Below are 269,950 nucleotides of genomic sequence, written 5' to 3' on the forward strand. Positions count from 1 at the left end.
GAATTTTGCACGCTATTTCAAACATCAAACATTATTTGAGCTCGTGTATGCGTATTTCGATTGCGGAAAATCTGAGCTAGAGATCGTCCGAATGCACGGACAGTAGACAATCATTACGGGAGGCCAACTATGAATATACCCATCTCGAAGGCGACGGATTGCACGAGGGGCACCTCCAAGAGAAATCATCTTTCAACACAAGTTTTGTGACCTTCCCTTCGGTTCTAGCCAGGGAAATCCACCCCCGCTCGTTGGCAGCAAGAGACGATCGCCTTAGGCTGCCTCAGAAGAATGTGGAAGGCAGAAGCAGGAAAACGGAAAGATGTCAAATCGAAAGGGAATGTGGCAACACCAACCCCCACCCGTTCCTAGGCCAACGAGGTGTCAATTTCTAAGGTGAAAAAGAATCCGGGAATCGCCTTCTGTACAGACTCATTCTCTAGTCTAGAGCAGTGTTTCGTAAACGTTTTAAGACTGAGGAATACCAAACAATATTTTTTTTGTATTAGGAACACCAAGGATTTTTGTGTTGAGAAAAAAAAAGTTGGGGAGGAAAAGGGTCAGGGGAAAGTTATTGGGGAAAAAAAAAAGTTGCCTGCCCCTTTAAGGCAGCCATTTTGAATTCTGCTGTTCTTCATGGCACACCTCCGACTGCCGTGTGGATGAAACACAGTTTAAGAAACACGGTCTAGAGTATGTGGGAACAGCTGCTTCCAGAAGTTGTCGTCAGACAGTTCACATCTACAGGTTGGACCTCTCTAAACCAGCGTGTTCTCGTCTAGCAACCTCCACGGTCCGGCAGAATTTGAGTGAGCCAGATGTTTTTTATCGTGGGTGTGGCCAAATTTCCCACAGTCCCGGGAAGTTTGTTTAACGCCCTCAGTCCCAGCATTCTGTCTTCTGTGCTGTTCTTTGCCTCTCATTTACTCCTAAGGCTACATCTAGACTACTTTCCTCTCTCGACAGAGGAATGTAAACGAAGGACTTCGACATCGCAAATGAAGCGCTGATTTACAAATCTCACGCTTCATCTGCATAATCACATCCGAGCGCTTTTCTGGAAGAGATCGTTAAAGAAACAAAGCAGTCTGGATGGAATTATTTCGGGGGAAAAAACCCTTTTTTGAAAGAACCCTTATTCCTGAAAAAATTACGTATACAGGTTTCTTTCGGAAAAGGGGTATTTTTTTCGAAAGAACCCCTTCCAGACTGCTTTTTTTTTTTCTCGAAAATCTCTCTTCCGAAAAAGCGCTCGGCTGCAGTTATGCAAATGAAGCGCGAGATTTGTAAATCAGCGCTTCATTTGCAATTTCGAAGTCTTTCGTTTACAGTCCTCTCTGTTGAGAGAGGAAAGTCGTCGAGACGCAGCCTAAATGTCCCAAGAAGCAATGGAAGGGTTGGTAATGCTGCTAGATAATATTGACCTCCCGTGATCTGGAAAATTCTCTCGTTTGGAACCTGTCCGGCGCCGAGGGTGCTGGACTAAAGAGATTCCACCTGTACCTGTAGCGCTTGGGTCAACCAAGCAAGGTGGCCGACTGAAGGCAAGTCCAGAATGCTGCAGTACCATTCTTTGCTGTTGTCACACATGACATCACAATACACTCAGGCCTTCATACAATGACGTAGACACACACACACACTGGGTAACTCTTATCCCCCTTCGGCCGGCCAAAGGGAAGCGCTAATTCCGGCAGCGGGTTGGTACTGAAAAGCTACTTTGAATGAAGGAGGAAGTTGACCAGCGGGCGAGAACAGAAATTCACAGTGGTGAATCACCGAAAATCCCAGAAATTCGGGGCTGTGATTGTCTCGGAGCCGGCTGCGGTGGGCTCTGGGCGCTTGGCTTTTTGGAGTCAAGTCTCACCCCGAGCCGGGAGGGCGTTCGGCAGGGAAGTGCCCGCTGCAGCAGAGCGAGGTGGCCAGGAGGAGCAAGGCCAAGTGCGACCAGGTGTGTGTGGGATGCACTGAAGTGAGTGTCGGTCTGGCAGAGCTGGTGAACCTCTGTCCCGACCCTTCACTCGGCCCTGGAATTTGTATAGCATGGTGTGAAGGGAAGGGGGCTGATAGAAGAGCCGTGAGAACCCTGGTCTGCTGCAATGGGTATGAAGGAGGGCGGGAGCTGCCACTAGATGGCGACAAGGAAAGAGCCTTTGGGAAGACAAGGGCTATGGGAATTCAGTCCGTGGCTGATGTGGGGCTGCCCTGTAGGGAGAGGCTGGCAGGTTGTGTGGGAAGATGGGCCCCACACGCCTGGGGCTTGGGACCTCTGCTTTGTGTGTTGAATATTTTCTGATTTGGTTTCTTTTTCTTTTTCGATTCTTTTTGGAATAGTTCTCTCTTTGCGGGGGGACGGGGTTCCTCCAAATGCGTGGCCACAGGGCCAATAATCAAGGGACCGCACGAGACGTGTACGGCATGTTCAGAGGCGAATGAAAAGGGGAGAGCCTACTTTTTAAAAAGTGAGGCTGCCATGGAAACCAACCACCCGGCGTGCGGCAAAAGGGACACGTTTCCAATCACTTCTGTAAAGCTGACGTTGCCCGACAGTGACACAGCACTGTGTGTGCGTGTCGGAGGCCTTCAAAATTGCAAATGAAGCGCTGATTTACAAATCTCGCGCTTCATTTGCATAACTGCAGCCGAGCGCTTTTTTGGAAGAGAGATTTTCGAGAAAAAAAAACAGTCTGGAAGGGGTTCTTTCGAAAAAAATACCCCTTTTCCGAAAGAAACCTGTATACGTAATTTTTTCAGGAATAAGGGTTCTTTCAAAAAAGAGTATTTTCCCCCTGAAATAATTCCATCCAGACTGCTTTGTTTCTTTAACGATCTTTTCCGGAAAAGCGCTCGGACGTGATTATGCAGATAAAGCGTGAGATTTGTAAATCAGCGCTTCATTTGCGATGTCGAAGTCCTTCGTTTACATTCCTCTGTCGAGAGAGGAAACTAGTCTAGACGTACCAATGCCTGATTCCCCCCAGAGGGGGGAAAACACAACAGGGAATCCTCACGAGAGTCTTCCCATCATCCATTTCCAGACAAACAGGCTACGGATGCCATTCCTACCCATCCTGGCAAATAGCCATTGCTGGACCTAACCTCCATGAATCGATCGAGCTCTTTTTGGGACCGTGTTCAAGTCCTGGCCTTCACCACATCCTCTGGCGAGGGGTTCCACAGGTCAACAGTGTGCTGAGTGAAGAAAACCTTCCTTTTGTTTTAAAAAAAAAGCAGTCATGTGGCACTTTCAAGACTAACAAAATAGTTTATTAGGCGATGAGCTTCCGTGGGGCAGACCCACGTCTTCAGACTAACACGGCTGCCTCTCTGTGGCTATTCCTTTTGTTTGTTTGACACCTGCTGCCTATTTATTTCATTTGGCGACCCCCTAGTTCTTAGTTTGACCCCTAGTTCAGGCTTTGATGGACCTAACCTCTATGAATCTATCGAGCCGGTTTTGAACCCTGGTCAAGTCCTAGCCTTCACCACATCCTGTGGCGAGGAGTTCCACAGGTTCACAGCGCATTGCGTGCAGAAAAACGTCCCGTTGTTTGTTTGAAACCTGCAGCCTCTTCATTTCATTTGGCGACCCCTCGGTCCGAGTTTGACCCCCTAGTTCACCCTTTAATGGACCTGCCGTCTATGAATCTATCTAGCCTTTTTTGAACCCAGTGCAAGTCCTATCCTTCACCACATCCTGTGGCGAGGAGTTCCACAGGTTGACAGCACAGTAGGTGCCGGCAGGATGGTGGTGGGGGGCCTGTGGCCCCCACTGGCCTGGGGGGCTCAGAGCTGGCTTGGGCTGGCTGGATCTGGGGGGCGGGGGGGGCGTGACCCACACCGGCCTGGGGGGGCTCAGAGCTGGCTGGGGCTGGCTGGATCTGGGGGGGCGGGGGGGGGCCGTGACCCCCACCGGCCTGGGGGGCTCAGAGCTGGCTGGGGCTGGCTGGATCTGGGGGGGACGGGGGGGCCGTGACCCCCACCGGCTTGGGGGGCTCAGAGCTGGCTGGGGCTGGCTGGATCTGGGGGGGGCGGGGGGGCCGTGACCCCCACCGGCCTGGGGGGCTGAGAGCTGGCTGGGGCTGGCTGGCTCTGGGGGGGGGCGGGGGGGCCGTGACCCCCACCGGCCTGGGGGGCTCAGAGCTGGCTGGGGCCGGCTGGATCTGAGGGGGGCGGGGGGGGCCGTGACCCCACCGGCCTGGGGGGCTCAGAGCTGGCTGGGGCCGGCTGGATCTGGGGGGGGCGGGGGGGGCCGTGACCCCCACCGGCCTGGGGGGCTCAGAGCTGGCTGGGGCCGGCTGGATCTGGGGGGGGCGGGGGGGGGCCGTGACCCCCACCGGCCTGGGGGGCTCAGAGCTGGCTGGGGCCGGCTGGATCGGGGGGGCGGGGGGGGGCCGTGACCCCCACCGGCCTGGGGGGCTCAGAGCTGGCTGGGGCTGGCTGGATCGGGGGGGCGGGGGGGGGCCGTGACCCCCACCGGCTTGGGGGGCTCAGAGCTGGCTGGGGCTGGCTGGATCTGGGGGGGGCGGGGGGGCCGTGACCCCACCGGCCTGGGGGGCTCAGAGCTGGCTGGGGCTGGCTGGATCGGGGGGGCGGGGGGGGCCGTGACCCCCACCGGCCTGGGGGGCTCAGAGCTGGCTGGGGCTGGCTGGATCGGGGGGGCGGGGGGGGGCCGTGACCCCCACCGGCCTGGGGGGCTCAGAGCTGGCTGGGGCTGGCTGGATCGGGGGGGGGGCGGGGGGGGCCGTGACCCCCACCGGCTTGGGGGGCTCAGAGCTGGCTGGATCGGGGGGGGGGGGCCCGCGCGCTGCTCCGTGTCCCGGGCGCAGCCGAGCGCCACCTGGCGGGGCCCCGCCGATGGGAGGAGCAACCAGGGGCAGGGGGCGGAGCCTCCGCGGGCCCCGCCCCTCTCCCGCGTCCCACGCGCGCTGCTGCCGCCCGCGGCCCCGCCCCTCTCGCCGGCCGCGCGCGCGGCCGCTGCCGCCGCCGGCCCCGCCCCTCCGGGCGGCCGCGCGCCCCGCCGAGCCCGCGCGCCGAGCGGCCGCCATGTTGTTGTGGTGAAGAGGCGGCGGCCGCGGAGCGGAGCCGAGCGACCCCCCCCCCCGGTAAGAGCCGCCCCCCCCCCCCCGCGGCGCGCGCCTCGCCCCGCCCCCCGCAGCGCCCCCCGCCCCGGGAACGGACCCGCCCCCCCCGCGCGCCGCGGGCTCGCGCCTCCCACGTGGCGTCACCCGCCTCCGGCCCGCGCGGGGACCCCCCGCCCCGCCCCCGCAGCCCCGCCCCCTTCCCGCAGCCCCGCCCCCCTCAGCCCCGCCCCCGCAGCCAGGGGCCCCCCAGACCCTCCTCCCACACGGCCCCCCCTCCTAGAGCCCCCCCACAGCCTGCCCCCTTCCCAGGCCCCGCCCCCCAATCTGCCCCCCTCGTCCCAGGCCCCGCCCCCAATTTGCCCCCCTCCCCAGGCCCCGCCCCCCCAATCTGCCCCCCCCGTCCCAGGCCCCGCCCCCCAATCTGCCCCCCCTCCCCAGACCCTGCCCTCCCAATCTGCCCCCCCCCCGTCCCAGGCCCCGCCCCCCAATCTGCCCCCCCTCCCCAGACCCTGCCCTCCCAATCTGCCCCCCCCCGTCCCAGGCCCCGCCCCCCCAATCTGCCCCCCCCGTCCCAGGCCCCGCCCCCCAATCTGCCCCCCCTCCCCAGACCCTGCCCTCCCAATCTGCCCCCCCCCCCGTCCCAGGCCCCGCCCCCCAATCTGCCCCCCTCCCCAGACCCTGCCCTCCCAATCTGCCCCCCCGTCCCAGGCCCCGCCCCCCAATCTGCCCCCCCCTCCCCAGACCCTGCCCCCCCAATCTGCCCCCCCCCCCCGTCCCAGGCCCCGCCCCCCCAATCTGCTCCCCCTCCCCAGACCCTGCCCTCCCAATCTGCCCCCCCGTCCCAGGCCCCGCCCCCCTAATCTGCCACCCCTGCCCCAGACTCACCCCCCCACAATCGGCCCCCACCTTCCCAGGCCCTGCCCCCTCAGTCCCTGTCATCTCTTCCCACCTTCTGCTGCTCTGTCCCCCCCTTCCCAGGCCCTGTCCCACCACAACCTCCCCCCCGCCCGCAGCCTACCCGCCATTCCACACACCCCCCCCATAGCCTGGCCCCTTCCCAGATTCTGCCCACCCAGACCCTAACCTCCCCTTCCCAGGGCTGGATTTGGCTCATGCACCTCCCCCTACCTTGCCCCCCTCAAAAATCACCTGCTTGCACCACTGGCCCCGCAAAGGCAGGTGCCCCCGGGGGGCGGCTTCCCCACCGTGGCGACGGACGGGACTGACGCCCTGGTACCCATCAGGCAATAGGCCCGGGATGACCTCCCAGCCCCAGTTGTTCTTCACACAGCGTGTTGTCAACCTGTGGAACTCCTCGCCGGAGGAGGCTGTGAAGGCTAGGACTATAACAGAGTTTAAAAAGAAGCTAGATAATTTCATGGAGGTTAGGTCCATAAAAGGCTATTAGCCAGGGGATAAAATGGTGTCCTTGGCCTCTGTTTGTCAGAGGCTGGAGAGGGATGGCAGGAGACAAATTGCTTGATCATTGTCTTCGGTCCACCCCCTCCGGGGCACCTGGTGCTGGCCACTGTCGGCGGAGAGGATACTGGGCTAGAAGGACCTTTGGTCTGACCCAGTGCGGCTGTTCTCGTGTTCTTACGTTTGACTCTGGCTGCGGTTTACAGCGCCCGTGGTAAAGCAGAGCCCAGATCCAGGTGGGTCGCCAGGCCCCCCAGAAGATCCCGGCGGGTCCCGAGAGTGGCATGGACGAAGGGTGGGAAGAGGCGGGTAACTCGCTAACCGTGTTATCACTGGTCGATGAGGGGAGTCGGGTCTGCAGTTCAAATGCCGGTTGAGGCCGGTGGGCACGTAGCCCGGCTCCTACTACGTCCCGGACTGCTGTGCCTCTCCTCTCCTGCCCCCCGTCCTGTCCTGCCCTCCCCCCCTGCTGCTTCGGATACAGTGGCAGCATGGGGAGGAGAGCGAGCAGTCGACGCGTTTACCCGACGAGCCTGTACCCCAGGTTGAACGACACTGTTGTAGAGCTGGTGGGATGCGCCAGTCCATGCACTGGGCCCGTGGTCTCCGCACCGTGCCCAGGATCTGGGCTCCTGAAGAGGGGATTGGCTCACGGTTTTGTTGCCTGCCGTACGTAGAAGCAGTCAAGACTTGAGAGAAGCAGTCAATTGCCCTCGTGGCCCCATTGCGTCGGGGTAGCTAAGCAGGCACTGCCCGCGGCGGGGAGGAAACGTGAGTCGTGGTCCTGTCCTGTGAGTGGACCCTGAATTTCCCCTGTGTCACTTGCTCTTCTTCCGCCCTCTTGAGGGAGCAAGGGGTTGGCTTCCCTTCCCCGCGCCCCGCCACGCGTTCCATCAAAAGTCCAAGTTCCCGACACGGGAGAGAAGTCGGGTTCCTTTAAGGCAGCCACATCGTCGTCTTGCGTCTGCCACTCCGTGGCTGCAAGCAACCCTTTTTTTTACCCTCGCTTGATAACCCTGTGATGGGGACGCAGGGTTTGGTTCAGAAGGAAGATCGGGATCCGTGCTTTCCTCCGTCAGATCAAGGCGTGTTGAGGTGGGACGCAGCTTAGTTTTGACACTGTAGGTGGGGGAATAACAAGACCTCCGGCATTTCTGTATGGTGTGGTGTTGCTCTAGCATTCCCCCTTCCTGGAGTTGCTGGAGGGATCTTGAGCTTTAGCTTGCTTCTTGCTCTTGAAAACGCAAGCCTTGGGCTCCGTCTACACTGGCATGATTTTGCACAAATACTTTTAACGCATGAGTTTTTCCGTTAAAAGTATTTGCGCAAGAGAGCGTCTACACTGGCATGTGCCTTTGCGCAGGAGATGTGCTGTTGCGCAAAAGCATCCGTACCAGTGTAGACGCTCTCTTGCGCAAGAAAGCTCCGATGGCCATTTTAGCCGTTGAGCTTTCTTGCGCAAGTAATTAACGTTGCCTGTCTACACTGGCCTCTTGCGCAAGAACAGTTGCGCAAGAGGGCTTATCCCTGAGCGGGAGCGTCAGAGTATTTGCACAAGAAGCCCTGATTTTATACGTTAGAACGTCAGTGTACTCGCGGCCAGTGTGGACAGGTGGCAAGATTTTGCGGCTTTTGCGCAAAATCTTGCCAATGTAGACACAGCCTTGCGGGTTTTTTTTCTCTTGACTGTTGTATGATCAGACCCTGGAACGCCATGCGCTCTACCCATCTGCGTTGTCGTGCTTTTTCTGAGGTGGTGCAGCCGGCGAACAATGCATAGCCGGTTGCACCTTGCGAGGCGTTGCCGTTTAGAAAGTGTCTGTCAGTACCTCGTTGTGGGATGTAGAGAAAATGGGTTTCCCCACCTTGCTGAAGGTAGAGCTCAAAATCTAGATGGGCGCAGTGTCAAAAGTTTTTAGCCGTCTTGTTTCCCGTCTCCCTCCTGGAGTGATGGAGAGAGGCCCTTTTCCAAGACTTAGTAGACTGGAGGCCACGGTGCTGTGTGGTGTGTGCGCCAGGTTATTGGTATGCAAGGGACAGTGCATTGGAATGCAGTGCCCGTAGCAAGGTTAGCCCCGGCCTTCTTTTGAAGCTTGAAATTACAGAGCTATCTTCCAGTGCGTGCGACTCCAACTTGTACAGGGCTGCTGATTATATAAAAGAGAAGAGGTGGGCGAAACACAGCCGGTGGGCCAAATTTAGTCTGCCAAGCCCCCGGATCCAGCCCGTGGCCTCACGGGAGCCTCGGGCCAGCACCTTGCATGCCACGTCCCCTGCAAGCCGCTCAAAGCGGCTGGCTGCAAGGACCACGTGCTTCTCTGAGTGTCGGGGAGAGGCTGGCAGGGAGCTGCCTAGTAAGTGTCTCCCAGCCAAAACCTGCCTCTGTCACCCCATCTCCTCCCTCCCTAACCTTCTGCTCCCCCTCCTGCACCTTTGTCCCATGTAACCCAAACCCTCTGCATCACTACTCCTGCACCTATACCCAGGGCTCGACAAATAATACAATCTACTCCCCACAGGCGAGTAGATTGTAACCCGGAAGAGCTGGGTTCGGGCGATCTGCGCATGCACAGATTGCCGGACTTTGTGGCTGGCGAGCGGGGCTTGCCGCGGTTCACCGAGCCCGGCCTGTACCCCTCCCAGATCCTGCACCCCATCCCCTGTCCCAGGTCACAACCTCCTCCTGCCCTAGGTCACAACCCAAACCTATGCATCCCCTCCTGCACCTTGCCCTAGGTCACAACGCTTTCCCAGACCCGAAACCCTTCCTCCAGGTCAGAATCTCCTGCAGCCATGCCCCCTCCTACACTCCAGTCCTCTACCGTTAGCTCCCTTTTGCACAACTCCTTTAATATGAAAGAGTTTCACCCTTGATCACATACCAAAATGCACTGATTGCTTACCGAAATGCACTGATTCCTTCTACTTTTTGTCTGCAGTTAGCTTGCTTAGTAGTAAAGCTAAACGAACTTGGGTTCGTGTAGCCGTGTTTTTATCATCCACAGGTTCTTTACTATAACCAGGGCTTGACAAACAGCGGCGAAATCTATTCGCCAGCCCGCACTGCGTATGCGCAAGACCCGCATTGCTCATGCACGTGCTGACGGTGAACGGGGCGATGTGGCGAGTAGAAACAGCGATTTGTCGAGCCCTGACTATAACTATGCGTTTATTACAAAGCAAGTTCGGAGTTTCTTTTGTGCCAAATCTTTATACTTTGCTAACTCCTTTGTTGAGGTTGCGAGAAGGGTTGGCGGCTATTGATTTCAGAAAAACGTATTTTGTTCTGCGTCAGCTGTTGCTTTACGGGTTGAGAAAACAGCCTGACGAGCGATTTCCAAAAAACTATAAATACAACTTTGTATTGCGCTGGAAACTGCACGGTGCTATGTACGGCCCTGCAGAAATATGCCTCTATCTTTGTAATTCCTTGTGTGGTGAAATCAAATACTATTAGCGATGGAGAACTTGATAGCTTTAGTGTGATGCCACAAAATTGCTGGTAGCTTGAGGGTAGTTGCCAACAAACACAACAGTTGTTTTGTGCTAGTTCAAATACTTGAAAACTGAACTTGGAAGTGAAACGCTTTTACGGCAAGAATGCGGTGTGTGTGTGTGTGTCTGAAAACATCAGAATTCTAGCTTTCACATCTTTGGGGTGGGGTGGAAAATTTCAGGCAGCTGACTCCTGCTCTCAGCCCCCCTCCCCACCTGTGGGTGGGCCGTGGATAGGGGCTGCTCCCAGTTGCTGGTTAACTGGTAATTGGCAAGCATCACCCGGTTAGGTTTAGGGTGATGCTCACTAGGTAATGGATTAACAGGTTCCCCGTTTGCATCCGAATGGGAAGCGACCGTCTAGGAAGGAGTCCGGCAGAAAGGGACCTAGGGGTCATAGTGGACCACAAGCTAAATATGAGTCAACAGTGTGATGCTGTTGCAGAAAAAGCCAACATGATTCTGGGATGCATTCACAGGTGTGTTGTGAGCAAGACACGAGAAGTCATTCTTCCGCTCTACTCTGCGCTGGTTAGGCCTCAGTTGGAGTATTGTGTCCAGTTCTGGGCCCCGCATTTCAAGAAAGATGTGGAGAAATTGGAGAGGGTTCAGAGAAGAGCAACAAGAATGATGAAAGGTCTAGAGAACATGACCTATGAGGGAAGGCTGAAGGAATTGGGCTTGTTTAGTTTAGAAAAGAGAAGATTGAAGAGGGGGACATGAGAGCCGTTTTCAGATATGTAAAAGGATGTCATAAGGAGGAGGGAGAAAACTTGTTCATCTTGGCCTCTGAGGATAGAACAAGAAGCAATGGGCTTAAACTGCAGCAAGGGAGGTTGAGGTTGGACATTAGGAAAAAGTTCCTAACTGTCAGGGTGGTTAAACACTGGAATAAATTGCCTACTGGGGTTGTGGATTCTCCATCTCTGGAGATATTGAAGAATAGGTTAGATAAATGTCTATCAGGGATGGTCTAGTGAGTACTTGATCCTGCCATGAGGGCAGGGGACTGGACTCGATGACCTTTCGAGGTCCCTTCCAGTCCTAGTATTCAATGATTCTATCCGTACAGTGTCGCATCTGGGAAATTGTCAAAAATAACTTTTTTGTGCTCCGGCTGCTCAGGAAAGCTATGAGTAGCACAGCACTTGGCAGCCGAGGCTGGAGGAAGTATAGAGTATAACAGAGACCTGTTCCCTTTTACCGTTAAAAGGTTCTGGTGTAGAGCAGTGGAGACTCATGCAGTAGTCAGAGAAGTTCTACAAGAAAAGAACTCTGTTCGCCCACCGACTGGGTCGGAACCTAAGATGAAAAACCGAAGTAGGAGCTTGGGGCAGTAACTTGATTGGGATCCCTCCATATCCTTCACCGTAGTCTCTGGGAGAAACCTGCACTTTTTTCTCGCCATTTCTTGGCAAGTTTCTTGTTTGCCAGGTCCTAGAATTGTAATTTTGGAAGCTGTCGTGTTGGAGAAAGGAGGACTAGACCTTAATTAATGATTTTTTTTAGTCTAATTTTTCTTCACTCAGCAAGCCTGTGGAACTCCTTGCTGCAGGATGTGGTGAAGGCCAGGACTTAAACAGGGTTCCAAAAAGAGCTAGATACATTCATGGAGGTTAGGTCCATCAATGGCTATTAGCCAGGATGGGTAGGAATGGTGTCCCTAGCCTCTGTTTGTCTGGAAATGGACGACAGGGGAGGGATGATGTGTTAATTCCCTGTTGTGTTCCCTCTCTCCGGAGCACCTGGTATTGGCCACTGTCGGCAGACAGGATACTGGGCTAGATGGACCTTTGGTCTGACCCAGTCTGGCTGTTCTTAATGTCTACTAGGGATGTTAAATTTCAATTGATCAGCTAATCAAGTAGTCAATGGAATTTCCATCGATTAGTCGATAACGGGGGCACTTGCTATCTCACTGCGCCTCTCCCTTTGAAATTTGGGTTTCCTCTGAAATGTGTAGCTCTTGTATACTTCAAAGGGAGAGATGCAGTGGTTCCCCCTGCCCCCCGTGGAGACAGTGCTAGGGCGGGGAGGACCGGCTTAAAAGTCTGTCTCCCCCCAGCACCAGGTTGTATTTCCCTCCTTTCTGCCTCTGATAAAGGCAGCGAAGGGGTGAGGAAGCAACTAATCAAGTTCCCAGGGCTCGACACATAATGCAATCTGCTTGCCCATGGCGAGTAGATTACAACCCGGAAGAGCCGGCGCAGAGCGGTCTGCGCATGTGCAGAACTGCCCGAAACCGCACAGCTGGCAGTAGATACGCTGGAGGGCAGGGATCGGGTGCAGTGTGGTGGGGCCACATCTGGAGTATTGCGTCCAGTTCTGGGTCCCCCTTCCTCTTTACAGAAAGGATGTGGATGCAATGGAGAGAGTCCCGCGGAAGGCGACCAAAATGACCTACGAGGAGAGGCTGAAGGATTTGGTTTTGTTTCGTCTACAGAAGAGAAGAGTGAGGGGGGATTTGAGAGCAGCCTGCAACTTCCTGAAGGGGGGGTCCAAAGAGACTGGAAAGAGGCTGTTCGCAGTGGTGGTAGACGGCAGAACAAGGAGCAGCAGTCTCAAGTTGCAGTGGGGGAGGTCGTGGTTGGAGATGAGGAAAAACGATTTCCCAAGGAGGGTGTGAAGCACTGGGATGGGTGGAATCCCCATCTCTAGACGTTGTGAAGTCCCGGCTTGACTAAGGCCTGGCTGGGATGATTGAGTTGGGGTTGGTCCTGCTTTGGGCAGAGGTTGGACTCGACGACCTCCTGAGGTCTCATCCAACCCTCGGATTCTGTTTGACAAGAGTGTGACGCTGCGCCTATATTCTTCAGTGCTATTACATTTATTATAGCACGATTAGGAGGCATTTAGTGCCGGATAAATCATGGTGTGTCATTGGCAACGTTATAATTTGCCGAATGATTATCCGGTCTGTATGCATGTATCGCTTGCATCTGAAACGACGAATATTGACGCTGTATCTGTGTTTCAGATGTAATTACACCTGGGTAATGCCCACTACACAAGATGCTCTCGGTCTGAGGGTGTGGGGAAGGGTCTAGTCTGGGCAGTGGAAAAAAAATAGGCGTTAGGAGAAGCTTATCTTCTTCCTAGGAATGCTCCATGCTCCCTGTGAGTGGCGGTTGCTGTCATTCTGCAAGGACCACACGTCTCGGTCTTGCGATGTCTTGGATTTTTCCACAGACGGGTCAGGGAAGCAAAGGGGTTTTGCCCCGTGCAGAAGCTGCATAAATCAGGAAGTGAGAGCTTGTGGTCTGCAGTGGGGATGTTAAATATCGGTTAATTGAATAGTTGATTAACCTCATGAATTCTTATTGATTCGTTGACTGTTCTATAATCCCCCGGGATGTGGCTGGCAGCCAGTACTGCTAATTTAAGTTCTACTAACCCTGCACTTACATTGTAGTGTATTAGAAGCCCCAGTGGAGGTAGGTCCCAAACCTGGTGTAAGCTGGGACTGAGCCTGGGTGCTGGACCAGCCTGATAAAAAATTTACTGACAAGGACGGGTGGGTGGCATACGTGTAGTCTATAACATTACCCTACAAGCTTTTGCTTATCGGTTAATCGACTATACGATTGCATCCCTAATCTGCAGCCTGCTTGCATCCTCGTGTTGGATATGAACAGCAGATTCTTATCCTATGTATTTAGGGTATGTCTACACCGCAAAGTTATTGCGAAATAACAGCTGCTGTTTCGAAAGAACTTCCTAGCATCTACACAAGCCAACTGCTATTTCGAAATTAATTCGAAATAGCGGAGGGCTTATTTTGAAATTGGTAAACCTCATTCCATGAGGAATAGCGCCAATTTCGAAATTGCTGTTTCAAAATAAGCGCTGTGTAGATGCTTATTTCGAAATACGGGGGCCTCCAGCCCTTCCCAGGGTGCCCTGCTGGCCGCTCTGGCCACAAGGTAACTTCTGACCTGATGCCCTGCCGGAACCAGTTCTGGCTAGCCTTAAATGTGATTCAGCATCCAATCAGTGTGGATGCGCTATTTCGAAATAGCAAAAAGCTATTTCAAAATGCATTTTGTGTGTAGACCTGTTATTTCGAAATTAGATATTTCGAAATAACTATTTAGAAATTAGATATTTCGAAATAATGTTGTAGTGTAGACATGCCCTTAGTGTGGTCAACCTGGCTTGTGTTTCTGGCTTGCTGTCGCTTAAGAGCTCTCTGTCGTTGTTAAATAAACTTGTTTTTGCGTTGTTCAAACCAGTGAGTTGCAGTGAAGTCTGTGGGAATCCTAGCACAGGGCACAGGCTGTGGAGGCAGTGAATCTAGTGTTTAGGCTGTACAGCCCCAACGCACAGTGCAAGATGATCTACAGCCGGTCCCCAAGTTGCGAACGGTCAACTTGCGACCATTCGCAGTTACGACCAAAGCTGTCGTAAATTGCAGACCCCGAGTTACGAACGCAATCTGCGCTTATGAAGAGCTCACTCTATGGGGTCCGACTTACGAACAAACCAAGTTACGACCAATTGCTTGGTCCGTAACCGGTTCATAAGTTGGAGAGAGGCTGTAATTTTGGGTTCCGCGCCGGGGGGGGGAGGACTGAGAAATGGGGCAGTGTCGTCGAAGTGGGGGTGAGTTTGTTCACAGTTGAGTTTGAATTGGACAGTTTGGGATTAACAAACACGATAAGAAACTTCAAACTGAAAAAAAATATGTTGGCAGTGGTGACTGTCAGAGTTCGTCAAAGCATTCGATTTTAATGGAATCGAGGGAATAGAGAAATAGGTGTGAGTATGGGTTGAGGTTGGCCTTTTTACACAGGAATTCAGGAGAGCAAAATAGACATGGGAAAAAATAAAACCCTAAAACACTGTAGGGGAGTTTAGGAAGCAGATGCTGGTACTGCAGACGACTCGACTGGTTTTTGATGTTGCGTCCCTAAAGCAGTCGTGAAACCTGCTTCTAAAAGATATTCATCGCTGCGCAATAAAAAAACTCCATCGCCGGTGTTGTCTTCGCTGAGAATGAAAAGAAAATTGTTCTTGGGTAAAACAAAATGCTGGTTTCAATTTATATTTTAAAATACTGTTCTAAAAAGAGAGGTGTCTGTCACGTTGTCCGTCACCGAGAACACTTGAGAAGTTTCTAGGAGGAGGCAGGCCTACTGCCCCGCCCCCTCTGCTGAGGTCCCGCCCTCACCACAGTGAGGGGGAAAGTGCAAACGTGCCCCAACATCCCCGGAGCAGCTGGGAGGGAAGAGGACGCATGACCCCGCCCCCACGAGCAGTGGGGAGGGAGGAGGTCACATGTATATCTACCGTCACAACGGGATGGGCAATGCTAGTAAACATCAATTAAAAGTTGTTTAGTGAGTTAGTTTCTGGGCTGCCAATTGAAATCTTCCCAGGTTTCCAATAATACCCGTACATTAATGTACAACTGGAAAGCTGTAGGGAAACATGAAGTCAAGGGACCTAGAGCTAAGTAGGCTAACGGTTAGGGTTAATACGGAAACAATCATCGGGTAAACTCGGAAGAAAATATCTAATTTGGCCTTCTTGCTTGCTTGTCCAACATAAGAACGGCCATACTGGATCAGACTAACGGTCCAGACAGGATACTAGGCTGGATGCCGACAGCAGCCAATACTAGGTGCCCCAGAGGGAGGGAACACAAGTAATCCTCGTGATCCTTCTCCTGTCACCCATTTCCAGACAAACAGAGGCTAGGATACCATTCCTACCCATCCTGGCTAATAGCCATTGATGGACTGAACCTCCATGACTCTATCCAGCTCTTTTTTGAACCTGTTCAAGTCCTGGCCTTCACCACATCCTGTGGCGAGGAGTTCCACAGGATGACTGTGCTCTGAGTGAAAAAAATAGTGTCTTGCTTTGGTTTTCAGCGTTCTCTTCCACCTTAACGAAGCGTAAAGGCAGTGCATCTCTGACTTCAGTAGCTCTTAGACTTCCTCATTGTTACCTTTATCTTTAAAACAGTGTGAGTAGCCATGAGCTTCCTTACTGGTGATGCTGGCTCCGTCTTCTGTGATATTTTCGTCAGTTTGTCTTCTGATGTGCATATGAATAGTGCTGTTGGGGCTTGTTGGGGATGTTTATCTGGTTTAGTTTAAAGGGATTAGGAGACTCATCTCACGCCAAAGCTTGTGTTTAACTTTTTGTCAAATGAAAGTCGTCCTCGCCACACTTGGCTTCGAATTTCAAGTAGCAACAGCGATCCATGTCCATAGTCCTCGATTGGTTTTGAGCACCACTGGGTACAGACCTAGAAAATGTGATTTTCCTTTTTTTAATGAGGTGACACTGGTGTGCCGAATTAAGAGACCATCTGCAATTATTCACACAGAAGAATGAATGCTACGTGGAGGTCAGAAAATAATCCCCGTTTGTGTAGAGGCAGGTATTAGTTTGAGGGCACCCTTTGTTCCTCTGTTGCTGCAACTTTATTATTGAAGTCCTGATTTTGAACATATATAAAAATGAAGCTTGCGCCATTCACTGGTTTGTCTGAATTCGGTCTCCAAAGGAATTCTTACCTTTTTGTTTTCATGCATGTCTTTCTTTAATGTACATATTAACCACCGCCGGAAAATGCGGAAGAACCGTTGTTAATGAAGCGTGCAGAACAGCTTCTGAATTTGTAAGGAGACTTCATACCCAAAATAATGGGGCTTTGTTTCAGCAACTTTTTCTTTGGTGAAGCTTTAATGATCATACAGTGCCGGGAGCAGGGCTTGACAAATTTTTTTTACGGGAACTGTCGTTCTCTTTGCAGTTTAAAAGATTAACGTGTGTGTACATTCATGTTAAGTTCTCATTACTTGCTGTGCATCATTACCAGAATCTCCCGTGTTTCTCTCTCCTTGCTGCATAACTTATTCTGGGCTGTTTCTGGCTTTATTTGTAGCAACTAGGGGACTGCTGTGCTAAGTAAAGGTGGGATTTCCCTGGTCCGGCACCCTCGGACCTAATCGGTTTTGGATGAGGGATTTTGCCAGACCAGGGGAGGTCATATCTGGTTCCCCTGCTACCACCGGCCTCCTGGACTACTCCCCCCTTGCCACCAGCCTCGCTGCCCTGCCACCCTCTCACCCCTTCTCTGCTATGCTGGGCAGTCCAGCTGTAGCCCAGCTTCCTGTGCGTCAGGCTCCTGGCCCCTGTGGGTGGCCTCGCTGCAGCGCACCGAGCTCCTGGCCCTGTCGGGCAGTGCTGCTATGCTCCAGGCTGCGCTGGGAAGCCCCTCTTGGTTGTGCCTGGCTGCCCAGATGTGGCGTGCCAGGCAGCTCAGCTATGGGGAGCCCAGCCACCATCCCTCCACCAGGAATCTCTGGTCCTGGAACATCCGGGGTCCTGCTGGACGATGGATGTTGCCAGATGGGGGAATCCTGGATATCGGAAGTTCAACCTGTCTTTTACAAACCAAAGAGTACACGATCAAAGGTTCCGACAATCTACATGTAAATTCTCCTACTAAACGTCTCTTCCTCCTTCATGTATTTTCCACACCATACGTCTGAATCCTTTCAAAGTCATCTACCATCCATTGAGTTACAGTTCCTGGTATTCTTCTCCAAGGTCCTACAAAATGTCGTAGACCTTCTTTCCATCTGCCACCATGGCCTTCTTCTCTCCCCTCACTTTTGCCTTTGCCTCCTGTATTGTATAATCACGTTCATCTTGAACAACCTCTTATTAGTTCTCCCATCAGTTACATCCTCTTCTGCTTTGACCTTGTTTGTCACTGTTCCACGTTCTCCCCCTACCTCCGTGCCCGAGTTCCTTGTCCCAAAGAGTGATTTGAAGACCTTTCCTCCTCCGTAAGGGTGCATAAGTCGCACTGCAATAGGAAAAAACCTTTTCAGTTAGTTGGAATCTTCCCCCACCTCCAATCTGTCTTCCAGGCCTTTTTATAACCTTGTCAATAATCAACGTGTGTGTGTGGCTTTTCTGTGGCCTGTGTACCCTGGCCCCTCCGCCCCCCCACCTCGCAGGCAGGGGCTGCTCCTGCACATAAAAAGGTTGGAGACAACTGCTTGAAACGTGTGAGGTGGCTCTGGATCTAGGAGCGTGCCCATGACATCTGTGTTCATTGTGGGAATTGGCAAAGCTGTTGCGACTCGGTGCGTCTATGCTGCACCGATTTTCCGGGAAAACGACCATTATTCTGGGAAAAACAATCCTAGCATCCACACAGCAATTGCGTTTTTTTGAAAGAAAATTGAAATAACGGAGGGCTTTTTTCGACGTTGGTAAACCTCATTCTACGCGGAATAAAGCCTCTTCCAAAAAAGCTTTTTCGGAAAAGGATGTTTGTGGACGCTCTACTGCTGCTCTGTCAAAATAGCTCCTCCCCAGTGCCTCCTGGGGCTCTAAATCGAGAGAGCGCATCCAATATAGGGGAGCCCACCTCGGACTAATTTTGAGGCATCCCTGTAGTATGGATGCTCTCTTTTGAAATATGCTATTCTGGAAGCTCTCTTGCAGTGTAGATACACAGCTCTTGGGGTACGTCTATACTACATGCCTCCGTCGACGGAGACATGTAGATTAGTTTATTTGAAAAAGGGAAATGAAGCGTAGATTTAAATAATCACCGCTTTATTTAAACGTAAATGGTTGCCGCGCTGAGCCGACAAACAGCTGATCAGCAGATTGGGTAGTCTGGACGCACCGCGGTCGACAAGGAAGCCTTTGTCGATCGGTGCAGGTAAACCTGGTTTCACGAGGCATACCTGCGCTGATCAACAAAGGCTTCTTTGTCGACAGCGGCGCGTCCAGACTGCCCCGATCTGCCGACAAACATCTGATCGGCAGAGCGGGGCAGCCATTTAAATTTAAATGAAGCCGCGATTATTTAAATCGCGGCTTCATTTCCCTCTGCCGATCTGTCTAATCTACATGCCTCCGTTGATGGAGGCATGTAGTCTAGACACCCCCTTATAGTGTAGATGTACCCTCATTGACAGGGCTTGACAAACTGCAGTGAAGTCTACTCGCCAGCCCCACACTGCACATGTGCAAGACCCGCATTGCGCATGCACGCGCCGCCGGTAAATGGGGCGACTGGCTGAAATCTACTCGCCACGGGCGAGTTGATTAACTAATTTGTCGAGCCCTGCTCATTGAAACTTAGAGAGGTGAGGCACCGCATACCTCTACCAGCCTGGTTGTAAATTTATTTGGGGGCATTTATCTGATCAAGTGTAAGATTGAGACCTCTTCATTCACACACAGTAACAAATCCGTGTGGACAGCTAATAATATTAGCTCCGGTATAGTATGTCCAGCACATGCTGTTCCCTTTGGAATACGTTCAGTACCGTTACTCTGTTAATGAGCTGAGTGTCATCCGAATAACCTACTTGTATATCGAACAAGGAAAAGCAACCCTGGGCTAAATAAGGAGGACCCGAGACGACTCTCTTGAAAATCCATTGATGCAAAGACGAAGGTCACTGGGTTCAGCTGTACCCACTGTGTCCCAAAGGCGGCTTTGCTGAAAAGTTCTTCCCTGATTGGCGTCAGAAGGGGAAAATTATCCCAGCAACAGCAGGGTTTCTCAGCTGAACGGTAACTCTCCCAACAGAACAGAAGCCCTCGTTTTCTGTGTAGCTAACTAGGGTATGCAGGGCTGTTGTGCTCACTCTAGTACTTAGGCAAGAAATTTAACTTGACTCAACTGGTTGAACTTGTGTTTTTAAAATAGTTTGATTTACATCCCTCCCCCGGCCACATGTGAAGATAAACAGCACTACAGAAGGGAGCAGTCCATGTAATGACACATGCAAGCACTCTGAAATCTCTTGGCATGTTGGGTTTTTGTGTTTTAGTTTGATGGTGCAATGTAGGCCACATCTGGAGTATTGTGTCCAGTTCTGGGCCCCCCGCTACAAAAAGGATGTGGACGCATTGGCGAGGGGCCAGCGGAGGGCAACCAAAATGATTCGGGGGCTGGAGCACATGACCTACGAGGAGAGGCCGAGGGAGTTGGGTCTGTTTAGTCTGCAGAAGAGAAGAGTGAGGGGGGATTTGATAGCAGCCTTCAACTTCCTGAAGGGAGGTTCCAAAGAGGATGGAGAGAGGCAGTTCTCAGTAGTGACAGACGGCAGAACAAGGAGCAATGGTCTCAAGTTGTGGTGGGAGAGGTCCAGGTTGGATATTAGGAAAAACTATTTCACTAGGCGGGTGGTGAAGCACTGGAATGGGTTCCCTAGGGAAGTAGTGGAGTCTCCATCCCTAGAAGTGTTTAAGTCTCGGCTTGACCAAGCCCTGGCTGGGTTGATTTAGTTGGGATTGGTCCTGCCTAGAGCAGGGGGCTGGACTTGATGACCTTCTGAGGTCTCTTCCAGCTCTATGGTTCTATGATTCTAGGGTTTTTGTCATGACTCTAAGTCAGGCCTGGGCAAAATACGGCCCTCGGGCCGGGGCCGGCCCACCAAGTCACCGGATCTGGCCTGTGGACCCCACCCGTTGCTCAGAATTGGCTGTGGGCAGGTTTCACTTTAAAAACTGAAAGGAGCTGTTCCCGCCCCCAGCACAATCTCACTGGCCGGCTTCTAGCCAGAAACTGGCCAATGGGGAAATGCCTTTTTAATAACAGGCAGCCACGAAGCACAAGGGGGTTGTAGTTATTCGCAGAGCACGTGGCTGCAGCCTGTGTGGAGGCGGGGTAGGCAGGGACGCGGATTCAGAAAAGGGCTGCTGGCTGGTAAGTCTCCTGGCCAGATCTTCCCTCTGCCCCCCCATTCCACATACCCAAATCCTCTGCACCCATACCCCCTCTCATATCCAGCACCTCAATCCCCTGCCCCAGATCAGTCCCCTCCTGCCCTAGCTCACAGCCCAAACCCCTGTACCCCCTCCTGTACCTCAATTCCCTGCCCTAGCTCACAACCCTAACCCCTGTACTCCAATTCCTTGCCGTAGATCACAATCCAACCCCTGCTCCCCACTCCAGTGCCCTAGGTCTCACTTGCCTCCGTCACTCAAATTTGCTCCCTTTTCCACCTAACCTTCATCCGGCACCCCACACTCCCTCCATTAATATCATGGAAGAGTGTGGCCCTCAACCACTTTCCAAATTCTCGGAGTGGACCTCCCCTGCCCCCTTTCCAAAATGATTGCCCACCCCTGCTCTGAGCAAATAGCATATTTGTGGGAAGGTTCTGAATTTTCTCTGTCGCCACTGCTGTTCATACTGCTGGTGACAGCAAATTCAAGTCAATGGGTCATTATATTCTGGTTGGATACCCATTATAATTCAATTATCCCTTTTGTCTGTATTCAGTGAACCTTCTTTATTGGACTAACTCCCACAGGAAGATAATGCGCCTTTTCATTTTGGAGAGAGTCTTAGTAGCGTGTCTTTGGCGAGGGCAAGGTAAACATTTTGCCGGTCTGCCCACTGACGTTGCTTGTAGGTTTTGGTTTGTGGGTTATAGTTTTGGTACATGGGGCTGTGTTGTACAGTAGTTTATTTGTGTGGTGCTTCTCCCTCCCCCTTTCCCTTTTTGGATTGGAATCTTTATTGCTTGCATCGGAGTATGAAAGGATTATCACATGATTTCGGCATGTTTGTTTAGTTCACACAGTGCTGGAGAACTTTTTTTTCCAACAACATAATACATTCGAACTGGAGGAAAGAACTGACGCTGGGAAATATACTCCTCCGTTGAGTTAAGTTCTCCATGGTTCATGTTGCTTTGGGCTTCCCTTGTGTTTCAGATCTCTCCTTTTTGTAAAAAGCTGCATCCCATACAGCCGTGGTCACCAACCAGTAGATCGCGATCTACCGGTAGATCTCGGAGGCTCTAAGAGTAGCTCTTTAGCCCTCTCTGAACTGCGCGCCTGCGCAGTACATTTACATTAGTTTTCCCACTCACCGAGCAACAGCACAGGTGAGTAGCTGCGAGGAATGGTGGGAATTTTTTTTTAAAGTAGCAGTATAAGGATTGGGGATAGCAAGTGATGGAGAGGAGGAGAATAGAGAGGGAAGGGGCGGGGCGGTAGATCTTGGCTTGGTCTGTCATTTAAAAAGTGATTTTTGGGTGTAAAAAGGTTGGAGACCACTGCTTATACAACCACCTGTGATACTGAATTTCTTAGCATTGTGAAACAAGAGAAGGGCTTCCCCAGTAAAAACATCTGAACTGGAGTTGTGTGGGAAGTTAAATCTGGCTCCGTTCATATGCCACAAACTTCTAACGCTTCACGGTTCAACAAAATGTCCCTTTTCCAGGAAAACGAAGCAGACCTGCTGTTTAAAAAAGTAGTAAAGAAGTGTGATAAATATGATGCTGTTCTCAGTGACATTTTTCCAATCTGATTGCCATAAATAGGTTTGCGTAGATGTAACTGCATGAAAGTTGGGAAGCAAGTATGATGCATAATAGAAGAAACTCTGACTTAATTGTATTGGATCTAGTGTTCTTACTTAATTATGTTGGACCTGGAGGAACTCCCCACCTGCTATGGACAGGCGGCGGTAGGGGCTGCTCCGGCAGTTCCTGCTTGTGTTTGCATGACTGGAGAGGCAGTTTTTCGATGAGGTGTTGAGAAGGCTTACAGTAGAGAATTTTCCCCAGCTCATGGCCAATGTATGGACTGCAGAGGTTACTTTCGTCCACCCTTTCGCTCCATGCCCCGAAAAGGCACCATTCCAAACTCTGATCTTTGCTTACCATGTCATCGTGCTATTTGTAGTAGCAAGCTGATCCCGAAACGCCTCTTAAGCCTGGTTCGTTATATCGCTGTCTTTCTCCTCTCTGAACTTTGCCTTCAGGAAATGCTCAGGTTGATATTTTAAACCGAATGAAACTTGCCCGTGAAACTCCTAACCCTTTTATCTTCAAATAGCACATTCAGCAAAACAAGAGTCCCGTTGTAAAGGACTTCTGACTCTGCTCAGCCTGTTGATCTTTTATTTTTCGGTATCAGCAATTCTCAAACGCTGGATCGGGACATCAAAGTGGGTTATGACCATAGTTCCCACGACTGCGCAGCCGCCTAACAACTACCGTTGTGGGTTGACGCTAATGTCCCCTCTTAGCTGTGCAGCTGCCTAGTACTCCCTGTTGCAGGAATTAGGGCTGCGATTGCCAGGAGAGACACCTCTCTCCCCCAGCAATGGTATCTCCCTGCTGGGGGGTGTATCTCTCCTCTCCATGGTATAGTACTGCGTTGGACTGGCATCAGACCCCTTTCCCACAATGCCTGTTCTTACCTCTCTGGTCATCTGTTTGTGCTCTATTGCCCTGCTGTCAGATGACCAACCCTCAGACCTGTGCTTTTACGGTCTTTTTGAAATTTGAAAGTCCCCTTCCTGTTTGATCGGCAGTGCATGGTGTGTTCTCAGTGCATCTTCCCAGCTGGCCAGGCCTGCTTCATGAACCAGGAGATCCCCTACTTGCAGCCAGGCTGAGGTGCTGGACCTCATCAGCGTTTGGGGAGAGGAGGCCGTCCAGTCCCAGCTGCACGCCAGCTGTAGGGATTGATACCTCCGGGCACATGTCAAGATGCATGACTGAAAGGAGCCATGACCGAGATGCACTATAGAGCAAGCCCGAAGTGAAGGAATTGCGAAACGCCTACCGCAAAGAAGCTTGGTTCTGTGTGTTGCAGCTACCAGCACAGGGGCGGTCAGATGGTGAACAGAGTGTCGTTGCTTCTATTACTTCACGGTAATCTGCCTCACAGATCTTATTGAAAGTGTCATGCAGCTGCTGTGCCGTGAGTCTTCGCAAATTTGCTGGCCGAACAAATGTGGTCTTTTATCCCTGAAGGCTGCTATTAAGCTTATTAAGTTTATTACGCTTATTAAGTGTGCAGATGATCCCCAGCTGGGAGGGGTTGCAACTGCTTTGGAGGAGAGGGTTATAATTCAAACTGATCTGGACAAACTGGAGGAACGGTCGGAGGTAAACAGGATGAAGTTTAATAAGTACAAATGCAGAGTGTTCCACTTAGAAAGGAACAATCTGTTTCACACATAGGGAATGGGAATAGCGATAGAAATGTAGCCGTGTTAGTCTGGTGTAGCTGAAACAAAAAACAGGACTATGTAGCACTTTAAAGACTAACAAGATGGTTTAATAGGTGATGAGCTTTCGTGGGCCAGACCCACTTCCTCAGATCAAATAGTGGAAGAAAATTGTCACAATCATATATACCAAAGGATACAATTAAAAAAATGAACACACATAAAAAGGACAAATCAAATTTCAGAACAGAAGGGGATGGGGGGGGGAGGTAAATGTCCGTGAGCTAATGATATTAGAAGTGATAATTGGGGAAGCTATCTTTATAATGGGTAAGATAATTAGCGTCTTTATTCAAACTTGAGTGTAAAGTGTCGAATTTAAGCATGAATGACAGTTCAGAGGATTCTCTTTCAAGTGAAGTCTTAAAAGGCCTTTGAAGCAGGATGCAGGTAATCAAGTCGTTGAGACAATGTCCTTTCTGGTTGAAATGGCAAGAAACTGTTTTTTCTTTGTGATCCTGTCTAATATCTGTTTTGTGGGCATTGATCCTTTGGCGAAGTGTCTGAGACGTTTGTCCAATGTACATAGCAGACGGACACTTTCGGCACATGATTGCTTAAATTATATTTCTGGATGCTCAGGAATATGTGTTCTTGATCTTATAACTCACTTGGTTAGGTCCAATAATGGTATCAGCAGAGTGAATATGTGGACAAAAGTTGGCAACGGGGTTTGTTGCAAGGGAAGGTACCAGGGTTGGTATTACTGTGGTATGTCCTGTGGTTGTTGGTAAGAATCATCTTGAGGTTAGGTGGTTGTCTATAGGAGACTATGGGTCTGTCTCCCAGAGCCTCTCGGAGTTCAGTATCCTGTTCCAGTATACTTCCAGGGAATGGGAAGTGACTGTCTATGAAGGAGTCCTATAGAAAGGGATCCATAGGGGGGGGCAGAGGGGACCACAAGCTAAATATGAGTCAACAGTGTGACGTTTTTGCAAAAAAAGCCGACGTGATTCTGGGCTGCGTTAAAAGGAGTGTTGTGAGCAAGACAGAAGAAGTCATTCTTCCGCTTTGCTCTGCACTGACTAGGCCTCAATTGGAGTCTTGTGTCCCATTCTGGGCACCGCATTTCAAGAAGGAGCTGGAGATATTGGAAAAGGTCCAGAGAAGAGCAGCAAGAATGATTAAAGGTCTAGAGAACATGAGCTACGAAGGGTGACTGAAAGAACTGGGCTTGTTTAGTCTGGAAAGGAGACATGATAGCGGTCTTCAGGTATCCAAGAGGGTGTCACAAGGAGGAGGAAGAAAAATGGTTCTCCTTGGCTTCTAAGGATAGGACAAGAAGCAAGGGGATTACACTACAGCAAGGGAGGTTTATGTTAGACATTAGGAAAAACTCCCTAACTGTCCGGGTGGTTTAACACTGGAATAAGTTGCCGAGGGAGGTTGTAGAATCTCCATCTCTGGAGATATTGAAGAGCAGGTTGGATAGACATCTATCAGGGATGATCTAGACCAGCGGTTCCCAACCTTTTGCAGATGGGGACACATTTTGGCAATTCAGGAAGACGTGGTGACCTAAGGCAATTCAAAAACGGGAGGAGCGGAGGCAGAGCCATCTGGGGAGACACTTGGCCACCCTTTTGAAATGTAATGGTCAGGGCTCAACAAACCGCGGTGAGATCTGCTCGCCAGCCCCACACCGCGCATGCGCGCACCGCCGGTGAATGGAGCGAGCGGCTGAAATCTACTCGCCACAAGCGAGTAGAAACAGCGATTTGTCGAGCCCTGGTAATGGTGACCCATATTTGAGTCCCGACCCATGGGTTGGGAAACCCTGGCCTAGACGGTGTTTGGTCCTGCTGTGAGTGCAGGGAACTGGACTTGATGACCTCTTTAAGTCCCTTCCAGTTGTAGTGTTCTTTGTTCTTTTGCCTCTGTGACCTCAACTGAGAGGGGAGGGCAGCCATCGCTGCACAAAGACAAGCCGTGTATGGTCCCGGACAGAACCCACAGTCGAGTGAAGGAGCCTCATTTGCTTCCCTGCTCACCCTAAGCAGTACAACGTCATGCAGGATGAACACCGCCTCTTGAAATTAGTGGCCGTTACGAAGTTTTGAGTCCCCCTGCAGGGTTCTTCCCAAGTGCACAGCATGTAGGACGGCCATGCGCAAATGAGAATCTCTTCCCCGATGGTGAACTCACCATTGTGGGGTTCCTGTATCTTATGTGGGCTCACTCTGACAGAGCACGCTAAGTATGTGAACAGTGCAAGTCTTTGAAAAGGATTGGGCCAGTTCTGTGTCTTAACAGTAGACCTATCTGAAACATGGCAATTGTGCCTTGATACAGCTGACCGAGGCATGCCCGTCTGAGGTCTTAGTGGCTGAGAGAGGCCAGGAAGTGCCCATGAAAGATTAGAGAGGAGTTTGTGCGTGAGGTCTTGAGTTACGCGGCTGCCGGACACACAAATGAACGACTGGAAGGACGATGAGAGGCGGGAGTCTACGGCGAGCACGGTGCGGCTCTTCAACATTATGGAGCAGCTGCCAGGCTGGCACTCCCTGTAGCTGGTGTCCTAAAATTGGTTTCCGTACCTCCCTCGTCACCGCTAATGCAATTTGGACACCGCCCTGTCTCTGGGCGTCACCCGCCCACCCACGCAGACTCCCACAGGCTCCCGATGCATTCGGTGCCCATCACCCAGCTGATGGAGGATCAGGGAAATCTAAGAGGCCGCATGCGTCGCCCTGCTCCCATTGGCATGGGTGGTGCATACAGGTAGTGCACGGTGCCGCGGTGGTAGCTTCCAGGAGCCGTGTGAGATCAGGACAAGGTGGAAGCCTTTCTTAACCCTGCTCTGCTCCCAGTCAGGAGCTGCCTGAGGTAAGCGGCACCCGGCTGGAGCTGGCACCCTCACCCCCACCCCACTGAACTCACGGCCCCCTCCCATAGCCCGCACCTCCACCCGGAGACTCTGCCCACGGACAGAACTCCCTTCCAGACTCCACAACCCCTCATGGTGCACTCCAGATGCCTTAGTCCCAGTCTGGAGTGTAGGTGGAAGCTCTAGGCCTCTACGTTCCCCTGTGGGGCTGTTTGGGGCCCACAACTTATTTTTGTTAAGGATCTTTGGCCCCCGTAGGGAGAAAATTCCCCCCCTTTGATCTATTGGTCAGAAAGTGAAATGGACAAGCAGTACTTACTTTTTTGGGTCACTGCTTACACAAATTAAGAGTAAAAATTCTTGTCCACGTAACTTGTATTTAACACGTAACTTGTATTTAACAGTCTAAGGCTGTCTCCACGTAACTTGTATTTAACACGTAACTTGTATTTAACAGTCTAAGGCTGTCTACACTGCAGGGTTTTTCCAGGATACCAGAGGTATCCAAGAAACCCCCCGCTGCGTCCAGGGAACACGTTTGCTCTTCCGCTTTTTCTTGAGGACGAGTAAACGCGCTCTTTCGGGAAGCCCTGTATTCCTCGTTCCATTTTCGTTCCATAGTTTTCTGAAAAAACTATCGGAAAAAGCTGCGCCAATTGCAGAGCACACTTTGCATAACTTTTTTCCATAGATCCCTGCAATCTAGACATAGCCAAAGTGAATGTTTATTGATGGACAAAATGCAGGGACTTTTGTAATTACATTCACACACTTGCTTTGTGAGGGAAAACCCCACCCCACAACTAGGAAATTTAACTACGGATAACCATGTAGTATCTGGGCATAGTCAGGTACCAAAATAAGGTTACCTTGTTCTTTGGGTTGTGTGCGCGAAAGCTCATGATACCATCTATATGTTTTCCCAGTTACAGACTAACTCGGCTCCCCTTCTGAAACTTTTGCCCTATTCTGTTACGAATAGGACCTGGAGCCCTTACGAGTGGTGAATCTCTATGGTAAAGTCTTTGTATAAATCCTATATTTTATTTTGTTTGTGGGCATTTACAGGGCCCGACAAATCAGTGAATCTACTCACCCGTGGCAAGTTGTTCACCGGCGGTGCGCGCATGTGGGTCTTGCGCATGCGAGTCTTGCGCATGCGCAGTGCGGGGCTGGCATGTAGATTTTGCCACCGTTTGTCAAGCCCTGGGCATTTAGATCAAATCTGTAAATTCTCCTGCTAAGAGAGAGCTCTCACTCTGTTCTCTTGATATTCTGGAATGGGCGAGTGTGCTTTTTACGACTCTGTTCAGAAACATGCTACAGAGCATAGGCAGCGAATGCAAAATGTTGATGATCCAAGCCTGTTGCCTGAAGCAGGGAGGAAAGTCACCAGGCCGAAGAAAATCTGGTCTGAGCCAGTCTTGTGGGACTCTTGACACAGTTTCTTTTTCTTCTGGGTGTGTAGTAACAGTTCTGCTTAGGCATGTAAGCGACCAGTTGCCAATCTGATAAGCAAATGCTTATCGGATAGTTGACTAGTAACTCAAGAGTGGTCAGGGTTCTTGCTAGATTTCAATGGCGGAGGTGCCCTTATCGATTAATCCAGTAGTCGATGCAAATTACATCAACTGTTCGATTAGTAGAATAATCTAAATTTAACATCCTTAGTTCTGCCACCGTTAGTCCTGTTTTATGAGGCGTAGAACATGTAGCAGGAATGTCATGTCAAGCCTCTTCCTACCATATTGCTCTTCTTCGGGATTCCTCCATCTATAGGAGTAGCATCGTGTAATGCTGTGAAAAGAGATCCTGTCTGTTCTTTTAAGTCTGTCTTCCCCATTCCTCTCCACTCTTTGTAGGAAACAATGACATTGGATTGGTTACTTTTGAAGGCAGTTGAAATAGAAGTAAATCCCATTCTTTTCCTTTCATTGCCAATGGCATAATCGTTAAGGTTTTAAAACCCACCACCCACCCAGCCAAGTACAGTAGACTTCCGATAATCCGGAACCTATGGGACCTAGGTGGTGCGGATTATCAGATATGCTGGACTATCAAGAGGTACTATAAGATGGTTATATATATACTGTATACATTATATACTGTGTATAAAGTATTCTTAACCCTTTTTATTGTACATACTGTATCCAGTATACTGTAATGTTTTAGTTTTTTTAAGCCTTTTTTACCCTTTTTGCTCAGTTCAGCTGCTGCCGCTGTTACCTTGTGACTCATTTTTTGCCAAAGCTCACTCACTAGGCTCTTGCCATTTTGATGCCGGACTATCAGGAGTGCCGGACTACTGGATGCCGGACTATTGGAGTTTTACTGTAGCTGGTTGTAGACCTGAAAGACTGGATGGGTCAGAGGCAATCAGGAAGAGCTCAGTCAAATTTGGAAGGCTTCCTTCATACCCAAAAGCGCTGGAAACTAAACTTAACAAAAAGTAAAATTGCCTCGATTCTCTAGAAACTGGGTTTCGCATCCACTCTAGAATGTTTTTTTTCCTTTGACTTCTTTGAGTGTCTTTTTTGCAAACCTAGTGCTTAACACGTGCAGGGTTTTTAATATATAACTTATGTGCTGGCAGACTTTTTCCACTGAACATCTTCTATAGAGAAGGTTGGCTGCATCCAAAAAAAATGGCTGTTAATTTTCAGACAAGTCATCATGTTAGACCGTTCCAGCAAAAAACGACCAGCCTGGGCACCATAAACACTAAAAAATTTATTAGCTCCTAAGTAGATTCCTGCATGGATACACAATTGGTATCTGCACCCTCATTTGTATCCACAAAAAAGAGCTGCGGATATCTGCATCCATATTCACAGATGCAGATACCCACGGATATAAAGTGGATATCTGCCGATTTGTAGGTATACGCTTCTGTGAATTGCAGCTCACTTTGTCAGATGCATGAAGTGAAAGGATTAGATGCCGGGGATTTATACATACATACCAAGAAAAAGAGTAAAACAATTGTTTAATTTAAAACATTAAGGCTGTGTCTAGACTGGCAAGTTTTTCCGCAAAATCATCTGCTTTTGCGAAAAAACTTGCCAGCTGTCTACACTGGCCGCTTGAATTTCCGCAAAAGCACTGACGATCTCATGTAAGATTGTCAGTGCTTTTCCGGAAATACTATGCTGCTCCCGTTCGGGCAAAAGTCTTTTTCCGAAAGACTTTTGCGCAAAAGGGCCAGTGTAGACAGCACAGGACTGTTTTCCGCAAAAAAGCCCCGATCGCGAAAATGGATATCATTTTGCTTTTGCGGAAAAGCATCCTGCCAATCTAGACGCGCTTTTCCGAAAATGCTTTTAACGGAAAACTTTTCCGTTAATAGCATTTTCGGAAAATCATGCCAGTGTAGATGTAGCCCATATGTTTCCATTGCGAACACTGCAGCAGCATTTGATTTCACACGTCCTTTTATCTAAGCGAAGGGGGAATGTAAGAAGTATAAATGTCATAATTGGCAAAAAGTGAGCTGAATGGTTAAAGATTTCAGTTTTGACTGGGAATTGTAAACATCTGCGGCTTTGGGAACTCATTTCCTTTATCCTTTACAGTTCTTTTACAACTCATAATACACATTTGCTAAAATCCGATCAGTCTCTTTAAGCCTGTAGCTGTTTAAAAAATTGGCTTTTTTGCACTTCTGTAGATCTCAGAGCAGCGCAGCTCTGGTGAAGTAGGTAAGAGTTAATGCTCTGAACAGATTAGCAAATGTGCACTGTCCAAAGTCTGTCTGATCTGAGGCTACAAACCAGATCTCTCAATTCTTTGCTTTAATCAGGATATATCTTTTCATCCTCTTCACTACTTTTCCCCCCCTCACTCTGTCATTATGTCTGTTTACATTAGACTTGTCCAAGCATCTGCGAGGTAGTTTGGTAGTCATTCTTTTTCTTCCGGTGGGTTGAGAGCTGCGAGCAATCCAGAAGATTTCTTCAAAAACGTTTCCAACAAAAAAATTAGAATCCTGCTTTGTGTTGTCTTGGCTTAAACAGTTTAAATTCCAAGCAGTATCTCTGACTTCAGTGAGTTGAGCAGTTTTGCTTCCACCCAGGGTTAGTTGTGACACTTCCCTGTGCAACTGAAAAATAACGGACTTTTTGGCTGTGAAGTGGGAACAACCGGAAAGAGGTTTGAGGCAGAGTTTTTGGTCTGAACACACATTCCAAAATAAAAACATTGCAATTCTGAAGTAAAACAATAACCCCGTTGATTTCCTGCTTATCTTTTTTCCCTTTAGATAGGCACGCTTTTTACCAGCATGCTTCACCCCCTCCCACAATTCACCACGTGACTATTGCAAAATCTTGTCAGGGATAAACTTTTTGAAACAGTGACTTAGGTTAGTATGTCCCATGTTCAGAAGTGACTTTAGCCTGGTCTACACTACAAACTTAGTTGAATGGAAGCGGTATTACATTGACCTAATTATGCGTGTCTGCCGCATCCCTTGGGCCAACATAACGTTCCTGTCACGTTAACTTAATTATTCCACGTCCAGGGAGGACAGGTGGGTGGTAGCTCTGTTCTCCCTGAGAGCCAGGAGCTGCTTTTAAGGCCAGACCTCAGCAGGGCCCAGAACAGCATGGTGGTAGTGCCAAAAAGTGAATTTTATCTGCTTTCCAGAGGCTGTTCTAACTATGCAGCATGCACTTTCTGGAATAGGCTGTTTATCTGCACTAAGATTTAACTGTTTAAATTCTTTAAAACTCTGCATTGCAGAGAGGCAAGGAATTCCCCGAGGGGTAGTAGCTGTGCCAACACAATGATGAAGTGTAGATTAGACTCCTTAGTGTCTTCAGACTGACCAGTGGAATTCCTTAGTTAAAGGAAAATGCAGGACAATGTAGCACTTTAAAGACTAACAAGATGGTTAAAGGATTACTCTAAATAGCGAGGCCTTTGATTCTGTATGGGGGAACTTGCGTTCACTTTCAGAAGCTGTTGAAGTGTAGAAGAGTAAATTTTTCAGTGACCTGTGGTTTCGCAAGTGTTCCGAAAGTGGCTTTTAAACCTTATTTTCCAGTAAATATGATCGTCACGTGGCAATTTCTGCTCAAACAGAAGAAGCACTACTTCTTGGTACAGAAGAGATTTATGTTGAAAATGGGCTTCTGTCAACGGTAATCCAACTGCAAGAGAAGTCTCCCTAGATTTCAATGGAATATCTAGAAAAAAAAGCCAAGACACTGCATCTGACGAAGTGGGTCTTTGCCCACGAAAGCTTATGCTCCAATACATCTCTTAGGGTACATCTAGACTACAGGGTTTTGTCGACAGAAGTTTTGTCGGCAGATACTGTCGACAAAGCTTCTGTCGACAAAGAGCGTCTAGACTACATCCAGTTCTGTCGACAAAGCAAGCCGCTTTGTCGACATAACAGTGTGGACGCAAAGGACAGTGTAGATGCAATAATGCCTTCTATCGACAGAACTCTGTCAACAAAAGGCGTTATTCCTCGTAGAATGAGGTTTACATGCGTCGACAAAACTCCTGAGTTTTGTCTACGTTATGTCAACATAACTCAAAGGCAGTGTGGACACAGGTATAGTTTTGTCGACAAAAGTCCACTTTTGTCGACAAAACCCTGTAGTCTCTACAGGTACTACAGGACTCCTTGTCTCTTTAAACAATACTTAGTGTGCGTTAATAAATGTTCTTACGTAGGGAGGGAAAAGGAGATGATTATAGAAGTACTTTCTCACTCAGTCACTACTTTGTCTTGTTCTGCTGTTGGAATACATCATTTATTTGTCCATAGTGTTCAAAGATTAGAAGTTGAATGAAAACTGTGACTTAGATTGTAAGCATTTCGATGCAGGGGCTGTCGTTTTGTTTAGTTTGTACAGCCCGCAAGTGAAATGCGGTTCTGGTTCATGAGTAGGTAAAAGAAATCAAGGTGTACCAAGTTGGCTTTCCTTACATTTGTAATTGTGAAAATCTTGAAAGCATCCTTTATTGTGGACTGTAATTCTGTGTAGTATTGCATTAAATAGATGGTGTTTGAACACACTGAATAAAGACTTACATCCACTGTAATCCCCAGGTCCTTTTCTGCAGAACTGCTACTTAGCCAGTCGGTCCCCAGCCTGGAACAATGCTTGGGATTCTTCTGTCCCAAGGGCAGGACTCTACACGGGTCCTTGTTGAACCTCATCCGATTTCTTGTGGCCCAATCCTCCAATCTGTCTAAGTCACTCTGGATTTTATCCCTGCCCTCCAGCGTATCTACCTCTCCCCCTAGCTTAGTGTCATCTGCAAACTTGCTGAGCGTGCAACCCATCCCCTCATCCAGGTCATTAATAAAGACGTTGAACAAAACTGGCCCCAGAACTGAACCTTGGGCCACTGATCCTTTGCAGGTTTCCAAAATGGGTGGAACGATAAATAATGCCAAGGCCGGGTTATGGATTCAGAGCCAAGTGGGTTGCGTTGTAAAATGGCAGAAACCAGCTGTGCATTTTCATGGGGGCGAATGAATGTATCGAGGAACTAAGATTGTGGGCTATACTTGAGCATGTTCTCTGGGAAGCTGGGACTCTTGAAAAAGATTTGGAGGTTTGATCCATAGCCAGTTGACCAGCATTTCCCTGTAGGCCCAAATGTGACTAGAGACGTTATCGTTTTGGGAACGTTGCTCATGGCCTGGTGAGGGACGTAAAATGACTGGTGGATTATTCGCCTTTTCTGTACGGATGTCCTGATCTGCCTTAACAGGGCTCTGAAGGCAAGGATCACAATGAGTCTAGATAAGGACGCCCAGAACCTGTTTGAAAAACAAAGTGGGGGAACCGGTTAGCTTCAAAGTGCCTGTCTTCATTAAGAGGCACGTCTCGTTTCCCCGCTCCTAGTTTTGTCATGTTAAAAGAAAACACTTCTGGCACCCTTCATGGAGAAGGTGGGATGTCGCTTGCCAGAGACTGGCTGGGAAGATCAACTGCCAGCGTGAGAGAGAGAGAGAATGACTCTGTGGAGGAAGTCTAAAGCAATTGGGCCTTCTCGGATCCAGGGAACGGTAACACGTCGGGGAAAGCTGATACGATTTATAGGTAGGGTGGGGAACCTTTTAACACTCATGCCACTCACAGAAATGCTGGACTTTAAGGAGGATGTCTGGTCACTGTATAAATGACTCACATTTCTTTTGGAGGAAGAATTTCAGGGTATCATCCTAAATGAGGCCTGCTAAGGAGGTCATAGGTTAGTACTGAGAACAGCAGTCCTCAAATTGTGGGATGGATCCTCCCCACTTAGGGGACTTGGAGGAGAGGTAGGGTGTGTTTGGCAGGGCCCAGACCCTTAGGGGTGGGGATCAGGCACCGCTCCGCCCTGATCTCGAAACTTAAAGCAATGCGAGTGCCAGGAAACCGGGGTGTGCCTGGAATGGGGTTGCTTCTCGTAAAACCAAACAGAAACGAGACTGAATCACCAGGCAGGTAAAAGGAGGTGGCTGGAGGCGCCTCCCTCCCCTGGGGCTGCTCCAGTCCCGAGCCTTCCCCTCCCGATTCATAAGGGGACGTTGTTGGCTGTTCCCGTTCCTCACTATCAGGGAGCAAAGGGAAGGTGCACAGTTTGCTGCATTCCATTCTCACCGCAACCATGACTTCTGCACCCCTCACACCACCTGCACGAAGCCCCTCCTTACCCCAGCCCTAATTTCTGTATTCCTCTAGACCAGCCGTGGCCAACCCGCGACTTGTGAGCCACATGAGGTTCTTCCCCCTCCCAAAAGCATGGCTCACGAAGCCGCCCCTACACACCTGAAAACAGCCCCTGGCTCCGTGTGCCGTCCGGCGCGGCCATTCAAAATGGCGTCTTCAAGATGGCAGCAGCCGGCGGGAGCCTGATGTGGCCAAAAAGCCTTTAATCATGTTTCTTAAAGGGACAGTCCTTTGTTTTTAAAAAAAAACGCAGCTGGGGGTGGCTGCTGCTTCTTTTTTTTTTTTCTTCGTCAACTTTTCCTCCCCAGCTCTTTGCGCTACATGCACAACTATTTTGGCTCTTTCGCTGTAACAGGTTGGCTACCCCTGCTCCAGACCCTTAGTCCTGCACCCCCCCATATTCACACCCCCTGCCCTGAAGTCTGCAACGCCTTGCCTTGACTCCTGCACTCTCCTCCACACTGAAATTTCTTAAATTTCTCCCTCCCCCAATCTCCTGCCCTGTAAAAAATGTAAGTTACTTTCACCCCCGGAACTGAATCAAGATGAGCCAGGAACATAGGAGGATCCCGGGGTAGGATTGCTTCTCAATAAACCTTGCAGAAAAGAGCTAAAACGGAGACATTTGGAGTGCGGCTCTGTTTTGGTACCGCTCCAATCAATGCGGAAGGTTTGAAAACTAGAATATAGGTAGTCCCTGACTTACAAACGCATGGACGTACGACCAGCCACACTTACAACCAACCTCCCACTAAGCGCGGCCCCGACTTACGAACAGTGTGGTCCCATTGAAATGAATGGGGTCCAAACACATCGAGTTACGACCAAGTGCTTGGAATGTAACTCGTTCGTGTACAGTGTTATTGGAAATGGACTATAGCCCCCTTTTGTCAAAACATAGTGAATGATAAGATTGGAGAGAGAGAGAGAGAAAAAATAAATTGGATGGAATTCCCCAATTACGGACTTGAGCAACGTTGGGTAAATCTCTGGGACCAACCAGACAGCCAATACAGGACGAGGGACCCCGTGACGGTAGTGACGTGGAGTGGGTTCTTTAGGGCAGTGTTTCGCAACCAGTGGTACGAGTACCCTCGGGGTACTCAAGAAGTCTGGGGGGGTACGTTAACACAACTGAAATTTGGAGAAAACTGAATTTATATTTACAGCGCTTTTTTTTGGTACTTTTTACACCCAAATATTTCACCGCTTGCACAGCTACAATTCAGTTGTTTAAACAAACGTGTTGCAATGGTAGAAAAAAAATGTATGTCTGAAAACCGTAGGTACTGGGGGTACTTCTAATTTTTTTTAAAGTCAGTATTTTATAAAAAAGGTTGAGAAACACTGCTGTAGGGGATACAGCATTTGTCAGGGGACCTCAGGGTTGGGGGCTCCCACTGGGAGCAGCCAGCCAGCCTACACTAGCTCACGCAGCGATGGACCTGGCTCCAGCGCTACGAAAAGCAGGATAAGGGACCCTCTGAAGGTAGGGTGGGTAAATCTGCTAGTGTGTTCTAAATTTAAAGAACACAAATCAGTGCTTTCTAAAGATGTTCGAGACGGAGTACAATACGGCCATGTCCATATACAAAGCGCGTTAACAATAAAAACGTATTTAACTTGGGAATTTTAAAGTAACGATTTAATACAGAATACTCATTTACAGAGTTCTGGGCACTGCATTTCAGGAAAGATGTGGAGAAATTGGAGAGGGTCCAGAGAAGAGCAACAAGAATGATTAAAGGTCTAGAGAACATGACCTATGAAGGAAGGCTGAAAGAATTGGGTTTGTTTAGTTTAGAAAAGAGAAGATTGAGGGGGGACATGAGAGCCATTTTCAGGTATCTAAAAGGATGTCATAAGGAGGAGGGAGAAAACTTGTTCATCTTGGCCTCTGAGGATAGAACAAGAAGCAATGGGCTTAAACTGCAGCAAGGGAGGTTTAGGTTGGACATTAGGAAAAAGTTCCTAACTGTCTGGGTGGTCAAAAACTGGAATAAATTGCCCAGGGAGGTTGTGGAATCCCCATCTCTGGGGATATTTAAGAGTAGGTTAGAGAAATGTCTACCAGGGATGGTCTAGACAGCACTTGGTCCTGCCATGAGGGCAGGGGACTAGACTTAATGACTTTTCGAGGTCCCTTCCAGTCCTAGTAGTCTATGATTCTGTGAAGCTGTATACTGAATTTGGTGGGCCTAGCTCTTACTGCGTAGGAGGCGCTCTTGAACAAACAGATTTGCAGTACAGGCAGTCCCCGGGTTACATGAATCCGGGTTACATCGGATCCCTACTTACAAACGGGGTGAGGCAACCCCGCACTAGCTGCTTCCCCCCAGCAGACCAGGGAGACGCGGAGCGGCTTTTCTCAGCAGACACCTCAGCTTGAGAATAAAGGACTGAGGGAAGTGAGGTGTGGGAGAATAAAACTGAGCTCTGGAGAAATGTTTGGCTAGAGTTTCCCCTACAATATGTACCAGTTCCGACTTATTCAACTTAAGAACAAACCTACAGTCCCTATCTTGTACGTAACCCGGGGACTGCCTGTACACATTTCAAGAAAGAGGTGGAGAAATTGGAGAAGGTCCAGAGAAGAGCAACAAGAATGATTAAAGGTCTAGAGAACATGACCTATGAAAGAAGATTGAAAGAATTGGGACCCATTTTGACAATTCAGGAAGACTTCGTGACCCAAGACAATTAAAAAACGGGTGGAGAAGGGGTGGTGGTCAGAGCCACCTGGGGAGATACTTGGTGACCCTTTTGTTGTAATGGCAACCCATATTTGGGTCGGGAAACCCTGGTCTAGACAGTACTGGGTCCTGCCATGAGGGCAGGGGACTGGACTCAGTGACCTCTCGAGGTCCCTTCCAGTCCTATGATTCTATGTTAGTTGGCACATACTAACCTGGGGATTTAGGGCTTGTGTATACAGTGTGGCCCTGAAAATTCCCCAGGGTGTGTTAATGTAGCAGTAGACAAACCCTCATGCAGTGACCGTAAAAAACCCAACAAGTTAGGTATGTTCGTCTCCCTAGAGTGTCATTCGTAGAAGCCACTGAATGAAATGCAAGTTAATGAATAACACGTAGAGTTTCATTCTCCCCTGTGATAGAAAAAAGAGCCATCTCATTCTTGGACATGCTTGAGAGCCAGCCAAGTAAAAACTTACTCATGCTTCCAGTGCTCAAACAGCTGCGCTCCGGTTGCATTCGCAGGGCCAGCCAATCAGCAGGGTGCACAAAGCTGCACTGGTGTCGGTTTTCAGAAGGAAGGGGAATGCACAGAAGCGTGGCTCCGGGTGGCATACGAGAGAGGGAACGGAGCCGTCTGTAGTGAAGAGGAAGGGTTGTAGCAAAAGGTCATACCTCTGAAAATTTTAGCAAAGAATAGTGCCACTTTTAAAGACTTGCATCTGACAAAGTGGGTCTTTGCCCACGAAAGCTTATGCTCCAGTACATCTGTTAGTCTCTAAGGTGCTACAGGACTTCTTGTCGCTTTTAAAGACTGTTATTCGATCACGATTTTTATCATGTTAGGAGGCAAACAGTAAAAGCGGATCCCAAATCCACCCGCAAAATGTCCAGTCTTTTTCATAATACTACAACCTGCCTACATACTCCGTTTTCACCAGCAGCCGAAGAGAGACGTTTTTATCTCAACTCCCGTTTTCAGAGAAGTTGGAGGTATGTACAGCTGGTTTTCAGCAGACTTCTCACTTGAAACAGATACTAGGTGTATTTGGTAGCTACACGCATTGCTAAGGTGGACTGATATGTTCCTGCTTTTGTTTGCTTGTCGCTTTTCAAAATTTGAGCTGTTCAGGCTGAAATTTTTAAAGTTAAGTGGCTGCTTCAGGCTGATCTAGATTTGTAAGAATGTAAGAATGGCCAGACTGGGTCAGACCAACAGTTCATCCAGCCCAGTGTCCTGTCTGCCGACAGTGACCAATGCCAGGTGTCCCAGAGGGAGGGAACACAACAGGGAATCGTCATGTGATCCCTTCCCTGTTACTCACCTCCAGACAAACAAAGGCTAGGAACACCATTCCTACCCATTCTGGCTAATAGCGATTAATGGACCTAACCTCCATGAATCTCTCTAGCTCTTTTTTGAACCCTGTTAAAGTCCTAGCCTTCACCACATCCTGTGGCAAGGAGTTCCACAGGCCGACTGTGCAAAAAAAAAAGCTTCCTTTTATTTGTTTGAAATCTGCTGCCTATTAATTTCATTTGGTGACCCCTAGTTCTTATATTGTGGGGAATACGTAAATAACTTTTCCTTATTCACTTTTTCCACACCAGTCATGAATTTATAGACCATGATTTTTTTTATTCGTTCGTTCATTTGTTTTAAGGGTTCAACAACAACAGTTTAACCATTCGGAGAACAAAATTAGGAAAAACGTTACAAAAGTACTCTGCTTAGAAAGGAACAATCCGTTTCGCATATACAGAATGGGAAGCGACTATCTAGGAAGGAGTCCTGCAGAAAGGGATCTAGGGGGCATAGTGGACCACAAGCTGAATATGAGCCAACAGTGTGACGCTGTTGCAAAAAAAGCAAACATGATTCTGGGAAGCTTTAACAGGAGCAAGACAAGAAGAAGTCTGCTCTGCACTGATTAGGCCTCAGTTGGGGTTTTGTGTCCAGTTCTGGGCACAGTTCAGGAAAGCTGTGGCGAACTTGGAGAAGGTCCAGAAAAGAGCAACCAAAATTATGAAAGGTCTAGAGAACATGAGCTATGAAGGAAGGCTGAAAGAATTGGGCTTGTTTAGTTTAGAAAAGAGAAGACTGAGAGGGGACACACTAGCTTTTTTCAAGTAGCTAAAAGGGTGTTATAACAAGGAAGGAGAAAAATTGTTCTTGACCTCTGAGGACAGGACAAGAAGCAATGGGCTTAAACTGCAGCGAGGGAGCTTTAGGTTGGACATTTAGGAAAAACTTCCTAGCTGTCTGCATGTTTAAACACTGGAATAAATTGCCTAGGGAGGTTGTGGAATCGCCATCACTGAAGATATTGAAGAGCAGGTTGGACAGACACCTGTCAGGGATGATCTAGACCTGTGGTTCTCAACTGGTGGCCCATGGTGACTTTTTCGGTGGAACATTGTCCAAAGTCACACGGCGTGGGCAGGCACCAAAAATCTGTTAGTAAGAAATACATTTCAAATCAAAATGGTCGTTGTCTGCTCTTTTATATCTTGTCTCAAAAAGGAGGTGGTCCACGAAAATTTTTGGATTGGCCCGGTGGTCCGTGGACTGAAACGAGTTGAGAACCTTTGGTCTAGACGGTGCTTGGTCCTGCCGTCTTGATGCCCTGTTGAGGTCCCTTCCAGTTCTCGCATTCTATGAGTCTATACAAACGCTTAAAATTGTGTCGAGACACTCTAGTGTTGTGGAGCAGAGATGCAAAATCTGGCAGGGAAGTGCCTTTTGTCATTGTTGAGAGAATCCACTCAAATGTGTCGGAGTTGTAAGCTTCTGAACGTTTTCATTTGCATGTGCTCGGTAGAAGTGAGTTAGAGGCTTGCAGCAAAACTGTCTGAATATTCCGGCTTCACTGAGTATGTGCTATCCTCCAAGAGCTGACTGGCCATTCTCCGATCTGAGGGTGAGCAGAATTAGGTGAGGGAACATGCTGATTTTGTGTGCTCCAGCCCTGCAGGCGTAGGGTGGAGGGGGCAGAGAATAGTGCTGGTGAACCAACGTAGACTCCCCAATGTTAGGGGGGCCTTGAGCGTTGGGGGCTGGATCCAGGGAAGCCGGGGGCTGGATCGGGCCCCTTAGGTTCTCCACTCCTGCTTTAGTGGCTGAACCACAAGAAAGCTGTCAACCTCTTCAATGTCCTTTGGCTTATGGGTTAGTGGCCTGTGCAGTAAATCTGAAGACCAGTGTGCAGCGGCGGTCGAAAAGGCAAATAGGATGCTAGGAATTATTAGGAAAGGGATAGAAAATAAGACCCAGAATATCTTACTGCCTCTGTATAAAACTATGGTACGCCCACATCTTGAATACTGTGTCCAGATGTGGTCTCCTCACCTCAAAAAAGATATTTTGGCCTTGGAAAGGGTTCAGAAACGGGCAACTAAAATGATTCGGGGTTTGGAACGGGTCCCATATGAGGAGAGGTTAAAGCGACTGGGACTTTTCAGTTTAGAAAAGAGGAGACTGAGGGGGAGATAGGATAGAGGTCTATAAAATCATGAGTGGTGTGGAGAGGGTGAATAAAGAAAAGTTATTTATTAATTCCCTAAATAGAAGAACTAGAGGACACCAAAGAAAATGAATGGGTAGCAGGTTTAAAACTAATAAAAGAAAGTTCTTCACACAGCGTGTAGTCAACCTGTGGAACTCCTTGCCAGAGGAGGCTGTGAAGGCTAGGACTATAACAGAGTTGAAAGAGAAGGTAGATAATTTCATGGAGGTTAGGTCCATAAAAGGCTATTAGCCAGGGGATACAATGGTGTCCCTGGCCTCTGTTTGTCAGAGGCTGGAGAGGGATGGCAGGAGACAAATCGCTTGATCGTTGTCTTCGGTCCACCCCCTCTCGGGCACCAGGATACTGGGCTAGAAGGACCTTTGGTCTGACCCAGTAACGGCCGTTCTTATGTTCTTATGACCTTTACCATAATGATCAGGGCTTGACAAACGGCGGCGAAAGCCGCTCTCCAGCCCCACACTGCGCATGCGTGAGAGCCGCATTGCACGTGCATGTGCTGCCGGTAAATGGGGCGCGCGGCTGAAATCTACTCGTCACGGGTGAGTAGATACTATAGTTTGTCGAGCCTGATAATGATGATTCAGGTGGGGTCATTGTGGTTTCATGTGATAGGACTGCTGATTCTTAAATCGGTGTCGTTCAAAAATCTGGCAAATTCATTAGAAATCCCACACGAAAAGAAGATTAAGTTGCAAAATCAAGTCCCAGTGGTTGTTCCTACAATCCTAATTTCAGCCCCCCCTTGTGTATTTCCCTGGTGATACGGCCGTTGATTGTGTGATCTGTTTACATGTTTTTTCACGGAACCCCTGCCTTTTTGAGCGCATAGGATGGGTAGTGTTCGAGCTTGCATCAGAGTCCTCGAGTGAATGAGACTGTTATCTGTAGGACCTCTGCCGTATTATGGTGGAAATAACAAAGTAGGAAGTGATTGTATGAGGTGGCGGGGAGGCACGGACGGTTGGTCTCATGGTTACAGCATGTGATCGTCATCGTGGAAAACTGGAATCCGGCCTAGTCTCTGTCATAAAGTTCCTTTGTAACGTGGGGCAAGTCATTTAAATCCACAGTTCCCACAGGGGACCGCTGTGTGTTCCTCATTTTTCAAGTGCCCGAGGAGAGACTCCTGGGTCTGATTTGCAGCAGGGCCATAAAATCCCGTTTCATTGGCTCAGTGGTTAAACCTATTGTTTAACCAGTTAACAGATTAAAGGGGGTAGGCCGAAATACCCCCGATTCCCGCCACAGGCAGGCCTGCTCTGGTCGAGATGTCAGTGCAGCCCCTACCTGCGGCGGGCCAGCGTGCTCCCCACGCAAGCGATTGGATTGGAGCAGCCCTTGCCTGTGGGGTGCTGGGCCCCTGGGGAAGAGTGGTGAGTATGGGGGAGGGAGTGTAAAGGGATGAGGCTTGGGAGATGGGGGTGACCACACCTCCCCCCTTCCAAAACGTCCGGGTCTTCTGGGCCAGATTGTGACTATGCACTGGCCCTTAAATGGCCCGGTGTCTGTTAGTTTCAGATCCCTGTCCTAGACCATCTCTAGTCCTGTTCTCCCTCCCGTCTGAGTAATCCCCGAGGACATGAGGGGGTGCAAAGATGGGGAGGGAGGAGGCTTAGGGGATAGCTCCCCCCCACCCATGCTCCAGCCACCAGGTCTCCCAGGCCAGATTGCAAATATACTCTGTCCTGTAGGTGCTCTGCAGGTTGTGCGTTTGAGATCCTGGTCTAGCATTTCTGCCCCGATACCATCCTGGGATCGTAACTGTGGCCTTTAACCTTGGCAGAGACATGTCCGAAATCAAAGTCTTCCCTCCTTCCTTTCCTTTTTGCCTGCAGACTCAGGTAGGCCCGATGGCCTGGGTCATGCTCAACGCACCTTGGGAATGTGTCCTTCTCAGCCCCAGGCGCTAGAAGCTCGGTTTTTGTTTTGAACGAGATGAGTTGTCTTTTTTGAGTTGTCCAGAATGAGATAATACTGAAAAACATGCTGTACCTACATAGATTGGCTTGAATATGAATTATATGCCCATCGGCTGGCAAGCTAACCAGCCTTAGTTACTCAAAAGTAATTAAGTGCTAAGATCGTTTAACTTAAGAATATAGATGTGCATTATTCACCTATAAAAATAAGTCTTGATTTTTTTTTTTAAGATAAAAGTATAGGCACTTATGGAGGGAAGGTAAAAATGGACACGTTGCCTTAGCTGTCGTTTGCAGGACTTCTGCAATTCATGGTCCTTGTAAATTTTGAAAGTAATGTTTTAACTACACATTGCCTATGCCCTACATTCAGAATTACGTAAGTTAAATCAGGGTTCTTGACCACTGTTTTGTGACATCCTGGGTGGCTTACCCCGGCTTGCTTTTTTGCTAGGCTAAAACCCATCAACAAGAGGGACGTTCCAAATCTTTTCTGTCGTAACGTGAGGGTCGCAGAATGAATAAAATTGAGAACCACTGGATTCAAAGTTCCACAAAAAGCTAATTTGATTTATTGCGTAGGGCCGAAAGAGCACTTGAGAATACTACAGTTCATAAATATTACAGTTCATCAGAGTTTAAATAAGCCAGTCAGTATGTTTTAAAAAAAATCTCTAAATACATATTTACTTAGCCCTGTCTGCTTAACTAAATACTGAGTCTTCAAAAATCAATTATGTAAATTGGAGTACATAAATATGCATTTTACAAAGGTGCCCTCAACATACTTTTAGAAAGTACCGTTTGGAAGGTTTTGAAACTTACCTTAATTCCATTCCCACAGAAAGGGAATACATACTCAAACTATTTCAGTATGAAAGGTGTGATTAAGCTTTCTGACCCTAGGAAATGTAGATTTTACACTGATACTCTTGTTTAGTCTAAATTCCTGACTTGCTTAGTTTAGCTCAGTTTACAGATTTTTGTGTATCATTATAAGCAGGGCTTGACAAACGGCGGCAAAAGCCGCTTGCCAGCCCCGCACTGTGCATGCGCAAGAGCCGCATTGTACATGCGCGAACCACCGGTAAACGGGGTGCACGGCTGAAATCTACTCACCCTGGGCGAGTAGATTCTATAGTTTGTCGAGCTCCGATTATGGGTACAGATGATTTCCCTTTTCTGCCTATCATTGTCATTTAGGGTATGTCTACACTTCACGGCTATTTCGGGATCCCAAAATAGCTACCCCGCGTCTACGCAAGCCACCCGTTATTTTGAAACATTTTTCGAAATAATGGGTGCGCTATTTCGTCAGGGATAAGGGATGCGCGAGGGATAAGGGATGGTTTGAAATAGCGCATTATTTCAAAATTGGGCGCCAAATTTTGAAATAAGCTATTTCCAAATAGATTTGAAAGAAGATACACAATTTGTGTAGCGCAAATTGCGTATCTTATTTCGACTTTAGGATGCAGTGTAGACACACCCTTGTACATGTGAATGGGCGACTGTTGATAATGATTTTGTTTTTTACTTGCAATACCCGCTGACTGTCTATTTTGGTTGGAGAATTTTGCACCCGCTTTTGTTGTTTTATAATGACCAGTTTGTCAACCTTTCATTTGAAAACATTGTAGTTTTTCCTATTGTAAGTAAACGGTAAGATTACGGTAACTAAAAAAGGTGGGGAAGGAAAAAGAACACACTTATTTTTCCTTTTTCAGTTGGCTTCCATGGTCTGTTTTGTATCTAGTAATATTAATGATGGAACATGCCTATCTTACACCCCATAAGAGGGCGTTTGCCTGTAATAGCAGCTGCAGAGTTTAAACTGTAGCGATAAAACAGCTTTGCATGCAGAGAGGGAAAAAAAGTGGCTAGCACTTTTAACCTGAGCTGGTGTTGACCTCAGGTCTGCCTTCAAGATCTTTCATGCACAAACAGAGGAGCAGAAAAACTTTTGTTGATTTTTGGTAAAAGGGTTAAAAAATATTCACGACAGTCTTTAAAGAGGGCTGGCTTGGGAAATAGATTTTTTTTCAAATGAGTCAGTTTCTAAAGAAGAATCGGGTTGACACTGCCTTCATGAAAACCATTTCCTTGTATGCTTGTATAGAACAAGGTGACATGCATACATTTCTGATGAAAGGAAGTAACATATTTCTGGTTAAAAGAAAAGTTCCTGCAGCAGCTGACTGTGAGCGCGTGGCCTTTTTATTCTAAGGATGAGTGATGCTATACAAGCAGGCCTTGTTTCCAAGTTTTGTTTCCCCAAACCCCCTCTTTTGGTGGCAAAACCTGGAGAGCGTTCATGTTGCAACCTGAGAAAAGTTGTGACGAGCACCCAGTTTTGGCACCAAAAATCTGCACCTCCGCAAGGGACTTTTGTCCCTCCCCCTTCCTGTACTGTTGACAATCATGTATGTACTACAGAAGGTTTTTTGTCGAGTTTATTGACCTCCAGGATGCATCCCACAATGCCCGATCAGCCACTCTGGCCAGCACTTTGAACTCCACTGCTCCCTGCTGCCACGTAAACAGAGGTGCCCCTCTCAGCTGCAAACCCCTGGAACTTGAAAATCCATTTCCTGTTGTCTGGCGCATTACATCGGGCTCCTCATGGCATCTTCTCCTCCAGATGCTCTCCTGCTTCATCGATTACCCCGCCAGAATTTGGAAAGCCTGTGTCAGCAAAGCCAGCCCCCATGGTCATCCACATTTCCCAGAATCTCAGTCCTGCGCAGCAAATTGCAATTTATTGCCCCGCACACTTGCAGGGGGCTGCCCCAAAGTTTGACCCCCTCCTCCAATGAATTTTCAGCTGAACAGTAGCAATCGGGAGCCACCAGCTTCCACAAAGCAACAGCCACACCGTGAGAGCAGCTCTCATTCGGGTGTCCTTGCACCAACCTCAGCACACCGCTCCCGGAAGGTTGGTTTCCGCATCTGAAAGTTCGGTCGCCGCTGCTCTTCATCCCACACCTGCGCGATGACGTGCTCCCACCCTTCCGTGCTGGTTTCCCTAGCCCAAAAGCAATATCGTACCGTGCACAGCTGCTCTGAGACAGCCCAATGCACCGCCACGTCCCTGTCTCTCACGTTGTCATCCGCATCCGAGTCTGGGTCCTCTGCTATTAAAGTCGCTCTGCTGCAGCGTGTGATGTCCTAAGCACATCGAACATAGCGTGGGAGAGAAATCTGAGATCCGTGATTTCTCACCACAGATGCTGGAGTTCGCAGCAAGGACTGTCATTCAAGTAGTGTGAAAGCAAGGCCGGAAAACCAAGAGGTGGCGGACGGGACGTTTTTCACGTTCCCAAAATGCCTAGCACTACATTGCTCATTCCCACAGTGCTTAGCGATTGGCGGTGATGCCAGGCACCATGGGATGCCTACCCATACTGCTTTGCTCTTTCTGTCGACAGGCGAGCTACCAACTTGGCCATGAAATGTCGACAAAGCTTGGCAGAAAAAAGTGTGTGGCAAATGTGACGGTTCCTCCCGTAGTGCAATCATATGCAAATCACCTTTTGGCTTAGCAGTGGTTAGCAGGGAGTGGCCAGGTTCAATAAGGCAGGGGTTCTCAAACTTTGTGAAACCATCACCTCCCTCTAAGTTGCTCACGACCCTCCAGGGGATGGGGACCCGCAGTTTGCGAAACGCGGCAATAAGGGAATTCTTTAAAAAGAATAGGAAGGGGAGGAGAGTGGGAAGACAGCCCTGAAGGAAGGGTGGAGAGACAGCCCTGGTTTGGCGGAGCAGCTGGAAAACAGGTTGTAGGGCGAGTTGGAAAAAGTTTGTGCTGTTTCAGTGTGGAAGTAGTCACGCGTTTCTGTTTCTTTTGATTTGTGACCTACTTTGCTCTGCCTGTTCTCACGGATTATCACTTCATTCCTACTGCTTGTACCTAATCAAATCACTTTTCTATCAAACCCGGTGTAAATGATTGTTATCTGGGGGAGCGAAGTGGTGTGTACATTCCCCTTTCACTGTTAAAGGGGGCTTACCTAATTCTTTGGCGTTTGATCTCATTTGGGGAGTGCTATCCCAGGAAGCTGAGCCCTAAATTGTACTCTCCTCAGACCTGAAGAGGATCAGTGTCTGGACTGCTTCTTGGGGGCGTAGGGATCTCAGCTCGGGGCCTTAGCTGCGGGAGACCAGGCGGTGAGGAGCCCTAGAAAGCGGGAGGGTGAGTGGAGTGGCCACGTCAGCACCCCGGAAGGGCCCCCGGGTCTTCTGTGACCTCACCCCAACACAGCAAGTTTTCAGTTTGGGTGACTTTTGCATGTCGACAGCACTTTTGTCGCCAAGCCTTTCCAGTATGGCCATGGCCTTAAAAGACCCAGCCAGCTGGTTGGCTAATTTGCAAAATCGAACAACAAAGTTAGATGCTCTTGCGATTTCACAGGCTGTGTCCAGACTCAGGGGTTTTTTCGGGAAAAGTAGCCTTTTCCCGAAAAAACTTCCCCTGCGTCCAGACTCAAGCTGCGTTCTTTCGAAATTATTTCGAAAGAACGCGGCTTTTCTTTCGATGGCGGTAAACCTCGTTTCACGAGGAAGAACGCCTTCTTTCGAAAGTTCCTCTTTCGAAAGAAGGCGTTCTTCAATGTAAATAGGGCTTCCTCGAAAGAGAGCATCCAGACTCGCTGGGTGCTCTCTTTCGAAAAAGCGGATTGCTCTTTCGAAAGATCCGCCTGCAGTCTAGACGCGATCTTTCGAAAGAGGCTCTTTCGAAAGATGCTTTCGAAAGAGCCTCTTTCGAAAGAAGCCTGCAGTCTAGACATAGCCACAGAGGCTGGCTGTACCAACGTTTTTTCCTTTGAAAGCGATTCTTGTCTAGTGCAAAAAAAGAGAGAAGCAACGTACATTTTCTCCCTAGGCACTTACTTCTGAGTTTAGTTTCTTACAGGGATGCGAGAAGCAATCTCAAATTCAACCGGAGTGCAACATTAATCCGATTAATCAAATTACTTTTGTTGAATGCAGATTAATCCATAACCCTAACTAGGGCTGTAAGGAGAGAGTATCTGTCAATTGTAGGACGTGTGTTAATGATGCTAGTTATTTGGGCTGAATGTGTCCCATTCATAGCTTCTGATGTGAAACTGCGGCTGTCAAAGGCAGGGGAATTTAACTTTGTAGTGTGTCAACCAGGTCTTTATTCAAGCCCAGGGTGACAGTGTCGTCTGAAGAAGTGGGCTGTGCCCACGAAAGCTCATGATACCATCTTGTTTTGTTAGTCTATAAAGTGCTACCAGACCATTTGCTTAGTGTCAAATTCGTAGATGAATTCCAGTTCTGCTATCTCTCTCTAATTCGGTGGTGAAATTCATTTGGGGGGGGGGGGGGGAGAGAGAGAGAGAGAGAGAGAGAGAGAGTGTGTGTGTGTGTGTGAGAGAGAGAGCGCCACTCATTTTAAATATTTCAAAATAAGAACAAAATAAGGAACTTCTTATATGAAACTATATTTACATAACATTAGGTTGTGACACATATGGCCCAATCAGACCAGAAATGCTGTTCTTAAGCAAGCAAAGGAAAATAAGAAAACAAAAACTTTCTTAAATATGATTGTCAAAGAAAAGAGATGAAATTCTCTTCTTTTTTGCTTTCTCCTAATGAGGCTAAAACAGATTTGGATTGTTTCTTTCTTTTCAAAAGTTCTCCCCTTTAATCTGTCTCGCCTTGTAAATTTTAGGAACGTAAAATCGTGCCTTCTGAAGTTTTTTTTTTTTTTGAGATTCAGAAACGTGGATTGAGCGCCTCCTGTGCCTTTAATGGACGTGACTTATGTGTTAAATTTCTACCCGAGATATCTTTTCTCCCAGCAGCTGGTCAGAATTTGAATTAAATAGATGTTAACATAAGCAAAGAGGTAACATCTAACTAAAAATTCCTTCTCTTCATATTTCACTGCCATGGTATTTGTGATGTCGTAATGCTAGTATTTCTTTCATTCTCTGTCGAGTCTTTCAGGAAAAATGGGGTACACAAGACCTAAATTTCTCAATATAAGAAAACAAGTAGAATAAAACCAATTTGGCACGTGAGGGAGGGGAAAGTTTTCTTAACTTCGTTATACCTCGGAAAGAAGTAAAACTAAAAGAGAGAGACCCACTTGCTGCTTTTCCTTTCCAAGGAATTGTTAAATTCCTAGGGCTCTTTTGTCTCGATTCTTATCTGAACAGTCCCAGCAAAGTTAACGACAATACTTGTTGAAGACTTCTGTGGGTGAGTAAGGTTTTGTACAATCCTGCCTGTGTTTATGCACTCAATTGCCTACCATACTGCAGATAACTATCTCTGAAGTTGTAGCTTCAGGATAATTAAATTAGTATGTTTTTAAGCATGTCATCACCTAGCCAGAGTGTGCGCGTGGGAAATTAACACTTCCCCATTTTTAACACAGTTCAGACACTCCAATCCATAGCAGTGTACGTTATCACAGCATTATAGACTTGAGATCACCTGCTGTAGAAAACGGTTTAGCCAGTCGGTTTACTGGCTCAGTAACTGAGACTGTTCCTGGATCTGCCGATTGGGATTTGTAAGATGATAGCTTAATTCAGCGGTGCCTCACGATACAGTGTGTGTGGGGGGGGGGGTTGGCCCAAGTTACTGTCTTAGGAAGTGATATCAATTTAGCTGCTTATCTGTGATCCGCAGCCTTACAGAAGAATGCTAATGAGTGAGTCATGAAGTAGTTTCCAAACGCTGTCGGAAATACGGCCCTGTGTTTTTCAGTCCTTCCTCCCAAACCGTCAAAGACCCAAGGGCCTCGTCCAGAATTCACTGCATACCGAGGAAGGGCCCCCATTGATTTCTGGGTCAAACGGTAAAAGCGGAGGAAAGAAAACAACTCCCCATCACCGTAAATGTCTATTTTATCCTTTTAAAAACACCGTCGTGCTTAGAAAAGCATCTCTTTACAAAGCTACGTTGGTGTTGCATATTCTGCCTCCGTAACAAACTTGATCAGTCTGCATGCGAAACACAGTTGTTCAGGTGCACAGAGCTCTGTACAGTTAGCCTATGCCCTGTTACCTCATAATTGGGCTGTGTTCCTTATGTGTCATATGTTGCTAACCATCATTAATCAGAAAGACTCAGGAATTGGCACTTCACCTATAGTTTTTGCTCAGTTGTGCAAGGCATAATAAAATACGGTTCCTCTTTCTTGTAGGTAACAAGGCACCCCACTTTAGTGTGTGTGTTTTAACAGTGATTATTAGTGGCACATTTACCCTGTGTTCTACCAAGATAAAATATCGCGAGTCCAAAATTTGTTTAATTGGTGGTGAAAGTTGATGTAGATCTGTGTGCTTCTCTACACGATACTGACTATGTACTGGTTTAAAACTCCTTCTACTTGATGGGTTTTGCTCCCGTGTTTGTCTTTTTATTTTTGTTTTTCAGTTCTCTCCTCCCAGGACCTCAGAGCTAAAATTAGATACTCCTGTTTTGTGCACCGAAAGCATTTTAGTTTTTTATTCTTTCCTGTTGTAACCCACTAACTAATTTAGACAGTGCCTGCATAAGAAAATAGAGATTTTTAACTAGAATCTGAATGTGCACGTATATTACTACAGATAGAAAATCCTTTTAATAGACTTTAGTAGAATGGCATTCTTGTTTAATTTAGTTTTTTTCCCCTGTTTTATATGCCTCTGGCATGCCGTTAGTGTGCTTTGCAAGTTATTGTAAAGAACCCCACAAATAGTTCCCTGGGTGAGTGGAAGTGGTATTCTTTGCTTACTTGCACACTTTTAGAAGTGGCTGGTTTCAGACAGGAATTGTAATTTTGCGGTTTTGGTATTACTGGAGCATTTCGGTTTGTAGCCTCGTGTCGTTTCGTTTCTCAGCTGAATCAGTCAGATGCGATGGAAGTTGATTATGGATCCTCGGTATAGTCATTGCATAGGAATGAGGCAGATTAGAGTTTTCATCCCTATAAAGGCTGGCCTTTGCATAGTTGGAGTAAAAAAATTGGCATTAATACTTTCAAAGGCATCCGTTTGCACAACTTCAGGTAACTTAAAAAAATTGGGGTTAGGAATTAGGGTTATATGATCTCTTCTCTTCTCTTCTCTTCTCTTCTCTTCTCTTCTCTTCTCTTCTCTTCTCTTCTCTTCTCTTCTCTTCTCTTCTCTTCTCTTCACCAGCATTTCTCAACCTTTGTTGCTCATGGCTCCCTTCTGAGACTCGTTTAGCTCTGTGGCCCCCCCTCATAGCCGCTGTTAGTTGGGAAAAAATGTACATAATTTACCTAATGTTCCGTTTTTTCCATGTGGCTCCCTAGAGGTAGAGCGTGGCCCACAGTTGAGAACCACTGGTCTACACTACAGAATTTTCCAGGATACCTCCAGGGAATACGTCTGCTTTTTCGGAACAGTTTCTGAAAAAGCCGGCATGTTCTTTCAGAAACCCTGTATTCCTCATTTTGGGTATGTCTAGACTACGTTGTTTTTTTTAAAAAAAACCTTAACCTGCGTCCACTCTGCAATCGCGTTCTTTTGAAATTAATTCGAAAGAACGCAGGGGGTTTTCAACATTGGTAAACCTCAAATTACGAGGAAGAATGCCTTTTTCGAAAGAGCTCTTTCGAAAAAAGGCACGTGTGGATGCAGAATGGGCATTTTTTGGAAAAAAGCACAGGTGATCTGGTGGCCATTCTGTGAATAACAATCGGGGCTTTCTTCCGAGAGATTGTCCATGCAGTCTGGATGCTCTCTTTCGAAAAAGCAGATCGCTTTTTTGATCCGGTCTTGAGGTGTGGATGCTCTCTTTCGAAAGAAGCTTTTTCAAAAGAGCTCTTTCGAAAAAGCTTTCGAAAGAAGCTTGCAGTCTAGACGTACCCTTTATGAGGAATAAGGGCTCTTCCGAAAGAGGAGCTTTTTCCTACATTTGGCCCCATGTAGGCAGGCCAAATGTCGGAAAAGCCTTTTCCAAAAATAAAAAAAGCAGAAAAAGGTATGCAAATTGCAAATCTTTTTCCAGAAGAAGATAGTAGTGTAGATTTTCCTTTGCCTTTTCCTCTTCCTCTTCCTCTTCTCTCTTGCTGAATAATATCTTTTAATACATTCTTGTTGGGAAGAGCATTGAGATATCTTATGGGCAGTTCTTCTGACTCATTCCCTTCCAAGACTCATACTTTAACGCTATGAGCTTCATAACTCTATATGACCCTTTCGAAACTTGTTGCTTTCAACAATAGAAGTTGTTCCCGTAAAAGATATTACCGTACCCACCTTCAGGTATATTTAGATCTGGCTAGTTTATGAACTCTTATGCTATAGCTAGCGGTTGTTGTTTTTTAATAAATTGGGGAAAATTAGTGTGGTAACTGTAATTTGATGTACTAGTAACCTGTTTTGGGGGGAAAAAAATAAATGCCTTTTGATTTGAAGATTTTTGAAATATAATCATTTATTTTGCAGCTTGACGTGTCAGAAACACAACATCTGAAACTTGCTGGGCCAAAGAAGACTCATTTGATACATATTACTATTTGGTAAGCTTATAGATTTTATTATGTTGTCTAGACAAGTTTTTCCTCTGGTTTCCGCAGCTATAATTGATCAGTCTGTTCGTGAAATAAAAGAGGCAAATTAAAGTCAATATCCTGTGCAGGATCTTTTTTTTCCCCCAGCTGTGGAACATGTGCTCCAGAATCTTTCCCTTAAAAAAAAAGTTTTCTAGTCCTTTTGGTTGTGAAGAAAATGTTACAGATGTGAACCAGTAAAGCTCTGGTTTCCCGAGGCTGTGTTAACACAACTATCTAACGATGGTCATATGTCAGGAGTGCTAACCAGGTCACTTCTGAGCAGTTGGCAGGACTATTCAGTGAGTTTTAGGTGCAGTGGCAGACATCCGGGCGAAGCAGTAGGGGAGAATGTTACTCTGAAGGATTGCTGGAAGAGGAAATTGAGAATTCAGACCCCTCTCCTAAAATAATTTCAAGCCACCTCTGCCCTCAGGGTGAACCCAACATCAGCTGTCTCCAGCCTGCTTCTTAGGCACACTATCACTTATCGAAGCTTCCGGGGTAGCCAAGTTAGTCTGTACAGCAGTGGTCTCCAACCTTTTTACACCCAAGATCACTTTTTAAATGACAGACGAAGCCAAGATCTACCGCCCCGCCCCTTCCTTGAAGCCCCGCCCTCTCTATTCTCCTCTTTTCCATCACTTGCTATCCTCAATCCTTATACTGCTACTTTAAAAAAAAATTCCCACCATTCCTCGCAGCTACTCACCTGTGCTGTTGCTCGGTGAGTGGGAACTCTAATGTAAATGTACTGCGCAGGCGCGCAGTTCAGAGAGGGCTCAAGAGCTACTCTTAGAGCCTCCGAGATCTACCGGTAGATCGCGATTTACTGGTTGGTGACCACGGCTGTACAGGATAAACTTAAAAAACAACAAATGGTCTGGTAGCACTTTATAGAGCCGTGGTCACCAACCAGTCGATCGCGATCTACCGGTAGATCTCGGAGGCTCTAAGAGTAGCTCTTGAGCTCTCTCTGAACTGTAGCAGTATAAGGATTGGGGATAGCAAGTGATGGAGAGGAGGAGAATAGAGAGGGCGGGGCTTCAAGGAAGGGGCGGGGCGGTAGATCTTGGCATGGTCTGTCATTTAAAAAGTGATCTTGGGTGTAAAAAGGTTGGAGACCACTGTTATAGAGTAACAAAACATACAGATGGTACCACGAGCTTTCATGGGCACAGCCCGCTTCTTCAGATGACCAGAGTTTGAGCTCAGGATATGCACTTACATTGGCAAAATCTATGTCGCTCAGTGAACAACACTCTCCCGCCCCGGCCCAGTGACATAAGTTTTGCTGCCATCCTTCTAGTGTAGACATCCCATTCGATACCAAACCTAAATCATGATAACACTTCTCAAATATCTAAAAGGGTGTCACAAGGAGGAGGGAGAAAAGTTGTTCTCCTTGGTCTCTGAGGATTGGACAAGAAGCAATGGGCTTAAACTGCAGCAAGGGAGGTTGAGGTTGGACATTAGAAAAAACTTCCTAACTGTCCGGGTGGTGAAACGCTGGAATAAATTGCTCAGGGAGGTTGTGGAATCTCCATCTCTGGAGATATTGAAGATCAGGTTGGGTAGACATCTATCGGGAATGGTCTAGATGGTGCTTGGTCCTGCCATGAGGGCAGGGGACTGGACTCGATGACCTCTTGAAGTTCCTTCCAATTCTATGATTCTATGGGCTGAGGTCTACCCCATTGAAACATTTGGGAGTTTTTCTTCTTGGCTTTAGTGGCAACAGAGTGAGAGCAAAGCTGCTCGCTTGAAATACCATAGCAGCGTTTGTCCATTTTTGTCGACAAAACCCTGTAGTCTAGACACGCCCTCTGATTCAGAGCCCTTCTCAAGAGGAAACAAAAGACAGGACTGTGGAGCACTTTAAAGACTAACAAGATGGTTTATTAGGTGATGAGCTTTCGTGGGCCAGACCCACTTCCTCCGATCAAATTGTGGAAGAAAATTGGCACGACCGTATATACCAAAGAGATACAATCAAAAAAAAGTGACCAGACTAACACGGCTACATCTCTAGTACTCTTCTCAAGAGGGTTATCCTCAGTTCCAGCATGGCCTAGACAGCTTTGGTTTGCCCTGCTGCTGAGCCTCTCCCTCGGACTTCATCATAGGCTCCATCACCCCAACCTGGAGTCCCTCCACCTCACAGCATGGTTGAACCCAATAGAGCTGGGTGCTCCAACCGGTCCAAGATATCCCCATAGGAAGCAGAAGACCACCCACCAGGGCTACGTACCTTGGAAACGGTTCTCCTTGTGGTGACATCACAAGGACTTCTGGGTCCATGTTTCCTAGACAGTGTCCTACAGCTAAAGCAGCAAGGGCTGACACTCCCCGGTTTTCCCCTGCCTGCCATTTCCATGTTTCACTCAGAAGTCTGTGTTTACGGCCCCCATTGTAACCAGTTTTCTAAAGGGGCTACTCCCCGGTGAGGTGCCCCTTCTCCGGTGGGTCTTGAACCGTGTGCTGACAAAGCTTATGGGGGCAGGGGACGGTCACAGAGGACCTCTTGGAATTTTTCCCTGGTGTGCTGATGATGTCACTGATATTTGCCGCCGTACTCTCTGGGGCTCCCCACCACCCTGTTCTGTGGGGCTAGATTCTCTGGTTTGCCCCACACAAGGCACAGAGCTGGGGCAACCGCCCTCCACCCCAAGAGCAATGTAGACCCCGAACCACTTCAGCCCTGGGAGGATGCAGATCTAGGGCACAGCGCCCAGTTTTACCCAAAGAAAGGCCATTCAGGTAAGCCCCCTTTTTCAAAGAAAGGATGTGCATGCTGATTGTTCGCCCCAGGTTCCAGTTTACAAGGTTGCATGTTTACACGGGGCTTGATAGTAAACAAAAGTGTTTTTATTCACCACCACGAGTAGGATTTAAGCAGCTGTGAGTGGAAGCAGACAGGTCAAAGCAAGTTAGAGCATTAAAAAAAAAAGGAAACGCATAGCTAGTTCTAAAATACTAACAGGGTGGCCAACCCATTCTGGGCAAAGTTGTCGAGTGGGGAAAGGAAAAAAAAAAAGGACTGCCCCTTTAAAAGGAGACCCCAGTCACGTTTGGTCAAGCAAAAAAAAAAAAAAAAAAAAAATCTGCCCCTTTAAGAGAATGTGTTTAGAAGCTTTTTGACCTGCTGGCTGACGCCATCTTAATACTCTACCTTGAATGGCTATGCTGGACGACTCCCTTGCCCTTGTTCTTCTAGCAACATAGTTTAAACACAACATTGGATTAGTTTTGGTTAAAAAAAATGCATGTATTTAACTATCAAGAGAGAGATTTTAAGTGAGTACAAATGTAAGCAGTTGGGTCAGAAATGCTTATGAAAAAATAAAGATAAAACGCTTTCTAGTAGCTATATATTGACAAACTAGAGTTGGTTGAAGATAAAATCCTTATCATATGTTCCCAGCAACATAGCTGACCAATTTCTCAAGTCATGGTCCCCAAACACCAAAGAACTCATGCCTTTCTTGTCCTAAGTGAAAGAGAAGACCGTGAGATGGTAAGTTCTGTTGACCTAATGTCGACAGAACGCGGCAGTTTTGTGGACAGCGGTAAACCTCCTTCTACAAGGCATAATGCCTTTTGTCGACAAAACTATACCTGCGTCTACACTACCGCTAAGTTCTGTTGACCTAATGTCGACAGAACGCGGCAGTTTTGTTGAGAGCGGTAAACCTCCTTCTACAAGGCATAATGCCTTTTGTCGACAGAGTTCTGTCGACAGAAGGTGTTATTGCATCTACACCGTCCTTTGCGTCCACGCTGTCATCTCGACCAATCGTCTTGCTTTGTCGACAGAACTGGATGTAGTCTAGACGCTCTTTGTGAACAGAAGCTTTGTCGACAGTATCTGACGAGAAAGCCTCTGTCAACAAAAGCCTGTAGTCTAGATGTACCCAAAGAGCCTGTTTACTAAAGGTAAATTGAGGTAAGCATTCCTTTAAGATAGACCTACTTAATAGACCTACTTAACTACTTCTGCCTAATCAGAACTCCCTGGGTTTGAACATTTTCTACCAGCATCCTGCAGGGAGGAATCATAATTTCACATATAATGTTGCTACACTATGAAATTATTGACCAGTGAGTTATTGGTTTTCCGAGGATCTCTCCGGAGGCATATTTTGTACAAAAAGTAGCATAAAAGTGTGTGCTGTGAATACAGGGTACATTGTCACATATATATTAATGGTTTGGTCTGCTCTCTGTTTGCCCATATTGAATATAATCAGGCAACCGCCAAATATTGAGATCTAAGTGAGTTATTTTGTGTTGGGCGCAGTACCTTTTGTAGTAGAAAATTATCATTGTAAGCAATCCCTTGATTCAAGAAGGACCTCTACCCTAGATTTATGTATGGGTTCTGAGTAATGTTCCCTCTATTTTTTCCATTTCTGGGCAGAATAAATTTTGTTATGTGCACCAAGGCATGTGTGTATGTGCACCCCCAGTAGAAACACATGCTGCTTGGTTGTGGGCAGCTCTGGGTGCTCTGACATTCGAAACTCTCCTGGGTGGGTGTCCAAGCTCATGGCTTACAGGGAATACTGTATAACTTGTCCCCAACTCTTTTTTTCCTCTCAATAACTTTCGTGTCTCTCCCTCCCCCCCAACCTGAGAGGACTCAAGAGTCCGATCCTAGCTCTGCCTGCAGTAGGTCCAGATATTTCCTGATGGATCAGCTGCCTGTTGTGAGAAACGTCTTTATTTTTCCTTCCTTTTCTCTCTCTTCTCAGCTTCGAGGGCAAGGTGTTTCTTCTCAAAGCGGTCTACAGCTTGATGGAAGATGTGGCGCCTTTAAGGTTGGTTCGTTGCTTTTTCCTCCCAGCTTGTGATGGCCACATAAGTTGGCTTGAGAGATGCTTTCAGTATCTCTTTGTAGTGTTTCCTCTGACCATCAAGGCATCACTGATTAGGGATGTAAGCGACTAATCCAGGGCTACTCAACATGTGGCCCACGGCCCGTTTGATTGCGGCCTGCGGTGCAGTTTGGGTTTACACTAGGGATGGTCTAGACAGTACTGGGTCCTGCCATGAGGGCAGGGGACTGGACTCAATGACCTCTCGAGGTCCCTTCCAGTTCTAGCGTTCTGAGATTCTGTAGACATCTACTAGGGATGGTCTAGGCAGTGCTTGGTCTTGCCATGAGGGCAGGAGACTGGACTCGATGACCTCTCGAGGTCCCGTCCAGTTCTAGTGTTCTGAGATTCTGTAGACATCTACTAGGGAATGTCTAGGCAGTGCTTGGTCTTGCCATGAGGGCAGGATACTGGACTCGATGACCTCTCGAGGTCCCTTCCAGTTCTAGTGTTCTGAGATTCTGTAGACATTTACTAGGGATGGTCTAGGCAGTGCTTGGTCTTGCCATGAGGGCAGGAGACTGGACTCGATGACCTCTCGAGGTCCCTTCCAGTTCTAGTGTTCTATGATTCTATGATACACGGGGCTCAACACATGGCCGGCGGGTGGGAGCCAAAACAAAAAAGTAGTCAGTACAATGGAATTCTGTTGATATGTGTTTTAGTCGTTAAATTCCTGGGCTGTCATTGCTCATTCAGAGTGCTGTCCTATGGGTGGAAATTGGGTAGATATTGCATTTTATTAATATCAGCAGAACGGACTTAAATGGGGCCTGCGTGTTGTGAAGTCTTGCCGTAAGCTTTGTATTCATGCCCGCCAATGTGAAAGAAGTTATTTGCATATCTATTTGCATGTATATGCAACCACACTTAAGTTGCAGCCCTCGGCATGTGCCCGGAGTATCATTGTGGCCCCCGGAGCTTCCAAAGTTGAGTAAACCTGGGCTAATTGCCTATCTGATAAGCAAAAGCTTACTGGATGGTGGACACACTAGTCCAGTGTTTCTTAAACTTTTCAAGACTGAGGAACACCAAACAATAATTTTTTTTATGCAGAACACCAAGGATTTTTTGTTGGGGGAAAGGGGGAGGAAAAAGTTGGGGCGGGGGGGGAGACACGAAAGTTATTGAGAGGAAAAAAAGAGTTGAGGACAAGTTATTCAGCAAAAAAAAGGCTCCTGCTCCTTTAAGGGTGGCCATTTTGAATTCTGTTCACCGGTGTGCCACAGAACACAGTTTAAGAAACACTGCCCTAGATTAACGCACGTTCATTTTTTTAACGCGTTAATTCTGCCCTGCGTTACTCGCAGGCGTCAATGCGCATTAATTGACGGCCCTATGAAAGATACAAATAGATTAGTCTATTGGTTACAGGCAGTCTGTTCAGTGGTGATTTTTCAGAATGCATCAAAACAGCCAGGCGTATTTCACAATGGCGTGCGCTTGGACGGCAAGTTAGTTTGCATGGACTTCATCTCTTTCTGCGTGTTGAATTGGGGTTTTCTAGCTAGGCTCTTGGTCTTTCACATTAACTTGGCCTTTACGATCATTGATTTGCCGACAAATGAGAGAATCAGTTTGGCTTCCCGTTTACACGTTGCCGTTTTGTTTTCCAGCTTTGACCATTACGGGAGGAAGAGCCTCAAAGTATTGTGAGCAGAGACGAGGATTTTCTCCTCCGGGCCTGGGCCTGTCATGGTAAGCGCATGGGTTTTGTTAGGATTGACTAAAACGAAGTACGAGAAGGATGAGAGTAGGTACATGGGGTATAAGCGATTAGTTGACTAGTCAACTACCCGATAAGCAGGGCTTGACAAATCCGCTTATCTACTCGCCTATGGCGAGTAGATTTCAGCTGGTCACCCCGTTCACCGGCGATTCGCGCATGCGCAGTGCGAGTCTGGCGAGTGGTTTTCGCCGCAATCGTCAAGCCCTGCCGATAAGCACAAGTTTATCAACTAGTCACTCCTCCCCCTGCCCCGCCCACCCTTGCTGCCTCTTTAAGAGAGGGGGAGCAGGAGCTGGTGCTGAGGGGACCCGGCTTAAAAGCCGGGTCCCCCCTCCCAGCACTGTCTTGGAGGCAAAAGAGGCAGATGCGTAGCAGGGGACTGGGTGCGAGCCGGGAATCAGCGGATTCCTGGCTCGGTCCCGGCCCCAGACTCAGCGTGTCTGCTTTCCAAATGGATTAAGAGCTGCCAGGCTGTTTGAAATGAATTTGTGAGTGCAGTGTTATTGGTACGCTGTGTAGAGCCAGGCTGTTTAAATTATGCAGGAGAAGTGCAGATGTATGTAGTACAGATGGCACATCCAAAACCAGCACTTTCTGGTCCGGAAACATCTGTGGTCCGGCAGGATCACGGATGTTCTGGGACCCTAGTGGCAGGAGAGCTAGCAGTGAGGGGTTGGGGCCGGAGCCTGGGGCAGCCAGGGAGCCAGGATCAGGGACTGGGGCCGGAGTGTGGGGCAGCTGAAGCCCGCAGCAGCCTGTCCGAGGTCGTAGCCTGTGTAACAAAAGAAAGAGGTTCCAAATCTGTAAATATTGTAAAATTGCGGGCTACCAGTCACGTAAAATTGCAATATTACGTCACTTCTTTTAGTCACTGGTAGCTGAATTTTCTTAATAGTTCATCATGCCCAACTCTTTCATTGGTCACGGGGAATTCTTCCTGCCTTCTGTCAGCGGAGACGTCTGCCAAGGGTGGGTAAAGGGTTGAAATGAACGGTGAAGTTTTGCTTCTAGGATGAAGAGACTCAGCACAGCCTTGAATGCATTCAGGCTAATCAGATCTTCCCAAGGAAGCAGCTGATCCGAGAGGATGAAAATCTTCAGGTAGTCACTGGATTACTCTTTGCCTTTGCTGTACGAAAAAGTGTGCCCATCTGTTCCCGCTCGGTCTAATCTGAGTCACACAGGACAGCAGCTGAGTTTTCTGGGTCGGTCTCTAGCACTGAAGTCGCAATACAATGATAGGGAAGATAAGAACGTTTTCTTTTGACGCAAATCGCTGTGCCAGACAGAGAAACCATGCAGGACCGTGTCCAAAGAATTCCCTTAAAACTTTCTCAAAATTATAGCTCACTTAGCATATCCAGGGACTTTGCAATCACCTTGAAATTTTAATTTTTCCTCTTAATCTAGCAAAAGGTTGATTTGATGATAAGAACTGTTTATGCGTTACACTGGAATTATTTGTTTAGCCATTTTACTGCCAGCAAAAATGGATAAACAAAGAATTCCAGTGTTTCGCATAAACAGTTCTTATCATCAGATCAACCTTTTGCTAGATTAAGAGGAAAGTGATAGAGATGCAGCCGTGTTAGTCTGGTCTAGCTGAAACAAAAGACAGGACTATGTAGCACTTTGAAGACTAATGAGATGGTTTATTAGGTGATGTATAAAGTGTATAAATGGATAAAGTGTATTTTTCGATTTCTGATAACTCCAAAATGTTGTCAGGAATTTTCATCACCTGGCTTTTAAACTCATTTAGCTAAGCTGGTGGCAAGCACCATGTAAATACTCTTATTTTGGTGTAAGGGTACGTCTAGACTACAGGGCTATTTCAGGGTACGGCTAGACTACAAGGGTACGTCTAGACTACGGGGCTATTTCAGGATACGTCTAGACTACAAGGGTACGTCTAGACTATGGGGCTATTTGAGGGTACGTCTAGACTACAAGGGTACGTCTAGACTACGGGGCTATTTCAGGGTACGACTAGACTACAAGGGTACGTCTAGACTACAGGGCTATTTCAGGGTCCGGCTAGACTACAAGGGTACGTCTAGACTACGGGGCTATTTCAGGGTACGTCTAGACTACAAGGCTATTTCCAAGGAACGCGTCTGCTATTTCGAAATAATTTTTGAAATAATAGATGTGCTATTTCGGCATCCCTGTAAACATTGTTCCACAAGGAATAAGGGATGTTTCAAAATAGTGCTTTCTTTCGAAACGTGGTGCCGTGTTGACGCACCAAATCTCGAAATAGCCTATTTTGAAATAAAATCGAAATAAGATACACAATTTCCGTAGCGCAAATTGCGTATCTTATTTCGATTTTAGAGTGCAGTCCAGAGGTAGCCTAAGAATCATTTATTTCAATTTAACGTAAACCTATGTCTGAGATGTTTGCTGTAAACCAGGGCTCTCAAATTCACAACCTGTTGGCCACCCTCGGCCAGAGCAATTTTGCAATCCGGCCCAGGAATCCTAGTGGGTGGGGGAGGGGAAGGGCCCTCTGTATTCAAGTTACCCCATAACCTTCTTTTTGTTAAACAAATTCAATTGCGCGCCTTCAGGCTAGCACTATAAGGCATGTATTTTAATCCTTTAATCATTCTTGTGACTTCTCTGACCTCCCTGCATTTTATCAACACCCTTCTTGAGTTGTGGATACCAGAACTGGACACAGCATTGCAGCAGCGGGTCGTACCGGTGCCAAACATAGAGGTATAACACCTTTAGTTAAACCAGCGCAACTTTGTTTTGTATTATGAGCCCATAAGTTTAGGTTTCGCCAAGGCTAGCAAAAAGAAGCCACAGCACATGGTTTTTTTTTTTTACAAGTTTACACTGAAAAATAGGCAGGTGCTTATATTTGAAATGGATTTGAAGAATCTCAAGACGTCCGGAAACCATAGGATTTGTAGATTTGTGTTTGCATACTTCCAAATTTCTGCTGTGCTTGCTAAACCGGTTATTTTGTTGTTGTTGTTGGGGAGGAAGAGGGTAGGAATTGGAAGAGTTTGCTACGTGTTTCGAGCGATTGAAAGAGTTTGCTATTGTCGGGGAGGAAGAGGGAAGGAATTGAAAGAGTTTGCTACGTGTTTTGAGCGATTGAAAGAGTTTGCTATTGTCGGGGAGGAAGAGGGAAGGAATTGAAAGAGTTTGCTACGTGTTTTGAGCGATTGAAAGAGTTTGCTATTGTCGGGGAAGAAGAGGGAAGGAATTGAAAGAGTTTGCTACGTGTTTCGAGCGATTGAAAGAGTTTGCTATTGTCGGGGAGGAAGAGGGAAGGAATTGAAAGAGTTTGCTATGTGTTTCGAGCGATTGAAAGAGTTTGCTATTGTCGGGGAGGAAGAGGGAAGGAATTGAAAGAGTTTGCTATGTGTTTCGAGCGATTGAAAGAGTTTGCTATTGTCGGGGAGGAAGAGGGAAGGAATTGAAAGAGTTTGCTATGTGTTTCGAGCGATTGAAAGAGTTTGCTATTGTCGGGGAGGAAGAGGGAAGGAATTGAAAGAGTTTGCTACGTGTTTTGAGCGATTGAAAGAGTTTGCTATTGTCGGGGAGGAAGAGGGAAGGAATTGAAAGAGTTTGCTACGTGTTTTGAGCGATTGAAAGAGTTTGCTATGTGTTTCGAGCGATTGAAAGAGTTTGCTATTGTCGGGGAGGAAGAGGGAAGGAATTGAAAGAGTTTGCTACGTGTTTCGAGCGATTGAAAGAGTTTGCTATGTGTTTCGAGCGATTGAAAGAGTTTGCTATGTGTTTCGAGCGATTGAAAGAGTTTGCTATGTGTTTCGAGCGGAAGAAATGAGGCCGCATTTTGATATTTTAGCTCGTTTGTGTCATTGCTCATCAGCAAATATACATCTAACCCTTTTCAGCCTAATGTGGCGTTCTATCCGGAGGCATTGGGGTTGTGCCAAGTTTACTGTCTAAATGATTTGGTGAGCATGTGTGTCATGAGACGCGGGTTTTAGCCCAGGCCTGCAAGAGCTTAGCCCAGACCCCCCAAGGGACCAATCCTATTTGACTTATTTCTAAATGATCTACAGAAAGGGGTAAACAGTTAGATGGCAAAATTTGCAGATGATACCAAACTGCTCAAGATAGTTAAGACCAAAGCAGGTTGTGAAGAGCGCCAAAAAGATCTCATCAAACTGAGCAATAAGGCAATAAAATGGCAAATGAAAATTAATATTGATAAATGTAGAGCAGTGTTTCTTAAACTTTTTGAGACCATTGAACACCAAACAATAATATTTTTTATGCGGAACACCTATGAAAATTTTCTTAAAAAAACCAAAATTGTCGTCAGCCAAAAAAAGACAAAAACAAAGAAGTAACAAAAATATCTGCAAGTTGTTCACGGGCTCTGCAGAACGTAGTTTAAGAAACACCGATGTAGAGTAATGCACGTTGGAAAAAATAATCCCAACTATACGTACAATATGATGGGGACTAATTTGGCTACAGTTACTCGAGAGAGATCTTGGAGTCATTGTGGATCGTTCTCTGAAAACATGCACTCGGGCTGCAGGGGCCGTCAGAAAAACAAACCGAACGTGAGGAATCATTAAAAAAGGGATAGAGAATAAGACAGAACATATCTTATTGCCTCAGTATAAAACCATGGGACGCCCACATCTTGAATACTGTGTACAGATGTGGTCTCCTCACCTCAAAAAAGATATTTTGGCCTTGGAAAGGGTTCAGAAAAGGGCAACTAAAATGATTAGGGGTTTGAAACGGGTCCCATACAAAGAGAGATTAAAAAGATTTGGACCTTTCAGCTTAGAAAAGTGGAGACGAAGGGGGGATATGATAGAGGTCTGTAAAATCATGACTGGTGTAGAAAAAATGAATAAGAAAACATTATTTACGTATTCCCACAGTATAAGAACTAAGGGTCACCAAATGAAATGAATAAGCGGCTGGTTCAAAACACACGAAAGGGAGTTTTTCTTCACTCAGCACATAATCGACCTGTGGAACTCCCTGCCAGAGGATGTGGTGAAGAATAGGACTTTAACAGGGTTCAAAAAAGAGCCAGATAGATTCATGGAGGTCCATCAATGGCTATTAGCCAGGATGGGTAAGAAATGGTGTCCCTAGACTCTTTGTCAGAGGGTGGAGATGGATGGCAGGAGAGAGATGGCTTGATCATTCCCTGTTCGATTCACTCCCTCTGGGACACCTGGCATTGGCCACTGTCGGCAGACAGGGTATTAGGCTGGATGGACCTTTGGTCTTACCCAGTATGGCCGTTCAGAGAACGCCTGGCAGTTCTTATGAGAATGACAGACCTGATCTAGGCAACGTTGTCACACAGACTTGAAGAACCAGCCAGCGCCGCTCCCGATGTGAAATCCAACTCCTACGCTGGCTTCGGAGCCTGACACTCTCTCAGCTATTCACCTGAATTTCTTTCCGTTGCCTCGTGCTAATCAAAGAAAAGCTAAACTTCCCTCCCACCCCCTTGGATGGTCAATAATTTTTATTGCCCAGAGGTGGGCAATAATTTTTGACAGGGGGGCCACTCCAAGATTTTGGAAAGTGGTTAAAGACCGCACTCTTCCATGGTATTAATGGAGGAGGTGCGGGGTTAGGGATGGAGGTTGAGTCCAGAGGGGAGCTTGGAGTAAGGGACTGGGGTGCAGGAGAGGGATTGGAGTCTGGGAGGGAGTTTGGGTGAAGGAGGCAGTTGTGACCTCGGGCAGGGGACTGGTGTGCAGGAGTTTGAGATGGGACATAAGGTAGGAGGGGATTGAGATTGGGGTATCAGATCTGGGAGGAGGTGTGGGTACAAGAAGGGGATAGAGGGTTTGGATATGTTGATTGGGGGGGGGCAGAAGGTTCGGGCAGGGAGAGGCTGGGGGAGCAGAGGCAGGCTGTGGCCAGTAGACATACCAGCCTGCCTGTCTTCAGAGCTAAAAACATTGCCTGGCCATGTGCTTCAATGAAAAATTGAGCCGAGGAGAGGGGGCCTGGTTCTTCGTGGCTGCCTGTTATTCAAACAATCAGCTCCCATTGACTGGTTTCTGGCCAGAAACTGGCCAATGGGATGGTGCTGGGGGCAGGGCGGCTCCTGAGACATACCCGCTGCCCTCCAGTTGTGAAACAGAAAGGAAGCCCGCCAGCCGTGTTTCTGCACGATGTGCGGGGCAATCAGTGGAGCCTGCCTCTGTGGGCCAGATCCAGTGGCTTGGCGGGCCGGATGCAGCCCCTGGGCCGCATTTTGCCCAGGACTGTCTCTTGGCAACAGATCCATTCAGGAACTCTTGACCACTTCGGAGCCTTGCCGAGTGGACAAAAGGTCAGCGTACCTCCCGCCAAGACAATCTAAATGGCTTTTGTTCTGTATTGGAAATTGCTCTATGATGCCGTGCGGGGATTGACTTCCGCTGATCCGGGCCTTTTCCACCAGAGCAGATGGCAGGGGTTGGAGGGAAGGCTTTGGGGGCCGAGCCTTTCTTATCCCCATGGGCCGCAGAGGTGCAACGCACGTGGTAGAGAAACGCAGTTGCCCTCGGACAACTGTTCTTTTCTCTCGCTGGCCGTTCTAAGCGCAAGCTCAGAGCTGAGAGTTAAGCTGAGTTGTTGGGTTTTTTTGCTCATTGTCACAAATCATAGAGGTTCTTTAGCTTAGATGCACGCGCGATAGTCCTGTTGTCTGCTGGGTGTGTACAAATGAAAGTAACGGGAGCGTAGCAAACAGCACATTCAGTGGTGCCTCGGGAAGGAAGGAACGATTTCTCTTACGTGGCTAACGAGAACAGAACGTTTGTGACCTAAAGTAAGCGGGCATGACTCGGACTATTCGCCGGGAGCTGTTTCAGTGAGTACTGTTGTACATGATCTCCTGTCGGAGCAGAACGGCCCATGGTTGTCGTTTTTCCGTAACTCAGACATCTTGAAGGATTTGGGTCCGACTGCCACAGATATTATTTCAGAGATAGTCAGCCTGTGGAACTCCTTGCCTGAGGAGATTGTGAAGACTGCGACTATAACAGGGTTTAGAAGAGAACTAGATAAATTCATGGCAGTAAAGTCCATGAATGGCTATTAGCCAGGATGGGTAGGGTTGATGTCCCTAGCCTCTGTCACAGGGTGGAGATGGCAGGAGAGAAATCGCTTGATCGTTCCCTGTTCTGTTCACTCCCTCCGGGGCACCTGGCATTGGCCGCTGTCAGCAGATAGGTTACGGCGCTGGATGGACCTTTGGTCTGACCCAGTGTGGCCGTTCTTATATTCTGATCTTTGGTCTGCCACCAAGCATGGCTCTTTTTCAGCCCCAAAGAAAACATTATGAGACAAGTTATGTGTGTGTTACAATAAAGCTAGACAGGACGGACGCACAAACCTGTACCTGGCTTTCCCTGCCAGTCGTAAAAACATCTCACGTGCCACGCAGTGTTCCAAAGCCCCCGTAGAGCGTGAGCGCGGGCAGCTGGAGCGGGCATTGGGAGCCCGTGTTTCCTAACGGTCGTCTTTCTCCTTGCGTTCTGAAGGTCCCCTTCCCTGAGCTTCATGGCGAGAGCACGGAGTATGTGGGACGCGCCGAGGATGCCGTTATTGCACTTTCTAATTATCGACTGCACATCAAGTTCAAGGAATCCGTGGTGAACGTAAGTGTCACGCGTCCGACTCCCGCAGTGCGCGGAATGGAGCTGGGATTGTTCCCTCTGCTTACGCGTTCGAACCCTTCCACTCCCTGTGTCTGCTCGTCTAGTTAGCTACTTGTGGCGGGAGCTGTCCGCTGCCCTGTATTTGCATATTGCCTTGGACAGGGAGCACCGTTCGTGGTTGGTGGTTACGCATCGTCATAATAACCGTGAGCAAGGCGACGGGTCCATCATGGAGATCCTCATAACTCAGTCTCCTCTGGCATGGCTTGAGCCCCTTCTCTGGGTAGCCGACTTCCGTATCGATGCGTTACTGTGTCTGTTTCTGCGATTGGTGGTTCATTACCTGCCTCCCGCCCTTGACTTTTAATCCAATAAAATTGTAGCTGTAACCAGGATTAATCTAATCGAAACTATTATAAAAGGAGAGGGGTCTGTCACGCCGTCTGTCAGCGAACATTTGGGAATGCACTGGAAGATGTGAGGCATGTCTAGAAAAACCCAGAACGAGGAAGAACACGCCAGAACTTTCTAGAAGTTTGTTGACAAACGTTCCGACACGGCAGGCCGTTGTCCCGCCCCTTTCAGCAAGCCAGGGCAGCTGCGGCGCCAAGGGGTGCTTCTTCCACACGGGTCGATGTGGACCCTCTGCCGGCCGGGTGGGTGAGGCGGGAGCAGGGCCATGGGAGATTGGCACTGCCGCCGGGTGGGCGGGCGGCTGCGAAGCCATAGCCCTGGCAAAGGGCATTGAGCTGGGAGCGAACGCAAGGCCCTGGTTCGTCACTAGGAGCTACGTCCCCCTGGCCTGGGCCTGGAAACTCCCCTCAGCGTCAAAGCCACCCCGGCTTGCTGGAAAGACCCGTCGTGTCGGGGAGGGCGGAACGGGGGCCTAGCAATTTTGACAGCTGCAAAATTGGAACTCGGAATTAGGGCTACAGTGAAAATTGTCTTTAGGTCACCTGCAGGGGATAAAGCGGGTGAGGACAGTGACAGAGGGCAAATTGATATTCAGGTACTAAACCAGGGGTGGGCGAAAGCACCTCAGCTTTGATCCAGCCCGCGAGGCAGTTCCAGGCCCCGCCCACTCGCGCCAAGCCACCGCCGGCAACACGAGAGCCCTTGAAATAGAAAACAGCGGAAGGGGCCGTGCCTCTAGGCAAGGCGCAGGGAAGACGCGAGCCCCTAAAATGGAAGCCATTAGAAGGGTTCGTGCCCCTCCCCCGCTCCGAGGCAATGCGCTAGGGGGCGGGGCCTGGAATTGCCTCGTGAGCCCTAGGTGAGGGGGCCTGCTGAGGCTGTTACCCTCCCCTGTTCCCCGATCATTTTGGATAATGTGGTATGCAGTTAATTATTATTAAAATGCCATTACTTGGTTGTGTAAAAAACATAGAGGTGTCTTTTCACACCACGTGGCCCGCCCCCTCCGTCTGAGGTCCCGCCCTCTCTGCCCAAGGCCCCGCCCCTCCGCCCGAGGCCCCGCCCCTTTCACCTGCGGCCACGTCTGAAATTTGTGAAATGATCTGTCCGTCTCCTTCAAAAACGATTGTCCGCCTCCGTACTAAACTAAGACGCCCAATTCTCAGTTTCTCCGGCTCTCAGAGGTGGGAGGCGCAAGCTACTTTTCCAGTCCTGTTGACGAGCCTGACTTTTTAGGGACCCGTTTTTGAAACCCGTATGGGACGTGGCCAGGTTCTGACCATAGGAAATGAAATGTACTCTGTTTTTTCTGGGGCCAAAATGGAGGGGGAATGCCGGCAGCGGTGTGTGTGCTGAAGAATGCCTTCCCTTTTCATTTCCAAGTTCCTTTGCGTGCTGCCTCCGTCCTTTCATCTCTCTCGTCTCGCTAACTCTGGACAATGTCTTGGCCGACGGCCACTACCACACAAACACAGAACAAAACCAAGCCGACGCAGCCTGTGTCTGTCTCTGCGCCCGTCAGTCAGCCGAGAAACAGAAACAGCACGTCCCGAACGTTCAGGAAGCAAGGGCTGGTGATTAGGCGGGGCAGACTTAGAGCCATCGATGCATTGTTGTGAGATTAGTGGTAGAAATGTAGCCAGGTTAGTCTGGTGCAGATGACAAAAAAGACAGGACTGTGTAGCACTTTAAAGACTAACAAGATGGCTTAATAGGTCTGGCCCACGAAAGCTCATCTCCTATTAAACCATCTTGTTAGTCTTTAAAGTGCTCCACAGTCCTGTTTTTTGTTGTGAGATTGTGAGTGGAGTAGGTTAGCGAGGCGATTGAATTGTGATGGTTGTTTGTCAATGAGAAACGTGGCGCTTTATGGATCGATTTGTAAAAAAATCCAACATCTAGGGTTGCCAGATGGTTTCAGAAAAAATCCCGGGAAAAAATGGACTGAGAGTTAAGCACAAAAAAAAAAAAAAAGTGCGTGGCCCCTTTAAGAAACACATTGAGAAACGTGGCGCTTTATGGATTGATTTGTAAAAAAATCCAACATCTAGGGTTGCCAGATGGTTTCAGAAAAAAAATCCCCGGGGAAAAATGGACCGAGAGTTAAGCACAAAAAAAAAAAAAAAGTGCGTGGCCCCTTTAAGACACGCATTGAGAAACGTGGCGCTTTATGGATTGATTTGTAAAAAATCCAACATTTAGGGTTGCCGGATGGTTTCAGAAAAAATCCCGGGAAAAAATGGACCGAGAGTTAAGCGCGCAAAAAAAAAAAAAAAGGGCGTGGCCCCTTTAAGAAACACATTGAGAAACGTGGCGCTTTATGGATTGATTTGTAAAAAATCCAACATTTAGGGTTGCCGGATGGTTTCAGAAAAAATCCCGGGAAAAAATGGATCCCGAGAGTTAAGCGCCCCCAAAAAAAAAAAAAAGCGCGTGGCCCCTTTAAGAAACACATTGTGAGGCTTTTTAGCCCTAACCGGTGGCCATCTGCCATCTTGCCTCCCTGCGCCAGGCCGGACAGCTCCCCAGTAAGCACTAGGGGTTGCCTGGGATTTTCACCTCCTGGCCAGGAAAAAATCAGAAAATACCAGATGTTTTAGGTGTCCGGTATTTTCGGAATTATTTTACCGGAGAAGAGGCGAAAATACCAGACTGTCCGGGTCAATGCCGGACACCTGGCAACCCTGCCGACATCCGATTTAAAGAACGAAGCGTGGATTTTTATCCACCCGGCTAGAATGAAGCCGGAGGCTCTTCCTTTGGAAGGGGGAGGTCTTTTCAGTGACAAAAAAAGACGATTTGCCGAGAAAAGTGAAGGACACAGCTGGAGCTGGGAACGCTGGCTTGCCAGGCTGGCCCCAAGGCGGGTGGGTGATCAGCACCAGCTCCGCAAATCGCATTGGCCAGGAACCAGAGCCAATAGGAGCGGAGGGGACGGCTTTGGGCGCAGACCCACCTGGCCACGCCTCCACCGAGGGACTGGGTATGGCTGCGGCATCCAGGTCAGGAGCAGTGGAGAACCAGGGCAGAGTGGGTTGACGGGGAGCAGCATCTGCCTTCACCCCAAACCTCCTTCCTTCTGCTCTCTGACTGCCTCTCACCCCAAACCTTCTCCTGCACCTCACCTCCCTGTACCATCCCCATCCCAGAGCCCCCCACCGCTGTCTCCCACCCCAGCCTGAAGCCTCCTCCCGGGGCCCGAGCCCTCGTTAGGGGGTCAGGAAACATGCCATCTATATGCCCAAATGATTCATCTCAGATTTAACTTCCCCCTTTTGTAAAAAACAGGACTTGCTTGTTCAAGATCTGGCTACCTACAGCAAAGGACTTTTTGTAACGTGGAGGGCTACTCATTTTGTACGCTCTCTTTTAATTTTGAGCGGGAAACTGCCCCCTTGCCGCCCCAGTCCGACCTGTGACAAGCATCTCTCTTCTGTTCAGGTGTGGAAGATGCAGGTCTTCATCCGTCCTGCAGGAGATAAGAAAGAGGCTAGGCGAAACGAAGAGCTGCAGGTGGATGTTGGCAGGTGTAAAAAGACCCCCCCAGCTCAGTATGCATCAGGGGGTGTGGCTGCCCTGTAGCGCCAACTGCTGGCCAAGTGTGGTTCTGCAGCACTCTCTGTTTCCCCTTTACTCAGCCCCTCAATAGTTCTACAGAGGATTGTCTCCAGTCAACACCCGTTTGCGGGGTCAGGTGTATTAACACAAAATAAACCCGTGAAATGAGGAGTAACGGTAGTTCGAACTAGGAAGCCTAGTCCGAACTACCTAGTTCATGCCCCGTGTAGCCGCGCTGCACGGGGTTCGAACCAGCGGGGTTTTAAAAATGGCGGCTCCCCGCTTATGCAAATGAAGCCCGGGAAATTCAAATCCCGGGCTTCATTTGCAAGTGCGGTATGCCTACATTACCCTCCTAGTTCGAACTAGCGGGGTAGTGTAGACATACCCTCAGAGTCTTTTTCAAATTCCTTTCTTTCGCCTTAGTTTGAAGCTGGGCACAAGTCCCCCACCATCTTGAGGGACAATCTTCCCAGCACTTAGTACCCATTGTTTGACTCTGGGACGTCTTCTCCCCAGGCCACCTTCCCCAGTTATATCTCCCCCACAACTCACCGATGGGGCCCATCAGCCATATGACTTTCCTTCTCCATACATGAGAAGATGAGAATAGCGATAGAGATGTCGTCGTGTTAGTCTGGTGTAGCTGAAACAAAAGACAGGACTATGCTGCACTTTAAAGATGAACAAGATGGTTTATTAGGGGATGAGCTTTCGTGAGCCAGACCCACTTCCACAGATCAAATTGTGGAAAAAAATTGGCACAACCGTATATACCAAAGGGATACAATCAAAGAAAATGAATACATATAAAATTGATGAATCAGGCGATGAGAGACGCTTATCACAGATGGGCTGAGACCCATCGTCTGTGTTGCCACCGCCTTGTGACTCAGACATTCCAACGTGAGTAACATTCTCCGAAGTGAGATGTTGGTAGATTGAGTGAGAGAACGCCCGTCCCGCCTCACTGAAAAGAAATACCTATAGAAGAAGGATCTCTTAGCAAAAAGCCAGCTAGATTCATGCAGTGTGCACGGACTTTTGCAAGGAGCAACCGTGCGGAGGAGATAGGATCCAGTCAAAAAAGCGCCCCACTCCACCCGGTCTTTTGCCTTTTATCTGATTCTTGTTTTTTTGTTTGTTTACAATTCCATAGACTGTCTGTCAATCTGATGCGTGCGAAATCTCAGTAAGTAGCACAGCGCTTCTAGATCCCTCGCTGCCCTTGTGCTTTGAGCAGGAAATAACGGAGAAGAGGGCTGGATGCATGAGTCCTTTCACGGCAGAAACGGGTCGATCAGCTTAGCCGTGGTGTTTAAAGGGTGCGGGGGAAGGCCCCGTAGACCATCCATCAGCTGACGAAACTAGGGGTACGTCTAGACCACAGGCTTTTGTCGACAGAGGCTTTGTCGACATACTGTCGACAAAGCTTCTGTCGACAAAGAGCGTCTAGACGACATCCAGTTCTGTCGACAAAGCAAGCCGCTTTCTCGACATAACAGTGTGGACGCAAAGGACAGTGTAGATGCAATAATGCCTTCTATCGACAGAACTCTGTCGACAAAAGGCGTTATTCCTCGTAGAATGAGGTTGACATACGTCGACAAAACTGCTGAGTTTTGTCAACGTTATGTCGACATAACTCAAAGGCAGTGTGGACGCAGGTATAGTTTTGTCGACAAAAGTCCACTGTTGTCGACAAAACCCGGTAGTCTAGACACCCCCCAAAACTACTGAGTTTTGTCAACGTTATGTCGACATAACTCAAAGGCAGTGTGGACGCAGGTATAGTTTTGTCGACAAAAGTCCACTGTTGTCGACAAAACCCGGTAGTCTAGACACACCCTAAGTGTTAACTTCTATTCCTCCAAGGGGTCATTAGTAAATTCAACAGTGGCAATTTGACTGCACATCAAAACTTGAGTTCTCGGGTTAAATCCTCATTATTGAGTTTTCTTAAGGAAAGGCTGGAGCTTTGGCAGCCGGGAACGGTTTCTTTGTAGGCATTTTTTCCTTTCGCTGGTTTGTCGTCGTAGGGGAATGAATATTTTACTCGTCTTGAGAAATCCCAGACTTGAATTGAACCCTTGCAAATAGCTTTCTTTTCTAGACTAGGCTGAGGAGATGGCTACCACAAAGGAAACTTTAGGAAAGATGAATTGGAGAGTCCAGAGGAGAACAACAAAACGAATACAAGATTTAGATATCCTGCCTTAGGAGGAAAGATTAAAAAACAAAACCCTGCACGTTTAATCGGGAGAAAAGAAACCAAAACGGGGCTGTTGAAAAGAGGCTCGCGATCAATTTTTCTCCATGTCCACTAGCCGTAGGACAAGAAGTTATAGGCCTACTCTCCAGCAAAGAGAGATTTCGGTTAGAAGTTAACCACTTTCTAATTGTGACGGTAGTTAACTCCCGGAATACACTGCCAAGGGAGATTTTGGAATCCCTATCCCAAGAGGGTTGTAAGCCCAAATTGCACGTTTACTAGGTCCTCCCCTGGCACAGGAGCCTGGACTTGATGGCATATTAACATCTCTCTCGGTTTACCGATTACAGTTTGATGATTCTAAGTAGTAATACTGGCTAAGTGAGAGCCGTGAAGTAGTTTTAATTATCACATGAGTTTCAGGGTGGTCCTTCCCTCACCTCTACCTTTACTTGAAAGTTGAGTCCGTTGCTGTTTTCAGATTCCTCCCGTTCCCTCCCAGTATTGGTGTACGTAAGACCTAGGGGTCAACAAATGAAATGAAGAGGCAGCAGGCTTCAAACAAACCCAAGGAAGTTTTTCTTCACTCAGCCCACAACCAACTTGTGGAACTCCTTGCCACAGGATGTGGTAAAGGCTAGGACTTGAACAGGGTTCAAAAAAGAGCTAGATAGATTCGTTGAGGTTAGGTCCATCAATGTCTATTGGGTAGGATGGGGGAATTTGTATTCCCCTCACATAGCTCCTATGTTGCCACGTCAGGAATTAAAAACCTTTAGTTCATGTTGCTAATGTTTTCTGGCGTTCTAAAACGTTGGCAGCGTTTGAAAGGGGGGTCATTACTTTCAGGAGAGAGGGGAGAGACTGAAATGGTGCAGTACCTCCATACTTTGCCCTTGTTGACCGTGGATAACGATGCATGGGTGCTTCTGGAAAAACTTGCTTCCCTGCCGCCGTATTTTGGTTGTTCCTGTTGGATGATGTGCTGCCTACAAATATAACATCGCTCTTTGACGAGTATCTAACTGCCCTGAAGGAGTTTGATTTGTGGAGTGCTTCAGCATGCAAAAAAGGCTTGTGTGAAGGGAAGAGACTTTCTGGGGATGAAGGAGGAGAATAAGACAGAAAATATCTCATTGCCTCTACCTAAAACCGTGGGGCGCCCACATCTTGAATACTGTGTACAGATGTGGCCGCCTTATCTCAAAAAACTCTCTTAGCGTTGGAAAAGGTTCAGAAAATGATTTGGGGTTTGGAACAGGTCCCGTACGAAGAGAGATTAAAAAGACTTGGGCTTTTGAATTTAGAAAAGAGGAGACTAATAGGGGATAGGATAGAGGTCTGTAAAATCATGAGTGGTGTGGAAAAAGTGAAGAAGGAAAAGTGATTGACTTATTCCCCCAATAGAAGAACTAGGAGTCACCCAATGAAATTCATAGGCAGCAGGTTTAAATCAAACAAAAAGTTGTTCTTCGCTCATTGCACAGTCAACCTGTGGAACTCCTCGCCAGAGGATGCGGAGAAGACTAGGACTTGAACAGGGTTAAAAAAAGAGCTAGATAGATTCATGGTGTTGAGGTCCATCAATGGATATTAACCAGGACAGGTAGGAATGGTATAAAACATAGTGCAGGTTTGCAGTGTTTTCCAAAGAATTAGAACCGAGGCTGTCTGAGCAGAAAGGGAGGGCTCTGAGTTCGAATGAAGCAGGGTTTTCTCATAAAATAGCCCCACCTCTTCATGTATTGCTCGCCATAATCCTCCCTTGCTAACTATAGTCCATGGGAGAGCGATCGGAAGAGATTTATTATTTTAGAAGCAAATACGGGAGCAATGTAAATGGTGTATCTGGGTACGGTACCTTTTAGAGTTCCCTCATGATGCCGTCTGAATGCCTTGCAATTTTTTGTGTATTTATTTCACAACTGGGTTGCCGAGTCACTGAGATAAAGTGACTTTCCCAAGGGTCACACAGGAAGTCTGTGGCAGGGCAGGGCATCTCCTGAGACCCAGACTAGCACCATACATTTATTTCCTATCCCTTAGTTTTTGCCATGAGGTAAACTGTGGTCTCAGCTAGTACTACGTCGTCCTAGATCATAGGTTCCCAAACTGGGGGGGGGGGCGTGCCCAGAAATTTCAGGGGGGGGAGCAAGGCGACCCAGCCCCTCCCATTAATCCCCCTCCCAAGAAAGAGCACAGTCCATCCAGTAAAAAAATTCAGAAAATACCATGCGAACTCTCAGGTATTTTCTGTTTTTTCTGGCTTGGGTGTCTGCCGTAACACATGCAGCTCAGGCAGGGGGAGGATGGAGCATCCCAGGCAGACTTCAAGATGGCCACCTTAAAAGGGCAATGCCTGCTCTGCTTTTCTGCTGGAGTACTGGCATCTTTTTTTTTTAACAGTGGTCCCAGGAATTAAAGGGGCCATGCCTGTCTTTTTTTTTTTTTTTTTTTTTTGGCTCATCAAGTTTTGCTTCTATTTTTGGGGAGGGAGAAGGGGTGTGATGCCAACAAGTTTGGGAACCACTGTCCTAGCTGGATTCTCAGCTGCGAATCAACGGAGCAAGGCGCAATCTCACATACAGCTATACCCCGCATGTGAACTATTGATTTAGTTCGATTTACAGCTGGTGTTCTCCAACAGGCTGTTATAGAGCATGCTGAGAAACTGCAGTGCCAGTGCATTTTGGACTAAGGCCGTTTAATCTTTTTCAATTCCAGGTTCCGTTGCAGCTTATAGAAAGCGTTGAATGCCGAGACATATTTCAGCTTCATTTGACTTGCAAAGACTGCAAAGTGATCAGGTAGGTGTAGGCTACTTTGCAGGAGGGGAAAGGTTGCTTCCTTTAGGAAAATACGACATCGAAGCAAGGTAATCTTGCACGTCTTCAGCTTACGGCTGGCTGCACCATACTGGGGGAAATATTCCCCCTTTTATACACGCACTTTCTTCAAAAGATTCCTTCTGTGCTTTGAACATTTTCGGAAAGAAGATAGCAGATTAGGCCTCAGCTGGAGTGTTGTGTCCAGTTCTGAGCACCGCCTTTCAAGAAAGAGGTGGAAAAACTGGAGACGGTCCAGAGAAGAGCAACACAATTGATGAACGGACTAGAAAACATGAGCTAGGAGGGAAGGCTGAAAGAATTGGGCTTGTTTCGTTTGGAAACGAGAAAACGGAGGGGGACAGGATAGCAGCTTTCAAAGGTGTTACAAGGAGGGAAGACTGAAAGAATTGGGCTTGTTTCGTTTGGAAACGAGAAAACGGAGGGGGACAGGATAGCAGCTTTCAAAGGTGTTACAAGAAGGGAAGACTGAAAGAATTGGGCTTGTTTCGTTTGGAAACGAGAAAACGGAGGGGGACAGGATAGCAGCTTTCAAAAGGAGGGAAGACTGAAAGAATTGGGCTTGTTTCGTTTGGAAACGAGAAAACGGAGGGGGACAGGATAGCAGCTTTCAAAGGTGTTACAAGGAGGGAAGACTGAAAGAATTGGGCTTGTTTCGTTTGGAAACGAGAAAACGGAGGGGGACAGGATAGCAGCTTTCAAAGGTGTTACAAGAAGGGAAGACTGAAAGAATTGGGCTTGTTTCGTTTGGAAACGAGAAAACGGAGGGGGACAGGATAGCAGCTTTCAAAGGTGTTACAAGAAGGGAAGACTGAAAGAATTGGGCTTGTTTCGTTTGGAAACGAGAAAACGGAGGGGGACAGGATAGCAGCTTTCAAAAGGTGTTACAAGAAGGGAAGACTGAAAGAATTGGGCTTGTTTCGTTTGGAAACGAGAAAACGGAGGGGGACAGGATAGCAGCTTTCAAAGGTGTTACAAGGAGGGAAGACTGAAAGAATTGGGCTTGTTTCGTTTGGAAACGAGAAAACGGAGGGGGACAGGATAGCAGCTTTCAAAAGGTGTTACAAGGAGGGAAGACTGAAAGAATTGGGCTTGTTTCGTTTGGAAACGAGAAAACGGAGGGGGACAGGATAGCAGCTTTCAAAAGGTACTACAAGGAGAGAGAAAAATTGTTCTCTGTGGCCTCTGAGGACAGGACAAGAAGCAATGGGCTTGAACTGCAGCAAGGGAGGTTTAGGTTGGACATTAGGAAAAACTTCCTACCTGTCCGGGTGGTGAAACACTGGAATAATATCCAAACTGGATCTCTCCCACCGCAACTTGAGCCCGTTGCTCCTTGTTCTGCATCCGTCACTACCGAGAACAGATCCTCTTTGGAACTTCCCTTCAGGAAGTTGAAGGCTGCTATCAAATCCCCCCTCACTCTTCGCTTCTGCAGACTAAACAAACCCAGCCTCTCCTCGTAGGTCATGCACTCCAGCCCCCTAATTATTTTGGTCGCCCTCTGCTGGACCCGATGCGTCCACATCCTTTCTGTAATAGACGACCCAGAACCGGACACAGTACTCTAGGTGTGGCCTCAGAAGAGCCGAATAAATGGGAATAATCACTTCTCTGGATCTGCTGGCAATGCTTCTCCTAATGCACCCTAATCTGCCATTCGCCTTCTTGGCTACAAGGGCGCCCTGTTGATTCATCTCCAGCTTCTCACCCACTGTAACCCCAGGTCCTTTTCTGCAGAACTGCTACTTAGCCAGTCGGTCCCCAGCCTGTAACAATTCTTGGGATTCTTCCGTCCCAAGTGCAGGATTTTACACTTGTCCTTGTTGAACCTCATCAGATTTCTTTTGGCCAAGTCCTCTAATCTGTCTAGGTCACTCGTGTACCCTATCCCTGCCCTCCAGCGTATCTACCTCTCCCTCTGGCTTAGTGTCATCTGCAAACTTGCTGAGGGTGCCATCCATCCCTTCATCCACGTCATTTATAAAGATGTTGAACAAAACCAGTCCAAGAACAGATCTTTGGGGCATTCCGCTAGAAACCGACCCGTCAACCTGACACCGAGCCGTTGATCGCTTTCTGTTGGGCCCAACCGTCTAGCCAGCTTTCTGTCCATCTTACAGTCCATTTATCCAATCCATATTCCCTTAACTTGCTGGCAAGAATATTGTGGGAGACCGTATCAAAAGCTTTGCTAAAGTCAAGGTATAACATCCACTGACTTTCCCATATCCACAGAGCCATAAATTAGGATAAATTACTGTTGGCTCCTACACGTTAATGACAAGGGAATATATATATTTTTTTAATTAAACATTCGCAAGCATTACTTTTTGTGCAGTGGAATAGTTCCAGCCCGGCACGTCGCACTCAGAAAATGTAGACTGCTCTCTGCTTTTCGGGCCATTGCATTTTGACGAGGACAGGGTGGGCTGAACGTTCGAAACGTAAGGGGAAATGTCATTTACGTCCTCTGGAGTCGGAACTGTTTCTAACTGTAAACTTCTGAACCAGTTTGGGCACTTATTTTCCCCATCCTGCACCCGAGTCTTGTGCTGTAGTGCATTCATTTGGAAATGCTAAGCTGGTTTTGTAATTATGGAAAGTTATTTTGCAAACGAGTGGGTTTTGGGGTTTTTTGGTCAGGGTACTCTTAATTCGTCTTTCATTACTGTTGCTGTACTGTGAGGGCAGGGAGAGGGAAAGTTTGAATGAAATAAGTATGGTGTATACTTGCCCTCTGGCGAAATATTAGTAAAGAGAAGAAACGGTTTAGCATTGGAGGGGGTGGAGAGGTGTAGGACTACTGACATGGGGACTTGTTCACCTTGGTTTGAAGTGCATCGTTCAGAGGGAAAACATTATTTATCCTGTATCGGACCGGATTAAGAGTCTTAAACCGAAACATTAACACATTCTGGGCATGGGACCGCTCTTGAGTTTAGACATTTGCATAAGTACCTTAATGAACTAGGGTCTGAGCAACTAGGATAATAATTCCGAAATTATGTTCTTTATACATACGTTTAGTTTGACTTCATGTTGGCTCCGTCTTGCCGTATGATGCTAGCAAGGATCATAGGTTTTTCTTTTAAAAACCTGTCTTTACAACGAGGGTGATTTTTCTCCCTCGGTATTGTTCCTTACGTTCTGAGAGCATAGGCACGTGCAAAAGAAATAGGTTTTTTGGGGGGAAGGGGACTTCCTTAGGAGAATTACATTAATAGCTGAGTAATTATTTGTACTGTCCAGTTAAGTTTACACAACAGAATCTGAGGGTATGTCTAGACTACAGGGTTTTGTCGACAGATAGGGTGTGTCTAGACTACAGGGTTTTGTCGACAAAAGTGGACTTTTGTCGACACAACTATACCTGTGTCTACACTGCCGCTGAGTTCTGTCGCCATAATGTCAACAGAACTCAACAATTTTGTCAATGGCGGTAAACCTCTTCCTATGAGGAATAACGCCTTTTGTCGACAAAGTTCTGTTGACAGAAGGCGTTATTGCATCTATACCCTCCTTTGCATCTACACTGCTTTGTCGACAGAACTGGCTGTAGTCTAGATGCTGTTTGTCGACAGAAGATTTGTCGACAGTATCTGTCGACAAAACTTCTGTCGACAAAAGCCTGTAGTCTAGATGTACCCATGCTGTCGACAAAGAGCGTCTAGACTACAGCCAGTTCTGTCGACAAAGCAAGCCGCTTTGTCGACATAACAGTGTGGACGCAAAGGACAGTGTAGATGCAATAATGCCTTCTATCGACAGAACTCTGTCGATAAAAGGCGTTATTCGTTGTAGAATGACGTTTACATACGTCGACAAAACTGCTGAGTTTTGTCGACATTATGTCGACAGAACTCAAAGGCAGTGTGGACGCAGGTATAGTCCACTTTTGTCGACAAAATCCTGTAGTCTAGACGCACCCTGAAATAGAAAGGACTGTTTATTCACCCCTCCGGTTTGCGCGGAAGTTAATAATCATTCATCACATGTTTGATCTGATGTCTGTGGGTGAAAATTAATAAACGTGTGTTTTGGTGCCGGGCCAGGTGTCAGTTTTCGACCTTTGAGCAGTGTCAAGAGTGGCTTAAGCGGCTGAACAATGCCATTCGCCCTCCTTCGAAGATAGAGGACCTTTTCTCCTTTGCATACCACGCGTGGTGTATGGAGGTGTATGCCAGCGAGAAAGAACAGCACGGTGTTTTGTGCCGGCCAGGTATGCAACACGCTGTATATCCCGAGAGATTTTTTTTCCCCTGTGCTGTCCCTTCATCTCATGATTCCTGGAATGCAAGGAATTTGTGAGCTTGCAAAAAAGTTTGACACAGCGTACATTCTGTACTCACGTTACCTTTGACCTGAATACCCTGTTTAAAACAATTTCACACGTATTGTCTAACTAACCTACTGCATCAATTTTGTGCTTTCATAACATGACTCGGTGGGGTGGGCGCCTGTGTATGAGTTAACCAACCAGGGCCGCTGTTTGTGATGTAGGAGAGTTGTGAAGAATCCTTTTGCCCCTTGAAAGCTTGGTTTGAATCCCAGCTCAGGTTCCGATTCTGAGTTTGATTCTGGTTCGCATTGGTGCCCGCTAAAAACTTGCCAAATTATACACCGTTAAATGTGAATGGCGGTTTTTGTTCAATCGAGGTCCAGGTTATCACCAGTCAAATTGAATATGGAGAAAACCTGCGTAACTCCGTCAGCACTCTGAACACTTTGTTTTCACAAATGCCGCACTCCCCCACAGGTTAAAATAGAGAAATGGCTAAATAACAGAAGCAAAACCTCGCTTTCTTCCTGAATATCCTGAGTGGGAACAGTGGTGGTTCTTCGAGTAGCGTCCCTATGGGTGCTTGACCCTACGGATGCATTTACGCTGCACTGTAACTCGAAGTAAGATACACAATTCAAGCTACGCAAATTGTGTATCTTATTTCAGTGCTATTTGGAAATAGCTTATTTTGTCATTTGGCCAAATTTCAAAATAACCCGCTCTTCCAAACCATCCGTTACTCCTTGTAGGATGAGGTTTGCAGGGACGTTGGAATGCCGAGCCCGCAATAACGGACTTGCTGTGAAAACGCGGGATAGCTGTTTCGCGATACTCCAGTATCCCGAAATAGCGTTGCAGTGTAGACATAGCCTACATGTGCTTGTGTCCCTGTGCTGTAGATCCAAGAACTTCCGTAGCAATGTCCTCTCCCCGCCCGCCCCCATTTAATCAGTTAAGCGGTTAAACATAACAGTTAACCGGTTAACTAATGAAACAGAATTTTACATCCCTACTAGGGTATTCTCAGTACCACCAGAACCTATCAACGGCGACCTTGAACATACCGTCAGCTGACTCCTCCACCACCATTTTGGAACAGCCATCTTTGAGTACCGCCACCAACCTATTCTCTGTGCCACCACCCTAATAGCAATTCTGGGACCCTTGGGCTGCATCGTTTAGCCCCACCTGGGAACTGTTGAGGCACGTCCTTTCAGCTGCAGGTTCTAGAGCTTTGCAGCCTCTGGAAGAAATTGTGGAAAACACAAGGGCGCTGCTGAGAAAGAAGTGATCTCCAAGGACCATCTCCTCCTCCATCTCTGGTGGATGAGTTTCTCCTCTTCCAGGACCTGGCCAAGAGATGCCCTCCAGATACTTCTAGAGAGAGTCATGGACATACATTGTCTCCTTGCCCTAGTCTACTCGCTCTCTTCTTCAAAGATCGCCCTACGCATTAACGAGGCCATTCAGGACTTGATGAGAACCATCTAGTAGACACCAGGGTCTGTGCTACCTCCTTGAAATGGACGGACAAAAATGATGATGTCTTAGTGCAGAAGACTGAGTTCCTCTTCTCCCATCCCTCCACGTATGACCCTCAATGCTGTGATAGCTAAGCATCTGCCAATTGTTAATGAATTTTAACTTCAGACTAGCGCTAGAAGGAAGGGAGGAAGGATTGAGTGAGTTGGTCCCAAGGTCATGGCGGAATGGGGAATTGAGCTGAAGTCTCCATGCTGCGCCCGTTAGACCGTCTGTTCCTCCCAGCTGGGTCTCAGGTAGATCAGAGCTTAGTTTGTTTCTCACGGATACCAAACACACCTGAGCTCTGGAAAAGAGACATGGCTAGATCTTGCATCTCTGTGGTAGAGTGTATTTTGGACTTCATTAGAGCACACTCATCGAAATTATACTTGTGTTCCCGAATGTGTTTGATCTGGTCTGCTACCTACTCAAAATGTTGGTGTTTCCTCTATGAATCTACAGGAACCAAGATTCGAGACTAGTGTTCCCCGTAAGCTGTGCGCTTCTGCAGCCATTCGGGGGAGATTCAAATGCCGCATAGTTTCTGCTGGTGATGCACATTCACACATGCTCCGGGGCATGTAAAAAATTATTCTGCACACGGATGGAAAAGAATGAGGGAACATTGCTTGAGACTGTTCAACAATCATTAGCTACTCTTTACTGCATAGAGAAGTCGATTACCGAGTGCCATGATGCAAACAGTTGAATTCTTGCTTGATGTGCATTTTTCAAAGTGGGGATTAAAAATGTGTACCGCTGTCCTGTTGTTACACAGTGTCTATTTCTTTCCAGATTCTTATATGAGTGCAGTCGTGTCTTTCACAACCTTTTTTGGAAAGTCTCAACCTTTCCTTGTGTTTCTCATTTCTTTCCTCTGTCTTCCTTTGATACTCAGGGGAACATGTAACATCGAGGTTTAAAAATGAAGTTGAACGGATGGGATTTGATATGAACAATGCCTGGAGGATATCCAACATCAACGAGAAATACAAGTAAGTCGTATGGATTGCGGTAGACTGGTGCTTTGCAGCCACGTCTCCAGTCAAAATAGTAATCCTCATGTGGCAGACCACTGAAACTGTTTAAAACGGAGACGTTCTACACTAAGGCTGTGTCTAGACTACAGGGTTTTGTCGACAAAAGTGGACTTTTGTCAACAAAACTATACCTGCGTCTACACTACTGCCAAGTTCCGTCGACATAATGTCGACATAACGCGGCAGTTTGTCGATGGCGGTAAACCTCATTCGACGAGGAATAACGTCTTTTGTCGACAGAAGGCGTTATAGCATCCACCCTGTCCTTTGCGTCTACACTCTCATGTCGACAAAGCGGCTTGCTTTGTCGACAGAACTGGATGTAGTCTAGACGCTCTTTGTCGACAGAAGCTTTGTCAACAGTATCTGTCGAGAAAACCTCTGTTGACAAAAGCCTGTAGTGTAGACGTAGTCTAGACGTACCCTAAAGGATAAGCTGCACAAGGGAAAAATTGGCGTATGCCCTGTTTTGCTGATTTATGTATTGATAAAGAATGCCTTACATGGGTTTCCCAAAAACGAGAAATCCTGTGGCACCTAGAGTACGTCTAGACTGCGGTGCTGTTTTATCCCAAATAGCTATTCCATGTCTTTTAAACCAGCCTATTATTTCAAAATAGGTTTCTAAATAACCAGCTCGCTATTCCGACATCCCTGTAACCCTTGTTCCACGAGGGTTAAGGGACTTTTCGGAATAGCGGTTTATTTCTAAATCAGAGCAAAATAAGATACGCAAGTTGCGTCGCTCAAATTGTGTATCTTATTTTGACTGACGGGTGCAGGATAGATGCATCCTTAGAGACCAACAGATCTAGTAGGACAGTATTTCTCAACCAGTGGTACCAGTACCGTTAGGATGACCTTCTCCTAACGTCAGCACAACTGAAATTTGGAGAAAACTAAATTTTTGTTTGTTTTTACAGCACTTTATTATTTTTGTACTGTTTACATCCACAAATGTCATCTCCTGCCCGGCTGCGATTAAGTTGTTTCAACAAATGTGTTGCAATAGTAGGAAAAAATTGGTATGTGTCTAAAAACTGGAGGTACTGGGGGTATTTAGAATTTTTTTTTTTAAAGGGGGTACTTTATAAAAAAAAGGTTGAGAAACATTCTGCTAGGGCATGAACTTTCGTGGGTAAAACCACTTCATCAGATGAATTGGAGTGGAGTTTACAGAGGCAGGGTGTGTGTGTGTGTGTGTGTGTGTGTGTATACATACACACACACACACATATTTACAAACACACACACACCCCGCTTCTGTAAACTCCACTCCAATTCATCTGATGAAGTAGTTTTTCCCATGAAAGCTCATACCCTACTATTGTGTGTATGTGTGTGTGTGTATACACACATACACAGTGCTTTTTTTGTAAAAAAAAAAAAAAAACAGGTGCCGGTATTCTAGGCCTACGTCTAGACTGCAAGCCTTTTTCGAAAGATACTTTCGAAAAAGTCTCTTTCGAAAAAGAGTGTCTAGACTGCACGCAGTACTTTCGAAAAATCAAGCCGCTTTTTCGAAAGAGAGCACCCAGGCCGTCTGGATGCTCTCTTTCGAAAAAGCCCTGTTTGCATTCAAGAACGCCTTTTTTCGAAAGAGCGCTTTCGAAAAAAGGCATTCTTCCTCGTGAAATGAGGCGTGCCGCCGCCGAAAGAAAAGCCGCGTTCTTTCGATTTAATTTCGAAAGAAAAGCCGCGTTCTTTCGATTTAATTTCGAAAGAACGCGGCTGCAGTCTAGACGCAGGTGAAGTTTTTTCGAAAAAAGGCTAATTTTTTCGAAAAAACCCTGCAGGCTAGACACAGCCCAGGGGAAAAGTTGAGCACTAGTACTGCGTCTGGAGGTGCCAATACCGCATACCGGGCAGTACTGTCACAAAAAAAGCTCTGTATATATCTATATCTCCCTGCCTCTGTAAACACCGCTCCAGTTCATCTGATGAATATATATACAACAAAAGAAAGACGGTGCTTATGTAAATGAGGCTCGTCAATTCAGGGTGGAAGAAGGTCATCCACAGAGATGTGGATCTCCAGACAGGGGAAATTGCCTTTGTACTGCATTAACCAATTAAATTAAATTTATGGAGATTGTCTATCTCCTAGAACTGGAAGGGACCTTGAAAGGTCGAGTCCAGTCCTCTGCCTTCATAGCAGGACCATGCTACTTTCAAATCCATCTCTCAGGGTGTGTCTAGACTACAAGGTTTTGTCGACAAACGTCCAAGAGTTTATTCCCCTTTGCAATGAGTGGAGAATTTGCACCTCTCCAAGCTCATCTGACAGACGATCTGCGTAGCTCCCGCAGATATCTCGGCCACGTTTAATCCTTCCCTTTCTTTTCCCACGCAGGCTCTGTGGCAGCTACCCTCAGGAGCTCATCGTTCCTGCCTGGATCACCGACAAGGAACTGGAGAGCGTGGCCAGCTTTCGGTCCTGGAAGCGTATCCCGGCTGTGGTTTATAGGTGAGACTCCCGATCCGGATCATCCGTGGTCAGCAAACTGATCACACCTGAGCTGACGTGGACCTGGGACTTTCAGCTAGTAAGGAAACATGCGCAGGGCGCAAAACGAGTGCAAATAACGACAGCGAAGGCAAGGAACAGTTACTAGATTGTGTAAATCGTAGGAAATACCAGCAGGGTGGCATGGCACGATCCCCCTGGTTTCGGAGGGGCTGAAATGTTGTGCGCACACGCATGGAAAGCTTTGCTGTCGTTTGATTCCTTGTTACCCCGTAACGCTTCCAGCTGTGCGTTACTAACCCCCTCACTTTGCCTGCTTTTGTTGGGGCCAAACTCTTACCGCAGGCTTCAGCATATTGCGCTTCTTGGCTTGGTTTTGGTTCTCCCCCCCATGTGATAACGCGCCTCAATGGCCCACTGCATTGAGTGATGCTTTTAGGCTGTTTGTCTCTCCTCTATCCGTGCCAGATTTGTAAATACTGTACGTTTTTTCCCTCGCCGGTCTTCCCAGGGGCTTTCGGCAGAGTCCTTACTAACTTGAGTAGTTGATTTTGGCAAATCAGAGAGGAAATTGATTAGCTCTGTTACCGTCTCCTAAATCCGTGGACAGTCCTTGTTTGGTGGGTCTTTACATTCCATAATTACCTCCGTGTTGTGCACTCAACCCTTCCTTGAGTAATCCCAGTACTGCGGATCCGAGAACTTTGGAAGCAGCGTCCGTTATGCCCAGGCGTGCACGGTCTCCCCTCGCGCATGGGGCAGCCGGTGTGTGCAGGCTCACCTTCCTCCCCCACGGGTCCTTTTCAGCCAGCCCTGTCTAGAGATGGAGCTATTGGTGGGTTGTTTGCAACCGATCCCTTCTTTTATGTTTCTGTAATGAGTCCATCTCCCCGGTCTTAGTTGTGGTTTTTCTTATTTTACTTCCCCCCCCAAAACCCAAAACAAAAAGACTTTATTTTTCCCCCTTTTTCATCAGGACTTTTTCCACCAACGGGGTATGCCTGGTTCACCAGGCTTCGAGAAGTGCCTCCCCATGCAAAGAGGCGATCCCCGTAGCAGACAAGCACTCCCCGTGCATACACTACCACAGAGAAGGCCACTTTCCACAGAAATACGGTCCCTGCCACTAACCTGCCACTAACCTGCACGAGACCCTGCCCAGGTCTTGCAAGGACAGGGAGAGGAGACCGAAGATCATCTCCACGGAGGCAGTCCTGCCCAGACTCCAGACCTGGGAGCCATGAGTGTTCCTCTCAGCCATCAACGTATAAGAAATATGTCGCTGACCCCTCTTGTACATCATTGAAAAACGAATGGGATGTCCCCAAAGCGAGCCCCGTGTCAGCCTTAATCTCCTGCATGTTGGGTACCATCAGCATCAAGAGAGTCGCAGGACTCACAAAAATCTGGAGCGGCAAGAGCAGTGTGCGGGCCTAAGGACCTCTTGTGTACGAGCAAAGAGTCAACAGCACCCAAGGACGTAGAAAGAGACCAGCTCTCCACCAAGAAGACGCTGCCGAGATACGTAGTTCCACCAGCAACCTGGATGATATCCCATTCTGCACCAGGGCAATTAATGTGGGCAAGATTTCCAACCACCTTGGTAGCACCGTCCAAATTCTGGTACTTAAGACCTCCATGTATCAGACATACTGGAGTCGCCTCAGTACTAGGACCTCAACACCGAGCCATCTTCCGCTGCCCTGCCATGTTCTCCAAGCTTGTCCTTGGAAGACCCCATGGCCACCAGCTTGGTACGGACCACTGTGAGCACCATGACTGGGTTGTATACCATCTCCTCAGTGGCCATACTGGGATCATTGGGCTGTGTATGACCCCTGTGCCTCTCTGGTATTTAGCCTTACCCGAGAACCCATGAGACACATCCCATTGGACATGGTGTCCAGAACCTTGGCACTTCCAGGAGAGATCACAGAGGAATAGGAGGGTGACACGGAGGAAAAGTTAACTCTGAAGACCACCATCTGCACCACCGCAGAAGAGGCTGTCATGCCCCCAACTCTCCTTGGCCAATGACTTGTGTCTTTTCTAGGACTAGCCCAAGAGAGCAGCAGAAGCTATAGAGATACCAAAAGTAGTAGTCAAGGACAACCATGAAAAGCTTCTTGACATGGTACATTCCTCCTCATCCTCTCAAATAGCCCTCTCCTTGATTGAGGCTGTCCTGTTTTACGTCCAGCATGGGTGGTGCCTCTCTGTGAGTGGGCCACCGAAAAGTAGAAAGAAAGAATTGCTCTTCTTCTACCCAGTGCAAGTCATGGTGGATGCTGTCAACTCTTGCCTAAATGAGGCCCACTCCCTACAATGGGATTGGAGACGTTTGGACCACTGTGGGAGGAGAGCCTAACGTTTGCAATGGTTGGTTACCAACCCTTCCCAGTGAATTATGACTCTAGTCAGCTATTTGCAACAAAATAATTTTGTTGATCAAATGCCTCCTGACCAGTTGACAGCCCTCGTTCAGGAATCGGTGGCCAAGACAACGCCACCGTCTGCTCTCACGGGAGCCAACACAGAGGCCAGCCCATTTGCATGGCACTGGTTGTGCAAGATGTCTGATGGCTACCTCTGTTGGGCTTTCCGAAGAAGGTGTAGTCAGTTGTAGAATCTCCATCCCTGGAGATATTGAAGAGAAGGTTGGATAGACATCTAAGATGGTGCTTGGTCCTGCCGTGAAGGCAGGGGACTGGACTTGATGACCTCTTGAGGTCCCTTGCAGTTCTAGTGTTCAATGATTCTAAGAAGCGTGTGATCCGTTGAGGTGCAAAACAACACTTGCATTCAGGGAAATCTAGTTTCTGCAGCGTCGGTGCCAGATTGGTACCAGAAGCTCCCAAGTTTTGGGAGAGTCCCAACACATCTTGTTATATTGTGATCAAAGTTGAGAGGCTACAAAGGGAATCCCACCTACTTGATGTCTCTTAGAGGAATGGTAGGATCTGTCGTAAAGGAATCACAGAATACTAGAACTGGAAAGGACCTCAAGAGGTTGTCGAGTCTAGTCCCTTGCCCTCATGGCAGGACCAAGCCCCATCTAGACCATCCCTGACAGGTGTGTGTCCAACCTACTCTTCAATATCTCCACGGATGGAGACTCCACAACCTCCCGAGGCAATTTATTCCAGTGTTTAACCACCCAGACAGTTAGGAAGTTTTTCCTAATGTCCAACCTAAAGCTCTCTTGCTGCAATTTAAGCCCATTGCTTCTTGTCCTATCTGCAGAGGCCAAGTGGAACAATTTTCCTCTCTCCTCCCTGTGACACCCTTTTAGATACCCGAAAACCACTATCGTGTCCCCTCTGTCTTCTCTTTTCCAAACTAAACAAGTCGAATTCCTTCAGCTTTGCCTCATAGCTCATGTTCTCTAGACCTTTCATCGTTTTTGTTGCTCTTCTCTGGACCCTCTCCAATTTCTCCACCTCTTTCTTGAAGTGCGGTGCCCAGAACTGGACACAGTATTCCAATTGAGGCCTAATCGGCGCAGAGCAGAGCGGAAGAATGACTTCTCGTGTCTTGCTCAAAATACGTCTGTTAACGAATCCCAGAATCATGTTTGCTTTCTTTGCAACAGTGTCACACTGCTGACTCATATTTAGCTTGTAGTCCGCTCTGACCCCTAGATCCCTTTCTGCCGTACTCCTTCCTAGACCGTCGCTTCCCATTCTGTGTGTGTGAAACGGATTGTTCCTTCCTAAGTGGAGCACTTTGCATTTGTCCTTATTAAACTTCTTTCTGTTGACCTTCTTAGACCATTTCTTCAGTTTGTCCAGATCAGTTTGAATTATGACCCTATCCTCCAAAGCAGTTGCAACCCCTCCCAGCTTGGTAACATCTGCAAACTTAATACTCTCTATGCCATCATCTAAATCATGGATAACGATATTGAACAGAACCAGTCCCAAAACAGACCCCTGGGCATCCCGATTTGTTATGCTTTTCCAGCATAACTGTGAACCGTTAATAGCTACCCTCTGAGAACGGATACCCAGCCAGTTATGCACCCGTCTTATAGTAGCCCTATCTAAGTTGTATTTGCCTAGTTTATTGAGGAGGTCATGCTAGACCGTATCAAATGCCTTACTAAAGTCTAGGTATACTACATCCACCACTTCTCCTTTATCCACAAGACTCATTATCATATCAAAGAAAGCTGTCAGATTTGTATTTCATGATTTGTTCTTTACAAATCCATGCTGGCTTTTACCTATCACCTTAGTTTCTTCCACATGCTTGCAGATGAATTCTTTAAGTACCTGTTCCTTTATCTTTCCTGGCACAGAAGTTAAACTGACTGGTCTGAAGTTTCCTGGGTTGTTCTTCTTTCCCTATTTATAGATGGGCAGTAGATTTCCCCTTTTCCAGTCTTTTGAAAACTCTCCCGACTTCCAGAATTTTTCAAAGATGACTACTAAAGCGTCAGATACTTTCTCTATCAGCTCCTTGAGTATTCTAGGATGCATTTCATCAGGCCACGGTGACTTGCAGCCATCTAACTTTTCTAAGTAATTTTTAACTTGTTCTTTTTTTATTTTCTCTTGTAAACCTATCCCCTTCCCACTAGCATGCACTATGTTAGGCATTCCTTCATCAAACTTTTTGGTGAAGACCAAAACAAAGAAGTCATTAAGCAGTTCTGCAATTTTCAAGTTTCCTGTTGTTGTTGTTTCTCCCTCTTCACCAAGCAATGGGCCTACCCTCTCCTTGGTCTTCCTCTTGCCTCTAACGTATTTATAGAATGTCTTCTTGTTACCCTTTATGTCTCTAGCTAGACTCTTGAAAGTGGAATTGTTCTGGGGGAGACGGCTGGGAAGAATGTAACGTGAAAAATTCCCTTTGTGCTTTTAAAGTCTCCAGTCTGGTTTCTCTTCGGGTGTGTCTAGACTCCCTAGTTTTGTCGACAAAAGTGGACTTTTGTCGACAAAACTATATCAGCATCTACACTACCGCTGAGTTCTGTCGACATAACGTCGACAGAACTCAGCAGTTTTGTCGACGCTGGTATACCTCATTTTACGAGGCATAACACCTTCTGTCGACAGAAGGTGTTATTGCCTGTAATGTTGCGTCCAGACTATGGAGTTCTGTCGACAAAGCAGCTTGCTTTGTCAACAGAACTCAATGTGTCTGGACGCTCTTTGTCGACGGAAGTTTTGTCGACAGTATCTGTCGACAAAACTTCTGTCGACAAAACGCGGTAGTCTAGACGTACCCTTAGAGCGTCCATGCCGTAGGTCACCCTGGTGTACATCCGATCCACACTAAAGTCGTTGATGCTTGTAGGAACTGATGTGTTTTAAGTCCTCCCATTTCCTGCTCTTAATTTGCGAGGGGGGGGGAGCTCAATTTGAGCAAATGGAAATCAGCCATTGGAAAATAATTTCCCGCGTGAAATTGTGTCGCTGTAAGTCTACGTTTTTTGGAACGTATCTGGGACTTATCGCAAGGATGGCCTGTAATTACTCAGAAGTGTTTCTCTTCACTGACAGGAACATGGAGGGAATGAAACACTTCAGCTACCCTGCGTCACTTGACCCAGGCGCGCGAGTCAGCTGACATGGGCCAACCACTGGGTGTTTTACTGTAATGTAGCCATAACCTTAGTTAGTGCTTTCAGACAAAGGACATATAACAACCCCCGGAAGGAGCCAAGCTACAGTTAGTTCACATCCCTTGTGGAGAGGCGGGAATCAGTTATTTTCCGTGCACCGGTGCCGTACAATAGTTGCAGTACAGAACCAATTCAGCAAAGAACTCAAGTGATTTGCAAAATATGTAACACCACCCGGGGCACAATCGGGGCTCACAAGCGGATATGGCCAATGCACAGAAATACGTCTTCAAGTCGTGCATTGGCCTATTCATACAGCAGGCCTGCCGTGACCCACACGTTCTTCTCCTCAGAGGCATAGTACTCCCCTCAAGTTGCTACGGTCCTGTGTGGCTTAGTTTCTGCTGATAACGCCTGGCACTAAGGTAACGGTTCTAGTTACCTGCGCTTACTCTTTCCCGTGTAGGCACTGGAGTAATGGAGCCGTAATTTCCCGTTGTGGACAGCCGGAGGTCAGCTGGTGGGGCTGGAGAAATGCAGACGACGAACATCTCGTCCAGTCCGTGGCCAAAGCATGTGCCTCAGACTCCAGGTCCAAAAGCAGCAAACTAATGAACGGAACCTGTTCCAGAGACTCCTCCAATGGCGGGGATCTCTCCAACGTGGACTTTGGTGAGCTCCGGAAATGGCTAAATCTCTAGCTGTGAGTGCGATTTCCTGCGTGGATAGAAGACACGTGTGGGGCGGCAGTGTGTTCACAGATTGTGTGATTTCTCACAATGCATGCACATGGTGGCCCCTGTCTGACTGGCCGAGGTGGCCAGGTTCCAAAGGGTGTGTTTAATTGCTTTTTCTTTACACAGATTCCTCAATTTCGAACGCTTCGGGAATGGAAAGTTTGACCATCCAACCGCAAAAGCTTTTGATCTTGGATGCACGTTCTTACGCCGCGGCGGTGGCCAACCGGGCCAAAGGGGGAGGCTGTGAGTGTCCTGGTAAGTCGTGTCTGCTCTCCAGTCCATGCATATATGAAAAGGCGTTGCGTATGTCATGGGGGCCTGTTTACAGGGAGGTTTTTCCCCCCCATGTAGTGTTGTAAACCTTTAGAGTAGGCCTAGGCAAAGTACAGCCCCCGCACGCTGCTCAGAAACATGGCTGCAGGGCGCTTTCTCTAAGTCCAGAGAGGAGGGGGGAAGATTCAGACGCTGTTCCCGCCCCCAGCACAATCCCATTGGCCAGTTTCTGGACAGACACTGGCCAATGGGAGCTGCCTATTTGAATAACAGGCAGCCACGAAGCACAACTCACCTGCTCACTCACTCAAGCACATGGCCCAGCAAGCAGAAACATTTTAAGTTCTGCACGCCGTTAGCTCTGCGGGCAGGCTGGTAAGTCTCCTGGCAAGATCCTGCCTCTGGCACCTCAGCCTCTCTCTTCCCCAACCTTCTGCCCCACACTCCTGCCCCTCTACTCCAGATGCACTCATAACTCCTCCCGGATCTGGAACCCCAATCTCCTGCCCCAGATCACAATCCTCTCCCACTCGAGGTCACATCCCAAAACCCTGCACCTTAGGTCACAACCACCTCCTTCACCCCAACTCCCTCCCAGACTCCATTCACCCTCCTGTACCCCAATCCCTTACCCCCAGCTCCCTTCTCCACCCAAACTCCATCCCAAATCCCGCACCTCCTCCATTAATACCACGGAAGAGTGTGTTCCTCTACCACTTCCAAAAACTTGGTTGTAGCTCCCCATCGAAAATTATTGCCCACCCCTGCTCTTCATGCTGTTTTTAATTCCCCCTCTGGGTTTTTTTACAATTTGTACAGAGTATTATCCAAATTGCGAAGTGGTGTTTATGGGCATGGCAAACATCCATTCCATCCGGAAGAGTTTTCAGTCGCTACGCTTGCTGTGCACGCAGATGCCAGACCCAGGAAAGTAAGTGAGCGTTTGGGGGGTTTGTTTCTTTCTTCAGTGTTATTGTTGCATCTGAATCCTCTGCTACTGCTGTTTTCTGAACTGAATGGGGCAGGTGTTCCTACTGCCATAGCCGCCTCTTTGGAAACATGCGCCAGTTATATTTTTCTCTTCCTCCGGAAGGGAGACTGGGATCAAAATTAGATCTTTTGCTTTTTTAGTGTGTATTGCAGTCGGGGCTTGCTCATGTTCATCCCATGTTAGGTGTGTGCTCGACACAACGTATCGGCGCAGGAAGTATTTCCTTTTGCAGTGTCTATACGAGAACAGCTCGGTGATTTCTCAGTGATGCCTCAAAGGCCTGGTATAATGGGTATCCTTGCCCATCCTCAGTTCCATCTAGCCCCCAATGATGTTTCAAAAGTGAAAGTGCGCGTTGGGACACGTTAGTTCAAACCAAACCCCTTGGTTCGAACGAACGTTACTCCTAAAAAAATGTTACTCAAAAAAGGAGGAGTAATATAAGTTGGAACCAAGGGGTTTGGTTCGAACTAACGCGTCCCGGCGCGCACTTTCACTTTCGAAACAGCTGTTCAGCGGAGTAACGTGCCAGCAAGATCATGCTAATGAAACGCAGGATATTTAAATCCCTGCTTCATGAGCAATTTCGGTCACCTACATTTGCATCCCTTGTTCGAACTAGAGGGCAGGTGTAGAAGTAACCCATACACTCAACAGACCGTCTGTGTCGATTGTAAACTTGTGAGACCGGTAACACGAGAACGTACGAGGAAAATACAAGCAAGGAAAACTCTCATTGCTTAGTACTAGACAGAAGCTGAATTTTGATAACTCTGGCTTTTTTAAATGCAACGTGCTCTGGTGGAAACCATAAAAACGACCAACTCTCCTCCCTCGGTTTTTCTGCAGTTGGCTGTCCGCGCTGGAAAGCACCAAATGGCTGCAGCACTTGTCTGTGCTTCTGAAGTCTGCCCTGTTGGTCGTGCATGCGGTAGACAGAGACCAGCGACCGGTCCTGGTGCACTGCTCGGATGGCTGGGATCGAACCCCACAGATAGTGGCGCTTTCCAAACTGCTGCTAGATCCATATTACAGGACCATAGAGGTTTGTAAATCCTCGGTAGATACACGGGGAGGGCGGTTGAGTTTGGGTTTCTTTGCAAGTGAATAGGCAAGACGAAGAATGATTGAACTCGGGGTTTTGTTTTGGGTCTGAAAATGTATGAATGGGATCGCCAGTTTTGCTGCCTCTGATGGATGCGATTGAGTGATGTGGTGGGTTGATGATGGGGATGAAATAGAAGAAAAGCAGGTTGCAAGAAAACGTGAGTAGTTCTGAAAAGAAATCAAGTGCAGGTTGCACCTCTATAATCCGTGATTCTCTGGTCTGGCAACCTCCGTGGTCCAGCATGACCATGGGTATTCCAGGATCAGAGAGTCTTGGTGCGCTGCAGGGAAGTGGGGGGTCCAGGAGCCTGCGCATGGCTCAGCTGGGCTGTGGGGGTCGGGCGCAGGGAGGCGGTGCCCTGCTCAGCTGGGCTGGGGAGAGGCCGTGAGCTGGCGCCCGACTTAGGCAGCGTGGGGAGGGGCTGTGAGCTAGCACGCAGCTCAGCTTGGCTGCGGGGGGAGCCAGGAAGCTGAAATGACCTCCCTGGTCCAGAAAAATCCCTTATTCCGGACTAGGGAGGTCCAACCTCTATATTAAGCCCACGCCCTGGAGAATGGGCACTTTTGACCAAAACGCTAGCAAGGTTCACGTGCACTTTCTGTCCTGCAGGGTTTCCAGGTTCTAGTGGAGATGGAATGGCTGGATTTTGGCCACAAGTTTGCAGATCGCTGCGGCCACGGGGAGACTTCGGAAGACCTCAATGAGCGCTGCCCAGTATTTTTACAGTGGCTGGACTGTGTCCATCAGCTCCAGAGGCAGTTCCCTTGCTCTTTCGAGTTTAATGAAGCATTCCTTGTGAGTTGGGCTTTGAGCGATTTGTTTTACCAAACGCTTCTAAACCAGTAGACCGAACTAATGCCCCAACCAGCCCTGAGCGGGGGGAGCTCTGTTGTCCCACCTACCTCCCGTCGCGGAGGGAATTTGGTGTAGGAGGGAATTTGGATGCAAGAGGGGGGTGTGCTTTCGCCCCACTTTTTAGGATGTGGGAGGCTGAGTCAGTCAGGAGCCCACAAACTCTTTGGGGTACCCTTGGTGGCCACCAGGGGCTGCCGACCCCAGTAAAACTTTAAATTATGAAAGCAATCGTGTCCTGGATTCAAATGTCTGCAGAACAGGGACAGCACAAGGTAACGAGAGTGCTGACTTCCCCGACGTTTTCCTGCTACGCTGTTTCATCCTGACCTGCAGGGACTGTCTCTAAGAACAAGAAGAGTTGAGTTCCCATTCTCCTTCTCTGCTAAGCCTGCTCAGAAAGCTTTTCAGATACTGAGAACCGTCTTCTGAAAAGTTTGGCTACGAGGCCTGACATCACCTCTCAAGGCCACCAAGCTGCTGTGTCCACGAAAGCTCACGACGCCAGCTACCTGTTTTGTTAGTCTTTAACGAAAGGTGGCCCCCAACTTGCGACGTGATCGGTTCCTGGGGCGTCAAGCGTCACAAGCCGGGGGTGTCATAACTTGAACCTCCATTTACGATAAGCGCCGTGCACTATTGTACACGCCGTCTGAGGACATAAGTCGGGGGATTTCGGCCCCTTCTCCACTTACAAAAATGGTCACAACTCGGGCTGTCTTAACAAAGGGTTTTCCTGTATTCACCTATGTCTAGACTACGGGGGTTTTTCCAAAAAAAAAAGGGGCCTTTTTTCGAAAAAAAGTCACCTGCGTCTGGACTGCCATCGCGTTCTTTCGAAATTAAATCAAAAGAACGCGGCGGGTTTTTCGACAGCGGCAAACCTCATTTTGCGAGGAAAAAGGCCTTTTTTCGAAAGAGCTCTTTCGAAAAAAGGCATTCTTGAATGAAAAGGGGACTTTTTCGAAAAAAGGTCCGGATTGCCTCGGCGCTCTCTTTTGAAAAAGCGGATCGCTTTTTTGAAAGTGTTATGTCTGTCTAGACGATCTCTCTCGAAAGCAGCGTGTAGTCTAGCCGTACCCTTTGTTGTTTTTTAAGTTTTCACACCGTATTTGTCAGTCACTAATGACTTGGGTGGATTTGAACCGGCAACCTCAGGGAGAAAGTTTCTTTCGTACTTCCCCCAGACCCCTCAGTAATTCTGTCTCCTCGGCTTGTTAGCACAGACGGCCTTGATCCAGCAAGGCAGTTAAGCATGTGCTTAACTTTGAGCATGATGTAGTCCCGTTCTTTCTGAGAAGGGGTGCAAAAATAGCACACAAGCCAATACAACCTCACGTTTACTGCCTCTTACGCATGAAATGTGTATCCCTTGTAAGCACCCTACGTGCCGTCATCTGACTCTGTCTGTGTTGTTCTGGATAGGTCAAATTAGTGCAACACACCTATTCTTGCCTCTTTGGTACATTCCTGTGCAACAACGCGAAGGAGAGAGGAGAAAAGCACACTCAGGAAAGGACCTGTTCCGTCTGGTCTCTGCTGCGGGCAGCAAACAAAGCCTTCAAAAACCTGCTGTACTCCTCCCAATCGGAAACGGTAGGTGTCCTGCATTCCCCGTTGCCGGGGGAGAGTCTCAGTTACAGCTGGGGCAGGAGGGGGAATGTGACGGTCCAAAAACATCCCGCTCACGGAAGCATTCTTGGGGTTGTTAATTTGCCTTTGCCTGCTCCGTGAATGTGCCGCCTAGAGGTAACCGTGATTGTATGTTCTGCGTACGGCTCAACGTTCCCATTGGTGTGCCCTCGTAAGGGTTTATGTTTGAATAGCCTTCGCTTACCCTTTGCCACGCCATGCGCTCCCATACCGCCGGCACCTTCTCTCCGACATCTTCTTGTTGTCAGCGTACCAAAGGCAGCCCCAGAGAGTGCCTCGGTGTCAGATAAATGCTGTGTTCCCAGGAATCAAATATTTTGTGTGCTTGACAAGCTACGGTTACCAGCAAGAGATCTCGGAAGTTTGAGAGTTGTGTCAAAATACCTTCACTCGCAGAGAGTTTGTCCAATAAACCTGGCATCCCGGAAAACATTACAGCAGTCATTGAACGTAACAAATGTAATCACTTACACGTTCTCAGTTTAGTAATAAACTCTCATGATTCTAGGATGCATTAACAGGTGTGTTGTGAGCAACACAGGAGAAGTCATTCTTCCACTCTATTCTATACTTAGTAGCCTCAGTTGGAGTCTTGTGTCCAGTTCTGGGTGCCACATTTGAAGAAAGATGTGGAGAAATTGGAGAAGGTTCAGAGAAGAGCAACGAGAATGATGAAAGGTCTAGAGAACGTGAGCTATGAAGGAAGACTGAAAGAACTGGGCTTGTTTAGTTTGGAAAAGAGAAGATTGAGAGAAGGGACGTGATAGTGGTTTTCAGGTATCTGAAAGTGTGTCACAAGGAGGAGGGAGAAAACTTATTCTTCCTGGCCTCTGAGGATAGAACAAGAAGCAATGGGCTTAAACTGCAGCAAGGGAGGTTGAGGTTGGACATTAGGAAAAAGTTCCTACCAGTCAGGGTGTTGAAAAACTGGAATAAATTGCCCAAGGAGGTTGTGGAATCTCCATCACTGGAGATATTTAAGAGCAGGTTAGATTGATATCTATCAGGGATGGTCTAGACAGTACTGGGTCCTGCCATGAGGGCAGGGGACTGGACTCGTTGACTTCTCGAGGTCCCTTCCAGTCCTAGTATTCAATGAGGGATAGGGGGAGGGACTGTCATCTTTAGGTGTGTTTGGTAGAATGTTTCGCATTCTATTGTGACATGCTATAAGCACCCGTAACAAACTCTTAAAATGTTGCTAAAGTTCTTTCCAAGTTCTCCAAACCCTTCCTCTCCCCAAATCCCTATACGTAAAGGAAAACGTAACGACTTGATAGCGTCGAAAAAAATATTAAAACTGCCCTTGCTGCTGCTTAGATTCAGGTTTATCCGGGATCCGGTAGAACCTCATGTGACGTAGTGGGCATGCGGTACACTCTGGCTGGGCATTTGTTGGGCGCTATGCGTGGGCTGTGGGTGACCCCTACTGGCCTGTGTCTGTAAGCACTGCCCAGCGGGGGGTCGCTCTGAGGGTTCTCATGTCACGGCCCAACTGGTTCTCACCTGAGCAGGAAAGGGGTCTGAAGAAAGAAAGGGTGTGGTTTGGAGAAGGGGCAGTCTTGGCTCGGAAAACATGAAGAGAAGAAACTAAGCTGAGTACGGGGGGGCGTTCAGGGGCCGGTGGACCCATACCCCAAGGTGTCTGAGGCTGCCTGCCCCCTCACTTCGATGCCTACATAGAACCCGGGCTGTGCTGTACCTCTCAGAAGCAATAAATCCGCTCTCTTCTACTGGCTGCTGGAATCTCATTTTGCTGCAGATGGGGGGCAGGGTCGGAGGATACCCGACGCCTCGTCACACCTCACAACAGCAAATCTGAGCTGTACAACGAAAGCCGCTGAGCTGTAAAACGAAAGCCGCAGTCGGTGAATGTTCCGACGCATGAATGTGCCACGTTTTTCTCTTTTTAGGTGCTGTATCCAGTATGTCACGTGCGTAATTTAATGCTCTGGAGTGCTGTTTACCTGCCATGTTCTTCCCCCTCCACTCCTGCCGACGACACCTGTGCCCCTTATCCTGTTCCAGGCTCCAATCCTGAAGATCAGTCTCTGGGCAGGTGAGCCGAGCGCCCAGATATCCCCTCCCGTAAAGTCAGCTCAATGGAGAACGTTGAAGGATTTAGACAGAGGAACAGCGTTTGGTGTGGGAGGAAAATGCTTTCTCCCGCTTTTCATGGTGGGACTGTTTAGATGACTAACAAAAACCCCGGTGCGGTCATGTCAATTTTGAAAGTTTTCAGCTTCCTGGATTGTTGTGCAGCAAACACATTACAGCAGTAAAAAGGGTGGTGAAGAGCTTCGAAAAGATCTCTCCGAACTAAGTGATTGGGCAACCAAACGGCAAATGCAATTTAATGTTGATAAATGCGAAGTAATGCACATTGGAAAACAACATCCCAGCTACACATACAATAAGACGGGGACTAATTTGGCTATAACTACTCAAGAGAGAGATCTTGGAGTCGTTGTGGATTTTTCCCGAAAAAATCCACTCAGTAAAGCGGCAGGCAAAAAAGCAAACAGACTGTTAGAAATCATTCAAAAATGGATAGAGAATAAGACAAAGAACATCTTATTACCTCTGTATAAATCCATGGTACGCCCACATCTTGAATACTGCGTACAGACGTGGTCACCTCATCTCCAAAAAGCTATATTGGCATTGGAAAAGGTTCAGAAAAGGGCAACGAACATTATTAGGGGTTTGGAACGGGTCCCCATAGGAAGAGAGATTAAAACGACGTTGACTTTTCAGCTTAGAAAAAAGGAGACGAAGAGGGGGGTATGATAGAGGTCTATAAAATCATGACTGAGGTGGAAAAAGCGAGTAAGGAGAAGCTATTTAGTTATTCCCATAATATAAGAACTAGGGTCACCAAATGAAATGAATAGGCAGCAAGTTTAAAACAAACACAAGGAAGTTTTTCTTCACTCATCGCATAGTCAACCTGTGGAACTCCTTGCCAGAGGATGTAGTGAAGACTAGGACTTGAACAGGGTTGAAAAAAGAGCTCGATAGATTCATGGAGGTTAGATCCATCAATGGCATTGGCTACTGTTAGCAGACAGGACACTGGGATAGATGGACCCATTCTGTCTGTTCAGTAAACTGAGTATTCCCAGTGGCAACCCAATCACAGACCCAGGTCTGCTTTGGTGTACCGCCTGTATTGTAGAAACCAGAATACCGTGGGATACAGCCCGCTCAGGACTGGCTCGTGTTCCTCGTGCATGCTCCTTTTTTCCCCGTATTGCGTTCTTCCAACTATCGCTTCTCTTCTTTTTGGAGAAGCCTTTTCTAGCGAGGTGATTTTGGGTGCCTTCTAGTTAGAAAATGGAGCTTGGGTGTGGAGGGGTGCTTCTGGGAACATCTGAAGTAATTTTCTTGATGGAGGAAGGCGAGAGAGGAACCACACATCAGTCTACACCAATAGACAGAACAGGGCATCCATGTTATAAGTTGCCCCAGTGTACGTCTGTTCCACACAAGTTATCGACGCTTGTAGAAACGGATGCATTATAAGTCCTCCCATTCCCTGCTCTTAAGTCATGTGACACGCTCCCCCCCCCTCCAATTTTTGCGCAAATGGAAGTCAGCTGCGGGGAAAAAATTCCCCACTTTACGTTGTTTTGCTGTAAGTCCAAGTTTTTTTCCGGGTATCTTGGACTTACAGCAAGGATGGCCCGTACCGTAGTGCATTACAGAACTCCACAGCAGTTAGTGGCTGGTTGTGATTTTTGGGACCGGTTCTGTGCAGTATCTTCACCAACAATTTAGACACTGGCATAGAGAGGACACTTATTTAAATTTGCAGAGGATACCAAGCTGGGAGGGGTTGCGACTGCTTTGGAGGATTGGGTCAGAATTCAAACTGATCTGGACAAACTGGAGAAATGGTCTGAAGTCAATAGGATGAAGTTTAATAAGGACAAATGCCAAGTGCTCCACTTAGGAAGGAATAATCAGTTTCACACACAGGATGTGTTTAAACTACATGGCTCCATCAATGGAGCCATGTAGATTAGGCTGATCGGCAAAGGGAAATGAAGCCGCGATTTAAATAATCGCGGCTTCATTTAAATTTAAATGGCTGCCGCGCTGAGCCGACAAACAGCTGATCAGCGCGCTAGTCTGGATGCTCCCGCGCCAACCTGAAAGCCCTTTATCAACCTCCCCGTTATGCCTCGTAGGATGAGGTTTACTGGGGACGTCGATAAAGGGGGCTTCCATGTTGGCGTGGGAGCGTCCAGACTAGCAGGCTGAGCCGACAAACAGCTGATCAGCTGTTTGTCGGCTCAGCTCGGCAGCCATTTAAATTTAAATGAAGCCGCGATTATTTAAATCTTGGCCTCTGAAGATAGGAGAAGAAGCAAGGGGATGAAACTCTGCAGCAAGGGAGGTTGAGGTTGGACATTAGAAAAAAGTTTCTACCTGTCAGGGTGGTTAAATACTGGAATAAATTGCTGAGAGGTTGTGGAATCGCCATCGCTGGAGATATTTAAGAGCAGGTTAGATAGACACCTATCAGGGCTGGTCTACATGGGGCTAGGTCCTGCCATGAGGAAAGGGGTGGGACTTGATGACCTCTTGAAGTCTCTTCCTGTTCTAGTATTCTAGGATTCTGTAGACATCTACCAGGGATGGTCCAAATGAGGCTTGGTCTTACCATGAGTGCAGGGGACTGGACTAGACGACCTCTTGAGGTCCCTTTCAGTTCTGGTTTGCTATGATTCTATGCAAGTGGGAGGAGCTTACTGAAAACCTTTGTAATCAACAGTCACTGATTAACTTTGGATTCTGATTGTTTTGTACCTGCGCAGGCTACCAAAGACAAGATCGTTCGACAATCTGACCACAGCCTGCGACAGCAACGTGCCTACCGCGAACCGACGCAGCAGCGACCCTAGCCTCAACGAAAAGTGGCAGGAGCACCGAAGGTCGCTGGAGCTGAGCAGCCTGGGCAGCCCCGGTGAGGATCCGTTTGATGGGGACAGCCTGAGCAAAGCCGGCAGGGCTCTGGTGGGGGCAGAGCTTTCCGTCGCAGCCGGCGTGGCCGAGGGACAAATGGAGAACATTTTGCAAGAGGCCACGAAAGAGGATGTTGGTCTGGAGGAGCTCTTGAGGGGCACGTTGGAGACGATGGGCAAAGAGGAAGAAGAAATTATCCTGGGCAAGGAGACCAGAACTGAAAATCTTGATGGGTATATCGATGGCCACTGTGAAAAGACGGAGGTGGATACAGACCCTTTAATAAACAATCCAGTGTCCAAGCCACATCCAGTTTCACAAGGTGTTTCAGAGCTGAAAGGACAAGGGGAGGAGCCTGTGGACATAGGTCACGCTGGCCAGACGTTCCCTCTGGCGAAAGAACTCCACTCTGTCCCCTTGGAGAGGACTGTCAGTCGGGTGGAGGACGTGGAAGAAGAGATTAGTAGGCGTCACGTAGAAACAGAGAGCCCTTTTAGCACCCCAGAGCCAAGCCTGATCCACCATGAAGTGAAAACGTCCAATGTGGACAGTTCTACCGAAACCCTCACAGAACATGGAGCAAAGCAAGAGCTGATGGAGAGAGACCCTGGCCCCGGATTTCACGGGGTGGACAATGGTGTGGAGGCGCTTTCTCAAACGACCGAAAACAAACCCGACGGGGACACCATGGTAGAGCGACACAGAATGGGAACGAAAGTAAACAGGACTTCTAATGGCAACCACACCCGCAGCTCAACGCCTTCCCCTAGTGCCTTGCCTTTCGCCGAATGTAACGATGAGATTGTGTGTAACGGGGAGCTGGAAACTGAGAACAAAGTGACAGAGAAACCTCCAGGGTTTAGTATTACCCCGAAATACCCTGCGACCAATGGACACTGTATGAACGGAGAAGATGAGCGGATCAAAGTCTCTCTGAGCCGGCAGATCTCGGCAGCTAGTTGTAGTTCAGCTCAGTTTCACTTGAGGAACGTGCCCCATAAGTGGGCGCATGGCCATTCTGGGAAGCAACCGACCGCCAGCAGCCCAGATCAGCCCGCCCGGAGCCACCTGGACGATGATGGGATGCCGGTCTACACCGACGTTATCCAGCAGCGCCTGCGGCAGATCGAAACGGGGCACCTGCAGGAGGTGGAAATATTGAAGAAGCAAGTGCAGGAGCTGAAGAGCCGGTTGGAGAGCCAGAACCTAAATAGCTCGCTCCGTTTCAACGGCGACTATGGGGATGACGTGGTAAGTGGAACACCGACAGGCGTGGAGTGGTTCCTGATGTTTCTCGAATCCACAATGCTGAGTCAGCTCTTTGGTTAGCCAGTGAATTCTGGTAACGGCAACTTAAAAAAAAAATAAAGCATCTCAGTCATGCTTGAAAGGGCATGCTGGTCTCACATTCAGATGCAGTCTCTTTATCGTGAAAGTGCAAATCACAAATGTAGATTTTTTTTCACGTAATTGTACTCAAAAACAACGTACTCTATAGAGAAGATCAGCCCTCCGAAGGTCAGTCTTCTAGCATTCGCTTTAGTAGATCATTTGTAGATCCCCCCCAAAATCGAATGCTGAGGGCAGCCCCTGCTGGCATCAGGTACTCATCGAGCTGTGAGGAGGAAGGGAAGCGTGTGCTCCCATTGGCTTCCCACAGTGTAGACACTGTGGCGGCTCGGTTTAAGATAAGCCAAATCTGGGTATGCATTTTGTTGGATGGCCTACCTTAATTTGACCTCCCTGGTCTAGCATAGGCCAGGCCTTACAGCCTACTAGTCCTTACAGTCCTACTTCTTGATCAGTCGATTACTCACACACGTTTGTTTCCATTCACGGAGAGAATGTGGCCCGTTTTTTATCAACACTTTCATTGGAAAGTAAGACCAAGCGTTGGCAAAGCATTATTGTAGCCCATGTCGGATGGCATTCATGTGCCAGCCGATGCTAACCATTTGTACGCCCTTTCATGCGCTGACTTGTATATTTTGATCTTTTTTTTTTTTACGGTGCAGCTGTGTGTAATAAAAATAATATAAAACAAGCACTGCACCCTTGGTATTCTGGCTTACGATTGAAATCGGCATATTTAAAAAAGTCAAAAAACATCTACAGATGTTGGTATTCTGTTGTTGAACAGCATGATGAAAAGTGAAGAATCGTGACTTTTTTTAAAAACGTATCGTTCATTTTTTAATTGCTTGACGGCCCTGATTGACACCCATCTTGGCCAGGCTGTAGACTGAGGCTAATTGCAGTGTGTCTACACAGTTTTTGTTTTGAGCCGGGGGACGGGGGAAGTGAAGGAATGGCGGGGAGATGGGACGGGCGAGGATAGGCAGGGAGGCATAAAGGAATTCTCAGATTGTAAACTTGGGGCAGGGGCCCACGTCTTCGAGCAGTGCAGAGGATGCTGGGATATTGATCCCATATGAGCACTTTCACAGTACGCATCGAGAGTGTATATTTCCTACAGCTATCGACTTGCAAAAGGTTTCCATTTACAATGCTTGCGTGTTGTATGCCTGCGGGGAGTTCTGTGCGAAAAATTTAAAATTCTGCCCACCGTATTTTTAAATGCTCCAAATTTCATGTGTCAAAATGACATTATAGCATCGCACCAGTGTGGGTGAGTTATTTTGGTAATTTATTTCAAAATATTTGTCAGTAACTCTGTCTATAATATAGACAATAACAGCCCATCCAGAGCCTAGATACATCCAGAGCCGGGACAGCCCCGGGTTGTCCCCCAAGCCTAAACACCAGCCCCGCAGACCTCCAGTCCAGACATCTGCACCCCCTAGAGAGGTGCCCCGCATCTAGGGTTGCCAGATGGTTTCAACAAAAATACCGGACCAAAAAAAACCATACATGATACGGGAAGTTTATTGACGACAATCTATATTACCAGGGCTCGACAAATCCGCTTATCTACTCGCCCGTGGCAAGTAGATTTCAACCGGTCACCCCGTTCACTGGCCGTTCGCGCATGCTCAGTGCGGATCTCACGCATGCGCAGTACGGGGATGGCGAGTGGTTTTTGCCACAATCATCGAAAACTTATCTTTTGCTTCCAAACAAGTGAAAGGTGTATTAAAAAACCCACCAACTTGACTTCTTACCTACTCAACACTCAATCTGTTGGGTTCATCGGTCCATAGATTACCCATGACACTAAAAATTCTTTCCACTCCGGCATTTGACACAGGAATTGAAACAAAACATTGAACCAGTTTTAATAAATTTGGAGCAGCAGGTTCTTTGCTGAAAAAAATTCCTTAGCTTAAAAGAGCGTGGCGAGATACGAGAAAGATGAAAGCTAGACAAAGGACAACACTGTCGCGAATCGTATGTTTATAAAGGAAAATATTCAAGATTACTGCATAGTTGCGTACTGCCTGATGGTAGACACGCTCACACGGCATGAGCATGTCTATCAGCTAGGCAGTACGCAGCTACGTACTGATATGTGTATCCAAGCAGCAAATCGGCATAGTAGTGCATAGTGCAGGCCTAGAAAGAGAATACTCGCGCACAAGTCACATCATAACTTGATAATAATAAAACTTACTTAATTAGAAAATACTGGACATTTATATGTCCGGTATTTTCTCAGTTTATTTCCCGGACCGAAAGCTCAAATACTGGACTGTGATGAAATTTTTGGGTGTAAAAAGTACAAAAATAATAAAATGCCGTGATACTTAAAACAAAAATTCAATTTTCTCCAAATTTCACACTGCCTCCTTCCTTCAGGGCATGCCAGGAGCTGCAGCTGTCGGGAACTGGCCGCCTCCTCCTCCTCCTCCTCCACCCTGCAGTGTCTTCGGTTTGCAAGCTACAGTGTCACCTTGTGGTGGCCGTCAGCTCTGCAGCCGATTTCTCTGCCGGGGGGGGGGGGGGGGGGAGGAAGGAAAATCTGGGCAGAACATGAATTCTGCACCACCTCCTCCTTGTGTGTTAGCGTAGAATTCCCCCAGGAGCAATGTGTAGAAGCGTTCGCTGGAAGCATCAAGGGGGTTTGATTGAGAGAACATTGGGAGAGGTTTGCATCGACTTCAGGGGCTGCCCAGGTTGCGGCGAATGACAATATTTATTAATAAGTTATTTATTAGTTCCCATAATAGAAGAACTAGAGGACACCAAATGAAATTAATGGGTAGCAGGTTTAGAACTAATAAATGAAAGTTCTTCTTCACGCAGCGCGTAGTCAACCTGTGGAACTCCTCGCCGGAGGAGGCTGTGAAGGCTAGGACTAGAACAGAGTTTTAAAGAGAAGCTAGATGATTTCGTGGAGGTTAGGTCCATAAAAGGCTATTAACCAGGGGATAGAACTGGTGTCCCTGGCCTCTGTTTGTCAGAGGATGGAGATGGATGGCACGAGATAAATCGCTTGATCATTGTCTTCGGTCCACCCCGTCTGGGGCACCTGGTGCTGGCCACTGTCGGAAACCAAGGTACTGGGCTAGATGGACCTTTGGTCTGACCCAGTACAGCTGTTCTCATGTTCTAATATAATAACTGCTAAATGGAAGGTCTGCTGAGCATCATCTAAAGTGATCTTCTCTCGTGAACTGGAGCTTGGGTTGCTGACGGAACTGTGGTCCTTTGCCTCAATTCAGAGCATTCTTATCGAGAGGAGGGCCTTCCCCGTGTGTACCCTATAGGCAGATTGAAACAAACAAGGGTTAGGCACCTAGTATCGTTGTAGGCGCCTTTCCGCATCGTGAGGCACCTTTACAGACCTGGGTTCTAGTCTCTACCCGGTCGTTACAGTCCTGCACTCTAGCCTCACCTCAGAGGCTGGCACTGAAAGGTCTGGAAGAGCCGGAATGTGTCTCCCTTGACCGAAACGAGTTGAAATAAAATTCTCCTTGGCGAGGCAGCATCAGGCTTGCTTGCGGAAATGACCTCTTAACTCCTTCCTCTGCATTAGGGATGTAATAGTGTAGTCGATTAACCAATAACGTATCGGTTAATGCTGTAGACAACACGCATTCCCCTCTCCCCCTGGCCAGTAAATTTTTTAGCAGGCTGGCCAGTAGCCTGGCTGAGTTCTGACTCGCGCCGGGTCAAGGACCTACCCCCGCTGCGGCTCTGTATTGAAAGTGTATTAGGAGCCAGGTGGGCAAGTAGCCTGGCTCGGTTCTGGCTCACACTGGGTCTGGGAGCTCAGCTCTTGCCCTGGACAGGGGCTGCTGCCACCCTGCGTTGCTGCCTCTGTATCCGAGGCAGCAGCACTGGGTGATAGGCAGCTGGTTTGCGAGGGGAGCTGTTTTTTCAACTGAGTCCTTTCACGGACCACCTCCCACCTGGCATCCTGCCCTGATCCAGAGGCAGCAGTGCGGATTGGCCGGGGGGCTCCCTGGAAGTGGGACTGGGCTGTTGGCCCCACCTCTGGGAATTATAAACTAGTCGACTAACCGATAAGAATTCACGAGGCTAATCGACTGTTCAGTAACTGATATTTAACATCCCTAGTGTGCATCTTCCCAAAGGACGGTCGTACACCATTACACACACAAACTACCACATGAACGGCATAGTTAGTCCCATCCCCAGATAGAATTCTTGTCCGTGTTGGCACAACCGAAATCCCCGGGGATGTAAGTACGTCTGGCCTGAGCCCCTCCGGTCCAAGCACAGCCTCGCTGAGCCCAACAGGAGGTGCACCGCTCCCCCCTTCCCGGCTGTCTCCTTCTGGTTCGTGCGGAAACGGGTGTGCGTGCAGGGCCTGTTCAGCTGTGTTTGTTTGCCAACAGACCTCAAATCCCGACTCGGAAAGCAATCTGGATCAGAACTGCTTGTCTCGCTGCAGCACAGAGATTTTCTCTGAAGCCAGCTGGGAGCAGGTGGATAAACAGGACACCGAGGTACAGACTGAATCCCCGTCTGTGAAACTCCTCCCTCTTTCCCTTCTGTGAGGACGTGATCTCTGAAACGTGGCCGGACCACGGCCCCATGGTCACCAGCACTTGTAAATTATCCCCAGCCCTCACTTATAGCTAACACTTCACAGATCTGTATCGAGGAGCCCTCTTCGGTCAGGTTGGAGAGACCAGGGACAGATAATAGCTGAGGGAAACTTGGACTAACACATTCCCAGGAAGCGTGTTTGGCTTAGGTATCTTTGAAACAGAGAGAGAAATCAGGGTACGTCTACACAGCAGCCTTATTTTGGAATAACTGACATCGCGCGTGTCTACACAGCAAGCCGTTATTTCGGAATAACTGATGTTATTTGGACATAACATGGTGCGTGTCTATGCAGCAGCGTTATTAAGGAACATCCGACGTTATTTCGAAAAAAAATCGTGTACGTCTACGCAGCTGTCCGTTATTTCGAAATAACATCGTGCGTGTCTACACAGCTGGCTGTTACTTCGAAATAACTGACGTTATTTGGACGTAACATGGTGCGTGTCTACGCAGCAGCGTTATTAAGGAACAACCGACGTTATTTCAAAAAAACATCGTGTGCGTCTACGCAGCTGGCCGTTATTTCAAAATAACATCGTGCGTGTCTACACAGCTGGCTGTTACTTCGAAATAACAAAGAGCGTGTCTATGCAGCAAGCCGTTATTTCGAAATAACATTGCGTTGGGGGACTTCTTTCTCCGACTCCTGTTGCCCTCATTTCACGAGGAGTAAGGGAAGTCGCCAGAAGTATGTTCTTCCTTCGACTTCCTGCTGCGTAGATAGCGCCAAAAGCCAAATTCTGCTAGTCCGGCTTCAGCTCGGCAATTGACGTAGCAGAAGTTGCGTGTCTTCTTCGACTTTTGCCCTGCGGTGTAGACGTGCCCTCAGTGAACGATATGTGTGGTTGGAGGGAATTTGGATTGACTTCCGAGGAGATTTCTGTCTTCTGCCAGCACTGAATCTCTTCAGGTTAAGTAGTAGGGTACGGAGCCATCTTTGTGCACGTCGGACCAGACAGATTTTTCCAGGGCAGTCTCGTTGATAATTTTTGTCACTGTGCTTTGTTTCTTTCCAGGTGACCCGATGGCTTCCAGACCACCTCGCGGCACACTGCTATGGCTGCGACAGTACCTTCTGGCTGGCCAGCAGGAAGCACCACTGCAGGTAAGCTGTCCATGGAAAGTCCCGGGATCCAATCTCGTTTGGGTTCCCAGTTCAATTGCGACATCTCTTTCCGAACCCACACCTGCTCTTGGCTCTGGGCCTGTTCCGACTGAGTCGGCCTTCTGTGTCCCTAAAATTGGGATTCCGAGACAGTCGGCTCTTTGCTAGCACGTTTAAATGTTCGAAAATAGGGCCTACGCCTTTTCCCTTTCTGCACAACCTGCCTAGGAATCGGCTCTTGTTCAGTTGCCGGCTGGGCATCTGCTGCTTTCTGTCCTTTTCCTCCACCCTGACCTCCTCTTCTCACCCAACCCCCAGTTGCTTGGGGGAAAGGATTTTGAAATGGACACATACCTCATTTGTTCGACCTTAGCCCCTATTGCTGGCAAGGGAGCATGCTAGATAGCACCAGCAGTTTAAGAAAGGGCAGGCGGCCCTGGCCTATTGATTAGGTAACATCTTGGCTTGGACAGAGAATCCCAGGTGGTCCTTTGAGTTTTGGTCCCTATTGTGTTCCACTAAGGGTGATGTACGTGCATCCGGAGCTTTTCAAAATATCGTTGGTCCACACGTGTACCCTTGCATCGCCTTGTGGTTTGGTCCAAAGGGTGGGGTTAAAAAAAGAGCTAGATAAATCCATGGAGGTTAGGTCCATTAATGGCTTTTAGCCAGGATGGGTGGGAGTGGTATCCCATGCCTCTGTTTGCCAGAAGCTGGGAATTGGTGGCAGTAGTGGGATCACTGGATGATTCCCTGTTCTGTTCACTCCCTCTGGGGCACCTGGCATTGGCTGCTGTTGGCAGACAAGGATCCTGGGATAGACAGACTTTTGGTCTGACCCAGTCTGGCTGTTCTTACGACTGACTGCGTCTTCTGTTCAACTTGGGATGCCTCATTGGTGGTTTCCCCATCAAACAGCTCCCACCTCATCCCCCTTTCAGCACCCCCCCGTACACACGGACGGGAAACCTGCAATTCTCCCCGTATCGACCTATGCAATCTGCCATCAGTAACGGTGCTATAGACTGTGTGCTGTGGCCTAGCCACGAACCAGGCGCAGAAGCACCGTAGTAAGTCATCCTCCACATCTCAAAAAGACCGTTGCGTCGACCGAGAAGCAATGCGTTCCGAGGCACGACTAGAAGGCACGTCCAAGGCACGACTCTTCCCCCGGTCCACCAGTCCCAGTTCTGCACCCACATATCCCTCCTGCAACAGCTCTGCCGGCATCCCACGTGTCACTGGTCCTGAGATAGATTGGTCCTGGTTCTGCCTAGGGATCAGGTCCCGTTGTCTCTGTGGGAGACTTGGAAGTGCTCCCGAACTGTCCTCTCTGCAAACAGTGAGATCCCCACTTGTTCTCACGCACGCGAGGGTCCCGTCTCCCATTAGATCCCCCCCAATCACTTAAAACCTTTTAACTCGTTCCAGTGGGTCTGTTGGTGCCCAATGGCTCTGTAGACTCTTTCCTCTATCTGAAGATCTCATAGCTCAATCTGCAGTAATATAGTAGAGGGACATTCAGTATTTACCGATCCCGATAGTACGATTCTGGAAGGGCCTTAGGCTGAACGAACAGGTATTTACACGTATCACTCCTCAATCTAGATGTCACCTCCGTTAATGACCTTTCCTTTTGACCCTCTGGCTTCCTGCCTGCTGTCCTCACGGCCCTTACCTTGCCCGCAGAGGGAAAACCTTTTTTCTCACATTCCGTAAGGTTTCTGATTTCTACGTGAAACGGTTTTCCAGCTCAACCTCAACAAACCGGTACATTAAGGGATAGGCCATCTCCACTCTTGAGAATTAATCATAGAATCATAGAATACTAGGACTGGAAGGGACCTCGAGAGGTCATCGAATCCAGTCCCCTGCCCTCGTGGCAGGACCAAGTACTGTCTAGACCATCCCTGATAGACATTCCCAAGTCTGTCATTCCCAAGTCTGGGGAATTCCCAATACAATTCCCAAGTAGATCTCAGAATGTATTGTGCGCTGCCACCGATAGTTGGGATGATCCTACCTGGGACTTTCCGCGGAATACAATAGGGATTCACTCACTCAGAAGTAGAGGTGGTTACTTCCCTCCAATGTGAGGTTCTTTGAGATGTACAATCCCTATCTGCATGGCTTGCTGGACCGTGGCGAGCCCTGCTCGCCAGCTGCACTGTCCGGCGATCTACGCATGCGCAGATCGTTCTGCGCATGCGCTGATCGCCCAAACCTGGCTCTTCCAGGTTACAATCTACTCGCCATGGGTGAGTAAATTGTATTATTTGTCAAGCCCTGCCTATCTGTATTCCAGACCCACCTTCCCTCCCTCTGCTTGGTATGTCTGCTCTAGAGAAGGAACTGGAGATGCAGTCGGTTTGTCCTAACGTTTATTGCCTCAGGCGAAATTATGGAGTGATACAAGGGCACATGATGAGTAATACTCCTTTGAAAAGCTCCAACTCTGGGAACGTGGCACATGTGCGTAACTCTTAGTGGAGTACGGTTAGGGGTTAGACACCACCGAACTTCCAGTTCAGGTACGGAACGCCTTCTTTGTAAGGCATATCGTCAGAGAACAAAGAGGTACCGAATCCTGTTGCTGGATACACAGACAAGAGGATCGGAGAAGTTAGCACGAAAACAGGTGGCGATCATCTGTGTTTGCGGCTGTGTTGCCCTTTGAAGGAGCAAGTTGTAAAAGTGGCTGCTGTGCGTTGTGTCCATTTTTATATTGTCCTTTTGAGAAGATAGATAAACCCAGTGAAGACAACGAACAGTCCTGTGGCACCTCCTATTAACGGGAAGATCAGTGCTGTGGCGATTGATCATCTGGTGTTCAATTTAGCTGGTCTAGTAAAGACCGGCTAAATCGAACACGAAGGGTGCGGTACTTCTTGTGTCACAAGGAGTAAAGGAAGTTGACGGGAGCATTTCTCCTGTCAACTTCCTACTGTGAGAACAGTGCCAAAGTTTGGCTTAAGGTACGTCGAGTCCAGCTAAATTGTTTACATAGCTGGAATTGCGTCCCTTAAGCCCACCTTCCCTTGTAGTATAGACCTGGCCGTAGAGATTAATACATTTATTTATTTGTTAGTCTCTTAGGGTATGTCTACACAGCAAAGTTATTTCGAAATCACAGGCGTGATTTCGAAATAACTTTCCTAGCATCTACACAAGCCAATTGCTATTTCGAAATTAATTTGAAATAGCGGAGGGCTTATTTCGAAATTGGTAAACCTCATTCCACGAGGAATAGCGCCAATTTCAAAATTGCTATTTCAAAATAAGTGCTATGTAGATGCTTATTTCGAAATAGGGGGCCTCCAGCCCTTCCCAGGGTGCCCTGCTGGCTGCCCGGGCCACAAGGTAACTTCTGACCTAATGCTCTGCCGGAACCAGTTCCGACTGACCTTAAATGCGATTCAGCGTCCAATCAGTGTGGATGCGCTATTTTGAAATGCATTTTGTGTGTAGACGCATTATTTCAAAATAAGGTATTTTGAAATAACTATTTTGAAATTAAATATTTCGAAATAACGCTGTAGTGTAGTGATACCCTTAGGTGCCACAGGACTGCTCATTGGTTTAACACAGCCGCCCTGCTGAACCTGAGTGAAGAGGGAACAGAAGAAGTTGAGCAGTTTTGATTTCCCCAAGATTCCTCATCTGTATCTCTGACTTACAGCTTCAGGGGAACAGCATAAAAGCTCGATCATAAAATCACATACATCCAGCGTTAGGGGCGAGCTGAGCTCCGACGCGTGTCTCCTCTGTCCATTTGCGAGTGTGTGCTTGTTTGCGTTGTCCTTTGCCAAATGTGTCCCATTTCGCATTGACACCTTGCTTCCCCTGTCTCCTTGAATTGCTTTTGCCGTTTAGCTTACAACGTTCCAGGCCTAGGTCGTAAGGGGGCTCCTGTTCGGCTCTGGATGTGCCGAAGTACCCGGGAATTACAATAACGTGAAGAATTCACATTTTATTGCACATTGCCGCTTGGACTCTGTATTGCATGACCTGCTCGGTGTTTCCAACCTTGCCGAGATACCGGTTGAGTCGGGACTAGTCAGAAATAAGCGATCTACGCAACAAGACGACCAAATGTTTTCTGATGAGACTGTTTCGATAATCCTGTTTTACGGGGTGGCCTTGTGAGGGTAAAAATAAGGTGGATAACCACATATATAGTTTGTACCCTTGAGCAAGCTAAGGAAACATCCGTGTCCCTTGTGCACAGCATTTGCATCTTTTACTAGTTTCATCTCTGAGCTCTTTCTCCCCTTCCTGCAGGGACATTGACCGTGTTGATCAAACCTGGTGAGCATTTGCAACAGCCTCTGTCTGCTTCTCTGGATTTCCTCACTAACGTCTCCAAACTAACTTTGTTTCCCCCCCTCCCTTCACTTTTGTTCGTCACTTGTCCAGAAAACAGGAGAAATGAGTCCTGAGTGGATAATGCGGACTGCTGGGATTTTAGTTACTTTAGGACTCCGATTTTTGTTAATAATGCACCTCGCAGTTCAACCTAACTGCCGCTTTCGGGAGTCATTTGTTGGACAAACAAGGAACGAATGCAGAGTGGGTGTATGTGGCCTGGATTTTTAGCAGGGAGAGTAGTTGGCCGTTGGAACAATTTACCAAGAGTCGTGGTGGAGTCTCCATCACTGACAAATTGTAAATCAAGATTGGATGCTTAGCCTACAGTTGAATCTGCTCTAGGTCAAGGGATCAGATAGATAGTCATTCGGGAGTCATCCTGAAATAGCTACCCTGTGTCTACACACTGTTATTTCGAAATATTTTCGAACTAATGGGCGCGCTATTTCACCATCCCGGTAAACCTCGTTGCATGAAAGATAATGGCTTGAAGTAGCACGTTATTTTGAAATTTGGCACGGTGTAGACGCCACCAAATTTCAAAGCAAGCTGATTCAAAATAAGATGCGCAATTTGTGTCACGCACATTGCGTATCTTATTTCGAGTGTAGGGTCTGTGTAGATGCATCTTGTGAGTGCTTCGCTTCTATTTGCAGGGAGCCTATCAGGAGAGTTGTTACCAATTTGTTCTGAACCTCTTTCCCTTGTGTGTCTTAGGGTGTGTCTAGACTACAGGGTTTTGTTGACAAAAGTGGACTTTTGTCGACAAAACTATACCTGCGTCTACACTACTGCCGAGTTCTGTCGACATAATGTTGACAGAAGTTGGCAGCTTTGTTGACAGTGGTAAACCTCATTCTACGAGGAGTAACGCCTTTTGTCGACAGAGTTCTGTCGACAGAAGGTGTTCTTGCATCTACGCTGTCCTTTGCGTCCACACTCATGTCAACAAAGCGGCTTGCTTTGTTGACAGAACTGGATGCAGTTTAGACACTCTGCCTACAAAAGCCTCTGTTGACAAAAACCTGTAGTCTAGTGTTGTGTGGATGGTCTAGGAATGTCTTGGCCAAGTAGGGCCTGGTGGAGGAAGGGCTAGGGTAGATGTTCACTACTTGGTGAGAGAAGGCGGAATTGGTAGCAAGATGTTTGGAAAGCAAAAGTGAGGTCATCTGACAGAGGAGGAATAAGAAGTTCTCATGAACCTCTGGTTTCCGGCAAAAAACAGAAGGCAAAATGGGTAAGACTGAGTGAACCTCTGAAGTGAAAAAGGAGTCTAGCAGAATCCAAGGCGCACAACGTGGCAGGTTCTACTGGCTCCTGAGGAGTGAGGGAAAGAACCTTCTGGAAACCGAAAACAAGCTGCCAAACTAAAATAGATTCTAAAGGTTTTGCTGCTTTTTTGCAGAAAGCTATTTTGTTCTAGTTTATTAGTGGTAGAACTTAGCTTACCCGATCCCGTGTTCCTCTCGCAAGCAGAGCCGTGGACTATCTGAGCTGCTCTGGTTTGCATCGCATTGAATGTTTTTCCTAATAGCAGTTTGTAATGGAGTCCCTGTGAAGATTTCAAACACCACCGGGCGAGTCTAGCTAAAGTGAGACTAAGTTCGAGGTTTATAACCAGAAGCTGCTGTGCAGAGTTGGAAGAATTAGCCCAACGAGGCAAGAAATGGACTTTCCGTTTGCTTTTGCAAAAGCGGCGAGGAGTCCTGTGGCACCTTATAGACTAACTGAAGTGTAGGAGCATAAGCTTTCGTGGGCAAAGACCCACTTCGTCAGATGCCTTTGCTTTTGGTATCACTGGGTATGTCTATGCTACAGTTTTTCCGAAGAAACGGCTGTTTTTACGGAAAAACTGTGCTTACGTCCACACTGCAATTGCGTTCTTTCGACAGAAAGTCAAAAGAACGGAGGGGTTTTTCTGACAGCGGTAAACTTTTTTCTACGAGGAAGAAGCCTTTTTCCGAAAAAGCTTTTTCGGAAAAAGGCGTGTGTGGACGCGGAAGAGGGAGTTTTTTCGAAAGAAGAGGCCTCCAAGAAAAAGCACAGGTGTCCTGATGGCCGCTCTGTTCACAGTAATCACAACTGAAATGCGAGAGAACATCCAGTGTGGACGCTATGTTTCGAAAAAGCAGATCGCTTTTTCATTGCGCTTTTGCTGTGTAGCCGCTGTCTTTCGAAAGAAGCTTTTCTGGAAAAGCTTCTTCCAAAAGAAGCTTGAAGTCTAGACGTAGCCTTAGAACAGAGCCAACGTCATTTTCCCGGTCTCGGTGGTCTCAGTGCCTCTAGCATCAAGAAATCTTGTCTCCTAGCACTGAAAGATTTGCCAAAGCTGCTAGACCCGTGCAGACATTTCTGCGCATTAGTGTGTTGGCAGCAGGAAATCAAGGTCTTCCCTCATTAGTCCGTACGATCACAACATCCTACTGCTACAGAATTAATTCCTACTTAGTTTGGAGGGTCGTGAGCAGTCATTCTCGTCAGCTTCGGCCAATCAGAGCCAGGCTTTAGAGGGCTGGGCATGAAGAATTGTTGTTTTCGAGATTCTAATCGTATCCCGGAGGTGCACGAGCCAGCATGCCTCTACCGACTGACACCTGACAGGAATGTGTTTTGGACTGCTTCTCCCGCTGTATAGTCATGGTCACTTTCTAAGCATGAAACCCAGGGCTGGTCGTCTTGGGGCTTTGCATGGCTCTGGGTGGTTTTTCACATTGTCTGGACGGCAGAAGTAGGATGGGCCGTGGTTCTACTGTTGTCGGAGTAGAGATATTTATGGGATCCTGAGGGCAGACCGCACTTTGATCCCAGTCTCCCTGCCCCGTATTTCAATCTTCCAACGCTTCGTTTCTCCTCTGTGCTCTCGCTCACAAAACAAGGAACGCTGTCGTGTCGGCGAGTTAAGGGGCCTTTCACTGCTAGATCACTTTCACGTATGCACAAGTGGACAAAAGCGGTCTCCTTACACTGAGGGGAGAGGGGGGGTGTCAATCTAGGTCCTAGTGCAGGGGTGGCCGACCCATTAAATGAAACGGTGGAAAAAATGCGAAGAGCCACACCGGAGTTTTTATTTTTGAGCAGTTTTTGTTGAGATAAAAAAAAAAGATGCTGCCCCTTTAAAAAACAAGGCTTTTTGGCCACATCAGGTGTCCATTGGCCGCCGCCATCTTGAATCGCTGCACCGGACAGCTCCCGTGCCCCGAAGAGCTCAGAGGGAGCTGGGGACCATTTCTAGGGGCGCTGGGGCGACGTTGCGGGTTGGCCACCCCTGTCCCGGTGCATCCCCTACTATGGTTGGCAAGAGAAGCTTGTTTTGAGACTAGCCGCAGACTCCGGGGCTGCCGTCTGGCCTTTCCACAAGCCCCTAGTTCCCCCCGTGCGGCGATATTAGAACTCGCCTTGTGAAATCCAATTGCACCTAATTGTTGTTTCCTTCGTTTCTCTCTCCTCCTCCTGCTCCCGCCCCCAAGGAATTGTGGGAATGTGTTTTGCTCCACTTGCTGTAACCAGAAAGTGCCCGTTCCTAGTCAACAGCTCTTCGAACCCAGCCGAGTCTGCACCTCCTGCTACAGCAGCCTGCACCCCAATGGCTCCAGCCTGGACCTCGAACGGGAGAAACCCATCGCCGCCTCGTCCAATTGAAGCACCAGCCCAGAAGGAAGCGGGGACAGAGACCACGCCGCCACGTCTCCGAAATGGGCACGCTTGGTGGGCAGAGGCTGGGGGGACAGGAGAAGCCATGCCCTTGGGCGCTTGGGCCCTGAGTCACGGCGGAGAGGCACAGAGCTCTAGGACATACCATTGGCTTGTGGAGTTCTTGTTCAACTTCCTCCCCCTTTCCTTTCTGTCGTGTTGGGTGTGTGTGTGGGGGGGTGGTTTTTATGGAAGACTATAGAAGTGGGGGAGGGTGCTGGGCCAGAACCGGCTCTCCCTAGTGCTTCTCGCTGCCCCCCACCCTCATTGAACTGTGGCGCAGACAACCGTTTCGATGGAATGGAGGACTTCACCCACCCACAGCGCGTGGCTCGCGTATCTCTGTAGCGTTACGTGCTAGCGCTTTCAGTCACTCCTCTGACTTCCAAACGCAAACGTGCCGTTTGGGAAATTTGCTGCTAGAAACCACGGGCAGGGTGTTCTTTCCCGAAAGCCACGCCCCCCTCTGTCCCGAGCGTGGGTTTCGCTCGCCTCGCGGCATGGAAAGGGCCTCAGTCACCGATGTCCACCCTCAGCGGCTCTGTAGTTGATCTATGTTTTGTCGCCGTTAGCCAAGCGGAAACACCCGGACAGCTTGGAAGGGTATTGACAGGCTTGACAGTGGTGCTTCTGTAAACGCAACTCCGTAAAAAGAGAGCAACGTGTGGAGAAATTAGAACCTTTAAAACTACTTCCCCAGTCCCGTTTTTTAATACAGATTGCAGAGCCGACGGACTGTTAAGGCCCTTGCTGTGGTGCATCCAAACCTACGCCGAGTGTCAGACCGATCCTCAAACTCACACTTTAACGAGAGACTTCCAAACAACTGGAAAATGAGCAAATTGGGGCTGCTAGGCGGGGAAAAGAAATAGATCGATGCTTGTGATAGTTGCGGGTCACGTCCTCTCTTTCAGTCTGTGCTCCGTAGACTCCCGAGGTGAAACCACCACTCAAGCATCTCAAGAACCAAAACAAATCTTGCCTTTCCCTCCCGCCCACCCCCGTGAATTTGAAAGCAACTTTTTAAATCCCCTCTTTAAATTGTGAGTCTTTGGAACGTATTTCTTAATGAGAACGTTCGATACCCACAAAGCCCTTTTCCTTTCACGGCTGGACGCAGTTGGAAGAAGGAAAATCTATTGTAATGTCCCGTTTTACAGTCTGTGATCGCTTTTACTTCTGACGCGCTCACGTGGAACAAACTCGCTTGGAGGATGTAAAAGTTTTCGACTGTAAAAGTGCAAGGAGTTGTAATGGCTCTTGAGCTTGAGGGGTACTTGCCTTCAGTGGACCATCAAAATGACACCTCTTCGAGTGAACTTTATAGAGAGAGAAGCGTCTCTGAACAGCCGATAGAACCTTAGGGGGAAAGACGTGTTTTATTCTCGGTATCACGCCGCTTGGGAAAGGTTCATACGCTGCTGTAGGGTCAGCTGACGATCGACGCAATGGAAATGAATGTTCCAAGGGGCTGACGCAGAACAGTGACCGTGCTGTTGTGTGTGTTTCGAAACACGTGGCAATCATCGAGGGGGGAGGCGGGGAGGAAAGCAAAGCCGTTGGCGTTTTATCGCGAATGAATTCTGCTCGGGGAAAATGCAGCAAACATCCAGACGAAACCGGCTGTCGCGGTTACAGTGCCGGGTACAGCCGAGGAAGTCGGAACAGAAACCGTTGCGACGGCTTGTGGGCGTGGGGTCGTTCTGCACACCCACGGGGTGCAGTTTTGGGGTGCAAAGCGTCTGGGATTCTGCAGTTTCTATTGACAGGTGCCAAGAGGTTCTGATACGGGTTTTTTGGGTATGTGACATACAGTGTGAATAAACGCTTGCAACTCTTAGTCTTTTTTGATCAATGAAGCACTTTTTTATTAATATTATTTTTCTTTGTATGTAAAGGGGGAACTGATTTCTCTCCATAGCTGTATATATAACCCTTCTCTCCTAAGGAGGAGTTAAAAGTGCTCCTATATTTTTCATTTTTGTCAAAGCGAGGAGTAAATACTTTAGAATTGTTAAATATATAAATAAAAGTGAATAAAGTTTAGCATTTTGCCTGGGCGCCTTTGCTAATACACGTCCCTCGTTTATTTTTCTTTCCTGTCCTTCGTAGGGGAAATGTTTGAGGTCCACTAGAAACACCAAAAGCTTTCGTAAACCTCTTGCTTTCTTTTGCACTGAGAGTCTTTGCAAGGAACACACCAGTGTTTCTACCCACTTGCTGTGACATTAACTGCCTGACAATGCCGTAGTTCTTTGTCGAGCAATTGCCCCATCGTCAGAAGCTTTCCCCCTCGCGAGCGGTACCCGTTGGGTCAGCTGTGGAGCCTCCTGGAGCAGCACCTTCATGGCACAAGATATACGACTCTGCCAACCCGCTGCCATCCTACCAACAGGGAATATTATTAGAACTCCTTTTTCTCTTGCTTCGCAAGATATCCCTATAGTGGTGGATGCAGCGAGGGGGAAGTTGTTGAGCCAAAAAAAAAAAAAAAAGTTTGCCCTTTTAAGAGCAGAGCAGGCATTGCCCTTTTAAGGCGGCCATTTTGAAGTCTGTATGGGACACCGCAACTGGCTCTTTCAGAGGGGGCAGGGGCGTGTCAGCTCTTCACGGAACCTGCAGAGCACCAATTGGGAAACACTGGCATAAAGTTGTTGAGGAAAAAATAAAAAAAACGCTGCCCCTTTAAATTTTGTCTTTGAAGAGCCACATGCCACCTCTGCTGTAGCTGTTCTCGTATAGGAACCTGCCCTGGCCTCTTCCATGCACAGCACACTGGCCTCGGTGATGCATTGGCACCAAAAAAAGAGGGCCACAAGGCGCACTAAAATTCTCCCCACAACAGGAGACCAGCTCCTCGATGTGGCACCGTTCGCAGGCTCTGGTGCTGCACAAGGAAAAGCAAGAGCATCGAGAGGGGTGCCTGGGAGGTCCCGGTATGGAAAAGTAGCAGGTTTCACACACAGCAGGCAGTTTTTCTGCACACAGTGCACAGCCCACCTGTGGAACTCCTTGCCGAAGGATGTTGTGAAGACCAGGACTTGAACGGGGTTCAAAAAAGAGCGAGATAAATTCACAGAAGGTAGGTCCGTCAATGGCTATTAGCCAGGACGGGTAGGGTGGGGAAGTGGTGTTGCATGGTGAGCACGTCGCGAAGGATACCACGGGTGAGACCCACGTGTCCCATTGTTTAGCATCACTCAACCTTGCTGGCCAATGCTACCGTGGCAAAATGTATGTACTGGCAAGTGCTGAATACCCATCAGGTGTTTACCAGGTGTGTCTGAGTGGGTTAGCCTGTTTCCCAAACACACCACGAATCAACACCCCCAAAGTGGCCGTTCTTTGGCAAGAACACCGGGCAGGATCACACAAATCTTATCTTGACAAAGGGCAGCACGAAACCTCGGCCTCACCAAATTTCCACGCCTCCTTGTTCTCCGTTGGAGAGAACTTTCAACTAGGTAGGGGTTGCGCTTGGGAAAATGGTTTTCAAAGGGTGACTGAACTGTAAAAGACGAGCCAAACCATCCTGCCCGATCTCTGTGGTCCATCTCTCGCTCTTGTCTAAGAGGACAGAAGCAAGTCCCCGTAGAGGAGATCCTGCCCTACCACTTAACCAGCAACGCAGCCGGAAACCAGAGGTAAGAATTTCACCCGGAAACCCAGAGGTAAGAATTTCATGTGGAGGGCTGAACACGTGGTAGCATTTTATGTTTGCTTTGTAACCGTTTCCAACGGACGCTTGTACTGACAACCCCCCTTAACCAGCTCTGTGTACTGAGATCAACTTCTGTTGTGTAACCCACACACAGGCGGCGTAGGGAACTGTGTGGGTAACTCCATTGAAGGGGGTGGATCTTGCTGCCCTCGGGTACATCTAGACGACAGGCTTTTGTTGACAGATACTGTCGACAAAGCTGCTGTCGACAAAGAGCATCAGACTACAGTCAGTTCTGTTGACAAAGCAAGCCGCGTTGTCGACATGACAGTGTAGACGCAAAGGACAGTGTAGATGCAATAATGCCTTCTATCGACAGAACTCTTTTTTTGAAATCAGATGGAATGTCGATTGTGATGTCATGTCGAGTGTGTCCGGTATTTTTGTTGAAACTGTCTGGCAACCGTAGAGACGGCCCGACCCTCTGGTGGTTGAGGGGGGCAGAGCCAGGTCGGGAATAGCCTTCGGGGTGGGAGGGGGAGAATCAGCCATGGGGAGAGAGCCACACCTTGGCCTGGCCCTACCCAATGGGTTGGGTGTGACCCAGGGCTGCCTACCCCCAGGTGGGCGGGGGGGGGCCCAGCCCCCTAGTAAGTGTGTGTTGAAAAATGATTTTTTTGTTGTTGTAAAAGATGTGCTAATACGGTAACACGTTACCGTATTAACACGTTTTCTTTGCAAGCTCAGAATTCCCATCTCCGTACTTTTCCGAGCCAAGACCGTGTTTTTGAAGGACACGTTTATTTTAATTTTCTGGTGAGTTTGTATTTCTGTAATAAGACAAGTTTTATGTTTTATTTAGGAATCCGTGTTGGGTTTTTTTTCCCGGTTTCAAAACGTGGCTTGTGGTGTTAATACGAATGGATGGAGATGATTGGATTATTCATAGGTGTCACCTAGAACGGGTTGAACCATTTTTCAAATGCCGGCTTATGGACGAAAGGGCTTTTTTTTTTAGAATTTTTAAAAATGATTGAATATTTTTAGGAATGGCTAAAGACAGCCCGTGCCCAGGAGTTGCACTATTGATAAATTGAAAATGGCAGTGACGGAGCAGCGCTTTGTGCGGATTTTTGCAAATGCGTTTAGTTTCTTATTGCCGCAAGCAGCTTAATTTGTGAAACATGTTTCTCGTAATTTATTATTTTGATCAATACAAAAGACGAAGGGGGGAAGCGATTTATCATGGAGTTCGGGCCAAGTTAGTTTAATTGGAACGTGTGGTTTGAGAACACGAATTTTTACTCGTATTTTTACAAAGTGAGCATTGGTAGGGTCGTTTTCAAGGCTTTTGCGTTATGCTGGTGTGTGATAATATTCAGACCCGTCCTTTGAGGTGGCGGGAGTTGGGCTTTTTTAGGTTTTTAACGGAGAGCCCAAACTGTCTTCGGCAGCTTTTCTGTTTGACTACGTCTAGACTGGCATGATTTTCCGGAAATGCTTTTAATGGAAAAGTTTTCCGTTAAAAGTATTTTCAGAAAAGAGCGTCTAGATTGGCATGGACGCTTTTCCGCAAAAACACTTTTTGCAGAAAAGCGTCCGTGCCAATCTAGACATGCTTTTCCGCAAAAAAGCCCCGATCGTCATTTTTGCAATCGGGGCTTTTTTGCGGAAAACAAATCTGAGTTGTCTACACTGGCCCTTTTGCGCAAAAGGACTTTTGCCCAAACGGGAGCAGCATGGTATTTCCGTAAGAACACTGACAATCTTACATGAGATCGTCAGTGCTTTTGCGGAAATTCAAGCGACCAGTGTAGACAGCTGGCAAGTTTTTCCGGAAAAGCGGCTGATTTTCCAGAAAAACTGGCCAGTCTAGACACAGCCTTTGTGTTTTCGGGTTTTAACTATGACGGTGTCTCTCCCCAGGAGAAGACACACGACTTTTGGAGGGGGTGGGTTTTTTTGATTGGCTGTGTGCCGCATGAATATGTTTTCGACAAGACGAGGGCAGTGGTTCTCAAAGCACGGGCCCAGTGGTCCACGGCCGCCTCCCAGGTGGTCTGTGGCGGGAACCCCCCCCCCCATGCCTCGGGGAAGTGAAGAAAGCAAACGCGTTACCCCCCTTCCCCGCAGCATGGGCCACGGAGCTACACAGAGAGACTCTTGTGGTGCGTGAGGGGGCCGGCTGTCGTGGGGGGGGGTCCAATTCTCTCTGCCTCCGGCACACCTGACTCTTACAAGCTCCCTTCTTTCTACTGCGCCTATTCACTTACTGCCAGATGCTCCAGCCGCGAGGTGCCATCCATCCCACCGCTGCCACCATCGTCTCGGTGCATCAGGGAGCCTCCGACCTTGCACCCCCGCCCACAGCCAGACGGGACTCGCCGCCGGCAGGTAGAACAGAAGGTTTCTTGGTTCTCAGGGACACGGCGTAACGTGGGATCGATGTGTGCGCAGGGACCGAGAGCCGCTCGCATCGTTCCTCTCTCCTCCCCCCTTCCTGGCAGCAATGCGGGGGCTGAGGACCTTGCATACGCAGGAGGCAGCTGGGGGCTCGGGGGCTTTGCACCCGTGAGAGGGGCCAAGCAGTGGGGCACCATGGACTGGACCCCCCCCGTAGGACCTAATCCCCCCCCACCCCAGGGTCACCTACCCCCGCCTTGCTGCACCCAGCCTCCTTGCCCTCTGTCCCTCCGTTTCCCTGAACCTCTCCCCCCAACTCCCGAACTACCTTGACTCCAGCCCTATTCCCAGGGGCACCCTGCCCCCCATCTCCCTGAACCCCCTCAGTTAGTCTGCCCCCAGCTCTCCCTGCCCGTGGCCAGACACCCTACCCGTCTGCTCCTGCATCCCACCTCCTGCCCCAATACACCCTCACCCCCACCACACTCCACCTCCCGCCCCCTCACCCTCTTCTGTACCCCACCTCACCCCCTACCACACTCACCTCCCTCCCCGATCCCGATCTCGCCCCTTCCGCACCCACCTCTCTCCCCGATCCTGCCCCCTTACCCTCTTCTGTACCCCACCTCACCCTCTCCCACACCCCACCTCCCACCCAGATCCTGCCCCCCATCCCTGTCCCACACACTGAACCCTCATTTTTGTCCCCACCCCAGAGCCTAAGGCCATAACATCCACTAACTCCGGAACCCCAGAAAAGTAAATCTGGCCTGTGGGAAGCCCCGAACCTCAGTCTTCCCTGCCCCACTCCTTCCCCTTGTCCCAACGCCAGCAGGGAGAGGTGTCTCAGTTGGGGGGGGCACATCAGTGAGTTTTGGGGGGTTTCTTTTATTTGCATCTCACTTGTGCGATCCCCAAGTGATTTTTTTCTGGGGGGGGGGGGGGGGGAAAGAAAGTTCCCCGCCCCGCTGTAAAGAAACGCTTTTGTGCCAGACAGAAAGGAACGTTTTCTTTAGAAGGACGTTTGATCACCGCCCACGAGACTGGGAAAGCGCTTCATCGGCTTCACCGTGCAAACAGAACCCGTCTCCCTCGCTGCAGGGGGAGCCACATGGTGCGGGTACGATTTGGGAATTCCCGGGGAGGTTCGTGAGCAACGGGGGGTCGCGGAAAGGTTGGCGGGCCATGGGCCGAAGACTTTGAGAAGCCCCGTCCGAGGGGGCCGCGAAAATGGTGATCGGGGCTTTTTTGCAGAAAAGTGCGTCTAGCTTGGCCACGGACGCTTTTGCGGAAAAGCGTCCGTGCCAATCTAGACGCGCTTTTCCGCAAATGCTTTTAACGGAAAACTTTTATTTGCGGAAAATCATGCCAGTCTAGACGTAGCCAGGGACTTTAGGAAAGAAACAACAAAGGGGGATAGGATAGAGGTCTATAAAATCATGACAGCTGGGTCTAGACTGGCACGATTTTGCGCAAATACCTTTAACGGAAAGGTTTTTCCACGAAAAGTATTTGCGCAAGAGAGCGTCTACACTGGCATGTGCCTTTGCGCTAAAGCATCCGTGCTAGTGTAGATGCTCTCTTACGCAAGAAAGCGCCGATGGCCATTTTAGGCATCGGGCTTTCCTGCGCAAGAAATTAACGTGGCTGTCTACCCTGGCCTCTTGCGCAGGAGGGCTTATCCCTAAGCGGGAGTGTCGCAGTATTTGCGCAAGAAGCACTGATTTTGTACAGTGCAACGTCAGCGTTCTTGCGCAAATGCTCGCGGCCAGTGTAGACAGGCGGCAAGATTTTGCACAAAATCGTGCCAGTCTAGACGCACCCGACAGGTATGGAGAAAGCGAAGAAGGAAAAGTGGAAAGTTCTTTCCTTGCTCCCATAAGAACTAGGAGCCGCCAAACAAAATGAATAAGTAGCAGGTTTCAAACAAAAGGAAGCATTTCTTCCCGCTGCGCATGGTCAACCTGTGGAACTCCTCGCCGCAGGATGATGCGAAGACCAGGACTTGCAACGGGGTTCAAAAGAGAGCTAGCTAAATTCACGGAGGTTAGGAACACACATCCGCAGCCTCTGGCGACGGGCTGGGATCGCCAGCCAGACATTAGCGCGTCCGAGTTTTCTTCCTACATTCGTTATGCGCATTTGACGCCCAGTGTTGGCCCAAAATGCGGTGAGCGCGTCCCGAAAGATTCCCACCCGTGAGACTCTTTGTGGAGCGTTGCTCCACCGATTCGGCAACGTCATTGCTCTTCTGAAGCGACGGGGATTTTTCTCGGCTTCACTGACCTCAGAGCTTGCTCCCAAAACTGGGCTTCTCATAAACCAAGGTGCTGTCCAGAGAAGCCGCCCTGGCATCGTAACAGCCGGCTTCTTCTGCCGAGTGTACCGGGCACAGGTCCTGGCTGCACCACCTGAGTGGGGAATGCAAATTACGTGTCCACTAAAGCCACTGTAGGGACAGTCCTTGTTGACACACACACACAGGGAGCGTGACAGTCCCTAGCACAGGGGTGGGCAAATCAGGACTTGAAGTTTCCTCCAGCACTGTAGGTGGAGACGTCATGCAGACACACCCCCTCCCCGATTGGTTGGCAGCAGCAGGAGCATGCAAATTCCCCCCCCCCCCCCGCCCACAAGGAGCATACAGCACTTCAAAGTGCCGTAAGCTCTGTGCAGGGTGGGGGGGTAGGGCGGGAGGAGGCCTCGTAACCCCCATGTCCAATCAGAGCCTCTTCCTGCCCTCTCAGGGGCATGGATGCCTAGTGGGAAGGGGAGGTAGTGCCCCCAACCAATTATGGTCTGGGGGTGGGGCAGCCCAGAAGCATTCTGGCCCCGCCCCTTCCAGCCCCGAGCCCCCTCAACAATTTCTGAAGTGGCCCCCGGCCAAAAATTATTACCCACCCCTGTTCTAGCTCCACGAACACACAACGGCAGCAGGAGGGGACCAATCCGAGTGTGCCGGTACCACAACGGGACACTTACTTGGTGTGGCTGCTGGAAGGGGATGGGGGTGAGAAGCAGGGTTCTGCTTACCGCTGAGCCGCGTAGGTGTCCGCGGTGGAGGCGTCTGGCCGGGCCGCGTGCTCAAGCAAGAGGGCCCCTGTGAAAAAGCGCACGTCAGGGAATCAGTGTGCTCGGACTCCCGTCCCCAAGTGCAGGGGCCGGCTCAGGGCCTCCTTCGGCCACCGAGGCTGGTTCCGGCACGGACCGGCATTCCTAATGACACCGGAAAACTGCTCTTCTCCGGCCGACGCCTACCCCCGGCCGTCATAGGACAGGGGTGGCCAACTCATGAAACAGAGAGAGCCGAAACAACGCAAAGATCCGCACCAACTAGAGTTGTTGAGCACAAAAAAAAAAAAAGGACGCTGCCCCTTTAAAAACTGAGGGTTAGGCTTTTTGTATCGCCGTGCCACGCAGCTCCCCTACACCCGGTGAGCACAGGGGGCCGGAGGCTGTTTGTAGGCGTGGCTTCGTGAGCCACACTTTCAGGGGTGAAGCCACAGTTGGCCTGTCCTGGGATAGCTCCGGGCCCCTCGGCGTCTCCGCCGTTACCTGTGTAGATCCTCGCCAGCGAGTAGGCAAAGTCCCTCGCGGCCAGCTCCATCGCCGCGGCCCCCTTGGAGCCCGCGCCTCGTGCGAACTGGCCGAGCCGGTGCAGAGCGTCCCGTACCCGCGGCGCGGCCGAGTCCAGTCCCGGCACGCTGGCAGCCAGCTGCAGCTTGCCCTGCGAAGGAAACCGTTGGAGCCTGCCCCTCACCGCTGGGTCTGGTCTGCCCCGCCGCCAAACATGTCAGAGCCATGCCCTAGGAGCTGCAGGCAAGTTGGGAGACACCCTCTCCCTCCCTCTTCCCCCCGCCCCTTACCCATCATGCCTCTGGGTAGAGCCTGCAGGGGAAACACCCGTGGATGCTACTCCGGCTGTTCTGAGGGGGCCCCGCTGCATTGTGGGAAACGTGACGAAAATCAGTGCTGAGACTCCCCCCTCCTCCATGCCGCTCCGCACGGGCTTCCTCGTAACGACCTAGGCTGCTGGCGAGGTCGAGGCACGTAGGTTTCCCAGGCTCCTGTAACGCGGCACATGCAGCTCTCTCGAGGTTTTCGAAACGAGCGGCTGCCCGTGAGTCTATTTGCTCAAGAACTCGTAAAGCAGGGGTGGCCAACCCACGCCGGGCAAAGAGCCAAGATAGCCGTGGCTCCAGCACGAAGAGCCGGGTCAAAGTTGTCAACCCCTCCCCCCCAAAAAAGGACTGCCCCTTTAAAAGGCGCCCCCGATTGCATTTTGTTGAGAGGGGGAAAAAAAGGACTGCCCCTTTAAGGAAAAATGAAAAAAAAAAAGACTGCCCCTTTAAGGAAAAAGGAAGGAAAAAAAGGACTGCCCCTTTAAGAAAACACATTTAGAGGTTTTTTTGGGTCATATCAGGCTGACGCCATCTTTAATGGCCGCGCCGGACACCTCCCCCGCCCAGATCAGCACAGGGAGCTGGGAGGAGAGGGGCGTGGGGGCGGGTTTACAAACTGCAAGGGGAGGGGGGGGTGAGGGGAAGCCACATGCAGCTCACGAGCTGCGGGTTGGCCACGGATGTCCCAAAAGGTGAGCGCTAGGACCACCATGTTTGCAAGGCCGCTTCCTCGTCTTCCAACTTTAAGCAACAGTGGCCGCCGTGAGGTCTACCCCGTCCCCGGGACGAGCCGTCAGGTGACCTGCATCAACCCCGCCTCAGCCTGGAGCAGCTGGTGGGGGGAGGGGGGGTATGAGCAGTGTTTCTTAAACATTTTAAGACCGAGGAACACTGAGGATTTTTTTGGTGAGCAACAAAAAAAAAAAAAAAGTCAGGGGAAAGTTATTGCGACAGGAAAAAAAATCACCTGGCCCTTTAAGGGCGGCCATTTTGAGCTCTGTTGTTCTCCGCAGCATACCAGTGCGACATGGGCGACCAGCCTGCCCACCCACCGGTTGCTTTGTTCCGGGTGCGGCCACCAGCGGTCACTCTGCAGTACAACTGGCCCTTCTATCAGCCCCCTCCCTTTCCGCGTGATGGAAATCAGTCGGATTGCAGGCCCATCCCACTGTCCTGGCACAACCAAATCCTGACCTTGCTTTACGTGAGAAAAGGAAGCGGCCCACCAAATTCGGTGGTCCAGCTCTTACCATGTAGGAGGCGTTCTTGAACAAACATGCTCCCGGACAGACAGATGGCACATTTCTAAAATATGTAGATCGATGCATATGCCACGTTACAGTTACACCCGCTCTGTGGCATGATTGGTCAGCTACGCGCCACATTTGGAACCGGAAACACACAACCAAAAATCCCCAGTCCCAAACACAACGTAGCACTGGGTTAAACCTAAGCTACGCAATTAGGGAAGTTTAAAGAAAGACGGCACGTGGTAAAGAATCGGTTTCTGTGCTTGTCGTGTTTAAATCGAGTAGCGTTTCTCTTTCGCACAGTATAGTTCCCAAGCTGTAGCACGTCAACGTTCAGCTGTGGGAGAGAACCACACACTTTTGTTCCGAGTGATGAACCACCGCCGAGGCCGTATTCGGTCTGTGTTGAGCATCAAAGTCCGTCATCTCAAATTTGCTCATTTTTACGATTTTTTTCCCCCTAACGGCCAAGCGAACAAGTTGGCAGTAGCCTCGGCACTGAGTATGGGGAGATGCTGGCTTGGCGCCTGTGGCCATCGGGGCTCTGGCGGGACCAGGGAGGGGTTACCTCTGGTGGAACAACGTTTCTGGGGGAGAACTCACCTGCACCACAGAGCAGTAGGCGTCGAGTACCCGGCCTTCGCTCTTCGAGAGCGAGCGCAGCACGTCCAGGGCCAGGACATTGGTGGTTCCCTCCCAGATGGTCAGCACCTGTGAAACGGGAGGGAAATCGGCCATTTTGATTTGTCCAAGAGCAGGGGTGGGGCGCTTACCCACAGGAAAATCAGTCGGGGTGGATGTGTGTGGGGGGGAGAGCACACGAGAGAGAGAAGCAAAAAAACAAACCAACCCCTCATTGACGTGGACCCCGATAAGAGAAAGACGCTCCTCACGTTCCCCTCACACACGAGAGCCTAGGAAGGCCCAGGCTGGTAGATTTTGTGCGCCTCCGCCCCCCGACACTACAGTAGGACAGGGTGGAGGCTGGAGTGCCAGCATGCGCTCCCCAATGCTGGGGGGGAGCCCTAAGTCTTGGGGGTTGGATCAGGACAAGCTGGGTGCTGTGTTTCCAAGGCCGGGAGAGAGGAAGGCTACAAGGGACAGACGAGGCTGAGAGGTCGGTGGGGGCCCACGGCTGGGAGAGAGGAAGGCTACGGGGGGGGCAGACGAGGCCGAGAGGTCAGCGGGGGCCCACAGCCGGGAGAGAGGAAGGCTACGGGGGGGGCAGACGAGGCTGAGAGGTCAGCGGGGGCCCACGGCCGGGAGAGAGGAAGGCTACGGGGAGCAGACGAGGCCGAGAGGTCGGCGGGGGCCCACGGCCGGGAGAGAGGAAGGCTACGGGGAGCAGACGAGGCCGAGAGGTCGGCGGGGGCCCACGGCCGGGAGAGAGGAAGGCTACGGGGAGCAGACGAAGCCGAGAGGTAGGCGGGTGCCCACGGCCGGGAGAGAGGAAGGCAACGGGGAGCAGACGAGGCCGAGAGGTCGGCGGGGGCCCACGGCCGGGAGAGAGGAAGGCTACGGGGAGCAGACGAAGCCGAGAGGTAGGCGGGGGCCCACGGCCGGGAGAGAGGAAGGCTACGGGGGGCAGACGAAGCCGAGAGGTTGGCGGGGGTACGGGAGGCCGGGCCTGGCGATGGGAGCCCGGAGGAGGGCAAACAGGCGGTGGTAGGCAGCCCAACAGCGCCCTCCAGCAGGAGACAGGCCAGGGCATACCCGAGGGGGCCCCCCACCCCAGAGAAGAACCTCCGGGCCTTGCGGGCACGTTCTTACCTGGGCGTCTCGAAGGGCAACCGGCAAGCCCGTGTCCTCCATGTAGCCCTGCCCTCCGAAACTCTCCAGCCCCTCCGAAATGACGGCGACAGCCTGCCAAGCACAGAGCCCCCACCTCCAGTGTGAACCCAGCCGGAGAAGCGAACTGCCGGGCGGCGGGGAAGGCTGAATTGGGCCGTGCCGACTCCCGGAGGCAGGTTCCTACGTGCCCTACGGGAACGGATCTAGGGCAGCTGTTCAAACCAGGGCCAGCCGGATACAAAGAGCTTCCAGGTGGCGCATCGACTCCTACATCCCCCAGACGGGCGAATCAACCCGCCTGCGGCTTCTCTTCTACCCCGCCGTACCTGCTTTCCCGTGTAGAGCTTCGCAACCGGCATGAGCAGCCGGAGAAGATGCAGGTCCCGTTCGCTGGCCAGCTTGGTTTCCTCTAAGCCCAGCAGCCTGGCCGTCTCCATGAGCAAGAGAAAGGCCCCTCGGGTTTCCACCTGCAGGGAGAGACGCAGGAAGTGCTGTCGGGACGATCGCTCGGCGCACGCCCCCCGGCCAGTTGCGAAACCACGCTCCAGTGGGGGAGGAACGGTGCCGTTTCTTTAGGCTCCGGCAGATCCTAGCTCAGTGTTTCTTAAATTGTGTTCAGTGTGCAGCGGAGAACAATAGAATTCAAAATGGCCGCCCTTAAAGGAGCAGGCAACTTTTTTTTTTTTTTTTTTTTTTGGAGGGGGGGGCGCACCAAAATTCCTTGGTGTTGCTCCTAAAAAGAAATTATTGTTTGGCGTTTCTCAGTCTTAAAAAGTTGAAGAAACATTGCCCACACCCCGACCCCGTTCTCGGCTGTGCCCCGACCCCGTTCTCGGCTGTGCCCCGACCCCGTTCTCGGCTGTGCCCCGACAGCCTCCCACAACTATACACAAGGTGTCCTGCCAAAGATTTGTGTGGAGTAGGCGGGGGATGAAAAGGAAACTTGCCCGACTTCCGGGCTGCTCCTGAGAGCGGCCGGACGGGAATTCAGCAGCGCGCTGAGCCGTCTGGGTCCGGACAGGAGCGAGGAAGCCTTACCTCCAGCCGGGCCAAGGTCTGCATGTGCAGGGGGTGGTCCTTGAGGAGTTTCCCAAAGGCGAGCCGCTTGCCGGCGTACTCCCTGGCCAGGCTGATCACCCTGGGGAGGGAAAGGCAGGAGAGGAAGGAGGATTAGCGGCTGTAACCGTTCCGTTCCCGTCCCCACCAAACCTGCCCCCTTCGAGCTAGGCTCAGATCGGCCCTGCCGAATAACCCCGCCCGGCCGCCAGGGGACAAACACAAATCTCGACAGGGGCATGAGCCGTCGTGGGCGCTTCCTCAGATGAGCCGCAAAGGGGGCCCTAGAATCGGTAACCGCCTCTTTGCCGGTGCGCGTCACCTCCTCATGCCGGCCACCGCAGAGATGACGTTGTGCAGCCTCGTGATGGTCAGCATGTCGGCAATGGAAGCCACGCCCCGGCCCTCGGCAGAGATCTGAAAGCATCCAAGAACGGAGGCTAGCGTCACGCCCCACCCCGGGGAGCGGAGTATGCGAAGGGGGTGGCAGAACCGGACGCCCCACGCCATCTCCGTCCCCCGTGTGCGCCCGTCAGCCCCGCCCCCAGGGTAAGGGAGAGTGGCACGAGACGGCGGCGGGTTGTGTAGCGGGGAGCAGAGCTGCCTCGCAAGCAGCCGACCTGGGTTCAATTCCCACCCAATGCAGAGCAGGGATGTTAAATATCGGTTAACCGAATAGTCGAGGAACCTCATGAATACTTAGTGGTTAGTCGACTATTCAATAGTCCCCCGGGAATGGGGCCGTTCCGCAAAGAGCTGATACTCCCCCCGCGAAGAGCTGATATTCCCCCGCCCCCTCTGAAAGAGCCAGAGCCGCGGCGTCCCCTGCAGACTTCAAAATGTCCGCCTTAAAAGGGCAATGCCAGCACTGCTCTTAAAAGGGCAATTTTTTTTTTTTTTGCTTGACGAAATGTGGCAGCCAGGGTGTTTTGTTGTTGTTGAACAACTCTCCCCCCCCCCCCCCCCCCTTGGCTCTTTGTGCTGTATCCACCACTGCTTTGGCTCTTTGTCTGTAACAGGTTGGCCACCCCTGGACTACGCTATTACATCCCAAAAGCAGGGCTGTGGTTTTTTAAGGGTGTTACGAGGAGGAAGGAGAAAAATTCGGTTCTCCGAGGACAGGACAAGAAGCAACGGGCTTAAATTGCAGCAAGGGAGGTTTAGGTTGGACATTCGGAAAAACTTCCAAAGAATCAGGGTGGTGAAACACTGGAATAAGTTGCCGAGGGAGGTTGTAGAACCTCCATCCCTGGAAATATCGAAGAGCAGGTTGGATCGACATCGATCAGGATGGGAATTGGTCGTGCCGGCAGGGACGGGAACAGGACTCGGTGACCTCTTGAGGTCTCTCCCAGTTCTGGGAGATCTCCTGCGTACCCGGTGTGCCTTGCATCCGTCCAGCAGTAGTTCGGCTGTCGGCACCTGCCTCGTCCCCAGCTTCTCCTTGAGCCGTTGCACTTCAATGCCGTTCAGCTTCCCCTCCTGATCTCGGACCTCTAGGTAGAAGAGGGACAGGCCCCGGGAGCCCTAAGGGGGACACGGCGGAGAGACGCTGGAGACCCCTTCAATGCGGGCTGAATGGGGGACGGTCGGCTCCGGGGAAGAAAACCGTTTCTCTGCCACCTCCCCGGGCTCCAGGGGGAAACTAACCTCTTCCACCCGCCCCTGAGCATCCACGATCCTTGCCAGGGTCAGCGACACGTCGGAGTCCGTGGCCGAAGTGAACCACTTGAAGCCGGAGAGGGAATACGTGCCATCGGGCTGCTCCCTGGCCACTGTTTCTGTGCCGCTGGCTGCAAGGAAGGGACACACGAGATCTTGCTGAGACTGGCAACGCGAGCTCGAGGCCAGTACTGAAGGAAGGGCTCGGAGGATCGGATTTATTACGGGCGAGCGTCAGACCGTCTAGGTGGGGTCAGGCGCACGGTTTCCCTTGGTTTTAATCCGCCTCCCGGTTCTGCAAACAGCCCCCAAGTGTTGGACAGACGCTTTCGTCCCCGCGACACCTACCGACGTCAGAGCCGCCTCTGCGTTCCGTCATCCACTGGCCAGACGTCCAGAACGTGCCGGGGTCCCGGGACGTCAGGCGGCCAAACGCGTCGGCCAGGAACCCAGAAATACCCAGAGACTGGGGAGAGGAGAGAAAGATCCAAGCAGGCCAGCTAGACGTTTCGCTGACCACGTCAGTTGTTCTCTGAGGTAGCTGAGATCAGAGGCAGGACAACCCGCCAGGCTGGTACAGGACGAACGTAAGAACATCAGACCAACGGTCCATCCAGCCCCGTGTCCTGTCAGCCGACAGTGGCCAATACCAGATGCCCCAGAGGGAGGGATCACAACAGGTAATTCTCACACGATCCCTCTCCTGTTACCCATTTCCAGACACCATTCCTACCCGTCCTGTCTACTAGCCATTGCTGGACGTAACCTCTACGAATCTATCTAGCTCTTTTTTGAACTCTGGTCTTCACCACACCCTCCGGCGAGGAGTTCCACAGGTTGGCCGTGCGCAAGAAAAGCATCCTTTGGTTTGTTTGCTGCCTAGTCATTTCATTGAGTAACTGCCCTAGTTCTTACGTGATGGGAACAAGTCAGTAACTTTTCCGTATTCACTTTTTCCACTCCGGTCGTGAATATATAGACCTCAATCCTACCCCCCACCAGACCTCTATGATGTCAGGTGGTACGGAGAATCTTCTTGCCACGTAACTAGGTGGTGGGTCTTGCTTGTGTGTCCAGATTCGGGACTGGGAAACAGGTTTTTTCCCCACCTCTCTGTGCACCACCAGGGCATCTCCCCCCGAATCGATCCCAGCATCTCGGTGTCTCCCGGCCTCTCCCCGCGAGACACAATGTAGGGCTGAAACGCGTTCGTCTTGCCCAAGTCAAGTCTCGAGGGGACACAAAGGCCTTCACAAACAGCCGAGGCTCGCCCGGGCACCTGTCCCTGGTTGAGATGGGTTCAGGATATTGACAGAGTCCCTACCCTGGTCTCTGTGTCTGGTGAGTCCTGGAGTCCATCCACAACACACAGCGAACTGGAGGGATTTGCTTCCAGGGTAGATTCTCCCTTGCAAACCCAGCTCCTTGGCACGGGAACCTCGTCTACCGTACGCAGATCGAGGGTCTGACCCCAGCTTCTAGCACCCCCTTTGGCGCAGAGTCGGGAATTTGCGGCCTTGCGGCGAAAATGCCAGGAACGCCACGTCTGGGAAATATTTATTAGCATTCCAGTAACAGCTAGAGGCTTTGCTAGCAGAGCTGGTCAAAAGGACCATAGAGAAGTCCTCCAAGAGGCTAGAGAGGCTCTGGAGGACCAACTAATTGGGCCAGGAGGGACTATAAGACTAGCAACAACTCAGTTACAGCCCAGCCCCGGAAGGGAGAAGATCACGGGTAGGTGGGTGGTAGAATCCCACGGGTGGGATCCCACGTCCTCGCCACAACACCGTGCCGTCCGTCCGTGACCGCAGAGCCCTGCAATCCGACAGCCAGGGCCGGGGCGCGATTCGCCGCCTTCTCACCTCAATGACTTTAGCCGCTCCGTCCGTCATGGCGAGCGGGCAGGTGAAAAGGCCGGCGGAGGGGGCGTACAAGTACAGCTTCGCGACCTGGTGCACGCGGCTGCCAACGAAAGAAACCAGGATAGAACCTTTTTCCACCCAAGATCCCTTTTTAGATGTCACGATAAGCCAAGATCTACCAGGTGTCTGGTTTCCGCCCGGACAGTCCAATAATTACGTCTTCTGTCCGGTTTCTCGGATGGAAGGCTGCGTCTGGTTGGGGGAGCAATTTAAAGGCACAGTGATTTTTTTTGGTTTTTTTTGCTCAACAACTTTGGCTCCCTGGGGTTTTTTTTTGCTCAACCAATTTTTTTCCCGCCTTGTTTGGGATTTTTTTTGTGACTGTATCCGGCAACCCTAAACCTATCCCTTCCCCAAGACTCCACCCCTTCCTTGAGGCCCCACCCTCTCCATCTCTTGCTACACTGCCGCTTTTTTCCGATCCTTCCGTCGGAAGAGGTTTTTCCCGTCTAGACTAGGCCAAATGTCGGAAAAACCCCTTCTTTCGGAAGGCCTCTTATTCCTCGTGGAACAAGGAATACAGGGGCTGCCGAAAGAGCATTTGCTCGCTCTTCCGCTAAGAAAAGCGGAAGAGCAAACACGTCCCTGGATGCGGAAGAGTTTTTCCAGGATAGCTCTGGTATCCCGGAAAAACTCTTGGGCTGTGTCTAGACTGGCAAGTTTTTCCGCAAAAGCAGTTGCTTTTGCGCAAAAACTTGCCAGCTGTCTACACTGGCCGCTTGATTTTGCGCAAAAGCACTGACGATCTGTTGTCCGAAATCAGTGCTTCTTGCGCAAATGCCTGGACGTTCCCGTTGCCTTTTCCGGAAATGTTTTTGCGCCAGAGGGCCAGTGTAGACAGCTGAAAACTGTTTTGCGCAAAAAAGCCCCGATGGCGAAAATGGCGGTCGGGGTTTTCTTGCGCAAAAAGTGGAAAAGCGTCCGTGCCAATCTAGACGCTCTCTTCCGCAAATGCTTTTAACGGAAAAACTTTTCCGTTAAAAGCATTTGCGGAAAATCGTGCCAGTCTAGATGAAGCCTTGTGGTCTAGCCGGACCCTCATTGGGTTGAGACAGGAGGTGCAGGCTCTGGGGTAGGAGTGAGGGATTTGGGCGTGGGAAGGGGTAGGAGGTGGAATCTGGATGAAGGAGGAGGTGGAGAAAGGGATGCTGGCTCGGGAAGGAGGATGCAGGCTGGGAAATGTTGGGGTTAGGAGGAGGGTTGGGGCTGTGAGGGTGCAGGCATTTGGGTTGGGGTGCGTGAGGGGCTCAGGGCAGGGCGCTGAGGAGTATGATGGGCCCAGGACACAGATTTGTTGTGGCGGAAGACGGGATGTGGGGGTGCAGGAGTTTGAGGATGTGGGGCTCAGGATAGGGGGTTCCAGTGTATGATAGGCTCAGATGTGGGGGGTACAGGAGTGTGATGCTGCTGCGACCAGATGGGGGCTTGGCCCCAATTGTGGGCTTACTGGTTGGGCTTCATTTTTAAATAAAATACTATGCCAACCACAAAATGGATCAGCGTTGTCTTTATTTACGAGAGGGGCAGGGAACCGGGTTTGAATTAGGGGTCACTGACTTGCAGAAAAGTCCTCTGGGGCCACACAAGTGAGATGCAAAAAAAAACTACCCCTCCAAACCCCCAACGCCCCCCAAGCCTCACTAATGTGGCCCCAACTGGGCTGGTGGAGGCAGGGGACAGGGTGCTGGTGGGGGCAGGGGACAGGGTGCTGGTGGGGGCAGGGGCAGGGGACAGGGTGCTGGTGGGGGCAGGGGACAGGGTGCTGGTGGGGGCAGGGGCAGGGGACAGGGTGCTGGTGGGGGCAGGGGGACAGGGTGCTGGTGGGGGCAGGGGACAGGGTGCTGGTGGGGGCAGGGGCAGGGGACAGGGTGCTGGTGGGGGCAGGGGCAGGGGACAGGGTGCTGGTGGGGGCAGGGGGACAGGGTGCTGGTGGGGGCTGGGGCAGGGGACAGGGTGCTGATGGGGGCAGGGGACAGGGTGCTGGTGGAGGCTGGGGTAGGGGACAGGGTGCTGATGGGGGCAGGGGAACAGGGTGCTGGTGGGGGCAGGGAACAGGGTGCTGATGGATGCTAAAGCAGGGGACAGGGTGCTGAGGCAGAGTGCTGGTGGGGGCAGGAGGCAGGGTGCTGGTGGGTACTGGGACAGGGAGTCCCTGGTGCACACTTCCTTCCAGGACTCCTTCCCCCCCACAGGAAGCCAGCAGGTAGAAGGAAGTTCCCAGCATGCCACAGACCTGGCCTTTCAGGTATGGCTCCAGGTGTCTGGGGGAGGGAGGAGCAGCATGCGCACATCCTGAAACCCCACAAGTGGTGCACAGCTTTGGGACTGCCCCCACCCCACCCCACAGGAAGCTGGCGCTACCTCCTTCGTCACTGGAGGTAGTCTCAGTGGGGGCTTCTTGAGGGTGGGGGGGGAGCCGAACGCCTCGCAATCGACTGGTTGATCCCTCCCAATCAACCCATCAATCGCGATCGACCAGTCGGTGACCACGGCCCTAGGCTGACCTCCAGCTGGAGTATCTCCTCTCGTAGGCTTCAGCCACCAGCCCCTCCTCCGCCGCGATCGCCTTCATCCTCTTCCAGGCGGGGCACGTGATGATGCGGTCCACGCGACGCCCCCAGGCGTCGTAGGGCTGCAGCGCGGGAGGGTTCAACTCGCACTCCCGCCCTAGAGCGTCAATCTCGGCCGTCACACGGGCTCCAAACCGCTCCAGATCCGAGCTCACCTGCTCCAGCACCTGCAAGGGAGCCCGCGGGAGAAGTCAGAGGATGGAACGGGCCCCGGAGGGCACCGCCCGTCTCTTTACCGACCCCACCCCCTCCAGCCTCTCTGTCGGGGGAATCTCGACTGAGTTGGGACAGTGGCTGCTCTCCATGTCGCGCTGCCTCCAGGTTTTCCCCTCCTTTGGCAAAACAGCCCACCCTGGCCGCTCCCCTGGGATTTCCAGAAGACAGCCAGGCCCTGAGAGAGGCGCTCATATCCCACCGACGGGGACTCGAGAGAGAAACGACAACAGCCGTGTGTGCGTGCGAGAGAGAAACGACAACAGCTGTGTGTATGGGAGAGAGAGAAAGAGAAATGACAACAGCCGTGTGTGAGAGAGAGAGAGAAATGACAACAGCCGTGTGTGTGAGATGACAACAGGGAGGGTGTGTGTGAGATGACAACGGAGGTTGTGTGCGTGTGAGAGGGGACAACAGGGAGGGTGTGTGCGTGTGAGAGAGGACAACAGGGAGGGTGTGTGCGTGTGAGAGAGGACAACAGGGAGGGTGTGTGCGTGTGAGAGAGGACAACAGGGAGGGTGTGTGCGTGTGAGAGAGGACAACAGGGAGGGTGTGTGCGTGTGAGAGAGAGAGTGTATCACAGGGAGGTGTGTGTGTGTGAGAGAGAGAAAGATGACAACAGGGAGGGGGGGTGTGGGAGAGAGAGAGAATGACAGGGAGGTTGTGTGTGCGTGTGTGAGAGATGAAAACAGGCAGGGTGTGTGTGTGCGTGAGATGACAACAGGGAGGTGTGTGTGTGTGAGAGAGAGATCACAACACGGAGAGTGTGTGTGTGATGACAAGGAGTGGGGGTGTGTGTGACAGACAATCACAGGGAGGTTGTGTGCGTGTGTGTGATGACAACAGGAAGGGTGTGTGCGTGTAAGAGATGACAACAGGGAAGGTGTGTGCGTGAGAGAGAGAGGGTATCACAGGGAGGTGTGTGTGTGTGTGAGAGAAAGATGACAACAGGGAGGGTGTGCGTGTGTGAGATGACAACAGAGAGGGTGTTAGTGACAGAGATGACAACAGGGAGGTATGTGTGTGCATGAGAGATGACGACAGGGAGGGTGTGTGTGTGTGTGTTTGCATGTGAGAGAGAGAGAGAATCACAGGGAGGCTGTGTGTGTGTGTGTGTGTGTATGTGATGACAACAGGGAGGTTGTGTGTGTGAGAGAGATGACATCAAGGAGTGTGTGTGTGTGAGATGACAACAGAGAGAGTGTGTGTGAGAGAGAGAGACAGAGAAAGAGTATCACAGGGAGGTGTGTGTATATGTATATGTGATGACAACAGGGAGGTTGTGTGTGTGTGTGTGTATGTGATGATAACAGAGAGGATGTGTGTGTGTGTGCGTGTGCGTGTGTGTGTGAGAGAGAGAGAGAGAGAGAGATGACAACAGGGAGGGTGTGTGTGTGTGTGTACGTGATGACCACAGGGAGGTTGTGTGTGTGTGTGTACGTGATGACCACAGGGAGGTTGTGTGTGTGTGTGTGTGTGTGTGTGTGTGTGTGTGTGTGTGTACGTGATGACAACAGGGAGGTTGTGTGTGTACGTGATAACAGGGAGGTTGTGTGTGTGTATGTGTGCATGATAACAGGGAGATTTTCTGTGCGTGTGTGTGTGTGAGATGACAACAGGGAAGGGGTGTGTGTGTGAGAGAGAGAAAGAATCACAGGGAGGTGTGTGCGTGTGTGTATGTGTGTATGTGATGACAACAGGGAGGGTGTGTCTGAGTGTGTGATGACAACAGGGAGGGTGTGTCTGTGTGAGAGAAAATCACAGGGAGAGGGAGGTGTGTGTGTGTATGTGTGTATGTGATGACAACAGGGAGGTTGTGTGTGTGTGAGAGATGAGCACAGGGAGGGTGTGTGCTTGAGAGAGAGAGAATCACAAGGTGTGTGTGTGTGTGTGTGTGTGTGTGTGTGAGAGACAGATGACAACGGAGGAGGTGTGTGTGAGAGAGAAAGAATCACAGGGAGGTGTGTGTGTGTGTGTGTGTGTGATGACAACAGTGAGGGTGTGTGTGTGTGAGAGAGAGAGAGAGAGAGTATCATAGGGAGGGTGTGTGTATGTGATGACAACATGGAGGTTGTGTGTGTGTGTGTGTGTGTGTGAGAGATGACAACAGGGATGGTGCGTGTGTGTGTGTGAGAGAGATGACAACAGGGATGGTGCGTGTGTGAGAGAGAGAGATGACAACAGGGAGGGTGTGTGTGTGAGAGAGAGAGAGAGAGTATCATAGGGAGGTGTGTGTGTGTGTGTGTGTGTGTGTGTGAGATGACAACAGGGAGGAGGTGTGTGTGTGAGAGAATCACAGGGAGGTTGTGTGTTTGCGTGAGATGACAACAGGGAGGGTGTGAGTGTGTGTGTGTGTGATAACAGGGTGTGTGTGTGTGTGAGAGATAACAGGCAGTGTGTGTGTTTGTGTGTGATATGACAACAGGGAGGATGTGCGTGTGTGTGTGAGATGAAAACAGGGATGGTGTGTGTGTGTGAGAGAGAGAAAATCAGAGGTAGGGTTAAGTGTGTGTGTATATGTGTATGTGATGACAACAGGGAGGTTGTGTGTGTGAGAGATGAACACAGGGAGGGTGTGTGCTTGAGAGAGAGAGAATCACAAGGAGGTTGTGTGTGTGTGTGTGTGCTGACAACGGGGGGCGTGTGTGTGAGATGACAACAGGGAGGGGGTGTGTGTATGTGTGTGAGATGACAACAAGGAGGGTGTGTGAGTGAGAATCACAGGGAGGTTGTGTGTGTGTGTGTGACATGACAACAAGGAGGGTGTGTGTGTGTGTGTGTATGTGTGTGTGATGACACCAGGGAGGGTGTGTGTGTGTGTGTGTATGATGACACCAGGGAGGGGGTGTGTGTGTGTGTGTGTGTGTGAGTGTGAGAGATGAAAAAAGGGAGGGTGCGTGTGTGTGTGAGATGACAACAGGGAGGGTGTGTTTATGTGAGAGAGAGATGACAACAGGGAGGGTGTGCGTGTGTGAGAGAGAGATGACAACAGGGAGGGTGTGCGTGTGTGTGAGAGAGATGACAACAGGGAGGGTGTGCGTGTGTGTGAGAGAGATGACAACAGGGAGGGTGTGCGTGTGTGTGAGAGAGATGACAACAGGGAGGGTGTGCGTGTGTGTGAGATGACAACAGGGAGGAGGTGTGTGAGAGAGTATCACAGGAAGGGTCTGTGTTTGAGAGAGAGAGAGAGAGAATCACAAGGAGGTTGTGTGTGTGTCTGTGTGAGAGAATCACAGGGAGGGTGTGTGTGTGTGATGACAACAGTGAGGGTGTGTGTGTGTGAGAGAGAGAGAGACAGAGAGAGAGAGTATCATAGGGAGGGTGTGTGTATGTGATGACAACATGGAGGTTGTGTGTGTGTGTGTGTGTGTGTGTGTGTGTGTGTGTGTGTGTGTGTGTGTGAGAGATGACAACAGGGATGGTGCGTGTGTGTGAGAGATGACAACGGGTGTGTGTGTGTGAGAGAGAGAGAGAGTATCATAGGGAGGTGTGTGTGTGTGTATGTGATAACAACATGGAGGTTGTGTGTGTCTGTGTGTGTTTGTGAGAGAGAGAATCACACGGAGGTTGTGTGTTTGCGTGAGATGACAACAGGGAGGGTGTGAGTGTGTGTGTGTGTGTGATGACAACAGGGTGTGTGTGTGTGAGAGAGTTGACAACAGGCAGTGTGTGTGTTTGTGTGTGATATGACAACAGGGAGGATGTGCGTGTGTGTGTGAGATGACAACAGGGGGGGGGTGTGTGAGAAAATCACAGGGAGGTTGTGTGTGTGGGTGAGATGACAACAGTGAGGTTGTGTGTGTGTGTTCGTGTGTGTGTGAGATGACAACAGGGACAGTGTGTGTGTATGTGAGTGAGATGACAACAAGGAGGGGGTGTGTGTGTATGTGTGTGTGAGAGAGAATCACAGGGAAGTTGTGAGTGTGTGTGTGCGTGTGTGTGTGTAAGATGACAACAGGGAGGGTGTGTGTGTGTGAGAGAAATGACAACAGGGTGTGTGTGTGTGCGAGATGACAATAGGTAGGTTTGTGTGTGTGAGATCACAACAGGAAGGGTGTGCGTGTTTGTGTGATGACAACAGGGAGGGTGTGCGTGTGTGTGTGAGATGACAACAGGGAGGGTGTGCGTGTGTGTGTGAGAGAGAGAATCACAGGGAGGGGTGTGTGTGTGTGTGTGTGTGTGTGTGTGTGAGAGAGATGACAACAGGGAGGATGGGTGGGTGTGAGAGAATCACAGGGAGGTTGTGTGTGTGTGTGTCATGACAACAGGGAGGGTGTGAGTGTGTGTGATGACAACAGGGAGGGGTGTGTGTGTGTGCGAGAATCACAGAGAGGGGTGTGTGTGTGTGTGTGTGTGTGTGAGAGAGAGAGAGAGAGATGACAACAGGGAGGGTGTGTGTGTGAGATCACAACAGGGAGGGTGTGTGTGTGTGTGCTGACAACAATGAGTGGGATGTGTGTGTGAGACAGAGAGAGAATCACAGGGAGGTTGTGTGCGTGTGTGTGTGAGATGACAACAGGGAGGGTGTGCGTGTGTGAGATGACAACAGGGAGGTTGTGTGTGTGAGAGATGAACACAGGGAGGGTGTGTGTTTGAGAGAGAGAGAGAGAGAGAGAGAGAGAGAGAATCACAAGGAGGGTGTGTGTGTGGGTGAGAGATGACAACAAGGAGGGTTTGTGTGTGTGAGAGAGAATCACAGGGAGGTTGTGTGTGTATGTGTGTGTGATGAGAACAGGGAGTGTGTGTGTGTGTGAGAGATGACAACAGGGAGTGTGTGTGTGCGTGTGTGTTAGTGAGAGATGACAACAGGGAGGTATGTGTGTGCGTGAGATGACAACAGGGAGGGTGTGTGTGAGAGACAGAGAGAATCACAGGGAGGTGTGTGTGTGTGTGTGTGTGTGTGTGTGAGTTGACAATAGGGAGGGTGTAAGAGAGAGAGAGAGAGAATGAATCACAAGGAGGTTGTGTGTGTGTGTGTTTGTGAATGAGAGAGAGAGAAAGAATTACAGGGAGGGTGTGTGTGTGTGATGACAACAGGGAGGGTGTGTGTGTGTGTGAGAGAGAGAGAGAGAAAGAATATCACAGGGAGGTTGTGTGTGTGAGAGAGAGATGACAACAGGTACGTGTGTGTGTGTGTTTGTGTGTTTGTGTGTGTGAGACAGAGATGACGTCAGGGAGGTGTGTGTGTGTGTGTGAGATAGATGACAACAGGGAGGTATGTGTGTGCATGAGAGATGACAACAGGGAGGGGTGTGTGTGTGTGTTAGTGAGAGAGATGACAACAGGGAGGTATGTGTGTGCGTGAGATGACAACAGGGAGGGTGTGTGTGAGAGACAGAGAGAATCACAGGGAAGTGTGTGTGTGTGTGTGTGTGTGTGTGAGTTGACAATAGGGAGGGTGTAAGAGAGAGAGAGAGAGAATGAATCACAAGGAGGTTGTGTGTGTGTGTGTTTGTGAATGAGAGAGAGAGAAAGAATTACAGGGAGGGTGTGTGTGTGTGATGACAACAGGGAGGGTGTGTGTGTGTGTGAGAGAGAGAGAGAGAAAGAATATCACAGGGAGGTTGTGTGTGTGAGAGAGAGATGACAACAGGTACGTGTGTGTGTGTGTTTGTGTGTGTGAGACAGAGATGACGTCAGGGAGGTGTGTGTGTGTGTGTGAGATAGATGACAACAGGGAGGTATGTGTGTGCATGAGAGATGACAACAGGGAGGGGTGTGTGTGTGTGTTAGTGAGAGAGATGACAACAGGGAGGTGTGTGTGTCTGTGTGTGAGAGAGATGACAACAGGGAGGTGTGTGTGTCTGTGTGTGAGAGAGATGACAACAGGGAGGTGTGTGTGTCTGTGTGTGAGAGAGATGACAACAGGGAGGTGTGTGTTTCTGTGTTTGAGAGCGAGATGACAACAAGGAGGGTGTGTGTGTGTGTGTGTGTGATGAGAACAGGGAGGTTGTGTGTGCGTGTTTGTGTGTGTGTGTGTGAGAGAGAAAGAGAGAGAATCACAGGGAGGTGGTGAGGTTGAGTGTGAGAGAGATAGAGAGAGAGAGAGAGAGAGAATTACAGGGAGGGTGTGTTTGTGTGTGTGTGATGACAACAGGGAGTGTGTGTGTGTGTGTGTGTGTGATGACAACAGGGAGTGTGTGTGTGTGTGTGTGTGTGATGACAACAGGGAGGGTGTGTGTGTGTGTGTGTGTGTGTGTGTATGTGATGAGAACAAGGAGGTTGTGTGTGTGTGTTTGTGTGTGTGATACAGAGATGACGTCAGGGAGGTGTGTGTGTGTGAGAGATGACAACAGGGAGGTATGTGTGTGCATGAGAGATGACAACAGGGAGGGGTGTGTGTGTGTGTTAGTGAGAGAGATGACAACAGGGAGGTGTGTGTTTCTGTGTTTGAGAGCGAGATGACAACAAGGAGGGTGTGTGTGTGTGTGATGAGAACAGGGAGGTTGTGTGTGCGTGTTTGTGTGTGTGTGTGTGTGTGTGTGAGAGAGAGAAAGAGAGAATCACAGGGAGGTGGTGAGGTTGAGTGTGAGAGAGAGATAGAGAGAGAGAGAGAATTACAGGGTGGGTGTGTGTGTGTGTGTGTGATGACAACAGGGAGGGTGTGTGTGTGTGTGTGTGTGTGTGTGATGACAACAGGGAGGGTGTGTGTGTGTGTGTGTGTGTGTGATGACAACAGGGAGGGTGTGTGTGTGTGTGTGTGTGATGACAACAGGGAGGGTGTGTGTGTGTGTGTGTGTGTGTGATGACAACAGGGAGGGTGTGTGTGTGTGTGTGTGTGTGTGTGATGACAACAGGGAGGGTGTGTGTGTGTGTGTGTGTGATGACAACAGGGAGGGTGTCTGTGTGTGTGTGTGATGACAACAGGGAGGGTGTGTGTGTGTGATGACAACAGGGAGGATGTGTGTGTGTGTGTGTATGTGATGAGAACAAGGAGGTTGTGTGTGTGTGTTTGTGTGTGCGTGCACACAAATGCCCCCACGGGTATCATGGCGCCCGCAGGCACCGTGTTGGGGATCACCGCCATAGGTCATGCCCTCCAGCCCCCGAATCATTTTGGCCGCCCTGCGCCGGACCCCCTCCAGCGGATCCCCAACCTTTCTATACCGGGGGGCCCCGAATCGTTTTTCGTCATAACTTCCGCCCAAACGGCGCGCCGGGAATCCAGCTGGACGTGAACACGGTTCCGCAATAACGGGGATCGGCGACGCCCGGGGTTTTCGCTCTGCGGCGTCGAGGCCACGCCGAGAGCCACCGGACGGAACGGGAATCGCCGGATCCGATACGCCACAGCCTAGCCCAACCTCATTCCAGCCCCTCTCCCCGCGCAAAGGTGCCGCACACACGACAAACAAACAAACCGCACACACGACACACACGGCTCAAACCTGGGGGGGCAGGTGTGTCCTCAAGTAACGCTGCAGGAAAGCGTCGTCCACGTAGGGGTTTCCAAGCCTCGGTTGCTCTTGGAAGAAGGTCCCAATTGCCGTTTTGGCAAAGGCTAACGTCGGCTCTTGCAAGGGGCGGGGATGCCCCGGCTCCGGTTTCTGACTCTGAACCGTCGACATCTTGATTCCTCGACCGGTGAGTTTTGGGCACGGGGGCCGGCCGCCGGGGTGCCACGTCGGGAAGAGACGGGCAAGTGGGCACGGAGGCCGGCCGCCAGGGTGCCACATCGGGAAGAGACGGGCACGTCTGACCCTGGAAAACATAACCGGGGGTTTGACTGGGCGCCAGGGCTCGCTCCACGGCTAATTGCGACAGCTCACACACGGAAACTCGGCTGTTTTCCCCTCCCTCCGGGGCTGGGTTTCCCTGCAAGACCGCAGGGAGGGAGGAGAGCAAAGCACCAATAGGAACACAGGCCCTCCCCCAAAATCCACACAACCACACGTGCAAACAGCAGTCCCCGTAAGAGGCCCCAAGCAGTGCTATCGATCCGGTTTTTCTGCTAGCAGCCGGACGGGAGAGATCATAAAATACTAAGACTAGAAGAGACCTCAAGAGGTCATCGAGTCGAGTCCCTGCCCCCATAGCAGGATCAAACACGGTCTAAGACCATCCTTGATGGACATTTATCTAACCGACTCTTAAATATCTCCAAAGATTTATCTAACCGACTCTTAAATATCTCCAAATACTCTTAAATATCTCGAAAGATGTATCTAACCGACTCTTAAATATCTCCAAATACTCTTAAATATCTCCAAAGATTTATCTAACCGACTCTTAAATATCTCCAAAGATGGAGATTCCACGACCTCCCTGGGCAATTTATTCCCGTGTTTCACCCCCCTGAGAGTTCAGAACTTTCTCCGAACGTCCAGCCTCAACCTCCCTTGCCGCCGATGCTTTTTCGAGCGGGGATTAAGTGAATACGGCGGACCGCTGCGGCCGCCTCATCTCCAAACAGATCTCTCGGCACTAGAAAAATTCCGAAAAGGGCAATCAAAACGATTGGGGGTTTGGAATGGGTCCCGTACGAAGAGGGATGAAAAAGACGGGAACTTTTCAGCTTAGAAAAGAGGAGACTTAGGGTGTGTCTAGACTACAGGGTTTTGTCGACAAAAGTGGACTTTTGTCGACAAAACTATACCTGCGTCCACACTGCCGCTGAGTACTGTCAATATAACGTCGAGAGAACTCAGTAGTTTTGTCGACGTACGTAAACCTCATTCGACGAGGAATAACGCCTTTTGTCGACAGAGTTCTGTCGACAGAAGGCATTATTGCATCTACACTGACCTTTGCGTCCACACTGTTATGTCGACAAAGCGGCTAGCTTTGGCGACAGAACTGGCTGCAGTCTAGACGCGCTGTGTCGACAGTATCTGTTGACAAAACTTCTGTCGACCAAACCCTGTAGTCTAGACGTACCCTATCTGTCGACAAAACGTCTGTCGACCAAACCCTGTAGTCTAGACGTACCCTGTCGACAAAACTTCTGTTGACAAAACCCTGTAGTCTAGCCGTACCCTATCTGTCGACAAAACTTCTGTCGACAAAACCCTGTAGTCTAGACGTACCCTATCTGTCGACAAAACTGTCGCCCAAACCCTGTAGTCTAGACGTACCCTATCTGTCGACAAAACGTCTGTCGACCAAACCCTGTAGTATAGACGTACCCTATCTGTTGACAAAACGTCTGTCGACCAAACCCTGTAGTCTAGACGTACCCTATCTGTCGACAAAACGTCTGTCGACCAAACCCTGTAGTCTAGACGTACCCTATCTGTTGACAAAACGTCTGTCGACCAAACCCTGTAGTCTAGACGTACCCTATCTGTCGACAAAACGTCTGTCGACCAAACCCTGTAGTCTAGACGTACCCTATCTGTCGACAAAACGTCTGTCGACCAAACCCTGTAGTCTAGACGTACCCTAAGTGGGGAGAGGATAGAAATCGACGAAATCACGGCAGCTATGGAGAAAGTGAAGGAGGAAAAGTTACGTACTTTCGGGGCCGGCCTTAGACTAGCTGCCAGCAACTGGCGTCCTAGGCGAACGGTGCAATCGGCGCCCCCGCCCACCGACTCCAAGGGCAGCTATAGACTGAGGTTTTTAATTCTGTGGCTGGGGGGGTAGGGGGCTAGGGAGAGGGAACGGGGTGCCAATGGGGGGAGAGAGTCCCCTGTACCTCCTCCCCGGATTCCCCTCCCAAAGGGAAGCCGACACGTGCCTCTTAGAACATAAGAGCGGCCATATTGGGTCAGACCAAAGGTCCATCTAGCTCTGTATCCCGTCTGCCGACAGCGGCCAACACCAGGTGCCCCAGAGGGGGTGGAGCGAAGACAACGATCAAGCGATTTGTGTCCTGCCATCCATCTCCTGCAGCGAGGAGTTCCACTGGTTGGAAAAAACACCCTTTTGTTTGGGTTCAGCCTATTCATTTCATTGGCTGATGCCTGATGCCGCCCCCCCCCTCCCCGTGCCGACTCTCCTAGGACTTACCCGTCTCCTGCGCCGCAGGGAAGCCGTGCTCCAGGTAAGGCACCGGAAGGGGAAGTGGCGCCCCACGTCACTTGGCGCCCACTTGGTTTCCCTATGGGCACGGGCCGCCCCTGCGTACCTTTCCCCGGAACGGAAGAACGCGGGGCGCTGAAAGGAACGACGCAGGGAGCCAGGGGCGGAGAAAACGAATAGGAGACGGCGCGCTCACGTCGGGGCAGGCGTGGGAAAAAGCGAATACGGAAACGTCAGGGACTTATTCCCACGGCGGAAAAACGAGGGGTCACCCCCTGGAATGAACAGGCAGCAGGTTTCAAACAAACCAGCGGGCGGGGAGCTGTGCATGGGGCGAAGTGGAGGGGGAGAGGGTGGCGGGGCTGTGCATGAGGGGAGGCGGGGGGAGCTCGCGGGGCGGTTCCAGGGTGGGAGGGGGCTGTGCACGGGGCGGGGGGGGAGGGGGAGAGGCGGGGGGGCTCGCGGGGCGATTCCAGGGTGGGAGGGGGTTGTGCACGGGGCGGGGGGGGAGGGGGAGAGGCGGGGGGGGGCTCGCGGGGCGGTTCCAGGGTGGGAGGGGGCTGTGCACGGGGCGGGGGGGGGAGGGGGAGAGGCGGGGGGGCTCGCGGGGCGGTTCCAGGGTGGGAGGGGGTTGTGCACGGGGCGGGGGGGGAGGGGGAGAGGCGGGGGGGGGCTCGCGGGGCGGTTCCAGGGTGGGAGGGGGCTGTGCACGGGGCGGGGGGGGGGAGGGGGAGAGGCGGGGGGCTCGCGGGGCGGTTCCAGGGTGGGAGGGGGCTGTGCACGGGGCGGGGGGGGGAGGGGGAGAGGCGGGGGGGGCTCGCGGGGCGGGGAGCCGGGGGGGGGGGCTGTGCACGGGGCGGGGGGGCTCGCGGGGCGGGGAGCCGGGGGGGGGGGCTGTGCACGGGGCGGGGGGGGAGGGGGGAGAGGTGGGGGGCCTCGCGGGGCGGGGAGCCGGGGGGGGGCTGTGCACGGGGCGGGGGGGGGAGGGGCGGGGGGGGCTCGCGGGGGCGGGGAGCCGGGCGGGGGGGGCTGTGCACGGGGCGGGGGGGGGGGAGGGGGAGGGGGCGGGGGGGCTCGCGGGGCGGGGAGCCGGGGGGGCTGTGCACGGGGCGGGGGGGTGAGGGGGAGGGGCGGGGGGGCGGGGAGGCGGGGGGGCTGTGCACGGGGCGGGGGGGCGGGGAGCCGGGGGGCTGTGCACGAGGGGCGGGGGGGGCCGGGCGCAGACGCTGCTGCAGGCGGCACGAGCGCGGCGCAGGGCGGGGCCGAGCGGCCGGGCCGGCTCCGGGGGGCGGGGCCCAGAGCAGGGGGCGGGGCGCGCGGGCTCTTCTCTCTTCTCTCGCGCGCTTGGTCCGGCGGCGCGGCGCGAGGCTCCCTGGGCTGAGGTAGCGGCGGGGGGGAGGGGCCGGGCCCGTCGAGCCCCCGCGCGCCCCCCCCGGGCGGGCGTCTCCTCGGCCCCCATTGGCTCCGCCCCTTCACCCCCCCCCCCCCGCGGCGTCTCCTCGGCCCCCATTGGCTCCGCCCCTTCCCCCCCCGCGGTGTCTCCTCAGCCCCCATTGGCTCCGCCCCTTCCCCCCCCCCCCGCGGTGTCTCCTCAGCCCCCATTGGCTCCGCCCCTTCCCCCCCCCCCGCGGTGTGTCTCCTCAGCCCCCCATTGGCTCCGCCCCTTCCCCCCCCCGCGGTGTCTCCTCAGCCCCCATTGGCTCCGCCCCTTCCCCCGCCCCCGCGGTGTCTCCTCAGCCCCCATTGGCTCCGCCCCTTCCCCCCCCCGCGGCGTCTCCTCAGCCCCCATTGGCTCCGCCCCTTCCCCCCCCCGCGGTGTCTCCTCAGCCCCCATTGGCTCCGCCCCTTCCCCCCCCCCGCGGTGTCTCCTCAGCCCCCATTGGCTCCGCCCCTTCCCCCCCCCCGCGGTGTCTCCTCAGCCCCCATTGGCTCCGCCCCTTCCCCCCCCGCGGTGTCTCCTCAGCCCCCATTGGCTCCGCCCCTTCCCCCCCCCCCGCGGCGTCTCCTCAGCCCCCATTGGCTCCGCCCCTTCCCCCCCCCCGCGGCGTCTCCTCAGCCCCCATTGGCTCCGCCCCTTCCCCCCCGCGGCGTCTCCTCAGCCCCCATTGGCTCCGCCCCTTCCCCACCCGCGGCGTCTCCTCGGCCCCCATTGGCTCCGCCCCTTCCCCCCCGCGGTGTCTCCTCGGCCCCCATTGGCTCCGCCCCCCCCCCCGCGGCGTCTCCTCGGCCCCCATTGGCTCCGCCCCTTCCCCCCCGCGGTGTCTCCTCGCCCCCATTGGCTCCGCCCCTTCCCCCCCGCGGTGTCTCCTCGCCCCCATTGGCTCCGCCCCTTCCCCCCCCACGGTGTCTCCTCAGCCCCCATTGGCTCCGCCCCTTCCCCCCCCGCGGTGTCCTCTTCGCCCCCATTGGCTCCGCCCCTTCCCCCCCCCCCCCGCGGTGTCTCCTCAGCCCCCATTGGCTCCGCCCCTTCCCCCCCCCGCGGTGTCTCCTCAGCCCCCATTGGCTCCGCCCCTTAGGGGCGGTGTCTCCTCCGCTACCCCCTCACACCCCAGCGCCTGGGGGGCCAGGCTAGTAGATTTTCTGCGCTCCAGCCCCACAGTGGGGCAGCCGGGGGGGGGGAGGAGGCTCCCCAGTGGGGTATGAGCCCCAGGGGCCGGATCTGGACAAGCCGGGGGCCTGAGGTTCCCCCCCCGATTGAAAGCGCTAGTGGCCAGTTTGCCCTCGCTACGTACGTGTTGCCCGGGGGCCACGTTTTATGACCGGGCAGAATCTGGCCCCGTGTCTTCATGCTCCGAGCGACTTTACACACCTCCCCCGCGTCCCGACATTACCAGCGGTGCCCAAAAAAAGGACACGACTAAGCGTCGACATTCCCAAGCTGTCGGCGTGGCCTGCCTCAGTTTCCCTATCTGGGAACAAGGATTCTCTTCCTTTGGGGAATGGCATGAGCGGGGGTTTCTCGGTGGCTGTGAGAATTTCGACGTGGTTCCGGAGGAAGGATTGGATCCAAACAAATTCAGCCCGGTGTTTCCAGTGGGTCTCTCGTCAAGATCACGTTTTTGCTGTCAGCGTCTTTTTCGAAAGCACAACGCCCTTCGGCGTTAAACCGGCCCGCGAGCGATTGGCTCGGCATTTCTGAGCAGCGGCTCTGTTCTGCGCCCCAGCCTGAGGATCGAAACCACCACTGCCGAAGCGACGGAGGGCCAAGTTGTCAGTTGATGTCAATTGGCCTAGTGCCATTGCGGTCTCTGGCCCACAACCATTTCCATCTGTTGTGGGTCCGGCCCTGAATTTTCAGGACGATTGACAGTTTGTTTCTAGAAAGAAATACGTTAAAAAACGCTTTAAAAAGACAATCTAAACACACAGCAACAGAGTCAAAATAACGGGTTCAGCGACCAATTTCAGAGAAAGAGTGGATGGTGAACAGCTAGCAACTACGTTTAATCGGACTTAGCCATCCACTCTTTCTCCGAAATTGGTCGCTGAACACGATATTTTGACTCTGTTACTGTGCGTTTAGAAAGACTATCTTTTTAAAACATTTGTTTCTAGAAAAAAATGTTAAAAAACGTTTTAAAAAGAATCTTTCTAAACGCACAGTAACAGAGTCAAAATATCGTGTTCAGCGCCCAATTTCGGAGACAGAGTAGATGGCTAAGTACGATTTACAGCGACCAATTTCGGAGACAGAATGGATGGTTAAGAACGATTAAAGGTAGTTGCTAACTGTTAACCATCCACTCTGTCTCCAAAATTGGTTGCTGAACCCGTTATTTTGACTCTGTTGATGTGCGTTTAGAAAGATTGTCTTTTTAAAACGGTTTTTAACATATTTTTTCTAGAAACAAACGTTTTAAAAAGAATCTTTCTAAACGCACAGTATCAGAGTCAAAATATCGTGTTCAGCACCCAATTTCGGAGACAGAGTATATGGCTAAGTACGATTTACAGTGACCAATTTCAGAGACAGAGTGGATGGCTAAGAACGATTAAAGGTAGTTGCTAACTTAACCATCCACTCTGTCTCCGTAATTGGTCGCTGAACACGTTATTTTGACTCTGATACTGTGCGTTTAGAAAGATCATCGTTTTAAAACGTTTTTTAACTTTTTTTTTCTAGAAACAAACATTTTAAAAAGACAGTCTTTCTAAACGCACGGCAACAGAGTCAAAATAACGGGTTCAGCGACCAATTTCGGAGAAAGAGTGGATGGCTAAATACGATGAAAGGTAGTTGCTAACTGTTAACCATCCACTTTTTCTCTGAAATTGGCTGCTGAACATGTTATTTTGACACTTTTGGTGCGCATTTAGAAAGATTGTCTTTTTTAAAAGTTTATATATATATATTTGGTCTTTTCCCCTCCACGCACACAGTGAAATTGCTCCCCCCCCCACACACACTCTAGGGATGCTGCCCTCTGCCCCAGGTCTGGGGCTGATGTCCCTCCGGTTCTGGGGCTGCTGCCCTCCTCCCAACTCCGGGGCTGATGTCTCAAAATTGGTTCCCCAGAGCCCCAATTGGACCCCGAGAGCCCTAGCTGAGCCACTAATTAGCTTTTAGTAGTGCCTGATTATAGGCATTTGCTGGACTCTTCTGTTAAGCGTGTCACATAAACTGCAACGACAAGATCCTTTCCCTATGATAGCAAAAAAAGTACTAGCTATGTTAATTTCTTCAAGTAATATATAAGGGTATGTCTAGACCACATGGAGCCGTCGACAGAGCCATGTAGATGAGGTTTCTAGACATAGGGAAATGAAGTGGCGTTTTAAATAATCGCCGCTTCATTTACATCAAAATGGCTGCCGCGCTGTGTCGATCAGCTGTTTGGCCGCACAGCGCGGTAGTCTGGACACTCCACAGTCGACAAGAGAAGCCCTTGTTGACTGTCCCGTTATGCCTCGTGGAATGAGGTTTACCAGGACGGTCGACCGCAGAGCGCTGTGCCGCCAAACAGCTGATCGGCACATCACAGTGGCCATTTTGATGTAAATGAAGCGGCGATTATTTAAATCGCTGCTTCATTTCCCTTTTTCGAGTACACTAATCTGCATGGCTCCGTCGACGGAGCCATGTAGTTTAGACGTACCCTGCGAGAAAAGTATTTCCAATAAAATATGCTATGTTAATATAATTGACATAAATCATTCATCACACCTTTTGCTGTATTTTCCCCGGGCGACGCTGGGTATTTCTGCTAGTAATTACTAAAATAAACGATGTCTAACATCCCTCACCTTGCTTTAGGGTAGGAGAGGAAGAAGCTGCCTACCTTTGATGGTCCTACCTCTTACTGTTTAGGATCAGGGCAGGGACTCCAGACTGTGGCACAGTAGCGTTGACCCGATCCTATTTAGCTGTCCTAGCAAGACTCTAGTGCGTGTGCGCAGCACGGAGAGAGGTTCCAGGAATTCTGCATTTGCCACATGGCTAACGTCCCTGTCTCCGCAGGCTCCAGTTCCATCTCGAAGGCGGCACTTTGAGATACAATGGCCACGGCTCAGCGCTCGCACACTGGGAAGAAGCAGAAACCCGCCAAGGTACAGAACACAAGACTTCACGTTCCTGATCAACAGGCCGAGCAGCAGAGTTGTTGACTCACATCCCACGACTTGAACTCGAGTCCGACTTCAGTCGCCTAGGTGACTCGACTCAAGACGCGACTCGGGTTCATTGTTTGTGACTTGAGACTTGACTTGAGACTTGTCGATTTTCTTAAATCGACTTGGTGAAAACATTGTTCGAAAACCCCGATATTGATGGCTTGGACAAAAGTGACTTGACATTTTTAAAATTAAGACTTGAAACTCGACTTGGGACTTGACTCGAAAGTGACTTTAGGGTCTCGAGACTCGACTTGAGACTTGAACAGCAGTGACTTGAGACTCGACTTGCAACTTGACTCAAAAGTGACTTTAGGGACTCGAGACTCGACTTGAGATTTGTCAATTTTGTTAAATCGACTCGGTGAAAAAATTGTCCAAAAATGCCGATATTGATGGCTTCTACAAAAGTGATGTGACATTTTTAAAATTAAGACTTGAAACTCGACTTGGGACTTGACTCGAAAGTGACTTTAGGGTCTCATGACTCAACTTGAGACTTGAATGGTAGTGACTTGAGACTCGACTTGCAACTTGACTTGAAAGTGACTTTAAGGACTCGAGACTTGACTTGAGAGTTGAACGGTAGTGACTTGAGACTCGACTTGCAACTTGACTCGAAAGCGACTTTAGGGTCTCAAGACTCGACTTGAGACTTGAACGGTAGTGACTTGAGACTCGACTTGCAACTTGACTCGAAAGTGACTTTAGGGACTCGAGACTCGACTTGAGACTTGTAAATTTTGTTAAATCGACTCGGTGAAAAAATTGTCCAAAAATGCCGATAATGATGGCTTCTACAAAAGTGACGTAACATTTTTAAAATTAAGACTTGAAACTCGACTAAGTGACTTTAGGGTCTCAAGACTCGACTTGAGACTTGAACGGTAGTGACTTGAGACTCGACTTGGACTTGACAATGACGACTTGAAGACAACACTGCCGAGCAGTACTTAGTCGTGCAGCGCTGGAAACCCGATGTTGATTATCTTTCCCGTTCCTCGTTCCCAGAGCAAGAACATACACAGAGTCCTAGGAATGGAAAACTATAGGAGCACTTTGCGCTGACTAACCAAAACTCCACTTTCTTCTAGAAACCAGACCTGCGTGCAACCTCAGGCACAGCCGAAAGCAAGGAAAAAAGTTCTGTCTTTATGTGACAGGGATGCATTGTAGAGGTCGATAAAATCATGACTGGTGTGGAAAAAGTGAAGAAAGAAACGTTATTTAGTTATTCCCACAATACAAGAACCGGGGTCACCAAAAGAAATGAACAGGCAGCAGATTTCAAACAAACCAAAAGAAGTTTTTCTTCACTCAGCGCACAGCCAACCTGTGGAACTCCTCGCTAGAGGATGTGCTGATGGCCAGGACTTCACCTCCATAGAATCATAGAATACTAGGACTGGAAGGGACCTCGAGAGGTCATCGAGTCCAGTCCCCTGTCCCCATGGCAGGACCAAATACTGTCTAGACCATCCCTGATAGACATTTATCTAACCTACTCTTAAATATCTCCACAACCTCCCTGGCCAATTTATTCCAGCGTTTAACCACGCTGACAGTTAGGAACCTTTTCCTAATGTCCAACCTCAACCTTCCTTGCTGCAGTTTAAACCCATTGCTTCTTGTTCTATCCTCAGAGGCCAGGAAGAACAAGTTTTCTCCCTCCTCCTTATGACGCCCTTTTAGATACCTGAAAACGGCTCTCATGTCCCCTCTCAATCTTCACTTTTCCAAACTAAACAAACCCAATTCTTTCAGCCTTCCTTCATAGGTCATGTTCTCTAGACCTTTCACCATTCTTGTTGCTCTATCTAGCTCTTTTTAGAGTCCTGGTCTTAACAACATCCTCTGGCGAGGAGTTCCACAGGTTGACTGTGCTGAGTAAAGAAAAACTTCCTTTGGTTTCTTTCAGACCTGCTGCCTACACACTATGGAGACCAGCAGAAAGGATAAAAGGACCCTAATTTGCTCCCGCTAAACTTTTTTTGCCTCTGTCTTTTTTCCAGGAGTCGCTGTTGTTTCCCCCGAAAATTGCCACGGAGCAGCAGTCTCTGGTGCTGGTGAAAAGGCTTCTGGCCGTCTCAGTCTCCTGTATAACCTACCTAAGAGGGCTTTTTCCAGAGAGCTCGTATGGCACTCGCTATCTAGACGGTAATGTTTCCAGTGCCTGCTACTTTCACATTCTTGTGCATTATATTTGTCTGGCATAAATCAGTCCAAGTCTGTGCGCATATTGGCCAGTTCAGTCTTTTGCTGGAAGATTGCTGACAGGCTGTGTCTACACTGGGCCACTTATTCCGGAAAAGCAGCCGCTTTTCCGGAATAAGCTGCGAGCTGTCTACACTGGCCCCTTGAATTTCCGGAAAAGCAGTGACGATTTACTGTAAGAAATCAGCTGTTTTTCCGGAAAAACTATGCTGCTCCCGCTCGGGCAAAAGTCCTTTTTCCGGAAAACTGTTCTGGAAAAGGGCCAGTGTAGACAGCACAGTAGTCTTTTCCGGAAAAAAGCCCTGATGGCGAAAATGACGATCGGGGTTTCTTTCCGGAAAAGCGCGTCTACATTGGCCACAGACGCTTTTGCGGAAAAAGGGCTTTTCCGGAAAAGCATTCTGCCAATGTAGAGACGCTTTTCCGGAAATACTTATAATGGAAAAACTGTTCCGTTTTAAGCATTTCCGGAAAAAGGTGCCAGTGTAGACATAGCCACAGTGTCTAACTCCTATTGCCAACGATGGGTGAAATCAATGGGAATTAGGCACCTAAATATCTTTCAGGCTCAACAACCTCCCCTTTACCCCAACCGTTGTTGGGTTTTTTTGCTCAACAAAAAATCCTCGGTGTTCTGAGGCATCAAAAAAAATTATTGTTTGGTGTTCCTCAGTCTTAAAAAGTTTAAGAAACACGGATGCAGCCGTCAGCTGGGTTTTTTGGAATGTTTGTTTTGTTTTCCGCTTGCATTCATGATCGCCAATCACAAGCATGCCGAAACCTTGTGTGAGACCCCCCCCAAAAAAATCGCGAACCCAGCATAAAAATCATTCGATTTTGAAAAACAATAAAAGTCGAGGGGCATTGTGTCAGGGCTGACCGCCAGTTACCCCTGCTTACTTATCGCAGACAGTTGGGTAGAGCCAGTGATGAGCCGGTTTTAATCGGTGATGAGCTGGATATAGGTCTCCTTAGCAACATAAACGAGTTTTGAGATAATTAGGCTCACTGTCATACTACAGCCGGTCTCCGACTTACAACCACCTCCACTCACGACCATCCACACTTATAACCAAAGCGGTCGTAGATGCGGTCCCCATATTACAAACGCGATCTGCGCTTATGAACAGCGCGGTCACCATGTAACTCAATGGGATCCGAGTTACGAACACTTCTAGTTACGACCAGGTGTTTAGTCCGTAACTCGTTAGTAACTCCAGGACTGGCTGTATCTGATTCACATTCCTAACCTCCATGAATCTATCTAGCTCTTTCTTGAGTCCTGGCCTTAACAACATCCTCTGGCAAGGAGTTCCACAGGTTGACTGCTGAGTAAAGAAAAACTTCCCTTTGTTTCTTTTAAACCTACTGCCTACACACTATGGAGACCAACAGAAAGGGTAAAAGGAACCTACTTGGCTCCCACTTTCGAAAAAAGGCCACTTTTTTTCGAAAAAACCCCTGTAGTCTAAGTCACAGCCCCAGTGGCGACTCCCTCCAGCTGAAATGCGAGATCGCGTCCATTCAGTGTGGATGCTCTCTTTCGAAAAAGCAGATTGCTTCTGCAGTGTGGACGCTCTCTTTCAAAAGAAGATTTTTCGGAAGCTCTCTTCCGGAAAAGCTTCTTCTGAAAGAAGTCTGCAGTGGGCAGACTTGAAAGCTGCTGGTGGGAAGTACGAGAAGAAACGGAGAAAGGGGATCAAGAGGAAGGAAGACGACAGAAAGACTAACACGGCATTTCTCAGAGGCTAAACGAAGTCACGCTCAATCAAGCCGTCACTCTCGGGCTTTCTCTTAGAAGCGGAAAGTTCGGCACAAATCTTTGGCATTGTAAATTTCGGCGGGGCGTCTGTGTCAGCTCTCCTGAGATGCTGTTAAAACCAATTTTCCAGCTCAGGAAGTGGATTCGGATAAAATACTTCTTCATACAACCACCACTGACTCGGCTTCTGGGTTTGCCCAGTGGCTCCGGTACGTTTTGTAACGATCTGCTCGCTCTTGTTTTGCAGACCTCTGTCTGAAAATCCTTCGGGAAGATAAGAGCTGCCTAGGGTCACTGCAGATCGTCAAGTGGTAAGTAACGGCAGGGCTTGCCTGCGTGAGCCGTTAGATCACGACCAGAGATGTAGCGAGGGTGTTATGCGCCTGGGGGCAAAGACAAAATTTGTATCCCCCTCCGCTGCCCCGATCCTGGCACACAGCTGAGCCCGGCCGTGGAAGAAAGGGGGAAACTTTTACCACATCTTTCCCCGCCCCCACCAGTTTGGGGCTGGGCCCCCGCATACACTAACCCCCCGCAGGGGTGGCCCATGGCTATAGGCCGACTTGGTCGTCGCCGAGGGTGCTGCTTTCAACGGCGCCCGATGATGACGTCACGGGGTGCCCGATGATGACGTCGCCTCATTGACGGCCGTGTAGGTGGGGGCGCCGATCGCACATTCTGCCTAGGGCACCAGCTGCCGCAGCCCGCCTCGGGCCGCTCCTGACCCCCCAGTGGAGATGGAGGAGGGTCGGGCTGGAGGCAGAGAGGTGGGGAGGAGGCTCCAGCCACCGGTGGTGGGCGGAGGAGGAGCAAGCGAGGTGGGGGATGACAGGAGGAGAGGGACTAAATTGGCACCCCCCCTGCATGGCACCCGGGGGCAACTGCCCCCCTCACCACACCACTGACCACAACAAGCCGGGGTATCTCCTGACAACAAGGGAGGCCTTCTGACTCATTTTGAGAAAGTAGGATGATCAGCTAGTTATCTGTCCATGGACGCAAGAAGCCTGGGTTTGGGATGTGACTGTCTAGTCAATATCCGATAAGCAAATGCTTATCGGGTAGTCGACAGGATAGTCGATTAGTCGCTCCCCTCCCCCTTGCTGCCTCTAGGTACATCTAGACTACAGGCTTTTGTCGACAGAAGTTTTGTCGAAAGCTACTGTCGACAAAGCTTCTGTTGACAAAGAGCGTCTAGACTACATCCAGTTCTGTCGATAAAGCAAGCCGCTTTGTTGACATGACAGTGTAGTCTCAAAGGACAGTGCAGATGCAAGAACTCTGTCGACAAAAGGCGTTATTCCTCGTAGAATGAGGTTTACCGCCATCGACAAAACTGCTGAGTTCTTTTTTGTCGACAGAGTTCTTTCAACAGAAGGGCTGTGTCTAGACTGGCATGATGTTCCGCAAATGCTTTTAATGGAAAAGTTTTTCCGTTAAAAGCATTTACGGAAAAGAGCATCTAGTTTGGCACGGACGCTTTTCCGCAAAAGCACATTTTGCGGAAAAGCATCCGGGCCAATCTAGACGCGGTTTTGTGCAAGAAAGCCCCGATCGCCATTTTCACGATCAGGGCTTTTTTGCACAAAACAATACCGCGTTGTCCACACTGGCCCTCTTGTGCAAAAGCATTTGTGCAAGAGGGCTTTTGCCTGAACGGGAGCAGCATTATATTTCTGCAAGAACACTGACAATCTTAAATGAGATCATCAGTGTTCTTGCGGAAATTCAAGCGGACAGTGTAGACAGCTGGCAAGTTTGCGGAAAAACTTGCCAGTCTAGACGCAGCCAAGGCGTTATTGCATCTACACTGTCCTTTGCGTCTACACTCTCATGTCGACAAAGCGGATTGCTTTGTCAACAGAACTGGATGTAGTCTAGACGCTCTTTGTCAACAGTATCTGTCGACAAAGCCTCTGTCGCTAAAAGCCTGTAGTCTGGACGTACCCTATGATTCTATGATTCTAAGTCCATGAAAGCAGCCTTTCACCTGCGATCGCGCCACAGCCCCACCAGTGGGCGCTTTGCTCCCAGAGCCGGAATCGTTGTTCCGTGTTGTCGGCATGCCCGACCATTGCGAACATGCGCCCATTGCTCCGTTCAGTAGGTCCTCCTCGGTCTCCTGAAAAGTCATACGGCAGGTTCTTAAGGAATCCGTTCTGAAACATGTCGGGGACTGAAAGGGGATCGGGAACAGTCAACATGGATTCACCAAACTTGACCAAACTTGTCTTCTATGAGGAGATAACTGGCTCTGTGGATATGGGGAAAGCAGTGGACTTGATAGATCTTGACTTCAGCAAAGCTTTTGATAGTGTTCTACAGCACTCTTGCCGGAAAGTTGAAGACGTTTGAGTGAATGGATAGAAAGCTGGCGAAGTTGTCCAGCTCAACGGACAGTGATTAATGGCTCGGTGTCTAATTGGCAGCTGGTATAACGCGGCGTTCCCCAGGGTCGGTCTTGTACAACATCTTCATTAATGATCTGAATGAGGGGTTGGATTGCACCCTCAGCAAGTTTGCGGATGACACTAAGCTAGGGGGAGAGGTAGATACGTTGGAGGGCAAGGATCAGGTTGGACACATTGGAGGATTGGGCCAAAAGAAATCTGATGAGGTTCAACAAGGACAAGTGCAGAATCCTGCCCTTGGGATGGTAGACTCCCAAGCGTTGTTACAGGCTGGTGGCAGACTGGCTGAGCGGCAGCTCTGCAGAAAAGGACTTGCGGATGACAGTTCAGGAGACGCTGGTGTGAGTCAGCAGTGTGTTCTTGTTGCCAGGAAGGCTAACGGCATTTTGAGTGTGCACGAGGACGAGCATTGCCAGCAAAGCAAGGGAAGTGATTCTATTCAGTACTGGTGAGGTCACTTTCAGAGCACTGTATCCAATTCTGGGCCCCCCACTACAGAAAGGAGGAGGACAAATTAGAGAGAGTCCAGTAGAGAGCACTAAAAACGTAGCATACAACCTACGAGGGATTTGGCTTATTTGAGCTGCAGAAGAGAAGAGTGAGGGGGGATTTGAGAGCAGCCTTCAACTCCCCGAAGCAGGGATCCAAAGAGGATGGAGAGAGGCTGTTCTCAGTGGTGACGGATGGCAGAACAAAAAGCAACGGTCTCAAGTTGCAAAGGTGGAGGTCTAGGTGGGGTATTAGGAAAAACGATTTCCCGAGGAGAGCGGGGAAGCTCTGCGATGGGTTCCCTATGGAGGAGGTAGCATCTCCATCCCTAAGGGTGTTGTCTAGACTACCTGCCTCCGTCGACGGAGGCATGTAGATTAGACAGATAGGCAGAGGGAAATGAAGCCGCAATTAAAATAATCACGGCTTCATTTAAATTTAAATGGCTGGCCCGCTCTGCCGATCAGCTGTTTGCCGGCAGGTCGGGGCAGTCTGGACGCGCCGCGGTCGACAAGGAAGCCTTTGTCAACTGGCGCAGGTATGCCTCGTGAAACCAGGTTTACCTGCGCCGATCAACCGCAGCACGTCAACCGCGGCACATCCAGACTGCCCCGATCTGCCGACAAACAGCTGATCGGCAGAGCAGAGCAGCCATTTAAATTTAAATGAAGCCGCGATTATTTTAATCGCGGCTTCATTTCCCTTTTTCAAATAAACTAATCTACATGCGCATGTCGTTTAGACGTACCCAATAGGTTTTGAAGGCCTGGCTTGACCATATCCTGGCTGGGATGAGTGAGTTGGGGTTGCTCCTACTTGGACAGAGTGATTGGATTTGGTGATATGGAGGGGAGAAAAGACCTTTAATTGCTCCTACCCTGCATGACTATTTACTGACGTGTCTTTCCTGGCAGGATTCAGGGCTGTTTTGATGCTTTGGAAAAGAGCTATGTAAGTTTTTTCTTGAGATTTTGCTACTATAATGTTTATTCACAAACAGCGGGCAAAACTCTGCTGCCGTTTTCCATGTGCCACTCTGCTATATAGTCGCCAGCGATCCCGGTGCAAACAGAACTGCCGGTGCAACGTTTTAAGCACAATTCCGCCCCTATTTAGGTCCTTTTCTTTCTTTTTTTCCAATTACACGACTGGAGAACCTGATTTCTGAATAAATGCACATTTTTTAAGTCACCCCAGCCAATGTTCCCTCTATTTTTTTCCAGCTGCGTGCGGGATAAATTTTATGATATGCACCGAGGCAGGTGTGGATGTGCACCACCAATAAAAACCCATGCTGCCAGCTGTAGGTGCTGTGGACTCTCTGCTGGGCATTTGACTCTCTCCTGGGTGACTGCCCACGCGCAATTTACAGGGATCACTGGTCTCGGTCCTCACTCACTCAATCAATCAGCAGAAAAATCTGACCTGAATATGCAAAATTCTGGTTGCTCTTTCTGAGTCAGCATTGTTCATCAGACGAACTGGTATCTACAGCAGAACGATTCTTCCTTCCGTCAGATCCTTGTCGATATCCGCCCGGTGGATCAGATTACACGCCCGTGTCGATTCTGCTGTGGTTGTAGAGGAGATGTGATAAAAAGTTCTGCACTCAAAACCACTTGCTTCCTGACAATTCAGACAGTCAGCTTTAAATTGATAATGGTCAAACCCTCATGCTTCAGCACCGAAAGCAACTTCGAACGGACAGGGGTTAAGAAAACATTGCCGTTATTCCGTATTTATTCACTTCCCCGTTTTTTCACATTCCTCTGAAGCATCTGGTGCTTGTCAGAATCAAGGGGTATGTCTACACGACAGCGTTATTTCGAAATAGCTAATTTCAAATAGTTATTTCGAAATATCTTACAGCCGCTCCCCGAGTTGCGAACGGTTGAATTACAACTGTTTGCATTTACGACCAAAGCACCCATGGAGCGGTCATAAAGGCGGTACCCAAGTTACGAACGCAACCCACGCTTATATACAGCGCGGTCGCTATGTAACTCAGTGGGGTCCGAGTTACAACCAGATGGAGTTACAGCCACATGTTTGGACTGTAACTCGTTCGTAACTCGGGGAGAGGCTGTATTTCGAAATAACGCGTCTATTTTGGCCTTAGAAAAGGTTCAGAAAAGGGCGACTAAAATGATTCGGGGTTTGGCACGGATCCCATGTGAAGAGAGGTTAAATCGACTGGGACTTTTCAGTTTAGAAAATAGGAGACTGAGGGGGGATATGATAGAGGTCTATAAAATCATGAGTGGTGTGGAGAGGGTGAATAAAGAAAAGTTCTTTATTAGTTCCCATAATAGAAGAACTAGAGGACACCAAATGAAATGAATGGGTAGCAGGTTTAAAACTAATCAAAGAAAGTTCTTCTTCACACAGAGCGCACCGTTAACCTGTGGAACTCCTCGCCGGAGGAGGCTGTGAAGGCTAGGACTATAACAGAGTTTAAAGAGAAGCTGGATAATTTCATGGAGGTTAGGTCCATAAAAGGCTATTAGCCAGGAGATAGAAATGGGGTCCCTGGCCTCTGTTTGTCAGAGGCTGGATATGGATGTCAGGAGACAAATCGCTTGATCATTGTCTTCGGTCCACCCTCTCTGGGGCTTCTGGTGCTGGTCACTGTCGGCTACTGGGCTAGATGGACCTTTGGTCTGACCCAGTACGGCCATTCTTATGTCTACACACTAAATGCTTTTTGCTATTTCGAAATAGTGCGTCCACACTGCTTGGATGCTGAATCGCATTTACCTTGTGGCCAGGGCAGCCAGCACGGCACCCTGGGAAAGGCTGGAGGCCCCCTATTTTGAAATAAGCGACTCCACAGCGCTTATTTCGACATAGCAATTTCAAAATTGCCGCTATTCCTCGTGGAATGAGGTCTACCAATTTCGAAATAAGCCCTCCGCTATTTCGAATTAATTTCGAAATTGCAGTTGGCTTGTGTAGCTGCTAGGAAAGTTATTTCGAAATAACTTTGCTGTGGAGACATACAAGGAGAGGGGAATAGGCCCGATAGATCCTTGGCTTGATCTATTAAGTGTAAAAAATGTTTCTCTGACGTCTGGACCCGGACCAAGCAACGTAGACTGTGCCAAAAAAAAAACCCCAAGTAGCTTTAAATAGAATTAATCTGTTCAGAGCAAGCACAGGGCAGTAAGACTGGATGTACAACTTTTGCAAGGGTCGCTAACGTGCGGCTAATCACCGCAGAAAGTGCAGCTCGCGAAGCCTCCCCCGTACCGCTACAAAGGGCCCTGTGCTCACCGGCTGCAGGGGAGCCGTCCAGCGCGGCGAAGCAAAAAGGCGCCGGCAAGATGTGGCCAAAAAACCAAACCAGATTTTTCATTTAAAGGGGCAACTTCTTTTTTTTTTTTTCTCACCAACTTTTTTCCCTTGGCTCTTTGTGCTATGTCCACCATTATTTTGGCTCGTTACCTGTAACGGGTTGGCCACCCCTGAACTATTGCATAGCGAGAGCCTTCCCAAAGGCAAAGTCCATTCACGTCAATGTCATGCTCATCGGATTTTTTTTCAATAGTGCTTTTCGTGAGTTCGGCTGTTGAAATCGGAACGCTCCCGGGGTTGTCATTGTTGGGGTCTTAATCTACAACGGGATTGTGGGGGCTCAAGGTTATTTTTGCAGGGGCGAGATTGCAGTATAGCTACCCAGTGCTTTTTTTGTGACGGTACGCACCGGTACGGTGTACCATCACCTTTTTTGGTGAGTACGCGCCACTTTTCTCCGGCATAGCCCCCAGCCGGCCCTGGGAGAACTCGTGCCAGACGGAAGCCTGCTCAGGACACGCAGCAATTAAAGGGGCCGCAACCGCATTTCGGCCCTGACCTCCCACGCTTTGTATTTTTTTGCTCGACAAAACCATTGGCAACGCTAGTACCGTCACTTTTTTTTTTTTTTGACAAAAAAAGCACTGTTGCTCCCCATTCCGCTGCTGGCAGGCAGCAGCACGGCCGTCAGAGTAACAGAATGATAGTTGCTGAGCCCAGCTCAGAAGGTAGAGCACCATAACCAGCAGCAAAGACCTAAAGATGGCATAATATGATACTGCTACCCGTCCATGCGCATTGCTGCCCACAGAGTTAGGTCATCAGTCAGCAACCACCATACACGTAAGGCTGATAATACCCCAATTCCCCCCCTAAAATAACCTTGCAACCCCATCCCACAACTCCCTTTTAGGGCAGGACCCCCAATTTGAAAGACCCTGGTCTCCCCCCTAAAAATCAGTATCGTACAGGATAAAAGCACACCAGAAACCAGATTTCACAGGGGGGACTAAATTGCATCACCTGTGCCGTGTTTTCCAGGGCATTCAACTTCTGGCTCCTTTGAAAAACGTATCAGAGGGGTCGCCGTGTTAGTCTGAATCTGCATACACAACGAGAAGTCCGGTGACACCTTATAGAGGAACCGAAGTGTTGGAGCAGAAGCTTTCGTGGGCAAAGACCCACTTCGTCAGATGCATGGAGTGGAAATTCCAGAGTCAGGTATAAGGTGTGCCTATATATATATACCTGCCTCTGGAATTTCCACTCTATGCATCTGACGAAGTGGGTCTTAGATTTATTGGCGCATAAGCTCCCACTTCATCAGATGGTTTTTTTTTTTTAGAAAAACGTGTGTGTAGTTAATAAAACTGGCCACAAGGTGTCACTGATGTCTCACCCACGTGCATCCGAATTAGCCATAAAAGCCTTGATTCGCAAAGGATTGAATGTTTATTCCTTCATTACTCCAGGCACTTAGATTTTGACGATGCTTATTTTCTCTTCCAGCTACAGATGGCTGTCCTGGCAGTAAGTCCTACGGGAAAGGAATGCAAGGTGTTTTCCTTCCCCCACGGTGGTAGAATCAGATGTTAAACTAAGGTCCCTTTTTGAGTATCTGTGTCTGTACTCAGGGACCATTCAAAAGCTCGTGGCAGTGGGGTTACCCTCAAGCGAGCCTCTCTTTTCACCGGATAAATGCTCGTTTTTTCAGGTTTCATGGGCACAGTTGCTAGATGCATCTTTTGCCTGCATCAGCGATGCACAAAATTCATCCTTAAATCACCCAAGCTATGTAGGAACAGTTTGCTGGTATAGGAACACCAGGGTATTATTAGGATTGTGAATAATCATTTAATTAGTTAACTGGTTGAACGACTCAAATTGGAACGTTTGACCAGTTAACTGCCCGCCTGGCCTAGCTTGCTCCGGCATGACTGGGCTGGGGGGTTTCTACAGGTCAGAGTCAGACAGATCTGGGTCAGGGCACGGGCATAGCCTCCATCTGCCTGTCCTGCACTGCTGGGGCCAGGGCCACTTATACTATAAGCTGGCTCCCGGTGTGCACTGGAGCTGGCTGCTGCCCAGTGGTGTGAGAGTAAGAGTATGCGCCCCAGCAAGAACTGGCTGAGCTGCGGCAAAAGCCAGCAAGGAGCTATTTAAAAAGGTGGCAGGGACCCAAGTTGCAATAGGACCCTATCTGTAAGAAATTTAAAGTTCCTTTTACCCCCGAGTAGAAGCCTCTGCAGAGCCCACAGTGCAGGACGGCAGCCGGCTCCCTGGGAGCAGAGCCAGCAGCCGGGAGCCGATATACACCAGGAGAGAGGGATTTAACCGTTTAACCCTTCAGCCCTCAGGTTTCTGGCAAGTCATCCTTGGGGCCCCGAGTGTTGCGAGATTGTGCACTAGTGCTTACCTTTGTGAAACATTTGTAGATAGTCCCGACACCAGGGCCAAAATCCGCGTAATGAATCCTCATGACAAAACAACCAGGCGTCCTGTGGCACCTTAAAGAGTAGCAGATTTATTTGGGCCTCAGGTTCCTTGGGTAAAAACCACTTCGTCAGATGCGTGGAGGGGAAACCACAGAATTCTGAAAAATAAGGCTATGTCTAGACTGCAGGCTTCTTTCGAAAGAGGCTCTTTCGAAAGCATCTTTCGAAAGAGCCTCTTTCGAAAGATCGCGTCTAGACTGCAGGCGGATCTTTCGATAGAGGAAATCCGCTTTTTCGAAAGAGAACACCCAGCGAGTCTGGATGCTCTCTTTCGAAGACGGCCTCTTTACATTGTAGAACGCCTTCTTTCGAAAGAGGAACTTTCGAAAGAAGGCATTCTTCCTCGTGAAACGAGGTTTACCGCCATCGAAAGAAAAGCCGCGTTCTTTCGAAACAATTTCGAAAGAACGCGGCTTGAGTCTGGACGCAGGGGAAGTTTTTTCGGGAAAAGGCTACTTTTCCCGAAAAAACCCCTGAGTCTGGACACGGCCTAAGAGACAGCGCTTTATTTTAAGGGCCATTTTAGGGAAACACCCTTTCCCGTAGTGTATCATGTATTTTTCCTCTCCGCTGTATATTTCTATTGCCCTCCAATATACAATGCAATTATCGTTTTATCCGTCAGTTTGATCATTTATCAATTGAATGTTTCAAATGGGTGAAACATCCCTTAAACAAAAAGACGGGTCGTCACCCGAATCCCAACCCAGGACTGCAGACTTGTCGTATCCTGGTTTCTTAAAGGCATGATAGAGATTCGGTCGGTTGATTCATTCTCCCGGCTACATTTGATCAGAGAGAAAGACGCATTCACTATCCTTTCTTAAAACAGATTTACACCAACCCCAAGGAGCCACAGGTAAGGAGGAGTCAGGATATACTTAGGAATTGCAGGGGTGAGTATATTCGGAATGGGGTTCAATTCTGTCTTTATGTAACAGGGACGCATTGTAGAGGTCTATAAAATCACGACTGGTGTGGACAAACTGAATAAGGAAAAGTTATTTAAAAGAACGTGATACCATCTACATGTTTTGTTAGTCTATAAAGAGCTACCAGGCCTTTTGTTAAAACAAAAGGAAAAACTATGTAGCACTTTAAAAACTAACAAGATGGTTTAATAGGTGATGAGTTTTCGTGGGCCAGACCTACTTCCTCAGATCATATTCTGGAAGAGAATTGGCATGACCATATATACCAAAGGAATGCAATGAAAAACGTGAACGCATTATTAAACGGACAAATCAGATTTAGTACAGAAGGTGTTTTTTGTTTGTTGTTTTTTTATGTTTATCCTGCAGAGACTAACTCAGCTACCCCCTGAAGCAATATAAGAACGAGGGGTCACCCAATGAAATGAATAGGCAGCAGGTTTCAAACAAACCAAAGGAAGGTTTTCTTCACTCAGCGCACAGTCAACTTGTGGAACTCCTCGCCACTGGATGTGAAGAAGGCTAGGACTTGAACAGAGTTCAAAAAAGAGCTAGATAGATTCATGGAGGTTAGGTCCATCAATGGCTATTAGCCAGGATGGGTAGGAATGGTGTCTCTAGCCTCTGTTAGTCTGGAAATGGGTGACAGGAGAGGGATCACCTGTTGTGTTCCCTCCCTCTGGGGCATCTGGCATTGGCCACTGGTGGCAGACAGATTACTGGGCTGGATGGATCTTTGGTCTGACCCAGTCTGGCCATTCTTACGTTCGTAATGCATGCCTGTCCTTTGCCAAGAAGGGTGCATCATGGGAGATGCAGTCCTACTGGGGAGCTATTCATTTCATTTGGTGACCCCTAGTTGTTATATTGTGGGAATAAGTAACTAACTTTTTTCCTTGTTTCCTTTTTCCACACCAGCCGTAATTGTATAGAAAATAGGAGCAAGAAGCAATTCTTATGGGACACTGCGAAATTGACATGTTTCTGTCAACCCGAAGGGTTGTGGGCTTTTTGAAAAAGAAGTAGACACTTTTTAAGAAAAAAAAAATTCGTCAAAACCCCAAAACCCCATCGAAAACAACAGCTGGGTGCAAATGTTTTGACCAACCCTAATCACAGCATCGCTGTTGGAAGCTCTACTTACCATGCCATTTGCAATACGGCCTCCTGTTTTCAGTGGCTCCTGATTTTTCACCCCCCGCTTCCTTTTGAATCGGAGCTTCTCAGCTTTCGTCTCAGCCCAACCGTGAATTTTTATTGGCTGCTTCTTTCAAGAACGTGTGGCCAAAACCTGCAGAGGTTTTTTGAGTTCTAGGGTCTGTCTACACTTGAACCCTCTTTCGAGAGAGGGATGCAAATGAAGACATTCGAAATTGTAAATGACGCCGGGATTTAAATATCCCGCACTTCATTTGCATAATCACATTATGGCGCTCTTTCGAAATAGCGCTATTTCGAAATAAAACACTCTGGGTAGTTGCGTTATTTCAAGAAAAAACCCTTCTCTCGAAATAACTGATAAACCTCCTTGTATGAGGAATAAGGGTTATTTCGAGAGAAGGGTTTTAACGGCGTCTTAACAGCATCTGTTATTTCGAAATAGCACTATAATGCGATTATGCAATTATATTGAAATCCCGTGCTTCATTTGCAATTTCGAATGTCTTCGTTTGCAGAGCTCGACAAACTATGTACTCTACTTACCCGTGGTGAGTAGATTACAACCCAGAAGAGCCAGGTTTGGGTGCTCTGCACATGCGCAGATCGCCGGACAGCATGGCTGGCGAGTGGAGCTCGCCGCAGCTTGGCAAGCCCTGTTCATTTGCATCCCTCTCTCGAAAGAGGGTGCAAGTGTCGACATACCCTTAGCTAGAGCCTCATTAGCAATTTGATCTCCCGACAGGTGTAAGAATAGATACCCGAGAGTTTCCTGAACAATCTTTTGGGCTTTCTTTGGGAGCACGTTACCAAAATAACTTGTTTTTCCCTCCCCTTTTTGAATGTTTAGAGAGTGACAGAGCTGTATCAGTTCAAATTCAAGTATACCAAGGATGGACCCCAGATGGACATCCTCAGGTAACGGTTTTGTTTCATTTCTGAAAAATGCACCGGGCGAAATGTGCTTCATCAAAGCATTTTTAAAGCAAAATCTACCCCGTGTGATTATGGAATGCCCCCCCTTTATATCAAAGGAAAAACTATGGAGCACTTTGAAGACTAACAAGATGGTTTAATAAGTGATGAGCTTTTGTGGGCCAGACCCTCTTGCTCAGATCATACTCTGAAAGGGATTTGGCGTGACCATATATACCAAAGGAATACAATGAAGAAAGTGAACACATTATTAAATTGACAAATCAGATTTAGAACAGAAGGTGGGGCGACGGAGAGGGAGGAAGGAAATAGCTGTTTATAAGTCAATTAATGGCTTAATCAGGGGTGATAAGTACTAACAGTAGGCGGAGAAGCTGTCTTTGTAACGTGAAAGGTAATTAGCAAGGCTCGACAAACTGCGGCGAGATCTACTCGCCAGCCCCGCGCCATGCATGCGCCAGACCGGCACTGTACATGCGCGCAGCACCGGTGAACGGGGCGCACGGAGCAACCGGCGGAAATCTATGAGTAGAAACAGCGGTTTGTCAAGCTCTGGTAATTAGTATCTTTGTTAAGGCCCGTTCGTAAAGTGTCCAATTTAAGCATGAAGGAAAGTTCTGAAGTTTCTCTCCGTAATCTGGTGTTAAAGTTTCTTTGAAGTAAAATGTGGTCGTTAAGACTATGTCTAGGTAGGTTGAAATGCAAACGGACAGGTTTTTCCTTGTGACGATGTCTGATGTCTGATTTGTGGGCATTAATTCTTTATATATGGTCACGCCAATTCCCTTTCAGAATACGAGGAGTCCTGTGGTACCTTATAGACTAACTGAAGTGTTGGAGCATAAGCTTTCGTGGGCAAAGACCCACTTCGTCAGATGCGTGTGACTGCCCATGGGAGCGAGTTGCAGCCATCATATTGTCCTGCTTCTCCTTAGTCTTTTAGGGAGTTTAGCGTTATATTGAATTGGCTTGGAGTTAGTGTGTTTGCTTGGTACGTGTTAGTTCAACTTGCTGCTAAAATAACTGCAAATTAAAGCCATTTCTTTTCGGCATGTCTTGCCTCATTCCCAAGAGAGTGGAGAACTGCTGGATTAGCATGGGGTGAAACTTAGGGCATCCATCATGTTTCAGTTAAAACAGAACGGGCTTGAACGTAACCTCCTGGAGTTTGCACGACACGTGATTCTCAGCCAATGCTCTTCGTTGCTTAGAGGAAAATTATCCCTACTCGAGTAGGTGAAAGGCATTTGTCTCATGGCTCCTGATGCTCAGCTTAGTCATGTACAAACAAGTGAATCACAGCGCTTGCATAGTCAAATGTATTATCCCAGCCACAATATCGGTTCCCTTGTAAATTACACCGTTCTTCACTCGGGATCGCTGTGTTCCCTGTCCCAAGCCTGTGTTAGTTCCCTATTCATGCTAGGACGGCATAAAAGCACCGTCACGCTGTTACAGGAATGCAAGACAAAGCAGCGGGAGCGGAATATTTTTAATTAGGGTTTGGCCACGAACGGCCATCGGAAATGATTCCGTTGCTCTTTTGTGTTGGCGGCAGCCCCCAAATGAGGGTGAGTAGTGACGAGGTCAAGAAAGGCAGCATTCTGCTGATCCGCAAGCTGTACCTCTTACTTCAGCACCTTGGCCCCCTGCCCAACGACGTGACCCTGACCATGAAACTCTTCTACTACAATGACGGTAAGCAGAGGACGGTTTGTGATGGGGAACGAAGGAGGGAGAGGTGAAACGTTGGACCCAGAAGGGAGTTCAATGATTAGAGGGGGTGACATATGCTTTTGAAGGCACTAGTTGCAAGCTGTGAGAAATACAGCTGGGGCCCGGAGAAAAGACTCGTTCTTTCCCTCAGAACGAGGAGCAGACATACATGGTCAAGTTGGTCTTTCTCTAGACCAGCGTTTCTTAAACCGAGGCGCACCAAACAATATATTTTTAATGAGGAACATCAAGGATTTTTTGTTGAGCAAAAATAAAGAAAGAAATAAAGAGGCCGGAGAAAAGTTATTGAGCAAAAGAAAAAAAAATCGCCTGCCCCTTTAAGGGCGGCCATTTTGAACTCTGTTGTTCTCGGAACACAGTTTAAGAAACACTGTGCTAGATCAGTGGTCCCCAACCTCTTGGGGCTGCCAGGTGCCCAGGAGAGGGGCCTCTCACACGCTGGGCACCCAGGGATGGGGCCACCCATACACTGTGTGCCCGGAGCTGGTGCCACAACTGTGCTGCACGCCCAGAGGTGGGGCCGCCCGTATGCCACACACCCAGGGCTGGAACAGCTCATATCCCATGTGCCTTGGGGCAGGGCCACCACCACCCATGAGCTACATGCCCAGAGCAGGCTCCTGTGCCACGTGCCCAGGAGCCGGCAGCGCCCATGTGCCGCGCGCCTGGGTCAGCACCGCCCATACGCCGCACGCTCGGGGTGGCACAGACCTCATGCTGCGCACGCAGGGGTAGGACTGCCTAACCGCTGCATGCCCGGCACCACCCATGCACCCAGGGGCTGGCACTGCCCATGCGCCGTGTGCCCAGAGGCGGGACTGGCCCTGATCACTCGGCAGGCGCACAGAAATGGCCCGGCGGGCGCCATGGCACCCACGGGCACCACGTTGAGGACCACTGCCCTAGGCGGTGAGTTTAATATGGCATCTCAAGGTCGCAAGTTTATTCTCTCTTGGAGCTTCCAGATCAAGTGTGCGCTGCTCACAGACTTTGAAGCCGGAAGAGCCCGTTGTGATAACCCAGTCTGACATCTGGCCTAATAGCTCATAGGACAGACTGTTACTTGTTTCTATCAGGGTGCGGCTTCCCCGTGCCTAAACTTGAAATAAGATACACAATTTGTGCGTTTTATTTCAAATCAATTTCAAAATAGCTCATTTTGAAATTTGGCGCATGTACACCGTGCCAGCTTTTGAAATAACGCGCTATTTCGAGCCATCCCTTATCCCTCATGCAACGAGGTTTATCGGGGATGGTGAAATCACACACCCGTTAATTCAAAAAATGTTTCGAAATAGCGGGTGGCTTGAGTAGATGCAGGAGAGCCGTGCAGGGTAGACGTACTCTCAGAGATTAGGCAGGATTTCAACTTGCGTACAAACCAGGAGGTCTCCGCTAGAGACCCAAGCCACTGTAAGTTGACACGTAAACCGTTTTTTTCTCCCCCCTCCACAAATGTGGATGATTTAGAAGCTTCAGGGGGTAGCCGAGAAGAAGTGGTCTGTGCCCATGAAAGCTCATGATCCCATCAACGTTTTTAGTTAGTCTATAAAGTGCTACCGGACTATTTGTTATTTTTTAAAGTTTATCCTGGACAGACTAACTTGGTGGTTGATCCTGCTTTGGGCAGGGAGCTGGACTTGATGACCTCCTGAGGTCTCTTCCAGCCCTAGGGTTGTATGATTCTATGAAACGTACTCTTCTGTCTGAGATTAAACGGGTCTCTTCCGGTCTTCACCAATAATAAAGATTCTGCAGATTGGATGCTGCCCAGTTGCCCCTCCACAATCTCGTTGCCTGCACCTGAGTTAGAAGGCGAACATGCGGGGGGAATATGAAGATAGTGGGGTTATACAAGTATGGGTGGGCACCTGGGACTGCAGAAAAGTTTTTGGAGGCTTCTCCTGCAGAAGTAGTGATATCTCGGGATGGATGTTTCCTTCAAACCCCGATTGAATCTATCCAGAGCCCCACATAACTATTTGAGCGAGTTCCTGGATTGGTCTGTAGTTGCAGATTCCAGAGGTTTAGAATTTAGCCTATCAGCTGCAGCCCTCTTCCCTGTGCAGTTACTCCAGATGATTACCAGCCCCCGGGTTTTAAGGAAGACAGCAGCCCAGAGAGCCTGCTGTTCGATGGAGACCCTGTCAACCTGAAAGTCGGGTCCATCGCCACTGGATTTCACCTCCTGAAAGTCAGAGTGACAACCGAGAGCAAGAGGATGAGGGAGTTGGGAAACAGCCTTGTCCAGGAGAACGGCCCCACGGAGATATCCCATCAAGGGCTCGATTGTGACGAAGAAGAAGAGGGTAGGACCAAGGTAAGGCTTCACGTCGCCACGGCCCCACGGAGATATCCCATCAAGTGTTCGATTGTGACAAAAAAGAAGAGGGTAGGACCAAGGTAAGGCTTCACGTCGCCACGGCCCCACGGAGATCTCCCATCAAGTGTTCGATTGTGACAAAAAAGAAGAGGGTAGGACCAAGGTAAGGCTCCACATCACCAGCAGTTTTGGCAGTAGGTTAGATAAATGTCTATCAGGGATGGTCTAGACAGTATTGGGTCCTGCCATGAGAGCAGGGGACTGGACTCAATGACCTCTCAAGGTCCCTTCCAATTCTAGTATCCTATTGTGACGGCGCGTTGGGGGTTCCCCGTCTCCTGCACCCCGAAATGGCACAAACAGACTGCACCAGCCAGTGGAATTGAGGGTGGTTTATTGCTCCTCCAGCACAGCGCAGCACAGATGTAATCTGGTTACAGGAACTGGGCTAGGATGCCTCAGGCCCCCTTGAGATGGGGGAGACTGGGCCCCTAAACTCCAGCCCCTTCCCCTAGGCTCTCCTCCATGCCCTCCGACAGCCAGCAACCAACTCCCCAACTTCCAGCCCTGCCCCCCAGCCAAGGCAGCATTCCACCTTCCTTTGTTCCTCTCCATGGGGGGTGTCTGGCCACTGGTTTGCATAGTGACTCATCCTGTTTTGCTGGGTCGTGGTACCCACGGCAGCCAGTGGGGGTTCCCCCAGAGCCAGCAGCATAGAAACCAGCCAGGTACCCCCACTACGTCACAGTTCTCCCCCCTCCGAGAGCGAACTGAGCAGGGTCACTCCGCTCGTGACCTAGGGAAGTTCGGGTCCTCTGCGTGGGAACCCGCCCCGGGGACATGGGTGCTCCCCTTGACTCGGGCCGGCCGTGGCGAGGCCCCACATGAATTGGCTTCCCTCTGTCCACTCGCCGCCCCGCTCCAGGGCGACTGGCACAGGCCTGTCCTCGGGGGTCACACCCACCCTTCCACTGGCCTTGATCTCTGGCCAGGGTCTCTCGGGCCGGGGCCATGAGCCCAGTGAGCCTTCTCTGGACAGCCAGGGCGGCTTCCACCCCCGATGCTCCATCCAGGGAGGACTTCCCCTCCCATAACTCTCTCAGCAAGCCCAGAGGGTCCTCTATCTGGGGTAGAGACCCCCAAGCCGCTTTCCTCCTGTCTTGGGCCTTCCCGCCCCTCTGGCAGGAGTCACAGGACCGGCAGTACCGCTGCACGGCTGTAAAGATTCCCGGCCAATAGAAGTGCTGGAGCAGCTTCAGCCGGGTGCTCCGGATCCCCCGGTGGCCCCCAACGGGGACATCGTGGGCCAAATACAGCAGCTTGAGGCGATACTTTCGGGGGACGACCAGCTGCCGCTGGACCCCCCATGCCCTCGCCTTCCTGGGGGGGAGCCACTCACGGAACAGGAGCCCACGCTCCCGCAGGAATCTCTCCTGGCCACCTCTCCCCCGGGGCTGAGCTGCACGGAGGCCAGCCTGGTCCCTCAGCCTCTGCAAGGAGGGGTCTGCCTGCACCTCAGCCTGGAATTCAGCTGCTGAGGCAGGGATCGGGACCTGTCCCCCACCTCTGCCTAGGTCCGGAGTCCCAGCCTGGCTGGACCCCGTGTCCACTGGGATGGGACCCTGAGGATGCTGCCAGGAGTCCTTCCCTGGACCCACGTTGTCAGCCCCCCGCTGGCTCTGGCTCCAGGTAGTGACTAGAGCCCGCTGGGATTCATGGGGCCACTCCTCTAGGTCATTCCCCATCAGCACCTCGGTGGGCAAGTGCGGGTGCACCCCCACTTCCTTGAGGCCTTCCTTCGCCCCCCATTTCAGATGCACCCGGGCTACAGGCACCTTAAACGGGGACCCATCTATGCCCTTCAGGGTCAGCTGCGCGTGGGGTAGTATCCGCTCCTGGGCCACTATGTCGGATCGGGCCAGAGTCACCTCCGCCCCCGTGTCCCAGAAGCCCGTCACCTTCCTACCATCCACCTCCAGGGGTATGAGGCACTCGCTCCGCAGGGGCCGTCCTGCCCCCACCCGGTACACGGAGAAATCCGCCTCCTGAGAATCAGACCTCCCAGGGGAGGTGCACTGAGCATCCTTCCCCTCTCTCTGAGCGGAGGTTTGCCTGCCAGCCCCTGCCTCTGGGGCAGCCTGCCCTTCCTCCCGCCCCAGCCAGTTAACCCTGGAAAGTCCCCGGTCCTGGGACCTGGTGCACTGAGCCCTCTTGTGGCCTTTTTGCCCACAGCGATGGCAAGTTAGGCTTTGGGCTGTCTCTGTCCAGGCCCTGGCTGGTTCTCTGGGGCGCAGACGACCTGTTCCTTGGTCTCGCCCCGTAGTTGACTCCCTCCGTCGCTCAGCCGAGATCCGGTCTCTGCGCGATTCCCTTTCTCTCCGGGACTCCCGTTCACACCCGGACCGGCTCTCCGTGAACTCATCCGCCAGTCTCCCGGCCTCCTGGGGGAAGCTGTCTCATCTCTCCTGTGGGTTCCAGCGCTCCTCCCCCTCTCTGAGCCTGACACACTCTCAGGGGGGGTCTGGCTGCTTCCCCTGGGGACAAGATCCTGGCCCTGTGGCTGGTCGTTCTCTTCTAGCTGAGCAATCAGCTGGGCCTTGGTTGTTTTCTGCACAGGCAAGCCCCTCTCTCTGCACAGCCCCACCAGCTCTGCCTTCAAGAGTCGGGCGTAGGCCATCTGCCCGCTGGTCCCCTCGGTGCAGACTCACCAGTCTAGTGCTGCAGCGCCCCACGATTCCCAGGAACCGCTTCGCTCTGTCTCCAGCACGCCTGGCTCCAGGGCTCTTGCTTCTACTGTGCCTTGTCGCTCGCCGCTGGAAGCTCCATCCACGGGGTGCAGTGCATCCCACCCCTGACACCAGTGTGACGGCGCGTTGGGGGTTCCCCGTCTCCTGCACCCCGAAATGGCACAAACAGACTGCACCAGCCAGTGGAATTGAGGGTGGTTTATTGCTCCTCCAGCACAGCGCAGCACAGATGTAATCTGGTTACAGGAACTGGGCTAGGATGCCTCAGGCCCCCTTGAGATGGGGGAGACTGGGCCCCTAAACTCCAGCCCCTTCCCCTAGGCTCTCCTCCATGCCCTCCGACAGCCAGCAACCAACTCCCCAACTTCCAGCCCTGCCCCCCAGCCAAGGCAGCATTCCACCTTCCTTTGTTCCTCTCCATGGGGGGTGTCTGGCCACTGGTTTGCATAGTGACTCATCCTGTTTTGCTGGGTCGTGGTACCCACGGCAGCCAGTGGGGGTTCCCCCAGAGCCAGCAGCATAGAAACCAGCCAGGTACCCCCACTACGTCACACCTATGATTCTGTAGACATCTACCAGGGATGGTCTAGACAGGGCTTGGTCCTACCATGAGGGCAGGGGACTGGACTCGATGACCTCTCTAGGTCCCTTCCAGTCCTAGTGTTCTATGATTCTCCATCCCTACAGCCAAATTCAAGTTCAGAATGGGTGATTGTCCATCTAAGAAGTTTTGGTGTGTCGGGCTTTATTTTGGAGTGCTTGCCTACATGTATGGCACAACGGGGTATAAATGTACCATAACCAACACTTACTGCATCCTAACGGGCCCTGTGGACCTTACTGCTACACACTGGAAGCTCCATAGTGTACTCTCTGGCATACTGCTGTCAGGGTGTGCTAGGGAACGTTTCATCCCGGGCACGCTCGTGTGCTGTAGATTTATGCTACGGCTTGAGGTGTGCAAAGTCTCGGTCAGAACAAGCCGTTAGACGTTGTGTTTTGTGTCAGGTGGTTCAAGGCATGTAGCATTTTCGTTACAGAACCATGCTCCGCCCATCAGAGTAGACCCAAGTCAAAACAGGAAGAGTGAAACTGACTCAGATCCAGGCTGCACATACGAAGCATCGATTCTGCACCCTCCCGACACAGGTAAAAGTCCTGCCTTAAAAACCAAAGACTCCTGAACATCCATGAATGATGCAACCAGCGCCGGCCCATGAGTATAGGCCGACTCGGCCGTCGCCTAGGGCGCTGTCTTCAACAGGGCGCCCAATGATGACATCACGCCATTGATGACCGTGGAGGCGGGGGCGCCGATCACGTGTTCCGCCTGGGCCTCCAGCTGCCGCAGCCTGCCTCGGGCTGCCCCTGGATGCAACACACGTGTTTCCCTGGCTGCGCAGAATTTTTTCCGGGGCGGTTTAGTATTGTCGAGCCGTTGAAATGAAGAGCTGAAAGGGTTTTCCGCGCCCACGACCCGAACTCATAGCTTATTTCGAGTCTGTTTCAATTTGGCGCTTATGTCGTCATTTGGCGCTGTCTACAGAGCATCAGATTTCGAAATAAAGCGCTTTTTCAAGCCTTCCCTTACTTCTCGGAGAACGAGGTGTACAGGGCTCACACTAGCACATCCGCTATATTTCAAAATAGTGGCTGCGTGCCAAAGACGTGGGGTAGCTATTTCGGGCTACCTCTGGCATCCGGAAATAACTTTGCTGTGTAGACATACCCACAGGGATCGGATGCGGCCATCCAGTGTAAACCCATCCCTGAGAGGTTGTCTAATGCAGCGTTTCTCAACCTTTTTTATAAAGTACCCCTTTAAACAAAAATTATAAGTAGAGCTTGATGAACGGCGGCGAAAACCGCTCACCAGCCCCGTATTGCGCATGCGCGCACCGCGAATGAACAGGGTGCGCGGCTGAAATCTACCTGCCACAGGCGAGTAGATTGTGTTGTTTGTCGAGCCCTGATTATAAGTACCCCCAGTCCCTATAGTTTTCAGGCACACAATTTTTTTCTATCATCTCAAGACATTTGTTTAAACATAGCCGGGCGGGCAGTGAAATATTTGGGTGTAAAAGGTATAAAAATAATAAAACGCTGTAAAGCTTAAAACAAAAATTCAGTTTTCTCCAAATTTCATTGTGTTGACACATCCCCCAGATTTCTCTTGAGTACCCTGAGGGTACCAGTACCACTGGTTGAGAAACACTGGTCTAAACCGCTCTTAAAAAGCAAATCGGGTTTTGGCTCATTGAGAATAGTAACAGAGGGTATGGCTGTGCACGTTTCGTTTGTAAAAGGTTAGCAGATAAATGTATTCCTTAATACTTTGGCATATCAAATGGGTCTAATATTTCATGGAGGTTAAATTACATAATCTACATTTATAACATTCCTGTTGTTCTCTGTTGGCACGTCTAAACTACGTTTCTTTTTCCGAAAGAGAATATGCAAATTCCACGGGATCTTTTGAAAGTGAAAGTACCGTACTTTCGCGAATATAACCCGTGGGTTATGCAAAGTGTTACATACCTGCCCCCCGTGGGCTATACTCATCCACGTGTAATACAGGGTTTTTTTTTTTACTGAAAGGAAGACAAGACTGACTCTTACTCGAGAAAAGCAGCATATTTTAATTTAATAACAGAGGCGGTTATATTAAAATTCCTGAAAATACATTCAAATTCATTCGTTTTCAAGCTCCGCTTCTTCCCTTCTCCACTCCCGAACAGACTTTTCGCTCACTCAGTATTTTCTCCCTGCGGCTCTGTTCCCATTGTCCTTTGCAAATGCCACTACACACAATTTAAAATCGGCTGTGTAGGATTTGCGCTTAGACATATTTAGAAGGTTTAAAAAGTTTAAAATACAAGTGAAAACCACTGAAGGAATAAATGAATGGAGAAGTGGTGTGGTTCAAAGGGGTTGTATACCAGCGAGAAGGGTTGTAGCCTACTTAGTGCTTGGCTCATTAACACTTGATTACAGGTGCTTTGCATTAACATTACCCGCGATTTATCTATACATATAGATTTATCTATACATATGCGCGGGGTATAAAAGACTTTTTTTACTCAATCAGAAAGCCGCGGGTTATACACAGGTGCGGGTAATACTCGTGTGTGGGTTATATGTGCTAATTTATGGTAGTCTGGACGCGGGGGTTTTTCTGGGGAAAAAAACCCTTTTTCGAAAAAAACACAAACTTCTCTTTTTAAGGAAGAGTGGTTTTTTCGAAAAAGGGGTTTTTTTCCCAAAAAACCCACGCCCAGACTACTTTCACTTTCGAAAGATCGGAAGAAGATATGCAAATTCCCGCGGAATTTGCATATCCTCTTACGAAAATTCTACGTCGACTAGACGTAGCCTGGGTAACTACAGGCGGACATTACAACTCGCAAATATATGTTAAAACTGAACAAATGCGAAAATCCACCGCACAGTCCTGGTCTTAATCCAACTTTAGATCCTGCATATTGGGGTGGGGAAAGCTCAGGTCCGCGGGCCAGATATGGGCCCTGGCTTGCCTGCACCCGGCCCCTGAGGCTCGGAGTGAACCCGCAATGGTGCACCCAAAATCTACTAGCTGGCGCACCCAAAATCTATTAGCTTGGGCCCTCCACAGCTCTGGTGTGCGGGGGAATATTTTGCTTCTCTCTTGTGTGTGGCCCCTGACCGATTTTTCTGTGGGTCAGTGGTCCCTTACCCAAAAAGGTTCCACACCCCTGCTCTAAATTTATACATAGCTTTTCACACTCTCAAATATAATTAGTGAAATACCCCCATGTAATGGGCAATTCAGTAAATACAGCCAGTCCCCGAGTTACGAATTAGATCCCTGAGTTACGAAAGCTCCCATGGAGCGGTTGTCAAGGTAGTTCCCGAGTTACGAACGTAACCCACATTTATGAACAGCGCGGTCGCTATGTAACTCAATGGGGTCCGAGTTACAAACAGATCGAATTACGGCCAAGTGGTTGGTCCATAACTCGTTCGTAACTTGGGGAGAGGCTGCAAGCATTTTAGTCCTTTAAAATATTAAGGTATACATGTATGGATAAGCGCTGGTATAAGTCATTTATTGCACACCGCAAGGAGAATCTACCATAGCGCATTTGTTTGTACAAAATAACCCCAACTATACGTACAGTGTGATGGGGTCTAATTTGTCTACGACAAATCAGGAAAGAGATCTTGGAGTTATCGTGGACAGTTCTCTGAAAACTTCCACACAGTGTGCAGCGGCGGTCAAAAAGGCAAATAGGATGCTAGGAATTATTAAGAAAGGGATAGAAAATAAGAGACAGAATATCTTACTGCCCCTGTATAAAACTATGGTATGCCCACATCTTGAATACTGTAACAGATGTGGTCTCCTCACCTCAAAAAAGATATTTTGGCTTGGAAAGGGTTCAGAAAAGGGCGACTAAAATGATTCGGGGTTTGGAACGGGTCCCATATGAAGAGAGGCTAAAACGACTGAGACTTTTCAGTTTCAAAAAGAGGAGACTGAGGGGGGATATGATAGAGGTCTATAAAATCATGAGTGGTGTGGGGAGGGTGAATAAAGAAAAGTTATGTATTAGTTCCCATAATAGAAGAACTAGAAGACAGCAAATGAAATGAAAGAGTAGCAGGTTTAAAACTAATAACGTTCTTCTTCACACAGCGCATAGTCAATGTGTGGAACTCCTTGCCGGAGGAGGCTGTGAAGGCTAGGACTATAACAGAGTTTAAAGAGAAGCTAGATAATTTCATGGAGGTTAGGTCCATAAAAGACTTTTAGCTAGGGGGTAGGAATGGTGTCCCTGGCCTCTGTTTGTCAGAGTCTGGATATGGATGGCAGGAGACAAATCACTTGATCATTGTCTACGGTCCACCCCCTCTGGGGCACCTGGTGGTGGCCGCTGTCGGCAGACAGGCTACTGGTTTAGATGGACCTTTGGTCTGACCCAGTACAGCCATTCTTATGTTCTTATGTTTCCGAGAATGAAATGCCAGCCCTGTCCAAAAGCAAAGTTCAGCTTCCAGGCCACTGTGAGATTTTGACCTCGTGTCCAGCCGGGTGACTGGATCCAGTGTCTTTAAGGGGGCTACTTCTGACATGATAATCGTTTACATTGTAGGTAAAAAAGACGACACGGGCGTGAAGGGAACAGACGGACTACCCTCCACTAAGGCTTCTGAGTGGGTGAGCATGCTTGATCTTAGCATCAAGAAAGTCCGGGGGAATTGAAATTCACTGCCGCATATTTTTGTTTTTAGCTGGATGCCTAGTCGGATTTTTTTTAAAAATTTGATTAAGACTGTCAAGAGTTTTGTTAAATAGGATAAGAGTTTGTAGGTTTCTGATAGCGAAACAGGCGAGTGTTTGAGTTCCACACCGCTCTTCTTCACCTCTGCGAAAGACGGGACCGCAACCACAACGGAGGAAACGTCCGTGTTGAAAGTTTATTCGCCTGTTGCTACAAGAGTTTTTGCACATCTCCCTGGAGTACCGGCTGTTGTGAAGAAAGACAACCAGACTGGACGGCTCATTGGCCGAACCTGGCTTCACTCCCTCTAGGCGTCAGGGAGTACGTGGGAATTATTTAGATCCACCGGCCAACATGGGATCTCCCATCTGCAGCCCAGGAGGAAGTTCCCGGCAGCTCTGTTGGTTCTTAGGTAACAGGTTTGTCGAAGCACTGCAGACGACCTCTCTACAAAGCCCATTTTTCGGAACATTGATCAGGATCGGGCCTGTATAGCCTACAGTTGATTGTATCCCGTTTTGTATTTGGGGTTCTAGACAGTGGTTTCCACTGAAAAATCAATATTCACTCGCCATAATGTCTAAAATGAATATTTTCCTATTTCAGATCACAGAACCCCAGGGCTGGAAGAGACCTCAAGAGGTCATCAAGTCCAGCCCCCTGCCCCAAGCAGGACCAACCCCAACTCAATCCTTCGAGCCAGGGCTTGGTCAAGTGGGCCTTCAAAACCTCTAGGGATGACGATTCTACGGTGTTGTCATGGCTCCTGTTGCTAGGGTGACATTTCCAGTGCAACATCAGTCATGCCGTTGGGCATGGTTGTAGCACCGTTTCGACCCCAACGGCCCATTTCCCCGCCCTTCACCCTAACTCATCCCAGGTAGGACTTGGTCAAGCTAGGACTTCAAACCCTCTAGGCATGGCGATTCCACGGTGTTGTCATGGCTCCTGTTGCTAGGGAGACATTTCCACGGCAACAGCAGTCATGCAGAAATGGGTGGTTGTCCATCTTTCATCCACTCAGCAAGTCCAGCTAATTCAAAGGGTGGCATCTCTAGCTACCCGGTAGGACTTCACTGGAGTGTAAGCTTCGAAGAGACGCCTAAACAGTCTTGTGCGGCGTTGAACCCTTGACCTTCCAACTCAGAGATAAAAATGTGCTGCCTAGAGAGCTTTGCCTTTCCGCAGCTAAACTATCCCTATCGGGACCCTGTGCCATCTGCTGGTCTGTCCGAGATGAAGATCTGTGCCCTGGTTAATCTTTATCAGACTGGAACCACATCTTTCTCAGAAATACAGCCTCTGGTTTCCTTCTGACTGTTATTTCTTCCATCATCGGTGCAAAACCAGGAACGGTTTGGGTGGTAACTCGTTTGCTCCGGTTGAATCATGCCCCGACATCCTTTGTGTGACAGCATGTTCTATTCATGGCATCAGACACCGTGTGCACAGTAGGGAAGTTAAATATTGGTGAATTGGATAGTCGAATAACCTCATGAATTTGTATTGGTTAGTCCCTGGGGGCGGGGCTGGCGGCCAGTGCATTCCAGCCCCACTCCCAAGGAGTCCCCTACCACTCTGCGCGGGGGGCCAGGTGGGAGCTGGTCCGTAAGGGGAGCCAGTTGAAAAACCAGTTCCCTTCATGGACTAGCCACCTGTTGTCCTGATACAGAGGCAGCAGCTCAGGGTGGCAGCAGCCTCCGTCCAGGATGGGGGAGGGAAATGCATGTACAGCCAGTCCCCGACTTAAGACCGAGTTACGTTCCAAGCACTTGGTCATAACTCAATCTGTTTGTAAGTCAGATTACATTCACTTAAGTACGGCCGAGCCGTTCGTAAGTGTGGATTTCATTTGTAACTCGGGGACCGGCTGTATAGGAGGTTGGGCGTAAATATGAATGGTCGTAAGTCTATGCATTCATAACTCGGGGGCCAGCTGTATAGGAAGTTGGTCGTAAATATGAATGGTCGTAAGTCTATGCATTTGTAACTCTGGGACCAGCTGTATAGGAGGTTGGTCGTAAATACGAACAGTCGTAAGTGGATGCGTTTGTAACTTGGGCACCAACTGTATAGGAGGTTGGTTGTAAATACGAATGGTCGTAAGTCGATGCATTTGTAACTTGGAGACCGGCTGTATAGGAGCTTGGTTGTAAATATGAACAGTCGTAAGTCTATGCATTCGTAACTTGGGGACCAGCTGTATAGGAGGTTAGTCGTAAATACGAATGGTCATAAGTCGATGCGTTCGTAACTCAGGGGCCGGCTGTATAGGAGGTTGGTTATAAATACAAACAGTCGTAAGTTTGTAACTTGGGGACTGGCTGTAGGCCATAGCAGTGTTTCTTAAACTTTTTAAGACCGAGGAACACCAAGCAATAATATTTTTTTATGAGGAACACCAAGGATTTTTTTGTTGAGCAAAAAAAAAAAAAAAAGGTTGGGGGGAAAGATATTGAGCAAAAATAAAGGTCACCTGTCTCTTTAAGGGCAGCCATTTTGAACTCTGTTGTTCTCTGTGGAACACCTCCAACTGCCTCGTGGAACACACTTCAAGAAACACTGGTCGATAGCATTAACCTTTAAGCTTTTGCTTAGAATCATAGAATACTAGGACTGGAAGGGACCTCGAGATGTCATCGAGTCCAGTCCCCTGCCCTCATGGCAGGACCAAATACTGTCTAGACCATCCCTGATAGACATTTATCTAACCTACTCTTCAATATCTCCAGAGATGGGGATTCCACAACCTCCCTGGGCAATTTATTCCAGTGTTTGACTCCCCTGACAGTTAGGAACTTTTTCCTAATGTCCAACCTCAACCTCCCTTGCTGCAGTTTAAGCCCATTGCTTCTTGTCCTATCCTCAGAGGCCAAGATGAACAAGTTTTCTCCCTCCTCCTTATGACACCCTTTTAGATACCTGAAAACGGCTATCAATTCCCCCCTCAATCTTCTCTTTTCTAATCTAAACAAACCCAATTCTTTCAGCCTTCCTTCATAGGTCATGTTCTCTAGACCTTTCATCATTCTTGTTACTCTTCTCTGGACCCTCTCCAATTTCTCCTCATCTTTCTTGAAATGTGGTGCCCAGAACTGGACACAATACTCCAACTGAAGCCTAACCAGCGCAGAGTCGAACGGAAGAGTGACTTCTCGTGTCTTGCTCACAACACACCTGTGAATGCATCCCAGAATCAGTTAATGCTTATCGGATAATCAATTAATCGACTATGGTATTACATCCCTAATGCACAGTGCTCACTTTCAGTCTGCACACCACGGCAGTGGCAAGGACTTGGGAAGCTGGCTGGAAAAAAAACACAGAGCAGTCGCTCGACCCGATGAAAACGTCTCAAGAATCGCCCCCCCTCAAATCCACCTGCGCGGAACTGATCTGCTTGGCAGCGTTTGATGACTCTTTAGTGCCATTTTTATTGTCAAAAAAAAAAAAAACATTGTGGAAGATTAGATGTTTGGAGTTTTTAGGTTCATTTAGGGGGAAAATAAATCAGTCACAAGTCAAAAGAAGGAGATTGTCCTGATCAAACCATTGCTAAATTGAGTGAATCATTTTCCATAACCCCACGGGACTTTCCCTTCTTAACGTGCAAGTTGAAAGAGGAGAGAAAACCAAATGACCAGTATAGATTCCACTCGAATCAGAAAGCCAGAGTATTGAGTGAATATTGTGAGTGGAGTATCGCCAGATGTGGTCGAGTGTAGGTGAAATAAGCAAAAGTAATCATTTCATCGGAGTGGGAAGTGAAGAGAAGGCATCCTGTTTTGTAGACAGCTTCCTAGAATTAACAACACTTATTATTACAAGGTTTGTATCATCAGTAAATGTTTTCAGACTTCTCTTGTAGAAGAAAGCTGCGGTTGTTAGTGTGGTTACACACTCTAATGACCCAATTTTCATTTATCTTAATACTACTTAAAATGCTCGAGGGATGCAAAGGGGCCTATACAAGCAACGTACACCTAACATGCCTACATCTACGCTGTTGCAAAAAAAAAAAAAGCCACCATGATTCTGGGCCGCATTAATAGGAGTGTTGTGAGCAAGACACGAGAAGTTGTTCTTCCGCTCTACTCTGTGCGGATTACACCTCGGTTGAAGTATTATGTCCGGTTCATGTGACCCCCCCCCCATTTCAAGACAGAGGTGAAGAAATTGAAGAAGGTCCAGAGAAGAGCAGCAAAAATGATGAAAGGGCTAGAGAACATGAGCTAGGAGGGAAGAGTGAAAGAATCGGGCTTGTTTAGTTTGGAAAAGAGAAGACTGAGAGGGGACAGGATAGCAGTTTTCAAGTATCTAAAAGTGTGTTACAAAGAGGAGGGAGGAAAATGGTTCTCCTTCACCTCTGAGGATGGGCTTAAATTGCAGCAGGGGAGGTTGAGGTTGGAGGTTGAGGTTGGACATTAGGAAAAAGTTCCTAACTGTCAGGGTAGTCAAACACTGGAATAAATTGCCCAGGGAGATTATGAAATCTCCATCTCTGGAGATATTCAAGCGTAGGTTAGATAAATATCTATCACACATAGTCTAGACCAGGGTTCTCAACCTTTTTCGGGCCCCGTACCCTCTTGGCTTTTAGTAAACCTTCCTGTACCCCCTATTCAATATGAAAGGAAATAAATTCTAGAATCCACAACTTTTTCCACTATCACTACTACTTTTGGAATATTTCAATTAGGATAATCTAGTTATTTACCAAATGTTCCCCATACTCCTTGACAAGCTTCTCGTACCCCCTGGGGATACGTGTACCCCAGGTTGGGAACCCCTGGTCTAGATAATACTTGGTCCTGCCATGATGACCTCTTGAGGTCCCTTTCAGTTCTAGTGTTCTGAGATCCTAAAGACATCTACCAGGGATGGTCTAGATGGTGCTTGGTTCTGCCATGAGGGCAAGGGACTGGACTCGATGACCTCTCAAGATCTCTTCCAGTTCTAATATGCTAGGATTCTGTAGACATCTACCAGGGATGGTCTAGATGGAGCTTGGTTCTGCTGTAAGGGCAGGGGACTGGACTCGATGACCTCTTGAGGTCCCTTCCAGTTCTAGGGTTCTGTGATTCTGTAGACATCTCCCAGGGATGGTCTAGATGGGGCTTGGTTCTGCCATGAGGGCAGGAGACTGGACTCGATGACCTCTCAAGTTCTCTTCCAGTTCTAGTGTGCTAGGATTCTGTAGACATTTACCAGGGATGGTCTAGATGGGGCTTGGTCCTGCCATGAGGGCAGGGGACTGGACTCAATGACCTCTTGAGGTCCCTTCCAGTTCTAGTGTTCTGAGATTCTCTAGACATCTGCTAGGGATGGTCTAGACAATGCTTGGTCCTTCCATGAGGGCAGAGGACTGGATTCGATGACCTCTCGAGGTCCCTTCCAGTTCTATGATTCTATAGGCATCTACCAGGGATGGTCTAGACAGTTTATGGTCCTGCCGTGAGGGCAGGGGACTGGACTCGATGACCTCTCGAGGTCCCTTCCAGTTATAGTGTTCTATGATTCTATGCCGGAATGGAGTCGAGGGGGTGTTGGTATAAACCAGGGCCATAAATGCCAGCATCAACATGGCATTGTGGAGTTCCTAGTTTCCCTCCATGCCTGCCGATCAAATTTGACAAGTTAAAAATTGAGGCCAAGATTTTCAAAAGTGACCTTGGGAAACCTCGAGCTTTGGGTGTCCAACTTGAGACCTCTGCGAAGGGTTATTCTATTCTAAAAGCTCGGAGCGCCCACTGTTAGGTGACTAGGCCTCTTCCACCTGTCACAAGTTGTTTATTTATATGTGAGGTTGAGACTGTCTTCTATGATGTACTAGAAGACCTGGCCCGGGGTGCAGGCCTCTCATCAGCGCTGCCCAAGAGCGGAGGGAAAGGACTTAGAAGAAGAGGGAGCCACCTACCGAATTTGGTGATCCTACCACTGAGGAGTTCTTGAACAAACGGGCGCGCAAACAGACACCTCTAAACCGTAAATATAGATCTGTACAGTGAACAGTACAATGAAGCCCCGATCTGGTTTGCTTCATCCATGTCCATCTGTCCTACTGCTACTAATAGAACTAATAAAAGAAAGTTCTTCTTCACACAGCACGTAGTCAACCTGTGGAACTCCTCGCTGGAGGAGGCTGTGAAGGCTAGGACTAGAACAGAATTTAAATAGAAGCTAGATAATTTCACGGAGGTTAGGTCCATAAAAGGCTATTAGCCCGGGGATAGAAATGGTGTCCCTGGCCTCTAATTGTCAGAGGCTGGAGATGGATGGCACAAGACAAATCGCTTGATCATTGTTTTCAATCCACCCCTCTGGGGCACCTGGTGCTGGCCACCATCGGCAGACAGGCTACTGGGCTAGATAGACCTTTGGTCTGACCCAGTGCAGCCGTTCTTATGTTCTACTAAAAGGCCTTAGAAAAGGATTTTTCAAAGTAGATGAGAGGCCGGCCCGCCATATCTATGCCCCCTATTTGCACTGCGACCCCATTCGAAGGGGGGCACATGATTGTGGCGTGTTTGCTTGCACCTTTTTTGCTCGTACAGCAAGCTGAGCCTTGAGGCGCCTTGGGAACATTTAAACGACAGGCTTTTGTTGACAGAAGTTTTGTCGACAGATACTGTCGACAAAGAGCGTCTAGACTACATCCAGTTCTGTCGTCAAAGCAAGCCGCTTTGTCGACATGACAGTGTAGATGCAAAGGACAGTGTAGATGCAAGAACGCCTTCTGGCGACAGAACTCTGTCGACAAAAGGCGTTATTCCTCATAGAATGAGGTTTACCGCCGTTGACAAAACTGCTGAGTTCTGTCGACGTTTTGTCGACAGAACTCAGCGGCAGTGTAGACGCAGGTATAGTTTTGTCGACAAAAGTCCACTTTTGTCAACAAAACCCTGTAGTCTAGACACACCCCTAGTGTCTCGGGGCATGTATCAATCAGAGCAAAGGCCTTTTTTTAAAAAAATACGGTTTGATTTCAGCCACGTTTTTTTCTGTTTTCCAACAGAAGTTGGGAGCTGCGGTTCCTGGCACGCTTCTGCTACTGCTCCCAGTTAAAATGGGGGTTCTTAGTGACTCAGCTTGTGATCTCTCAGTCATATCTGTGAGAGCAGATTTTTGTGCCCACGGTGGCTACATCTAGACTTCAAGCCTTTTTCGACCGTGGCTTTGTTGACAGATACTCCGTCGAAAAAGAGCATCTAGACTACAATCAGTAGTGTCGAAAAAGCAAGCCGCTTTTTCAAAAGACAGCCTAGGCGCTCTCTTTCGAAAAAGCAGTTTGCATGCAGTCATGCCTTTTTTCAAATCACAACTTTCGAAAAAAGGCGTTATTCCTCGTAAAAGGATGTTTGCCGCTATCGACAAAACGGCCGCGTTCTGTTGACTATCGACAGAACGCGGCGGTAGTGTAGATGCAGGTATCGTTTTTACAACAAAAGCCAACTTCTGTTGAAAAAAACTTGTTGTTTAGATGCATCCGGCGCGTCCCTTACGGGTCTTTGCCTAGATGGGGCTTGTATAAGGATTCCTTGACCATCTTGTGGTCTACGATCTTCCCACCAAAACTGGTTTTAAAGAGCCAGAGAACAGAACACCAATGCAACATGTATGTTTCCCGCGGCAGCTTCTCAGAGAAGGGATGGAAGGAAACATTTCTTTTTATAGCAACATTGTTATCTTCAACGTTTGTTTTCAAAAAAGCTTATCTCGCGTCCTCTTCTCACCGCAGCGCTGTATCTGATGAGAACATCTCTCTCCCGGCCCTGCTTGGGTTACCCAGTCGTTGCATCGAGAAGAAGAGTTGAGTCCACTTCTTCCCTTCCTGGTAGCGCCGTGCAGTCAGGAGTCTCTTCGTGATTATCCCATACTTAGCGGGGTCTTGGGTAGGGCCTTGGCTCGTCCCTGCCGGAGTCGTTCCTAAGAACTGATTTCTGGAGCTGGCCTGGTATAGAGTAGAGCAGAGGCTTCTGGGACCACTAGAACAGCTGACCGGCACTCCAGGCCACCAGACCAGCAGCTGGGTTGGGTCCCCTCCTACCATAGAAGCAACTTCAAGTCCCCCTCAGTGTTTGTCCCGAGCGAGGGGGCTGCCCCATACATATCTACAGCACTGCGGGGGGCAGAATATCCTAGACCAGTCCCAAGCGAGGGGGCTGCCCCATACATACCTACAGCACTGCGGGGGTCAGGATATCCTAGACCAGTGTTTCTTAAACTTTTTAAGACCGAGGAACACCAAACATTTTTTTTTATGGGGCACACCGAGGATTTTTTTGTTGAGAAAACAAAAATGCTCCCTAGGGAAAAGCTGTTGAAGAAAAAAAAAAAAGAGGCTTATCCCTTTAAGGGCGGCCATTTTGAATTCTGTTCTCCACAGCACACCTCCAACTACCTCGCAGCACACTAGAACACACTTTAAGACACGCTGTCCTAGACCCTGCACTTCTCTAGGTACGGCCCTACCCGTGACCGAATCTTAACCTTCATTAGTCCTGCCTGGGGTGCAAAAACGAAAGGCGCGTCCAAGCAGCCTGCATGACCCGGAGTGAGGTTTGCTTCCCCGTAAATCTGGTGAGCTTTCGAGCTTTCCTACCACGAGATGTGGGCATCCAGGCGCAGTCCTCTTGAGCAGAATCTGGTTTTACAGAGTTCTGCCATTCCAGTAGCAGGGCCGGTGCGAGGTTTTTTGCCGCCCCAAGCAAACCCCCCCTCTTAATTAAAGAGAATTATCTAGCTTCTCTTTAAACTCTGTTCTAGTCCTAGCCTTCACAGCCTCCTCTGGCGAGGAGTTCCACAGGTTAACGGTGTGCTGTGTGAAGAAGAACTTCCTTTTTTTAGTTTTAAACCTGCTACCCATTCATTTCATTTGGTGTCCTCTAGTTCTTCTATTATGGGAACTAAGAAATCACTTTTCTTTATTCACCCTCTCCACACCACTCGTGATTTTATAGACCTCTATCCTATCCCCCCTCAGTCTCCTCTTTTCTGGCGCATCAAGTAAACTCCCTCTCCCCTTTCACTCGCTGCTGGGTCACAACAGCCTTTTCCCTGCCCTGTCCAACCCCTCCCTATGGACAAGCACCCCTCACTCCCAACCCACAGGGGCAGCAGGGTGGAGGGACAGTGCAGAACCAGAGGGGCACGGGGACCGGGGGAAGGAGGGAGACTGGGGTGCGCAGAGCCAGAGGGGTGCGGGGAAGACGGGCTGCCGGGTGCAGGGATGGAACAGAGCCAGAGGGGCGTAGGGAACTGGGAGAGCAGGGGGACCGGGGAGCAGGGTGCAGGGAACGGGCAGAGTGGAGCCAGGGGGCAGCAAGCCAGGCGGCCGACAGGGAGCGGTCTCTCGCCGGCGAAGGGGGCTGGAGCCGCGGCAGGACCAGAGCCGGTGGGGTGGGCAGGCAGTTCCTGGGGACATGCAGCCAGAGCCAAGCTCCTGCGGCCTTTTAAAATCGGCGGGGCGGGACCGGGGGTGGCTGCTTACCTGGAAATGGGCCGCTCCAAGCATGTGCTTGATTTGCTGGTGCCTAGAGCCGGCCCTGTACCATTAGGCATGTCTGTTAGGGTCTGATACCGGGGGGCAGCCGTGAACAGAGCACCCCTGTATAGCTCAGAGCTAGCTGTGTATTCATACAGCCCCAGGTGCTTCTGGGAGACCCTTGAGCGTTGGAGGGAGGAGGTAAGGAGATCTGGAACGTTTTTCTTCTGACCTGGTTTTTTTTTTTTTCTGTGCAACTTGTCCTTTCTATTCTTTAGTCGCTTAAAAGAGAGAAACCTCAAGGTTAGAGATAAGGTCTGTTTGCTTTCCCGGCTGCGGAAGACGCGCTTATGGGTCAAGATAGCGTTTTCACCACAGTGTGCAAGGGGAAACGACGAGTCACTCGCACTGCTGATGACTTGGCGTAATTTACGGGGGGGGGGGGGCAGGAGGACGGCGGGTTTCTGAAAGCACAGGCCTCCGTCTGCTTTCCTTTGCCACGCTTGAATAAATTTCAAAAACGCATAGCCTGGATGCTCCGCTCATGTTGGTGAGAGGGATGACGGAACGAGGAACAACGGTCTCAGGTTACAGTGGGGGAGATCTCGGTTGGATAGCAGGAAAAACTACCCGTAAAATGGGGAGCATAATGCGCACCGATGGATAATGCGCACCTTGACTTTCGAATCTTAGCATAAAGAAAAAAACGGAACTCCTACGTACAATGCGCACCCCATTGTACAGAAAGGGAGGTAGCTTGTTTCTAAAGTCCACAATTTCTTGGTCTCTACTAAACCGGAACACATTTGATTATCCTTAAACCATGTCGGAAGCTACAGGGAAACGTGCGTGCAGCCCGGGGAGCCGGCGGTAGAGTTGGAAACCACCCCTCGCCCCCCCCAGATAGCTGCCACGTGCCGTGCTGAGCTCGCGCCTGCCATGGAAACCCTCAGGCGCAGCACTCTTTTAAACTCCCCTTTCCCCCCGCGCCATGCTGCAGCGGAAAAGTTTCTGTGCGGAGGGGAGGGGGAGTTTAAAACTTTAAAAAATAGCTCCTATGTATAATGCGCACCCCGGCTTTGAGCCTAAAAAACTGGGGGGAAAAGTGCGCATTATACTCGAGATTTTACGGTATTTCCCTAGGAGGGTGGGGAAGCACTGGAGTGGGATCCCTAGGGAGGGGGTGAAGTCTCCATCCCTAGAGGTGTTTAAGTCTCGGCTTGACCAAGCCCTGGCTGAGTTGGGATTGGTCCTGTCTTGGGCAGGGGGCTAGACTTGATGACATCCTTAGGTCTCTTCCAGCTCTATGATTCTAAGTCAGTGGGAACGGGCATCAGCCCAGAATTGAACCCTCCAGAACATATCGCGCACAAGGTTCTCTCTAATTTGTTCGGCCCTTGTGCAGAACAAATTTTGTGCGGCGCACTGAGGCATGTGCCAATGTGCACCACCACTCGAGGATCACACACACATGTGACTTATCCGTCAGCCGCAATGTGACAGTTCTTCCTGCCATGCATTGCGGTCTTAGAGGTGGGCCGCGACCGCATTTTGGCCCAACCTCCCGAATCCTCCCCCCAGGTTTCCCTCGTTACTCCCGACCCTTTTTGGTTTTCTTTTTTGCTCGACAAATTTCCCCCCGGCTTTTTTTTTCTTTTTTGCTCGACAGATTTCCCCCCGGCTTTTTTTTTTCTTTTTTGCTTGACAAATTTTCCCCCAGCTTTTTTTTTAAACCATCTGGCAACCCAACGGTCAAGCCGGGCAGTTGCCCAGGGCTGCCGATTGGTCAGGACCGGCCGTGTCCCCAGGAATACGTCCAGCCAAAAATCGGTACCGCTGTATTCCTCCTTCCTGATGCAAAAACTTCCTGTGGACTTCAGCAGGAGTTTTGCCGGCCTAGGTTTGATGCTTGGGCAACACTCTACCTGCCTCACTTTGTGGATCTGGTTTTTGGTCCATGTTTAAATTAAGAAAGGCAGTTGGGCTCTGTGTTTTAGTGACTGTTGGCCTGCTTTGCTAGATAACGACTAGGAGGAAAGAGAAGCACGTTAAAAACACAGGCTGAATCATGGAGCGGGGGTAGAGTTTGGACTCCTTTCACGGTTCCTCTAATCTGTGTGTCTCACATGTTTGAAAGCCCATACAGTCCTAGATGTTACCAATCCCTATTTCAAAGCCACATGGGTTCGATAGAAAGCAATGACGGAGGAATTCTGCAGGGACCGCACCGGGCCAGCTGGTGGCCTTGAATTCATGTTGTCGTGGGAGCAACTTTCAACTCCTGGCTGCCAGGGCTAGATTAGCAAAGCGCGCCCTTTCCGCCTGCAACGAGGAACGATAGCATACGCCGCTGTGAGTGCAAGCAAGAACGTTATTTTGAAACGCACAGCCGAAGTGTTTAGTATGACAGAAAATGAAGGACATATTTGGTCTACACCAATCCCCATGGTATTTCAAATCTAGTATGGTATCCGCCAGAATGTCTACGCTGCAGTTGAATAGCTCTGCAATCCCGATCCCCCCAAATCGGTTCAGCTCATACCAGGGAGCCGCAGGTGTTGAACGGAAATGTAGACGACACACCCTACGTGTCTCCTGCCAAGAACCAGGTGCCGGCTGCCTTTCGTTAAGTCACTGCAGACATAACAAACAAAAAAGTAGCCAATATGACATGCATCTGATGAAGTGGGTCTTTACCCACGAAAGGTCACGATCCAAGACATTTTAGTCAGTCTATAAGGTGCTACGGGACTCTTTGTTGCTTTTGCGGACACAACAGATATCATCTTTTCTACTCTTTGTTTGGCTGGCTAGATGAATATAGTGGCAAGAGGTTTTTTACCCCCAACAGCTAACCTCCACTATTTCTGAAATGAAATGAAAGGAGATGCCTATCTCCTAGAACTGGAAGGGACCTTGAAAGGTCATCAAGTCCAGTCCCCTGCCTTCACAGCAGGACCAAGTACCATCCCCGGCAGATTTTACCCCAGCTCCCTACATGGCCTTCTCAAGTTTGGGTTTTCGTGTCTCATATTTTGCGTAGAAATTGCAGCAAGGGAGGTTGAGTTGGACGTTAGGAAAAACCTCCTAATGGTCCAGGTGGCGAAGCACTGGAATAAATTGCCAAGGAAGCCTGTGGGGTCTCCATCAGTGGAGATATTGAAGAGCAGGTTGGATAGACATCTACCAGGGATGGTCTAGACGGGGCTTGGTCCTGCCAGGTACCTGGACTTCATGACCTCTAGAGGTCCCTTCCAGTTCTAGTGTTCTATGATTCTATAGACATCTGCCAGGGATGGTCTAGATGGTTCTTGGTCCTGTCGTGAGGACGGGACGGGAGGTTGTGGAATCTCCATTGCTGGAGATATTGAAGAGCAGGTTGGACAGACATCTACCAGGGATGGTCTAGATGGTGCTTGGTCCTATTGTGAGGACAGGGGACGGGAGGTTGTGGAATCTCCATTGCTGGAGATATTGAAGAGCAGGTTGGACAGACATCTACCAGGGATGGTCTAGACGGTGCTTGGTCCTGTCGTGAGGACAGGGGACAGGAGGTTGTGGAGTCTGCATCACTGGAGATATTGAAGAGCAGGTTGGACAGACATCTACCAGGGATGGTCTAGACGGTGCTTGGTCCTGTCGTGAGGACAGGGGACGGGAGGCTGTGGAATCTGCATCACTGGAGATATTGAAGAGAAGGTTGGACAGACGTCTACCAGGGATGGTCTAGAACAGGGCTATTCAACATGCCCATTTGTTTGCGGCCTGCGGTGCAATTTGGGTTCACTCGAGACTCAACGCGCAGCCCACAGGCGGGAGCCAAAACAAAAAAGTAGCCAATATGATGGTTTTCTGTTGATATGCGTTTTAGCTGTTAAATTCCTGGATTGTCATTGCTCGTTAAAAGTGCTGTCATATGGGAGGAAATTGTTACAATTTATTCATATTAGCAGAAGTGACTCAAATGAGGCCTACATGTTGTGTAATCTTGCCTTAAGCGTTGTATTCATGCCCGTCAGTGTGAAATAAGTTATTTGCATATATTTGCATCTATATTTGCATATCTATGCAACCACACTCAAGTTGTGGCCCTCGGCATGTGCTGTGAGTATCATTGTGGCCCCCAGGGTGTCCAACATTGAGTAGCCCTGGTCTAGACAGTGCTTGGACTGGACTTGATGCTCTCTCGAGGTCCCTCCCGGTTCTAGTGTTCTAGGATTCTGTGACTCTCGGGTTCGAGGAAATCTAGAAAATCTATGACTCGAGGGTTCCAGAAGCTTGTGCCGTGAACATGACCCCTTTTCTCTGGTGGCTCTTGCAGGAACACCGCCTGGACTTTGCGTTCAGCCAGGAAGAGATGATGGAGCCAAGGAAGAAGAGGAAAGTCAGTGAGCCGGTTCAGCTGCTCCCGGCAGGCAGAAATTGATGGCTGCTGTCACGTATCGGACGTCGGAGAATGTGCGGATTACGATTCTAACAGGCCGTAATGCATTCCCCTAGGGAGGCCTAATCTGCCATCTTTGCATTTAACTTGCTCGACGGGGCACATTTTTACTTAGATTAAAGATCTCTCTTCTGGTTTTAAATTCTTTCTGGCATAGAGATAACAGGCACAGGAACAGATTAGCGATCACAGGGTGGAGGAGAGATACTTGTTTGATGTTCGAAAGTGGAGGACCAGTAATCCCGCCTGGGCCGCTACCCTGGCTTTTAGTTCCCATTCTCTGCCCCTCTCCGACCTGGGCTCCAGCCTCAGGGGCTGCATTTCAGGTGCTAGTGTCCGCAGGCAGCCCAAGTGGTATGGTTCAGTGTTTGTCTCCAACTGCATCAAACCAGCAGTTTCCGGAGAACAGTTTTGGTTTGGTTTTTCAAAGGCGCATGTTTCTCTACCTGTGTTGTCGGTAGAAATAAACTAGCTAGACGTTTTATGCCCTGTGTCGTTTCTCCTGACTGTGTAAATTGTGTTGCCGTCGTTCTAGGATTCATTTCTTTCTAAAACCTCGCCCCGCCTCATCCCGAGGGGCGCAAGTTGTGGTGTGCTGTAAACCATGTTTGAAATCCAGCACACTTAAAACGTTAGTCTAATGAAAGGCCTCCCTGGCTACAGTCCAAATCAAATGGATGAGGATAGACTTGAGGTCCATCTAGGATGATCACAGTTGCCCCTTCCAGTGCTGGATAGACTTGACGTCCATCTAGGATGATCACAATTGCCCCTTCGGGTGCTGGATAGACTTGGCATCCATCTAGGATGATCACAGTTGCTCCTTCCAGTGCTGGATAGACTTGAGGTCCATCTAGGACGATCACAATTGCCCTTTTGGGTGCTGGCTAGACTTGACGTCCATCTAGGACGATCGCAATTGCCCCTTCCGGTGCTGGATAGACTTAAGGTCCATCTAGGACGATCACAATTGCCCCTTCGGGTGCTGGATGGACTTGAGGTCCATCTAGGATGATCGTAATTGCCCCTTCCGGTGCTGGATAGACTTGAGGTCCATCTAGGACGATCACAATTGCCCCTTCCGGTGCTGGATAAACTTGAGGTCCATCTAGGACAATCACAATTGCCCCTTCCGGTGCTGGATAGACTTGAGGTCCATCTAGGACGATCACAATTGCCCCTTCGGGTGCTGGATGGACTTGAGGTCCATCTAGGATGATCGTAATTGCCCCTTCCGGTGCTGGATAGACTTGAGGTCCATCTAGGACGATCACAATTGCCCCTTCCGGTGCTGGATAGACTGGAGGTCCATCTAGGACGATCACAATTGCCCCTTCCGGTGCTGGGTAGAGTTGAGGTCCATCTAGGATGATCACAGTTGCCCCTTCCGGTGCTGGATAGACTTGCGATCATCCTAGATGGACCTCAATTGCCCCTTCGGGTGCTGAATAGACTTGCGGTCCATCTAGGACGATCACAATTGCCCCTTCGGGTGCTGGATAGACTTGAGGTCCATCTAGGATGATCGGAATTGCCCCTTTGGGTGCTGGATAGACTTGAGGTCCATCTAGGACAATCACTGTTGCCCCTTCCAGTGCTGGATGGACTTGTGGTCCATCTAGGATGATCACAATTGTCCCTTCCGGTGCTGGATAGACTTGCCTGCCAGCCAGTGTATGACAGGTGAGGTGTGAGAGAAAAAATTGGCAGGAGAAGGCTAGTCTCAAATGTAGGGCCCGTTCCTCAGCTTGGTCAAACCAGTGTAGCTCCACAGAAGTCAATGGAAATACTCAGCTAGTGTCAACGGACGTATCTGTCCCATAGTGTTCAGAAGTCGTCCTGTGTACATTGAACAATGGAGATGGGACAGATGCTTGAGGGACCTCATGTGTCCAATCCTTCTCAGAAGACACGCAGTTGTCCATCATTATCAACTAACTCCGGGAGCCACTGCAACCTATTCCAGACATCCAGCCACCTCTTTCAACCTTGGATCGGTCATCGGCAAATCTGTTGGGCACTCTGGTCTGACCAAATTGGCCAGGGGACCCTCATTGAAACCCAGCAAAAGATCTGGTGTTGCTTGACCGGTATGGGGTGTACAGTCAAATCCTAGACTGGAATGTACCTAATGGAGCAAAAGGGCACCTGGCATGGAACAATACTGAATCCTCAACTCATCTCGAGAGCTGGTTGAGTCATGCATGACACATGGGACACAGCTGTCTTTCCACTTCCTTCTGTACAAGATAGGTGGGCCAAACAGTAGCATTGGAAAAGGTTCAGAAAAGGGCAACACAAAAGATTCAGGGTTTGGAACGGGTCCCATATGAAGAGAGAGGAAAAAGACTTGGACTTTTTAGAAAAGAGGAGACTAAGGGCAGGGACAGGCTGGAGGTCTATAAAATCAGGTGTGGAGAAAGTGAAGAAAGAAAAGTTAGTAACTTGTTCCCATCACGTAAGAATGAGGGGTCACCAAATGAAACGAAGAGGCAGCAGGTTTCAGACCAACAAAAAGGAAGTTTTTCTTCACACCGCGCACAGCCAATCTGTGGAACTCCTTGCCGGAGGATGTGCTGAAGACTAGGACTTGAACAGGGTTCAAAAAAGAGCTAGATAAATTCATGGAGGTTAGGTCCATGAAAGGCTATTAGCCAGGGGATAGAAATGGTGTCCCTGGCCTCTGTTTGTCAGAGGCTGGAGATGGATGTCAGAAGACAAATCGCTTGATCATTGTCTTCAGTCTACTCCCTCTGGGGTACCTGGGATTGGCCACTGTCGGCAGACAGGGCACGGAGCTAGATGGACCTTCGGTCTGACCCAGAACTGCCGTTCTTATGTTCTTAGCCTACCAATACCAGGCTGATACTGATACGGCTGCCTAGCCCAAGAGCTATGCCACAATAGAAACTTGACAGATCTGAATTTTTGCTTGGCCTTCTGGATTGTGGCTGTAACTTTGCACCATGTACGTCCAGAAATTAGTTGATTTGCTCACTCACCAAAACACAAACGGGAAAAGAAACTCTCTCCATCATCTCGTTTGTCCCGTTTTGCTTTAAGCACTTTCATCGCCACACTTCACATTAGCCTGGGAACGAGTTTTAGTAACATTTGGACGGGTAAGGCTCACCAATCTGAGCAGAAAATCTAAGTGCATCCTCTATCCCCCGTCACAGTGAATCATAGAATCGTAGAACTGGAAGAGACCTCAGGAGGTCATCAAGTCCAACCCCCTGCCCAAGGCAGAACCAATCCCAACTCAATCAACCCATCCATGGGTTTGTCAAGCCGAGACTTAAACACCTCTAGGGATGGAGACTCCACTACTTCCCTAGGGAACCCATCCCAGAGCTTCCCCACCCTCCTAGTGAAAGAGTTTTTCCTAATATCCAACCTAGACCTCCCCCACCCCCCCGTAACTTGAGATCATTGCTGTTTGTTCTGCCATCCATCACTACTTAGAACAGCCTTTCTCCATCCTCTTTGGAACCTCCCTTCAGGAAGTTGCAGGCTGCTCTCAAATCCCCCCTCACTCTTCTCTTCTGCAGACCAAACAAACCCAAATCCCTCAGCCTCTCCTCGTAGGTCATGCGCTCCAGCCCCCGACTCATTTTGGTCGCTCTCCGCTGGACTCTCTCCAATGCATCCACATCTTTTCTATAGTGGGGGACCCAGAACTGGACACAATACTCCAGATGTGGCCTCACCAGTGCCGAATCAAGGGGGAAAATCACTTCTCTAGATCTGCTAGCAATGCTCCTCCTAATGTACCCTAATATGCCATTCACCCTCTTGGCTACAAGGGCGCTCTGTTGACTCCTATTCAGCTTCTCATCTACTGTAACCCCCAGGTCCTTTTCTGCAGAACTGCTACTTAGCCAGTCGGTCCCCAGCCTGTAACGATGCTTGGGATTCTTCCGTCTCAACTGCAGGACTCTGCACTTTTCCTTGTTGAACCTCATCCAATTTCTTAGAAATGCAGTGGAACCATATGATTTCCCCTCTTGAGGGCCCACAAGCGATCAACAGCAACCACATCTTAACTCAGGAAATGAAATAGAAAACAATTTTATTGCTAAAGGGAAGATAATGATAATCACCACAATGAATATGGCAGCAAGAACACAGATTATCTGAATACCTTCCCCAGATGTCATTAACACAATCAAATTAAAACTTAAGTATACAAAGAGTCAAAGGAAATGCAGTGCAAGAGGTTGACCAGTTGGTATAGTTGGGGGGTGTTATCAGCAAGAATGGGAAAACTGAAGAGGACATCAATGCGAGAATACGAAAGGCACAACAAGCCGTTGCCATACCACGACCAGACTGGGCGACAAGAGCCATTTCAACAAGAACCGAACTACGCATTTGCACTTCCGATGTGAAATCAGTGCTGCTGTATGGTTCGGAGGTGTGGCGCATGGTCCAGAGCAAGATAATTCAGATGTTTGTCAATAAATGCCTTAAACACATTCTCCGGTAATACGATAGAATGCCAAATCGAAACTTTGTGGGCCGAAACAAATCAGAAACCAATTGAGGTCCAGATTAAGACGAGAAGATGGCGATGAGCAGGCCACATCCTGCATAAGGACTGTGAGGAATGTATCATGAGACAAGCGTTAGAATGGAATCCAAAGGGAAAGAGGAAAACAGGGCGTCCCAAACAGACATGGCAGCAAAGCTTCCTGGACGAAGTAAAAGCAGATGGTTTAACGTGGGATCAAATCAAGACTAGTTGTCCAGTTCCGGGCCCCCCACTATAGAAAGGATGTGGACGCATTGGAGAGGAATCGAATCAAGACTAGTTGTCCAGTTCCGGGCCCCCCGCTATAGAAAGGATGTGGATGCGTTGGAGAGGGATCAAATCAAGACTAGTCCAGTTCCGGGCCCCCCGCTATAGAAAGGATGTGGACGCGTTGGAGAGGGATCGAATCGAGACTAGTTGTCCAGTTCTGGGCCCCCCACTATAGAAAGGATATGGACGCATTGGAGAGGAATCGAATCGAGACTAGTTGTCCAGTTCCGGGCCCCCCGCTATAGAAAGGATGTGGACGCGTTGGAGAGGGATCGAATTGAGACTAGTTGTCCAGTTCCGGGCTCCCTGCTATAGAAAGGATGTGGACGCGTTGGAGAGGGATCGAATTGAGACTAGTTGTCCAGTTCCGGGCTCCCCGCTATAGAAAGGATGTGGACGCATTGGAGAGGAATCGAATTGAGACTAGTTGTCCAGTTCTGGGCTCCCCGCTATAGAAAGGATGTGGACGCATTGGAGAGGGATCAAATCAAGACTAGCTGTCCAGTTTTGGGCCCCCCACTATAGAAAGGATGTGGACGCATTGGAGAAAAGGGTGACCAAAATGATTCGGGGGCTGGAGCACATGGCCTCTGAGGAGAGACTGACGGAGTTGGTTTTGTTTAGTCTGCAGAAGCGAAGAGTGAGGGGGGATTTGAGAGCAGCCTTCAACTTCCTGAATGGAGGTTCCAAAAAGGCTGGAGAGAGGCTGTTCTCAGTGGTGACAGATGGCAGAACAAGGAGCAATGGGCTCAAGTTGCGGTGGGAGAGGTTCAGGTTGGATATTAGGAAAAACTATTTCACTAGGCAGGTGGGGAAGGACTGGAATGGGTTACCTAAGGAGAGGGTGGAATCTCCATCCCTAGAGGTGTTTAAGTCTCGGCTTGACAAAGCCCTGGCTGGGTTGATTGAGTTGGGTTGGTCCTGCCTTGGGTAGGGGGCTGGACTTGATGTCTCCTGAGGTCTCTTTCAGCTCTAGGATTCTATGACTATCGCTAAGGATCGCAAGAGATGGAGAATAACTGGAGGCTCTTTGCTCCATGAAGAGCCCAAAGGACAAATAGATAGATACAAAGAGTCAGCATTTAAGATTATTTTCTACCCACAAGATCTTAATATCCCCCAAGACCGGGCAGGAAGAACCAGCCTTCCTTCTCCTGAAAAGCCTTGGAGCAAGTGGTAGTGACATTCCTAAAAGCAAACGTAAGCAAAATTAGAGTAGCAAAACAGCAATAAGAAAATAGAATCAATCTAAGTATTTGGTTTTTGACCTGACAAGATAAAAGCAACACAACACTCCGGAGCGGGCACTAACAGCAACCGCTGAAGCAGCAACCACAATCTCCTCGATCTCTAGACCTAACTACCCCTTTTGGTGCCGAAATGTCTCGGATGTTCAACCCCATGTCCATAATTGGGTGTGGTACCCTGAGATTGCTGAGGGTGCCATCTCTAATCAGAAGAAATATTTGGGGAACTCATGAATATGCATCAGATATGATTGAGGCTTTCTTGGATGGCTGCTCAGGGCGGCGAAGAAAAAGCGGGAGCTTGCTGTCGGGGCTCGGACATCTGGTGATTGCTGCACAGGAAATTCGAAATGACAGTTATCGCCAAACTAGCAGATTTTCTTGCCGATTCCGAGCAAAATTAAGAAAAAGGGCCTATTGCACCAACCACAAAACTTGCCTCACACATGTTATGGAAAATAACAAGAAAAATACCAACTATTCACTAACTACCATACTTCTGCTATAAGCCATCACACAGAAAATTAATTCTGTGGACACCTTGCTTTACCAGCCGATGCTAATCTATATATTAAAAAACAAAAATAAACCAACTACAATTAGTAAACTAAAATAGGACAGGTATCATCTGGGGGTGTGTCTAGACTACAGGGTTTTGTCGACAAAAGTGGACTTTTGTCTACAAAACTATACCTGCGTCTACACTACCACCGAGTTCTGTCGACATAACGTCGGCAGAACTCGGCAGTTTTGTCGACGGTGGTAAACCTCATTCGATGAGGAATAACGCCTTTTGTCGAGAGAGTTCTGTTGCCAGAAGGCGTTGTTGCGTCTATACTGTCCTTTGCGTCTACACTCTCATGTCGACAAAGCGGCTTACTTTGTCAACAGAACTGGCTGTAGTCTAGACGCGCTTTGTCGACAAAACTTCTGTCGACAAAAGCCTATAGTCTAGACGTACCCTAATAGGCTACAAACGGAGTAAGTTATTTCTCTCCTTCAGGATTTAGAATATTGTTTCCACCAGTGCGTGTCAACTTGGCAGTTTTGAATTGAATGGTAGTAGAATCAAACTCCTCGTCTGTTCAGTGGTTGGCCCAGAAACGAGTCAAGGGGCTGTGTTTTGGTTATGTGGGAACTTCCCTGCAACAAACCTGAGATTGTGACCCATTACTTGCTTTCACACACGCGCCTTGTAGGGTTACCACATGGTTTCAACAAAAATACCGGACACACTTGATAAAAATGTGTCGACCAAATAGACATGATATGGGAAATTTATTGACGACAATCTACATTACATCGTATATTTTACATTAGCTTGTGCAGCTTTTATCAATTTTTTACCTTTCGAAAACTCATCGTTTGCTTCCAAACAAGTGAAAGGTATATTTAAAAACCCACAAAGTTGACTTCTTACTGACTCAACACTCAATATGTTGCATTCATCGGTGCATAGATTACCCATGACACTAAAAATTCTTTCCACACTAGCATTTGACACAGGAATTGAAACAAAATATCGAACCAGTTTTAATACATTTGGAGCAGCAGGTTCTTTGCTGAAAAAATATTCCTTACCTTAAAAGAGCATGGCGAGATATGAGAAAGATGAACGCTAGATGAAGGACAACACTGTCGCAAATCATACATTTATAAAGGAAAATATTCAGCACTACTGCGTAGTTGCATACTTCCTGGCTGGTAGACACGCTCACACAACATGAGTGTGTCTACCAGCCAGGCAGTACGCAACTATGTATTGATACGTGTATCCAAGCGGCGAATTGGCACAGTACTGCATAGTGCAGGCCTGGAAAGAGAATACTCGTGCACAAGTCACGTCATAACTGGATAATAATAAAACTTACTTAATTTAAAATACCGAACATTTCTATGTCCAGTATTTTCTCAATTTGTTTCCTGGACTGAAAGCTCAAATACCGGACTGTCTGATTCAAAACCGGACACCTGGCAACCCTAGGAGCCTAAGCAGTTGGTACTTACTTTTGGTCCCTGCAGATCTAAGCTAACCCAGCTTTGGTGAACTTTCACGGTGTTTTCTGATTCACGTTTTCCCCGCAAACCACTGATAACCATTTGTGACGGCGTGTCAGGAAGCTCCCCGACCCTGCACCCCTGTCCGCAGCAAGATGTGACTCCACCGGCTTGCTTTGTCGACAGAACTGGATGTAGTCTAGACGCTCTTTTTCGACATAAGCTTTGTCGACAGTATCTGTCGACAAAACTTCTGTCGACAAAACCCTGTAGTCTAGACGTACCCTGGCTGTCAACCTCATTCTATGAGGAATAATGCCTTTTGTCAACAGAGTTCTGTCACCAGAAGGCATTATTGCATCTGCACTGTCCTTTGTGCCTACACTGTCATGTCAACCAATCGGCTTGCTTTACTTCTATCGAGAAAAGCCTGTAGTCTAGACGTACCCGGGTTAGTCTGCTTCCTCCATGCTTCCCTACGCTCTCATTAACCCTTTTCCAAGCCACACCCTTCCTTTGTTCCAACCCCTTCCCTGATCAGGTGAGAACACGTTGGGCTATGGTCTACGTGATATGAGGGTCCTCCGGGGCTGGCACTGCTTACAGATAGAGGCCTGTAGGGGGTCATCCACAGCCCACATCCCTAGTCTAGTGATCAGTGAATTCCCAACCAGAGTGTGCCCGGGGCCACTAGCGTAGACAGCCCCCAACTACAGCACACCATCCAAAACTAGAAAAATGTCGGTTGCAGTTATCCAAACCATTGGCGTGTCTCTTTTCAGGCATTAGAAATTCCGTCATGCCAGTTGGCATTACAAGCTCTTTTCTCTTGGGATTGTTTCAACCATATTTCGAGTGAACTGATAACTGAGGTGAGCATGTTACACGTTAGCCGGCATCCACCGGGACACACCCTGCCATAAAACAAGGCACTCCGCCGTAGAAGGACCACCATTTTTAGGACACTAAACGACCTTGGAACAGTTTTCTTTGGTCTCTCTTGGGCAACATTTGATAACGCTCAGATGTGAACGTGCAGTAGAGGAGACTACTACCCTGTAAGCCAGAACACAAGAAAACGTAACTACTGTGCTCGTAAAACTGAGTAATTCAGAGACTCATCAACAACACCTTCGCTTTCCCAGAGATACAACGTTGAGTGAATGGTACAACCCCAGTTATTTTAAAAACCCCAAATTGTTGGGAAAGTGCAGGAGGGTGAAAGCGAATGTTTCCTACAGAGCTTTCAGAAAGTTAGTGAGTAGTGGTAACCCTTTTTGGTCTAGCGTGACCACAGGCCTTTTAACCAAGTGCCGGTGGAAATCCTACACCTGTGAGTTGTTCTGAGTCATCGCTGTTTCTAGAAACCGCTCTCGAATGCAGGTACCGTGTAACAAGAAACAGCTCCGTGCGACCAAGCCAGGAAGCCAAACAGAATATGATTAACAGGTTCTCAAACCACATCCTTACAGACGATGGACCGTTAGCAGCCCATACCAAAATACACCTACCTGCAACATCACCAAATTGACTTACAGCAGGTAGAAACATGCGGGGTTTTGACTGAAAATGGATGATTTTTTTAGGGATTTCCACAGTCTCGTGGGAGCTAGTCTGAAAAAAACAAGAAAAAAACCCCAACTCTAGTCTGATTGCTTCAGGCTTTCAAAATAGACCGGCAAGAAGAAATGAAACTTAACTCCTGTAGATACAAGAAGCTGATATTTTAGATTCTAGGCATGAGATCTTGCTCGCGTTGAAGTGAACAGGAGAAAAAAAGTTTGCCCACTGATTTCAATGGGAATTTGACATCTCCTTATTACCGAACACAGCGCTGTCATAGGGAGCAGTTCAAACCAGATTTCCATAGTGCTGGGGTAATTCGTTACTGGAGTAATTAGTAACTCCTACCCCTGGAGCAGAGAAGCAGCTACCACCAGTTTCTCCAAGGTAGGCAGTCTAAGGTACCTCCTCTCCTTTCCATTGTGGAACATATAGGCTACATCTACACTGGCACTTTTCCGTTATAAGCATTTTCAGAAAAAGCGCGTCTACATTGGCAGGATGCTTTTCTGGAAAAGTACTTTTTGCGGAAAAGCGTCCGTGGCCAATCTAGATGCGCTTTTCTGCAAAAAAGCCCCGATCATCATTTTCACGATTGGGGCTTTTTTACGGAAAAGAAATCTGTGCTGTCTACACTGGCCCTTTTCCGGAACAGTTTTCCGGAAAAGGACTTTTGCCCGAACGGGAGCAGCATAGTTTTTCCAGAAAAACACTGACGATTTTACATTAGATCGTCAGTGCTTTTCCGGAAATTCAAGGGGCCAACGTAGACAGCTGGCAAGTTATTCCAGAAAAGCGGCTGATTTTTCGGAATAAGTGGCCAGTGTAGACACAGCCATGGAGCAGTGGTTCCCAAACTTTTTCTCATCACACCCCCCTTTTTGATTTTTGAAAAACCCTCCCCCCCATAGCAGCAAAGCTTATTGAGCAAAAAAAAGAAAAAAGGAACTCAACATGGCAGCAAAACTCACACCCCCCTCTGGAATTTCTTCACGCCCCCCAGTTTGGGAACCCATGATCTAGACGACATTGAAGGATTCCTCTAGATTTGCGTGAATGCGAACGAGATCAGAGTTCCCCTCCAGAATCATAGCATTCTAGGGATGGAAGAGACTTCAAGGGGTCATCAAGTCCAGCCCCCTGCCCAAAGCAGGACCAACTCGATCATCCCAGTCAAGGCTTGGTCAAGCCGGGACTTCAAAACCTCTAGGGAACCCTAACCCATTCCACCCCCTCCGTAGGGAACCCATCCCAGTGCTTCTCCACCCGCCTCGGGAAATAGTTTGTCCTAATCTCCAACCTAGACCTCCCCCACCACGACTTGAGCCCATTGCTCCTTGTTCTACCATCTCAAAATGAGTCTGTGGCAGGCTTCCCTAATGTAAACGTTCTATCTCCATTTAGGTCTTTGCCCACGAAAACTTATGCTCCAATAAATCTGTTAGTCTATAATAGTGTTTCTTAAACTGTGTTCCGCGGCACACCGGTGTGCCACGAGGAAGTCGGAGGTGTGCCACGGAGAACAACGGAGTTCAAAATGGCCGTCCTTAAAGGGGCAGGTGACTTTTTTTTTTTTGCTCAATAACTTCCCCCCCAACCCCCCTTTTTTTTGTTCAGCAAAAAATCCTCGGCATTCCTCATAAAACAAAATCGTTTGGTGTTCCTCAGTCTTAAAAAGTTTAAGAAACACTGCTCTATAAGGTTGCTTTTGCAGATTCAGACTAACACACCTAACTCTCTGATACAGCCTCTTTCTGACTTACAAACCAGTTACGGACCATGCAATTGGTCGTAACTCGGTTTGTTCATAAGTCGGACCCCATAGAGTTATACGTGACCGTGCTGTTCGTAAGTGTAGATCGCGTTTGTAACTCGGGGTCCACCATTTACGACAGCTACGGTTGTAACCGCGTAATTCAACCATTCGCAACTCGGGGGCCGGCTGTATTTGTGTGGGTAAAGTTTCCCTGGGCATTGATAGTGTCCTATGGAGTTGATTTGGAGTCCAGCAAACAATATGGCATTCTCTAAATATCCTTTCTGGAGACTCATTGCTTTAATGCTAGATAATCAGATTTTGTCGTGACTACAGCTAGCATGTATGAAGACCCCCCGAGGATCTGCCCCCAGGTGCACATACAGTCAGACTGCTGTGGTTTACACGAGTAGCTTAATTTGCTCTCATGCCATTTTCTTTTCATGACCCTCAGGTGTTTTATGGGAGGGGTTGGGCGTGCCGGTGAAAGTCTAGGCTTGTCAACAGGAAACCAAAGTCTTTGGTGCAGGGAAGTTGCCTCAAATCTCGCACACACTTTCTCTCTCTCACTCACAGGCCCCGAGGAAAACTGCTGAAAACATGCAAAGGAAAATAATACCCACAAGATAGAATGCTGGCCTTCACAATTCAGCTGTTCTCCGCCTAGACCTGTGACGGGTGCCTTCGCTGTGAACATCTGGTCGCCTCAAGTCTCCAGAGCCAGCGGTACTAAATTAAAGCTCCTTTGCCATCCGGAAGAGCAGGGAGCGGCTACCGAAAAGATTTCCTTGTGTCTTTTCTTGGGAAAGGTCGGGCCTGCTCTGACCGGCGGGATCGGACAATGACGGAGGGGTCAGGTGTGCCATACACGCACCCTATAAAATGAGGCCTGAGGCCACGAGCAAGAGAGAAAGAGATGGAGGTGGCCAAGCCTTATGTCCACCATGCAAGAACCACTGCCCCCTTGGTGGAGGAAAATGGCAAAACGTTTGCTTGGACCAAGCTCACCTGTGAAATAAGGTTGGCCCGAACTAGAAGGACCTCCCAGGGAGACCAAACAATGACAACAACCCCAGACAGAGGTCTGCGAAGATCCCTGGCCAACTGGGGGTGGTCGAAAACTCTCGGGTAGAGGGACCAGATCAAAAGGAGCAAAGATTCAAAAAGCTGGAGGGAGAAGACCTATTTCTACCTATCTCATAGAACTGGAAGGGACCTTGAGAGGTCATCGAGTCCAGTCCCGTGGCCTCACAGAAGGACCAAGTCCCATCTCAACCATCCCTAGTAGATTTCTACTGAATCACAGAATCATAGCGCGCTCGAACTGGAAGAGACCTCGAGAGGTCATCGAGTCCCATCCCCTGCCCTCACGGCAGAACCAAGGCCCATCTAGACCATCCCTGGTAGATGTCTACAGAATCCTAGGACACTAGAACGGGAAGGGACCTCGAGAGGTCGGCGAATCCAATCCCCTGCCCTCACGGCAAGACCAAGCCCCATCTAGACCATCCCTGGTAGATGTCTACAGAATCACAGAACACTAGAACTGGAAGGAACCTTGAGAGGTCATTGAGTCCCATCCCCTGCTCTCACGGCAGAACCAAGCACCATCTAGACCATCCCTGATGGAGGTCTATCCAACCTGCTTTTAGTCACGCCCCATCGGGCTGGCATTCTTGAAGTCTTTATGGTCAATGTCTCCTACATCAAAGCCTTGGTTACTCTCTCCAAAGCTCTCATACACCCAAATGCATTTTTTTGGCCGGGTGAGTAAATACAGTTAGGCTATGTCTACACTTGTGGCTTCTTGCGTGCGAAATATGCAAATGAGGCTATGTGTGGAATATCGCCGAGCCTCATTTGCATGCCTAATGAGCCGCCATTTTTGCAGAAGAGGCGCTTGCGCCAGAAGGAGCTGTTTACACTGCCCCTTCTCACGCAAGAAAACCCCTCTTGCGCAATGCCGTTACGCCGATTACTTTCCAGGAAGAACGGCATTGCGCAAGAGGGTTTTTCTTGCACGAGAAGGGGCAGTGTAGACAGCTCCTTCTGGCGCAAAAGCCTCTTCTGCAAAAATGGTGGCTCATTAGGTATGCAAATGAGGCTCGGCGATATGCCACGCTTAGCCTCATTCGCATATTTCTCACACAAGAAGCCACGAGTGTAGACATACCCTTATGGTCCAGGTGGTGTGTGTGTCTCAGTTGGTATTTCTTCCATGACCCGTTACCAAGGCTGTTTCATGTCTCATGTCTGAGTATACTCCACTTCTACACTGGCAGCTTCTTGTGGAAGAACAGCCGTTCTTCCGCAAAAACTTGCCGGCTGTCTACACTGCATGGGCGTTCTTCCAGAATTAAATTTACAGTACAGTATCGGAAAACAGGGCTTCTTCCGGAAAAGTTATTCTTCTCCCCACGAGGAATTATAGAATCATAGAATACTAGGACTGGAAGGGACCTCGAGAGGTCATTGAGTCCAGTCCCCTGCCCTCATGGCAGGACCAAATACTGTCTAGACCATCCTTGATAGACATTTCTCTAACCTACTCTTAAATATCTCTGGAGATGGGGATTCCACAACCTCCCTGGGCAATTTATTCCCGTGTTTGACCCCCCTGACAGTTAGGAACTTTTTCCTAATGTCCAACCGCTAAGCCCTCTTGCACAAGACCTCTTCCGCAAGAGGGCAGTGTGGACAGGCAACATGAATTTCTTGCAGAAGAAGCCTCTATGGTTAAAATGGCCATCAGAGCTTTCTTGAGCATAGTCTACGCTACTATGGATGCTCTTGCGCCAAAGCACAGCTCTTGCGCAAAAGCACAGGGCAGCGTGGACGCGCTCTTGTGAAAGAGATTTTGCACAAGAGCTCTTCCTCGAAAGAGGGGGCCTGGGGATGCCTGGCTGTGGGGGAGGGGTGGGTGCATTGGGGGTATTTTATAAAAAACCCAAAAGGCTGAGAATCACTGCTCTACCTCGCCGCCAGCGCCCCCTGCAGCTCGCTCCCGGCGGCGCCGAGGGAAGCTAGCTCCCAGCCCCGCCCCTTCTGTCTGAGACCACGCCCCTTCGGGGGCGCAGGCCGGCCCCTTCCCCTCCTTGTCCGGCGTGCCTGTCAGATCCCCAAAGCAACCCTCCGGACACAAAGATGGGAGGGAGTAAATACACCGCTCTACTCAGGCCAAAGCCCACCGAAGCATGGGCATTCTCTTCAAGGGTGCCTCCTTGTCGGAGATGTGGGGGGGCTGGGCCATCTCCTGTCCCTGAAAAGGGCTGTCGAGGGGCCCAACCGCCTGCCCCGAGCAACCCACCCGGCCAGCTCACAGGAAAACGCAGGCAGGTCCGCAGACCACAAACCAGTCCACTGCGCAAGGTGGAGGATACAGAAACCGCCAGGCGCGGTGACTAGAAAATGAGGCCTCAGGAAACGACGGTTCAGTTGCTGCGTCTAACTCCTGTGAGGGACTTCGGCACGTCCCCTTCCTTCGCAGAGATCGTGACCTCGTTACAAAGCGTGGGGGCAGCTACGGGGCTGGGAGAGACTTGCTCTTATGCAACGCGGAAGCAGGAATTCCTTTGGCTGCTCTCCCCGCTCAATCAAACGCTAGACCGCTGTGTCTCGACTTTTTTCTTTTTATAAAGGACCCTGTTTTCGGCAAGAAAAAAAATTAGAAGTACCCCCTGTAGCAACTGTTTTAAAACACGTTTGTTTCAACAACAGCATCGGAGCCATGTTTGGGCATGAAAAGTATAAAGATAATAAAGCGCTGGAAAACGGAACAACAATTCCGTTTCCTCCCGATTTCAGTTGGGTTGACGTACTCCCTGCGGCGTAGTGGGGGGGCTGTCTGCTCTGTAGCCCAGGGTCCGCCTGCTTGGTGAGGTGTGATTTCCACTGACTCACCCACATGGCGTGATGTAGAAGAGTACTAGAGATGTAGCCGTGTGAATCCAGTCTTGCTGAAACAAAAGACAGGGCCATGCAGCACGTTAAAGACGAACAAGATGGTTTATTAGGGGATGAGTTTTCGTGGGCCAGACCCACTTCCTCAGATCAAATTGTGGAAGAAAATTGGCCACGACCATATAACCCAAAAGGATACAATCAAAAAAAGTGAACACATATAAAATAGACAAATCAGATTTTATATAAGAAGGGGAATAAGGAAGAGAGGTTGGTGTCTATGAGATAATGACATTAGAGGTGATAATTAGGGAAGCGATCCTTGTCATGAGTAAGATAATTAGCATCTTTGTTAAGGCCCATTCGTAAAGTGTCAAATTTACGAATTACATTTCAAAGGCTTCTCTTTTAAGTTTTCTGTTAGAGTACATATAGGGTGTGTCTAGATTACAGGGTTTTGTCGACAAAAGTGGACTTTTGTCGACAAAACTATACCTGCGTCTACACTGCCGCTGAGTTCTGTCGACATAACGTCGACAGAACTCGGCAATTTTGTCGACAGCGGTAAACCTCATTCATAGAATCATAGAATCATTCGACGAGGAATAACGCCTTTTGTCAACAGAGTTCTGTCAACAGACGGCGTTATTGCATCAACACTGTCCTTTGCGTCTACACTGTCATGTCGACAAAGCGCCTTGCTTTGTCAACAGAACTGGATGTAGTCTAGACGCTCTTTGTCGACAGACGCTTTGTCGACAGTATCTGTCGACAAAATTTCTGTCAACAGTATCTGTCGACAAAACTTCTGTCGACAAAAGCCTGTAGTCTAGCTGTACCCATACTGTCGACAAAGCGTCTGTCGACAAAGAGCATCTAGACTACATCCAGTTCTGTCGACAAAGCAAGCCGCGTTGTCGACATGACAGTGTAGACGCAAAGGACAGTGTAGATGCAATAACGCCTTCTGTCCACGGAACTCTGTTGACAAAAAGTGTTATTCCTCGTTTAATGAGATTTACCGCCGTCGATAAAACTGCTGAGTTCTGTCGCCGTGATGTCGACAGAACTCGGCGGCAGTGTAGACGCAGGTATAGTTTTGTTGACAAAAGTCCACTTTCGTCGACAAAACCCTGTAGTCTAGACACACCCTTAAAGTCCCTTTGAAGCAGGATGTGGGTAGTGAGGTTGTTGAGACAACGCCCAGTCTGGATGAAATGGCGAGAAACTGTTTTTTCTTCATGAAACTGTCTGATGTCTGTTTTGTGGCCATTGATTCTTTGGCGAAGTGTCTGAGAAGTTTGTCCAATGTACGTAGCAGATGGACACTGTTGGCACATGACGGCATAAATTATATTTGTGACGGAGTGTTGGGATCTTGCTGGTTGCGGTGCTTGGGTTGTGGGCTGTGGATGACGCCTATTGGTCTCTGCCTTTGAGCACTGCTCAGCACGGGGGCTGCCTAAGTCAGGTAGACAAAGACCCAACCAGTCAGATGAGCAGGGACAGCAAGGGACGTAGGGGAGTGAGTGTTTGGTGGAAGTGTCAGTTTTGGGCTGGAATCATGAAGGAACTAGTCTAAAGTGGGGGGCTGGAATCCCATCTCAAGGGGTCTGAGGCATCCTGGCTCCGACTCCCGTAGCCACATCACGTCTAGGCTGTGCCGTATCCTAGAAAAGCAATAAACCCCCTCTATTTTACTGGCTGGCAGACTCTGTGGCTACGTCTACACTGGCATGATTTTCCGGAAATGCTTCCGTGGTCAATCTAGACGCGCTTTTCCGCAAAAAAGCCCCGATCGTCATTTTTACGATCGGGGCTTTTTTGCGGAAAACAGTACGGTGCTGTCTACACTGGCCCTTTTGCGCAAAAGTCTTTCGGAAAAAGACTTTTGCCCGAACGGGAGCAGCATAGTTTTTCCAGAAAAGCACTGATGATTTTACATGAGATCGTCAGTGCTTTTCTGGAAATTCAAGTGGCCAGTGTAGACAGCTGGCAAGTTTTTCCGGAAAAGCGGCTGATTTTCCGGAAAAACATGCCAGTCTAGACACAGCCTGGTTTTGGTGCTACAGGGGTACAGTGTTGGGAGAACTCCTTCCCCCCAAAGATTTCTCTCAAGCACCCCCAAAGGTACTCATACCACTGGTCTAGACGACCGCTTGCTGATTTTCGCCGTAGTTTCGACAGGGCTGATACACGCTCTTCTTTACAAAACACTGCACTCTCCCGATGAAAAGAGACGAGATTATAACTACTGGCCAGGACAGGAACCAGCAAAAAGCCTGGGAATTTTTGCTATTTCCACAACACGGCCTGCCCCTGCACCGCCGTAAGCCTTACGGGATGACATAGCAAAGTAAGGAATCTGGATCCGCCAGGAAGGGGCTGTCTGCCTGACGTTTTCAGCCACCCGCCGCCCCTCCTCACTCATCAGACGGCTGGCGTTTCCTCCGCGCCATTCATAGACAGCGACTTCAAAGGCCTCCTTGCATCAGCAAACCCACCCTCGACATTTCCGACGAGACGTATTGCAGGGTCACCGACTTTCACAGCTGCTGCCTTGGGAAGCAGTTCTCCCCGCGGTTGAGTCATGAGACGGCTCATTGACCGTTGAATCCTTTGTCCGATCAGGAGAGCTGCCAAAAGCAGCAAAACTTTGCCAAGTGCCTGTCTCTGGCGCACGCTGGTACGAGACACAGTCTCGCTCGAGTCCCCGACGAAAGCTTCTTGCCCGCACCCGTTGCTAGACCCTGGGGGATTTTTCTGGGGGGCCCCCTGACGTGCTCTGTTCTCAGACAGAAACTCCTGACTCACGGAGCCGTGACGTGGCTGGACTCACTGGTTGCATACGTAACGTGACACCCGCGGAAAGCGAAGTTGTGTCGGGAGACCTTTGCGAGACCGGGGGGGGGGGGGCTTTGTCACTGCGCTGATGTGAAAGGGGATGAGCAAACCCCCTCCAAACGCTTAACAACCCTCACTCCGAAAGGTCATCCTTTTACAGACAGTGTTGCCTTGTCTAGAGCACAAAGAAGTGAAAGAATTTGTTCCCGCGTGCGTGACCATCACTGGCAAAATTTGCGCATCCTCCTCTCTGATCGACTGAACGGAGGAGAAAATCGCAGAGAGGGAGGCGGGGGAGTCTAACATTCAAAACAACTAGAAGTCCCGTGGTTAGGGGAGCATCTACGCTGCACCTGCAGCTCGAAAGACGCCACCGCAAGTTCAGCCGCGCGAGTGGCGAAGAGCATTCTGCCGAATCGCTTTGTTGGAAATGTGGCGCCGTCGACCCAGCCCTCGTTTCGAAATAAATCGCTCCTCCGAAACGCCCTGTGCTCCTCGCGGAATGAGGTTTACTGGGACGTTGGAGCAGCGAGCCCGTGATATTTCGAACTAACAGGCGCGGCGGTCCAAAGACATGAGATAGCTATTTCGGGATACTGCCGGTATCCACGATAGCGCTAAAGTGTAGAGGTAGCTTTACGGTGTGTCTACGCAGCACCCCAAACTCAAAATAAGAAAGACAATCGAAATAAGCCGTAGGATGTGTCTACACAGCACCCCAAACTCAAAATAAGAAAGACAATCGAAATAAGCCGTAGGATGTGTCTACGCAGCACCCCAAACTCAAAATAAGAAAGACAATCGAAATAAGCCGTAGGATGTGTCTACGCAGCACCCCAAACACGAAATAAGATAGAAAGACCATCGGAATAAGCCGTAGGATGTGTCTACACAGCACCCCACACTCAAAATAAGATAAAGACAATTGAAATAAGACATAGGGTGTGTCTATGCAGCACCCCAAACTCGAAATAAGATAGAAAGACAATCGGAATAAGCTGTAGGGTGTGTCTATGCAGCACTCCAAACTCGAATAAGACAGAAAGACAATCGAAATAAGCCGTAGGGTGTGTCTACGCAGCACCCCAGACTCGAAATTAGATAGAAAGACAATCGAAATAAGCCATAGGGTGTGTCTACGCAGCACCCCACACTCAAAATAAGAAAGACAATCGAAATAACCCATAGGGAGTGTCTATGTAGCACCCCACACTCGAAATAAGATAGAAAGACAATCGGAATAAGCCGTAGGGTGTGTCTACGCAGCACCCCACACTCGAAATTAGATAGAAAGACCATCGGAATAAGCCGTAGGGTGTGTCTACGCAGCACCCCAAACTCAAAATAAGAAAGACAATTGAAATAACCCATAGGGAGTGTCTATGTAGCACCCCACACTCAAAATAAGATAGAAAGACAATCGAAATAAGCCATAGGGTGTGTCTATGCAGCACCCCAAACTCGAAATAAGATAAAGACAATCGAAATAAGCTGTAGCGTGTGTCTACGCAGCACCCCAAACACGAAATAAGATAGAAAGACCATCGGAATAAGCCGTAGGGTGTGTCTACGCAGCACCCCACACTCAAAATAAGATAAAGACAATTGAAATAAGACATACGGTGTGTCTACGCAGCACCCCACACTCAAAATTAGATAGAAAGACCATCGGAATAAGCCGTAGGGTGTGTCTACACAGCACCCCAAACTCAAAATAAGAAAGACAATCGAAATAAGCCATAGGGAGTGTCTATGTACCACCCCACACTCGAAATAAGATAGACAATCGGAATAAGCCATAGGATGTGTCTACGCAGCACCCCACACTCGAAATAAGATAAAAACAATCGAAATAAGCCGTAGGGTGTGTCTATGCAGCACTCCAAACTCGAATAAGACAGAAAGACAATCGAAATAAGACGTGCAATTTGCATAGCGCAAATTGCGCTACGCAAATTGCACATCTCATTTCAATTGTCTTCCGAAAGAGCAGATTTTGAAATTTGGCGCATCTGCACAGCGCCAAATTTTGAAATCACACACTATTTCGAGACATCCCTTAACCCTTTGTAGACCATCCAGGGATGCCGAAATAGCACGCCCGTTATTTTGAAATCTATTTTGAAATCACGGGCAGTTTGTTGAGACGTGGGGTAGCTATTTCGGGATACTTCCTTACTCCTAAAAGAGCCCTGCTGTGTAAACGTAGCCTTAGAGATTAGCAAATGCTTAGGCTCGGGCGCTTTTGCGAGGCAAGCCCACTTCATCAGATGACTCGGAGTGGAAAGAACAGAATGCAAGGTGTATATGAGAGCAAAAAGCATTTTCCTGGTTCTTGCAGGGGCCGCGTGACGAAGTTAATGAAATATTCTGGATGGGATCTGTTCATAGCTTTTTTGGCCTGTTGTCCATCGTCCACAAAAAGTGAATCCAGCCCAGCCCGAACTTGGGTCCGGAGGGAGACAAATGTGAAGCCGGTTGTTGCTTGTGTCCGATTTAGACATAGCTGGTTTCACAGCAACAAGCCACGCAACTGAAGCGCCCCAGAGAAGAGCATCCTCCTTACAACATCCCTGTGACTGCAGCCCCGAATGAGGTTGGCTTTTTTGGCAACCACGTCGCACGGTGGACTCATATTCAGCTTGTGGGCCACTCTGCCCCCTAGATCCCTTTCTGCAGGGCTCCTTCCTAGACAGTCGCGTCCCCTTCTGCGTGTGTGAAATGGATCGTTCCTTCCTAAGTGGAGCACTTTGCATTTGTCCTCCTTAAGCTTCATCCAGTTGACCTCCAACCGTTTCTCCAGATCGTTTTGAATGAGGACCCGCTCCACCAAAGGCCTCTGGAATCTTTCCCATCTCCCGTTTTGTTAAAGACCATCGCGAATGGCTTAAATACCTCCTCAGTTCGCTCCTTGAGTGGTCGGGGATGGATTTCATCAGGCCCTTAGGATCATAGACTCATAGAACACTAGAACTGGAAGGGACCTAGAGAGGTCACCAAGTCCAATCCCCTGCCCTCATGGAAGGACCAAGCCCCATCTAGACCATCCCTGGTAGATGTCTACAGAATCATGGAACACTAGAACTGGAAGGGACCTAGAGAGGTCACCAAGTCCAGTCCCCTGTCCTCATAGCAGGACCAAGCCCCATCTAGACCATCCCTGGTAGATGTCTACAGAATCATGGAACACTAGAACTGGAAGGGACCTAGAGAGGTCACCAAGTCCAGTCCCCTGTCCTCATAGCAGGACCAAGCCCCATCTAGACCATCCCTGGTAGATGTCTACAGAATCATGGAACACTAGAACTGGAAGGGACCTAGAGAGGTCACCAAGTCCAGTCCCCTGTCCTCATAGCAGGACCAAGCCCCATCTAGACCATCCGTCTCTCCAACCTGCTCTTAAATATCTCCAGAGATGGAAATTCTACAAGCTCCCTAAGCAACTTATTCCAGTGTTTAACCTTGTTCATCAAGTTACAGTGCGGGAGGTCTAGGTTGGATATTAGGAAAAACTATTTCACTAGGAGGGTGGGGAAGCTCTGGGAAGGGTTCCCTAGGGAGGGGGTGGACTCTCCATCCCTAGAGGTGTTTAAGTCTCGGCTTGACAAAGTCCTGGCTGGGTTGATTTAGTTGGGATTGGTCCTTCCTTGGGAAGGGGGCTGGATTTGATGACCTGCTGAGGTCTCTTCCAGCTCTATGATTCTACGGCTCCGCACTTGTGTAAGAAATTTTTCACTTGTGCGTTGCCTGTTTTAGCCTCGGATCCTCCCTCATTTTCACGGGTATTCAGATGTCGTAAATTCACAATGAAGTCATTCTTCCGCTCTGCTCTGATTAGGCTTCACCTGGAGTGCTGTGTCCAGTTCTGGGCCCCACGTTTCAAAAAAAAAAAAGAAGAGGCGGAGAACTTGGAGAAAGTCCAGAGAAGAGCAACAAGAATGAGGAAAAGTCTAGAAAACATGAGCTGTGAGGGAAGGCTGAAAGAATTGGGCTGGCTTAGTTTGGAAAGGAGAAGACCGGTACAGTTTTCAAGTAACTAAAAGAGCGTTACAAGGTAGAGGGAGAAAAATTGTTCTCTTTGGCCTCTGAGGCTACGGCTACACTGCCGTTTTTTTGCAGAAAAGGATATGCAAATTGCGCTCGCATTTCCATATCTTCCGATTCTTTTTGCGGAAGGTTTCCCAATGGGCTTATATTGCACCAAGGGAGGTTGAGGCTGGACATTATGAAAAACTTCCTGCCTGTCCGTGGTGAAACACAGGACTAAATTGCCGACAGAGGGGGTGGAGTCTCCCTCAGTGGAGATATGGAAGAGCAGGTTGGGTAGACATCTACCAAGAATGGTCTAGACAGTGTTTGGTCCTGCCGTGAGGGCAGGGGACTGGAATCGATGACTTCTTGAGGTCCCTTCCAGTTCTAGGGTTCTGTGATTCTGTGGACATCGACCAGGGATGGTCTAGATGGGGCTTGGTCCTGCCGTGAGGGCAGGGGACTGGATTCAATGACCTCTTGAGGTCCCTTCCAGTTCTAGGGTTCTGTGATTCTGTAGACATCTACTAGGGATGGTCTAGATGGGGCTTGGTCCTGCCGTGAGGGCAGGGGACTGGATTCGATGACCTCTTGAGGTCCCTTCCAGTTCTAGGGTTCTGTGATTCTGTAGACATCTACCAGGGATGGTCTAGATGGGGCTTGGTCCTGCTGTGAGGGCAGGGGACTGGATTCAATGACCTCTCGAGGTCCCTGCCAGTTCTAGGAGTCTACGTTACACTTCCAAACAATTTCTGGCAAAAACGGGAAAAAAAGGCATTTCTACATTTCCACGTTTTCGGTTCTTCTGCCATCTTCTCTCCAGGGCAAGTCCCTTTTCAACGGTGATCCCTAGCTGCTAGAGAAACTTCGTCAGGGCCACGCCAGTCCAAATTCATCCCGGGGGTAACTCTTGAGACCGGGATGCCTTTCTCACAGACGGCCGCATGTTGCATTCATTAGTCGTGCGCTGTGCTGTGGGAACACCAGTCTTGGAACGGAGCAGGAAAAACCATCTGGGCCAAATTTAACTGCCAAAAAAAAAAATCTTTGGGAAAATAAACTTTGTTATGAAAGTAACTGAACAGGATTTTGCTGGTGGGAATTCCAGGTTTGCCTCTTGGCCGGGTCTACCCTAGAAAAATTAATCCAGTTCTTATAAGATCAAATACATGGTTCGAATAGGTAAAGCAGACTGTTTTTAAAGGGGCAGCATCTTTTTTTTTTAATGGGTTGGCCACCCCATTGTAGAGGTTGAGCAGACACGGACACACCGATAAGGTTCAATGAGTCCTCTCCAGCCACGCTGAGGCCTTGTGACATCTCCCAGAATGCATTACTTCTGGGAGCCCAGTTGGGACACTTGAGACAGGTACGAGATAGTTGTGGCAAAGGTCAAAACTGAAATTGATTTGGCACGGCTCGTCGGTTTGTGCGTGAACCGGTTTGGTTCGGCTGCCAACGTTTCAATTCACGAGTCAGGTGCGAACGCACCAATTGGTTTGTGCGTGAACTGGTTTGGTTCGGCGGCCAATGTTTCGATTTGTTAGGGCACAGTGAACGCACTGATCACGTTGTGCATGAGGCAGTTTGGTTCAGCTGCAAACATTTTGATTCATTAGTGCAGACAAAATCACGTATGAACGCACCAATCGGTTTGTGCGTATACTGGTATGATTTGGCTGCCAACGTTTCGATTCACTAGTGCAAACAAAGTCGTGTGTGAACACACCGATTGGTGCACGAACAGGTTTGGTTCAGCTGCAAACATTTTGATTCACTAGTGCAGACAAAATCACGTATGAACGCACCAATCGGTTTGTGCGTATACTGGTATGATTTGTCTGCCAATGTTTCGATTCACTAGTGCAAACAAAGTCGTGTGTGAACACACCGATTGGTGCACGAACAGGTTTGGTTCAGCTGCAAACATTTTGATTCACTAGTGCAGACAAAATCACGTATGAACGCACCAATCGGTTTGTGCGTATGCTGGTATGATTTGGCTGCCAATGTTTCGATTCACTAGTGCAAACAAAGTCGTGTGTGAACACACCGATTGGTGCACGAACAGGTTTGGTTCAGCTGCAAACATTTTGATTCACTAGTGCAGACAAAATCACATAGGAACACACCAATCCGTTTGTGCATAAACTGGTTTGATTTGTCCGCCAATGTTTCGATTCACTAGTGCAGACAAAGTTGTGTGCGAACACACCGATCGGTTTGTGCATAAACCGGTTTGGTTCGGCTGCCAACATTTCGATTCGTTACGGTAGAGTCGTGTGTGACCGCACCGATCGGTTTGTGCATGGACCAGTTTGGTTCGGCTGCCAACATTTCGATTCACTGGTGCAAACAAAATCACGTGTGAATGCACCGATCGGTTTGTGCGCGAACCGGTTTGGTTCGGCTTCAACCGTTTCGATTCGCTAGGGCAGACTTGCGCTTGGTTTGCAAGGACGCTCGGAGCCAGAGATACAGAGCAGAAGTCCACAGGGTAAGGAGTCGACAGGTTGTGAGGAGGGACTCCGACGTGTCGGTGAAAGCCAATCTTTGCACGAGGGGAGCTGTTCCTCCCGTTTACAAAGCCGAGGAATCTGGTTCCGAGGAAGATGAAACTCCAGCAGATGCTTCCTGCGTGGCTCCTCGTGATGGCCACATAGCTGCAAACATTAATGGATATCTGCCTTAGCGATCGCAGCCGAAGCAAATGGAAACTTTGCAGAAAGGACCTGATATGAAAAGTGCCAATGGGAGATTAGATCTCGGGCATGACTGTTTCATGTCACTCGCTCCCTTGTATGTCAGCTGACACCCAACCCCTCTGTGTTCTCCTTTCCCTTCCATCAGCCTTTGTTTAAGGTGGTCGGGGTGGCTTGCGGACTCTCCATCTCTGGAGATATTCAAGATTAGCCAGACACCTGTCAGGGATGGTCTAGACCAAAGGCAAAGGGATATAGCACAAAGAGCTGGGGGGCAAAAAAGTTGTCGAGCCAAAAAAAAAAAAAAAAAAAAAAAGGACACTGCGCCTTTAAATACAATTCCAGGTGGCTTTTTTGGCCAGACGATGAACGCGGGAGCTGTTTTTAGGGGCATTTGAACGGGTGGCTGCAGGCTGACCAGCCCCAATATAGATGGAGACTGGACTTGATGACCCCTCGAAGTCCCTTCCAGTTCTATGATTCTGTAGACATCTACCAGGGATGGTCTAGATGAGGCTTGGTCCTGCCAGGAGGGCAAGAAACTGGATTTAATGCCCTCTCGAGGTCCCTTCCAGAACTATGTGTAAGTTGAAATCCCCCAGAAACCCTGTTTTGTTTGGTGTAAATACTTTTCAACTCATACACCTGGCACACAGTGGGGAGAAAAGAACTCTGTGAGCAATTCAGGAGCATCACCCATGGTATGTCTACACAGCAAAGTTATTTCGAAATAACAGTCGTTATTTTGAAATAACGAGTTGACACACACAATGCATTTCAAAAGAGCGGTTTTCTATTTCGAAATAGTGCGTCCACACGGAGTGGACATTGAATCGCATTGAAGGCTGGTTGGCACCAGTTCCGGCAGGGAAGCGGGTCAGAAGTTACCTTGTGGCCAGGGCGGCCAGCAGGGCACCCTGGGAAGGGCTGGAGGCCTCCTATTTGGAAATAAGTGTCTACACATTATTTCGAAATATCAGTTTCGAAATTGGCGCTATTCCTTGTGGAATGAGGTTTACCAATCTCGAAATAAGCCCTCCGCTATTTCGAATTAATTTCAAAATAACAGAATGGCTGAGTAGACACTAGGAAAGGTATTTCAAAATAACGGCTGTTATTTCGAATTAACTTTGTTGCGTAGACATACCCAAGGTGACGCTCCTGAATTGCTCACCGAGTTCTTTTCTCCCTACTGTGTGCCAGGTGTATGAGTTGAAAAGTATTTACACCAAACAGAACAGGGTTTCTGGGAGATTTCAATTTACACATAGTTCTGGAAGGGACCTCGAGAGGGCATTAAATCCAGTTTCTTGCCCTCCTGGCAGGACCAAGCCCCATCTAGACATACCCCCTGAGACAACACCCTCTTGTCATCCAAGGAGACCACCCAAAAAAACAGAGACAAGTCAACAAAACCGGCCGTGGATTTTTTTTTTTTTTTTGTGCTCAATCCGGATCGCTTCTGCGCTTCCAATCCGGCGTACGTCGCCCAGCCAAAAGCCACATGCGCAGCGGCGGAAGGTTTCTTTTTTTCTGTTTTCACGCTAGGGGCCTGCTGAGATCAGATACCGCCCTCTTATCTGCCTGCGCTGCCGCTGTTGTTGACAACCGAGGAGATTACTGCCGACTCAGCGCAGGATGTTCCGTTCCCGGTGATAGCCCCGTCTGCCCTCCGCCTCGCACACCCATTGAATGGCGTTTGTGCAAACTTAGCACTGGAGTCGGCCAAAACCTCAGCTCCTAGAAGTTTCCCTTGTGCCCGGCGTGGGGACGGGATGGGAGATATGTGAGTAAGTGTAAAGTCATGCACATTGTGAACAAAAAAACCTAACTACACGTACAGTACGATGGGGACTAATTTGGCTCCGACAAATCAGGAAAGGGATCTTGGAGTTATCGTGGACAGTTCTCCGAAGACGTCCACGCAGTGTGCAGCGGCGGTCAAAAAGGCAAATAGGATGCTAGGAATTAGTAAGAAAGGGATAGAAAATAAGACGCAGAATATCTTCCTGCCCCTGTATAAAACTATGGGACGCCCACATCTGGAATACTGTGTCCAGATGTGGTCTCCTCACCGCAAAAAAAGATATTTTGGCCTTGGAAAGGGTTCATAAAAGGGCAACTAAAATGATTCGGGGTTTGGAACGGATCCCGTATGAAGAGAGGTTAAAACGACGGGGACTTTTCGGTTTAGAAAAGAGGAGACGGAGGGGGGATAGGATAAAGGTCGATAAAATCATGAGTGGGGTGAAGAGGGTGAATAAAGAAAAGTGATTTATTCGGTCCCATAATAGAAGAACTAGAGGACAGCAAAGGAAATGAACGGGGAGCAGGTTTCAAAGGAATAAAAGAAAGTTCTTCGGCACACAGCACGTAGTCAACCTGTGGAACTCCTCGCTGCAGGACGCTGTGAAGGCTAGGACTAGAACAGAGTTTAAAGAGATAATTTCATGGAGGTTAGGTCCATAAAAGGCTATTAGCCAGGGGATAAAATGGTGTCCCTGGCCTCTGTTTGTCAGAGGCTGGGGAGGGATGGCAGGAGACAAATCGCTTGATCGTTGTCTTCGGTCCACCCTCTCTGGGGCACCTGGTGCTGGCCACTGTCGGCAGACAGGATACTGGGCTAGATGGACCTTTGGTCTGACCCAATACGGCCGTTCTTATCTTCTTATGACCTTCCTGAGGTCCTGTCCGAACAAGTGCACGTGTCGGTGCGCACGACAACACGCCCCCCCCCCGACACAGGAATCGAGGTCACGTCGGGTGGGGGCCGGGTCCAGGAAGGGCAAATCGTTAAGCGAAGCCGAAGCCTCCACCGGAGTACGTGCAACCTCTACCGCCCGGCAAACTAAGCTTCGGCTTGGAAGAGGGCGGCCGCCTGGCAAAAACCCTGCCACGAGTCCTCGGGCCTGGGTGTCCGCTCCCTGGTCCCGCCCCTGCTGCTGGAGACTCCGCCTCTTTCCGGCCCCGTCTGCCCCCTCTCTCTGGGAAGGCGGGGGGGGGGGGCCCGATGGCATAGTTCGAGTGCCAGGTGCGGGGTGCGGGCCACAGGAGAGCGCAGGGGAGGGTCTGCAGATGGCCCATGGGTAGGGCCGTGGCAGGCTCTTTGGGGCACCACACCGCACCACTGTCCCCTGCTCCGCCCCTTTTTGGAGCGGGCTCGCCGTTCTCCCCGCCCCTCCCTCGCGTTCACCCAGCTCAGGGCTGGAGGGCCCGTGGGATCCCACCGCTGCCCAGCTGACAAGCAGCGCGCCTGGGTGGTGCACATTCGGTGCACAGGGAAAAAAATTATTCCGCACATGGATGGGAAAAATTAGCAGGAGCACCAGGGAGCTGGCGGCCGCCTCCAGGAGCCACACCGAGCCAGGGAGGGTAGGGGCCCTGCACGACTGATTGGAGATGCCAGGGTCCCTTTATGACCCACACGGGAGCAGGAGTGACCCCTTCTTACCTGCCCCCATACCAGGGCAGAATGCTGCCTCTGTTTTCTGTATTTCCCTTCCCCTCCTACCCACCTTGGTTGGGGGGGGGGCGGGGAAACGGCGAAGGGACACAGTCTCAGGGAAAAGGGGCGTGGCTTTGGGCTCAAGAGGCGGGGCTTCCCCCGCCGCCTCTGCCTTCGGGCTCAGCAGCTGCATTTTACAGGGAGGGGAAACTGAGGCACGGGGCAGGACTCACCGCCACGGCGCCTCCAGCTGGCCGCGCTAAGGAAGTCCCTCTCACGCCAGGCTCCCTGATCCGGACCCCCAAGCCGCCTACCCCCACCTGGTGACCCACGGCCAGTCTGCATCTAGTCCCCACCCCCAACCTGCTGCCTTTTCCTACCCTCTTTGCCGCCCTGCAGCCTTAGTAGACTCCGGCCTCTCCCAGGGCCGGGTTTTAGCCTTAAAGGGCCTGTGTGGGGCGGCCGCCCCCTCACTAGGGGGAAGCGATTTCCCGGGGGGGCTGCTTCCCGTCACAACGGACCCCTGGTGAGGCGGGAATTTCCAAAGCCTGCGCCCGCAGACCCCCTGGCTCCCCACGCAGAGGTCGCCCGGAGACTCGCCACGGGTTGGCTGCAGTAGAAGGGCTATGACACTTTCGGAGGGGAGCCTGCTTTCGTTCCACGGCAGCGAAACGCTGTGCCGGATCCATTCTGGATCTGAGAACCGCTTTGCTTTAGGGAAAGTCACCGGCGTTTTAGGGTCCACTGCCTGCTCCCAGACCCTCATCCGGGGCCAGAACTCGGGGGGGGGGCTGGCAGGCACAGGAGTACCCCAGAAAGGTTAGGCGGTGAGGCCCGTCAACCACTATTAGCCAGCATGGGTAGGAAGAGCATCCCTAGCCTCTGTTTGTCTGGAGGTGGGTGACCCTGTTGTGATCCCTCCCTCTGGAGCATCTAGTATTGACCACTGTAGCCAGTCAACCTGTGGAACTCCTCGCCAAAGGATGCGATATTGGCCACTATCAGCAGATAGGACCCTGAGCTGGATGGGCCTTTGGTCTGACCCACTCTGATGTTCGTAAAGCCCCTCAGGGCAGCAGAGCCGCCCAGTGAAATTGACATTCTTGTCCGTTTCACGGCTGTCACGTTACTGGATTCTAAGGGAAGCAGTTAGATCCATGCTGCATGCATGGGGGGGGGGGGGGTTTGGCCCCAAAAGTGTATACAAAGGGGGCCATGTGAGGTGTCAAACAAAAGCTTACCTTCTTCTGATTCTATATAGGCGATTTATGTGATTGGATAAGGTCTGTGTGTGACGTTATGAACATGTATTCTGTGTGGATGCCGAAAGTTTCTCCGTATGTGGTTGAGCAATGAACGAGGGAGCTCCATCTATGGACACGCTCGTGAGCACGTCTCCATGGAACGCTAGCCCTCTATTGGCCAAGGATATCGCTCAAGAACGGGAGCGATACCTAGGAGCTACCAGTAAAGGACCCAGAAATAGCCCACTGGCCAGGTGACTTGCTGCAGCCAAAAAGAGACGAGGAAGGAAGGATAGAGGGGCCATGTGACATCCTCCATTGGGCGCTCAGCTCTTCATCGCAGATGCAGACTCGCAGGGAGCAACGAGCCGGAAAGAACTGTGGACCCATCCAGACATAGGATGTACACCAGAGACTTTTAAGCCAGCTGCTATAACATCTCTACTAGAGCCTGCCTCGAGAACTGGGAGATTCGATGCATGTCATGTAGGGTCCTTTAACAACCTCACTCTCCGGCTTTTCTTTCTCTTAGTAATAAACCTTTAGGCTGTGTCTAGACTGGCCAGTTTTTCTGCAAAAGCAGCCGCTTTTCCGGAAAAACGTGCCAGCTGTCTACACTGGCCGCTTGAATTTCCGCAAAAGCACAGACCATCTCGTGTAAGATTGTCAGTGTTTTTGTGGAAATACTATGCTGCGCCCGTTCGGGCAAACGTCCTTTTGCGCTAAATGTTTGCGCCAAAGGGCCAGTGTAAACAGCTCCGATTTGTTTTGCGCAAAAAAGCCCCGATGGCGAAAATGGCGAGCGGGGCTTTTTTTTGCGGAAAAACGCGTCTAGATTGGCCACGGACGCTTTTCCGCAAAAAATGCTTTTGCGGAAAAGCGTCCTGCCAATCTAGACGCGATTTTCCGCAAATGCTTTTAACGGAAAACTTTTCCGTTAAAAGCGTTTCCGGAAAATCATTCCAGTCTAGATTTTAGATGCTAAAGGATTGGCTCAGCGTGGTCTTGTGGGTAAGATCCAGAGTATAAATCGACCTGGGAGCTGTGGCTGGTTTCTTGGAACCGGACAGAACTTGTTCAGGGTAGGTGGGATTGGGTGCTAGGACCCCCCACTGGTGTATGAGGCCATGTGGGGCACGGATATTGCTGGCGTGTTGGAGGGGTTTTGCTCGTGAGGCTTCCAGCCAGCCAGGCAGGCGGCCGAAGCGCTTGGTGTGACTGGTGTGTGGCCAGCTTGGGACGGTCTCCAGCCTGGGGGCTGTAAGGAGCCCCGAATTTGAGCAATTCGCCCTGAGCGATGCCCAGACCCGGCCTGGTCTGTCACTCCGGCCGCTCATCCCCGTGTCAATTTCGCCTCTCGGATCCCGCGCCCAACGCTGGGCCGGCGCAACGGGACTCGATCCGCCCGGGGCTGAACAACCGGACGGGGCGTGTTATCAAACGGAAGCAGCGTCGGGCTCTTCCGAGACGCTCAAACAAGAGCGTAGCTCATTCTGGAAGAGTAGGCGGGCGGCCCGGGGGCTCCGGAGAAGGATTTCATCACCCGCCTGTTCCACTCCCATTCTCGTCTATACTCCCGTTCTATTGGCCAGCGCCGGATCACCCTACTGCTGGGATGTTAGGTGGTCCGGGCTCCGCCAGCCTCTCAGGAGTCTTTGCCAAGGCTGGGCGGGCGTCTGGGAGGTGGTTCGGTCTTTGATCTGATTTGGCTGGTTTCTCCGCGCGGGCCTGTGGGGCTTTTGAACACCTGGGAGCTCTCGGGCACCGAATCCCGCTGCTTTTCCCCACTATTGGGGTCACTGTGGGGCCGCAGAAGGACATAGATTGTAGGTTCCCAAACTGGGGAGAAATTCCAGGGGGGGGGCACAAGGCAACTCAGCCCCCTCCCCCCCGCAAGACTTGCTGGAGTGGGGGGAGGTTGGAGTGTCCCCAGCAGACTTCAAAGGGCAATACCGGCTCTGCTCTTAAAAGGGCAATTTTTTTTTTGTACCAGTAACTTTTTTTTTTAACACTGGTCCCAGGAATTAAAGGGGCCACAGCTAGTTTTTTTTTTTTGCTCAGGAACTCGGGTGGTTCGAATGTGCAGTAAGGGACGACATGACCCCCAACACGGTGTGTAGCCCGCTCATGGGCCAGGCTCAGCTTCCCCCCCCCCCCCCCGCCCCATCATTTCACCCCTACGGTCCCATTCCTGAAGAACTGGTAAAGGCTTCATCCAGCAGCCTGGACTCAGCGCGAAGAGGGTCTGAGAGCGAGGCCAGAGGAGTGCGAGGCCGTGAAAGAAACAAGGCCAGCCATGGGGAAACTCCCCCGTAACACACCAAGGGAGAGCGAAGAAAACCACAGGGGGGAAAAAGCCAGCTTGCGCACATTTATTTGGTAAAAAAAGACAGTCTCAAAATATAAAAATAAATATTTAAATAACAGACAATATATTATTATTAATTATTATTATTATTATTATTATTAATTATTATTAAAAGTTCTTTGAAACATCCGGCATGGGACATCCAGCCATGCAGACGCACACACGTTACCCTGTCCCCGTGGCACCATGTCAGCATCATTAGCACGTACGGCACATGTGGGGCCCCCCCCCACCTCCCCGCCATCCCGTCTAGGTCTGGCCCCATTGCACAGCAAGTGGGGGGGGAGAGGGGAGCTCAGGAAAGCTGAGCTGATCAACAACACGCCCAATGCTAGGGTCGGTGTCTATGGGTGGTGCACATTCACGCCCGCCTCAGTGCATAATCATAAATTTATTCCGCACCGGCACCGCAAAAATTGGCCCCCACGGCAAAGATGACAGGGAAAATTGCTTGGAGGGGCCTGGACTCTGTTTTGCCTGAATAACCCGGCTCCCTCCTCAGCCATTTGGGGGGGGGGGGAGGAGCGTCTCCCACGATTCACGGACGACTAACCAAGCGCCTTCCCCGAGCGAGATGGCGGGCGAGACGCTCGTCTCGGCCGCGCTCCGGGCCGGCTGCGGACCCCGCTTACGGGAGGGGGATACGAGGGGCGTGTTTTGAAAAGGCCGCCCAATGACGGGCCGGTTCTGGCTTCCCGGCAGCACAGCCTGGGACGCCTTCCAGGGTCCGAGCCAGCTCCAAAGAGGCAGGGTCCGGCTGGGGTGGAGGGGCGGTGCGATACCCCTCCTTTCTGCAGGCCTGACCAGCAGCAAGCTCCTCCCACCGGCCTGACCAGCAGCAAGCTCCTCCCACCGGCCTGACCAACAGCAGGCTCCTCCCACCGGCCTGACCAGCTGCAAGCTTCTCCCACCGGCCTGACCAACAGCAGGCTCCTCCCACCATCCTGACCAGCAGCAAGCTCCTCCCACCATCCTGACCAGCAGCAAGCTCCTCCCACGGCCTGACCAGCAGCAAGCTCCTCCCACCGGCCTGACCAGCAACAAGCTCCTCCCACCAGCCTGACCAGCAGCAGGCTCCTCCCACAGGCCTCACGAGCAGCAAGCTCCTCCCACCGAACTGACCAGCAACAAGCTCCTCCCACCGGCCTGACCAACAGCAGGCTCCTCTCACCAGCCTGACCAACAGCAGGCTCCTCCCACCGGCCTGACCAGCAGCAGGCTCCTCCCACCATCCTGACCAGCAACAAGCTCCTCCCACCAGCCTGACCAGCAGAAAGCTCCTCCCACCAGCCTGACCAGCAGCAAGCTCCTCTCACCGGCCTGACCAGCAACAAGCTCCTCCCACCGGCCTGACCAGCAGCAGGCTCCTCCCACAGGCCTCACGAGCAGCAAGCTCCTCCCACCGAACTGACCAGCAGCAAGCTCCTCCCACCGGCCTGACCAACAGCAGGCTCCCCCCACCGGCTTGACCAACACCAGGCTCCTCCCACCGGCCTGACCAGCAGCAAGCTCCTCTCACCGGCCTGACCAGCAACAAGCTCCTCCCACCGGCCTGACCAGCAGCAGGCTCCTCCCACAGGCCTCACGAGCAGCAAGCTCCTCCCACCGAACTGACCAGCAGCAAGCTCCTCCCACCGGCCTCACCAGCAGCAGGCTCCTCCCACCGAACTGACCAGCAGCAGGCCGAACCTCAAAGGGCCACGCTCTCTGCTCCCGTCCCGTGGCCGTCAGGGGACCAGGTGGCTCACGAAGGACACAGCCCGTCCCCTGCCCCCTCCCCAGCCGGCTTCTCAGCTCCCGCTAGCCCCGATCCAGCCCTCCTCCCGCCCCCCGCATCCCTCTGCCCAACCCGCCCCTTGGCTCCATTCCAGGGCCTGCCCCCCGCCCCCGCGTCAATAAATGAACGGGCCGGGGGAGGTGACCCATAGGAAGCCAAGGGGGCTCTGTCATAATCAACCATCGGGGCACGGAAGCGGGGGGCGGGGGGGTCTGTCCCACGCCGTGCAACGTCATCGGCGGGAGGAAAATCCCCGAAAGCTGCAAGCGCGGCGGCTTCGCCCGCTAGGCCGGCTGGCCAGAGGGCGCCGGCGGCTCACGCGCACTCCCCGTGGCCCACGGGGGAAGCGGTAGCGTCCGGGGGGGGCGGGGCGCTCAGTCCTGCGGGAGGTGCGGCAGCAGGACGCGGACGGCCAGCGCGATGACCTGCGTGTACCGCCGCAGCACCTGGCAGCCCTGTTGCTTCTTCAAGAAGACGCTCATGGACTTGGTGCTCTTCCCGTAGACCACGTCCACCTGGTCAACCCGGTACTTGGTGCACAGGAGGCAGGTCAAGTTGGAGAAGAGGCCCCGGGCCGTCTTCGTGGTGTTGTGCAGCCGCTCCAGCAAGTCCTGAGCCTCGGGGTTCAACTCCTTCTGGTCCCGGGTGATGTTGCCCAGCGAGGCGTTGAGGAAGGCGATGACTTGGTAGAGCGCCACCAACACGTCCTTCCTGGGGCTGGTGCGGTTGGCGTGGAAGGCCGGGAAGAAGATGCCCTCGGCCTTGCAGAGCTGGTCCGCGTGGCTGCTGAAGGGGTCCCCTTGGCGGGCCAGCTGAGGGAGGCGGGGAGGGAAAACGTGAGGAGGGAAACTGAGGCGCGCAAGCCCTGCCTGACTCCCGGGACATTCCTCAAGAGGGTTCTAGTCCTCCTCGCTGGGCAGGAAACGGCCCCGTTGTTTTCTGGGGGTCCCCTTACCACGGCGTTCTAGGATTCCCCTACCAGGGAAGGTCTAGATGGGGGTTGGTCCTGCCGGGAGGGCAGGGAACTGGACTTGAGGACCTCTCGAGGTCCCTTCCAGAACTATGTGTAAATTGAAATCCCCCTAAAAACCCTGTTTTGTTTGGTGTAAATACTTTTCAACTCATACACCTGGCACACAGTGGGGAGAAAAGAACTCCGTGAGCAATTCAGGAGTGTCACCTTGCCATCCAGCCCTCCGGAAATCCTAGCCCACTGATCCCGGCCCCTCTGGCCCCCTGTCCTGGCCTGGCTCCAGGAGGGGCTACTCAGGGCATGACGCCCAACAGGAAGGCTCCGATTTTCCATGGTGCGCAGCCCCCCGGCCGGCAGGGGAAACTTACGTAGAGGCTGAAGAGATCCCGGGCCGTGGCGTTGAGCAGGGCCACCAGCCTGTGGGTCTGCTCCTCCACGTTGTGCTTGCAGAGGTTCAGGTTCTCGCACATGGGGCTGGGCGTGTCCACCGGCAGGGCCTTGCCGGCCGCCAGCCGGCAGTGGAGCAGCAGCAGCAAGGGGACCGCACCTGTGCGCCGGGGAAAGCGAGAGCGGTGAGCCAACGGGACGGACATCCCCTCTTCCGTCTCCCGGTGCGGCCCAGACGACAACACCCGCTGCCCCGTGTCGGCCCTCGTCCGGCTGTCTGCACCCCCCGAGAGCCGGCCAGTGTGACCCAGACGACAACACCCGTTCCCCTGCGTCTCCGCCCGCCTGGCTGTCTGCACCCCCCGAGCGCCGGCCAGTGTGACCCAGACGACAACACCCGTTCCCCTGCGTCTGCCCTCGTCCGGCTGTCTGCACCCCCCAAGAGCCGGCCAGTGTGACCCAGACGACAACACCCGCTGCCCTGTGTCGGCCCTCGTCCGGCTGTCTGCACCCCTCGAGAGCCGGCCCCGAGTGACCCAGACGACAACACCCGCTGCCCTGTGTCTGCCCTCGTCCGGCTGTCTGCACCCCCCGATAGCTGGTCCCGAGTGATCCAGACGACAACACCCGTTCCCCTGCGTCTCCGCCCGCCCGACTGTCTGCACCCCCCGAGAGCCGGCCTGTGTGACCCAGACGACAACACCCGCTGCCCCGTGTCTGCCCTCGTCCGGCTGTCTGCACCCCCCGATAGCTGGTCCCGAGTGATCCAGACGACAACACCCGTTCCCCTGCGTCTCCGCCCGCCCGACTGTCTGCACCCCCCGAGAGCCGGCCTGTGTGACCCAGACGACAACACCCGCTGCCCTGTGTCTGCCCTCGTCCGGCTGTCTGCACCCCCCAAGAGCCGGCCAGTGTGACCCAGACGACAACACCCGTTCCCCTGCATCTCCGCCCCCCGGCTGTCTGCACCCCCCGAGTGCCGGCCCCCATGTGGCCCGGACAACAACACCCGTTCCCCTGCGTCTCCGCCCGCCCGGCTGTCTGCACCCCCGCTGGGTGCAGCAGGAATGTGGCAGGAATTCCCCTGCGGGTTTCTTTCTTTTGTGCGTTCCCAGGTTGTGCAATGAAGCTGTCACTACCTGCAGGCGTGCGCCGAGCGTGCCAAGGAGAGGGCAGGGCAGGGACGGGGGGGCGGGCCCCGTTCCCTAGGCGCCTGCTGCCAACACCGACCCACGCTGGCTATTCCCAGCAGCCTTACAGGTGGCGCGGTGACTCAGTTTCCCTAGGGCAGCCCGCCAGGAAAGCCTCTAACGCCGCCCAGCTGATTAGCAGAGCGCATCCCCCCCCCCCACACACACACCCGCCGGCAGCGTCTGTGTCTCCTGGCGGGGCACCGCCGTGCCCGCCGTGGGGCGCAAACCCCAATTTATTCTGCCCACGCCGCGGAGCCGGGGTGGCCGTGGGAAAGCGGGGGGCACGCTCTGCGGTCTCCTCGCTCCCTCTCGCCCGCTGTGACTGTCAGATCTTGGGGGGCAGAGACTGGCAGAGGCCGTCCCTGGTCTTGCGGGTCTGATCCCTTGTTATTGTAGGCCCTACTGTAATGGGCGCCGTAACAGCAGGCGCCTCGTTTTGCCGCTGCGGGTATTCCCGTGCTGGGGGGGACTTGCGATCATTTTCGATGACCCATCCGCTGTCGCACACACAGACCCCGCCCCCCCTCCCGTCTCTGGGGCGCTAACGTCGCAGCAAAGAAACGGTACGGGGGATGTGGCTGGCACCCAAGGGTGCTGCTTGGCCTCATTTGTCTCGACACGCGTCTCTAAGGAGGCCAGAGGCCTTCGGCACGGCAGGGAGCCCGCCCTCGTGGAAAAGGGAAACCGAGTCACGCCCGGCCGGTAGCCGAGAGCAGCCAGGATCAGCGCCCGCGCCCGTGCCGAGCGGGCCCAGAGGCAACGGTTCCCGGGAAGCTGTCGGCACTTGTCGAAGCCTCCGGCCCCGCATCGGGAAAGAGAATTGCTCTATTTACTCCGGGGGCGGCCACATCCGCGCCCTAATTTGGACCGGGCCTTGGATGGGATTTCCTTTCGGTGTCGCAATCGCCCTGCCGGGCGCGGCTGCGTGCGGAGAAGGGGCGTTTTCCGGGGCTGCGCGGAAAGGCCGGGCGTATGATTTCCGGAGGGGCGGGAATTCTCGCTCACAATCCCCCCCCCAAAGTCGTTTTCCAGCACGGGGACTCGAGCCGCACTCAGCCGGGCCCGGATTGCTCCCGGACGCCGACAGAGCCACCGCAGGCTCCGTAAAGTATGCTAATGAGGGGCTCATTTGCATGCGGCGCGACCGCATTGGCAGCTTTTCTGCCGCCAGGGGTGTTGGCGCCCAAAGGAGCCTGGGAGACCATTTCCTTTGGCGCCCAAACCCCTTTTCCCGCACGATCGGCAAATGGCCTTTTGGGGGGATCTGGCGGGAAAAGGGGGTTTTGCGCACGAAGAAAACACCCGCATGGCTTGTGTTTGCGCCCAAACCCCTTTTCCCGCAGGATCGGCAGACCTCCTTTTGGGGGGATCGGGCGGGAAAAGGGGGTTTTTTGGGGGCGCCAGACGAAAACGTCCCCGCGGCGCGTTTGTGCGCCGCAACGGAGCGGCAGAACAGATGCAAATGAGCCGGCGAGGCGTGCAAATGAGCCGCTCGTGCGCGTCTTTCGGGGCAAGAAAACTGGCCGCCTCGGAGCGCTTCCCTGCATCCGGGGGCGCTTCGTTCCCGGCGGATCTGGCGCTGCCGTACCGCGGCGCCCACGCGTTGTGCTCGGCGCGGGAACCTCGCACGAGGCTGGCCCCAAACGCCACGCCCCCTCCACACCCGTCACAATCTGGTCCCCCCCCCCGGTTCCCCGCAAGGATGTGAAGATGCTGGTGGGCTAGAAACGTCGACCAAGCGAGACCCCTTCCCCTCACACACCGGCGAGTTTTTCCGCAAACTCAGATGATTTTGCGGAAAAACTTGCCAATCTAGACACAGCCGCCGAGTGTGGGAGGTGGCCCAGCCGGGGCGGATTTTTGAGCCTGGGGGGGCTGGCTGCCTGCTGAGTCGTCCCCCCCTCTTTTCTGCTTTCAATCAGCTCCGTTCCCAGTGCCAACTTCCTCCTGACGCGAGTTTTCCTGCCCTCCCAAAGCCGCGTCCTGAGCTCCCCGAACCCACCCGGCTTGCGAGGGTTACATTTCCAGCGTTAGGTGGCACCCGGCCAAATTCAGCCCGGTTTCGCCGCCTGCTGCCAAATCTTAGCACTGCTCACGGGCCGGGGGAACGTGCGTTTCGGGCGTCTCCGCACCGAGCTGCGCCCACCTCGGCCCCGGGGTTTGCAACCGAAAAAGTCTTTTTTTTACCTGCCGGGAGGGACTTCATCTTTAACTGCATCCCAAGAGCCGGGGAGTGGCGTTCACGGGAGTTTTCCGACATTCGTGTTCATACCGGGGGATTTCTCTGCTTTATATACGGTCTGTGTTGTAAGAAGGGGGGCAGAGAGGGGGGGAGAAATGTTAAGAAGATTCATTCAGGAAGTCAGCGACTCGCTGGAAAGAGTGAATGAGTTTTTTCGACTTTTGTGTGGGGCTGATAACGTTGAGCTCATCGGCTGTGGTTTGCCGGCTCTCAATTGTTTGAACGGTTCGATTCAAGGAAAACCCGCGACGTCGCAAGCTGACGGTGCTCAGGGGAAAAGCGGGGGGATTTCAGCCACGGGTCACTAGGCAATGTGGCGACTCACCCCGGGGAGGGGAAAGTGTTTGCCGTTTCCGGAGGGCGAGTCGCACCGCCCACGTCCCTGCTTCGGGATTTCCCTCTTTGATTTTGGACAGGTGAGACGGCAGCCCCAGCTCCGTCGAGTTTCCCCCCCCCAGCGATCACACTGCAGCCGGAGAGGAAATTGCCAAACAGACTTTTGTCATGAATCAGGGCGGAGGGAGAAAGGCACGGACTTGCCCTGTCTGCCGCCAGAGGCCACCGCCCCGGAGGGAGGGAACAGAAGAGGGGATCATCAAGCAGCCCCCCCATCACCCATTTCCAGCCCCTCACAAATAGAACAAAACAACATCCTGTGGCGAGGAGTTCCACAGGTTGACTGGGGTTTTTGTTTGTTTGTTTGTCTGAAACCTGCTACCTAACATGGAGACGGGTGCATGAGCTTAGCCCACGTAAGACACCATCCCTGCTCATCCTGGCTCATCGCCATGGATAGACCAGGAACGTAGCTCACTCTTTTTGGAGCCAGCTTAAAGTTCTGGCTTTCGGAGCGTCCTGTGGCGAGGAGTTCCACAGGTTGACCATTTGGGGTTTTTTTTTTGGTTTGTTTGTCTGAAACCTGCTACCTAACATGGAGATGGGTGCATGAGCTTAGCCCACGTAAGACACCATCCCTGCTCATCCTGGCTCATCGCCATGGATAGACCAGGAACGTAGCTCACTCTTTTTGGAGCCAGCTTAAAGGTCTGGCTTTCGGAGTGTCCTGTGGCGAGGAGTTCCACAGGTTGACCATTGGTCTTTTTTGTTTGTTTGAAACCTGCCACCTATTAGCTCCCCCTGCTGGCCCCAAGTTCTTAGATGGTGGGAACGAGTCAGTAACTTTTCCCGTGTCACTTTCTCCACACCTGTCACGAGGTCTGGGAGCACTTGATCGACTAATAAAACATGGAGATGGGAGCATGAGCTTTCGCGGGCACAGCCCATCTCTGCCCATCACTATGGATGGACCAGGAACGTATCTCACCCTTTTTGGAGCCGTGTTAAAGTCCTCACCTTTGCCGCGCCCTGTGGCGAGGAGTTCCACAGGTTGACCATTTGGGGTTTGTTTGTTTGTTTGTTTGTTTGTTTGTTTGTTTGTTTGTTTGAAACCTGCCACCTATTCACTCCCCCTGCTGGCCCCAAGTTCTTAGATGGTGGGAACGAGTCAGTAACTTTTCCCTTGTCACTTTCGCCACACCTGTCACGAGGTCTGGGAGCACTTGATCGACTAACAAAACATGGAGATGGGAGCATGAGCTTTCACAGGCACAGCCCATCTCTGCCCATCACCATGGATGGACCAGGAACATATCTCACCCTTTTTGGAGCCGTGTTAAAGTCCTCACCTTTGCCACACCCTGTGGCGAGGAGTTCCACAGGTTGACCGTTTGGGGTTTTTTTTGTTTGTTTATTTGAAACCTGCCGCCTATTTGCTCCCCCTGCTGGCCCCGAGTTCTTATATGGTGGGAACGAGTCAGTAACTTTTCCCTTGTCACTTTCTCCACACCTGTCACGAGGTCTGGGAGCTCTTTAGAGACTAACAAAACATGGAGATGGGCGCATGAGCTTAGCCCACGTAAGACACCATCCCTGCCCATCCTGGCTCATCGCCATGGACAGACCAGGAACGTAGCTCACTCTTTTTGGAGCCAGCTTAAAGTTCTGGCTTTCGGAGCGTCCTGTGGCGAGGAGTTCCACAGGTTGACCGTTGGTCTTTTTTGTTTGTTTGAAATCTGTCACCTATTCACTCCCCCTGCTGGCCCCGAGTTCTTAGATGGCGGGAACGAGTCAGTAACTTTTCCCTTGTCACTTTCTCCACACCTGTCACGAGGTCTGGTAGCACTTGATCGACTAACAAAACATGGAAATGGGACCATGAGCTTTCGTGGGCACAGCCCACGTAAGACACCATCCCTGCCCATCCCAGCTCATCGCTATGGATGGACCAGGAACGTATCTTTCTCCTTTTGAAGCCGTTTTAAAGTCCTGGCCTTCAGCGTGTCCTGTGGCGAGGAGTTCCACAGGTTGACCGTTTGGTTTTGTTTGTTTGTTTGAAACCTGCTACCTATTCCCTCCCCTTGCTGGCCCCGAGTTCTTATATGGCAGGAACGAGTCTGTAACCTTTCCTTCGTCGCTTTCTCCACCCCTGTCACGAGGTCTGGTAGCACTTTAGAGACTAACAAAACATGGAGATGGGCGCATGAGCTTCTGTGGGCACAGACCACTTAATTCAACATCCTTGCCCATCCTGGCTCATCGCCATGGACGGACCAGGAATGTATCTTGCTCTTTTTGGAGCTGGGTTCAAGTCCTGGCCTTTGCCGCGTCCTGTGGCGAGGAGTTCCACAGGTTAACCATTTGGTTTCTGTTTGTTTGTTTGAAACCTGCTACCTATTCACTCCCCCTGCTGTTCTTATGCGGCAGGAACAAGTCGGTAACGCTTTCTCCACGCCTGTCGTGAGTGTGTCGACCTCTGTCCTCTCCTCGCGTCGCCGCCTCTTCTCGAAGCTGAAAAGTCCCGGTTGGTTCCATCTCTCTTCCTAAGGCCGCTGTTCCATTTTTGGAGCCTTTTCCGGAACCTTTCCCGATGCCGAGAGGAGAGGAGGCGGCCACATCTGCACACCGTCTTCCAGATGTGGATTTATCCGGCGGCAGCGAACCTGCTCGGGAAAATGTTTCTTTTCCAGCTGCAGCGCCAGGAGGCTGCTGAAATCGCATGCTCCCCTAATTCTCACATTGGCCCCTTTTCCTGGGTCATCTCTGCTAACGGCTTGGGTGCCTGTCCTGCAGGCAGTGGGGTGGTTAAGCCAGCAGGGGGCGCTGTCTTCTCCGAGTCGGTACGAACCCCGGGGCCCCGGGCTGGTGCGAGGGCAGGCGTGGGTAATCATTTTCTCAGTGGGGCCACGTCATTAATTTTGGGACATGGCTGCAGGCTGGCTCCACCCCCGGAAGGGGCGGGGCCTGCGGAAGAAGAGGCGGGGCTGGGGATTGGGTGGCCAAAAAACACCCCCCGCAAAATAAACCACCGGGAAAAACTTCGGTTGAAAAGAAAAAAGGGGGAGACCAATATTAAGCAGAAAAAAAAAAGGTCACTGTGCCTTTAAATTATTACCACGCCCCTTTCTCCGGTCCCAGAAAAACAGAAAATACCGGTATTCTCTGGGACGGTTTTTTAACCGACAGGAGGGCAAAATACCGACCTGTCCTGTCTGAAGCTCTTGCGTAGCAGGGCCAAACGTTCGTAGCCAAAGCCTCTGAGTTTACATTTTTCCCTGGTGTCTGATTCTCTCTCCGATTGCTGTTCCTGCCGGGAGGAGATCGCAAGGGACGAGCTGACCTCGAGTTTCGCCCCCGCCCACGCTGCCCCGGAGGCGTGCAAGTGGCAGTGAGCACGTGCCACAAAGGCCGGGAGATTTGGGTTTCCCCGCATAACTCCAGTTTGCTGGGCTCCTGCGCTGCTCGACTGAGCTGTCTTCGGGACGCATTGCTGGGACAGACGTCGAGCGGAACCGGCGGAACTCCCTGCTGCTGGATTGCCAGAAGAACTGGGCACGCACACGGGTGGCAAACGGCAGCCGCAGGGCCAGCCGGGAGGCTACGATTAGTGGTCTGTCTCCACTTGCGCCCTCTTTCGAGAGCGGGATGCAAACGAAGCCAGTCGAAATTGCAAACGAAGCGCGGGATTTAAATAGCGTTGCACAATCGCGCGACGGCGCTATTTCGAAATAACGGACGCCGGTGAGACGCCGTCAAAACCCTTCTCTCGAAATCGCCCGCATCCCTTGGACAATGAGGTTTCCCGGGTCTGTCGCGAGACGGGTTTTCTCTCGAAAGCGCCGCGTCTGTTCTTTCGAAATAGCGCCGAATATGCAAATGAAGCCCGGGTTGTTTAATGCCCAACTCCATTCGCACGTTCGCACGTCTCCATTCGCCTCCCTCTCTCGGATTTTCTTCGAAACTGTACAAACGAGTCAGCCCGGGCGCCGAAAAAAATGTACAATCTTTCCCCGTCCTGGGATTTTTTAAAAATGTCACCATTATAACGTTGGCGTAAACCGTCCAGAGGTCCAGTCCCTATCTGATCCTGCGAAAACCTCGCCAACGTAAAACCAGTAGTTCTCTTCCTACGTGCCCCGGCTTCCGAGAAAGTCCGGACGTTACACACGCCAGTCGATTCGCTTGGCCCCCACGCCCGTCTGATCCCGGCGTCCAAACCGAAAGAGAGAGAGAGAGAGATCGGGAAACGCAGCTCGAAAACGACCCCGGGCGGATTTCCGCAAGCAGTCCGAGCCGCGGGGGCCGGAGAGAAGGAAGCCGGCGGTTCCTCGCGGCTGCTGTACGGAGTCGTGCGCGGGACGGGACGGAGAAAACGAGGCTGCGCGCGAGACGCCGGTCGCCAAGCGAACCTCGTGCGTTGATAGTGAAAGAGGGACTTTTTCACGTGCTCCGTCCCACGCCGGCTGGGTCTGTGGGTCACCGGAGAGCTGACGGGATTCAGGCACCGGAGAGAACGTGTAACCCAGGGGTCCTCAACGTTTTTCCGTCTCCGTACCCCCGTGGCTTTTAAACCGTCCCGTACCCCCTATTCAATAGGAAAGGAAATAAATTCGAGACGCTAAAATCCACCCCTTTTTTTCACTAACACGACTCCTTCGGGAATATTTCAATTACGATAATCTAGTTATCCCCCGTACCGCCTTGACAAGCGTCTCGTACCCCCTGGGGGTGCGCGTACCCCAAGTTGGGAACCCCTGGTGTTACCCACACGCCTAGTGTGGGTCACTGACCCGTGCCGCGGTACTGAGACCACAGCAAGAGTGAAAATCAAGAGACGTCTACAGCAGAGGCCGGGAGCCAACCGGCTTTTAGCTCAGAGGGTAGAAGCGCCTGGATTTAGCTTCTGAATTCCCCGGTTCGAATCTGCCTGAACGCTCCTTTTTGGAGGGGTGAGGCCGGTCTCTAGATCTGGATTAAACGCCGAGGGGCAGACCCGGTTCTAGATCTGGATTAAACGCCGAGGGGCAGACCCGGTTCTAGGTCTGGATTAAATGCCGAGGGGCAGATCCGGACTCTAGATCTGGATTAAACGCCAAGGGGCAGACCCGGTTCTAGATCTGGATTAAACGCCGAGGGGCAGGCCCGGTTCTAGATCTGGATTAAACGCCGAGGGGCCGACCCGGTTCTAGATCTGGATTAAACGCCGAGGGGCAGGCCCGGTTCTAGATCTGGATTAAACGCCGAGGGGCCGACCCGGTTCTAGATCTGGATTAAACGCCGAGGGGCCGGCCCGGTTCTAGATCTGGATTAAACGCTGAGGGGCAGACCCGGTTCTAGATCTGGATTAAACGCCGAGGGGCCGGCCCGGTTCTAGATCTGGATTAAACGCCGAGGGGCAGGCCCGGTTCTAGATCTGGATTAAACGCCGAGGGGCAGACCCGGTCTCTAGATCTGGATTAAACGCCGAGGGGCAGACCCGGTCTCTAGATCTGGATTAAACGCCGAGGGGCAGACCCGGTCTCTAGATCTGGATTAAATGCCGAGGGGCCGGCCCGGTTCTAGATCTGGATTAAACGCCGAGGGGCAGGCCCGGTTCTAGATCTGGATTAAATGCCGAGGGGCAGACCCGGTTCTAGATCTGGATTAAACGCCGAGGGGCAGATTAGGACTCTAAATCTGGATTAAATGCAGCGCCTTCCAGCGTCTAGGAAGCTCCCCCCCTTAATTGTGCCTGCATGGGGCACTAGCTTCGACCCACAGAGTCAGCAGGCAGCGTGTGCTAGTGGTTACTGCCGCGGGAGGAAGGGGCGTTAGCAGCCCTGGGTGGTCAGGGCATCACGACCGGCCATTGCAGCGACTTTAGGAAAGTCGTCAACTCCGGGGATCCTGAACTCGGCTGGGCGTCCCAGGCGTTAGCGTAATTGCCGATCATTAATCATAGCCACCCACAATCCCCCTCTGCCTCCACAGCTTGGTATGCGCCCCGGGCTGCGTCGTTCGCCAAGCCGCTGAGCGGATCCCCCCACGCTCATCGCACCAAGTTCATTCGGCGTTCGGGGGGTTAATCGTGCCTTAAGCCCCACTGCGAAGATCACAAGACACGGATGTGGGAGTCGGAGCTTCCCAGCTCAGCCCCCCACGCCGTCAAGGTCTGAGGCGAGGGAGGGAAGACGCCGATTCTGCAGAAAAATGTTTTCAAGGCTCAGGAATTGCTAGGCTGTTTCTCACCAAACTCCCACGCCGGGCCGGCCCCACCCTGAGGAAGGACGTGTCCGGAGAGCGAACCGCCTTCCGGGGTGATCTGGATGTGTGCTGAAATTCATTAACCCATTGGAAAGCTTCAGAGAGTCGCCGAGTTGCTCTGTACAGGGTCAACTTTAAAACGAATTCATCAGCTTGAAAAGGAATTAATAAAATCCGTACAGGATCAGCTTTAAAACGAACTCATCAACTTGAAAAGTAACGGAGAAAATCGGTACAGGATCGACTTTAAAACGAACTCATTGACTTGAAAAGTAATTAATAAAATCCGTACAGGATCAGCTTTAAAACGAATTCATCAACTTGAAAAGTAACGGAGAAAATCAGTACAGGATCGACTTTAAAACGAACTCATTGACTTGAAAAGTAACGGAGAAAATCGGTACAGGATCGATTTTAAAACAAACACATTGACTTGAAAAGTAACAGAGAAAATCGGTACAGGATCGACTTTAAAACGAACTCATCAACTTGAAAAGTAACGAATAAAATCCGTACAGGATCGACTTTAAAACGAACTTATCAACTTGAAAAGTAACAGAGAAAATCCGTATAGGATCGACTTTAAAACGAACTTATCAACTTGAAAAGTAATGGAGAAAATCCGTACAGGATCGACTTTAAAACGAATTCATCAACTTGAGAAGTAACAGATAAAAACCGAACAGGATCGACTTTAAAACGAACTCATCACCTTGAAAAGTAACAGAGAAAATCGGTACAGGATCGACGTTAAAACGAACACATCAACTTGAAAAGTAACAGAGAAAATCCGTACAGGATCGACTTTAAAACGAATTCATCAACTTGAGAAGTAACAGATAAAAACCGTACAGGATCGACTTTAAAAGGAACTCATCACCTTGAAAAGTAACAGAGAAAATCGGTACAGGATTGACGTTAAAATGAACACATCAACTTGAAAAGTAACGAATGAAATCGGTACAGGATCGACTTTAAAACGAACACATCAACTTGAAAAGTAACGGATAAAATCCGTACAGGATCGACTTTAAAACGAATTCATCAACTTGAAAAGTAACGGATAAAATCGGTACAGGATCGACTTTAAAACGAATTCATCAACTTGAAAAGTAACGGATAAAATCGGTACAGGATCGACTTTAAAACGAATTCATCAACTTGAAAAGTAACGGATAAAATCGGTACAGGATCGACTTTAAAACGAACTCATCAACCTGAAAAGTAACGAATAAAATCCGTACAGGACCAGCTTTAAAATGAACACGCCAGCTTTTAAAATGAACCCATTCGCCGTATGTGTGTCTCGCCCCGCGAGAAAGCAAGATCCCATGTCTTTTATCCCCACAAGATGAGAGACAGCCGCTGCCAGAAACCACCTTAAAATCTACTGCAAGAGAAATGAAAAAAGTGACTTGACCGAGGGCATGATGACAGTCAGTATCGGAGTGAGGAACGGCGCTTTGATTTCCTGAGCTGCAGGCCCACACCCTACCCACTAGATCACACAGCCCAGTTTAAAATGTATTGCAAGAGAAAGGAGGGGAAAGTGACTTGACCAAGGGCACAGTGCAAGTCGGTGGCAGAGTAAGGAACAGCGTTTGGAGTTCCTGAGCTGCAGGCCCATGCCCTACCCACAAGATCTCACAGCCCAGCTGAAAATCTACTGGAAGAGAAAGGAGTGGAAAGTGACTTGACCAAGGGCACAATGCCGGTCGGTGGCAGAGTAAGGAACGGCGTTTGGATTTCCTGAGCTGCAGGCCCATGCCCTACCCACTAGATCACACAGCCCAGCTTAAAATCTACTGCAAGAGAAAGGAAAGAAGTGACTTGACCAAGGGCACGATGCCCGTCGGTGTCAGAGTGAGGAACGGCACTTTGATTTCCTGAGCTGCAGGCCCAGGCCCTACCCACTAGATCACACAGCCCAGCTTAAAATCTACTGTAAGCGAAAAGAGGGAAAAGTGACTTGACCAAGGGCACAATGCCGGTCGGTGGCAGAGTGAGGAATGGCGCTGGGATTTCCTGAGCTGCAGGCCCACGCCCTACCCACTAGACGGCACGGCCCCTTGTGGCAGAGCCCATCATCTCGGAATTAGGAGCCTCCGTGTGACGCTTCTCTCACAAAGCTCTCAGAGACGGAACGGTCATGCCCGCAGTGGGGCATCCGTGCATCTCACGGCGCTTGATGGAGAGGGGGGAGTAGCATGGTCCTCATTTCTCAGGGAGGGGAAACTGAGTCGCGGGTCCACGACGCAATCTGCCTGCGCAGGTTTTGGGGTGAGGGTTTTTTTTTCCAAGCAGGGATCTGACACCCCTAAAGGCAAAGACCCCCCCCCCCCCCCGAGACGATTGCCAGTGTCCGGTATTCCTTCCTCCGCCACCGATCAGCATCATGCCCTTGGTCCAGTCACTTTTCCCTCTTTTCTCTTGCAGTAGATTTTAAACTGGGCTGTGTGATCTAGTGGGTAGGGCGTGGGCCTGCAGCGCAGGAATTCCCAGCGCCATTCCTCACTCTGCCACTGATCAGCACCGTGCCCTTGGTCAAGTCACTTTTCCCTCTTTTCGCTTGCAGTACATTTTAAACTGGGCTGTGTGATCTAGTGGGTAGGGCCTGGGCCTGCAGCTCAGGAATTCCCAGCGCCGTTCCTCACTCTGCCACTGATCAGCACCGTGCCCTTGGTCAAGTCACTTTTCCCTCTTTTCGCTTGCAGTACATTTTAAACTGGGCTGCGTGATCTAGTGGGTAGGGCCTGGGCCTGCAGCTCAGGAATTCCCAGCGCCGTTCCTCACTCTGCCACTGATCAGCACCGTGCCCTTGGTCAAGTCACTTTTCCCTCTTTTCACTTGCAGTACATTTTAAACTGGGCTGCGTGACCTAATGGGTAGGGCATTAAAAAAAAAAACCCAGAAAATACCAGCCATGTAAAATGTCGGTTCGTTTCTATTTTTCTCGGACGGAAGGCTGCTTGGGACATTCCTCCCCCTCTGCGTCCGGCGGAGGCAGGGAGTGTGCAATTTTAAAGGTACCGTGACTTTTTTCGGGGGGTGTTTTTTTGGGTCCCTGCGCTGTTGGTTTTTTTTTTTTTTGCTCCACCAATTTTTCCCCCGCCATGTGCCGTATTTTTCGTGCGCGATCTGGCATCGAGGCTTGTCCGCTGTCCGGTGTTGAACCAAACAGTCCAGCATTGGAGTGTTCTGTCCGGGAAATCAAGGAAGGAAACGGGCTCCAGCTCTCAAAAATCGGGACCGTCCACACCAGCCTCCTGTCCTAACAAAAAGGATCAACGCGACCGGTTTCCGGGCTGATGACTTAAGCGTTGGCTTGATTCTCCTCCGCCTTCCTTTCTCTACCCGGCCTTCCTAGGACTGGCAGATATTTTCCAAAAAAATACCCAACGGGGAGGTATTTTCGGAGGGTTTTTACCAGACAGAAGCCACAAAGACCAAGTGGAAACCGGACACCTGCAATCTTAGGCCTGCCAAGACTCAGGCCATGTCTGGCCAAAGGTTTGGCCCAGGTTACTGCCAGGTGGACAGGCCCGGCACCGGCTGGCTGGAGATACTCCAGCATCTTGCCCGACACTGGACGTGACGCGGAAGTAGGCGTTTTCTCAAGCCACGGGCGTGGCGGAGCCAATCCCAGCTGAGTGACACAGAAAGGAACAAGCAGAGCCCTTCCTTTTGGGCAGGGGGAGGCCCAACCCGTTCCAGGCCAAGAGCCGAGGGGGAAAAGTTGTGCCAAAACAAAGCCCCACGTGCCGCCGTTTGGTCGAGCAAAAAAAAAAAAAGGACGCCGCCCCTTTAAAAAACTCCCGCTTGGCTTTTTAGCACAGGGGCTAGGGGTCGGGGAGCCATTCCTAGGGGCGCAGGAGGTTTCGTGAGCTGCACGTGAAAGGGGGAAGCTGGCCACCCCCGGCGACTGGTGGATGACAGGAGAGAGACCCTCACCTCGAGGCTGTGTCTAGACTGGCACTGATTGTGCGGGAAAACTTGCCAGCTGTCTACACTGGCCGCTTGAATTTCCGGAAAAAAAATCAGAGGCCAGAGACACCAATTCTACCCCCTGGCTAATCGCCTTTTCTGGACCTAACCTCCCTGAAATTCTCTCTTTAAACTCTGTTCTAGTCCTGGCCTTCACAGCGTCCTGCAGCGAGGAGTTCCACAGGTTGACTGTGCGCTGTGTGACAAAGAACTTTCTTTTATTCGTTTGAAACCTGCTCCCCGTTAATTTCCTTTGCTGGCCTCTAGTTCTTCTATTTAGGGAACTAATAAATCACTTTTCTTTATCCGCCCTCTCCACCCCACTCCTGATTTTATAGACCTCGATCCTATCCCCCCTGTCTCCTCTTTTCCAAACTGAAAAGTCCCCGTTGCTTTAACCTCTCCTCATAGGGGACCCGTTCCAAACCCCGAATCATTTTAGTTGCCCTTTTCTGAACCCTTTCCAAGGCCAAAATATCTTTTTTGAAGTGAGAAGACCACATCTGTTAGGCTGTGTCTAGACTGGCACGTTTTTCCCGCAAAATCATCTGCTTTTGCGGGAAAAACGTGCCAGCTGTCTACACCGGCCGCTTGAATTTCCGGAAAAGCGCTGACGCTCTCCTGTAAAATCATCAGGGCTTTTCCGGAAAAGCGTCCTGCCCATCGAGACGCGCTTTTCTGAAAATGCTTTGAACGGAAAACTTTTCCGTTCAAAGCATTTCCGGAAAATCCTGCCAGTGTCGACGTAGCCTGAGGGTTTTCCGATGCCCGGGGCTTGTTTCCACGTCACTCCGGACGGCCGCAGGTTCAAAGCTAGCTGCGTCAGAAAAGCCCCTCGGGTCTCGGCGTCCCCCCCCGCGACCAACCTGCGTGGATTTCACAGCCGTTGCCTACGTCCTGACGCCAACACAGGCCCGGCTAAGGGACGGAGACGACCCAACGACACAAGAGTCCGGAGCCGCTGTCAGAAAAGGGAATTATTGCTCGGATGGTTACATCACGCCGCTGGGACCCAACGTTCTACACACGAAAAAGCCCCAGCGCCCGGGCACGGCCGCCTTACGACCTAGCGGCGAGTCGTTCCTCCGGATTTTCGCGGCACCCGGCGCCTCCGCCCGCAGCATGCCCTGCCCCGCGGTGGCGAGAAACCCGAGTCCTTATTTCACGTCCTAATTTCCGAGACGATCTGGAGAAGATCCAAAGAGCCACCCAAAAGAGGAAAGACGTAGGAGCCACGAGCGAGGAAGGACGACGGAAAAAAACCGGGCGTGGAAAGGAGATGACGGACAGGAGAGCGGTTTCAAAGGGTGTCGCGAGGAGATGGCGGGAAATGGTTCTCCGTGGCGTCTGAGGACAGGCCACGAAGCAATGGGTTTCCGCTGCAGCCAGGAAGACTGAGGCTGGCCGTTAGGAAAAAGTGCCGAACTCGGTGGTGAAACACGGGAATAAATTGCCCAGGGAGGTGGTGGAATCCCCATCGCTGGAGATATTGAAGAGCAGGTTGGATAGACACCGACCAGGGATGGTCTAGACGGGTCCTGGTCCTGCCGTGAGGGCCGGGGACTGGACTTAGTGACCTCGCGAGGTCCCTTCCCGTTCCAGGCGTCTGGGATTACAGTACGGCATCCCCAAATCCCGGCATCTCCTGCCTCCCTAGTGGTCTAGCAAAGACGGAGTCGTGCCAGCCGGTCCATTAAGGAAAACGGGTGCGCGATCGCAATTCTCCTCGTCCCCCCGTGTCCCCTCGGCGCAGGCTGTTCCGGACGGGTCCACAAGGGGGTGTCTTGCGCCGCCGTCTAGACGGGGTGTCTGCTGGGCTGTTCCAGGGACAGGCGGGGGAATACAAATGTGGCCCTTTTTCAGAGGGGCGCTTTTTTCCCCTCTATTCTTCCCCCCGCCCCCTCCCGTGACAGCCCCGGGGGCATGGCTTGCTCCAGGAGCTGGATCGCCCCCCGACGTCCTGATTCGAGGGGCTCGCTACCCGGCTGATTGCAGGGAGGGCGTTTCCTCGCCCACACCCCCAGAGAATCGGTGGCAGCTGCTGGCTTGGGGTGCTGGAAATCAGCCTCGTTTGGATAGCGCCGTGCTCCGTCTCAAAGCCCTTTCGACGGGTGGGGAAACTGAGGCACGGAGCGGCGGGGGGAAACTGAGGCATGGAGCGGCGCGGGGGAAACGGAGGCACGGAGCAGCGGGGGAAAGTGAGGCACGGAGCAGCGCGGGGGAAACGGAGGCACGGAGCGGCGCGGGGGAAACGGAGGCACGGAGTGGCGGGGGGAAACGGAGGCACGGAGCGGCGGGGGAAACTGAGGCACGGAGCGGCTGGGGGGAAACGGAGGCACGGAGCAGCGGGGGAAACGGAGGCACGGAGTGGGGGGGAAACTGAGGCACGGAGCGGCGGGGGAAACTGAGGCACGGAGCGGCTGGGGGGAAACGGAGGCACGGAGCAGCGGGGGAAACGGAGGCACGGAGCGGGGGGGAACTGAGGCACGGAGCGGCGGGGGAAACTGAGGCACGGAGCGGCTGGGGGGAAACGGAGGCACGGAGCAGCGGGGGAAACGGAGTCACGGAGCGGGGGGGAAACTGAGGCACGGAGCGGCGGGGGAAACTGAGGCACAGAGCGGCTGGGGGAAACTGAGGCACGGAGCAGCGGGGGGAACTGAGGCACGGAGCGGCGGGGGGAACTGAGGCACGGAGCGGCGGGGGAAACTGAGGCACCCGGCCAGCGATGAAAAGCTGGGAAGCTGGCTCCTGTCTGCTCGGGCGGGTGTCTAACTAAAACTAGCAGCGGCCTCCCCCCCTTGCCCCCACCGCTATCGACATCCAGGAGCAAGGCTGAGTAACACGGTCGGGACTTTACCTGCCGTCTGGGGAAGCCTGGGGTTAGACACACACAAGTTCCCCCTTGACTCACGCAGATGAGTGATCGCTCCGGAGCCAGGGCGGAGCCGCCGCGGGTTAATTTCCCTGCCGGCCCGGGGCGATTCGCCAAGAAGCGTGGCTTGAGGAAGGCCTGTTTACACTGGCCCTTATGAGGAGAGGCTAAAGCGACGGGGACTTTTCAGTTTCGAAAAGAGGAGACGGGAGGGATAGGATAGAGGTCTATAAAATCTTGAGTGGTGTGGAGAGGGCGGATAAAGAAAAGTGATTTATTAGTTCCCATAATAGAAGAACTAGAGGACAGCAAAGGAAATGAACAGGGAGCAGGTTTCAAACGAATAAAAGAAAGTTCTTCACACAGCACGTAGTCAACCTGTGGAACTCCTCGCTGCAGGACGCTGTGAAGGCTAGGACTAGAACAGAGTTTAAAGAGATAATTTCAGGGAGGTTAGGTCCATAAAAGGCGATTAGCCAGGGGGTAGAATTGGTGTCCTTGGCCTCTGTCTGTCAGAGGCTGGAGAGGGATGGCAGGAGACAAATCGCTTGATCGTTGTCTTCGGTCCACCCCCTCTGGGGCACCTGGTGCTGGCCGCTGTCGGCAGACAGGATACTGGGCTAGATGGACCTTTGGTCTGACCCAGTACGGCCGTTCTTATGTGCTTATGTATGTCCCCTGTTTGGTTTGTACACCCGGCCGAGCCGGTCCTGGGAAGTCTCTATGGCCAGGTGGAGAGCTGGCAGGACCCGAAACCGTCAGAGCGGAGGCGTGGGGGGCCGGCTCGTCTCCTCGGGCGGGAGAGAAAAGGAGGAAGAAGCAGTGCCCGGAAACTCAGCGGGCCGTTCGAAACATCCCCGGGGGCCCGAGGAAAGCTCAGATCCTCTTTAGACGCCAGCTCTTTCCTGTGGTTCAAATCCACACCACAGCCTGGCCACTTCCGACTCTTCTTTTATCCGGGGCCACGTCGCTGTAACCCGGCTCCTCCGAGCCCTGGGGAACTTGCGTCATCGCCCTCGAACGAAAGGACGTTTTCCTGCACTCGGCACGGAGCCAACCTGTGGAACTCCTCGTCAAAGGATGCGGTGAAGGCAAGCAGGAGGGGTCACCAAATTAAATGAAGAGGTCGCAGGTTTTCAACAAAGCAAAGGAAGTTTTTCTTCACTCCGCGCACTGCCAACCTGTGGAACTCCTCGCCACAGGATACGGTGAAGACAAGAACGAGGGGTCACTAAAAGAAATGAATAGGTAGCAGGTTTCAAACAAGCCAAAGGAAGTTTTTCTTCATTCAGCGCACTGCCAACCTGTGGAACTCCTCGCCACAGGATACGGTGAAGACGAGAACGAGGGATCACTAAAAGAAATGAATAGGTCGCAGGTTGAAAACAAACCAAAAGACGTTTTTCTTCACTCCGTGCACAGCTAATCTGTGGAACTCCTCGCCACAGGACATGGTGAAGGCCATAACTAGGGGGCCACCCAATGAAAAGAATAGGTAGCAGGTTGAAAACAAACCAAAGGATGTTTTTCTTCACGCCGCACACTGCCAACCTGTGGAACTCCTTTCCAAAGGATACGGTGAAGACAAGAATGAGGGATCACTAAAAGAAATGAATAGGTAGCAGGTAGAAAACAAGCTAAAGGATGGTTTTCTTCACTCCGCGCCCTGTCAACCTGTGGAACTCCTTGCTACAGGATGGGGTGAAGGCAAGGACTTGAACAGGGTTAAAAAAAGACCTTGCTAGATAGGAAAATGTATTTACTTATTCCCACCCTCTAAGAACGAGGGGCCACCAATTGAAAGGAATGGGCTGCAGGTTTCAAACAAACAAAAGTAATTTTTTCTTCCCGCAGCGCACTGTCAACCTGTGGAACTCCTCGCCCCAGGATGGAGTGAAGGCCAGGGCTCCAAAAAGAGCTCGCTAGGTAGGAAAAGCTATTTACTTATTCCCACCCTCTAAGGACAAGGGGTCACCAAGTGAAATGAAGAGGCTGCGGGTTTCCAACAAACAAAGGGACGTTTTTCTTCTCTCGGTGCACTGTCCACCTGTGGAACTCCTCGCCACAGGATGGGGGGAAGGCCAGGACTTGCTCAGGGCTCAAAAAAGAGCCAGAGAGCTTCATGGAGGTTCGGTCCATCGGCGGCTATTAGCCGGGATGGGTAGGACTGGTTTCCCTAACCTCTGCTTGTCTGGAAACGGGCGACGGGAGGGAATGGCATGAGAGTTATCTGTTGTGTTCCCTCCCTTTGGGGCAGATCGAATTGGCCACTATCGGCAGCCAGGATCCTAGGCTGGCTGGCCCTTTGGTCTGCCCCCCTGCCTTTTCCCCTGCCTCGCACGGCTGTGGTGAGCACACGAGGAAAAAGCCAATGGGGACCCCTGCCCTTTCCCCTGCCTCGCACGGCTGTGGTGAGCACACGAGGAAAAAGCCAATGGGGACCCCTGCCCTTTCCCCTGCCTCGCACGGCTGTGGTGAGCACACGAGGAAAAAGCCATGGGGACCCCTGCCCTTTCCCCTGCCTCGCACGGCTGTGGTGAGCACACGAGGAAAAAGCCATGGGGACCCCTGCCCTTTCCCCTGCCTCGCACGGCTGTGGTGAGCACACGAGGAAAAAGCCATGGGGACCCCTGCCCTTTCCCCTGCCTCGCACGGCTGTGGTGAGCACACGAGGAAAAAGCCAATGGGGACCCCTGCCCTTTCCCCTGCCTCGCACGGCTGTGGTGAGCACACGAGGAAAAAGCCATGGGGACCCCTGCCCTTTCCCCTGCCTCGCACGGCTGTGGTGAGCACACGAGGAAAAAGCCATGGGGACCCCTGCCCTTTCCCCTGCCTCGCACGGCTGTGGTGAGCACACGAGGAAAAAGCCATGGGGACCCCTGCCCTTTCCCCTGCCTCGCACGGCTGTGGTGAGCACACGAGGAAAAAGCCAATGGGGACCCCTGCCCTTTCCCCTGCCTCGCACGGCTGTGGTGAGCACACGAGGAAAAAGCCAATGGGGACCCCTGCCCTTTCCCCTGCCTCGCACGGCTGTGGTGAGCACACGAGGAAAAAGCCAATGGGGACCCCTGCCCTTTTCCCTGCCTCGCACGGCTGTGGTGAGCACACGAGGAAAAAGCCATGGGGACCCCTGCCCTTTCCCCTGCCTCGCACGGCTGTGGTGAGCACACGAGGAAAAAGCCCTGGGGTTCTGATGAAACTAGGTGGACGTGCAGCGCCTGACACCCTGAGCCACGGCTAGCCAGGCAGCACGATGCTACTCATCAAATCGACTTGCCAGCTGGGTGAACCCGGCACCGCACCGACCCGGCTCCCCCCACAGCTCCCCCCCGCCCCTGGGGCGTTACCTCCACCTCGCCGCCGTCCCGGAAGCAGCCCCCGAACCCAGCCCCGGCAGGCTCGCACGTCTGGCTGCCCAGGGAGACGCCGGCGCCGGCTTCATGGGGCCATCTCGTGGGGGGCTCCGGCGCTCGCCTCTCGGAGGGGTCGGAGGGGCCAGGCCCTCCTCAGGGGGTCTGGCACCGGGGGGGCCCACGGCACGGCTGCCGGCTGGGAGGCGGTGGAGCCGGACGGAGGAAGTCCGGTGCCATCGGGGGGGGGTAGGCGCCGGAGCAGCTCCGAGACGCCGCAGCCCTCGCACGGCCCGCCACCGATCCTTCCCGGGGCTGGCTCTCCTGGGCTCTGCTCCGGGCTGGGCGGGGCGGGGCCAGCCACGAGGGTATGACTCCTCGCTCGTGATCACAGGGTGCTGCCGGGGGACGTTTGACTCACACCGGTCCCGTGAACCCTCCCTGGGCAAAGACACCAGCTCTCCGGGGCGGCTGCCATGCAGAGAATAAAAGGCAGGGGCAGAGGGGCCCCCCGTGGCTTTTTCCTCGTGTGCTCACCACAGCCGTGCGAGGCAGGGAGAAGGGCAGCAGGCCCCTATGGCTTTTTCCTCGTGTGCTCACTACAGCCGTGTGAGACAGGGGAAGGGCAGGGGGCCCCATGGCTTTTTCCTCATGTGCTCACCAAAGCCGTGCAAGGCAGGGGGAAGGGCAGAGGGTCCTCCATAGCTTTTTCCTCGTGTGCTCACCACAGCCGTGTGAGGCGGGGGGAAGGACAGGGGGTCCCCCCTGGCTTTTTCCTCGTGTGCTCACCACAGCTGTGCGAGGCAGGGGGAAGGGCAGGGGGTCCCCCGTGGCTTTTTCCTTGTGTGCTCACCACAACCGTGCGAGGCAGGGGGAAGGGCAGGGGGTCCCCCGTGGCTTTTTCCTCATGTGCTCACCACTGCCGTGCAAGACAGGGGAAAGGGCAGGGGGCCCCGTGGCCTTTCCCTCATGTGCTCACCACAGGCGTGTGAGGCGGGGGAAGGGCAGGGGGCCCCCGTGGCCTTTCCCTCGTGTGCTCACCACTGCCTTGCGAGGTGGAGAAAGGGCAGGGGGCCCCCGTGGCCTTTCCCTCGTGTGCTCACCACAGGCGTGCGAGGCGGGGGAAGGGCAGGGGGTCCCCGTGGTCTTTCCCTCGTGTGCTCACCACAGGCGTGCGAGGCGGGGGAAGGGCAGGGGGTCCCCGTGGTCTTTCCCTCGTGTGCTCACCACAGGCGTGCGAGGCGGGGGGAGGGCTCCCGGCGCAGTGCGTGTTCCCGGCTGCTGCGCCAGGGCCTGATTTTCCCCCCCAGTGCTGGGCGGAGGCCGGACTCCCGCCAAACGGCCGCTCTGACCACTAGGCCAGACTCCCCCTCGGCCAGACGCACCAGTCGCACCCCGGGCGGCCTCTCCAGCTGCCACGGGTGGGAGCCGGGCCGCGGAGGGTGAGGCCGGCCTGTCGCCCCCCTCCCGTGTCTGGGGTGTGGGGCCATTTTAACCCCCAGGGCTCCTTCTGGGACCCCCAACCCGCCCCCCCGGCTGCCCGTGACACGGTCTCCCAGAATCCCCTCCGTGCCGAGCGCTGTGGTCTCCCCGGCGAGACCGGTTCCTCCCTCCCCGCCCCGTTCACCGGTGGGGGGGCGGTCCGAGCGGGTCTCTCGCCCCGGCCGGGGGGGCGGGGGATGGGCGAGACATCCAGCCGTGGGTCGGAGGCAGCGATATAGGAAGTGGCGGGCCTGAGTCACCCGCTGAGTCAGGCCTTGTGCTGCCGGGGCGGGGGGGGGGGGGGCCGTCTCGGGGCGCTGGAAAAATGGCGACGTTTCGGTGAGAAATCGACCCCCCCACACACGTGCGGGGACTAGGGTGGCCGGGTGGACTTGAGAGGGGGAGGGACAGGCCGGGAGGGGGGCGGGGCCATCTGTGAGGGAGGCGGGGCTGACCGGGAGAGGGTGGGGCCATCTGGGAGGGAGGCGGGGCTGGCAGGGAGGGGGCGGGGTGGGAAGCGGGGCTGGTGGGTGGGGGCAGACCCATGCTGGGACTAGGGTGACCAGGTAGACCCCGCCAAAAAACCAGACACACTTGAGGGGGGGAGGGACAGGCCGGGAAGGGGGCGGAGCCATCTGGGAGGGAGGCGGGGCTGTCAGGGAGGGGGGCGGGACTGGCTGAGAGGGGGTGGGGCGGGAAGCAGAGCTGGGGGGGGCGGGGCAGACCTCTGCTGGGACTAGGGTGGCTAGGTAGACCCTGCCAAAAAACCAGACACACTTGAGAGGGGGAGGGACAGGCCGGGAGGGGGCGGGGCCATCTGTGAGGGAGGCGGGGCTTGCCGGGAGGGGGGGCGGGGCTGGCTAGGAAGGGGGCGTCGCAGGAGTATCGTGATGATAATGAACCAAACGGGCAGCAGGTTGAAAGCAAACCAAAAGAAGGTTTTCGTCCCGCCGTGCGCAGTCAACCTGTGGAACTCCTCGCCGGAGGAGATTGTGAAGTTCTTTTTTTTTTTTTAATTCACCTAATATTGGATCATGTTTGTGTCCTGCTTTTACTCTCGTCTCCGATTTTCTCACCATTACTTGGGTGGTGGCAGCGGATTATGATCCCCAAAATCTAGGTGTTTAAGATGTTGGGAGGACGTTTTATGCCAAAGCCTGGAAAGAGAAGGTTTGGGGGTACTTTTGCAAACTCCCCCACTTCTACATTCATCTGGCCTTGACAATCCCAAATTTCGATAAGAGAAACATTCCCGAGACAGCCAGAAAAAGGACAAATGAGGCATTTTTTGCAATAGTTTGCATAGCGAACTGTATCCCGGATATTGGCAAGTAATAGAAGACTATTGTAAAACAATCATTAAGCCGAGTTCACTTACACGTTACCCGTATGCTACCTACAGTACCAGGCAGGAGGTCGTGTTCCTCAGTTTCCCATGCGTCAGAATGACAGGCACCGGGCTCGCTGGTGTGACGGGGTCCAGGCCTTCTTGTTACATCGAAAGCAGAACCGATGGGTCAATCCTTCTTATTCCTTCCCATTGGCTGATCTTACTAAACCCAATTTATAGCAAAACGAGACTTGGTCGTTCTTACAGTATTCGAGATGTGGGCGTCCCATAGTTTTATCCAGGGGCAGTAAGATATTCTGGGTCTTATTTTCTATCCCTTTCCTAATAATTCCTAGCATCCTATTTGCCTTTTTCCCCGCCGCTGCACACAGTGTGGAAGTTTTCCGAGAATTGTCCACGATAACGCCAAGATCCCTTTCCTGATTTGTCGTAGCCAAATTAGCCCCCATCCTACTGTACGTAGAGTTGGGGGTTTTTTTCCCCGATGTGCATGACTTTACACGTAGCCACATTCACTTTCAAGATGCGGGCGTCCCGTAGTTTTATCCAGGGCCCAGCGAGATATTCGGAAAAAGATTTTGTTTGCAGAAAACTCTGTCCCGCTACAGCTTCTGTGCTGCTTCCAGGAACGTTTGTCCGTTACACTTTTCAAACGGACGTTCTCCACCAACTCCCCCCCCCCCCCCCGGCCCTGCGCTTTCCTGTCGAGTTCTTGCTAAATCGTGGTGATCTTGACTCACTTTCACTATTAAACTCCGACACACGCCCCTCCTCTCCTGGCCACATCTGTTTCACTGATCTATTCCTGGCACTTGCTAGCCCCGGCGGCGAAAAGTCCCCTGAAGGGGCAGAAATCTGGGCCGACAACTTTCAGTCGCTCGCTCTGGGAGCCGAATGCCGGTGACAGTTTTTGGGGGCTGGGGTGGCTGTTCCACTCATAATGATACCGGCCGTGACTAAGAGCCAAGGCAGAAGTGGGCGAGCAGAGAGCACTTGTCACTGGATTTGTTAATGGAGGGGATATTTTCGGCAGGGCTTTATCGAAGCTGCCTTCTGCTTTTGCCGAGGAACCTCGGATTCCCGCTGCTCAATCCCGAACCCAAACATAGACTCGCCGGATACTAGGCCGGGAAGGGACGTCGAGAGGTCGAGTCAAGTCCCCTGCGTTCACGGCAGGACCCAGTACAGGCAGTCCCTGGGTTACATGGATCCGACTTACATCGGATCCCTACTTACAAACGGGGTGAGACAACCCCGTGCTAGCTGCTTCCCCCCAGCAGACCAGGGAGACGCGAAGCTAGCGGGCCCCCCCAGCAGACTAGGGAGACGCGAAGCTAGCGGGTCCCCCCAGCAGACTAGGGAGACACGGAGCGGCTTTTCTCAGCAGACACCTGAGCTTGAGAATAAAGGACTGAGGGAAGTGAGGTGTGGGAGAATAAAACTGAGCTCTGGAAAAATGTTTGGCAAGAAATGTTTCCCCTACAATATGTACCATCTCCGACTTACATACAGATTCAACTTAAGAACAAACCTACAGTCCCTATCTTGTACGTAACCCGGGGACTGCCTGTACTGTCCCCAACGTGGCGTTTCTATGCACCCGCCGCGTGATCCGGCTGGCCCCGTCCCCGCCCCCGGACACGTGGTGCATGGGCGCTGCCGGCTTCTGGGTGTCCGGCGTACGGGCGTCCCCGCCCCAGGCACACGGCACAGGAGCAGCACCGGCCCCAGACGCATGGCACATGGGCTCTGCCGGCTCCTGAACGCACGGCACAGAAGTGGCGCCGGTCCTGGGCATGAAGCGCATGGGGCTGTTCCAGCCCCGGGCACACGGCGGATGGGTGGCCTCACCCCTAGGTGCGCGGCACCGGCCCCGGGCACGTGGTGTATGGGGCCGACCCCGGGAGTGCGGCGCATGGGTGGTGCCGGCACTGGGCACACGGCGTAGGGGTGGTCCCGCCCCGGGTTCCCGGCACATGATTGGCCCTGCCCCCGGGCGCATGGCAGCCCCGAAAGATTGGGGACCACGGGTCTAGCCCATCCCTGATAGACATTTATCCAACCTGCTCTTAAATATCCCCCGAGATGGAGATTCCACATCTTCCTTGAAATGCGGTGCCCAGAACCGGACACAAGACTCCCACGGAGGCCTGACCAGCGCGGAGCCGAGCGGAAGAACGACTTCTCCTGTCTGGCTCACGACACTCCTGCGAATGCAACATTTAGAAGAGACAAAAATCGTCATGCTTCAGGGCACAGTTCGGGCTCTTCGTGAGCAGGGTCAGGAAGGAATTGCTATAAAGAGTTTATTGGCGGGATCCTCTGAAGCATCTGAGCGTGGTCACTGTAAAAGCCACGCTACCGCTTCTCGGCGCGCCAAATTCCCTCTGGAAACTGTAGCGCGGCATTTTCGGTGACACAAAACTTCCCCCCCAAAACCTCTCCCCCTTTGCCCCCTTAGAAAAACGCCCCCCAAAAGTTTCGCCCTCCCCGTCCTCACAACGGCACGGGTCTACTTTCCAAACCGGATCATCCACCTCGCCCGTGGGCGTGACTTTTAATGAGATCTTTGCCAACAAAACGAACAAGTCGGCGATACAAAAATCGGGACGTCAGGATTACACAGGGTCCAGAGAGCGCACGTCCCCGTGAAAAACACATTTCGATCCATAAATAAAACATTCTTGCGTTCATATTTGAACATATATTAAAAACATTCACATATATATATATATATATTAAAAAAAACACACATTTTTAAATAAATCGTGCCGATACAAAGCTATGTTAAATTAAACCGTTGTGCCTAATAAATACTGAATCGATAAATTATTACAGAGGAAGGCAGGCCGGGTGTTTCAAAGGTCTCTTTTCGGTATATTAAGTATCCGAGGGGTGGCCGTGTTAGTTTGAGTCTGCAAAAGCCACGAGGAGTCCTGTGGCACCGGATAGTCGAACAGAAACGGGGCCCCCAGACTCATCGATTTCATTATGTGCCATGTTTCCCGCCAGAGGGAATGAACAGAATAAGTCATCATTAAACGATCCGTTCGCAGCGTCTGACAGAGGCTCCGGACTCCATTCCCAGCCATCATTGATGGATGGAGCTCTTTTTTTTGAACCCTGTCCACGGCGTGGCCTTCTCCGCATCCTGCAGCGAGGAGTTCCACCGGTTGCCCGCGCGCTGCATGGAATCTGTGGCGCGAAACCAGCCGGGGACGTGGGGATGGGCTCTCGCACAACGTCGGCAGCGGTCATGTGCCGGCGTCGTTGGGAAGGAGAGACGCACACAGCGCACGGTGACTTAGTCGGGATCCTTGACTCACTTCAGTCGGTGCGGCTAGCCCACAGCAAGCTCGCGAGCCGATCTGATTGGACGGGCGTGACGCTGCAATAAAAATCCGCCCGGGGGCAAAAACGAGGAAAATAGCGTCGGATTGAGGTAGACGCTGGACCTTTGTGCATTTAAATCTACCCCGAGCTACGGTAAAGGATCTCACACAATAAAGTCCCAAATCATCCCTACGGACACCAGGAAAAAGGGCTGTTGCCTTGTATCGGGGCTGTCAATTTTTCCTAGCGCCCTGGCTGGTTTTCCAAGCAACCTTTGTAGTGGTTTCGATTGGCCGGCGCTACCGAGGAGTTGTAGTCAACGTGATAACCCCCTTCGGTAGCGGCGCGAACAGGCCCCCGAACTACAGCAACGATGAACGCGTGGCCGATGGCTTTGGTAGCGTGACGGGTTTACAAAACAGAAGAGACACGGAACTTTGCGGGTCTGTGTGTGGGTTTGTGTCTGGGGGTCTGGGGGGGTCTGGGTGTGGGTCTGTGAGTGTGTGTTTCTGTGCGTGGGTCTATGTGTCTGTGTCTGTCTGTGTCTGGGCGTGTCTGTGTCTGTGTCTGTGTGTGTGTGTGCATCTGTCTGAGTCTGTCTCAGTGTTTGTGTGTGGATTTGTGTCTGTGAGTGTGTGTTTCTGTGTGTGTCTGTGTGTCTGTCTGTGTCTGGGAGTGTCTGTGTCTGTGTTTGTGTGTGTGCGTCTGTCTGAGTCTGTCTCTGTGTTTGTGTGTGTGTGTGTGTTTCTGTCTGTGTCTGTGTGTATTTGTGTCTGTGAGTGTGTGTTTCTGTGTGTGTCTGTGTGTCTGTGTCTGGGAGTGTCTGTGTCTGTGTTTGTTTGTGTGTGTGTCTGTGTGTGTTTATGTGTGTCTGTGTCTGCGTGTGCGTCTGTCTCTGTGTTTGTGTGTCTGTCTGTGTGTGTGTCTGTGTGTGGATTTGTGTCTGTGAGTGTGTGTTTCTGTGTGTTTGTGCGTCTATCTGAGTCTGTCTCTGTGTTTGTGTGTGTGTGTGTGTGTGTCTGTGAGTGTGTTTGTGTGTGTCTGTGTGTGTGTCTGTGTGTGGATTTGTGTCTGTGAGTGTGTGTTTCTGTGTGTGGGTCCATGTGTCTGTGTGTCTGTCTGTGTCTGTGAGTGTCTGTCTTTGCGTGTGTCTGTGTCTGTGTGTGTGTGTGTTTATGTGTGTGTGCCTGTGTTTGTGTCTGAGTGTCTGTGTCTGTGTGTTTGCGTGTGTGCGTCTGTGTCTGTCTCTGTGTTTGTGTGTGTGTCCGTGTCTGGGAGTGTGTTTGTGTCTGTGTCTGTGTGTTTGTGTCTGGGAGTGTGTTTGTGTCTGGGAGTGTGTTTGTGTCTGTGTTTGTGTCTGTGTCTGGGAGTGTGTTTGTGTCTGTGTCTGTGTCTGGGAGTGTGTTTGTGTCTGTGTTTGTGTCTGTGTCTGTGTCTGGGAGTGTGTTTGTGTCTGTGTTTGTGTCTGTGTCTGTGTCTGGGAGTGTGTCTGGGAGTGTGTCTGGGAGTGTGTTTGTGTCTGTGTCTGTGTTTGTGTCTGTGTCTGTGTCTAGGAGTGTGTTTGTGTCTGTGTCTGTCTGTCTGTGTGAAATTAACCTCCTCAAAGGGCAATGACGTGTGAAGTCCAGAACGCAATCGGCGTCTCCGCTGAGCCAATCAGAAAGGGGTGCTTTGCCCCCCGATTAGCTCGGCGGCGCCGTCCACACGGTCCCTGCCCCGAGCTGTTGCCCGTCACCCGATTCGCTATTTCCGCGGTACCGCTGCTTCCGGCGGCTCCCCACCCCGCTCCTCCCGCATCCTGCGCGGGGAGTTCCAGCAGTCGCTGCCCCGCGCTGAGGGACCCCCGGACGGGAGAGACCCCGGGGGCAGTCCTTGGCGTGTTCGGCAGCCGTCCCCGGTCGCGCCAATCCGGGATCCCCGGCAGCCGCCCCCACGGAGCGCGCCGGTGCCCCACGGCGGCAGGCGGAGCCGAGCCCCGGCGTTCAGTCTCGTGTTTCCACGGCGGCGCGTTCAGCGGCCGGCAGGCGCCGCGTTTCGCCGGGCGCCCCTCTGGCCTTTCCGCCGCGCCGCCAGCGCCCGCGGGGCCCTCTGTAAGCGCTTGACCAGGGCCTCCAGGAACTGGCTGTAGCTCCGCAGCACCTTACAGCCCTCGATCCGCTGGTGGAAGAGCTTGGGGGCGCCGGGTCCCACCGGGGCGGGGGGCACGGCCCCCTCGAGGGCGCAGGCGACGTTGGACAGCAGCCCGCCCACGGCCGCCTGGGCGCTGTAGAGTGTCTCGTGGAGGGCCGCGCCCGGGGCGCTCAGCACCTGCTGCTGCGTCCCGATGGTCTGCAGGGCGCCCCGGAGGCGCTGCAGCGTGCGGGCCAGGGCCGGCAGGGCCCCCCGCCGCAGGGCCGGCCCGGGGCCCGTGGGGAGCCAGGGGACGGCCTCGTGGCACAGGTGGGAAAACTCGGTCCCGTTCAAGCGCTGCTCCGCCATCTGGAAACCAAAAGAGACGGGATGCAAGGCCAGCCACCACGGGGGAGAGCGGCGGGGTCGGCTGGGCTGCTAAGGGGTCGGCTGGGCCTCTGTGGGGTCGGCTAGGCTGCTACGGGGTCGGCTAGGCCTCTGTGGGGTCGGCTAGGCTGCTAAGGGGTCGGCTAGGCCTCTGTGGGGTCAGCTAGGGTGCTAAGGGGTCGGCTAGGCCTCTGTGGGGTCAGCTAGGCTGCTAAGGGGTCGGCTAGGCCTCTGTGGGGTCGGCTAGGCTGCTAAGGGGTCGGCTAGGCCTCTGTGGGGTCGGCTAGGCTGCTAAGGGGTCGGCTAGGCCTCTGTGGGGTCGGCTAGGCTGCTACGGGGTCGGCTAGGCCTCTGTGGGGTCGGCTAGGCTGCTAAGGGGTCGGCTCAGCCTCTGTGGGGTCGGCTAGGCTGCTAAGGGGTCGGCTCAGCCTCTGTGGGGTCGGCTAGGCTGCTAAGGGGTCGGCTCAGCCTCTGTGGGGTCGGCTAGGCTGCTAAGGGGTCGGCTCAGCCTCTGTAGGGTCGGCTAGGCTGCTAAGGGGTCGGCTCAGCCTCTGTGGGGTCGGCTAGGCTGCTAAGGGGTCGGCTCGGCCTCTGTGGGGTCGGCTAGGCTGCTAAGGGGTCGGCTAGGCCTCTGTGGGGTCGGCTAGGCTGCTAAGGGGTCGGCTAGGCCTCTGTGGGGTCGGCTAGGCTGCTAAGGGGTCGGCTCAGCCTCTGTGGGGTCGGCTAGGCTGCTACGGGGTCGGCTAGGCCTCTGTGGGGTCGGCTAGGCTGCTAAGGGGTCGGCTAGGCCTCTGTGGGGTCGGCTAGGCTGCTAAGGGGTCGGCTTGGCCTCTGTGGGGTCGGCTAGGCTGCTAAGGGGTCGGCTTGGCCTCTGTGGGGTCGGCTAGGCTGCTAAGGGGTCGGCTCAGCCTCTGTGGGGTCGGCTAGGCTGCTAAGGGGTCGGCTAGGCAGCTGCGGAGCGAGCTAAGCCGTTTGTGGGGTCGGCGAGGCCTCTGTGGAGATGGCTAGGGCACTTGTGGGGCTGGCCAGTCTACCGAGAGGTTGGCTAGGCCACTGTGGGGTTAGCTAGGTCGCTGTGGGATCGGCTAGGCCACTTAGGGGTCAGCTAGGTGGCTGTGGGGTCTCCTAGGCCGCTGTGGGGTTGGCTAGGTGGCTGTGGGGTCTCCTAGGCTGCTGTGGGGTCGCCGCCGTTTTATAGGTGGGGAAACTGAGGCACGGCACCAGGCACGGGCCCGCTGAGCGAGCGGATGACAACGCCCGAGCTCCACCCCCCGACGTGGTGGGTCCTAGCTCCGGGCTTGCCACGCCCACCGACAGAAACGGGCGGAGACGATTGCCGCCGTTTTATAGGTGGGGAAACTGAGGCACGGCACCGGGCACCGGCCCACTGAGCGAGCGGATGACAATGCCCGGGCTCCACCCCCCGACGTGGTGGGTCCTAGCTCCGGGCTTGAATTGCGGGTAGGACCGGCGCGGGTGAAAATGCAGCTACTTCTGGGGAGGAGAGTCTCCGTCAGCGTGCGACCCGCCGGCAGGGGAATGGGAGACTGGCTGAGGGCGTGACCCCCAAGCTCCGTGGGGCAGGATCCGGCTCAGAACCTGTCACCCCAGCCCCTCCAACGCTCTGCTGCCCCACCTGCACCTCTGCCCCACCCCCCAATCTCCTGCCCCTCCCGGACCCCAATCCTCTGCCTCCTTCCCCCAAGCGCCCTTCCCGATCTCACACTCCCCCGAGCCCCCTTCTACCCCATATCCTGCCCCTCCTCCACGCCACTCAGGGGAGAGTTGACCCCGGAGCAAATTCTTGGCGTGGCCGGCGCAGAAACGACTCCCCCGCCCCGGTGAGAGTCTCCGAACACGGCCCAGCATGCCTTGGCTCGCTGAGTCACCCGGGTGTGAATTCCCTCCCACGGGGCCGTGGCCCCGAACGAAAACGACTCGCTGCCGGCGAGGTGGACGTGTCAGCCGGGCTACCCCCCCCCCCCGGCCCGCCCACGCGCCTCCGGCGAGTCACGGGGCACCCGCCCGGTCCGCCTGACTATCACGTGGCTTTCCCAGGTCCCCGGCTTTTTGGGGACAGCAGGATTCAAATACCGAACGGCCAGATGCAGCCGGCCCCCCCCCACGCCGCAAGCTACCCAGCCTCGGTTTCCATCGGCGCGTCCGCGGGGCTGTCCCCTTTTCTGCGGTCACCGGCGTGGCTCCGCCGCCCGCCCCACACCTGCGGAGCCCGTTGGCGGCGCGCGGAGTTCGGTGGAAGAGCCGGCGCTTACGTAGAGTGCGAACAGCTCCTTGGCTTGCGCGTCCATGTGCCGGATCTTGGCGCTGATTTTCCCCAGGGGGTCCGGGGGGCATCCGCGGAGGGGGGCCGGGGTTTGGAGGACGAGCCCCTGCGTCACCGCTAGAAAGGAACAGGAAAGCGTCAGCGAGATACGGGAACCCGGATACGGGAGCGAGAAACGGGAACCCGGATACGGGAGCGAGAAACGGGAACCCGGATACGGGAGCGAGAAACGGGAACCCGGATACGGGAGCGAGATACGGGAACCCGGATTGGCGGCCGGGAGAAAGGTGGGAGGCGGAGAGAAAGCCCCACGCAGCGGCGTGGGAGAAGCAGCAGCGGCAGCAAGGGAGGTGGGAAGGAAAAAGTGGAGTGGGGAAACTGAGTCACCACCGCCCCTGCCCCGAAAGGTCTGCCCCTGGAGTCTACCAGTTTCAAAGTCCCTTCAAGAGGTTTCTAGCCCTCCCTCACGAGGTAGGGAACAGCCCCATTGTGCTTCTGGGGTCTCCCTACCACGGTGCCCGTAAGGGGTCCCCCGGATTAATCCTCTATCCGGCCGGTGGGAAGCAAACCGCAGCCATCAAACGGTGTCGCTTTTTCCACTTCTTTTTTCAGAAGAGGCTTTTCCGACATTTCCAAATTGGGGAAAAAAACCCTTTTTCGGAACGTCCCTTCTTCCTCGTCCGACGAGGCTGACGGGGATGCCGGAAAAGCGCCTCTCCGCTTCCGAAAAGAGTTCGGAAGAGGAAAAACGTGTGGCACGGGCGTGAGCGCGCAGGTCACCTCTTTCTCGGCTCCCCCCCCCATGGCCCTCGGTCGGCCGTTTGCTCCTGTTTTCAAGTCTCGAAAAAGGCGTCGCAAGGAGGAAGGCGAAAACGTGTTCCCGTCGGCCTCTGACGCCGGGACGAGAAGCAGCGGGCGTAGCGAGGGAAGTTGAGGCCGGACATTCGGAAAAGCGTCACCTGCTGCAGATGGCGGGCGGGGGGAACCGAGAGACGTTAGCCCAGTTTGGGGGCCTTCCTACCCGTCCGGGTGGTGAAACTCTGGACTAAATTGCCGAGGGAGGTTGCGGAATCGCCGTCACTGGAGATATCCAAGGGTAGGTTGGACAGACGCCTATCAGGGACGATTTAGAAACCGGCGGTTCCCAATGGTCGAGCATCCGGAGCCCTTGTCGAGGAATTAAAATGTCATGGACAACCCCCTTCCCCGTGGGAGAGAAAAAAAGAAAAAAGAGAGCGAGAAGGAGGAAAAAGAGAGAGGGGGGAAAAGAGGACAAAGGAATGAGGTTATATCTACACGGAAAAAGCAGCCCCCTTTTCTCTTCCGGAAAAAGCGGCGCCAATTGGGAACCGCAAATGGTGTCGCTTTTTCCGCTTCTTTTTTCAGAAGAGGCTTTTCCGACATTTCCAAATTGGGGGAAAAGACCCTTTTTCGGAACGTCCCTTCTTCCTCGTCAAACGAGGTTGACGGGGATGCCGAAAAAGCGCCTCTCCGCTTCCGAAAAGATTTCGGAAGAGAAGAAACGTTCTCTGGACGTTCCTTGGTTATTCAACGTCTATCCTCGTGGCAGCCAGGACAAGATGGGAGTCAACTGGGTCTTGAAGGGAACATGGTCTAGAACAGGCGGGAGGGGTGGAGAAGGTGACCCCCGGAGTGCCTTCCAGCCCCGTGCTCCAACACTACCTGAGGTGCCCCTTCTTCCGGCTACGGGAGTCGGAAGAGTTGGACAAAGGATAGCCACCAGAAGGTGGCCGTTGGAAAATCCTAGGATCCTAGAATTGGAAGGGACCTCAAGACGGCATCAAGCCTTCACAGCAGGACCAAGCACCGTCTAGACCATTCCTGGTAGATGTCTACAGAATCATAGAACTGGAAGGGACCTTGAGAGGTCATCAAGTCCAGTCTCCTGCCCTTACGGCAGGACCCAGCACCGTCTCGACCATCCCTGGTAGATGTCTACAGAATCATAGAACTGGAAGGGATCTTGAGAGGTCATCAAGTCTACTCCCCTGCCTTCCCGGCAGGACCAAGCACCGTCTGGACTATCCCTGGTAGATGTCTACAGAATCATAGAACTGGAAGGGATCTTGAGAGGTCATCAAGTCCAGTCTCCTGCCCTTACGGCAGGACCCAGCACCGTCTCGACCATCCCTGGTAGATGTCTACAGAATCATAGAACTGGAAGGGATCTTGAGAGGTCATCAAGTCCAGTCTCCTGCCCTTACGGCAGGACCCAGCACCATCTTGACCATCCCTGGTAGATGTCTACAGAATCATAGAACTGGAAGGGACCTTGAGAGGTCATCAAGTCCAGTCCCCTGCCCTCACGGTAGGACCAAGCACCATCTGGACCATCCCTGGTAGATGTCTACAGAATCATAGAACTGGAAGGGACCTTGAGAGGTCATCAAGTCCAGTCTCCTGCCCTTCCGGCAGGACCAAGCCCCATCCAGACCATCCCTGGTAGATGTCTACACAACCTGCTCTTCAACGCTGATCGCTCATGACCTCCCCCACCCAGCTCATGAAGAACCGCTTGGGTTTCTAGATTCGTAGTCTAGACGCTTTCCTCCCGGCTAGCCGTGCAGGCCAGCTAACTCAGCTGCTAAGAATGCCAGCGTTGCCTCGCTCTTTCCCCTCGCAAGAACGAGCGGTAGCCCCCCGAAATACCGAGCACGCTTTGGGAGCAGCATTGTTGTGTGTTTTAATAACACAAAGTTGCACAGCCCACGAAGGTGCCCTGCATGGTCTGAGCTCCCTCTGGCACCAGACTGTCCGTCTATCGGTCAAACGAAAACCTACAGCTGCCCGGGAACATCTGGAGAACCTCCGAAAGGCTCCAGAACCGTTCCCACCGGCATCTCGGGTTCAGACACCGCTTGGGTTGGTCGTTGCCAACAACTCCGAGGCCAAAAGCAGCCCAAGCGGAGCCAAACCCCCCCCCCCGGAAGTCCCCAAAATGGCCAGCTCTCGCTTTCGAAAGATTTGGCACACGGACCCCGACAGCCAACGGTTTCCGACAGCAAAGTACCGATTTTCACTCTTCGTTTGACTGATTTCCCGTACAAGAGCCGTTCCCACCCACCCCGGTGCCGAGCAGACCAGGTTAGGAGAGTCAGCAAGACGGTGGATGTCAGGCGGCTGGCTCCGTTCCGTTGCTGCTTCGGGGTGACTCACATCCTCCTCCACCGAACGCCGCGCCGCCCGTCCCTCCCTTCCCCCCCCCCCGCGAAAGACGAGCCGGCGCGGGGGGCCGTGCCCGAACGGCCGCGCCGGCGAGCCATTGGCCGAAGGGCCGAAAAGCTCGGCACCTACCTAGGAGCAAACCCAGCGTCTCCACTCGCCACCGCATGCTCGGCGAGACGCGCGTCCGGCGCCGCCGGCTCTGACGCGCGCCGCTGTCTTCCGTCGCGAATGGCCCCGAAATGGGGAAACGCGTCTTCTTTAATAGCCGGATTAGCCAACACCTACCGCAGGAGGTGGCCCAGAGTGACAGAGGGGAAGGGGGAAAAAAAAAAAAAAAACGAAAGAGAGAAGGACGCCGGCAGCTGGGTCTCGCAGAGGAAATGATGCTCCGGGCGAATTCTTCGAATCAGTTCCTTGAAGCCCCACCAGAGTTCCTCTGCAGGGTCACGAAATTTGGTCAGTTTTAAATAGGCAGCCGAAGAGGAACCGGGGCACCTCGGAAGTCCTGTTTTGAGTCAGCAGTGCGGCACCCCACGCCAGATCCTTTCTCTGTGGCGGGACGCCCACCCTGCCGCGGAGAGAAGGGCGCGGTCCTCGCTCTGTCGGCGGACGGCCCGTTTCTCCGGGCCGGGGGCCCCCACGGGACGGCGGTAGGTCCCGAAGCCGGGTGTGCGGCCCCGGGGCGTGTCAAATGTGCCTTCCTTTCCTTCTCTGGGTGGCAGCTAAAAAGCATGGACCCCCGTGCACCCACGCATTGTAGTGACCAGCCCCCCCCGTGGGTCGTGCGAGCATCACCCACCTAGGAGGGCGAGAACACGGGAGTTGGAGAACGTTGGCACGTTGGCTCAGGGAACGGGGCTCCCAGCAGCCGGCGCTCTGTTAAAGTCCTGGCCGTCACCATATCCTGCGGCGAGGAGTTCCGCAAGTCACCGGGTGCAGCCCCAAGAAAGTGTCCGCCGGTGGCTCTGGCGCTAACACGATTCGGGGGGGGAAGAGCCCTCAGGAGGTATCATGCGTCAACCCTGGCTCCATCCCCCCAACCCAAATCTCTAGGGATGGCGATTCCACCCTACCCGTCCCAGTGCTTCCCCGCCCTCCCCGGGAAATCGTTCGTCCTCGTCTCCGACCTCGCCCCACTGAGACACGAGACCTTTGCGCCTCGTTCTGCCCTCTGCCCCCACCGAGACCGGCCTCTCGGGGACCCCCCTTCCGGGAGTTGTAGGTGGCTCTCAAATCCGCTCCCCCCAGCCGTCTCCTGGTCACCAAAGCGTCCGCCTCTCCCCCCCCCCGTTTTATCGGACAACGGTTTATGCCGCCGCTTCTTAGTTGTGTTTCCTGCCCTCCCTGGGGGGTCTCCATTTCCCGCAGCCGAGACGGCGTGAATTTAGGCGTTCCTGCTCTGAACGGTGACTCTGGCGTCCCCTCCTCACGGACACCCCGAGGACACCCCGAACGGCTGTCCCAGAATCGGGGGGTTCTTCCTGGCACCCTGGATTCTGCAGGGCTTCCTGTCCCAGGGCCCGGCTGGCACCGCCGGAAGAACAGTAACGCCAGCCAGCCAGCAGAGAGCGCTCTGAGTTCCCGCGGTTGCGTCCGTCCCTACCCCACCCTCCTTGTCTCCTTGACTGTGCCCCCCTCTTCCAGTCCCGGGGCGTCCTTAACGCTAGAAATCTCTCCTGGCCGCTTGCCCCCAATCCTGAGCCACCAGCCCCCTTCCCGCAGCCTCCCACAAGCACGTTGCGAGGTCCGGCAGCTCCCGGGACCGTCGGGACCCCCTTCTTGGGCCCCTCGAGTCCTAGACCCCCCACCCTGATGACCCCAGCCCGGGCAGGACAGCCACACACAGGCCACGCCGGCGCCGCAAACGGCCTGCGGTACCCTAGATCACCCGGCCGTGCCCTTTGGTAGACCCGTCAGCCGGCTGGGGCAACCCTCCCGCGGAGGCGGCCGGAAACAATTAATAATCATAATGCTGATTAAGTGGGAGGCGACCCCAGTGAGTAACGAGGGCCTATTTTTACACCGTCCCTGTACGGAGCCGCATTGCACAGGGCACTTCCTGTTAACCCCGTCAGCCCGAGGACGCTGGAACGGGGCAAGACGCCTGCAGCCGGGGCGCTGTTCAAGTCCCGGCCTTTGCCGCATCCTGCGGCGAGGAGTTCCGCAGGTCGATGGGCGCGGCCCACGAGGCGGGGGGAAAAGCCGGACGGGTGCGGCAGGGGGCCCAGAAAGCCCCGATAGCTTCCTAGGAAAGGGTGTGTCCGTTGGGGGAGTCGCGGCTTCTCGGTAGGGCAGCCCCACACGGTTTCCTTTCCACTCAGCCATGCGGCGGAGAAACTCCCCCCCCCTACACACACACCCAGGTGTTTCCTCCTCCGCCCCCCACCCCACCAACACATGCTAATGAGTGGGCCGGGGATGCCCGGAAGGTCTGAGGGCAGAGAGATGGGGGCGGGGGGCAGCCCCTTGCCGGCTGTGGGGCACCCCAGGGACACAAACAACCTCTCTCACACACACACCCACTCACACACGACCTCTCTCACACACACACACACACACACACACACACACGCATAACCGCACTCACACACTCCTCACACACACCCCCACGCACGCACACCCCACTCACACACACACACACCCCTCTCTCACACATACCCTCTCTCTCACACCCCCTGAAACACACCCACACCCCTCACACATTCACACACACCACTCACCCCCCCTCACCCCTACATTCAGATACATCCCTCTCTCACACACACCTACGCACCCACACCCCTCTCACACACACACACCACTCACACACACACACCCCTCTCTCACACATACCCTCTCTCTCTCACACCCCCTGAAACACACCCACACCCCTCACACATACACACACACCACTCACCCCCCCTCACCCCTACATTCAGATACATCCCTCTCACACACACCTACGCACCCACACCCCTCTCTCACACACACACCACACACACACACACCCCTCTCTCACACATACCCTCTCTCTCTCACACCCCCTGAAACACACCCACACCCCTCACACATACACACACACCACTCACCCCCCCTCACCCCCACATTCAGATACATCCCTCTCTCACACACACCTACGCACCCACACCCCTCTCACACACACACACCACTCACACACACACACCCCTCTCTCACACATACCCTCTCTCACACCCCCTGAAACACACCCACACCCCTCACACATACACACACTCCACTCACCCCCACATTCAGATACATCCCTCTCTCACACACACCCATGCACCCACACCCCTCTCACACCTACACTCAGATACAGCCCCTTCTCTCTCACACACAGAAATCCTCATCTAATACACACACAACCCCCCCACAGACACACACAAACCGCCCCTCTCTCCCTCCCTCCCCCACACACACTCACACACCCCTCACATACGCACATACCCTCTCTCACACACCCCCCACGCACACACACCCCTCACACACACAACCCCCCTCGCTCGCTCTCTCTGTGTCACCCCCCCCACACACCCCACTCTCACACACACCCACGTCTCTCACACACACCCTCATTTCAGACGTCAGCTCCTCCGCGGCAAACTCTCCCTCGGTTTGGGGGCTCGTGTACATTTTGGGGGGGCTGCTGAGTGGACACCGGGGGGTGAAATCAAGAGACGTGTGGGACAGCAAGACAGAGACCCGGAGCGGGGCGGGGGGGCGTAGCCCCCCAGCCGGTACAAGAGTGATGGGATCCAACCAGTGCAAAGTTACCGGCACATCCCGGACTAGAACCCCCCACTCCTAGAGCCCCAGGCACGGCTGCGGCAGGCAGGCCCTGTGACCAGCAGCCGGCTGCTTTTTGCTGTGTCAGAGCAGCAGGGTGTGTTAACGAACTTATCTCATCGTTCCTCGGAAGTGCCTAGTTTGTGGCTGCCAAGAGCAATCCCCAGGTCAAGGCCCGGGCGTTCTGGAGAAATCGTTTTTCCTAATCTCCCCCCTCGACCTTCCCCGCGGCAGCAGGAAACCGTTGCCCCTCGTGCGGCCATCTGGCAAGGAGCACGGTTCCCGTTCCCGTGAGCAAAGCCCGCTTTCTAAGCCCCCCGCTCTGCTTTTTCGCTTCTCTCTCTTCCCGGCCCCCGGCATCTCCTCCCAAAACCGTTCCCTTTCCGTCCCGAGAGGCAAGGCAGAGCCTTAGTCATTGCGAAGAGGTGGCGCAATTGGAGACGGTCCAGAGGCGAGCCAGAAAGACGACAACGGGTTCTGGAGACCGTGAAGTAGGCGGGACGACGGAACGAACCGGGCTGGCGTCGTTTGGAAAGGAGCAGACCGAGGGGGGGTACGTGAGAGCCGTTTTCGAGTATCAAAAAACGTGTTCCGAGGCGGAGGGAGAAAAACGTCCGCTGATCGGACAAGACGCGATGGGCTTAAATTGCAGCAAAGGGGGTTGAGGATGGACTTCCTATTTGTCCAGGAGGTGAAACAGTGGCGTGCTGCGGTGTCTCCATCACGGGCGATACAGGAGACCGGGTTGGATAGACAGCTCCCAGGCATGGGCTGAGACACTGAAAAGATAATGGAGCCCGCCCTACAGAATTCAAAATAAAACCAATCCTCTCGCGTGAACTAACGTTTTCCGTTTCCGGACGGACACCCAGCGGACGTTAAACCGGCGTCGTTCCAGACGACCGGCGTGCGACGGTCCGGCCACGTCCGCCGACGCGGCCGCGCCGAAGCAGAGTCCGCGCCCATACGCACGCGGGAACGCGGCTCGAGTCTGCCTTGACGCGGCGGGGTTCTCGGAGGGGTTGGGGATTTTTTTCCGCTGCGCAAAAGAGCGTTCCGCGGAGGGTGGAGTTTTCCCCACGTTTGGAAACAGCCGATTTTGGCAAAACCAAAAATCTTTTTTTTTTTTTTGCATGCCCCGGCTTTTCTGGTGCCCTAAGTACGTGCGTAGTCTGGGTAATCCAGCCGAGCCTGAGGATGGGTTTGCCAGGGTCTCTCTCAGCCCAGCATAAGCGTCTCGGCACGGAGATGCCGTTCCACCCGCCCCGGTCTTCGCTTTGGCCAAACCTAAACCCTCCCCGGTTGCCCACCCCGAACGTGCAAAACTCCTAAAAAAAACCCCAGCAGGGTCTGACGTAGCAGCGGGGTAGCCCGGGCTCGTCTGAATCTGCATAAACACCGAGACGTCCCGTGGCACCTTAGAAACGAATTTATCGGAGCAAACGCTTTGGTGGACAACAACCCACTTTGTCAGATGCCTGGAGAGGAAATTCCAGAGGCAGGTATAAGGTCTGTATATATATATATATACCTGCCTCTGGAATTATTAAGAAAGGGATAGAAAATAAGACACAGAATATCGTAGGGTCTGTCTACACTACAGCACTAATTCAAACTCACTTCATTCGAATTAGCGTTTTGCTAATTCGAACTAGCACGTCCACACTGAGTGGACCCTGAACCGAAGTTAAGGCTGGCCATCAGCCTGGCTGCACTGGCCGCAGGCTGCCATCCGGGGGGGGATCCGTCGGGGGGCTGTCAGGATCCAGGAAGCTTCCACCCCGAGGAGCTCACAGAGCCACCCCAGTCCTCCCCATCGGGGGCTCGTGCCCCATTCCTCCCTCACCTCCTTCCACTTACCCCTCCCTAGCCCCCCTTCCTGATATAAAAAAATAAAGGACACGTGTGGTCAAAAATAGAAACTCTCTTTATTGAACAAACCTTGGGGGTGGGATTAACCTCTGGGGAGACTGGGAAAAGGAGGTGGGAGAGGGGAAGAGAGAGGGTGGGAGAGGGGAGGGGGAAACCTGGAAGGAGGGAGCTGGAAGGGGGAAGCATCAAACGATGGGACGCCCACATCTGGAATACTGTGGACAGATGTGGTCGCCTCACCTCAAAAACGATATTTTGGCCTTGGAAAGAGTTCTGAAAAGGGGAACTAAAATGATTCGGGGGTTGGAACGGGTCCCCTATGAAGAGAGGTTAAAGCGACCGGGACTTTTCAGCTTAGAAAGGAGGAGAGTGAGGGGGGATAGGATAGAGGTCTATAAAATCATGAGTGGTGTGGAGAGGGCGGATAAAGAAAAGTTATTTATTCGTGCCCATAGTAGGAGAACTAGAGGACACCAGATGAAACTAATGGTAATAAAAGTAATAAAAGAAAGTTCTTTACACAGCACATAGTCAACCTGTGGAACTCCTCGCCGGAGGATAAAGAAAAGTTATTTATTCGTTCCCATAGTAGGAGAACTAGAGGACACCAAATGAAACTAATGGTAATAAAAGTCATAAAAGAAAGTTCTTCTTCACACAGCGCATAGTCAACCTGTGGAACTCCTCGCTGGAGGATAAAAAATGTTAGTTATTCGTTCCCATAATAGGAGAACTAGAGGACACCAGATGAAACTAATGGTAATAAAAGTCATAAAAGAAAGTTCTTCTTCACACAGCACATAGTCAACCTGTGGAACTCCTCGCCGGAGGAGGCTGTGAAGACGAGGACTATAAAGAGAAGCTAGATAATTTCATGGAGGTTAGGTCCCATAAAAGGCTATTAGCCAGGGGATAAAATGGTGTCCCTGGCCTCTGTTTGTCAGAGGCTGGAGAGGGATGGCAGGAGACAAATCGCTTGATCATTGTCTTCGGTCCACCCTCTCTGGGGCACCTGGTGCGGGCCACTGTCGGCAGACAGGCTACTGGGCTAGATGGACCTTTGGTCTGACCCAGGACGGCCGTTCTTATGGTCTTATTTACATGACATACATCTGATGAAGTGG

General features: G+C 51.0%; 5 protein-coding genes across 31 annotated transcripts; 2 read left to right on the top strand and 3 right to left on the bottom strand.

The window, feature by feature from the left end:
• Window positions 1-22,040: 22,040 nt before the first annotated feature.
• MTMR3 (myotubularin related protein 3) lies at window positions 22,041-123,101 on the top strand. Of its 13 annotated transcripts, none has more exons than XM_075917016.1 (24): window positions 22,041-23,668; window positions 52,116-52,189; window positions 56,974-57,039; window positions 58,713-58,794; window positions 59,837-59,926; window positions 61,487-61,549; window positions 66,331-66,447; window positions 71,579-71,611; window positions 75,356-75,438; window positions 79,533-79,699; window positions 82,185-82,281; window positions 84,680-84,793; window positions 90,829-91,034; window positions 91,226-91,357; window positions 92,195-92,306; window positions 93,216-93,411; window positions 94,084-94,269; window positions 95,752-95,922; window positions 97,893-98,038; window positions 100,803-102,201; window positions 106,713-106,823; window positions 107,946-108,034; window positions 112,316-112,342; window positions 115,870-123,101. In XM_075917016.1, the coding sequence occupies exons 4-24, from the start codon at window positions 58,792-58,794 to the stop codon at window positions 116,039-116,041; spliced, it is 3,714 nt and encodes a 1,237-aa protein (XP_075773131.1). In that variant the 5' UTR covers window positions 22,041-23,668; window positions 52,116-52,189; window positions 56,974-57,039; window positions 58,713-58,791; the 3' UTR covers window positions 116,042-123,101. The 13 variants fall into 13 exon arrangements, with proteins under 13 accessions (XP_075773131.1, XP_075773132.1, XP_075773130.1 ...); XM_075917017.1 differs by lacking the exon at window positions 22,041-23,668 and adding an exon at window positions 26,835-26,853; XM_075917015.1 differs by lacking the exon at window positions 22,041-23,668 and adding an exon at window positions 37,893-38,219.
• On the bottom strand, window positions 103,819-146,607 carry LOC102444267 (acyl-CoA dehydrogenase family member 11-like). Of its 7 annotated transcripts, XR_012899646.1 has the most exons (16): window positions 143,911-144,318; window positions 136,244-136,476; window positions 133,680-133,779; window positions 132,166-132,283; window positions 131,806-131,948; window positions 131,533-131,682; window positions 130,478-130,572; window positions 130,138-130,237; window positions 129,426-129,566; window positions 129,079-129,171; window positions 127,912-128,019; window positions 125,712-125,883; window positions 125,190-125,256; window positions 124,443-124,567; window positions 105,746-105,877; window positions 103,819-105,611 (listed from the first exon to the last, which is right to left on the bottom strand). XR_012899646.1 is itself a non-coding variant. In XM_075917031.1 (15 exons), the coding sequence occupies exons 1-14, from the start codon at window positions 144,232-144,234 to the stop codon at window positions 124,444-124,446; spliced, it is 1,968 nt and encodes a 655-aa protein (XP_075773146.1). In that variant the 5' UTR covers window positions 144,235-144,318; the 3' UTR covers window positions 103,819-105,611; window position 124,443. The 7 variants fall into 7 exon arrangements, 6 of the variants coding, with proteins under 6 accessions (XP_075773146.1, XP_075773145.1, XP_075773147.1 ...); XM_075917031.1 differs by lacking the exon at window positions 105,746-105,877; XM_075917030.1 differs by lacking the exons at window positions 103,819-105,611; window positions 105,746-105,877 and adding an exon at window positions 117,806-118,477.
• A 35-nt stretch (window positions 146,608-146,642) lies between these two features.
• On the top strand, window positions 146,643-206,958 carry HORMAD2 (HORMA domain containing 2). Of its 9 annotated transcripts, none has more exons than XM_075917039.1 (13): window positions 146,643-146,780; window positions 151,944-152,032; window positions 154,108-154,252; window positions 156,319-156,382; window positions 159,886-159,922; window positions 163,775-163,822; window positions 165,593-165,619; window positions 167,701-167,768; window positions 169,345-169,484; window positions 171,593-171,843; window positions 175,634-175,742; window positions 179,726-179,790; window positions 180,461-182,426. In XM_075917039.1, the coding sequence occupies exons 2-13, from the start codon at window positions 151,982-151,984 to the stop codon at window positions 180,587-180,589; spliced, it is 1,134 nt and encodes a 377-aa protein (XP_075773154.1). In that variant the 5' UTR covers window positions 146,643-146,780; window positions 151,944-151,981; the 3' UTR covers window positions 180,590-182,426. The 9 variants fall into 9 exon arrangements, with proteins under 9 accessions (XP_075773154.1, XP_075773150.1, XP_075773158.1 ...); XM_075917035.1 differs by lacking the exon at window positions 146,643-146,780 and adding an exon at window positions 147,689-147,867 and having other exon boundaries at window positions 180,461-182,425; XM_075917043.1 differs by lacking the exons at window positions 146,643-146,780; window positions 180,461-182,426 and adding exons at window positions 147,690-147,867; window positions 205,727-206,958.
• An 18,700-nt stretch (window positions 206,959-225,658) lies between these two features.
• LIF (LIF interleukin 6 family cytokine) lies at window positions 225,659-232,335 on the bottom strand. The gene is made up of 3 exons (XM_075916988.1): window positions 232,200-232,335; window positions 228,801-228,979; window positions 225,659-228,271 (listed from the first exon to the last, which is right to left on the bottom strand). Exons 1-3 carry the CDS (start codon window positions 232,270-232,272, stop codon window positions 227,834-227,836), a joined length of 690 nt encoding a protein of 229 aa, XP_075773103.1. The 5' UTR covers window positions 232,273-232,335; the 3' UTR covers window positions 225,659-227,833.
• A 24,256-nt stretch (window positions 232,336-256,591) lies between these two features.
• On the bottom strand, window positions 256,592-263,612 carry LOC142825191 (uncharacterized). The gene is made up of 3 exons (XM_075916991.1): window positions 263,301-263,612; window positions 259,975-260,102; window positions 256,592-257,683 (listed from the first exon to the last, which is right to left on the bottom strand). The coding sequence occupies exons 1-3, from the start codon at window positions 263,335-263,337 to the stop codon at window positions 257,216-257,218; spliced, it is 633 nt and encodes a 210-aa protein (XP_075773106.1). The 5' UTR covers window positions 263,338-263,612; the 3' UTR covers window positions 256,592-257,215.
• Window positions 263,613-269,950: the final 6,338 nt, after the last annotated feature.

This window comes from Pelodiscus sinensis, unplaced genomic scaffold, assembly GCF_049634645.1.
Source record: "Pelodiscus sinensis isolate JC-2024 unplaced genomic scaffold, ASM4963464v1 ctg67, whole genome shotgun sequence".
Lineage (NCBI taxonomy): Eukaryota > Metazoa > Chordata > Testudines > Trionychidae > Pelodiscus > Pelodiscus sinensis.

What these genes read in the sequence shown, in the direction of transcription:
- LIF (XM_075916988.1), bottom strand. Translation starts at nt 232,272, where the DNA reads ATGTCGGAAAACTCCCGTGAACGCCACTCCCCGGCTCTTGGGATGCAG. An exon ending in GATGAAGTCCCTCCCGGCAG is followed by an intron (nt 228,980 to 232,199) that starts GTAAAAAAAAGA and finishes CCCGGCGCACAG; the next exon opens with GTGCGGTCCCCTTGCTGCTG. An exon ending in GGGATCTCTTCAGCCTCTAC is followed by an intron (nt 228,272 to 228,800) that starts GTAAGTTTCCCC and finishes CGCCTCCCTCAG; the next exon opens with CTGGCCCGCCAAGGGGACCC.
- HORMAD2 (XM_075917039.1), top strand. Translation starts at nt 151,982, where the DNA reads ATGGCCACGGCTCAGCGCTCGCACACTGGGAAGAAGCAGAAACCCGCC. An exon ending in AGAAGCAGAAACCCGCCAAG is followed by an intron (nt 152,033 to 154,107) that starts GTACAGAACACA and finishes TCTTTTTTCCAG; the next exon opens with GAGTCGCTGTTGTTTCCCCC. An exon ending in TCACTGCAGATCGTCAAGTG is followed by an intron (nt 156,383 to 159,885) that starts GTAAGTAACGGC and finishes CTTTCCTGGCAG; the next exon opens with GATTCAGGGCTGTTTTGATG.
- LOC142825191 (XM_075916991.1), bottom strand. Translation starts at nt 263,337, where the DNA reads ATGCGGTGGCGAGTGGAGACGCTGGGTTTGCTCCTAG. An exon ending in GACGCTGGGTTTGCTCCTAG is followed by an intron (nt 260,103 to 263,300) that starts GTAGGTGCCGAG and finishes GTTCCTTTCTAG; the next exon opens with CGGTGACGCAGGGGCTCGTC. An exon ending in AGGAGCTGTTCGCACTCTAC is followed by an intron (nt 257,684 to 259,974) that starts GTAAGCGCCGGC and finishes TTTGGTTTCCAG; the next exon opens with ATGGCGGAGCAGCGCTTGAA.
- LOC102444267 (XM_075917031.1), bottom strand. Translation starts at nt 144,234, where the DNA reads ATGTTTTCCAGGGTCAGACGTGCCCGTCTCTTCCCGATGTGGCACCCT. An exon ending in GGACACACCTGCCCCCCCAG is followed by an intron (nt 136,477 to 143,910) that starts GTTTGAGCCGTG and finishes GCTCCCTTGCAG; the next exon opens with GTGCTGGAGCAGGTGAGCTC. An exon ending in TTGCCCTTCGAGACGCCCAG is followed by an intron (nt 128,020 to 129,078) that starts GTAAGAACGTGC and finishes CCCGTTTCACAG; the next exon opens with GTGCTGACCATCTGGGAGGG.
- MTMR3 (XM_075917016.1), top strand. An exon ending in TACCGGTGCCAAACATAGAG is followed by an intron (nt 61,550 to 66,330) that starts GTATAACACCTT and finishes TGCGTTCTGAAG; the next exon opens with GTCCCCTTCCCTGAGCTTCA. An exon ending in GAAGATCAGTCTCTGGGCAG is followed by an intron (nt 98,039 to 100,802) that starts GTGAGCCGAGCG and finishes GTACCTGCGCAG; the next exon opens with GCTACCAAAGACAAGATCGT.